Consider the following 288,358-nt stretch of genomic DNA (forward strand, 5'->3'; position numbering starts at 1 on the left):
TATGGGCCAGAAAACAAGTGATGGTAGGATCCAAGTCATATAAAGTAGGTCCTCTGACAACAATGAAATTAGAAATCAGTAAGAGAAAATATCTGGAAAATCCCCAAATGTTTTAAAAACGAAATAACACAATTCTAAACAATCCATGGGTAAAAGAAGAAACCTAAAGGGAAATTTAAAAGTGTTTTGAACTGAATGAAAATGGTACTACAACTTGCCAAAATGTGTGGCATTCCATTAAAATAGTATTTGGAGGAAAATTTATAGCACTAAGTGCCTATATTAGAAAAGAAGAAAGATCTCAAATCAATGACCTCAGCCTTTGAGTTCTCAGAACAAGCAAGGATAAATTGGAACTTCCTCAGCTTGATACAGGGTATCTGTGAAAACCTGTGCTAACCTTATACTTAATGGTGAAAGACTGAATGCTTTCACCCTAATATCAGGAACAAGGCAAACACGTTTTCTCTCTCACTTCCATTCAATATTGCCGTTGGAGGGGCTTCCCTGGTGGCGCAGTGGTTGAGAGTCCGCCTGCCGATGCAGGGGACACGGGTTCGTGCCCCGGTCCGGGAAGATCCCACATGCCGCGGAGCGGCTGGGCCCGTGAGCCATGGCCGCTGAGCCTGCGCGTCCGGAGCCTGTGCTCCGCGACGGGAGAGGCCACAATAGTGAGAGGCCCGTGTACTGCAAAAAAAAAAAAAAAAAAAAAAAAAAAAAAAATTGCCGTTGGAGGTTCTAACCAGTGCAACCTGGCAAGAAAAAGTAAAAGGTGCTGAGATTGAAAAGGAGCTACTAAAACTGTATTTGCCGATGACATTATATCATTGTATTGTAGGTAGAAAATCTAAAGAAGTTAAAAAAACCCACACAAAACAGTATTAAAACTAATAAGCGAGTTCCATAAGTTTATGTATTAAAATCAATTGTATTTCTATGTACTAACAATGAACAGCCTGCAAATGAAACTAAGAAAATAATTCCATTCACAACAACACCACCAAAAAGAATACAGTACTGAGGAATAAATTTAACAAATGACATTCAAGACTTGTACACTGAAAAGACAAAACACTGCTGGAAGAAATTAAAGAGCTAAATAAATGGGTAGACATTCCACGACCATGGATCGTAACACTCAGTGTTATTAAAATGGCAATTCTTCCCTAAGTGATAGTTCAGTGTAATCGCTATAAAATTTCAACTGTTTTCTTTTTCAGAAATGGACAATGTAATTTTAAAATTTATATTAAAATGCAAAAACCCCTACTAGCCAAAGGAAAACCTTTTTGAGACAGAACAAAATGGGAGAAGTTCTTGATTTTAAAACTTACCATCTTGATTGCAAGATTCGATTTCTAGTAAGTTTTTTTTAAATAAATCTTTTTCATAAGGATAGAAACATAGATCAATAGAACAGAACTGAGAGTCCAGAAATAAACTTGTACATTTGTGGTCAGTTGATTTTAGACACAGTGGCCAAGGAAATTCAGTGGCTGGAGTGGGTCGGGGTGGGGGGAGCGGGTAATCTTTTCAACAATGGTTCTGAGACAGTTGGATGTCCATATGTAAGAACATGAATTCTTCTAGAACAACATCACATCATATGCAAAAGTTAACTCTAAAAATCTGATGAATTTGACTTCTTCAAAATTAAATGTGTTTGTGCTTCATTTTACTTTCATTAAGAAAGTAAAAGAAACAGATGTAAACTATTATATATAGGATGGATAAACAACAAGGTCCTACTGTATAAAAAAAAAAAAAAGTAAAAAGGAGCCTCAGACTTGGAAAAACATTTGCAAATCATATATCTGATAAAGAACTTATATCCAGAATATATAAAGCCCTCTTACAACCAATTACAAGAAGATAAATAACCCAATTAAAAATAGGCGAGAGATTTTAGTAGATGTTACCAAAGAATATATATGAGTAGCCAAAAAGCAAATGAAAAGATGCTCAAGATCATTAGTTGTCAGAGAAATGCAATTTAAAACTACAAGATAATCCTTCACACCCTCCAGGATGACTTTACCAAACAAAACAAACAAAACAAAACAGATAATAACAAGAGTTTGTGAGAGTCTGGTAAAACATGGAACCCTCAACACTGTTGGTGGGAATGTAAAATGATGCAGCCTTGAATAATAGTTTGGCAGATCCTCAAAAAGTTAAACATAAAGTGAAATTAAAATATATGTCCACAGAAAGACTTGTATACGAGTGCTCGTAGCAGTATCATTCACAGTTATCCCAAAGTGGAAACCTTCAAATGTCCATCAACTGGTGAAGGCAGAAACAAAACATGAATACCATTTGGCAATAAACTGTTACAAAGTACCAAAACATGCTACAAAATAAAAGAACCTTGAAAATACTATCCTAAATGAAAGAAGCCAGAAAAAAAAATCACATATTATATGACTCTATTTACCTGAGATGTCCCTAAAAGGCAAATCTATAAACACAGAAGAAGACTAGTGGTTGCCTGGGGTTGGGGGTTGGAAAGGGGAGTTATAGCAAATGTACATGAGGGATATTTTAGGGATGATGGAAACATTCTAAAATTGAATTGTGGTGTTGGTTGTACAACTCTATAAAGTACTTAAACTCTGGATTTTACCCTTACAATGAATAAATTTTATGGTATGCAAATTATACCTCAATAAACCTGTTAAAAAGAAAAGAGGGCTTCTCGCAGAAGCTGATGAATTGCCTCTAAAACTTATAAGACATGTAAAAGTCCTAGAATAGCTAAATTGTTTTTTTGAAAGAGAACAACAAAGTTGGAAAACTTACACCAGCTGATTTCAAGACTTCTTTAAAGCTACAGAAATCAAGAGGGTGTGGTATTGGCTTGCGACAGACACATGATCAATGGAACTGAATACAGCCCAGAAATAGATTCACACATGTAAAAACAACTGATTTCCTCAGAGATGCCAAGGTAATTCAACAAATGGTGCCAGAACAATCCACAAACGTGGTAGGCCAAATAATATTCCCCCACCCCCAAGATGCCCATGTTCTAATCCCCGGAACCTGAGTATATGTTACTTTACATGGCAAAAGAGATAGTGCATATGTGATTAAATTAAAGACCTTAATAGTATTGATATTATTGTTTATTTCACTGTTATGATAAATAACCTGACTGAATGAAAGATTTGGGGAGGTGGGAAGATTATCCAAGATTATCCAGGTGGGCCCGATGTAATTATGAGGGTCCGTAAACATAGAAGAGAGAGGCAGAAAAAGAGTCAGAGGATGATGTGATTACAGAAAAAAGATACAGAGCAATGCAACATCACTGGATTTGAAGATGAAGAGAATAGGCCATGAACCAAGCAATGTGGGTGGCTCCTAGAAGCCAGAAAGGCAAGAAAATAGATTGTCCTTCATCTCCTCCAGAAAAGAGCGCAGGTCTGCGGACGTCTTGACCTTAGCCCAGTGAGACCTGTGTTGGACTTCTAAACTAGAGAACTGTGATAGAGTAAGTCTGTGTTGTTTTGAGTTACTAAATATATAGTAATTTGTTATTGTAGCTACTTTGATCCATACCTCATATCGTATATAAAAACTACCTCAATGTAAAACTAATACCGTGAAACTTCCAAAAGAAAACATATGAGAAAACACTTATGACCTTGCCTTAGGAAATGACTTCTAGGTATAACACCAGAAGCAGGATCCATACAAGAAAAGACTTTAAAATTGGACTTCATCTAAATTAAAAACTTCTGCTCTTCAAAAACAATGTTGAGAACGTGAAAACCAAGCCACAGCATAAGAGAAATAAAGGACTCTGACAGCTCAATAATAAAGTAAATAACCTGACCGAATGAAAGAGTTGAACAGAACCTTCATAAAAAATACACAAATGGTCCATTAGCAGATGAAAAGATGCTTTACATCAATGTTTGCCAAGGAAGGGCGAATTAAAACCACTAGGAGATACAACTTCACACCTACTAGAATGGCTAAAATTTAAAAATCTGATAATGCCAAGTGGTGGACAGGCTGTGGAGCAACTTAGAAATCTCAAACCCTGCTGCTGGGGATGTAAAATGATACAACCACTGTGTAGTTCTTCTGAAGTTAAAGCACACACTTACTATTCGATTCAGCAATTTCACCTGGAGGTCTTTACCTGTGAGAAACGAAAACATGTTTCACACTGGAAGTGTAAATTTGTACATGAAAATGGTAAACTTTATGTGGAAATTCTAGCAGATTTATACACAATTGCCCCAACTGGAAACAACTCAAACACACATCAGCAAGAGAATGATTAACAAACTTCGATCCAGCCACACAATGAAAGACTGCTGAATAATAAAAAGGAAGGAACTACTGTAATATGAAGTAAACCTGGATGAATCTGAAAAACAATTTGCTGAGCCCAAGCTAATTTACGCAAAAGGGTTCATACTTTATGACTGCCTATGGAAAATGAAATGCTAGAACAGGCCCCCCAAAAAGTCTAAAATGACAGAAGGCAGAGCAGTGGTGTCCTCAGCCAGTGATGCGGCATGAGGGAACATTTTGGGGTGTGTGGAAATCTTCTATATCTTAACTGTGGTGGTACACATTTTCCAAAACGTATTGAATAGTTTACTTCAAAGGACTGTATCTTATTCTATGTAAATTATATTTAAGAAAGTTGATGAAATATGACTTTGAAATTTCAAATAATAAAAGGAAGGCCATACATTATTGATTCTATCTGAATAGATAAAACAGACTGAGGACTGACTCAAGATACTTGAAAAATAAAGGCATACACAGTCCCAGGGTGACCTCAGCTCCAATATTCTACAACTTCATGAAAGAGGTTGAAAGCTCAGAAATTCCTAGCAGTAAATATAGAATAATTGATTTGGGAGTTAGAAGGGAAATTGGTGGTCATCTTATACAACTCTGCATTCTATTTAGGAATCCCTATGATAGAATCTTCTATAGTTCATCACAGAACCGCTGCTTGCAGATACCACCCTACAAAGTTAATCCATTGTTGGTCTATTCTAATTGTTTAAAAATTCTTGAACTGGGAATCTCTCTCCTGGTGACTTTTATCCTTGGGTCTTAGTTATCCAATTTTGGGGTTTTACTGTTATGAGCAAACGTCATTTAGGGGGATGTGCCTCTCCTGAAACTCACTTTCAGGGCAAGAGAGATATCCATCTCCATGGCGGTCAGAGTGCTGCCCCTAATAAAAGACTCCACTAGTGCTTACCATGCTCCTGCTAACAGCCAGGGGCTCAAGGATTGTCCCTCAACTAGCTTGGCCTCAACTCTTTACCTTTCTTGCAATTCTGCACTTTGACCAAAAGGCTCTGTCATATATTTATGGTGCCCAAGCTAATTTACTAATGGGAGAGGAAATCTTGGTGTAATCCCTCGATTAGAAAGAAGGGATGCAAACATCTGATGGGAGCTGGACATAGTGATTTCTGAGATCCTGTGGTTCTAGGAAAGTTACAATCCACTGTTCATATTAGTCAATTCAGAGTGTCACACATGGCCATACATATCAGGCTTCTGTGACAAGCAATGTTAGCTGGCTACCCAACAGATTTCCTTTCTTTCTGCTTTCACATGCAGCTGTGTATGCATGTAGTAGGGGCAGTGGCAACCCTTTTGTGACCATGAAGTTTCCACAAAGCCAAGAAAAATGCAGGAGGCTGAACAAGAGCCTGACATCGTTGAGCTGCTGAATTAAGCAACTCTGAAATCTCCCACATCTAGACACTTTCAACAATGAAATAAATCCCATTGTTGAAGTACCTTGAGGTTGGGTGTTCTATTTTGTTCTTTTTCCCTAGACAGATGCATTCAAACTAAACACAAATTCTGAAGCCATCCTAACATGCAGATCCTAGACTGAGACCAGAGATACATCTTTTAGCTCTCTTTGTATTTGGGTGGTAGGTAGCCAGCTTCTAAGATGGGCCCCATTGATCTTTGCCTCTTGGTGTTTACACCCTTGGCTAGCCTCCTCCGACAATGAATCAGGACAGGTCACTCTGACCCAACAGACTATGGTAGATGTGAAGGTGTATGATGTCTGATGCTGGGTCATGAAAAGACTGTAGCTCCCATCTGGGTCTCTTGGTTTGCTTTGTCCCTGTCGTGTTCTGAGGACTCTCAAGCAGCCCTGGGGAGAGGACCACGTGGAGGAGAGCTGAGGCCTCCAGTCAACAGCCACGTCAACTGATCAGGCATGTGAGTAGAGCAGGTCCTCCAGCTGAGGCCAAGCCTTCAGATGGCTACAGCTCTGAAGCTGATCTCTGACTTCACCTTGTGGGAAACCATGAGCCAGAGCACCTGGCCAGGCCACTCTTGACTTCCTGACCCACAGAAACTATGGGAGATGATCACCATTTAAGTCACTGAGTTTTGGGCTAATTTGTGGCACAGAAATAGATAATGGATACAGGGAGAAAATCTTTTTATGTTAGGACCCAAATACTTCTCCTCAGTACTTGGTCACAAATGCTTTCCTTGCAAGTACACAAAACCCCTCTTGATTTCCTAAATTTCCCCCAGAAATGATTCACACGGTGATTTTTCGTCCTTTTGCACCCAGCCCATAAGTCCAGATGCACCATATGGTCCCTGTTCTAAAAACAACTATTGCCTAGTCTTCACCTCTTCCTTTTCTTCTCCTTCCTAGATTTTTCAAAACCAGGTCCTCATAGTATTAAATCATTCGGGGCAGGAGTCAGCAAACTACATCTTGATGGCCAAATCCGACCCTCTGCCTGTTTCTGAAATGAAGTTTAGTTGGAACACAGCCGTGCTCACTTGTCTACTTATTGTCTATGTCTCCTTTTGCACTACAGAGTTGAGTAGTTGTGACAGAAACCATGTGGCTCACAAACCTAAAATATGTACTGTTTGGCCCTTAACAGAAAAAGCTTGCATCCCCAGCATTAGGGTTTCCAGTATTTTATACGTGTTGCAAAACTCCAGGGGAGAACCAGTCACAACCACCTTTGTGTGGCAGTGTTCACCTTCCCAATCTAGGGACTCTGCTCCTCTCCGGGTCTCACCTCCTGTTCTGTAGACATCAGCACATCACAGCCCAACTAATTCAGCTCTTCTGCTCTGTTGATACTGGAGTTCTCAATCCACATGTGAGGTTTCAAGGTAAGGGAATGGTTCTTTTATTTTTTCCATTCCCTCCCTCCCTCCCAGCCTCTCACCTTCCCTCTTTCTTTCCTTCTTCCTTCCTTCCTTCCTTCTTTCTCTCCACTAAGGATGCGTGAAGTGGCAAAAATATTTTAATTCATTTCTTATGAATTGAGAAACAATGCAAGGAGAGGGGAAAATTTTACTCTGGAAACACACATACACACACACTCATACTCACACTCACACAGAAAACCAGGCCAAGTAAGTTTGGCATGGAGATGTCATACCCTGACCCATAATCACAGAGCACTTCTCAGCTCTGGCCCTTCAAAGAGGAAGAGGAACAAGGGTAATTCCAGCTATTACAGGCTCCTGGGCACCAAATGAAATGCTCTTCTGTAAATTGTATATAATCAGGGAGGAAGACTTTTATTTGTCCATGGTTATGAATGGGACTTTTCCTTCCTCTTGTCTAGAAGGAAAGGAACGGGTTTAGATCAATCTGGGGGAGTTTCACTTGGCTGAGGTGACCAGACCTCTCTCTGGATACTACCAGGGCCTCTGTCCTATATTCAGTACCTATGTAAACAGAGAATCTCCTGTCTCTTTTCTTATACCAACATTTCCCTTCTCTTTACCACACAATTTCTGTCCTTAGGACGAAGCACATTAACTGCACGGTGGTGGAAATTTTCAGATGCTTAAAAGTGATGGATACAGAATACAAGCACCTGCTCATCCTATAACATTTTTTAAAATTTTATTACTTTATTTTATTTATTTATTTATATTATTATTTTATTTATTTATTTTTGGCTGCGTTGGGTCTTTGTTGTGGTGCGCGGGCTTCTCATTGCGGTGGCTTCTCTTGTTGCGGAGCACGGGCTCTAGAGCACGCGGGCGCAGGCTTCAGTAGTTGTGGCATGCAGGCTCAGTAGTTGTGGCGCACGGGCTTAGTTGCTCCGCGGCATGTGGGATCTTCCCGGACCAGGGCTTGAACCTGTGCCCCCTGCAGTGGCAGGCGGATTCTTAACCACTGAGCTACCAGGAAAGTCCCTCATCCTGTAACATTTTTGTAACTTTATCCACATAGTCTCTGCCCTCTGGGAGCTCACAGTTTTGTAAGGGAGACCAATTATTTATAGGAAAATGCTGAATTACAGAGGACTGGACCCTTGAGAGGCACAATTGAGAAGGCCCATCAGATACTGTATGCGTGTTTTCTGTGCAGGGCAGGCTGAACAATCTCCTCCAGGTTAAGATTTTAGAGATGAACCTTCCAGGGGTGATTGATGATGTCCTGCAGGGTGGTAACAGTGGCAGTTGGAGATTGGATTGCCCCTACGATCCCCACTTCTACAACAGGACTTCCCTTCAACCCATTTTTCTCTCAGCCCCACATGGGGCGGGATACCAAGAAAGTGGAGTGAGGGGTGGATTTACTCCCATTGGGGACATAGTCTTCTGGAATGGAGACAAGAATTGCATCCACAAAGCAATTAGAAAACCAGAGAGAAGAAAATCCATTTCTGAACTGTGTGGAACAGAGAACAGGGAGTTCCCAAGTGGAGGAGCATGGTTTGGAAACCAGAGAAGCCGGGGCTGAGCATCGTAGGAGTGGGGTGGGTGGAGAGGAGGGGGGCAGGGCTAGGCAGAGGGAGAGCAGCCCCTCCACCCACAGACTAAGTCATCCAGTCCCTCCCGACCTGGTCCTCACCGCCACCCTCCCTTTCGTTTTCCCTTTATGATTTTTTTCCTTTTAGTAACTGATGCTATTGTTTATATTTTATTCTGAGTTTATCATCTATAATAGTTGATCTCTCTCATTTATATAATTTAATCAGTTACTTTTTGCCACCACTTTTCTACCTCTATAACGTTTTCATTGTGATCTATTTATTTTTCAATTTTTTTTTTTTTTTTTTTTTTGCGGTACGCGGGCCTCTCACTGTTGTGGCCTCTCCTGTTGTTGAGCACAGGCTCCAGACACGCCAGCTCAGCGGCCATGGCTCACGGGCCCAGCTGCTCCACGGCATGTGGGATCTTCCCGGACTGGGGCACGAACCCGTGTCCCCTGCATTGGCAGGCGGACTCTCAACCACTGCACCACCAGGGAAGCCCTATTTTTCAATATTTTTTTATCTGTCTATATCAATCTATCTATCTACTATCCATCTATCTATCTACTCTCATCTATCTATCTGTCTATCTGTTGTCTATCAAACCATCTATTTCTCAAGCCTCATTTATCTTCATCCGCCTGTTTTTATTTCCTCTCCTTTCTCCTTCATGTCTAAATGGTTATCTACCTTAATTAAGTCTTTCATCCTTAAAATTCGCCCAATTTTTCTTCTTTATTCCCTCTACTCTTTTTCCCACCCTTATTTCCATGCAATAGTATTCTTCCTTTACAGGGAAACTCCTCTCTCCCCGTAACTATTTGTTTTCCTCTCATTAGTTAGTAATAACAAGCAATCAGTCTTTCTATGTACCAGGCAGGGTTATAACTGTTCTACATATGTTCATTCATTTAATCCTCATGACACCACCGTGAGGTAATTGACTCTCATTATCCCCATTTTGAGGAAAAACCCAGGAACAGAGAGGTTTAGTAACATGCCCAGGCTCTACAGCTAATAAGTAGCAGTGCCAAGACTCAGTCCTCCAGCATCCGTGCTGTTAACCACTATGCTATGCTAGCTCTCAAGAAGTTCCACAGTACCTCAACTTGTCTAATTGTGACACTGAGCCCCATCCTGCCATGCTGGTTAATGGAGGCCCCTTCATCATTTCGGGTCCTCACTCCTCAGGGCAGGACAAAATCCCAGGAGTTTTATGCAGAACAGAATGCTTAGGAGAGAGGCCCTTCTGGTCTTTGGTCCACTTAGTCGAGCTCATACGTTCCCTTGGGTACAGGAGTCCCTTTGGAGGCTCGGAGCCCTGGAGCCCTAGGGCTTGGGGTCAAGCTTCCAAGATGCAGCACCATCACCCGCTCTGAGTTCCCTACTAGTGTCAGAACAAGAAATCACTGGTTCTTCAAAGTTTGGGGGAATCTTCCACTCTGTTCTCTCTGCCTTCTCAGTTTCAGCTCTCATTACTCTCAAAGGGTCTCCTTGCTCTCCCTCATCCCAACAGCATCCCAACATTGAGTTCAGAATTTCTAAACAGGAGGGTTGTCCACAGGCAAGTTGCTTTTGGCCTTGTTCCCCCAAACTGCGTCCATGAGGGAACACAATGTCTCCACCATCCAGGAATGAGGGAGGGAGATACAAAGGAAAGAAGACATAGTCTTTTATCTCAATAAATTATCCTGCCACAAATCCTGCTGTCCTGGATGGAGTGAGAAGACTGTAGGCAGGAGGTGGCACTATGTCATATCCTGTCCAGGTCCCCATGCCTCTGAGCCTCTTAGTTTGTTTCTGTGCCCTGTTTCTCCTCACGTAACCATCCCTGCTTTTGTAGCTGGGGTGATCTGCTTGAAACACAACTTTATCCCATGCATTTTCTGTTCAGAAGGATACTATCTGTTCTGGAATTAGATCATGGTGAGGGTTGCATGACTTTGTGACAACAGTAAAAACTTATGCTTTAAAAATGTGAGTTTTATGGCATGTGAATTAGAGCTCAGTTTTTTAAAAGAAGGCTGTTATCGTCTTCACCCTCGGAGTTAAATGCCCAGTCTTCAAGGTCTTCCACAATATGATCCTTCATTATTTCTCCAGACTTATTTCCCTCTACTCACCTCTCTTCTCCACTCTTCAGCGCAGTTCTCCCGACCTCTGGTCCTGTCACTTCCTCGACCTAAAATTCTCTTGCCCTTCCGTTCATAAATCTCTATCTCATAGTTTCTTCAAGACCAGTTCGAGTTCTTCCTCCTTGATGGAACTTTCTCTGACCTTAGGCTTCATGGATCTCTTCTATTCTAACCCCTTTCCATGAGGTATTCCTACTTTGGCATAAACTTTAGTAGACTGTTCCTTGAGTGAAGGGACTCTTCCTTTTTATCTTTGTGACTCAGCATCCCACAGTGCCTGGCATTGAGTAGCCACCTTTAAAAGTGAATGAGTGGGGCTTCCCTGGTGGCGCAGTGGTTGAGAGTCCGCCTGCCGATGCAGGGGACAGGGGTTCGTGCCCTGGTCCGGGAAGATCCCACATGCCGCAGAGTGGCTGGGCCCGTGAGCCATGGCCGCTGAGCCTGCACGTCCGGATCCTGTGCTCTGCAACGGGAGAGGCCACAATAGTGAGAGGCCCGCGTACCGCAAAAAAAAAAAAAAAAAAAGTGAATGAATAAATGCATTTCCCTAATCTCTAAATGGTTCACATGTGCCTGTCTTGTTCTTTCAACTAGACTGTAAGGTCCTGCAGGAAGGGTCCAGGTCTTCACTTGATATTTAGCACTGGATCAGAACAGGATACCTGGTTGACCCTTCAGCTACAGTAAGTCCCCTACCTACGAACCTTCAAGCTGTGAACTTTCAAAGGTGTGAATGTGCATTTGCATGTCCAATCACGTTAAGTTAGTTCACGTGTCTGGCGTACACTGTCATGTGCATGCATCCTCTACAAGTGGTTGTGCTTTTGTGCTTTTACTGTACAGTACTGTATATAGTACAGTATCTTTATAGATAGAATTGAACCCAGCAAGGAACCAGAACCTGCGCCATCAGCGTCAGGCGTGAGTGAAACTGCAGCTTCCTCCGTCTCCTGGTGCTGGCGATCCTTCAGCTCTACCATCTCCCACCTCCTCTCCCTCCTCCAGTCAGTAACTCTTCCTGCCTGTTCACTCGATGCCAGCCCCTGTACGCCAGCTCTTGTGCTGCACTACTATACTTTTCAAGGTACTGTACCGCAAGATTAAAAATGTTTTCTATATTTGTTGTGTTTGTTTGTTTTTTATGTATTATTTGTGTGAAAAGCATTATAAACCTATTATAGTATAGTATTATATAGCTGATTGTGTTAGTTGGGTACCTAGGCTAATTTTGTTGGACTTATGAACACACTGAACTTATGAACATGCTCTCAGAACGTAGGGGACTTACTCTAGTTACCTGATGGCTTAGTAGAGAAAGTTGCCCTTTCCCATTTCATTGGTGATGGGCTGGAAAGGGAGGATGCTGAACAGGCAGGGAGAGTCCCCAGGATGCCTGGTTGAATGGTCGTTGCTCCACCCTTAACCACAAATTGTTCATTGACCACCACTTTGGCATCTACAACAGTCTTTGGAAAGAGATGTAGTAATTTCCCCCACGGGGCTTATTTTTAAAATCAGTGGCTGAGAATGCCTGCCAGAAGTGGGGTCAGACAGCTCTGAGCTGCCGGTGGATGGGATGGGTGCTGTCTGAGAGGAGATAGAGGGGTTGGCCCTTAATTTTGGACCTCTGCTTCCCTGGAAGAGGAAGCCAGGCCAAAGGGAAGGGATGGCTTACACAAAACAGACCACAGCTTCCATGACGATGCAACCATCTAGCCAGGCAGTGTTTTCCCAGTTCTGAAGTTTGAAGACTGGGGCTGGGCCAGCCAGAGAGCTACTGGCCTTCCATTCACTCAATGGAAAAAATTAAAGTTTTATTCGTTCGTACATGTGCCAAGTACTCTTCCAGGCACTAGGGATTAAAGTGTGGGCTTGATATAGTTTCTGCCCTCCAGAGGCTTACAGACACGTGGGAGAAGACAGACAAGTATCTGTGTAAATATGCTAGCAGGTAAATACATTAGTGCGGTAAGTGCAACAATGGAGGTAGAGGGTAGGGAGTCCAGGGAGTCTTCGAAGAAGTGGCATCCAGCTTGAGACCTGGTGATGAATAAGGGTAGCCAGACAAAGGAGACAGGCATTCCAGACAGTAGACTGTGCAGTGCTCAAAAGAGGAAAGAAAATGCCACGTCCACAGGTAGTTCAGTTGTCTAAAGCAGGGGTCTCCACGTAGTGGCTCAAGAGCCAAGTTCAGCCGGCCACTTGTTTCTGTAATTAGAGCTTTATTTTCACATAGCTCCACCCATGTATTTACATATTGCCTATGGCTGCTTTTGTGCTACAGCTAGAGTTGAGTCATTGCAACAGAGGACGTATGGTCCAGAAAGCCTAAAACATTTACTATGCTGGTCGAGAGACTGTGGTCCAGGGGAGAGATTGGAGAGTGCCAGGAAATGAGGCTGGAGAGGTGACTGGGAGGCAGACAATGAAAGGCCTTGTAACCAGGCTAAAGGGTTCACTATTTTAAAAGTTAGGAGGGAGGGACGGATGTCTTTTCAGCAGGAACACAACATGATGGTATTTGAATTTTAGATAATTGGGGTGGGATGAAGAGAGGAGAAGAAGCAAAACTGGGTTAGGGAGGACAGTTGCGGGGATGGTATACAGGTAAGAAATAATGCCCAGGACTATAAAGGCACCAATGGGTTGGAGAGAAATGGAAACATTTGAGAGAAATATGCAAGATTTGGTGAGTGATTAGATATGAGGGTGTGTGAGAGGATGGGCTATGAGGCAAAGCTTCTATTTGGAATTTTTCTAAGATGAGGAAGAAGCAATCATGACCCAATAGCCCTTCGGTAAAATGTGACTTCTTTGCATTCGTTACTTGAATGCATCAAATTCCTTGTCTCAGGATTTGTTTGTTTTTACAGTCTGCTTAGGCTCAGTATTCCCACTTTCATGGGATTTAGAAAACTTATCCCCATATAGGTCCCTTCACATTGTAGTTGTTTTGTGCATACCATCTACATACATTGAAAAGCTCATCACACAATGTTACAATTTTTGCTGTCAACTGTCAAGTATATTTTAAAGAACTCAAAAGGAGAATAGTCTATCATATGTACGCGACATTTACCATTTCTGTGGCTCTTCCTCCATTCCTGATGCCCCAAGTTTCCTCCTGAACTTCTAATGTCTGAAGAACTTCCTTTAGCAATACTTTTAAAGCAGGTCTTCTGGCAACAAATTCTCTTAGTCTTTCTTCATCAGAGAATGTCTTTATTTCAGTTTCATGCCTGAAGATGTTTTCACTGGGTAGAATTCTGGGTTGATGGTCTTCTTCCACTTCCTCCTGCTTCCATGGTTTCTAATGAGAAATCTACTGCCGCTCCTATTGGTGTTGCCCTGTAGGTAACGCATTGTTATTTTCTGGCTGCAGATTTCATTGAATTTATCCTGTTTGGGATTTACTGAACTTCTTGAATCTGTAAGTTTATATCATTCATTAATTGGGAAGTTTTCAGCCGATATTTCTTTGAATATTGTTTCAGCACCACATTCTTTCGCCTCTTGGGACTCTAATGACATGAGTGTCGGACATTTTTCTATTTTCTCACAGTTCCCTGAGGCTCAGCTCATTTTTTCACCAACCTTTTTTTCGCTCTGTTGTTCAGTATGAAGATGTTCTATCAATCTGTCTTCAAGTTCACTAATTCCTCTCTCTGTCATCTCCATTCTGCTTCCGATCCTATTCAGGATTCCTTTATTTTGAAGACTGAATTTTTTAGCTCTAATGTTTCCATGTGGTTCTTCTTTATATCTATTTCTTGGCTAAGAATTCTTTATATTCATCAAGAGAGTCTGTACTTATTTCATAAGGCATGTTTTACTAATAGCTTTGTGGTGTAATCCCAACGTCTGTGCCATCTTAGGTTGTCTTTTGGGAGTTGAGATTTTTCTTGTTCTTTGTACGGCAAGTGTTTTTAGATTGTATTCAGGGCATTTAAAATATTATGTTATCAGATTCTAGGTTTTGTTCAAATCCTATGGAGAATGTTGATATTTTTCTCCTAGCAGGAAATCAACCCAGTTTGTTTCAGGCCACAAGTTCAGACAAACATGTTGTGGGTTATGGTTTGAATGACAGTTCCATTTTCAAAGTCTTTGCAGTGCTATTAGAAGTTTTCTTGCATGGTGCTTCTCAGTGGACAGCCTGGAATCTGGGTGGTGGTCTATCACGTCGTTCAATTCTCAAAGTTTTTAGTATGAGGTTTAGGATCAGGTCCATGCTGGCACATCTCTGGAGCTCATAAACTATTTTATGGTGTAGGTTTCAACTTCTCCCTCACTATGATTTCCCTGGTACATTCCCTGTACCAGAAATCTGGGAATTTAGTTTCCCTACTCAGTGTACTTACTGCAACTGCTGTTTTTAAAATTTTTGTTTATTTGTTTCATTTTATTTCCTCAACCTGGGAAAGCATCTTCCTGTACTCTGTCTGGCTAACTAATATTAACTTTTCAGGTCTTAGCTTAAATGTCATTTTATCCTAAAAGCCTTCCCTTATTGTCATATAATTTATGTTCCCCTTATCTTCCCATACGCTTACATATGTATTTGTTTATTGATCTAATATATCTCTCCTACTGGACAGGAGATGAGATGATGTGTCTTGTTCACCTTTATGTAATATTTCCATATTTAAAACAGTTTATGACATACTCAACACATACTTATTTAATTTCCTTCCATCTTCCCACCCACCCATCCAGGTCCTGCCTCACCCCCCAAAAGATATTAAGATCCTCATATTCAAAAATGGCTTTGGCTCTCAAGAATCAAATTAAATCTTATCTTTTCATAACTTTATAATTTGTAAAGCATTCTCACATTTCCTTTTTTTTTTCTTGCCTGATTTTATGAAGTTGAGAGGGGGGAAAATGTACTTTAGAGACAAGTAAACAAACAGTCAAAGACATGAAATATTTGTCCAAGGCCATATCTGGTTAGTAATGGAAATGATGAGTAGGGTTGGCAGTAGGGTGAGGCAAGTGAGATGGCTACGGAGCAAATTTAAGGAGCATTTACTCTCAGGGCTGTGAATGCTTACACACCCCTGAGAGTGAATGCTTTCTTATATATTTCACTCTTGGCATTTTGTTTACCTCTTCTTAGCCTTGGCCCTGCTGGTGGATCAGTTCAGGTCTTTTTGACTCCAAAGTCTCCTTCAATATTTTGACAGTGAGCTCTAATCAAATGTAACTAGCCACGCATTCAGGTCTGACTTTCAACAGCACTTTGAAGAATTTTGGTGTCACAGACACCTGGCTTTGAGTCTAAACTCCTCTCTAGTAACTGTATTACCTTGGGCAAATTACTTTTCCTTAGATATAAAACAGATACAATATCTATCTCATAGGCTTGCTTAAAGATTAAAATGATATAATGTAGGTAAGGCAATCTGCTGGTTGTCCTTAATATTTGTTTTCTTCTTCTATAGACATAGGAATACCAGTTTTTATTTGGGACATGGCACCCAAAGAAGGGACTCAATTTCCCAACTCTTTTGCATGTAGGTGTGAACACGTAACTATGTTCTAGCCAATGCGATGTGAGTGGCAGTGATGTGCACAACTTTTGGATTGTATCCCATTACCACTTTCCCCTTCTTGCTGAGTGGAATGCAGACATAGTGGCAGGATCTCTTGGGCCATGAAATAAGCGCAGCACCTTACTGATAGTTGAACAGAAGATGGAGCCCTGGAACCCTGATACCTTTCCAGAGCAGAGCTGGCATTCTAACTTGGACTTGAATATAAAAGTAAAGTAAAATTGTATCTTTCCTTCACCAACATAACCTTGATACTTGGTCACAGAAGTTGAATTTACATCTTAAACTTATGCAGTAGGTAAAGGAGCGTAGGGCTTAGAAGAGAGTAAGTGTTTAATACTGGTAAGATATTGGTAAGTATAATCTGCATGTTTCTGTTAAGCCTCATTCATTAACATGGACATAGCTTGATTTGAATGTGGGGAAGAAGTCCATATCATGAGTAGGTTTGGAGTTCAAGTTTACACTATCCATGTGTTTTGGGAACAACCAGTTTTTAATAAACTAACATAAAATTTGGTCCTAGGCTAAGAATACCCTTGGGTAGCCTAAAAGAAAAATACATTAAACCTTTCTGGAGGGACAAATTCTCAAACCAGTTTATACAGACTTACTACAAAGATCCAATGAAGGTAACTTCATAATAAAAAATTACAAAGCAAACAAGGACACAGTCAACAGTGTAGAAGAACATGCAGACTCCATAAACAGAAGAGATTCCTAAGAACTTGAGATAATTGAATGGTCTTTAATTCATACATTAAGGGAAAAAGAAAGAGCTTAAATAAACAACTGAACCTTACATCTCAAGGAACTAGAAAAAGAACAACATAAGCCCAAAGTTAGCAGAAGTAAGAAAATAACAAAGATCAGAGTAGAAATAAATTAAATAGACACTAAAAAGAGAATACAAAAGATCAGTGAAACTAAGAGCTGTTTTTTAAAAAAGATAAGCCAAATGGATAAACCTTTAGCCAGACTTACCAAGAATAAAAGAGAGAGGACTCAAAATTAGAAGTGAAAGAGGAGACATTACAACTAATACTACACATGTACAAAAAATCATAAAAAACTACTATGAACAATTATATACCAAAAAAATCAGACAACCTAGAAGAAATGGTAAATTCCTGGAAACATTCACTCTACTGAGACTGAATCATAAAGAAACAGAAAACTCAGACAGATCAATTAATAGTAAGGAGATTGAAGCCATAACCAAAAATCTCCCAACAAAGAAAAGCCTAGGATAGGAAGGCCCCACTGGTGAATTCTACCAAACATTTAAAGAATTAACACCAATGCTTCTCAAAGTCTTCCGAAAAAATAGAAGAAAAGGGAACACTTCCAAACTCATCTTATGAGGCCAACATTACCCTGATAACAAATCAGAAAAGGAAATTACAGACCAATATCCTTGACGAACATAGATGCAAAAATCCTCAACAAATTATTAGCAAACTGGAATACATAAAAACGATCATACACCATGATCAAGTGGGATTTATTGAAGGGATGAAAAGATGGTTCAACATCCAAAAATCAATCAACATGACAGACTGCATTAACAAAATGAAAGATAAAAATCATTTGATCGTCTCAATAGATGCAAAAAAGGCATACATGTCAAGCCCACAGCTAACATTATATTCAATGGTGAAAAGCTGAAAGCTCTTCCTCTAAGACCACGAACAAGACAAGGATGCTTGCTCTTGCCACCTTTATTTAACATAGCACTGGAAGTCCTGGCCAGAGCAATTAGGCAGGAAAAAAAATAAGGTGTCCAAATAAGAAAAAAAAAGTAAAATTGACATAGTATTATATGTTAAAAAACTGTAAGGAGGCCACCAAAAAAGTTAGAACCAATAGACAAATTTGGTAAAGGTGCAGGATACAAAATCAATATAAAAATCATTTGTATTTCTACACACTAACAACAAACGATCAGGAAGAGAAATTAAGCAAAGAATCCCATTTACAATTACATCAAAAAGAATAAAATATCTAGGAATAAATTTAACCAAGAAGGTGAAGGATCTCTACACTGAAAACTCTAAGACACTGATGCAAGAAACTGAAGAAGATACAAATAAATAAACAGATATTCTGTGCTCAAGGATTGGAAGAATTAATATTATTAAAATTCCATACTACCCAAAGCAGTCTACAGATTCAATGTAGTCTTCTGTCAAGATTCCAACAGCATTTTTCTCAGAAATAGAAAAAATAATTTTAAAATTTGTATTGAACCACAAAAGTCTCTGAATAGCAAAAGCAATCTTGAGAAAGAATAAGACTGGAGGCATCACAGTTCTTGATCAAACTACATTACAAAGCCATAGTACTCAGAAGAGTATAGTATTGGCATAAAATAGTGAAACAGAATAGAGAGCCCAGAAATAGATCCACACACAAATGGTCAATTAATTTATGACAAAGGAGCCAAGGATATATAATGGAGAAAGGACAGGCTCTTCAATAAATGGTGTTGGGAAAACTGGACAGTCACAAGCAAAAGAATAAAACTGAACCTTCATCTTAAACCACTCACAAAATTCAACTCAAAATGTATTAAAGACTTGAATGTTAAGGCCTGAAACCATAAAACTCCTAGAAGAAAACGTATAGCATAAGCTCTTTGACATTGGCCTTGGCAATGATTTTTTGGATTTGACACTAAAAGGCAACAAAAGCAAAAATAAACAAGTGGGACTATTCCAAACTAAAGAGCTTCTGCATAGCAAAGGAAACCATCAACAAAATGAAAACGCAACCTATGTATGGAATGGGAGAAAATATTTGCAAATCATGTATCTGATAAGGGGTTAATATCCAAAATATATAAGGAACTCATACAACTCAATAACAAAAACAAAGAAACAACTCAATTAAAAAATCGGCAGAGGAATTGAATAGGCATTTTCCCAAAGAGACATACAATAACCAATAGGTACATGAAAAGATGCTCAATATCACTAATAATCAGGGAAATGCAAATCAAAAGTGCAATGAGATATCACTTCACACCTGTTAGAATGGCTACTATCAAAAAGACAAGAGACAACAAGTGTTGACAAAGATGTGTAGAAAAGGGAACCCTTGTGCACGGTTGATGAGGATGTAAACAGGTGCAGTCACTGTGGAAAACAGTCTGGAGGTTCCTCAAAAATTATTCAAACAGTTCATGACCAGGGAAATCAAAATGGCCAACAAACATGCTATGCTACACAACATCACCAGTGACAACAGAAATGCAAAACCAAATGGCACTATTTCCTACTGGAATGGCAAAAATTAAAATTTCTGAAAGTTCTTACCTGGTTTCTACAAGGATATGGAGGAAAAAAGGAGTGTTCATATGCTGTCAGTGGGAGGGTTATTTGGGACAAACACGTTGGAGTTAAATTTGGAACTAACAAATTCGAAGTTGTTAATACTCTAGAATCCACCAATTCCACTCACAGAGACACACCCTGGAGAAGCTAACGTGCATGCACAATGCAAAGCGTCTCACTGTCCATCAAAAGGAGAGTAAACAAATAAACAAACTGGGCCGTAAGCATATAATTCAGAGTACTCAAAAGTAGTATATAGCAGCTAAAATGAATGAAGTGGCTCTATCTGTATCAGTATGGTTAAATCTCAAAAGCGTGATATGGGGTTTAACAAAAGCAAGTTGTTGAGTGACATGCAGAAGATAATGCTTTCAGTATGACACCTTCGGCACATCTCAATACGACACGTTTTATGGCTACACTATATAGACATGGATGTACACTATACAGATATGCACTGAAACTATAAATAAACCCAGGAGAATGAAGAACATCAGAGTTAAGACAGCAATCACTACTGAGGAAAGACTGATACATTGGTAGCAGAAATATTCCCACATTTTCTCCCCACCCTGTGTCCATGCTTTTTGCTATGGGACTTTAGTAGCACTTCTCATCAAAACAGGGAGCCTATTACCTCGCTCCTAGACTATGCGATGGCTTTGGGACTTGCTTTAACCAACGGAATGTGGTATACAAGTGATGTGTGTCAGTTCTGAGTCTAGGCCTCAGAGGCATCGCACGAGCCCTCCGTCTTTTCCGAACTACTGACGCACGTGAGCAAGTTGGGGCCAGCCTCCTGCAGGAGGAGACCCAGTGAAGGACAGTCCAGGTGTCCCAGCTGAGGTCAGCCTATTCCAGCCTACAGCCAGCTGACCTCCAACCACCTGAGAGAGACAAGCCAAGGTCATCAGAGCCACCCACCTGACCTACTGAAGCGGGTCTGAAGACGGAGCCCAGGTAAGACCAGAGCCGCCGAGATGACCAAGGAGTCATGAGGAGTAACAGGGCTTATTGTTGCAGCCACTAAGTTTCCAGGTGGTTTGTTACTGAGAAACAGCTGACCTAGGAGGAGCACAGAATGCAGGAGGGGCAAAAGGGACAAGGGTTCAACTGTGTCTTTGATGTTTTATGTCTTAAGAGAGACCCGAGGCAAACACGGCAAAATGTTAAGATTGCACATAGGTAGTAGAGAAATGAGGATTTGTTATCTAATTCTCCTAGCTTCTCTGTATGTGTGAAGTATTTCACAATAAAAGAAAATTTACACAGAAGAGTAAATGTCCAATGTGCTACACCAGACAAGGTGGCCTAGAGGGTTTTAGAAAAGAACAAAGAAATGAACTTGCTCTCTTGCCCCCTCCCTACTTCACCGTCACCACACGCAGAGCCGAAGGAGTGGACCAGGGATTTCTGAGTTCACATTCTCTTCTCTCATCCCTGGGATGTCTTCCCTAACCGTCCTGGAACTGAATCCTTTGCCAGTATTTAGTCCTCTGGCCTCAGTGAGTCATCTGCACAACAGCACACAGCTGATCAGCTCACAGACAGGAGATCCTCAGGGACGAACCAGGGAAGAAAGCATCACAGGGGCAAATTCCATGCTCCTGCTCCGGGGGCAGCGGACTTCAAACCTCCGAACTACTTCATACTATCGTTACATCCAAAATCCAGATTCACCCGATAAAAATGTGAGAGTCCTTCCTGCTCCATCAAATACAGGGTCAGTCACCTACCCTGTGACTTCCTCCTGACACTCTCACCTGCCCCCCCGCCCTTTGAATTTGTTGCCACTCCTGGCACAGGTGGCGTTGTGTGTCTGCCAGGAGATCTGCGCTTGCCCATCAAGAGGGACGAAAGCTCCAGGGGATACGCACTCCATGCCAGAGAGAGAAAGGGCCAGGCCGTCTGCTCCCAAGGGGCTCAACACCCCTCTCGGCCCAACGCATTGCTCGTGTTTCTGTTTGGACGTCCACAGCCAACTATGTGCATCGCGCTCTGCACTGACTGTGTACCTTCCTGTGTGCGGACTGGTCCTGCGAGTTACCCTGAGTTCTCGTCCCAACTCAATTGGGCTGCACGCTGCCTCAGGACACAGTGAGGTAAGTGACTTTGTGTCCCTACAATCCAGTGAAAGGAAAGAAGGAAAAGAGGAGAAAGGTCAGACAGGAAGGAAGAAAGGAAGGAAGGATAATAGCAGCACATATTTATAGAATGGTTATATGCCAGGTCGTGTGCGCTTTCTTCTTTAATCCTCCCAACTACTAAGTGAGGTAGATACTATTATTAACGTTTCCTAGCTTACAGTTGAGGAAACACGCTTCCGAGGGTAGCTAATACGCCTGGAGACAAGCCATGGCAAGTAAATCAGGGAGGCAGTCTTTGAGGCAGATTTGTTTAACTGGGTTCCCATCTCTGATGTCAGACTGTCATGCTGAGAGTTTTGAGCACAGAGGAGCAGATAACAAGGAACCAGGACTTCACCATAAAGAAAGAAAAGGAAAGAAGGATAGAAAGCAGAAGAGAACACAGAGGGAGGGAGAGACCCACTAACACAGGTGTCACACCGAAACTGCACGGTTTCTGCTTCATCCCTTGACATCTCCAGAAAGGATCTGCGTGCTTCTTGGGTACTGTGTTCTGGGTTTCATTCTCTATGTGCCAAAGGCATCCGCAGAGAGCTCGTCATGCTCTCCTGCCTGCGAGAGAAGACAGGCAGACAGTCGACTCTGGCGCTGTGGACCCTGAGTTAGCAAATCCTGCAAGCCTCTCATCACATTTTCATTGCCAGTCAATACATAACCTTTCTTATGTGCGTTCCTTTCTAAAGACTCCTTATTTAATACAGATTGTTGACTCATCAACGCTGAACTCACGACCAGCCGCGCCACAACTGATGCCTAAGTGGACAGAGCTCACGTAACACCTGTATTTCTCCATAAGGCACAGCACACCTTCCTTGCACTTACAAACCCCAGATAGCCTTTCAGCACTACACTTGGGGGGCATTTTAAACAGCAAAATCACCAAGAAAAAGCACAAGAATGTAAACAATGTGGCAGGAAATAGACCTTGGAAAGGACACTTGTTTATGTTGGTGGAGCTGAGACCGAAGGCGGAGGGTCACCCTTCTTCTCTCAACTGGGAGTGTGTGTGTGCCCGGCGACTCGGTTCTCCGCTGCTCTGTGCCTGTGCACAAATGATGCCCAAGACGGTGCCAAGGGCCCCCCTTTCACCCTGAGGGTTGGGTACAATACCCACGCAACTTGGGGGTGATGAGACTATCGCTTTTGTAAATGCCTGATTATTTCGGAGCTACAAGCACACTTCAGCAAGCAGGAGAATTTGCAAACGTAGGGGCCACGGTGAGTGAGGATTCACTGCGCGCAGCATGAAGTTGAGCCAGTTCCCAGACTCGGACACGGGAGGAACTCTGCTTCTTCTGGGGAGACAGGAAAAGCAGCAGTAGTAGTAACTGTAGCTGTGCATATGGAACAGGACCTCACGTGTTAGTCCTGCAGGGAACCTCAGGAGGCTACCCGTCCATTCCCGGGCTTTAGTTGGGCTTTTGTTCTGGTCATGAGAGACTGTCAGCATCACAGGCCACAGAAAAGTCTAAATCTTCTTACTTTAATCAAATAGCTCCTCAAGTCCATCGCCTTTGTACTGCCTTCTAGAGGCTGCATCTTGCTCAGCTCTGTGCCTTCGTGTACAGAAGAAACTCGGCAAACACTTGCTGTGTATTGAACGGGACTCAGGTCAATCTGCCGCTACGTGGTCCTTACCCCACCCTCCCTTTGTAACATATTCTCATGTAAACATTTCCTTCTAAAGCTGTGTTTCCCACCTTGAGGTTTCTGGAATTAGTGGTCCTTAGAGTTGTCTTAAATATGTCACTGAGCTATTGAAAAAAAATATTTCCAAAAATACATTTCACTAGAACAAGACTTCACAGGTTAACATAAAATGACAAGGTTTTGTTTTTGATTTTGTGAACCTGCCTGGAACTATAGAGTGATAATTTTTTTGTGTAATTCATCAGTATTTTATTTATTTTTGGCTGTGTTGGGTCTTCGTTGCTGTGCGCGGGCTTTCTCTAGTTGCGGCGAGCGGGGGCTACTCTTCGTTGCGGTGCGCGGGCTTCTCATTACAGTGGCTCCTCTTTTTGCAGCACGGGCTCTAGGAGCACGGGCTTCAGTAGTTGCAGCACGCAGGCTTAGTAGTTGTGGCGCACGGGCTCTAGAGCACAGGCTCAGTAGTTACAGTGCACGGGCTTAGTTGCTCCGTGGCACGTGGTATCTTCCTGGACCAGGGCTCAAATCTGTGTCCTCTGCATTGGCAGGTGGATTCTTAACCACTGCGCCACCAGGGAAGTCCCTGTACAGTGATAATCCTATGCCATGATACTATCTATTGCTTGCTAATACCATCTACCTCTCAGCTCCACAGACATGTCTTTGATGAATGAAAAACAGATAACTGCTCAAATTGTTTGCTAAGGGAAAGTTTTCAGAACATTTCAGGGAAATATGGGGGAGATAATGGAAATGTTCTTTGATGGTTCAAGGATAGAAAACCATCCATCTAAATGGTTCTGAACACATGGAACTTTTTGTAAATAGGTGTTATAAAATATTGTTTATTATTTCTAAATAATGATAAGGATGTTTACACTGCCCTGACTTCTTTTAGGCAAAGCAGTCCAACTCCACCTAAATGGGAAAACTAAGCAGCAGAAGCGAACTCCCTCACCTGGAAGCTGGAGAACAGGCCTGAGGAGCCACTCCTTCAGCTTTGTTCAACACGGCTCTGCTGATTCTCCCGAGGGCCTCGTGAACAGGAAGCTCTCCGTGAATTCACCTTTCCTTTGTGGAACATTCCTTCTTCTTGTGAGAATCAGCCAGGATCCAACTGCAGTGGCACAGACAGCATGTACTGTGCCAGTAAGACGTCTGCCAGTGCCCAGGCAACCTAAGCTGTGTTTCTCTTGAAATTCCTTTTCATGCATTTCTTCCATTCCCGTTGCAATGTCATTCCGAGGAACAGCTGGTGCCACCCTTCCCCATCGAGGCAAGGTTACAGCCTCGCTGGGTTTTGTGCTTTGAGAACAGAAATGGGGGCAGGGGAGGAAAGGGCAGTAGGGACTGGAGACCTCAGGCTCAGTGCCTGCCTCATTTCCAAAGTGTGTTTTTAAAGCCTTGAGGACCGTGTTGTCTGTCGTAGGCATGCTTAACTGTTTGTACAAATAGAGAACCCGACGCTCAGTGAGACAGTCTTCCCCAATGTCTGCACGAAGGCCCGGGCCCTGCCCGGTATCCGCAGAAGGCTCTTGCGATCAGCTTCTTCACCATCCGGGCTGTGTATCCCGCCTCCTTTATCTACTCCTGCTCGCATCTGGACCCGACACCGAGGATGCCCCTTCTCTTCTCAGCCGGCCAAGCCATCTTCTTCACATTATACTTGGAGTGTCTGAGACCACTCCCGTCCAAGAAGGCTTCTAGAACACTCAGGGAAATAGTCTTAATCTCATCCTTCTCAGTCCAAATACAAAACTACAGACTTCATCTAAAATCCTTACCATCTAGTATTTTAAAGTATGTAAATTATGTATTTGTTATCAGCTTAGTGTTTGGTGTGTCTTCATATAACACCATAGCTTGATTTTTTCCAGTCTTACCGCTTCTGTATATTTCATAATACAGCACCATGTGAAAAACAGATACCTAATACATTTATTTTGATTTCATAGGCCAAATGGTACCTTTAAATTGCCCTGCTGTGAAAGCCACCACTTAATACCTAATAAAACCTAATAAAACAGACTTGAGGTGACAAAGGAAGAGCTGGGTAGCAGCTCTCACCCACCTTTTGTGAATGAAGCCTTATCCCTGCACCTGACTGCACCCTTCAAGCTGTTGGCTTTACACCTAGTTACAGGAATTCTGTGAAAACATCCTCCTCTTTTTGAATGCCTTTTATTCATTTACTAAAATTTTTTTTTAAATTTGATTTTACTGAAGTATCGTTGATTTACAATGTTGTGTTAGTTTCTGGTATACAGCAAAGTGATTCAGATACATACTTTTTCAGATCCTTTTCCATTATAGTTTATTACAAGATATTGACTATAGTCCCCTGTACTATAGGTAACCGGACCTTGTTATCTATTTTATATTATATATAGTAGTTTGTATCTGCTAATCCCAAACTCCTAATTTATTGAATAGGCATAAACTGAACATCTTTTGATCATACTACACCCACTTCAACTCGAACTGTCATAGTACAAACCCTGACAGTCTCTGACCCTGGTCCTGCACAGCCCAGTTTTCTGTCTGTCTACATGGCTTTGCATTAGAAGCAGTTGCAATGGTAGCATTCATGCTCAGAAGACAATTTCTTGCTCCAGGGACAGAGCACCTACCTTGTTCTTGGTGGGATCACCAGGCTCTTTGGAAAAGGATGTGGAAAGTGTTAGTGAGTAATGGACCCAGTCTGGAGTGGTGTTCTCCTTAGGGTTGTTACTGGACAGTTGTTTCCTTGAGTAGAAAATCAAGACACATTCTATGAGAAAGTTTTCTCTGTGCCAAAGGAGTTTCCATAAGTTATTACATTTGGGCATACTAATAGAGTGCTTTTTGTTTCTTGGAATCAAGACAGACCATCTTATAATGATGTCAGACGTCCTCCAGTTCAGTCTGCTGGCCAGTTACAATCTGCATACAATTTGGATTGGATGAAACTATTGCTTTTGTAGATGTCTTTATTCGTTGTAGTCACTACTTGTAGCAAATATGTTCTAGATGGGATAGGGAGCATCTGAGAATGTAGTTCTACAAGGAAAGACAGTGGAAAAGGTGGCAAAACAGCAGAGACAGAAACGGGGACACAGTTATTGGCCAAGTAACGCAGGAAGCCAAAGGATTAAGGAAGCTGAGAGCACAGTAAGCAGAAATAAAGATGCTCCCCACTGTCTGATCATCACCATGTTGACTCAGTGTCACTAAAACACTGCCAGTTGCTGCTTTAGACCAACTTCCACCAGGCCCGCATGTAGGCACACTACTTTCCCAGTCCACAAAACGTTATTAATGGACAAGGGCGAGGTCACAAAGGGAAGGTGAGACAGGGGTAAAGAATCCAAAGTCCTATTTTGACTCTTATAAAATCTTAGAAAGAGTACCTTAAAAGCAAGTTTTTGAAAGGGAGGGATTTAAAAGTCACATTTGTCTCATACACTTCTATAAAAGGATTATCACAGGAAATCCATACTTGCAATGTATATTTCACTGCTTTGTAATTTTTAAAATTTAATTGGAAAATAAGGTAGAGGGAAGGTTTTATTTGTATGTTAATTAAGCCTTGTACCTGGAATGATTCAAATCTTCTGGAAAAGTCAAATATCTCCATGAAATTGTAGTGAATAGTCTCCTACACCTAGTATCTGTGTGGGACACATAGGAAGTTTTAATTCACGAATATTCACAGATAGGACATAATGGTAGGAAAAAAGGACACTTGTTTTTCATAAAGAGACTTTAAGAATAACTGTATAGAGGAAAGGAACCAAGATGGCGGAGCAGAAGGACGTGCTCTCACTCCCTCTTGCGAGAACACCAGAATCACAACGAACTGCTGAACAATCATCGACAGGAAGACACTGGAACTCACCAAAAAAGATACCCCACATCCAAAGACAAAGGAGAAGCCACAATGAGATGGTAGGAAGGGCGCAATCACAGTAAAATCAAATCCCATAACTGCTGGGTGGGTGACTCACAGACTGGAGAACACTTATGCCACAGAAGTCCACCCACTGGAGTGAAGGTTCTGAGCCCCACGTCAGGCTTCCCAACCTGGGGGTCCACCAACGGGAAGAGGAATTCCTAGAGAATCAGACTTTGAAGCATAGTGGGAATTGACTGCAGGACTTTGACAGGACTGGGGGAAACAGAGACTCCACTCTTGGAGGGCACACACAAAGTAGTGTGCGCATCGGGACCCAGGGGAAGGAGCAGTGACCCCAGGGGAGACTGAACCAGACCTACCTGCCAGTGTTGGAGGGTCTCCTGCAGAGGCAGGGGGTGGCTGTGTCTCACCTTGAGGACAAGGACACTGGCAGCAGAAGTTCTGGGAAGTACTCCTTGGCATGAGCCCTCCCAGAGTTGGCCATTAGCCCCAACAAAGAGCCCGGGTAGGCTCCAGTGTTGGGTTGCCTCAGGCCAAACAACCAACAGGGAGGGAACCCAGTCCCACCCATCAACAGTCAAGTGGATTAAAGTTTTACTGAGCTCTGCCCACCAGAGCAACAGCCAGCTCTACCCACCACCAGTCCCTCCCATCAAGCCTCTTAGATAGCCTCATCCACCAGAAGGCAGAGAGAAGAAGCAAGAAGAACTACAATCCTGCAGCCTGTGGAACAAAAACCACATTCACAGAAAGAGAGACAAGATGAAAAGGCAGAGGGCTATATACCAGATGAAGGAACAAGATAAAACCCCAGAAAAACAACTAAATGAAGTGGAGATAGGCAACCTTCCAGAGAAAGAATTCAGAATAATGATAGTAAAGATGATCCAGGACCTGGGAAAAACAATGGAGGCAAAGATCGAGAAGGTGCAAGAAATGTTTAGCAAAGACCTAGAAGAATTAAAGAACAAACAAACAGAGATGAACAATACAATAACTGAAATGAAAACTACACTAGAAGGAATCAATAGCAGATTAACTGAGACAGAAGAACAGCTAAGTGACCTGGAAGACAGAATGGTGGAATTCACTGCTGCGGAAAAGAATAAAGAAAAAAGAATGAAAACAAATGAACACAGCCTAAGAGACCTCTGGGACAACATTAAATGCAACAACATTCACATTATAGGGGTCCAAGAAGGAGAAGAGAGAGAGAAAGGACCTGAGAAAATATTTGAAGAGATTATAGTCAAAAACTTCCCTAACATGGGAAAGGAAATAGCCACCCAAGTCCAGGAAGCACAGAGAGTCCCATACAGGATAAACCCAAGGAGAAACACGCCAAGACACATAGTAATCAAACTGGCAAAAATTAAAGAAAAATTATTGAAAGCAGCAAGGGAAAAAAGACAAATAACATACAAGGGAACTCCCACAAGGTTAACAGCTGATTTCTCAGCAGAAACTCTACTAGCCTGAAGGGAGTGGCATGATACACTTAAAGAGATGAAAGGGAAGAACCTACAACCAAGATTACTCTACCTGGCAAGGATCTCATTCAGATTTGATGGAGAAATCAAAAGCTTTACAGATAAGCAAAAGCTAAGAGAATTCAGCACCACCAAACCAGCTCTACAACAAATGCAAAAGGAACTTCTCTAGACAAGAAACACAAGAGAAGAAAAGGATCTACAAAAACAAACCCAAAACAATTAAGAAAATGGCCATAGGAACATACATATGGATAATTACCTTAAACATGAACGGATTAAATGCTCCAACCAAAGGACACAGGCTTGCTGAATGGATACAAAAACAATACCCATCTATATGCTGTCTACAAGAGACCCACTTCAGACCTAGGGACACATACAGACTGAAAGTGAGGGGATGGAAAAAGATATTCCATGCAAATGGAAATCAAAAGGAAGCTGAAGTAGCTACACTCATATCAGATAATATAGACTTTAAAACAAAGAATGTTACAAGAGACAAGGAAGGACACTACATCATGATCAAGGGATCAATCCAAGAAGAAGATATAACAATTATAAATATATATGCACCCAATATAGGAGCACCTCAATACATAACGCAACTGCTAACAGCTATAAAAGAGGAAATTGACAGTAACACAATAATAGTGGGGGACCTTAACACCTCACTTACACCAATGGACAGATCATCCAAAATGAAAATAAATAAGGAAACAGAAGCTTTAAATGACACAACAGACCAGATAGATTTAATTGATATTTATAAGACATGTCATCCAAAAACAGCAGATTACACTTTCTTCTCAAGTGCGCACGGAACATTCTCCAGGATAGATCACACCTTAGGTCACAAATCAAGCCTCAGTAAATTTAAGAAAATTGAAATCATATCACGCATTTTATCTGACCACAATGTTATGAGATTAGAAATGAATTACAGGGAAAAGAACATAAAAAACACAAACACATGGCGGCTAAACAATATGTTACTAAATAACCAAGCGATCACTGAAGAAATCAAAGAGGAAATCAAAAAATACCTAGAGACAAATGACAATGAAAACACGACGATCCAAAACCTATGGGATGCAGCAAAAGCAGTTCTAAGAGGGAAGTTTATAGCTATACAAGCCTACTTCAAGAAACAAGAAAAATCTCAAATAAACAATCTAACCTTACACCTAAAGGAACTAGAGAAAGAAGAACAAACAAAACCCAAAGTTAGGAGAAGGAAAGAAATCATAAAGATCAGAGCAGAAATAAATGAAAGAGAAACAAAGAAAACAATAGCAAAGATCAATAAAACTAAAACCTGGTTCTTTGAGAAGATAAACAAAATTGATAAACCATTAGCCAGACTCATCAAGAAAAAGAGGGAGGGAACTCACGTCAACAAAATTAGAAATGAAAAAGGAGAAGTTACAACAGAAACTGCAGAAATACAAAGCATCCTAAGAGACTAATACAAGCAACTCTATGCCAATCAAATGGAAAACCTGGAAGAAATGGACAAGTTCTTAGAAAGGTATAACCTTCCAAGACTGAACCAGGAAGAAATAGAAAATATGAACAGACCAATCACAAGTAACGAAATTGAAACTGTAATTAAAAATCTTCCAACAAACAAAAGTCCAGGACCAGATGGCTTCACAGGTGAATTCTATCAAACATTTAGAGAAGAGCTAACACCCATCCTTCTCAAACTCTTCAAAAAAATTGCAAAGGAACACTCCCAAACTCATTCTATGAGGCCACCATTACCCTGATACCAAAACCAGACAAAGATACTACAAAAAGGAAAATGACAGACCAATATCACTGATGAATATAGGCGCAAAAATCCTCAACAAAATACTAGCAAACAGAATGCAACAACACATTAAAAGGATCATACACCATGATCAAGTGGGATTTATCCCAGGGATGCAAGGATTCTTCAATATACACAAATCAATGTGATACACCATATTAACAAATTGAAGAATAAAAACCATACGATCATCACAATAGATGCAGAAAAAGCTTTTGACAAAATTCAACACCCATTTATGATAAAAACTCTCCAGAAAGTGGGCATAGAGGGAACCTTCCTCACATAATAAAGGCCATACATGATAAACCCACAGCAAACATCATTCTCAACGGTGAAAAACTGAAAGCATTTCCTCTAAGATCAGGAACAAGACAAGTATGCCCACTCTCACCACTATTATTCAACATAGTTTTGGAAGTCCTAGCCACGGCAATCAGAGGAAAAAAAGAAATAAAAGGAATGCAAATTGGAAAAGAAGTAAAACTGTCACTGTTTGCAGATGACATACTATACATAGAGAATCCTAAAAATGCCACCAGAAAACTACTAGAGCTAATCAATGAATTTGGTAAAGTTGCAGGATACAAAATTATTGCACAGAAATCTCTTGCATTCCTATACACTAATGATGAAAAATCTGAAAGAGAAATTATGGAAACACTCCCATTTACCATGGCAACAAAAAGAATAAAATACCTAGGAATAAACCTACCTAGGGAAACAAAAGACCTGTATGCAGAAAACTATAAGACACTGATGAAAGAAATTAAGGATGATACAAATAGATGGAGAGATCTACCATGTTCTTGGATTGGAAGAATCAACATTGTGAAAATGACTATACTACCCAAAGCAATCTACAGATTCAGTGCAATCCCTATCAAACTACCAATGGCATTTTGCACAGAAGTACAATAAAAAATTTCACAATTTGCATGGAAACACAAAAGACCCTGAATAGCCAAAGTAATCTTGAGAAAGAAAAACGGAGCTGGCGGAATCAGGCTCCCTGACTTCAGTCTATACTACGAAGCTACACTAATCAAGACAGTATGGTACTGTCACAAAAACAGAAATATAGATCAATGCAACAGGATAGAAAGCCCAGAGATAAACCCACGCACCTATGGTCAACTAATCTATGACAAAGGAGGCAAAGATATACAATGGAGAAAAGACAGTCTCTTCAATAAGTGGTGCTGGGAAAACTGGACAGCTACATGTAAAAGAATGAAATTAGAACACTCCGTAACACCATACACAAAAATAAACTCAAAATGGATTAGAGACCTAAATGTAAGACCATACAGTATAAAACTCTTAGAGGAAAACATAGGAAGAACACTCTTTGACATAAATCACAGCAATATCTTTTTTGATCCACTTCCTAGAGTAATGGAAATAAAAACAAAAATAAACAAATGGGACCTAATGAAACTTCAAAGCTTTTGCACAGCAAAGGAAACCATAAACAAGACAAAAAGATAACCCTCAGAATGGGAGAAAATATTCGCAAACAAATCAATGGACAAAGGATTAATCTCCAAAATATATAAACAGCGCATGCAGCTCAATATTAAGGAAACAAACAACCCAATCCAAAAATGGGCAGAAGACCTAAATAGACAGTTCTCTGAAGAAGACTTACAGATGGACAAGAATCACATGAACAGCTGCTCAACATCACTCATTATTAGAGAAATGTAAATCAAAACTATAATGAGGTATCATCTCACACTAGTTAGAATGGGCATCATCAGAAATTCTACAAACAACAAATGCTGGAGAGGGTGTGGAGAAAAGGGAACCCTCTTGCACTGTTGGTGGGAATGTAAATTGATACAGCCACTATGGAGAACAGAATGGAGGTTCCTTAAAAAACTAAAAATAGAATTACCATATGATCCAGCAATCCCATTACTGGCATTACTGGGTGTATACCCAGAGAAAACCATAATTCAAAAAGACACATGCACCCCAATGTTCATTGCAGCATTATTTACAATAGCCAGGTCATGGAAGCAACCTAAATGCCCATCGACAGACATATGAATAAAGAAGTTGTGGTACATATATACAATGGAATATTATGCAGCCATAAAAAAGAACGAAATTGAGTCATTTGTTGAGACGTGGATGGATCTAGAGACTGTCATACAGAGTGAAGTCAGAAAGAGAAAAACAAATATTGTATATTAACGCATGTAAGTGGAACCTAGAAAAATGGTACAGATGAACCTGTTTGCAAGCAGAAGTTGAGACACAGATGTAGAGAACAAACATATGGACACCAAGTGGGGAAAACCACGGTGGGGTGGGGATGGTGGTGTGCTGAATTGGGCGATTGGGATTGACATGTATACACTGATGTGTATAAAACTGATGACTAATAAGAATCTGCAGTGTAAAAAACCAAACAAACAAAAAAAACAACTAATACTAAACTTTCTTTGGGTTATTTGTATGGAAATATGTTAATATAAATGTTTCAGACATTACATGAAATTTCTAAAAATCTTATATGTTCTGGTATAATGTTATAAGTCATAATTCTAGTTATTACTTTAAAATGTATATCTCAAATAACTAAATTTCCTTGTCAATTGCATTATAATGAACTTTCATCAAATCTTTAACCGTGGTCATTTTTAAGTCTTTTGTCATTTACAGACAGTTTTGGGTGTACTCCGACACTTTTCCCAAAAATGTTCCTATAAAAGGGTTTCATCTTCAGGGAATTCATGGAAAAGACTCTGACAAGTACAGGTTTCTGGTAACTGACTATACTGTTGAACTGAATGAATAAGCATTTTCAGAACTCTAATGGAAAACTGATGAATTCATAAAAGTGCTAACAAAAGATAAAGATGAAAAAAAATCAATTACATGGGACTAGTGAACTGATGGGGATGATTATAATTTTTGTGACCTTCTGTTTGAAGAAAGAAAAAAAAATCCCACAAGGACTCAGAGGCAAAAAATATACAAATCAATTTTCTCTGCAAAGTAAAGGAGCTGTTACAGTGGAGGATTACTGGACTGAATGTCAATATTATGAAATAGTATGAGTGTGTTTCGTGTTTGATAATTGCAGTCATTGTTGCTTTTGTTGTGGTCATTCATTTAAAATGCTTGGTGTCAGTTTATCTCTTGTAAAAATAAAATACAGTGTGTGTGTGTGTGTGTGTGTGTGTGTGTGAGAGAAAAAAAAGAATAAATGTATAAGTAAGGGGCTGAGCACTAGTCTGTACGGCATGTGGATTTTGGAACGTTTAACAGATGTTTATCATGATTTGATTCGTGGCTTGGGTGGCAAGTCCTCTTTCTGGGCATCTTTTGCTTGACAGAATCCCAGCACATCTCAAGTTCCTGGATAGTTTACGCATCCTCTTCTGCCAGATATCAATCTAGGGGGTTTAGTGCTTGGATGTCAGGGTGAGTGTTGATGATACTCGGAAGATCTGGGGAAGCATGTTACTAAGTTGGTAAAACATTTCTTCAGAAATGCTCTGTTAAGAGGTAAGAAAAAAAAAAGTTTGCACTTGTTAAATCATCACTGATTTAAAAAAAATGTTTAAGTATTTTAAAACATGGAAGTAATGGCAGTAGTTCTAGACATGGAGTGTAATATGTGAACACTATCTTTCAGAGCTGATTTAACTGCACAGCTGTGGGCAGGGCTGTTTCTCTGGATCCAGCCTCTGAGAACCTACGCTATTTCTGTCAAGTAATAAGTCTGATTACCAGAAAAACCCCTAGATAACAGTAGTGCACTCAGTGATAAGTTTTGCTAAATTTTACATAGAACACGGAATCATCCTCTGCTCATGTCCTTTATGAATCGATATAACATAAATGTGGGGCGGGGAAGGAAAGATGAGTTAAGTTCAGCTTTGGGGGTTAATCAAAGATCCCCTGAGTGGCAGATACTAACATCTTTGACAGTAAACTAAGTGCCTTGATGGCATGCAAACACTTCTCCCCTTAAAACACAGAAAGCTGCTAGCATTTTCTTATGCTCTTTTGAGTTTACGGCAGTGTGCCTAGCTATGTCTGCGAGGAATATCACAACAGAGACTGAACTGGGGTGAGAGCTATCCAGATAACACACCTGTGGCACCAGAAACTGCACTGTCCTAGAAATTCCTCCGTCCCACGAAGCCATTTCCATCATGAAACCTAAAATAGAACAACAGACTTTGCTGAATTATGAGTTCTGGTCTTCAAACCTACCAGTCCTTTATTGAAAATAAACTGAATTTTCATCGAGGAGCTGCACGTCTTGACTTTTTAGGTAGCTACTTGCCTGTAGGAAAGGTTAAGCCTGAAGGCCAGATAAACTTCTGCAATCCTTATTTCTCCAGGCCAGAGAGGTTGCACATAGTTCCGTCAAAATACTTGTAATGTCATTTCTTAAGTCCTATTTTGCCTCCACACAATGAAGCCAAAACAGGTTATCAAAGATTAATGAAACACGTGGTTCTATTTTCTTTTCAAGAAAATAAAAGGTAACAGAGAGTAAGCTCCACCAATGTCCAAATATTCTCACATTTCAAGAGGTCTGGAGGGAGCTCCCTGGTGGCCTAGTGGTTAGGATTACAGGCTTTCACTCCTGTGACCGGGTTCAATCCCTGTTCAGGGAACTGAGATCCTGCAGGCCGTGTGACACGGCCCAAAAAAAGAGGGCTGGAGATTTTATTTTTTGATTGGAAAAAGGTAGATAAAAAAGCCGCTATGAAATATGTGCTTGTTAAACCATTTAACTGAGGCACCAGATGACAGGGGTAACTGCTACAATTCTTTCTCCTGGTTTGCTCTACTTTCAATATTTTCAAGGAAGAAATATAGGTCGTTGTTGTTAAATATAAGGTTGTGTTTACCTTTGACACACTTAAACACAAGTTCTGCTCTCCTTAAGCACCACGGTATAGTCATTTCCTAAAAACAGAAACAAAACAAATCATGTTTCTAACTGAACTTTGTAAAAAAGAAAAAAATATATATATATGGTCAGATCTTAATTTATCTATAATGTTGACCACCCACTTACAGGCAACCATTAGCTGATTTCAGCTAGATTTCCTCTGGTTTTTAGGCATGTAACCTGTTCCAGCTGTTAGACTATACTTGTGGAATGCAAACTAACTGAATTAGCCTAGTCAGTATAATTTTAAAAATGAACATTCCCTTAAAACTTTCTACATAATTAACTCTAAAGACAAATATATGTGACATAGGAACTCCACCTACTTCTCTCAATCTGTTAGCATGAATAATTCCATTAAATTGTACAATATTTGAATAAGCAATGCATCAAAATGTTTTCCTTGGGGCTTCCCTGGTGGCGCAGTGGTTAAGAATCCGCCTGCCAATGCAGGGGACACGGATTCTATCCCTGGTCTGGGAAGATCCAACATGCCACAGAGCAACTAAGCCCATGCGCCGCAACTACTGAGACTGTGCTCTTGAGCTCATGAGCCACAACTACTGAGCCCGCGAGTCACAACTACTGAAGCCTGCGCGCCTAGAGCCCGTGCTCCGCAACGAGAAGCCACCTCAGTGAGAAGCCCTCGCACCGCAACGAAGAGCAGCCTCTGCTCGCTGCAACTAGAGAAAGCCCGCACGCAGCAATGAAGACCCAATGCAGCCAAAAATAAATAAATAAATTTAAATTAAAAAAAAATGTTTTCTGTGTGTAACATGTTATTACAAAGTACCAGAAACAAACAAGCGCCCTATCCCAGCCACCTAACCGACCAATGAGCTCTTTTTTGGACGCTCCTTCCTAACCCTTGACCGAGTGAGCACACGCGTGCCGCGAACCAACCAACCCACACATTTATACTTTTCTGTGGTCGTGATCAGCGATTGTGCCATTTTAAATTCTATTTCTTTTCACTATTACCGAATTACTCTCCCATGCTGCAAGTCTTTGTAACTGTAACAATAAAATACGTTTATTAATTCATTACGGTGATCCTTCAGGATCTTTTTTACACTCTTGGAAATCACTGAGGACTGCACTGAGCTTTTGTCTATGTGGATTATGTCTCCTGATATTTACTGCATTAGAAATTAAAACTGAGAAAATTTTAATTTCATTTAAAAACGATAAACCCACCATACGTTAATGTAACGTATTTTTTAAAAATGTAAAGTTACTATCTTTTCCAAAACAAAAAAAATCTGAGTGAGAAGAAGGGCAATGCCTTACATATCTACAAATCTCATTAATGCCTGGCCTCACGGAAGACATCTGGACTCTCACATCTGCCTCTGCATCAATCTGCTGTGTGATCATACAGCCTCGGGAAGAACTCAGTGACGCTCATGCAAGAATGAGAATGCAAAAGGCAGAGTGTCTTAGTATTATCGTGAAGATATTTTTAGTCTTGCTGACCCCCAGAGGGGGCTAGCATCCTGGGGTATCTTCAGAACACAATTTAAAAACTGCTGTTTTATTGAGTTAATGCATCATAATTTATTTAAAATGGCCTCTTATAACTCAATTTCCCCTTTTTGTTAATAACACTGCAGTGGACACATTTATGTATATGACGCATGTGTGTATCTACATCTATAGATGTCTTGTTTTTTGAATAATTTCCTGGGATACTTACTCCTATAGATTAGTGAAATAAAATTCAAGTTTTTCCCTAAAAGGTAATATCAATTTACATTAGCCATTAGCAATGTATGCACCATCCAATTTCATCATATTGTCCACCAGCATTTGGACACTTAAATATTATTTAAAAGATTATTTAACGTACTTACTAATTTAATAGATCCAAAACGGTATCACCCTGATGGCTTTTAAAAAATAGGATTTATTCTTTGAAACAGTTTTAGGTTGACAGAAAAATTATGAAAATGGTACGGAGAATTGCCATACACTCCCACACTCAGGTTCCCCTGTTAACATCTTATATTAGTAGAGCACTAGAAGTGAGGCTGTCCACGTACCTATCAAGAGTAAAGGGAACATACGACACAAATGAACTTATCTACAAAACAAAAACAGACTAACAGACATAGAGAACAGACTTGTGGTTGCCAAGGGGGAGGGGGGAGGGGGAAGGAAGGACTGGGAGTTTGGGATTAGCAGATGCAAACTATTACATATAGGATGGATAAACAACAAGGTCCTACTGTTTAGCACAGGGAACCATATTCAATATCCTGTGATAAGCCATAATGGGAAAGAGTATGAAAAAAATGTAAATATATGTATAACAGTCACTTTGCTATATAACAGAAATTAAACACAACACTGTAAATCAACTATACTTCAATAAAATTTTTTAAAAAGGAATAAAGAAACCAGACTACATCAAACAATGGCAGAAAAATCCTTTAGCAGTTCTAATCTACTTTGGGTTTTCAGCAATATGTACATCTAAAGCAATAGCAGACGACAACACTGAATTTTTTCTACATTGTCAAATCACAATTGTGAAGTTATAGGAATTTGGGTGATGACACTTCGGTGAAATAACCGACACACACACAGACACAGAAACAGAAAGTCCTATTTTTAACAATTGTCAGGAGAAAATTATTAAGGAGAACCTAAAAGTTCATTTTGGAAATGTTTCCCCACCAAATAAGGGCTTTAGCCCGTATCATTTAAGGAGCCAGATGAATCAGAGGCTGTTAGAAAGCAGCAGCTAGAATCTGATCTTCCAAGTACCCCATGTACTTTTATTGAACTTAATCATAACTGTCAAATTGCCATGATGTCACTAAAGGATTTCTATTTGCAGTCAGTTAAAAATAAAACCCCAAATACATTTTTATTCTTTCTACTGGGTGCACTATTCTCTTTGTAAATGCAGTACTATAAACAAATTACTTAAAAACCAGAAAAAAACCTGAACTACTATTGACACCTTATTATTAACTCAAATCCATAGTGCACGCAGATTTCCCCGGCTTCTACCCAATGGCGTTTTCTGTTCGAGGACCACGTCCAGGACACTTCACTCTATTGAGTCATTGCGTCGCCCGAGGCTCCTCTTGCCCTGAGTTTCTCAGACTTCCCCTGTTTTTGATGAGCCTGAGTTTTGAGGAGGGCTGGTCAGGTATTTTGTAGGACGCCCCCTATTAGAATTTGATGTTTGCATCATGATTAGACAGGAGCTATGGATTTGGGCAGGAAGACTACAGAGGTGAAGTATCATTTTCATCACACCATATCAAGGGTAGATAATCAATGCGATTTATGACTAGCGATGTGAGCCTGGAACACCTGGCTGGGGTGGTGTTTTTAAGGTCCCCGGCCCTGACCTTCCCCTCTGGCCTCTGTGGGAAGAAGTCACTGTGGGCAGCCCACACTTAAGAGTGGAGACTTTGTGCCCCCCTCCTTGAGGATGGAGGATCTACGTAAGTTACTTGGAATTTTTCTGCATGGGAGGTTTGTTTCTTCTCCCCTATTCATTTGTTTATTCGAGCATTTGTTTATATCAGTATGGACTCATGGATATTTACTTTGTATTTTGGGTTATAATTACCTAACCTTCTCTCAGTCTTGCTCTAATTGGCTTCTCCGGCATTATTCACACTTCATGAAACGTGCCAGCCCCTCTCCTGGGCTGAGTGTCACTGAGCTATCCCAGGCCTTCACCCATCTCTGACGGTCTCTGTGATTTCAGGTCTAGTTATTGCTATCGCTTCCCATGTAGTTTCCTGGACCCCAGAATTTCCCCTTCGAACTGATTTGGTTGATTTATCTGAAATACCTTTCTGATCACATTACACTCCTGTTTAGTAAGTTGCAATTGCTTCCTGCTGCCGCATGAATAACATCTAAGACTTTCTTTAGTATTTAAGGCTAATTACCTTAGGACCCAAACTATCTCAGCTTCTATGACTTTTAAATTTAAAAAGTGAGGTTTCACTGCAGCCTGCCTGTCCGCCTTTGCCTGAACATGATCTGCAATGCCTGTCACCCACTCCTCCCATTTTCCTCAAGCCATTTCTTCTGCCTAGAATGCCCTCCCCATTCTTCCCATCTGTTGAAACCTGCTCTTCCCTCCCTAACCGTCCTCTCCTTCATGAAGTACTTCCCAGTTCCCAAGCTACAAATGGTGTCTCTGAACTCCCCGAGGACTTTGTTTTTGTTTTATCTCCATGATCATATTTTACTGTGTTTTTTTTTTGGGGGGGGGCGGTGGTAGAGGAACAGGTAGGGAGATGGGATCTATGTCTTCTTTATTAAGATGTGTGCTCTCTAAGGGCAGGAACCACTTTTTATTTACCTTTATTACCTTTATGATGATGCCTCCTGCAACACTGAGCATACAGAAGCTCAGGCATACAGGTTGAGTGAGTGAACCATTTATTATCCATGGAAATTTAAAAAGAAAGTGACTTTCTCTGTAGCTAGAATTAGGCTTTGAGAGGAAACTACTTTGTTTTCTTTTTCTTTTTGGCTGTGCCTCGCGGCATGCGGGATCTTACTTCTCCGACCAGGGATCGAACCTGGGCCCTCAGCAGGAAAGTGCAGAGTCCTAACCACTGAACTGCAGGGAATTCCCAGGAAACTACTTTTTTGTGTCCAAGATACTTTTAAGATTGATAAATAAAAGGGGTCTAGTTGCCAAAAGGGCTAAAACGTAAAGAATCCTCTTTTCCAAGACTCTGGACGCTTATAAAAATGACTAGCAGAATTGCCTGATGTTTAAATTAAGTTTATAATACGTCTTAGCTTCAAAGTTCAGGAAGAATATTTCCTTGTAACTGACAAGGCTGTTATAAGAGAGCCACGGTGCCTTACGGGAGTATACATATGCATGGAGTGACAAGTTTTTGTCTTTTGTCTTATTTCTGCCTAGTTTAAAAAAATGTACAGAGAGAGCAAGGTGACTAAGAAATACCTACCTGCGGCTAAGAGGAAATGCTGATAGCTCTGAAAACTACGATAATAATGTCTTACATTTACATAGAACTTTACAATATACATAATTTGTATCTCTCAAAAAACAACTTTTATAAACTAAAAAGGACACTGAGAAAGGTAGAGTGAACCACTCAAGGTCATGTGACAGTCTGAGACCTGCATTTTTTCATTTTCTTAACAGTATCTTTTGATGAGAAAGGTTTTAAATTTTAATGAAGTACAATTTATTAAGCTTTTCTTTTATGGTTTACGTTTTTTTGGTGTCTTAACAAATCTCTGCTTAATCTGATACCAGGATTTTCTTTTGTGTTTTCCTCTAGAGGTTTTATACTATTAGCTTTTTTGGCTGAGGTCTATGACCCATTTTAAGTTAATTTTTATGTATGATTGTGAGGTAAAGCTCAAAGTTTGTTTTGTTGTTGTTGTTGTTGTTTTCCTGTATAAATACCCAATTTTTCCAACACCACTGGTTGGAAACATTACACTTTCTCACACTGAACTGCCTTGGCATCTCTGCTGTAAACCAAATGACCACATATGCACGGATTTATTTCTGGATTCTTTATTCTGTTCCTTTGATCCACAGTCTATTCTTTTGCCAGTGTCACACTGCACTGGTTATTGTAGCTTGCTAAGCTTGTTAGCCTTGAAATCAATTGCTGTAAGTTCCCCAACTTTGTTCTTTTTCAAAATTGTTTTGACTGTTTTAGGTCCTGTGTATTTCATATAAATGTTAGAATTAGCTTTATCTCCAAAATCACCTTATAAGGATTTTGACTGGGATTTAAATCTATAGATCAGTTTGAAGAGAACAGATAGCAGTACTGAGTCTTCCAACCAATGAACACGTATATCTATTTATTTAGGTCTTTTAAATTTCTTTCAGTAACTAAAAACTCGATTTTGTAGTTGCTAGGTCGTTTTTCACAGCATCTTTTTACTTGAAGACATTTTAAGCTTGTCTTCAAGCTCTTTAAACACAGTAATCAACTATTTTATGGTCCGTGTCTCATAATTCCAGTGCCTCAAAAGTCTTTGCGCATCTGTTTTTAGGTTTCGTTGTTTCTGCTGGTTTTCATTAGTGGTGTTTTATTTACTTACCCTTCACTTGCATTAAACATTTTATTGAAGGATCATATGTGGGAATAAATGCTAAAGTATAACTGAGTATTTGCATCACTTTAAAATGCTACTCTAAAACATAACATTTTTTCGAAATACCACGGAAATAATCAGAATCAAGGAATTATTACTATCCATACTATTATAATAAAGCACTTGTTTTTACATATAAAAAAGCATTATCTGACAGTAGCTTGTCTTATCTGTAATTTATTGTCATCTACAATTAGCCTTTGAAACATCTCAGGCTAAGGCCAGGGCTAAGCACTACTTACATGAGGACAGCCATTGTGCAGTGTGAGCACAGAGCCTCCGAAGGGCCAGCCTTCAGCATCAACACACAGAATACCTATGATCCCACTGCATTAAAGTCAGGATCGTGATGGAAATGATGAAAGACTGAAGCACAAGTTAGAACAGGGATAGTTCTAGTGGTCTGACCAAAAGTAGATGGAAAAAATCAAGTCCCTTCACTGCCCCACTTCTCCAAAGATCATCCCCTTTTATCCCTCAATAGCTTGCTTTCTTGCTTTGGGTATGTGTGGTTAATAGCGTGGTCTAGAGCAAATATCTATGAGCCAAATTAATACGAACTCTTCAGAATGATGTGAATTAACGCAGAGTTTTATCAGTGCTATATAGAGAACACACCAAAATACCAGCTCCGGGCAGGATCCCAGGATATCTTCGAAGTGACAGACAATTTAATTTTCACATGATATGAACACTCATATTCTGTTTACCTCCGCTTAGCACTACTTAGCAGCAGGTGGATCAGAAAGGAAACTAGAAAGCTGCAGGCACCTGCACAAATACACACCCAGGTGGTTTTTAAAACCCCCATTTGCCCACACAGAGGCTCCATCCCAAGCACCCCTGTCATTTGTTCTCTGATCGAAAGCAGTGCCTAAAAAGAATGGCTTTGAGGACTCTAAACCGCAAGCTTTAGAAGTCAACAAGGTCACAAGAAGACATGATTTACTGGGTGTCATCGTGGGATGTGGCCTGTAGTCCTGTAAGGAGCTCTCTTCTGGAAGCAACCCTTAGTATATATCATACAGTAGGCGGCGTCTACAACACAGTGGGTCAGGGAAGCACAGAACGCTTTTGATCATGAGTTCTAACTAACAGCCAAGTGACTAAATCTTAGCGTCACATCTGTGAGAGTACATGGGAAAGAAATCCATTGAAGAAGCTGAACGGATCATGTGAAACACTTCAGACTTTGGAAATGAGGCAGGAAACTGGGCCCGGTGGCTATACTTTAGATGATAAGTGGGCACGGCACACACAGAGTAAATTCTAAACCTGTGAAATCGAAGTGAGGATGCCAGTTCTAATTATGATCGCAGACAATATCTTGTGTCTAAAGTTAGTGGCCGCACTTTGACTACCCAGCCTGAACCTTCCAATTAGAGTAAGGCTGAACTGCAGAGGTGATTAACTGGTATGTACTTTTAGGTCTTCACGGTGTGTCTTAGACGGTAGAGATAAGAATTATTTCCTGGGTCTATGCACCCCTGAGGGAAATTGCAAAACTATCCTTTATCTCAAGCTTGTGCCTCGGAGGTTCCTGAAACACTCATGTTAATCGGTTTCATAAGCATCATCTGAAGGTGAGCAACAGCAGTCTGGCTTTCTCTTTTTTTACATTCAACAATCGCTTTGGGAAACTATTTGACTGGATCTACCAAAGCTGAACGGGTGCCTGGCCTACCGTCTACCAATTCCACCCCTAAGTATGTATCCAACAGAAACGCCAAAACATATGTTCTAGAATGTTCACAGCAACATTCGTCGCAACAATCAATACCTGGAAACCAACCGAATGTCCACAAATAGTAGAATGACTAAACAACTGTGGTCCAGTCATGCAATGGAACGCTACGTAACGATGAGAACGAGCGATCTACAACCTCAAACAGTACTGTGGATAAATTTCACACACACAATACTGAGTGAAAGAAGCCAGATACGGGAGTATGTACAACAGGATTCCACCCACATAAGTTACAAAAACACACCTAACTAACCTATGCTTTTCAAAGTGAAAACAGTGGCTACCCTTGTGGAGGGAGGGAATGTGGGTTAAGCGATGGGAAGGGAGCACAGGGCGACGCTGGGGTGCTGGCTGGTGACGTTCTGTTTCATCATCTGGGCGTTGGTGATGTTGGTGTTCAGGTGGCGAAAATGTGAGCTGTATATTTATGTGTGCTTTTCTTTATGTGTATTATATGCTAATAAAAGGTTAAGAACAACATCTGCATCAACCACAACAATTATAACAACTAAAACCCTTTAGTCCCAACTGATTCAACAAGTTAACAGCACAAACAAAAGGAAAGGTCAGGAACTCAGGATTTGTGACCTGCAGGTTCACTCCCCGTCTATCAGGTTAGACTGAACTCCAGGATGACAGTGTCTTCAGATCACAAAGATCTACAGAGATAAAACTGGTAAGAGCAGGATGTCTTCCTTCTTGCCGATAGATTATTTTTTCTTTTCCTGTTTTTTTTAAACTGCAATTCATTTCTACAGCTGTTTTTATCGACGCTGGGACATGGACTGTTTCCGACACTGTCATCATTACCTTGCACACACTGCAATATGGTAACTGAGAGTCTGGCAAGTCTGCTACAGGAAGAAAACAAGAGCCGAAACGCTTTGGGATCCTTGCACGAAAGCTAAGACAAATACTGCCTCTATATCCTGTGCAGTGTTGTCTGAGTTTGTAGGATAAACTTCTTGACCTGAATGGATGTTTAAATACGACCAATGGGAGGATCGTGGCTCAATATACTTTCGTGAATTAAAATGGACACTCTGGAAACAGACTTAATGTTCTGCAGCTGGCTGTCCCAATTTAAAACATGTAACCTTTGTGACACTGTGGGAGAGGGCACGCTATAGTATCAGATGTCTGGAAGTAAATCCGAACTTAGTGACTTTTGGAAACACTGTTTTTGAGGTTGTTTCCCACCTACATATGACCATTTTTATAAACTGGTTAACCAGGAGTCCAGCTGCAGGAACGTTCGGATGTTTCCGTGTGGCTGGAATTCATCACAAACTTTCTTTGTCACTCCCCAAAGACTCTTTTATAGATGGACTAGTTAGTGAAGCTAACAATGGCTAAAAATTCCTGATGGGACTAAAACTTTATAAAGCTACAGTGGGAAAAATAAAACAAAACAAAACATGTTGGTCAGTCTCTCCTAAGGCCGCATTAGGTGTGACTGAGGGTTGGTCAGTCTCTCCTAAGGCCGCATTAGGTGTGACTGAGGCGGAGAAATTAATGCAGCTTGCATCTGATGGAGCCAGAATTCTTTTAATCAAAACGATAGTGTGTCTGGTAAAAATATAAAAGAATTGTAAGTGGGAAACCATTTGAAATCATCCTGTCTTATATGGAATTGATTTGTGTGTGTGTGTGTGTTTATATAGAGTATTGCATTTAAAATGAGGTGTCCTATAACGTGATGAGTCTAACTGGGGACTGAGTCACTCTAAAAAGTACAGTATGAGATCTTTTACCTTGCACTTTACGAAACAGTATTTATACACATCTATTATTTTGGTAGACAACTTTTAATAATCGATGATCGCACTTCCTTCCTTTCACAAGCTGTGCTTGCCAGTTAGCCATCTTGCTTTTTAAAAAAGTGCCACTCAGAACAAGCAGGCACCATGTTGCTGGCATGGGTCCTTCACCACGTTGGCCACTGGCTCTCCCAGAAGGACTTGCCTGCACCCGTTTGTTTAGAGGCTGCTTTGCTCCTCCAGACTATCTGAAGTTGAATTTTTAGTCTCTGTATTATTTCTACAACTTATCCCTCTAACTGGTTTTTATGTAGGTAAGGGACGAAAGCAGGAGAGAAAGCAAACAGCCATGGAAAGAGATTTTTAAATTAAAAATGTAAAATAAAGTTCAGTACATCATAAAATGAATGAATGATTACACCACATTTTGGTCGTAGAAGCCAGTACTTGTATTATCCTAAGAGCATCCTTGAGACAATGTCAAAATGAGGCTGGCTTCTTCCCGTCATCTAGCTTCTCTTTCTATTGCCTATTAATGCCTACTAATTTTAATGTTAGCCGAAGCCAAATACAAATGTGGAGGTAAATCTAAAGCTACTTAAGACAAAAACAGACGAGAAGGGGGAGGATTAGGGGCACATGCCTTATCCAAAGCTAAAAAGAAGTCTGGCTTTCTAGTTTACCTACTATAGGATAATGCTAGAATTCTTTTGAACATATTTGGTTAAGGATTATTCACTGTTTTATGTTATATGTCACTCAATTCTATTGATGACATATAGGAGATGCAGATAGGAGATGCAAAGCCTCATTAGTTAAACAGAGCTTTGAAAATGTAAAGTGGATTATTATTATTATACAATATTTTCAGAAAACGTTGGTATTTTCCTATCTGCTTACCTCTGACATATCATGCACCAGCAGGAGAGGAATACTTATTGTTGTGATGTCATGGGTGCAGCAAACCTTGAGTATGTTTCGGAGACCCATAATGGCAGGGTCCCGCGCAGTGATGTTTCCCGATTTCACGTTGTCGTCCACACAGAGATGGAAAGCAACATGTATTTCTGAGAGATTAGAATGCCGAGTAATGTAAAATTCTCCTGTGAACAGCAGATACAATCATGACTTTCAAATGCATAAGGCACACTCATCAGTGGGCTTCGTAAACAACTGTAGTGGGCAGCCAATGTGCTGAACCAGCAGAGGTGTTATCAGAACCTGTGTTGGACTCAGGAAGCAAATATAATTAGTGCTCCTTCATTCTTGGAAAGAAGGGTGATGAAAAAAGAGGCCAAATTTACCTTAGGTTCCTAAATTGGTATGAAGAGACCACCAAGCTTATATACTCATAAGTAGGTCAAATGAGTACTCATCATCGCTATTTTGATGTAAATGCTCAAAACGTCATACTTAACTCAAACTTAACATGTAAAAACAGGCTACTTGATGACCTGTCTTTCCTGCACACTGAACCTGCTTCTCTCCATCTCGGTTTATGGGTCCAGTCCCCCTCCCGTTAGCTGCACAGGACAGAAACCAGGAGTTGCCCTTAATTACTTTCTTTCTCTCACTGCCTCTTCCCCAATCCAATTCACCACCAGCTATTTTGTGTATCTGCAACACATACCTCAAATATCTCAAATCTGAGCATTCCATTTTTATTGCTATCACCCTAGTTCATGCTACCATCATTTCACTTAGGTTTCTGTAATAGCCTCTTAATTAACCTCTGCTCCTAGTCTTGCCCACCTACAAACCACATCCACATTTGCAGTTAAAACGATTTAAGTATAAATCAGATTATATCACTCTCCCATTTAACGTGGCTCACATGACACTCAGGAAAAAATCCAAACTCCGTCCTCTTATCTCACCCTCTGCTCCTGCCTCAGCCACACAGACTCTCCTTAAGATCTTCAGACACACAGGGCTTGTTCCCGATCCAGGGCTGCTCCCCGAGAGAGGCTTTCCCCCAAGATTCTTGTTGACTGACTGCTTTTCGCCAAGCACACCTCAGAGTGAAGGTCACCTCTTCCCAGAGGTCTTCCTTGACTGACCCATCTGACTGATATAGGACTCCCTCACCCCTCACTTATTCTCTTTCACATTGTTCTATGTTCTTCTCAGCACTGAAATTCTTCTGTTATTTGTTTATGAGGTTATTTTAAAGGGACCACTGTTTACATGCCGTGACTGTAGGGATTTTTTTCTCTCTTGTTTAATGTTCTATCTCTGGCACGTGGAACAACAGGGCCTGGTACATAGAAGGTACTCAGTAAACATCTGTTCACTGAATGGGAAACAAACGTTTTGGACTGAATGCCGGTGCAGTGTTTATCAAACCTTAACATCCAGGCTTTCTACAATCACTCTATTTTCTATGTAGCCACGCTAGCCATTGGCTTTTATATTCTGCAGTTTCTGTCAATACAAATAAATAAAATATATAAAAAATATGTTTTTATAAACACACCTGACTCACTGGAAAATCTGTTACGTCCTTCTAGGAAAACTCTGCTCTTCTAAGAGCTATTCTTCTATCGCTAACCCACGTCCTCACAAATTCTGCTCATCCTGGCTTCAAAGTCCTTACCTTAGGATTTTACTTATATTTATTTATAAACAGATAGTATTTTTTAAGTATTGAATACACGTTGGCACAATGTTTAACCATTTCCAATTACTAGTGAACATAAGCTGTGCCCATGGATGCCACTGAAAGGCCCCAGGCAAAGGTCTCTTTTTTTTTCTTTAATTTACACAATAAAAGAACTAGATAAGCAGTAGAAGAGAAAGGCCAGGGACTTCCCTGGTAGCGCAGTGGTTAAGAATCCACCTGCCAATGCAGGGGACACGGGTTCGAGCCCTGGTCCGGGAAGATCCCACATGCCGCAGAGCAACTAAGCCCGTGTGCCACAACTACTGAGCCTGCGCTCTAGAGCCTGCGAGCCACGACTACTGAGCCCTGATGCCACAACTACTGAAGCTCGCGCGCCTAGAGCCCATGCTCTGCAACAAGAGAAGCCACGGCAATGAGAAGCCCGCGCACTGCAACGAAGGATAGCCCCCGCTCGCCACAACTAGAGAAAGCCCGCACGCAGCAACGAAGACCCAATGCAGCCAAAAATAAATAAATAAATGAATAAATAAATAAAAAGAGAAAGGCCAGTGACAGATCAAAACAAATCAGACAAAGGAAAAGTAAAAAAAAAAATTGTCCGGTGAGGAGTAGTATAGCAATTTCCCTGGCAGGCAATAAAAGACGCAGACTGCTTATCAGAGACCCAGTATATCCAATGAAGCGTGTCACCTCTTGAACTCCTCCTGATGGTTCACACGGTGGTACTCATAGCATTAAACATGGGCTACGGTCCAGGACTGAGGCCGAGGACTTAGTGGACAAGTCAGGTGCTCCTAACCCCCAAACTGGCACTGCTTCGTTTGACCTCAGATAACCTGTCCTGGGCCTCATTTTACCCGTTAGTAGGATGGGGGTCTCGGAGCTGGTAGTAGTAATCAAAATAACATAATATGGTAGAAAAGGGACCAGACTGGGTGTTAAAAAGATCTGGTCTCTAGCATTTATTGGTGGAATGATCTTGGTCAAATCAATTCAACTTACAGATCCTCTGTACTTCGTGAATTAAATGGGGAAAATAATGCCTGACTGCTCTCCTTACAAAATCGTTTTGAGAATTAGATGATATAAACTACAAATACTTAGATAATGATAAAGCAAACCCACTGGTTAAAAGATACATAAATCAAACTTTTTCTTTGCAACTTCAAACTCTAAAGGCACTTTGTGATTTGGATCTTTCTCACCTCCTGTACACTTCCTGGCCATGCAGCGTCCTTTACCCAAATGGAAATTCAGATGCTATCAGCATAGCTAACTGAATTGTCACTACTTCTTTGCTGATGAGGACTTCTGACATAGTCTTCTGATTTGCTGGTAATAATGAGATACTAACCTATAGGCTTTTTCCAAAAAGGAGCAAGAAGGAACAGAAATACAGCAGTAAAGAGTTAAGTTTAAAAAAAATCAGACGTTGGTACCTCCGGAAGAGGTAAGATTGGCACATTTTAAGAAAGCCACAAAATATAGATGATTTAAATTATGGATCTATGAAGAGAAATACAATAAATCCTGTCTCAATGAAGGTATTTTTAGATGGAGCAGAGGACAGTTTCCTGTTCCACAAAGTGGAGGAAACAGCATGTGGTGATGCAATCTGCCACTAACATTATCCGCGAAGGTGGGCTATCTGAGGTGGGAGCATATTCGGAAGCTGATGGCCACAAGCGAACTGGCCGGGAGACAAAACGAGCACCAGGAATAAATGGAATGTGACGACCTATGTGCAGAAAATCCGGGGAAGGACATGTGAGGAGACAAACTTGGTTGTGTATGAACCTGCAACATTTACCGTTTGGTTTAAAAGACTTTACACTTATAACGTCTACAAATAGGCCTTCCCTGTTATGCCCTGTCATACAAACACTACTAAGGATCATCAGAGTGCATTCAACCTGGAAGAGGATCAAGAGAGTGAATTTCCAGCTGATAAACAATATATCCCAGAATAATAAAGCAGGAGAATTTACCGGGCAATGGCAATAAGAAAGATGCTAAATCAGATGACCCATGTTCTTTCCACATGTTCAACTGTTCACACCCCTACTTACTATTGTTTATTTCATAGTAAAAATTATTTTTTGGTTCATTTAAGAAACTAAGAAACAACGTATAAAAGAGGACATTTGAAATAGCAAAAAATGATTAGACTTATGCAACGGCTTGAGGAATTTTTCTCAATTTTTCTCAATTTTTCCTGGATCCAGGAAAAGTCAGTGCTACTATAAGAATAAAGATTTAATTGCAGAACATTGTGACAGTGTGTTTATAGATGATAGATACAATGTTCTAAAGTGATACACTGACCAACAAAAATTTTATAAGGTACACCATAAGCACTTATGTTTCAAATCTATGATTTCAATGTATGTGATTCTAAGAAAATTGCAGTTTAAAGTAAAATAATACTTACCAGGTAGAATGTTTAAATAGTTTCTATCTGCATTCTTAGTCTTATCATCACTTCCTCCATTTCGGTTTCCAGAATCTATTCATAAGGTAGTTATGCAACGGGAAAGAACACAATAACATATGAAAACACATTACTACTACTATTCCCCAAACAACCACAACAACAGCAAAAATTTACTAAGGATCTCTAGGTGCCAGGTAGTCAGATACATGCTTTACATGGATGGTCTCATTTAATTCTTACAAAACCCCTCTAACCACAACCCTATGAGGGACTAGTGTTCTCGTCACGTTATACACGAGAAGAGAGGATTAGATAGGTTAATTCACTTAACGGGGAAGGCACAGGTAAGTGGTGGAACCAGGTCTCGATCCCACATACTCAGATTCCAAAGCCTGTGGTCTTGACCACTTTAGACTTGCCAATCCCCTATTTTTCATCTGGGAGGTTCAGGGCACTAAGCTAACTACACATAAAATGACTTCATTAGACAGTTGTGGGGTGGCCAGCTTTATTTTTAGAATCTGAGTCACTGCTGTTGACATAACTTGTTCAGGACGATCAGCTAATGGTTAGCAGCACCAGGAATCACCTGCTATTCAGCCCATTCCTGAAATTTGTTACTTCTTATCTAACACTGTATACAATTTCTTTCAAACAGACAGGTGAGATTCTGTTTCAAATGGAATTTTTTTTTCAGATATTCAATAGTTCTTCTTCCTTTTTAGAAGGCATGATATTACTTTGAGGGATAAATGTTGGTAAAATAAGATTTATCACATTTGATCATTCATTATTATGGTTGAACACAAATTATTTTATACATGTACATATATTTTTAATAGAAGATACATCTGAATTTTATAAGAATTCCATGAGAACTGAAAACTGCAGGATGAATATTAGCATTCAAAGTAGCTATCTTTAAGAGGCTGTATATTTATTCAAATTAAATATAAAACTATATTGAAATGGCCTTCAACATCAGAAAATCACTTGAGAACAGTCAGAACTTCAAATGAGTAAACTGCAAATACCAAGGGAGCCTTACGGTTTCAAACGAGTTCTGAATAAAAGTAACCTAATATTTTTACCCACTGACTACTTCGAGTAACTGATTTACAACATCATACCTTGTAAATGCATATATTTTATAAACAGACAGAGGGGGAGAGAGGCATAGAGAGAAGGCTCTGTGTTGCCAGAATCCACATGTAATGCAACAGTCTGATTCTCATACAGACCCATGTAATCGATAGGCTTTGAATCAATGTCTGCTCACAGCGCAGAAAACAAAAACAATAAATGAAGACTCTCATTTTGTTCATGTGGAATATGAACAGACAGAATCCCTACTAAGTAAACAAGAAAGAACAGTTTCTAGTCCATCTCCCTTTCCGTGTTTCAATGGTAATACCTTATAATACTAAGAAGATGGCTAAGTTTTTTAATGTATATAAAACATGTACAAAAAAGGAAATTGCTTTTGGCTATCATGAACCACAGAAATATAAAGATGCTGATATAATAGGCACAGTGAGAAAAACAACAGAATGTCTTAGAATAGACAGTACTTGCGTATCAGGATGTAAACGTGTAGAACAAACACGTGGGCATGCTCAGAAAAGGAAAAGATGGAGAAAGTATTTTCGCAAAACTCTTCTATAACAACACGCGGGTTCCTCCAAGAAAGTAGTCTTTTATAAACCTACTTGTTTCACTGACTCACTTAAACCACAAAATAGTTGCTTGAACAAGAACAAAATACTACCATGATGTACACACGTTGCCTTAACCGTATGTGGTTTAAAAACTTCCTCTCATAAACTTTGCGTCCTCCGCCTTCTCCCACACCTGTCATGATCTCAATCTTCATGCTTTTAGTTACTACTAAGAATAATAGTTGAATGTGTCTGATCACATCCTTGCTAGTTTGAATGAGATGGAGGAAGGAGATGGCAGAAGAGTAAGAGGACAGACTGTAATTTTCTGAAAGGCCCTTCGCTGGGATACACTTCCACACTGATTTCCTAAGACTCAGCCTGGCTCTGTTGTATGTGACAGACGTCGCCACTACAAAGCCATGTTACCCGGAGTGGAAATACAAACTGGTGGGGCCGCTATGGAGAGCAGTTGCTGACACTATCAAAATTACAAACGTATGTGCCCTTTAGCTCAGGAATTTCTCTTTACAAATCTATTCCATAGATACGCTCAGTCACGCATGACAATATACGTGTAAGGTTATTCATGCACTATCACTTATAAGAGCAAAACTTGGGAACAGATAAAATGTCTATCAATAGGGAACTGATCACTAATGGGATATCCTGCAGTGGAACACTATCCAGCAGTGAAAAGCTCTAAGGATGCTCTTTCTGTCCAGATATGAAATGATGTCCAAGATAAACTATTCAGTGAAAAAAAGCAGAGGACAGAGAAGTGTGCAGGGAAAGTTGCCATTTGTGTGAAAAGGCAAAATACATACGTACACCTGTTCACACACACACACATAAACACGTCCAGAAAGTACATGTGACACAGCACTGGCTGCCTCTGGAGCAGGAAACTGGATGGCTGGTGGACAGAGATACAAAGACTTTTCACTGTATGCTCTTCTGTACAGTTTGAATTGTGAATCTTCAGATTGTTTTACCTATTTTAGAAATGATTAAAATATAAATAAAACGCTTTTTTTTTTACATCTACTGAATGAACATGAAAACTACCGTGACTGCTAATCACAGCTCTCTAGTTGAGCCTAGAGAGCTGCATTCTAGAATTCTAGCATCAAGAGAATGGGAGGAATTCCTCATGGGATAGGGAACAAAGACACCAAGCAAAGATACAGCAGTCTCTCTCTCTGTTTACTAAAAAATACAAAACATGTGAACCCAAAGTATATAAGGGTTTCTTTGAAACACTGCAGTTGCAAAACAAACAAACAAGCCAGACATCCAAAGTACCAGAGGTAGATTTAAAGGTCTGACCAGCAACCGTTTAAAACCCTGCCGTATTTCATTTCCTGCGCAAGACATCAAGTTTCCATAAGAAATAATAAAACACTGAGTATGCACTCAAGCCAGATGGGAGCATGTATTATAATTTTATGCCTGTGACATAACATGAAATGTCAGAAAAATAAGAAAAACACACCCTATGTGTATATATATATATATATATTTTTTTTTAAACATTTATTTATTTATTTATTTTTGGCCGTGTTGGGTCTTCGTTTCTGTGCGAGGGCTTTCTCTAGTTGCGGTGAGCGGGGGCCATTCTTCACCGCAGTGCGCGGACCTCTCACTGTTGTGCCCTCTCCCGTTGCGGAGCACAGGCTCCGGACGCGCAGGCTCAGCAGCCATGGCTCACGGGCCCAGCCGCTCCCCGGCATGTGGGATCCTCCCAGACCAGGGCTCGAACCCATGTCCCCTGCATCGGCAGGCGGACTCCCAACCACTGCGCCACCAGGGAGGCCCCCCTATATTTTCAAACGAGCGCACCCTTATGTTCAGCTCCCAACTACACAGACTTATGGCGCCAATTTAATGTTTAAAAAGACTGCTCTTTAAACTTTCATTTTTCAATTAAAGATAGCAGAACTACTCCATAATTTGAGTCAGAGTGTTTTCTTTTATGTCTTCCCTAAGGTCTCCTTATGCATAAATAAATAGAAATCTTCCAAAGAAAAATGCCATGAACTTCTTCCATAGCTTTAAAATCATCTTCCAGTAAATTTCCTAGAAGGATGTTCAGATTGTGGATAAATATAGAAAAAGCAGGACATAATTCTAAACGTAGTAATTTTTTAAAAGAACAACCAAAACCAGTTCTTGTAACTGACTTCGTGCTACCTAAGTGGATCAAAGATGGAACATGTAAAAAGTGTATATTTGGGGCTATTTACTCTATGATTTCAATGTCCTTTATAGTACTAATTATATCCATTTTAGAGATACAGAACTTGGATCAAAAGATCACCAACTTTCCACTGAGTGCCTACTTCAAGTATAACTAGTGAATTGAATTTTAAAAACAGTTTTTCTAAGGATCTTGAACAAAATCACACAAACAAGGAAATTAAGAACAGAATTCAAGCTTCTAAAGACCCTGAATTTTGTTCTTAATTTCTTTCTTGCATCTTCCCACCGATACAACTTTCTCTGCTTCAGATGGCCCATATGCTAGAAGAGTGCTTAGCGACAGAACATCCTGAAAGTGAAATTTAAAAAAGTCTGAGTTTCACTGACCGTGAGATTCTTTCAGCTTGCTCCTGCGCTGGGTTCTGGCGTAAAGTACCACCTGCTGGACAACCTCCAGCTGCTCCTCAATTCGGGGAAAATGGAAGTCAGTGCATTCTTGGCAAACTGTGGCGAAATCTAAGGGACCCAACACAGTTACGAACTTCTAAAGGTGAAGTATCAAGTATTTAGTATTTACTTACAGACAATGAGGTCTAGCAGCAAGAGAATACAGCATTCACGAGGACGACTTCTCATACTTGTCCTTTCAATAATTATGTCTTACTAAGTTAGGGGACAACAATTTGGTTTTGATCAGAAACTTAATCTCTCAATTGCCCAGAAGAGTAAACAATTAATAGGCAAGGAAATTTTAATATAAGTCCAAACCTTCTTTAAATAATATATACTTTGATCATAATCCAGTCCCCAAAAGTGCTAAGAAATATAAGGTTCTTTTATTTATCATAGAAAATAAACTCTATTCAAGCTTCTTTTAAAAACAGTTATACATCTGAATATACTTTATATATTAAAATTTTTTAAATAATCATAAAAAATTGTACTAAGAGGGAAAGTAGAATTTTACCTAGCATATTTAAGAAATAGGTTATTTTAAAAAAGAAAGAAAAAAAGGACAAATGGATGAACTAAAATTCACTGAGTCAGGATCTGCTCCTTTTTGAAAAATACATTTATATCTTGATTATTCTTTTTGTTATACCTTGAAACAAGGATCCTGTAAGAGTATTATCTACAATGTGATAGAATTTTAAGAAAAATGAAATACCCTGAAGCACCCTAGGCCTGCTGAAGTATGAAACAAACCTCAAATGGCAGTGCCTGGGTATGTGTGCTGTTTGGTCTACATGAATACTGGGGTGGCTCAAGCCTTTTTTTAAGTTTTTCACTAATTCCTTTCTTTTTAGAATGGCATTAAATGGAGAACTTTAATGGCATAAATATGCATAATGCTAACTTACCTCTTTTAATACCACTATATGAATTGATGCGGTTATCCACTAGCAACACCAGGCCACAGAGGGACGTGGAGTAAAGCGACAGCGCCGTCTGGAGTCGGTGCAGCTTCACGCCGCTTCGGTGGCTCCTCTTGTGCTTACAGAAATCCAGCATATCTGCTCTCAGCAACCTCAGGTTATGCATGGTCTTCAGCTGGGCTCCTGGGGGTAGGCAACAAGCCCAGAAAGATACTTAGACAGCTGCAGAAAGCCAGCAGGGCAGGAGGCAAATCTCTGTGGCAAGAATCCAGATACATCTGTGCTATGAATAATTAAAATGGGCCTTTTGCAATTTTCTATTTGAATAACTATTAACATTGCATCTTTCTATTTGCAGAGAAATAATACATGAGCTAAAATAGAAAACTTACAGCCAATAAACTATAGGCTTTCTTGGAGCAGAACACAATTTTTAATAAAAAGAACCTGGGTATATTCTACTCACATGCTAGGGAGTTTTCTCTTACAGCCTTTAAAAATAGTTTCACAGGTTACAATGAATTGTGACTGCAAAAAATTAATACACTCACCTAAGTGAATGGTAAAACTTTCTTCTAACTTTCTCTGTTCCTCATAAATCCTTCCATTTGCTTCAGCGGATTCTCTGAGCTGACTTGGTTGAACTTTAATTTCCTCACTGAAATTGAAAAAATTATTGATACGCTTTTTTTTCTTTTTTGTATGTTTGTCAAAAACCTTTCCTAAAGGAAAGAAAGCTTTACAGTTAAATGAGATGAAACAGCAGAAAGTAGCACTTAATTTATTCCTAAATTTATCCTTTATCCATGGGGACGAGTAAGATCATTAACACAGGTTGTAAAATTCCTACTTATTCTTTCATTTCTTTGGTTATTTCTTTCAGTAAGTTATGCATATTGTTTTAGTCATTACAATATCGATTATATGTCATCATTTAATATTTCTTAGTAGCCTAAGAGAATGATTAAATGAAGTGACTAACATTAACATGTTTAAAATGACATTTTAATATATCCTATATCAGCCTGAGGGCTGGCGAAACTAGAAAATAAGTGAAGTGATAGAAAGGAAAATTAAAAATTAAAATGTCAAATAAATGTCAAATAATAAAAAAAGATGTAGTTCGTTTTGATGTATTCATATCCTCTCTTTTTTTGTTGTTTTACCATTTCCTGTTTTTTTCACCACCAACAGTCTCCCATTAAAGGACTTCTCTCTTTGCTCTACTCTGCTCTTGCACTTCCAGAAAAGGTTTCCATGGAGGCACCAGAACTGTACAACTGTTCAATTCAAATTTCATGGTGAGCTGAAGATGGTATAAGTCTGGAACAGTCATCCACTCCCCTGACTACATTTTTGGGGTAAATCCAAACAGTCTCATTAGCATCACTGATTGACTTCATTAGTAAATATGGCAAATTTAAACCCCAAAGTAAATTCATATAAATTTATATTAATAAAATATCCTCATCTTAGGACACAGAAAGCCACAAGACAATGATGTTCCCATGCTAATAGCAAGAAAAGCCCAGATAACCTATAAGATCATAACTTTTCTGGAGCTCATCAGAGATTTGAGGTAACAAGGCAACCAAGAAACTAAATTCTAAAGTGTGGCACGCTTTAGAAGGAGAGACAGGACACACAGATAGTTTTCAGTTTGGGCAGGGCACAGTAGAAATAGGTTGCTGTAATGTATGTAAGAGGGTAAGAAAAAATCAGCTAAAATTTTAACAAATTCTTGAAGGTCAAGTATGGGCTAGCATGTCCATTTAGAACAGCTATGAGCTCCAGGCACCGGGGGACTTTGCATATGCTCTTGCAAACTCTTTCCTGTTGGCCTCCACCAGGCGCTTCCAAGAAAACCTTGGGGGCAGGGCAAGAGAAGAGACAGCCCACTCGGTGGCACAGGCAGATGTGCTAAGAGTGCCCCAAGCCCAAAGCCCAGATCTGCTGGACTTAGGCTAAGACTGAAGCTGGACAAAGACCACAGAGACCCGTCTCCCACCGCCGACCAGGAGCCTGGCATCAAGTAACAACAACGTTAGTCTACTGCTGGCGGGTGGGCAGAGCAACAGCTCACATGGGGACCTCCTGCTGTGGCACAGGCCTGCAAAGGCTACTGAAAGCTGAGGGTGGAGCAGGATGACAGAGGAGAACAGTCTAGAAGCCAAAGCCCCACTCTCAACACAAAGTGGCAGCAGTGCACTGCTGTAGAAAATGAAGCCTATGGTGGACTGAAGAGCAGAAACCAAACACAGCCCGACTGCTGACTAAATTTCCATAACCTTCACGTTAACGGCCTGCTCATTTCTGGGCGTAAGTACTATTGACCTCAGTCTCTTCTTTTCTAATACACACAACAGCCAGCATTCAGTTTAAAAAAGAGAGAGAGAAACAGAGAGGGGGGAAGACCCAAAAAAGCAAGCAAAAATAAATAAATAAATAAATAAATAACCCACTGTCAAGAGAGAAAGCAATCAACAGAAACAGACTTAGAGATGACCCAGATACTGGGGCTAAAAGAAAGGGACGTTCAAATAACTATGACTAATATGCTAAAAGATTTCGTGTAAAACAACACACAAGGACAGATAAGGAATTTCAGCAAAGAGAGAAGTACCAGAAATAAAACATGTTATCAGATCGATGATCACAGACGTCAATTCCTTTGACAGGCTCATCAGCAGACCACCAATCATTTTATGATGTCACCATTACCCTGATGTCAAAACCACATGAAGATATTATAAGAAAAACAAAGTTACAGACCAACATATATATAGTGGATGTATTTATTTACTATTTTATAGTGGATATATTTAAATTTACATATAATATATATGAAATAATACATAATGAGTTACATGTATAAGTCTGAACTATAAAATTTCTAGAAGAACACATAGGAGAAAATCTTTGTGATCTTGAATTAGGCAATGATAACTGAGATAAGAAACAAACCATTTAAAAATTGATAAATTGCACTTAATTAAAATGAAAAACTTTGCTCTTCAAAAGAAACCATTAAGAAAATGAAACAACAAGCCACAGGGTGAGAGAAAATATTTGTAAAACACATATCTGATGATAGACCTGTATCCAGAATATATAGAGAACTTTCACAACTCAATAATAATAATGGAAAAAAAAAAGAAGAGGTATGGATAGAAGATCAGCACGTGAAAAAATGTTCAATGTTAGTAGCTGTCCGGGAAATGCAAAGTAAAACCACAATGAGATGCCACTACAAAACCTACTAGAATTGCTAGATATCAACACCAGGTGCTGACGAGGGTGAGGAGCCCCTGGGACCCTCCCACACTGGTGCTGGGAGTGCAAGATGGTACAGCCACTTTGGAGAACCAGCTTCTTATAAAATTAAGCACACCATGGATTTTACTTCCCATGTTTTCCAGCAAGCCCACTCCTAGGTATTTACATAAGAAAATTATAAACATATGTCTATAGAAAGACCAGTATGTGTTTATAGCCGCTTTATTTATAATTGCCGAAATACTTTGAATGGCCACCACTGAGTGAATGGATAAACAAAGAATAACAGAGCAATAAAAAGGGAAGAACCACTCATAAATGCAACAACATGAATGAGTCTCAAAAGCGTTATGTCAAGTGAAGGAAGCAAGACACAAACTGCTACATACAGTTTGATTCCATTTATATGACATTCTGTAAAAATCAAAATTACAGGGACAGAAATCAGAGCAGGTTGCCACAAGCTGGGCAAGGAGAAGGGGGGTTAATACAAAGGTATAAAAAGGAAATGCTATGTCCTGATTGCAGTGATGGTTTCATGACTCATTAAGTTTGTCAAAACTCATCAAAATGTAAACCTAAAACAAGTGACTTTTACTTTATGTAATTTATCCTTCCATAGACCTGACTTTAAACAAAAGGGCAAAAATGGACATATATACACTACCAAATGTAAAACAGATAGCCAGTGGGAAGCAGCTGCAGAGCACAGGGAGATCAGCTCAGTGCTTTGTGATCACCTAGAGGGGTGGGGTAGGGAGGGTGGGAGGGAGACGCAAGAGGGAGGAGATACAGGGAGATATGTATACGTATAGCTGATTCACTTTGTTATAGAGCAGCAACTAACACATCATTGTAAAGCAATTATACTCCAATAAAGATGTTAAAAAATAAATAAACAAATAAATAAACTTTTTAAATGGATCAATCTCATACAGGAGTTCTATACGTAGTTATGTTGAAAACAGGTTTCTGCTCCCCAAGGAAATCCCTATCAAAAAGGAAAGCAAGCTAACCCAGTCACAGTGAAGATACTCTTTCCCAGGAATAGTTGGTTTTTAAAGCAGCAGCAGCTAGAAGCCAGTATTTACACAAAGGAATTGATCCTATAGAATGAACTTCTGAAACTAGAGTAGCAAAGCAGGAGATAATTTTGTAGCAAGGGGCTTTCTTAGAGTCCATAGGTTGATGACTTCCTACTTTTCTGACCACAGTATAGAGTACATATTTCACATTGTGGCTCAACGCACACATGAGTAACGTGCTGGTATTTTTTTCCCTAGTCTATTCTACTCAGTTCTGTTCCATTCAATTCCATTCCATTTTATTGTCATTTTAAAAAGTCCAATTGGAAAGTAAAGGATCCAGCATGGTCCCTGGCAGACTGCAACCAGCAATTTGAGAAACACCATTGGACCTCATAGTACACAGGTGTTCCCAGCCTGTCTGTCGCCTCACCTGTCCCTTTGTATTGTGTTCAGCACTATTTTCATTTGAAATGAGGGGTATATATATGTTAGTGTCCAGGAGGTTATCCCATTTCTAATTATAAAACATTGTTTAAATATTTCTAAGGTGTTGGCTTGGGGAAAACAACAACACAAATGACAGATTATAATAAGAGATGATACAGACTGTGTCAGGTAAATAGTTTAATGATAATCCATCCATCTGCCTGGTTTACACCCATCCCATCAATATTTATTTATATGCCTGTGTCAAGAGCTAGACACTTGATAAAGACCTGGGTATACAACAGCAGAAGAACAGACATGGTTTTTGTCTTCAACGCAAGACAGGTGGGGGAGAATGACATTAGACAAATAAAGGGCAATATCTAAATGTTTATAGCATACACTAGCAGATGCTGGAAATAGGATTATTATACTGTACTAAATATATTCCCAATCGGATATACTTTAGGATTTGAAAGAAGAAATTCTCAAAGGTGAGTACACAGCCAGGAAAGAACAGGCACTGGCAAGCTCTAGGGCAACACATGAAACACAATGTATTTAGGCCATAAGGCACCACACAAATTGTGACTTATGGAAAGTCCTCTAGACTGTTTTGGTACCTTGTACATGCTTCTGTTACTGCACACATCATTCTGTACAGTACTGTTTTATTCACAGGTCAGTGTCTCTAGAATATAAGCTCCACATGGGCAGTTATCTTTTTTTTGCTCTTCTGCTTAAAGAGTGCTTGGCATTTAAGGTGCAGTCGACCAGTGTATTGCACTGAAAGGAAACCAACTTAAGGAAACAAGAGACAGTGATGGCGGTATTTAGGTATACACACCTACAAGATTTACGGCTAAGTTCTAGCAGGGAAATCACTACTGTAAAACAGCCAGTTACCCGCCCCACCCCGCAAATCACCCACATAAAGTCTATAAAATGAAAGGTGTTACAGGAAGTATAAATTATCTTGAATTTTCACCGGCAACTTAAAAATACCTACAACTAAAAAGGTCCAGTTTTACAATAAATACAAACTACTACTGACAATGACCTTCATCTAATAAAAACAACACCCGATTAATACCTGAGAGAGCTGTTTTGGGGGTTTTTTAGGTCTTGATGAAGTTTCATCACCCATTCCTGATACTCTTGCTTTTGAATGGCAGTCGACTGTTTTAATTCATTGGACCATTTATTTTCCAAGTCCTAAAAAGAGACAGTACACTGACTAACTACTTCTTTTACAAAAATAAATAAGTGGAAAATGCAATCCAAAAGTCATTACACTTCACTCACCTGCTGGGATTCAAAATGCTGAGCAGCCAGTGAATTTACATCTTGATCTGTCAGTGATTTTCCCAGTTCCTGCATCACTTTTTCCATTTCAATGCCTTGTCTGAACCATAAATAAAGCAGATAAGATATATATCTTATAAGATATATATAAGATATATATATAAGATATATATCTTATAATATATAAGATATATTCATCAAATTTTTAATACAACCACTGCGGATTTATCGAACAACCTCTACAAAGTCAAAAGAAAATTTTTGTTTTCTAGGACTATGTCCAGTTAGGGCAACTATACTACCTGGAAGGCACTTTGAAGCCTTGCCAATGGAGATGTGGAAATAATAATGATAATGTCATATAATATCAACAACGTCATTTGTGCAGCTAAATTGGAATCTAAATTTAGTGCACAAATGAAAGCATTCAAATTCTAGGTGATCTTTCAACTTCCATGGCTAATATTTAAGAGGCTGCAGATTTACACAAAGAAGATACTCTGCAATTCCAGCTTAAATACATTTTCTTTTTATTTGAACATGAGTTAAAGTGACTTCAACCTTCAAAAGGTACTTTATATTATAAACAGAAGCTGCCAATTAGGTTCTAAGAATCAAGATGGTATTAAGTCACAGGGTTCCCTTTTTAGAGGAATATGAAATACATTCTGAAGATACATTTTAGTCTTCTTCATTTATCCAAATAAACATGCAGAAATTAAGAATGGTTTTCTCTACGGGAAAAACTAATCAGTGGTGTTAGAAGTTCAGATAATGGTTATTTACGGGGGAAATGGGTGGTGACTGCCGGATGGGCAGGAGGGAGCCTTCTGTAGGGCTGGAAATCATTTCTTGATCTGGGAGATGAGCACATGGGTGTACTTACTTTCTGAAAATGTACGGAGCTGTATACCTATTGTTTATTACCTTTTCTGTATGTGTATTATATTTTAGTAAGTTCATTAAAATTATCTTCTAATAAAAATGTATTTAAAAAATTTGTTCTGAAACATATTTCAAACAAACTTGTAAACAACGAAACACAGACATGAACTAAAAGGATTTTACTATCATTCTAGTCAATTTAAGTAAATTGCTCTTAAAAGAGAACTTATACTTATGTATAACAACTGATTAAGATACTTACATGTATATGATAAATGAAACTCATTCATATGTTATACTTCTATACATTTCTATGTGTACCTTCTAGTATTAAATATTCAATATCACTTAATTCCTACTTAACTTAAGTGGGCAGGTGACCCCATTAATTTTTTAATAACTACTAGAGGTCAGGTGAAGGATGTGCTTGCAAGTAAGATTGTTATTTAAAACAGAAATAACTACTAAGCATTAATAAATATAAACTTTGATACAAATATATTAATATTTTATATTACACATGTTCCCTCTAGTGGATAAAGAGTATCATTGCCACTTTTAAGTTTCAAAGAAATATCTTGAATCTGATTTGCTAAAAGAAGCAAATTTCCAGTGAGGAAAAAGAAGACCAATAAATAATAATTCAACAAATAAAATTTCACGAACATTTATTTCACCCTAAATGTTTTAGAAGTACAAGTAGTTAATGATACAATATATATTTTCTATGATTAAGATCAAAGAAAATTTTATTATTTTTCAGATGAAATACTAACTATCTATTGGCTCAGTATGTCTGGTGGGGTGATTCTGACAACCTGTATATTATCTTGAACAAACTTAGGACAGAAGATCATTATAACTACTGATGCTATACTGAGAAAAGTTATTTTAAAGATGTAAAATGGAATTAAAAATGAAAGGAGAACTGAGAAAAGGTGTCACTTCTGCTCATGAATTAGATAAATGAATTAAGCACCAAAACTGTGGGTGAACTTCCATCAATGAACTCCAACTCACCATTAGTTATACTGTTCACCTTTGCAAAAAATATTACCTATCTGAAAGGGAACATAGCTTATTTTTATTTTTTAAGCTACCAGTTTGGATTTGTGAAAAATAAACTATAAAACTGTTCTTAAAATAAATGTATTCAAATAACGTTTATACGTTTAGGTGGGAAAAAGCAAAGCCCCGTCAAGAAGTCTGGCCAAAGGACATTTCAAAAAATAATGTAAACCAAGACAAACCCCTGATGAAAAACCGCTCCACGACAGAAAATGCACATGAAGTACCAGTAAATGCAGATAATTAGTAAGTTAATTCAGATTCCCCAAAACTGAAGAGTTTTGTGGAATGAGAATCTTCTTCCAATTTAGAAAAAAAACAATTGTAGAATATTGATGGCCAGAGATGAAATCTTCTGGGAGGTGGAGTGAGCAGGCAGCAAAGTCGACCACAGTTTAGAGCAGCTCACCAGCTGAATGAAAGCAGGAGTGATGGCTACTGACATGAACTACAGAGAGCCAGGCTGGGCATTTTCTAATACATCTAGACGGGCAGAATGAGTGCAGTCCCAGAAAACCTGAGATCCAAGGACAGATTCAGAATGAGATGAAGATTATATTATTTGAAGCCCTGGTAGGAAAAATCAAACAAATGTGGTTCAACAGAAGGTAATTCATTATTGTTAGGTAATTATACTCTTACATATTTAAAAAAATCTAATCTGTATTTCATTCTTAAAGTATGTTCACAATATTATTGTCTACATAATAAAGAACTAGAAGAAAATCACATTTTTGCCTCAGTAAAATGGGGATGATAACAGTAGGATTGTGCTAAGAGATCAAGTGAGACAGGGCATCGGTTATGGACTGCATGTTTGTGTCTCCCCAGAATTCACCCTAACCCTCAATGTGATGGTATCCAGAGGTGGGGCCTTTGGGAGGTAAGTAGGTTTAGGTGAGCTCAAGAGGTTGGAGATGTCCTGATGGAATTAGTGCCTAGAAGAAGAGGTGCTACAGCTGTCTGTCTACGAGCAACACACCAGGAGCCCGCACTGAGGAAACGCCACGTGAGCGACATTAAGAAGGCACGGTCTGCAAGCCAGGCAGCGGGTCCTCAGCAGACACAGAGTCTGCTGGCACCTTGATCTTGGACTACCCAGCCTCCAGACGGTAAGAAATCAATTTCTGTTGTTTAAGCCACCCAGTCTGTGGTACTATTTTTTTCAACAGCAGCCTGAACTAAGACAGCATCCAAAGCACTTTGCACAGTGCCTGGATACAAAGCAGACCTTCAAAAGAGGTAAGCTATTCCTCTTATTAGAACTAAGAATAGATAAGACCACCGTACTTGTTTAGGTAAATCACTGGAGAAGTTCTATAAACCTATGAGGACCTCATCTTCCCAGATGAAATGACAGATTTAAACGCATAAGAAAATTAATTTCTAAAGTTAAAGATTCTTTTTATTCTATTCTTCCATTTTATAACAAAATGAGAACAAGCTGTCCTGCAGCCCATCAATATTTGATGACGTAACATTTAATTATGATAATGCAAGAACTCTGAAATACCTCTCTCTTAATTTTTTCAGCTCCACATCTCTTTCGCCAATCAGTTCTGAGATACTAACAAAGTAATTGTGTTCCAAATTTAGGAGAGTTTCAGAGGCAGGAGAATGGATTAGGTCATGGTACACGTCTGCGAAATCTTCATCCCAGCTGGGCTCCTCGGGCCTTGCATGCTCTAATGTGGTCTACGAGATGAGACACGAACAGTCTTAAATCCTGATGTAGTATTTTTATTGAACACACTACTAGAGAAGTGCATATATTATGATTCCATTTCTGTACATCAAAGGACAGAAAGACCCTCCATCCATATATGTGTATATAGGTTACATAGGATTATCTGAATATACAAAAAAGATACAGAAAGATGTCAACTAAGTTGTTCATGTGGGTTACCTGGAGGCAGGGGCAAGGGGAAGGCGTTAATGTGGAGGAAGAAATAGGAAGTGCCCACAATAAAAAAAAAAAAAAAAATGGTGAGTAAGCTGAGACCCCATTTCTGTGAAACCCAAGCACGCTCAAAGGGGCTGTTTTGGCAGAGTGGGACTTCTGAAGACCTTTACTTTGTATTCTAAGGTGCTGCATAACAGAATAACTTGCATATATTAATTATATAATCAGAAGAGGCTTTCCATTATTAAAAATATATTGCTACGAAAGGTTTTGTAGGCTATATATTTAGAGAATGAGGTTACCTATGCAATAACACTGACCTTGAAAACCCAATTCATGCACAGGATTTTATATCAAGATGTACATTTGCAATTTTCTTACTCTGAACTTTGCAAGTATTGTTTTCTTTATAAAATGTAAGCATGTTTTAAAGTGTATGAAAACAGTAGCTATCAAAATGATAAAGGGGCTGAGTAAACACCAATAAACAAGAAAAAGAGAAACATGCAGAGAGGCAGAATGGAGACACCCCAAGCACACACACAAATCCATCCAGGGGACAGATGCCTGTCCCCAGACGTGTGCTGTGCCAGCACATCTGACACACCCAGTGCTCTCCAGGGGAGGAAACTGGCATGCTGGGAAGTCCCCTGTCAAAGGTCATACAATTTAAAGGCAAAAGTGGAAATATTTTTTCTATTATTGATCTTTGCAGACAGACATCTATAAAAAAGAATAATCTAAATTCTTCCCTTTTCAAAGGGAAAATGTCAAAAACTAGAATCTATGACAGGACTAAGTAATAATTTACCTTAAATAAAACAAATGGATAAATGACAGAAACAGGTATTTTGAACTGGGTCAACAGGGTAAACTTTTCCCTTGTTTCCTTTCACTTATACTTCGATTGGCTGCCAGATCAGGAGAGAAGAGTTTCAGAAGACCAGCTGAATCTAGAAGGCGGATTTCATCTACCCCATGCCTCTGAAATCCTGAACCCGCATTCTCATAACTGCTCTACATCTCTAGACCCCGGCACCGCTCGAGAAATTATAACCAGCCCATGTGACTTAAGCCTTGTTCCAAATTCACATCAGGCTCGGGCTGAAGTTTTGCAGGAAGGAGCCAGGGCCAAATCACGGGGATCTGCTTGGCCTGCGTAACACCAGACCTTTGGGAACCCCATGAACCAGGCCTGCTCACTACATGATTTTCAGCATCAGTTTAAAACCCAGCCTAGAGTGAGCCTTGTGAATAGGCAGAAGCTACCTACACGAGAAGCGCTGAACGGAGCTCTTATCTGACCTAACTCGCGCCATATCCCCTCAGGAGAGGTGACGCTAAAAAGGGGACTGGGACAGCCGAGAGGAATGGGCACTGAGTAAGGGCCTGTGGAGAAACTACCCCACGACCAGGCCCATCTGGACTTCTCTGTCTCCTCCATCACTATACTTTAAAAACAAACAAACAGAATCACAGGAAAAGAGATCAGATTTGCAGTTAACTGAAGCTGGGGATAGGGGAAGGGGAAATTGGATGACTGCAATCAAAAGATGCAAACTTCCAGTTATAATAAGTATAGGCACGTAATGTACAGTGTAATAAATATAATTAACACTGCCTTATGGTATATATGAAAGTTGTTGAGAGCAAATCCTAAGCGTTCTCCACACAAAAAAGTATTTCATTTTCTATTTCTTTAATTTTGTATCTATATGAGAGGATGGATGTTCACTAAACTTGTGATAATCACTTCGTGACGTGTGTAAATCAAAGCACTATGCTGTATGCCTTAAGCTTACACGATGTCGCACGTCAACTACATCTCAATAAAGCTGTAAGGAAAGAAATCTTCATCAAAGTTCAGAATATCCTCAAAATTTACAATGGGATCTATTTTTTTACCTCCGCATAAGCTTTGGCCCAGGTACTTGCCAGCTGATGTAAGTCTACTTCACCTGACTTCACAGCTTCCAGAGCTGCTTCAGCATCTCTGTCATAATCTTTGAGGGATTCTTCTTCGATAAACTGGCTCAGAGCTTCTTTTAAGTCTGTAACAGGGACAACAAATACCATTGTCAGTACACATAAATAGGGAACATTTTACCTGGCTAAGCATTCCAATGTCAAACTTTATTTTATCAAGCCTAACAGAATGTCTAACTAAAACAGTGTCTTAACAGAATGAGACAATGAGAATACCCTTAACCCTTAAGAGAATGTCTAACTAAAATAAAATCAGCTTAGGGGATCATTTAACTAATCTCACAATTATTCTTCTTTACAATCACAGGTTATTGAATGGTCAAAATTCTTAACTCTGATATACAACCCTGATACTAATTTAAAATGTTGGGACTTCCCTGGCCGTCCAGTGGGTTAAGACTTCGCCTTCCAATGCAGGGGGTGTGGGTTCAATCCCTGTTCGGGGAGCTTAGATCCCACATGCCTCACGGGCAAAAAACCAAAACATAAAACAGAAGCAATATTGTAACAAATTCAGTAAGACTTTAAAAATGGTCCACATCAAAAAAAAAATCTTAAAAAAAATTAAAAATGTTAATTTCTTAAGCCTGATTCTTTATCTGAAAGTGAGTAGGGAAAAGCACATAAAGACCTCCTATAGATTTAGAGCGGCTAAAGGTTTCTGTATTTAAATGAGTTTCCTATTTAACTTTCAAGGGTATATATTGTTACAGTCTTTGAATCTGAGAGAGAAATTGAGTGATCAGCATATTAAAACTGATTTATTTCAGATGATCTACAATTCCAACTTTAGAGACACTATTCAGAGACTGCTTTGAGGATGTAAGAAGACCATGGCTTTCATCTTGGACACTTGCTCCCTCACTCTCTTAGGTTGCTGGCCCTGGTGGAGGCCAGCTGCAGGTCCTGAGGTGACCCTATGAAGAGGCCCACATGACAAGGCTTGACAACAACCTCACAAGGGATCTTGGAAACAATCCTCTGTCAGTAGAGCCTTCAGATGAGACTGTAGCCCTGACTGATGGTATGGCTGCAACCCCATGAGAAACCCTGAGTCAGAGGCACCCAGCTAGGTTGCACCTGCATCCCTGAACGACAGTAACAGTAAGGACAAGATAATACATATTTGTTGCTTTATGCCGCTTTTTTTTTTAAAAAAAGACTGATTGAAGAGCACTGGCATAGAAACCAGGATACCTGGGTTCTGGTCTTGGCTCTGTCATTATATAACTTCGGACCAGAGGTTCTCAGTTGTTAAGATGCATCAGAGTTCCCTGAAGAGCTTACTGGAATAGACTGCCGCATGCGCTCCCAGAGTTCCTGATTCTAAGGGAACTGGGTGGAGCCCGCCCAATAATCCACATTTCTAACGAGTTCCCAAGTGATACTGTAGCTGCTGATCAGGGAACACTTCTTGAGAATCATTGCGTTGGGCAAATAATTTAACCTTTCTAGGTACCAGTTTCCTTATTTGTACAAAGAGATTGTGCTGGAAAGTTTCTACGTTCCCTTGTAACTTCGACCTTCTATGATCCAACATATTCTCAATTAAAACATTTTCCCTCATCTGTAGACAGAACACAGACCTTTTAACATGGTTTAATACACACTTCATTAATGACTTTATGGAATTAATTTAGGTGAGCAAAGATTATTGAAAGCCAGGTACCCCTTCTCTCCCACGACATCTCAGGAATTGAGGACCGAATCATTAAAGGGCAACACATTCAGCACATAGCTAGTGATAGCGGACACACCTTATGAACCCATCCAACTACATTAGGAGGTTAAGAGTTCTAATCCAGACTCGGTGATTTTTCATATTTTAATCTAATTTTTATACTAAAATGCCTAATAAACAATGACAAGGGATACAAAAAAAAACACTCCAGAAAACAAAGGTCTGGGGAACCTTTTTATTCTTGAAAGCTTCACATTTTGTAGTTGTTTCCAATGCTTCTTAGGTTTATGCTTTCTAATATAAAACTTCTAATGACAGAGACTATAGGAAAATAACGAAGTGATATTTTAAAAGATATCAACCCTCACCTTTTTCTATAAAGCATGGTAAATTGTGCAGCAGCATCAGACGGCCATGTAAATGACTGGCATTCTCTTGAACAGGAAATTTGAGAGGCACCGTCAGTTTTAAGCACTGACTTCCCACTTTGAATTCATACACAAATTCCCTCCCTCTGTTGCAGAATCTTTCTCTGTTTTTCTTCATCTTCTTTGGCAGGATTTCTATAGCACTGACAACAACAAAAAAACTCAGCGGGTTATAAGTCCATTTAAAAAAAACATGATGTTTCATTATTGCTGTTCCACTTCTAAGATGTTCCCCCACTCAGAGGTTTTATTTGTGTGACTCTGAGTTGATTATTCTATTTCCCTACGTTTATCCCTGCATTTTCATCTTCATGATGAAAACAAAATGCTTCTTCTTTTAAGGAAAAGGTTCTTCTAAACTTCATTTAAGAAAAAAATTATGCCCACAAAATACTTAGCATTCCTAGGCAGAGTTCTCAGGAATAGGTAAGGATCATGGAGAGAAGAACAGAGAGGATTCTTAGGAACAGATGCATGGTGGGTGGATACAGTTCATGAAACAGCTGGTGAATACAAAGTCAAAGAAACAGATCAGGGACCAATTCATCTTGAAGAGCTTAGAGGTGGTGGGTATGCGATCTGATTGGGGGTGGAGAGAAGGGAGATGGTGCTGGAAAGATTTCCATGAAGGAAAAAGATACACAGAAAGTGGAAAGTACAGGACAGCCCACAAGGCAAAGTGGACACTATTCATAAAGAAGAAAATCTAGTCAAAAAGAATACATCAACTGAAGATTTACTTATTAGCCTCCTAACTGGACTCCTGTCCCCAGACATTTCCCCATCAAATCAGTTCTCACACTATTCTCTACACTGAAGTCACAGCAATCGTTTTCAAGTGCATATCTGACCACGTTGCTCATCTGCTTAAATCCTTCTATGACATTCCTTGTAGGACTCAGGATACAATACAAACTCGTTAACGGAGCTTACCACGCCCCTGCTTATACCTCCAAACTCTTATTTCAGCACCTGCACCCCGTCCTCTCCAACACACAAATCCAAAAACTTTATTTTCCAGCCATACTAAACTTCTTTCAATACCAAACCTCTCTTTCCACTCCCAACCTTTCTGAATGTTTTTCCTTTGCCTAGCACACGCTTACTGCCCTTCTTTCCTTGGCCACATCTCAGCTGAGCTAGGCCCCAGGAAACCTTTTAACTTGTAGGACTGTCATTAGGCTTAATCATATAATAAATACGAAGCATCCGACAAACTTAAGATGACCAATAAATGGAAGCTGGTAAAAATAATAAACAATAACAGGAAGCTCTGTAAGAACATATCAATTTAAAAAAATCAAAGGCTGCTAAATGAGCACACATGATGCAGGCAAAGACAGTAAAAAAACATTTTGCAGGGAACTGAAAATTACGGAAATAGGGGCTCATGGTCTCATCTTGTTTCGAGTCATAATTTTCGGCAAACAAAAACCATTAGCTCTGGTTTCAGTTGGTTCAACCTTTAGCCTTATTGTGTTTCAACAAATTGATACTTTAGCTCTCTCTCCCCGATCTGTTATGAACAGCAGGGCTGAAATCAAGCAAGGTTTCCGTACAATTATGGGATGCGAGGAGGAGAGCTGAACCGAACTCATGCAGCCAGTCGAGTGGAGGTTCTGAGGCTTAAATGAGTCAGGGAAGCGAGGGCAGACAAAGGGCCGAGAAGCCACGGCCGAGTGAGGGGAACAGCTCCCGGTTAGAGGGTTTCGGTCTGAGGGGGCTTCCTCGATCGGGTCGCGGGCTCACCTCCCCTTGTTCCGAGTCTCCTGCTGTCCGCACACCCGGCGCTGTCAACCAGCCGCGGTGCAGGAACCGTCAGCTGACTGCCGCCTTGTTTTTACAGCCGGAAGATCAGCTCCGGCAGATTCGTCCTCATCTGTTCCTCTTTCCCGGCACCCCGTGTAAAATTCCTCGGTCTAAGTGTCCCCTTGTTCCATAATACCTGAGTTGAATCATTTAAAAAGTGTAAGAAGGTGTATTTCTACTGTTATTGTCCATTTCAGAGACGGCGCAGAAGTGACGAAAGTGCGGCGACGAAGCACCGGCTCGGCTCTGGCAGACCGGATGCGGAAGGGCGGTGCTTGGAGGGGGCGTGAACTAACGCGCGCTTCTCAGAGCGCATGCGCGCCCGCGGGGATGGCCGGAGAGGATTGGAGGACTGGCGGCGGGGCGGAGAGCTTCGAATCTGGTTTTGCGCGGGAATTGGAACGGCCCCCGCCGCTGCCGACAGGAGGCTGCGAGCTGCAGGTTTCCAGCCTTGGAGGGGACCATGGTGCGGCCTGCGAGGTGAGTAGTTCATGGCATCCGGCGCGGATGGGGAGGAAGGGCAGGAAGACGCTGTAGGCCGCGTCACCTGCATGGAATGGAGGGAAGGGCCCGAGGACCAGGGTAGCGATGGTGGGACCGACAGCTAAACGCTCTAGACTCCAGGGAGAGCTGCCGCTCCTCGGAAAGGTCCTAGCATCCAAGCTGTTTCCTTCTCTTGGCTCCTTTGACAGTTACTGCCGTTTCTTTTACCCACCCCGTTCAAATAAGGCCTGGTTACAGCGTTTTGCATTTCACCAAGCTTCTGCTTACGTGTTATTTCATTTGTTCGTCCCTATACTTCTTTGAGATAGAAAGTTTGGGTCTCCCTGTCTTATCAATTTAAACTTCTGGGCACGAAAGCCAGTTTAGCTGAGTCACACAGCTAGTAAGTTACAGGATAACATGCAAACCTAAGCCAGCTGGCGCCAGATCCTCTGTGTTTTCCATTAAATGTACTGTTTGAAACTATTGCTCCAGTTAACCTCAGTTGAGCACCGTGGAGGCCTAGGGTCAGCCGCTCATTTAGTAGAGTTTTGAATATATTTACTTTTGTGCTGGAGGTATATATTTACTAGATATATATATTTACTAGGTGCTGGAGGTTGCAGTCTAGTCAAGGGATGAAGTTAGGAGACGGAAAATAAACATGGCGATGTGAGAGAGAGTGCGGAGGAGGAAAGCCCTACTTTAATTTTAATTTTAAAAAAAAATTCTATTGAAGTATAATTATTTATAATGTTGTGTATCTGGTGTACAGCAAAGTGATTTAGTTTTATATATACATATATGTACTTTTTCATATTCTTTTCCATTCTGGTTTATTACAGGATGTTCAGTATAGCTCCCTGTGCTATACAGTAGGTCCTTGTTGTTATCTATTTTATTTACAGTAGTTTGTACCTGCTGATCCCAAACTCTTAACTTATCCCTCCCCATCCCCTTTCCCCTTTGGTAACCATGTTTGTTTTCTATGTCTCTGAGTCTGTTTCTGTTTTGTAAATAAGTTCATTTGTATCATAGTTTAGATTCCACATATAAGTGATATCATATGGTTTTTGTCTTTCTTTTTCTGACTTACTTCACTTAGTATCATAATCTCTAGGTCCAGCCATGTTGCTGCAAATGTCATTATTTCATTCTTGTTGATGGCTGAGTAATATTCCATTGTATATGTATACCACACTTCTTCATACACACATCTGTCAGTGGACATTTAGGTTGCTTCCATGCCTTGGCTATTGTAAATAGTGTTGCTATGAACATTGGGGTGCATGTATCTTTTCGGATTAGAGTTTTCTCCAGGTATATGCCCAGGAGTGGGATTGCTGGATCATATGGTAATTCTATTTTTAGTTTTTTGAGGAACCTCCATACTGTTCTCCATAGTGGCTGTATCAATTTACATTCCCACCAACAGTGCAGGAGGGTTCCCTTTTCTCCACACCCTTTCCAGCATTTGTTGTTTGTAGATTTTCTGATGACGCTCATTCTAACTGGTGTGAGGTGATACCTCATTGTAGTTTTGCTTTGTGTTTCTCTAATAATTAGTGATGTTGAGCAGCTTTTCATATGCCTCTTGGCCATCTGTATGTCTTCTTTGGAGAAATGTCTATTTAGGTCTTCTGCCCATTTCTGGATTGGGTTGTTTGCTTTTTAATATTGAACTGCATGAGCTGTTTATATATCTTGGAGATCAATCCTTTGTCCGTTGATTCGTTTGCAAATATTTTCAAATTTTTTTTTTTACTATTTTTTTTTTTTTTTTTGCGGTACACGGGCCTCTCACTGCTGTGGCCTCTCCCGTTGCGGAGCACAGGCTCCGGACGCGCAGGCTCAGTGGCCATGGCTCACGGGCCCAGCCGCTCTGCAGCATGTGGGATCTTCCCGGACCGGGGCACGAACCCGTGTCCCCTGTATCGACAGGCGGACTCTCAACCCCTGCGCCACCAGGGAAGCCCCATTTTCTCCCATTTTGAGGGTTTTCTTTTCATCTTGTTTATGGTTTCCTTTGCTGTGCAAAATCTTTGAAGTTTCATTAGGTCCCATTTGTTTATTTTTGTTTTTATTTCCATTACTCAAGGAGGTGGATCAAAAAAGATCTTGCTGTGATTTATGTCAAAGAGTGTTCTTCCTATGTTTTCCTCTAAGAGTTTTATACTGTATGGTCTTACATTTAGGTCTCTAATCCATTTTGAGTTTATTTTTGTGTATGGTGTTAGGGAGTGTTCCAATTTCATTCTTTTACATGTAGCTGTCCAGTTTTCCCAGCACCACTTATTGAAGAGACTGTCTTTTCTCCATTGTATATCCATTGCCATAGATTAGTTGACCATAGGTGTGTGGGTTTATCTCTGGGCTTTCTATCTTGTTCCATTGATCTGTGTTTCTGTTTTTGTGCCAGTTCCATATTGTCTTGATTACTGTAGCTTTGTAGTATAGTCTGAAGTCAGGGAGTCTGATTCCTCCAGCTCCGTTTTTTTCCCTCAAGACTGCTTTGGCTATTCAGGGTCTTTTGTGTCTCCATACAAATTTTAAGATATTTTGTTCTAGTTCTGTAAAAAATGCCATTGGTAATTTGATAGGGATTGCATTGAATCTGTAGATTGCTTTGGGTAGTATAGTCATTTTCACAATATTGATTCTTCCAATCCAAGAACATGGTATGTCTATCCATCTGCTGGTATCATCTTTAATTTCTTTCATCAGTGTCTTATAGTTTTCTGCATACAGGTCTTTTGTCTCCCTAGGTAGGTTTATTCCTAGGTATTTTATTCTTTTTGTTGCAGTGGTAAATGGGAGTGTTTCCTTAATTTCTCTTTCAGAATTTTCGTCATTAGTGTATAGGAATGCAAGAGATTTCTGTGCATTAATTTTGTATCCTGCAACTTTACCAAATTCATTGATTAGCTCTAGTAGTTTTCTGGTGGCATCTTTAGGATTCTCTATGTATAGTCTCATGTCATCTGCAAACAGTGACAGTTTTACTTCTTTTCCAATTTGTATCCCTTTTATTTCTTTTTCTCTGATTGCCGTGGCTAGGACTTCCAAAACTATGTTGAATAATAGTGGTGAGAGTGGACATCCTTGTCTTGTTCCTGAGCTTAGTGGAAATGGTTTCAGTTTTTCACCTTTGAGAACGATGTTGGCTGTGTGTTTGTCCTATATGGCCTTTATTATGTTGAGGTAAGTTCCCTCTATGCCTACTTTCTGGAGAGTTTTTATCATAAATTGGTGTTGAATTTTGTCAAAAGCTTTTTCTGCGTCTATTGGGATGATCATATGGTTTTTCTCCTTCAGTTTGTTAATATGGTGTATCACATTGATTGATTTGCCTATATTGAAGAATCCTTGCCTTCCTTGGATAAACCCCACTTGATCATGGTGTATGATCCTTTTAATGTGTTGGATTCTGTTTGCTAGTATTTTGTTGAGGATTTTTGCATCTATATTCATCAGTGATATTGGTCTGTCATTTTCTTTTTTTGTAGTATCTTTGTCTGGTTTTGGTATCAGCATGATGGTGGCCTCATAGAATGAGTTTGGGAGTGTTCCTTCCTCTGGAATTTTTTTGAAGAGTTTGAGAAGGATGGGTGTTAGCGCCTCTCTAAATGTTTGATAGAATTCACCTGTGAAGCCATCTGGTCCTGGACTTTTGTTTGTTGGAAGATTTTTAATCACAGTTTCAATTTCATTACTTGTGATTGGTCTGTTCATATTTTCTGTTTCTTCCTGGTTCAGTCTTGGAAGGTTATACCTTTCTAAGAACTTGTCCATTTCTTCCAGGTTTTCCATTTGATTGGCATAGAGTTGCTTGTAGTAGTCTCTTAGGATGCTTTGTATGTCTGTGCTGTCTGTTGTAACTTCTCCTTTTTCATTTCTAATTTTACTGATTTGAGTCCTCTCCCTCTTTTTCTTGATGAGTCTGGCTAATGGTTTATCAATTTTGTTTATCTTCTCAAAGAACCAGGTTTTAGTTTTATTGATCTTTGCTATTGTTTTCTTTGTTTCTCTTTCATTTATTTCTGCTCTGATCTTTATGATTTCTTTCCTTCACCTAACTTTGGGTTTTCTTTGTTCTTCTTTCTCTAGTTCCTTTAGGTGTGAGGTTAGATTGTTTATTTGAGATTTTTCTTGTTTCTTGAAGTAGGCTTGTATTGTTATAAACTCTCTTAGAACTGCTTTTGCTGCATCCCATAGGTTTTGGATCGTTGTGCTTTCATTGTAATCTGTCTCTAGGTATTTTCTGATTTCCTCTTTGATTTCTTCAGTGATCTCTTGGTTATTTAATAACGTATTATTTAGCCTCCATGTGTTTGTGTTTTTTACGTTTTTTCCCTGTAACTGATTTCTAATCTCATAATGTTGTGGTTGGAAAAGATTCTTGATACGATTTCAATTTTCTTAAATTTACTGAGGCTTGATTTGTGACCCAAGATGTGATTTATCCTGGAGAGTGTTCCGTGCACATTTGAGAAGAAAGTGTAATCTGCTGTTTTTGCATGGAATGTCCTATAAATAACAATTAAATCTATCTGGTCTATTGTGTCATTTAAAGCTTCTGTTTCCTTATTTATTTTCATTTTGGATGATCTGTCCATTGGTGTAAGTGAGGTGTTAAGGTCCCCCACTATTATTGTGTTACTGTCGATTTCCTCTTTTATAGCTGTTAGCAGTTGCGTTATGTATTGAGGTGCTCCTAAGTTGGGTGCATATATATTTATAATTGTTATATCTTCTTGGATTGATCCCTTGATCATGATGTAGTGTCCTTCCTTGTCTCTTGTAACATTCTTTATTTTAAAGTCTATTTTATCTGATATGAGTTTTGCTACTCCAGCTTGTTGTAGAGCTGGTTTGATGGTGCTGAATTCTCTTAGCTTTTGCTTGTCTGGAAAGCTTTTGATTTCTCCATCGAATCTGAATGAGATCCTTGCCGGGTAGAGTAATCTTGGTTGTAGGTTCTTCCCTTTCATCACTTTAGGTTTATCATGCCATTCCCTTCAGGCTAGTAGAGTTTCTGCTGAGGAATCAGCTGTTAACCTTGTGGGAGTTCCCTTGTATGTTATTTGTCTTTTTTCCCTTGCTGCTTTCAATAATTTTTCTTTGTCTTTAATTTTTGCCAATTTGATAACTATGTGTCTCAGCATGTTTCTTCTTGGGTTTATCCTGTATGGACTCTGTGCTTCCTGGACTTTGGTGGCTATTTCCTTTCCCGTGTTAGGGAAGTTTTCGACTATAATCTCTTCAAATATTTTCTCAGGTCCTTTCTCTCTCTCTTCTCCTTCTGGGACCCCTATAATGCGAATGTTGTTGCATTTAATGTTGTCCCAGAGATCTCTTAGGCTGGCGTCAGTTCTTTTCATCCTTTTTTCTTTATTCTATTACATGGCAATGAATTCCACCATTCTGTCTTCCAGGTCACTTATCTGTTCTTCTGTCTCAGTTATTCTGCTATTGATTCCTTCTAGTTTAGTTTTCATTTCAGTTATTGTATTGTTCATCTCTGTTTGTTTGTTCTTTAATTCTTCTAGGTCTTTGTTAAACGTTTCTTGCATCTTCTTGATCTTTGCCTCCATTGTTTTTCTGAGGTCCTGGATCATCTTCACTATCATTATTCTGAATTCTTTTCTGGAAGGTTGCCTATCTCCACTTCATTTAGTTGTTTTTCTGGGGTTTTATCTTGTTCCTTCATCTGGTACATAGCCCTCTGCCTTTTCATCTTGTCTGTCTTTCTGTGAATGTGGTTTTTGTTCCACAGGCTGCGGAATTGTAGTTCTTGCTTCTTCTCTCTGCCCTCTTGTGGATGAGGCTATCTAAGAGGCTTGTGCAAGTTTTCTGATGGGAGGGACTGGTGGTGGGTATAGCTGGGTGTTGCTCTGGTGGGCAGAGCTCTGTAAAACTTTAATCCACTTGTCTGCTGATGGGTGGGGCTGGGTTCCCTCCCTGTTGGTTGTTTGGCCTGAGGCAACCCAGCACTGGAGCCTACCCAGGCTCTTTGTTGGGGCTAATGGCAGACTCTGGGAGGGCTCATGCCAAGGAGTACTCCCCAGAACTTCTGCTGTCAGTGTCCTTGTCCTCAAGGTGAGACACAGCCCCCATCCCCGCCTCTGCAGGAGACCCTCCAACACTAGCATGTAGGTCTGGTTCAGTCTCCCCTGGGGTCACTGCTCCTTCCCCTGGGTCCCGAAGCACACGCTACTTTGTGTGTGCCCTCCAAGAGTGGAGTCTCTGTTTCCCCCAGTCCTGTCAGAGTCCTGCAGTCAAATCCCACTAACCTTCAAAGTCTGATTCTCTGGGAATTCCTCCTCCCATTGGCGGACCCCCAGGTTGGGAAGCCTGACGTGGGGCTCAGAACCTTCACTCCAGTGGGTGGACATCTTGGCATAAGTGTTTTCCAGTTTGTGAGTCACCCACCCAGCAGTTATGGGATTTGATTTTACTGTGATTGCGCCCTTCCTACCATCTCATTGTGGCTTCTCCTTTGTCTTTGGATGTGGGGTATCTTTTTTGGTGAGTTCCAGTGTCTTCCTGTCGATGATTGTTCAGCAGTTCGTTGTGATTCTGGTGTTCTCGCAAGAGGGAATGAGAGCACGTCCTTCTGCTCCGCCATCTTGGTTCAGGGCCTTAATTTATATATTCTTAAGGGAATCCAAACATATTTTTATTTACTCAAGACTATTAATGACCTTAAAGAATGGAGGTGAGAAATTGACATTTGTGTAAATGAAAATTTCTGCTTTGTTCACAGGCACAAGAAGCCAGTGAATTACTCCCAGTTTGAGGACTCTGACAGTGATGGTAAGTAGAGCTTCTTATGTCTTCTTTAAAGATTTGGAAATTTATTTCCTCACAATTTATAGGATGTGTGTGTGTGTGTGTGTGTGTGTGTGTGTGTATGGCTACAATATGGTTAGTACCAATTGCATATGAGGTAGGCCTGGAAAAATAATATTCTAAGCACTTAGGATACTTATGTTGATAATTACACTGACCAGAATTATTGGCATAAATCATAACCAAATAGGGCAGGTAAAATGGCTTTTTGTATCTAAACTCTGTGAGGTCCGTGTTTCTCACTGTGGGATTTGTACCCTTTTATCCCTTACTCTAAGAAGAACACACTTTCTGAGATACAAATGTGTTACAGAGTATAATGTGAAATCCCCATTAATTGTACAATAAAACAAGACATTGAAAAAAGATCAGGCATAAACTTTACCCTATTGTGTTTTTTATATATATGTGTGTGTGTGTGTGTGTGTGTGTGTGTGTGTGTGTGTGTGTGTGTGTATCCATATATATTTGCTTGTCTCTGCTATTAAGAGAACTTTGATCAAAACGTTTGAGAAACATTGTTAGATTACATTATACTTAAAGGTAAGTTTTGTGTTTCTTTCTTAGACCATTGGAGTTTTCTGCAGGTCAGATATTTAGTAATTCCTCAGTTTGAAGGAATCTGTTTTTCACCTTGAGCCCAGTCTTACGTGTGTCTAACACTTGGGAGAAAAGAGCATAGGGTATAACTTCTAGCTTTTTAATTATTGTCATCAGTCTGTCACTAAATTGTTATAAATTGCTGGTTGTATTCTGGAGACTGTGGCGTGGGGGTGGGGGGCGAGTCACAAATTATTATATTCCTACCTGGGGAAGCACAAAAGAGATGACAGGTATTAATAAATGCGAAAGTGCGTGATTCAGACTACACGCACATGAAGGTATGCATACATGTGTCATGTATGAGTTAGAACGCTAGAGCAGCAGTCTTAGCTTGAGTGTCAATAGAAGAGCTACCTCACTTCTGAGGATTGGTAGGACAGAAGACTCTGGGAGAACAGAATGGGCTGGAAAAGAGCATCCCTTTGCCAAAAATCATTTTCTTCCACTTGTCAATATAATAAAATTATAAAGGGAATTTTAATAATTTTTCTAATGGTTTTACAGATTTTTAATTAATTGTTCTTTTCTTTGCCACTTGCACATATTAGCTTAGTTGCCTTTGCAGCTTTTTGGGGGATTAGTTTTTGATAGATTGATATTTTAAAAAATCAAGGCCACTAGAACAAAGTTGAGAAGCTTGAGGGAGAATAAAGACAAACAGTATACCAACAGTATTTTTTAAACTGTGGAAAGCAAGCAGTTTGCTTGTCTTTGCTTTTTTTTCTTTTTTTAATTAATTTATTTTTGGCTGTGCTGGGTCTTTGTTGCTGCGCACAGGCTTTCTCTAGTTGCGACGAGCTAGGGCTACTCTTCGTTGCCGTGCGCAGGCTTCTCATTGTGGTGGCTTCTCTTGTTGCGGAGCACGGGCTCTAGGCGTGCGGGCTTCAGTAGTTGTGGCATGCGGGCTTCAGTAGTTGTGGCTCGCGGGCACTAGAGCGCAGGCTCAGTAGTCGTGGTGCACAGGCTTAGTTGCTCCGTGGCACGTGGGATCTTCCTGGACCAGGGCACGAACCCGCGTCCCCTGCATTGACAGTTGGATTCTCAACCACTGTGCCACCAGGGAAGCCCCAATTTGCTTATCTTTAAAACTTGAACACACGTGGTAATGAATCTCAGCTACCAAGAAAGTAATTTTATTTATTTCTTCCTAAGGAAAAGCAATTTCATATATTCTTTTATTTTTAATTCACACATGAATAGATGATTTTGTTCCTGCAACCGCACCGTTAAATAAAAAATCCAGAAGTACACAAAAGGAGTTAAAACTAGAAAAACCAGAACCTAAACTGAAGAATCTCCAGGAAAAAGACATCCCACTACAAGAGAAAACCCCTAAAAAAAGGTGAGAGGTAAGACATACAGTACATATGACATTAGGTGTGTTAATTTAAAAGAGAGGTAAATTCCAATTCTTGGTCTAAATTAGAATTTGAGCAGCACCATGGGTCTTATTTTATTTAGTGCATGCAGGAGAACAGGGATGTACCACTAATCCCCTTCTGACTTTCCGAACTTCTTCAAGCTCACAAATGTATGAGGAAATACCATTTGAGTATGAGGACCATCATAATTACCAGTTTAGAAGGTGTGACTTGCGTTTGCAGGACCTGCTCCCTGTCTCTGAATCCTCAGGTTTTACAAGACTACTTCGTTAAAAATTACATTTGTAAGGACAGGTTTATAAAATCGAAAACCACGTATCTATACTGTATGGGATGATGGATGCTCCCTAAGCTTCTTGTGGACGTCATTTCATGACGCACGTAAGTCAGATCACTGTGCATCACTGTATTGTACACCTTAAACTTCTACAGTGCTGGATGTCAATTATATCTCAGTAAAACTGGAAGAAAAAAATTAAACTATGTATTTTTCTAGAGAGAAAAAATATTTTCTCTTTATCTTACTGAGTTTTGTCCACCAGTGAGCAGGACCTGTGGTTTCTAGACCCACCCTGGAGTTCCATTAGTCAGTACCAAGAGAGAGGGTAAAATGAGGGAGGGAAGCCCCAGGAGGCCCCAGACTTGCACTATGGGGAGGAGATGGGCAGAGGAGGGATACTGACAAATGGAACGTGGGACGTGGGATGCTTTACTCCTACAATAAACGTGAGGAAAGTTAATTAACGTAGAGAGACTTAGCCCATGTCCTTCTCCTTACTTTTTTCTTTTTTGTTTTTGAGCTTCTTGTACTACCTTTAAAATATAGTTAACAAAACAGCCAATGGATGGGAGAAAATATTTGCAAATCATAGAACCCATTAGGGACTTGTATCTGGAATATATAGGAAACTCGTACAGTCCAACAATAAAAAGAATAATGAACCAAGTTAGAAATGGGCAAAGGACTTGAATAGACACTTCTTTAAAGAATATATGCAAATGGCCGATAGCACATGAAAAGATGCTCAACATCCCTGCCATCAGGGAAATACAAATCAAAACCACAATAAGATAACATGTCACGCCCAGAGGGATGGCTGTAAGCAGAAGGACAGACAACAGCAAGTGTCGAGGAGGATGTGGAGAAATGGAAACCTCACACATTGCTGCTGTGGATACAAAATGGTACAGCCACATTGGACAACAGAGTAGCAGCTCCTTGAAATAAACAGCTATTATATGACCCAGCCTCGGTATGTACCCAAGAGAAATAAAAATCTATGCCCACACAAAAACCTGTGCATGAATATTTATAGGAGCATTATTCGTAATAGCCAAAAAATGGAAGTAATCCAAATGTTTATCAACTAATGACTGGGTAAGTGAAATGTGATATATCCACACAGTGGAATATTATTCAGCAGTAAACAGAAATGAAGTACAGGGAGGGCGAAGGGGAAGCTGGGACGAAGTGAGAGAGTGGCATGGACATATATACGCTACCAAATGTAAAATAGATAGCTAGTGGGAAGCAGCCGCATAGCACAGGGACATCAGCTCGGTGCTTTGTGACCCCCTAGAGGGGTGGGATAGGGAGGGTGGGAGGGAGACGCAAGAGGGAGGAGATATGGGGATATATGTATACGTACAGCTGATTCACTTTGTTATAAAGCAGAAACTAACACACCATTGTAAAGCAATTATACTCCAACAAAGATGTTAAAAAAAAGAAATGAAGTACTGATATATGCTACAACATGGATGAACCTTGAAAACATTGTAGGGAGCCAAAGAAGCTGGCACAAAAGGCCACATATTATATGGTTCCAGTAATACGAAATGTCCGGAATAGACAAGTCCATAGAAACAGAAAGTAGATTAGTGGTTGCCAGATGCTGGGGAGGGGGATACGGGGATTGACTGCTAGTGAATATGAGGTTTCTTTTTGGGTTGATGAAAGTGTTCTGAAATTACGTAGTGGTGATGGTTTCACAGCTCTCTGAATATACTAAAAACTGCTGAATTGTATGCTTCAAAAGGGTGGATTTTATACTGTGCGACTTATGTCTCAATAAAATTGCTATTTTAAAAAATAAATCCTTCAAGGTGCATTCAGTATTACCTCCTTTACGTAACCTTTTCTTACCTTCACACCTTTTCACACCTTTCTTTGCTTTCTCTTCCTCTCAAGCACTATAGCACTCTTGACCGCCTTGAACAGGAGACGTGATAATCTTTTTATATCGGGTAATTATTATGGGACTTGTTTTCCTACCTCCTCATTAACTGCAGACTTTTTGAGGGCATTTTTAATATCCTGTCTAGTGCAATGCCTCACAGAGTAAGTACTTGCTGAAATGTTTGTCAAAGTCCAGATTGGGCGGAACAGATGTTAAAAAAAAAAAGTAATTTCAGTTTAATAAAAGAGCTATAACAGCTGTCTAAAGAGGTGTGGGTGAGGTCAAGGAACATTTCTAAGTGGAAGTGATGTTTGAGCCACGTCCGTTCTCAGTTGGGCAGGTGCTTCCCACCGGGACGGAGCTGGTGGTGAGGAAGAGACATCCCAATGAAATAGGCATTGTCACGTGATGCTCCTATTTCAAATCTGTTCTGCTGGGTCCAACATGACACTTAACTTGTTAAGGAGCAATTATGATCATGATTATTGTTGAAGAACATCTTTCTGAGGTTGGAAAGAAACTCTTAGTCACTGAGGAAAATCTCAGATTTTAGCTGAGATTGATAGTTTACAAACTCATTATTATTTGTGTGTCTATTTTAGAATGCCTTTAGATGATAAGCTCTACCAGAGAGACCTAGAAGTCGCACTGGCTTTATCAGTGAAGGAACTTCCAGCCGTCACCATTGATGTGGAGGAGTCTCAAGATAAAAGTAACCTTATTTTCGATAATTGTCTTGAAAACCTTCTTATTGCTTTTGCCATCATTTCGTTGGATGAGCCTTTACGGAGGGAAGAATGTAGTTTTAAAACTTTGGACTAAAAAAGGAGCAATTTGCAGAGGGTGCCGTTGGATTCAGTTGTTTATTCAGTTGCGTAAATCTCACCCACACATAGATGCCTCTCTGCCTAACACTCAGATCCAACTGGAGGACGTGGACCGTGACCCTGCATGTCCAAAGCTCGTCTTTATGTGCAGTGAGAAGTTAATTTCATGATCAAATAAATTGACCTCAACATCCAAGCAATCCACCTGCTTTCTCTCCAAATCCAGATTAGTTAAACATAATCTAATGGTGGTCATTTTTATTACTTACAGAGGGTAAAGGTACTAATTTGGTTAGCAAGCTCAGTAGACTTGACAGATTTATGACTGCTGGCTTTATCTGTGGGTTTTTCTCCGTGGATTTTTCTGGCAATTGGTCAGCAGAAGGCAACATTGATATTCTGGAGAAGCAGAAATCATTATTCCCGGAGATGACATTAAAATTGCTCAGTTGCTTTTTGGATTAAACTGCTTTGGCCTAACTTCTTTTATCTTGGAGGATAGTTTTAGCCCATTTGCTTATTTAGGGGTATAGATGTTTAAGTCAGTAGTGCCTCCTGTTTGAAAATAAGTGAGATAGTGTTGATTAGGGGGCCCGTTTAGTAATCAGGAGTCAAAGAAACTGAAAAAGAGAATTGTCATGTATCTAAAACTGAGAAAGTGAAAATCTCTTTCCTGTAAGAGATCGTGGCATTGTATAGCAAGGTTTCCTTGGAAGTACCACTTCTCCGAGAGTAATAGTACCAATCATCATGACTTAAAGTTCTCTTAAAATACTCCAGATCATTTTAAAGTTGTGATAATGATTGAAGAGTCTTTACATTAGTAAAAGCACAGATCTGCCTACACAAAAATGATAGTTAATATTTGTCCACTGTTTCCTTTGTGCTGGGCACCACAATAAGCAATTTCCACATTCAGTCAACATTTAATTCCCCACAATAGCCTCATTTAATCCGCACACTGTTTTTTTTTGGTTTTTGGGTTTTTCTGGCTGCGTTGGGTCTTCGTGGCTGTGCCTGGGCTTTCTCTAGTTGTGGCGAGTGGGGGCTGCTCTTCCTTGCGGTGCACGGGCTTCTCACTGCGGTGGCTTCTCTCGTTGCGGAGCACGGGCTCTAGGCACACGGGCTTCAGCAGTTGTGGCACACGGGCTCAGTAGTTGTGGCTCGTGGACTCTAGAGCACAGGCTCAGTGGTCGTGGCCGACGGACTTCGTTGCTCCACGGCATGTGGGATCTTCCCAGACGAGGGCTGGAACCCATGTCCCCTGCATTGGCAGGCGGATTCTCAACCACTGCGCCACCAGGGAAGCCCCCCAGACTGTTTTTATCTCCACATTATAGATGAGGAAATTAGGTTTTGTAGAGGATAAGCAACTTTCCCCTGGTATATTGCCTATTTAAGAGCCTGAATTTGAACTTAAGTCTGATTAAAGTTTGTGTGATTTCAGAACCAAAACTTCTAACCATATGTTAGCCTCGCCAAGTAAAGTCACTGTGCTAGTCCGAGCCTGGATCAGCGGTCCCCAGCCTTTTTGGTGCCAGGGACCGGTTTTGTGGAAAGCAGTTTTTCCACGGGGGGGAGGGGGGAGAATGGTTCAGGCCGTAATGCGATTGATGGGCAAGGATAGGGAGCGGCTGTAAATACAGATGCAGCTTCGCTCACTCGCCGCTCCCCTCCTGCTGTGTGGCCCAGTTCCTAACAGGCTGCGGACCGGCACCAGTCCACGGCCCAGGGATCACTTATCTGTATCTGTATCTAAATGGTATTAGATTTTAGCGCTTATCTTCCTGTTTCTAGACATTGGTTGATTAGGGTGCTTTCTTCTTCCTTATATTTAGACATTGACAAACATGGCAGTAGTGAAACAGAAGCAATGAGTAAGTCTCCTCATATCTCCAATTGCAGTGTAGCCAGTGATTATTTAGGTAAGTTTTTGATATTAATAATATTTTTTCCATTGACGTTTTCTAACTCTTATTTAAATTCCTGAAACTGTAACTAGAACCAAGGTCTTCACATTTGTGAAGGTTCTCTTCACCCCTCTCCTTTGTTTCTTTCTGTTTTAGTTTTCCTCTCTTTTAACTGCAGACTCAGTTTCTTCCCTGGTGGAGGGTCACGACTACCCATGGCTTCTAGTTGACATCAGTTGAACACTGAAGAAAGGGGCTCTATCTTCCCAGCTCCAGTTTGAAAATTCTTGGGGAAAGACTCTTTCAGTGTGGGCCTTGGACTTTTGCTTAACTCAGACTGTTGCCAGGAGACTGATGTATTGTGATTGACCCAGACTGGGCTGTGTGGTCTGTTACTAGAAGCACAGGAAGGACAAAGCTGGGCAAATAACAAGAGCAGGTGTAATAGACGTCTACTCCACAGTTCTTTAAATGTTACCTGGCACAAAAAGTTTCGTTGATTTTTTTTTTTATCCTGAAGATCTGGATAAGATCACTGAGGAGGATGATTCCCAGGGTCCTCAGCGGAGAAGAAAAGTGGCATCCCAAGCCGTGGTCCAGCAGAGGAAGATTCTTTTGGAAAACAGCGACGGCGACGGCGCCGATGACTCCGAACCAGACTTTGCAACTGGTAGGTCATGTCCTAACTCAAAATTAACCCTATGGAGAGTCAGTAGAAAGCTCTTGGAGACCATGAACGCATGCAAAGCACTGCTAAACGTCTGGTGTGTGCAGACTTGAGTAATGCCCAGGACAGTTCAATTCAGCTATGGCATTTGGGGGAAAAGCTTTATCTAGAGGTGACCTTTAAGCCGTGCCTTGAACAATGAGTAGCGTTTAGGGGTGAAATAGCACTTCTGACTGATAGAAGGGCATAAACAAGAGAACAGGCAAGTGCACATACAAGAGCTCAGTGGCGCTGGAGGTTCCTCAAAAAACTAAAACTAGGACCACCTCAGGATCCAGCAGTTCCACTCCTGAGTATTTATCCAAAGAAAACAAAAGCACTAATTAGAAAAGATATCTGCACCCGCATGGGCACTGCAGCATTATTCACAATAGCCAAGATGAGACAGGAACCTAAGTGCCCGTCAGTAGATGAAGGGATAAAGAGGATGTGGTATATGCGTGTGTCCACACACACACACAGTGACTATTACTCAGCCATAGAAAACATGCCATTTGCAGCAACATGGGTGGACCTAGAGGGCATTGTGCTAAGTGAAATAAGTCAGAGAAAGACAAAAACTATATGATTTCACTTATATGTGGAATCTAAAAAACAAAACAAATGATCAGACAACAAAAGAGAAACAGAGAACAAACAGGTGGTTGCCTGAGGGGAGGAGGGTGAGGGGAGGAAAGAAATAGTTGAGGGAGATTAAGAGGGACAGACATCCAGTTGCAAATTAAATGAGTCATGGAACGTACAGTGTGGGGAATATACTCAACAATTCTGTAATATCTTTGTGTAGTGACAGATGGTAACGAGCTTATCGTGGTGATCATTTTGAAATGTATAGAAATAGCGAATCACTGTGTTGTGTACCAGGAGCTAGCACAGTGTTTTAGGTCAGCTATACTTCACAAACAAACAAATTCATGGAAAAAGAGATCAGGTTTGTGGTTACCAGAGGCAGGTGTTGGGGGAGGGGGAATGAGATGGAGGCAGTCAGTAAGTACACACGTGCAGCTATAAGATAAATAAGCACTAGGGATATAACGTACAACAGGATGAAGATGATGAGCACAGCTGTGTGTTACATATGAAAGTTAAGAGAGTAAATCCTAAGAGTTCTCATCACAAGAAAAACAATTTTTTCGATTTCTTTAATCTTGTGTCTGTGAGATGATGGAGGTTCACCAAACTTCTTGTGATAGTCACTTCACGATGTGCATAAGTCAAATCGTTATGTTATACACCTTAAACTTACACAGTGCTGCATGTCAGTTATATCTCAGTAAAGCTGGAAGAAACGAGAAAAAGACATAGAAACACACACACACAGAGTTCAGTGAGGTTTGCAGGGAAGGGAGAATGTGGTGGAGGTTGGAGAGGCCGCCTGGCGCCAGATCGTGAAGGGTCTCCAGCCTGCTTTACCTTAAATGGAAGGACAGACATGTTCCCCGATACACTCAGTGTACTTCAGGGAGCAATACTACCAGTTTATTTCCATCTGCCCTGAGCCAGGAATGACTCACTCTGCCATCCCCTCAGAGCTGGTTGTTTATCATACTTGAATGTGCTGCTGGATTCATTTCAGACAACCTGAGTTATCTGGGACAGGGTCCCTTCTTTAAGTGACATTTCAGAGTTTTCCTCCTGCACTGGCTCACCCTAGATGAGAAGAGAAAGGAACTTCTGTGACCTTCAGTGGGGAAAGAAAAGTGAAAGTGGAGAGAATCAAGGCTTTTCTTAAGGACATCTAAAGATACCCCAAATCTATAACCTGAGTGTCTGGGCCTTCCAGATTTCCCAGTATGAGATGCTAATGACTTGGGATTCTGGGAGCTCCATTTCCCCACCTCCAGTTTATTTAAATAGCATGATAGCCCGCTCCTACAGTTACCCTCTCAAGCCAAGAAAAGAACACATGAGATACCGTAACTGTTGGGGTTATAGGAAACTGTATCCTCCTAGATTCTATAGTCTGAAATTTTGGAGAAACTTCTCCACTGCTTGCCCTCCCTGAACCTAGATCCTCTTGGGAATCCAGAAATAATTATTTGATTTTGCAAGGTACTATATATAGCGGCCTTCATGTGATCTGCTGGCCTTATATGGTGAATTCTGTATAACACGGTAACTATTATGTGAATACATGGGTTGATTATCTGTTTTTAAAATTTTATTTGTGTGGGAAGAATGATAGAATAAGGACATCACAATTTGAAGATTGTAGTGACATTGTTGATTTAGACAAAGATCATCAATAGAAGGCTGACGAGGATCATTACAATGGAGAATTCAGGCCGGCGTCAGCTGAACCAACCAGGAGTGGGGCAGCCATACATTCTGTGCTTTCTGATATGACTGACATAATATGGAGGACAGAGCATCACCTATGATGTGTATTCTTGCCCCCAAAAGTAATAATAATAATAATGTGAGCTTGATTCTCATTGAACCTTGAGAAAATTCCAGCTCACAGGAAACGCAGGAGTAAGTGAAATGACACCATGAGGAAGAAAACAGACCAATCCAGAATGTAGGACATTCCATAGGACAACTGACCTGGTTGCTTCAACATGTCAAAGGCATGGGGGAAAAAGGGATGGGATAGTGCCCTATATTAAAAGTGATTAATATGGGCTGGATAGAAGATGATTCCAAGAAACTATTGTTGATATCGTTAGATATGATAATGACGTGTTTTTTATAAGTCCGTGTTTTTTAGAGATGCATTCTGAAGTATGTAGAAATGTAATAATGCAGTACCTTGGGTTTATTTTTATATGCTCTGAGAAGGAAAGGGAAGAGAAGGTAGATAGATGAAACAAATGTTGCAAAATATTGATGATTATCTACTGTAGAGTATGTTTGAAATTTTTCATATATATTTTTTTTTACATAAAATATATTATTCCATATAGATAGTTAGGTAGATATTATATATGGTGGATATGACAGTGGTTATCTCTGAGTGAGGAGATTTGGGCGTGGGCTTTCTTCTTCCTTAATACTTTTTTGGTATGGTCGGCATTTTCTACAGTAAGCATGTACTGCATTTCTAATAATGTATAAAAAAGTGTACAAAGGTTTTTTATGAATATAGGGCTAATCCTTATTTACACTTAATTTTCAGAGTTTAGTATTTATAGGACATGATTTTCTGATCCTCTCTTCCCCCGAAAAATAGAAGAATCATTGCTTAACTCTCGAGTATTCTCTATGCTTTTTTCCAGAAGCTGTAGCTACTTAACACATTCCATCACTGGCTTGTATCATCCCATGCAGAATAGAAAGGAGTGTGTGGGAAATCAGAGGTGTGTCCCAGGTGAAATCATACACAGGATTGTCAGTTAAGATGGGTATGGTACGGTCAGTCTCTTCTCAATTCCCAGTGGGTTTCTGTTCTGGCATGTTGAAGTTGGTGTGATTAAGGAAAGGCATACGGTTATTATTACCATCAAGCGTATCGTTTTGGAAGAGCAGCTAATGTTATACCCAACCATTCTTCTCAAAAGTTGCTGAGTTAAACTGGTGAAATCAGAAGTAAGGATTACTGATGGGAAATTAATGATAATAGCAATAGCAAGCAATGCTCTTCTGTTCTCTATATGCCAGATGTTATTCTTTACCTATATTAACTCACTTAATCTGCACAACAACCCTGTGATGCAGGTTTTAGGGTTCTCCCTATTTTATACATAGGAAACTGTGAAGTTAGGGACCTGTCTCAGGTCACACGACATGTCAGTGGAGGGGCCAGGATCCAGACCCAGGCACCATGCATTGTTTTGCCCCTGGAAACAGCATAGCACAAAGGGGCACAAGAATCTGGTGCAGAAGATGAAGTCGAGGCACTAGAAGCCTCACCATTTTTTTTTTTTTTTTTTTTGCCACGCCGAGCACCATACGGGATCTTAGATCTTAGTTCCCCGGCCAGGGATTGAACCCCCTGCAGTGGAAGCGTGGAGTCCTAACCACTGGACCGCCAGGGAAGTCCTAGAAGCCTCACTTTTTAGAACTTTTTAGAGATGAGGTATGTAATCTTCTGTTTCAGGTGAGGATTCTGAGGACGGTTCTGATTTTAGTGAGAGTGAAGATGATGAAAGTTTCACTGTGAGAAAAAGTAAAGTTAAAGAAATTAAAAAGAAAGAAGTGAAAGGGAAATCTCCAGTTGAAAAGAAAGAGAAGAGATCCAAACGGCATGATGTGGGTAAGAGCAGCCCCCATACGCCACTTCATGTGTGCTCGCTTACTCACCGTGCTTCTCTCACCTCTGCCTTTAGTCTCCTTAACCTTTCGCCAGCGTTCGTTTCTTGTTAAGATGCGTGGAAGAGAGCAGGCTGGGGTGGGGAAGGCAGAAGGGCAGATAGGGGCACTGACCCCCCCCAACCCTTCCACCACGGACTGTTTGTCCCCCTTCATGCTGGGCCTCCCTTGAGTGGCTCCTGTCACCTGCATTTCACAGCGACGGAACTGAGGCTCCGAGAGGTTAGACCGTTTGTTGGAATTCTTGTAGCTCGTAAGCGAGGGGCTAGGATTTGCACCAGGCTTGTCCATTCAGAGCGTAAATCTGTCCATTAGACCACATTTTCTCCACACGATTAAGCGGGGAAGTTGGTGTGATTCTCATTTTCTGCTGTTGCACATGACTCGGTCTTTGAGTTGAGAACACTTTTGTCATGTGTTTAGGGCCCTGTGGTTTCTTCAGAATGAATTCAGTTAGGAGAAACCAGTCTTACAATAAAGCTTTTGGAATTTGTGAAGACTTGAATGTGGAATATTTGTTTCTTGTGTAAAAGAAGTTAGGATAGTTTTGAGTTCATAATATACATTAGATTATTGTAAAATACAACTTCCATTAACCTGCTTTGTTTTACTTATTGATAGATATTTTTATGTCTTGGTTGTTTAATATATGTACTGTTTGAAACTAAACTTCCATTATTCAGACCCGATTCGTTAAGGGTGGGCGTTGCTCTCACCTTAAATAGCGTGGTGCTGAGTACTTACCTAAGAAATGAGAACTAAGTACTGATTGAGTCGTATTCCTCCCACCACTGTATTCTCAATTAGCCAGGTTTTAATTGGTGTTTTTTTGCAATTGGCAAATTCATCTGGTTTCCAGAAATTAGATTTTAAATGTAGGGGTTTTTAGAGATAAAGCTGTGTATTAGTTTCCAATTGCTGCTGTAAAAATTTATCACAAATTTAGTGGCTTAAATCAACACAAATTTATTACTTTACTGTTCTTCAGGTCATAGGTTCAAAATTTTCCTCACTCAGCTAAAATCAAGCTGCTGGCAGAGCTGTGTTCCTCTGTGGAAGTTCAAGGGGAGAAGAACCCCCTTTCCTGCCTTTTCTAGCTTCTAGAGGCCGCCTGCTCTCTGACGGGTGGTCCACTTCTCCCTTCAGAGCCATCACATAACTCTCTCATTCTCCTACTTCTCACTTGCACTTATAAGCACCCTTGTGAGTACACTGGGGCCATCGGATAATTCAGGATAATCTCCCCATCTCCAGATCCTTAATTTAGTCACACCTGCTAAGTCCCTTTGCTGTGTAAGGTAACATGTGCACACATTCTGGGAATTAGGAGACAGGTCTCTTTAAGGGACCGCCTACCACAAACTGATATGAAAAAGTCATTGACAACAGGAAAAAAACCTAACATGAATATATTTCATATTTTCTTCAGGTGTTTGTTTATGCTTGCTCACCAAAACATTCTAAAAACTAACGATAAAATTTCAGCTTCCAGGTTGGAGTTTGCCACTTAAAGTCTTCCATATACCCTGGAGCAAGTTGCTTCCCGAGAAAATTTCCTATGTAATATTAGAAGTAAAGTTTAACAGCTAAATAAGGAGATTAAGAATTTGGAAAGATGGATTATATTTCTAGTCCCACTAATAATGTACTGATAACCTCTAAGCGTCTCTGACCTGGCAGGTGTTGTAATTTTTCCCTGAATAGAGAAAATTGCAAGAGCTATGGTGTCCAATATGGTAGCCACTAGCCAAAGTAGCTCTATCATATTTAAATTAATTAAAATTAGATAAAATTTAAAAGTCAGTTCCTTGGTTTTGCTAACCACATTTCAAGTGCTTACTAACTGTATGTGGCTTGTGGCTACCGTATTGGACAGCACGAAATAAAGAACGTTCCCATCACGGCACAAAAGTCTGTGGGATGGGGCTGACCTAGAGAATGTAGATGTTAACGTTAAGAAGAGTGTATAGTGAAAATGTTCATATGCACATGCACGTAGATGCCACTTAGGTATCTCGAAGCAAACATTATCTGAAAGTGAATTTGTATTCTGCTTCTCCTCCCTCCATCAAAAACAAACCAACAAAAAACCCAAACCCACTCCCATTCTGTGTTCATTCTCTGGGTAAATGGCGGCATCAGATGGTGTGTTCCTGACAGGAACTTGCCAATCATGATGATTCCCTCATCTCCAGCACGCCTCCCCCTTCTGATTACTAAAAGCCGTCCACTCTGCTGTTTTCCCTCCTTTCTCCCCCTTAGTCCAGGCCCGGATCCCCTCTCGCCTGGGTTACCGTAGAGCCGTCTAGGCGGTCTGCTTTTACACCGCCCTCGGCAAGATGCTTCTGGATGTAGGTTCCCTGCCCCGTGACCACCTCTAGAGTCTGTCATCTCTCTCGCCACGTTGCACTGTACGCGTCTCTGTACGTTTCTGCCCTTTCTACTAGAGTCTAATGATTGGACCGTAAATTCCTAGAGCCTAATAAAATGTCTCACTGACATATTCCGATGAGACACTATTGTGTGATGATTACAAGTGTGGACTCTGGACTCAGACACTTACTAGCTCTCATACTACAGGCAGATTGTTTAACCTCTCTGTTTCCTTAACTGACAGTATGGATAGTCAGTTCTGTATCGGAGTTGCTCTACGGGTTAGAGGTAATGTATATGATATGCTTACCATACTTCCTAGCATGTAATGCTCATAAAAGATGGCTATTCTTAGACTCTCAATAAATGTTGATGAATGAGTTTTTCAAATTTATGATTCCGCTTCTTTAATTCTTATAAGCTTATGTAACTTGACAATTTTCACACATACATGCTAGACTTTATCTTCCTCTGTGACCCCTTTTTTATGTATATTTTTCAAATAAGTGACTTCAGTAGATTCTGCTCCTGCTGCTGTCAAGTCAGAATCTTGGCCCTCACCGAAAAAGGTTTCTCCTTCTTCAGAGGCTACTAGGAAGCCGTTACAAATACGAAGTCCTCCAGCTGAAAGCAAGAGACCTAAGTGGGTCCCACCAGGTACGGTATATTTATTTACTGCTCAAGGGCAGGGGCTTGGAAAATTACCACGAGTAGATTTGTTTTTTCTTAGTTGTAAATGTTACATATGAGCACTTGCTCATATTATTTTTTTTAATTTATTTTTATTTTATTTAAAAAATTTTTTTTGGCTATGTTGGGTCTTTGTTGCTGCGCACGGGCTTTCTCTAGTTGCGGCGAGCGGGGGCTACTCTTCGTTGCGGTGCGCAGGCTTCTCATTGTGGTGGCTTCTCTTGTTGCAGAGTGTGGGCTCTAGGCACGTGGGCTTCAGTAGTTGCAGCATGTGGGCTCAGTAGCTGTGGCTCGCAGGTTCTAGAGCGCAGGCTCAGTAGTTGTGGCACACGGGCTTAGCCGCTCTGCGGCATGTGGAATCTTCCCAGACCAGGGCTCGAACCCGTGTCTCCTGCATTGGCAGGCGGATTCTAAACCACTGTGCCACCAGGAAAGTCCCAGAAGATTAGTTATTGAAATAATGAAGCTCTGTCAGTTCAAGGATAATCCTTAGTGTATTTCTTATGAGAATAATTAGTGATTCCACAACAAAAGAATTTTAAAAGTATTGATATAATGACTGTAGAAATTTGAAGGTAGCATAAGCAAAAAGATAAAAAAGAAATAATGGATTGATGGGTAAAGAGTCACGTCATAAAACACGAAGTGCTTATTAATTCATTGTGGGGAAGGGCCGGGCAGGTGACAGAGGTGAGGGAATTGGGCCTGGGGAGGAAGCATGAGTGAGTGGGCGTTGCTGCCCTCGAGAGCGCGAGCCCTCTGCAAGGAAGCCGCCGTTCCTTTGCTCCACCTGGCTGTTAACATGCAGGATTATGGACCTCGGATTTCCACGTCTGAGTTTTCCAAGAGAAGCCAGAAGTACAGATTTTAGTGTGAAATCTCCTAGTTCTTAAAAGTAGACTTTTTAAAACACCATGTGGACCACACAGTGTATCTGAGAGCAGAATTTGACCCTCAGGTTGCCAGCTAGCCTCCTGTCTTATATGAATGTGAGAAGACCAGCAAGATTCCAATGGGAAAATGAGCCAAGGACATAACATACCACTGACCCCAAGAAGTACAACTAGAAACCAATATGAAAAGAATTGCAGCCTCGCTGGTAATCACGGAAATGTAAATTAAAATAATAAAATACTGTTTTATACCTCTCAAACTAGAAAATAATAAAGCTGTATCAATCAGTGCACTCTGGGTTGTGGGGTAGCAGGTATAATTATTTACTATAAATTTATAATCCCTTTACAAGACAGCTTGACAGGAGCCATAAAAATAAATCGACCTTTTGACTTAGGAACTAATCTTGGGAATTCATCCTTAAAAAGAATTCAAAAGAAGGAAGAGTAGTAAGTGGTCAGTACTAAGTGATTTCTTTATAGCCATTTATAGAAAAGTGGTGAAAAACTAGAAACAACCCAGAAGTTTGTTGTAGGAATTTGCCCAATATGTGGCACGTATGTGCAACTAAGCATGATAAATCAGATGGCTGGAAACATGGGAATGCTCATAAAACCTTTGTATGGAAAAAGTACACACACACTTGTACTTTTTACGGCTAAAATCATGACCAGCTACGAACATACATGTGGATAAATTCTGAAATTTAATACTTGTTGGAAATGATTGCTGTATTAGAGTGGTAGCATAAATGAAAGTAGTATAAATAAAGAAACATGGTATTGGTCATATTTAAACTTATGTGATATTTGAAAAAATAGATTCTGGAAGGAGTACTTGTAAAAGTTGCAGAATTTTGTAAAAATGCGTTAGATTTTGCTACTGCTTTAGAAATTATAATTCCATTCATTTTTTTATGTCTTTACAATCAGTGTTCTTTGCTCCCAACTTTCCTATTTAGCTTTCACATTTAAAGTTTCGGTGTCATTACCTTGGCCTCTGAGGATGTTTGAAAATACGCAATGCTACATATTTTCTGCTCTTTAGTACTTCCCATTCTCTTGATCTAATATGTAACTTGATAGAACCTGCATAGCAGAATAACGCTTAACTCCTTTTTTTGGCCTCTTCTGTTTTATAAACTGACCTTTGTTACGAGATTTCTGACGTTCTCAGCACCAGGTGATCTGTCTTTTTGCAGCGGTGTCTGGAAGCAGCAGCCGTAGCCCACTGGCCAGAGTGTCTGTGAAGTCTCCAACTCAGAGTCTCCGCCTTGGCTTGTCCCGATTAGCACGAGTTAAACCTTTGCATCCAAATGCTGCTAGTAGCTGAGTGTAGTGGCAAGAAAATGTTTGATCGAGAAGATCTCACTTTTATAAGCATGTATATATTTGTGTTTATATTTGAGGAGGGTATTGTAACATAAATGAATCCTTTAAAGTTGTATAAATGATCTCTACCTGTTTTGTGATTGTTCTCTGAAAAGCTATCTGAGACTTCAGTAAGAGGTTTGTTTATAAGAATTATCTTGGAATGTCATCCCCTTCTGAAGAGCATATTCTCTTTCCCTTATATGTATATAATAAGTCACTGTCATTACGTGGCTGTCAGTTTGACATGGAGGATGTCCCCGTTACATGTTGTTCTTTCCTAGTAACATGCCCGATGCTTCTTTCTGGCTTTGTCTAGTTTATGGCACCTGAAATTTAACTGTGCACAGTTTATCTGGCAAAAGGAAAATTCCCATTTCTCCCAGGAGACATTTCTGAATTATAAGTTACTTAACCTGCATTGTCAGTTTTGTTGCAATGATGTTTCATATTTTAGCCAAATGTTTTTATATTGAGAATTCAGAATAATTTTCCATATTAAAACAGTTGATCGGCTTCCCTGGTGGCGCAGTGGTTGAGAGTCCGCCTGCCGATGCAGGGGACACGGGTTCGTGCCCCAGTCTGGGAGGATCCCACATGCCGCGGAGCGGCTGGACCCGTGAGCCATGGCCACTGAGCCTGCGCGTCCGGAGCCTGTGCTCCGCAGCGGGAGAGGCCCCAGCAGCGAGAGGCCCACGTACCGCAAAAGAAAAAAAAAAACAAAAAAACCCAAAACAGTTGCTATACTATAGCGTATGTCTCCTACTTCGAAGTAGATGGTTAGATAGCAAATAGAATTTTGTGACATTTTATGAAGCCCTCATTGTCAAAACCTTTAATAAAAGTGAAAAAGTTGTGATATGCACTTTTCCTTGATGCTAATGCATCCATCTGTCTCTGTCTACATTTCATGATAAAATGAGTGCTTTGCAAAAAAAGTTAGCCTTTTTGTTGTAAATATAAAGGGAAGAGCTGTTTCTTAAAGTCGTCACTTTTACATTAAGCCCGTGCTCTAGAGGGTGGCTGTCAAGTACTTGTCACCCCTATTGTATTAGATAGTACAGCCCTTTCGGAAGCTTACATCCTAATTCACTGTGAGTAAAAATAGTGATACTTTATGGTGAGAACTTCAACCAAACCAAATTTCAATTTTTAATAAAAATACTTTGAATCATGTTAACCATTAAAAAATACATAATACTTAGCTCAGTTCTTCTTGGTTAATGAAATATCTATGTTAATGTGAAGATAAGTATTTAGAATTGTGATTAAAGTGATGATTTTATGTAGGAATTATGATCCTACTGCTATTATATATATTTTTTCTTATCGAGTATATATTTTCTACTGTCTTACACCCCCTTACCTACCCCGCCCCACCCCTTCTTGGAAACATGTTTCCCAGGGACACGGTATTGAGGTACTCTGTGTGCGGCAGTTTAACAATAAACGTTTATTAAGAGCCTACCCTGTGTTAGTACTAATATCATTAATTAGTCATCTGGACGAGCTTGATGAACCTGTTTTCTCTATGCTATTGATATTAGTACTTTCCACTGAAAATTACCTTAATGTGCGTCAAAACTGGCCTTGCAGAAAGCACTCATGACCTTTCTGTTGCCAAACCCAGGGTGCACTTTCTCACCGTATCTTATAGACCCTATTCATTATACCCCGCTTAGTACATTTTATTTCTGGGCGCGTATGACACCATTCTTTTGTACTTTTCTCCCTGCCTCCCTGCCTCTCTTCATTGTTTGTGGCTTGCTAATCTTTTGTGTCACCTACACCCACAGCTCTCACTACCATACCATATTCTGTGAGATTCCATTCTTTTCCCCCCTGGTCCTTTTTTCTTTCAAAGCTTGGGCAACTTCAAGTTCAGTGGTCACCAGTGTGACGGTGACTGCCAAGTCAGGATCTTTAAGCCCAGACCTTGCTCCTGACACAGACCACTTGATCATTTGACGTAAGTCATCGCTGAATCAATAACGTCTCCCCCTCCCCAGGCGTTTTCCCTCCTATATTTTGTTAGTAAATAGCATCACCGTCAGTCAGCTGAGGTGCCTCAGGCACTTGCACCCTTCACATCCGTTCAGCAAGCTCTAGTCCATTTCCTGCGTTTCTCAAAACTGCTCTCTCCTTCCACTTGCTGCCTTTACTCTGACTACTAACTGGCGTCCTTGCCTTGACTGGTAACCTACTCGGGCCTACCCATCAAGCCACTCTAGCCAGAGGGAGTTTCCTAAAATAAAATCTGAGCCCGAACACCCCTCTGCTTAAAATCCACACACATACCCCTTAGCCTGTTTAGTTCACAAGCTATTTCGAATCAGGCTGGCCCCTGTCCGCTTCTTCAACCTTGTCGCGTGCTGCCCACGTTCACCTTTGACCCCCCGCCACACCACACTGGGTGCTAGTACCCATGGCTCCAGGTCTTCAGATGGTTCTTATTTGCCTTTTTTCCATTGCTAATTTCTACTTGTCCTTGAAGACTGAAAATCAACTTGGCTCCTTAAAAAAATTTTATTTGAATGTCTGTTTCCTCCATGGACCAGACTGTATATTCCTCCAGGTGATGCTGCTGTCATTCAACTATTTAGTTTTCCTGCTTTTACCATGTTAACAAATTGAAGGATAAAAACCATATGATAATCTCAATAGATGCAGAAAAATCTTTCAACAAAATTCAACACCCATTTATGCTAAACTCTCCAGAAAGGCATAGAGGGAACTTACCTCAATATAATAAAGGCCATATATGACAAACCCACAGCCAACATCGTTCTCAATGGTGGAAAACTGAAACCATTTCCACTAAGATCAGGAACAAGACAAGGCTGCCCATTCTCACCACTATTATTCAACATAGTTTTGGAAGTTTTAGCCAGAGCGATCAGAGATGAAAAAGAAATAAATTCAAATCGGAAAAGAAGGAGTAAAACTGTCACTGTTTGCAGATGACATGATACTATACATAGAGAATCCTAAAGATGCTACCAGAAAACTACTAGAGCTAAACAATAAATTTGGTAAAATAGCAGGACGCAAAATTAATGCACAGAAATCTCTTGCAATCCTATACACTAATGATGAAAAATCTGAAAGAGAAATTAAGGAAACACTCCCATTTACCATTGCAACAAAAAGAATAAAATACCTAGGAATAAACCTACCTAAGGAGACAAAAGGCCTGTATGCAGAAAACTATAAGACACTGATGAAAGAAATTAAAGATGATACAAACAGATGGAGAGATCTACCATGTTCTTGGATTGGAAGAATCAACATTGTGAAAATGACTATACTACCCAAAGCAACCTACAGGTTCAATGCAAGCTCTACCAAACTATCAATGGCATTTTTCACAGAACTAGAACAAAAAATTTCACAATTTGTGTGGAAACACAACGGACCCCGAATAGCCAAAGCAGCCTTGAGAAAGAAAAATGGAGCTGGAAGATTCAGGCTCCTGGACTTCAGACCATACTACAAAGCTACAGTAATCAAGACAGTATGGTACTGGCACAAAAACAGAATTATAGATCAATGGAACAGGATAAAAAGCCCAGAGATAAACCCACGCACACATGGTCACCTTATTTTTGATAAAGGAGGCAAGAATATACAATGGAGAAAAGACAGCCTCTTCAATAAGTGGTGCTGGGAAAACTGGACAGCTACATGTAAAAGAAGGAAATTAGAACACTCCCTAACACCATACACAAAAATAAACTCAAAATGAATTAAAGACCTAAATATAAAGGCCAAACACTATAAAACTCTTAGAGGAAAACATAGGCAGAACACTCTTGACATAAACTACAGCAAGATCCTTTTTGACCCGCCTCCTAGAGAAATGGAAACAAAAATAAACAAATGAGACCTAATGAAACTTAGAAGTTTTTGCACAGCAAAGGAAACCATAAACAAGACAAAAATACAACCCTCAGAATGGGAGAAAATATTTGCAAACGAAGCAACTGACAAATGATTAATCTCCAAAATATACAAGCAGCTCATGCAGCTCAGTATCAAAAACACAAACAACCCAATCCAAAAATGGGCAGAAGACCTAAATAGACATTTCTCTTTCCTTTTGTTTGTTCACTTGTTTTTTAGATTCCACATGTAAGTGAAATCATACTGTATTTGTCTTCCTCTGTCATGTAAATTCATTTAAAAAATCTTTCCTGTATATTCGTACTTTGATTGCAAAGTGCCTCATGTCCATTTTGGAAACAGACAGGGTACAAAGTCATTTTTTTTAAATCACTAAAAATTATTACATCCTTACTGTACCCAAGTCAAACAACAGAGAAGTGACTACAAAATCCCTTGCCCTGCCCCCATCTAGGTAACCAGTTAACAGCATTTGCAAATACCTGTAATGTCCCATTTCCCCAGCCTCAGTTTCCTCCTCTGTAAAATCTAGACTGCCTGCAATACTAAATATCCTCTGTACATCCTCGTCTGCTGAGATCTTGTTGAACTTTTCTTTCTACACTTTATGTAACACAATGCACATAGTGTATGGAATATACATTTTTACATTATGCATTTTGCACGCTTCTTTTTCAACTTTCATACACGTCTTCCCTTGCCAAATCGCAATACTTCAGAGAGCGTCTACCCCAGATTAATCAGACAATTGGAAAACTTAGCTTTATATTCGTCTTATGTTTTCTTTTTTGAAAGCTTTCCTGACAAATTTACTTCTCTAGAACAATGCCTACTTTAGAGTTCTCTATCAGTAACGTGAGGCTAAGGACCCCTCATGATAATCAGGTTGCTCTGAGGATGTGATGAGATTAGATGTGGGATGGGACTCATAAGTGCTGACCATTTGTACTTCCTTCTCCCTGCAAAGCCCAGAGAGTGAAAAGAAGTCGGGGGTAGGGGGGGTTCTTAATTAATTATCGTCCACCCCCACCTGGGCAGGTATGTGGAGCCGCGTGCTCTGGAGAGGAGATTTCCACGTGAGGTTTCTCTTTCTTTCCCCTGCAGTCTACACCTACATCCAAAGCCGGTTCTACCGATCCCCAGAGGTGATCCTGGGCCATCCCTACAACATGGCCATTGATATGTGGAGCCTGGGCTGCATCATGGCCGAGCTGTACACGGGCTAGCCCCCTGTTCCCTGGGGAGAACGAGGTGGAGCAGCTAGCCTGCATCATGGAGGTGAGGCGGACCCGGCTGCCTTCCAACCGATGCCCTCGGGAGGGGTAACTTCCGCTCTCAGACTCCAGGCTGCGTCGGACTCGCTCTAGGGCAATGGCCTGCATCTGTTTACGGGACAGGGTTGGATGTTTTGAAATTATGTACACTTTTGAGTCGACATCTAACCTTTTTATCATAAATGTAAGTAACTGCAAAGGATGTAACTTCCAGCATATTGTGAATAGTGACATTTAAAATAAAACTGTTATACCGATCTTTCAAATATATTCCAAAGAATCTAAAAACCAGGCTGACATGACACCCATTGAAATCTGTGCACTGTTCAGTTGTTACTTACCATCTTAACTTTCTGGGAAGAATATCATGCCATGAAAAGGCTTTACCAAGACTCTCACATGGTTATTCATTATACCTGCTCTTCTTTTGCCTAAAGGCATCTTGTTACGCCAAATTAGATGACATGGGAGAAAATAATCCTAAAAATTGGAAATTTCACATTTTAGGATTTCCCCAGGGAACAAAGATATTTTGACTCTGAACAAAGATGTATCTAATTCCTCTCTCTCTCAACCTATCTATCCATTCATCCCAAATCCCCATTTTCTAGATTGTCTTAAAGTTAAAGGTTGGTTGGGGAGACACATACATCCTTGGGAATTAATGTAGAGATTCATCTTATGGTTGAAACTGATAATAAAGTATTCCACTAATTTAGTTAACAGTAGCTATAAATGATAGCTATGGTGGGACGAACACTGCCCTGGAGATCAGTAAACCCGGAGGCTAGTCCTCTTTGGCAAGTCACTTCCCTGGTCTGATGTCTGTAAGATGAGGGGACCAGAGTCCATGGCTTCTAAGGTTGATGATGGACGATTCAGTGAAGCATCCCGGAGCCAATCCTCCAATTTTCTCCTCCAATGGAGGGCATGGGATCTGGGTGGAGGTTCCTGCTGCCCCTGAACTGCAGCTTCCTCCTGACCTCAGTCAGCGCGGCTCAGGAACAGGAGGGCAGGGTCGTGAAGGGACAACCTGGGAACCTGGCTGCAAGGACAGGGGCCCAGAGCTGAGGGGGACACCTGTCGTTTCTCTCTTCTGTGTGCACCCCTATAGGTGGCAGTGGGGAAAGGTGACCAAGCAGGTGTTACCCTTGTCTTTTCAGAAGATACTTTGTCATATCGTGGTCTGATGCCCATCTGGTGATTTCCATCTCCTTTTCCTTTCCTCCCTTCCCATGCTCTGAGCTGGGATGTGTCACTCCTTAATTCAGGGGTGGTCCGCAGCTGCACGGGTTTACTTGCTTAGACAGTGTGATCTGCCTGCTATCACGAGTGGCCTGTCTAGTAGGTGCTGATGTCTGTTTAGAATAATGTGGGTGGTGTCAGTGCTCGGGGTACTGAAACTGCCCTGGATCAGGAGTCGAGTCTCAGGCTCTGGACCTGCTCTGCCACTGGCTTGAGGTTATCGCTTCATATCCTGGGTCCTTATCTGTAGAAGACAACGTTTAGCTGAAGTCCCACCCAGTTCTAACAGTCTTGGAATGTGTGACTCCAGAGGAGTGAATCCACTGCTTTGTCCTTGTTGAAGGTGCTGGGCTTGCCACCGACCCACTTCATCCAGACGGCCTCCGGGAGACAGACGTTCTTTGGTGAGTCCCAGGTCTGACTCTCTTTTTCCTGTTGTAGCTGATGAGGTTTCCCAGCCCCGGAAGACACCTTCCATGCCCTACACCCCATATGATGCTCTTCCTCTGGCCACACCCCAAAAGGCAGGCTGCGCTTAGAGGTTTCTTTCAGAAAAGTAAAAAGATGCAGAGCCATGGTACCAGGGGCATGATGGAGATGGGTGGGGCAGTCACTGGGAGCGAGGTCTCGGCAGTGAAAATGCACAGGTGCCGAGAATGACCAGGTTCCTGCTCAGAAGGCCTACCAGCAGATCTTGAAACCCCAAAAGATTAGAACTCTACCCTCTCCTAACAGTTCTCCCCACCTCCCCTGGCAGCTTGCCTGCCCGCTCGCACTATGCACCGTGAAGGAAATCAAAGAGCAGAAGCGTCTTTGCAAGAACAGTGGAAAATTCCATTGCTACAGTTTATCATTAATGGAGGCTTATTCTTTCCTGCTGAAATTCTCCTAATCCCCCAGTCCCTCACTATTCCAGATTCATTGCAACTTTGGTATAAAATGGGTAAGCAAGGGCTGTCAGCTATGGCTTGTCAGTTTTGTATAGGACATCTGCCTAATTGCTGGAATGAAGCTTCATCCACAGTCTCCATGCTGCACCCCCCCATCCCAGTTCCCAGACCCTGGATTTTATGATCCTCTGTCTTTCGAGCCAAGCTGTGCTGTACAGGACGGACCGGGGGATCAATGAAGTCCAACTCGGGCCGGGCTTGTGAGCCACTGTGAACCAGAAGATGAAGCCAGTCCCAGATCTAAAATCCCTTTGCTAAGGGATTCCTGTGTACAAAAAGCCGTAGTGGCCCTAATGTCAGCCAAGTGGAGTGAAGCCAGATGTGAGGAACGAGGGCTCCACAGACGGGCTCCCTGCCATCCGGAACGACATTGTCGTCAGCTTAGTTCACAGGCTCACACTGTCGTTCCCAGCCCTCCTGCCTCTTATTTTCACCCAACGGTGGCCTCAAAACGGGTAGACAAATCACATAATTTCTCTCCACATCTTGTCCCATCAAGAGGAAAGTCAAAAAACACCACCCTGGGGGACCCTCCTGGACAAAAGTGTTTCAGTCATGTTGATGGGCAGTCGGTATATATTGGTTCAGCCACCTGGGGGTTAAAATGTAGTCTGTTTCTGTACCAGTTGGTTAAAAAGCCACAGCCCTGAGCCCACGATCCAGAAACTAAAATTTTAAGGTCTGGCAAGAAAAGGTCCTCCAGGATCCCCCTCCAATGCCAAGACTGTCGTCCACTCGGATTGGTCAGTCCCATACCAGAGCAGAGCATCTGGCCGACTCGCTGGTATAACTTATGCATGGGGCAATGGAACTGGTCTCTTGACCCCAGATGTCCTTTTCCCATCCACCACTTTTAATTCAGCCTTTTGGATTTCAAAGGACTTGGGGAAAGACAAGTAGGAGCATTGGTGTTCCCTCCTGCTAGACAAAGGCAATGTGGGAAGGGTCACATCTCAAGCCTATAACCCTGAACTCAAGAGATTGTACTTGGGGGAATCAAAAGGAAGGGAATATAGGCATTTTGGTAAGAGGGTACCAAAGACAGACACATGTCCATTTCATAGAGTACCCGATTTTTACCATCAGCACTAAGCTTCCGAATGTGATTTTGGTAGCAAAAGCACACATCTTCCCTTCCTGCGTAAGAAAGGACGTTATTGGGAGCTGCATCCTCATCCGTGTTTCCCAAATTTTATTTCATTATAAGAATCATTTGGGTTCTTGGGAAAAATGCTGATTCCTAGGATCCTCCTATGGTATAGTGTGTTTGAGGTGGGACTCAGAAGTCTGTATGTTTTTTACAGCAGCTTATGATGAGGCGAGTTTGGAAACACTATATCCACTTAAGTTCTTGGCTCTCCCTTCCCCAGGTTTGGGCTGCCAACAGGTCCTCAGGCCCCAGCCACTCCTAGTTAATACCCTTAATTAAGAGGAAAGTTGTTTCTTCAAAGGTAGCAAGATATGTAGGTGCTCCAGACAGCAAGAGGAGGTGGGGAGAATAAGGAGATATTGGGGAAGGTCAGAGAGGTAGGAAAAACTTGTGCAAGAAAAGCAATTGCATAAAGATGACTGTAGGAGCTATGTTATTTGTAAGCCCGTGAATCTAATTCTTCTTTGACCAAAGACAATCTAGGATAAGGTGGGAGCCCTGGTGCCACAGTCAAAAAGGAGTTCACAGGACCTATGCCCTATGCAGTACCCCCAGCCCATTTTTTTCTATATAAACACACAGATACCCATGTGTGTATATACGCACATACACACATTCATGGGCTCTTATAGGAATTCAGTAAGAGCAGGTGTTCTGTTGGACGCCCTGCAAATTGTATTGATTGCAAAAGTAATTAGAAGCATCTCATTATGTACCTTCCAGGATGTCCATTGTATGAACCCCGAGTTTTTGTGAGAATTTCATGGAATGTGTCAATTTTGCATGTGTGTTTATACATATCCGCCCTTTTACATGTATATTTACAAGGTGTGAGCATACATGGTCACCTTTCTGAACATGCTCACCACGACCTAGATGTCCAAACGAATGGTCTTGCCTTCAAGGCATTGCACTGTGTTCTCAGGCCACCTTTGGACCTGTCTTCAGGGGTTTCTTTTCAGCAATGACAGAAGATACATTTGGTGAGGGCTTTAATCAGTGGAAATGGCTGAAGAAAATCATTCCAAGCAGTGTCTTAAGCCACCACCAAGTTTGATCATTCCAGCTATGGACAAAATTTTGACACGACTAAAAATAAGAAATGAGGTTAACTTGCTTGTGTGGCTTGTACATGAGCTCTGAAAGTCAATCCTTCTCCTAAAATGACTTTCCTGTTATTCCCCATGGGTGTCCTAAATTCTCACGTTTTGGGGTGAGGAAGGATCAAGGGCATAGAAAAGCCAAGAATGGACAACATGCTTTTTGTTCACAGTGGACCGTTTCTGTCACTTCAGATTTACTTTACTATTATTATTATCATCGTCACTATTATTTTACGTTGGTTAATGTTAAACCATTAAAATCATTTGATTGATTCCAGGAGGAGGAGCTGGTGGCTCAGAGCATGCCGAGTAGTAGGAAGTTATTTGTAAAAGTAAATTGTATTCATTGGATAATGTACATGTGGTTATTTTAAACTAAGACTGCGGGTGTGTTTGTGTGTCAGGGGGCGGGAGAGCTGCAGAGACCACTCCCAGAAGCAGCAAGGTTGAGTGAACAGCTGTGATGTGACCAATGCATATTCACACCTGGAACTAAACACATAATGTTGTATCTCTAAAGATTCCAAAGTTTTTCCTGAAAATATAACCAACAAAAGGGGAAAAAAAAGATACCCGGATTCCAAGGATCTCACCATGGTGCTGAAAACCTACGACACCGGTTTCCTGGACTTTCTGAGAAAGTGTTTGGTGTGAGTTTTGTCAGGGTGTCTTTGCTTCTGGGTTTCCTCTTAAACACTGTACTTTCCCACACGTTTACTGGTGAAAGTCTGGGGCTGGGAGGCAGTCATGGGACATAATAAACACGGACCATAGATCTTTAGGGTCTACGAGATGCTTTCTTATCTCTTGCCTCATCAGACTGCTGTCTCCACTGTCCATCCTGTGTGGTCAGTGGGTCAGACGACCTGATGTTTTGAGACGTGGAGCCTGAGGCTCGAGAGATTAAGTGACTTGCCCTGGATTACACAGCGTGTGGGTCGAGCTTGCTTCCTTCTTGCCCTGACTGCCTGGAAGCAAGGTTGTAGGCAAGTCCTGAGTGTTTTCTGCTTCATGGACTGAAGCCCAGGTCTTCAGAGAGTCTGTTGTATCAATAACTATTTGCATACATGCCCAGTACAAGCTGGTTTCAGACCCCTTCCCACCCATTCCCCTAGGATTTAGAGTCTAAATCCTCTCATATTAGGGAACTAGGGAAAGGGTGATCTATAAACCATTTATTATGTACAGCTTTTTAGAATCTATAGGCATATTTTGAATCTTAGAAAGTAGGCTCTGTACTTCACCTGTCATAGTATTGATAAAAAAAAAAAACCCCAATAGTCCATAAAGCACCTTAGAACTATACCTAGTTTAGAAGGTATTTAGAAAATACTAGCTGTTGTCACCAATTTTAAAGAGGTTATGCAAGTCTGTCCCCACTGAGTGGCAAATAAATTAGCCACGTGATATTAGACAAGTCATTGTCTCTCTGGGCTTCAGTTTCCTTTTCTGTAGAGTGGGGTATTCCTAAGGTCTCTTCCAGCTGTATTAGTCCTATAATTGTTTAGTAGTTTTAGAAGACCATATCTTTATGTTCTCTCATTCCTTCAGTGGGATGAAGTAGTTTTAGCAAAATACTACTCTTCTGGCATTTGTGCATCTGGAGTTTAGGTACTAGCTCAGAAAATAAACCACCAGGGCCTGCCGAAAGTTTTCCCATCTGCGGGGTCATGCTACCCATCTGAAAAATGGAGACAGAGAAGGATCCTGTACCCCATCATGACCCCCACTCCACCCCAGCCTCTTGCTGAGGCGATAGAATGAATGGCCATTAACTCGTAACAGAAACTCAGTACTGAGACAGAGGTGGGTAATCCAGAAACTCAGAGCCAGGAATGAAATTATTCTCCTTTTTAGTGCAGAGGGCTGGTTGCTCACACCTTGTAGGAGGCAGTCATGCTGTCAGGGCCTGTTGTTTTATTACTTCGTATTTGGCTAATTAGCAAGTCTTTGAGAGACTAAAAGTTTTGGGTCAGATTTAATAGGGATAAAGGTAAAGTTCTGTGTCTAGATTTTATAGGCTAACTCTAGGAGTTCGGGAGAGGCGAGGTGTAGCTTAACAGCAGTTCATTGGACAAAGAACTGGGAACTTGAGTTGTTTAGACCTCGATGAGTCTGAAATATTAATGCCATCTCCTCGCAGTTAGTAGCTATTCCCAGCATGATGGACACCAGTTAGACAGCAGCTGAGATTTCCTATCTAGGAAGGAACTGATCATGTCATATGATCAATAATTAGTAGTCATGTAAATGTTTTCAGATAGTTGAAGGGTTGTGACATAAAAGATGGATTAGTTGTCTCATTCTGTATGATGCTAATGGGTAGAATTTAAGACCGGGTCAAAGTTACTAAGCTAAAAGTTCCTGAGAAGTGAATCTTGGCTCAATCAAAATGAACAACTTTTAAAGAATTGGAGTTTTTTAAAACTGGAATAGCTAGTTCTGTGAGTTAGTGCCATGTTACTAAAATTACTCAAGAAAGGCAAGATGATTCCATGGTGGGTCAAGTGTATTTTGTCAAGTGTATCTTGTTACTGCATTAGCAGTTTGGATTATCTCCAAGTCCCCTCATGATCTTAATATTCTAGTGTTCTATAATGTTCTTTGTGATATACTTGGAGGTCCAAATTCCATAGTTTGGGAATCACAATTAAGCATCTCTTCATTTTGATGTTCTTAGTTTACTAAACCCTAAATCCCACTGGTTTCGATTTTCTCTAATATTTCTTGTAACGGAATTTGGGCTGTGAGATATTCCTCGGCTTGTCATACACATTTTCTACAAAGATCATTTCCAACAGTTGCCTCCAGGTACTTTAAAATTATATGTCATGAGCTCTGTTCTATGGTATCTTTGAGTTTTAACATAGCTTAAATGGGTTCTTTAAAAATGAACCATTTTTATATCTTATTTAGGTTCTTTGAAAATATTTCATTATTAAAAAGGGAAATAAAACCCTAACCAATGCTGGGCTTTGTTGGTGTGTAGCTGGGAGCCTTCTCTTCGCGTGACCCCTGACCAGGCCCTCAGGCATGCTTGGATTCATGAGCTGCGGAACCTCAAAGCACAGCCCAGGCTTCAGACCTTGAGGAAAGCCAGTCTCTGTTTCCCTTCTGAGGCCAGGAAGGGCAAGGTTCAAGGGCAACATCACTTGGGCAAACAAGGAACAGTCCCTCAAATAGCCAGTCCTATTTCCATAATCCAGGGGGTCAGCCGTCTCTGGAGGATTGCCTGCCAATTTCTCTGAGCTCAACCTTGGTTAATTATTCTGGCTTCATCACTACTGGCCTGACACTTCGTAATTTGGGGATTTTCCTCTTTCAGGAAACTTGGTTGTGGCTGGGTTCTCCTCTTTTTTTGCCCTCTCATCATTAGGAATTTCTGTGTTTCTCCTATCTCCAATTCCTATTCCCCTCCTTTCCTTTTCTTTCCATGCGTCCTCCTCTGCAAGCCCTATAATTACCTTTTGAATTTTGATCAGATTATGGAATTACGCAAGGATCTTTTATATGCAATATAGCCTCATGGTTATGTACTCGGTCACTGGAGTCAGGCTGCCTGGGATAAAGTCTGGCCCTACCACTTACCAGCTGTGGGCCCTTGGGCAATTTACTTAACCCCTTTGTGCTGCAGTTTCTCCATTTATGAGAATGAGAATAATGCCTATTCTCTCTGGTTGCAGGAAGGATCAAAGGAACCAGTAAGTGTAAAGGGCTTAGAATAATGCCTGGCACACAGAATGTGCTTTACAAATGACTTGTTTTTGTATCATTACAACCAGATGTCCCCCAAATGACTTACAGCCTAATGGACGGTTAGAATGTAATTCATATTTGAACACTTACTTGTTCCTGCTCTCTCCTCTTTGGCAGAGATGATCCTTCAAATAGAGGCTAAAGACAAAATCAACGAAGGCGCCACTAAACAGGGTCAGAACTCAGGTAGTCAGCAGGGCTCTGTCCAGCACACAGCTGAAGTCCAGCTGCCTCATCTAGCAGAAGCTTCCGGAAAGCCTGAGGCAGTTGTTGGGCCAGCGGAGTCCAAGGCCTCCACAGGACAACAAAACAAAAACTGCTTCCCCGAGAACACAAACATTTTACCACCTATTGTGTGACCTGAGAGGGTGTGTCCTGTTCCTTTCCACCAGTGATTTGTATTAGAGACAGCACTTCTATTGTACAGTACTTAAGACTGTTGTTTTTTAATGCATAAGGGTTTAAAAAAAAAACCCTCTATTCACATGGCCTATTGGCATGATTCCTGTGATGAGGGATTGGAAAGGATGTCCTTGCACCCATGCTCCTTCTTTATGCCCTCAATCAAATACAACAATGGGTGCGTGTGTGGGGAGATGGGGTGGGGAGAGGGTTAAGTACTCAGTGTTACAGCATCACTGAGAGGACGCTAAATAATAAAAAAACACTTTTTTCCTCTTGCCCAAGACAGTCAGGATTCTGGTTTGAAAATGACAGAAGCTGAGTTCCAACTAGTTTAAAGGACATTTATCGGTTTATGTGACTGGGGAATCAGGAGGGCTAAGTGTAGACACAGCAAGATCTAGGAGTTCAGACAAGATCATGGAGCTCAGACTCCCTCTCCCGCGTTAGTCTTGCTTCTTTTTATGGTTAACTTCACTCTGAAGACAAGCTCTGCCCAGAAGTTAAGGTGACCACTCTCGGCCAGTCAGAAGATGCAGTCTTCCTGCTGGTGGGAAAGTCTCAGAGGTGATTGGTCGGACTTGAACTCATCACTGTGTCTGAGATATTGGGGTCCTCTGATTGGCCAGCCTGGGTCACAAGCCCACAGTGTGGTGTGGTGTGGTGGCAGTGCCATGACTGATGCTTCTCCAGGACCACGTGGAGTAGGACACAACAGCTCTCCCAAAGGACGGAAGACGAGCAAACTACAGGATGTATCCACTCACCCACCACCTGCCCTTCTAGTCTTTACCTACACGGACTCAGTCTGTATATGGTTGTAATTATAGTACAGATAAATGTGTACAAGGCACTCAAGACCATAACATCATAAACATCGTACATGGCTTCGCAGTTTTCATTTTAATCAGTGTGTAACTGTCCATGAAGGGAGACACCAGGTAATTGAAGCTATGGGTTTGGATGAGATCACCTAGGGAAGATGGTAGAGAGTAGCAGAGGGTCAAGAGAAAGTCCTGGGAAAGACAAACATGTAAGCGGTTGACAAAGTCGAGTAGAGCCCCTGAGAGACATAGAAAAATAGGGAAACTAGAAACCAGAGGAGGAGGAAGTTTCTAAAAGGAAGGATGGAGAATAAAAAATAGCTGGAGAATGTAAACTTCAGAAAATGCTTCTAAAGCGGGGTGACATGGACATTAAGTCAGAGCAGTGTCAGGAGAGGTGACTCGTCCCAGGTCCTACAGCCAGAAAGGTTCAGAACTGGCAACAGAACTCAGGTGTTCTGGACCTTTTTTGACACCGACTGTCTGCAACCACGGATAGAGCTGAGGTGGACAGTTGTGCTGCGGAGACAGGACAAGGAGCCAAGTCCTGGCAGCCTAATTAGGAGGATTTAGATCGGATACCGAAAAATACTTACAAGGTTATAAAGGGCTGAAATGACGCTTGATGAATTGTGGCTTATTTTTAGGAACCACTTGAGAGCAGGGGAGCCGCAAGGCACTGACGGGGGGATCCAGAGACAACAGGCCAAACGGCGTCTGCTGGGGTCTCTCAGGCCGGCAGCAGTTTTCTTCTGCTATCAGCCATCGGGTTCTTTCTCCTTGCTGAGGTTGCTTCACCTTACCGTCCCATTGGATGCCAAGGAAACAAAATACCCGAAGCCATTTTTTTTTTTTTTTTTTTATGTCCTTGCTCACATGGACAGGAAAATGCGAAATCCAGGGACTAGCACAAGATGGCGTGTCTTGGATGTGAGTGGTATGAAGGTGACGCTGGGGCTCTGTGATGATACGGAGGCGGGGGCTGCGGAGGTGAGAAGGCAGGGAGGGGACGAGGGCCGGGCCCAGCGCGGGAAGAGGGGAGGGCAGCGGCCCCATCACAGGTTCACCATCAGCCAGTCCAGCAGCTGCAGCCGCGTGACGTTGCCCGCCGCCTCGTGCAGCTGTCGCTCCTTCTCATAGCGCAGCACCGACTGCAGGACCTCACCTACGCTGCGCCCTTTTTCCATGGCGGCTGCCGAGAGCTGAAGTAGCTGAGGGAGGGAAGGAAAGCAGTGGTGAGCGGCCGAGCATCCCACCGAGGGCGGGGAAGGGCTGCCGAGGCGAGGGCAAAAGAGCCCCTGCGGCGGGGGGCCTCGAGGGGGACGCTGAGGAGATGTCCGTAACCGGGCCGCTCGCTGGCCTGTCTGACAGAAGAAAGGTGGTTACATCGCCCTTAATTTAAGTAACATCCCCCTGTCCGTGATACGGAAAATGTGATTTCCCACTAAGACTAAAAACCTCCTGCTCCCAGTGGGTGTTTGGTCAATGGTCTTCTTGCCTTCTCAGGATTCTAAAGTTCTTAAGTTCACTGTAGCATCATAAAACGGGCTCCATCATTGTCCCAAGACTGACAAGGGCAGGAGAGAAAGAGACAAAGGACAAATGTGGGTGCTGCTTTCCCTGCCCCATAGACCAGACAACACTGGGATGTTAGAGCAGGAAGGTGACTCAAAGATCCATTCAACCCCCACGAAAACGCTGCCCGGAGAGGTGAAGACTGTCAGTAATACAATGCTAGAAATTAGCGGAGGTAATACTCATACCCAGGTCTCTTCCCAAGCTTAAAATGAGAAACCATGAGCCAAAGCAAGTATTCTAATGTGAGCACAGTCCATTGCTATCCCACCCGGAATCCTCGCAGCAACAAAGGAATCAAAGTTTATATTTTGTGCATTCCGCACCTGACTGTGTGAGAAAGTCAAAGGGCAAATGAACAGGCCAAAAATCAGGAACTGTTCCGGGGAAATTCCGTGCAGACTGAAGTATTGCGTTGGCCAAAAAGTTCGTTCGGGGTTTCCCATCACATCTTTGGCTACACCCAAATGAACTTTTTGGCCAGCCCAATAATGAGGATACTCCTGAAACGAATGGAAAGGCGGAGTCTCCGCAAAGAGGAGATACAGAGAAGACCCAAATGGAAATTTGGGAACTAAACAATAATACAAAATCCCAAATGAAAACTAAATGGACGGAGATGAGAGAGGAAACCCAGTCAACCTGAAGAAGTGCGTCACGCTGAACAGGGTAAGAGACTGATTCAGCCTCTTTCAAAACGACTGAGAAAATAAACAATTCCGAAAGGTTTACCTCTATGCCATTAGAATCCCAGAAGGAGAGGAGAAAGAGGGGAGTACAGAACACATACTTAGTGAAAGCTTCCCCTATTTGCCAACAGACATAACTGACACATTCAAGAAGCGTAGTGAAGCTGAAACAACATGAACCCAAAGAAATTCACTTCAAGACCCGCTGCAGTCAAATTGCTGAAAACTGAAGAAAAAGAAAAAAAAAAATCGAAAAGCCGTCAGAGAAAAATGGCACATTTTGTGAAAGGGAACAATTCGAACGACAGCAGGTTTCTCGTCAGAAACCATAGAGGACAGAGGAGGTGAAACAGCACTTTTTAAGCACTAAAAGAAAAGAACTATCAAACCAGAATTCTATGTCCAGCAAACATATACTTCAGGAATGAAGGTCAAATAAAGAAAAATTCGTATTAAATTAAGAGAATTCATTGCCAGAAAATGCACTCTTGTTGTTCGGGCAAAAGGAAAATGGTATCAGAAGGAAACTGGGAACATAAGGAGTGAACAAAGAACAAAAGAGACAGTCAAAATCTCAGGATAAACGGTAAACGATTCGCCTCCATTCTTTAAAATGTGCTTTACGGTTGAAAGCAAAAATAACATTGCCTAAGGATTTTTGCAACTAAATACATAAAATAACTGCAACCTAAGGCAGAAGAGTAAAGGGACCTATATGGTAGGAAGATTTCTACATTCCAATTGAAGTGGTAACTATGGACTCTAGTTAGACTCTGAAAAGTTAGGTATGTTATCGTGATCCCCAGAGAAACCACTAAAAAACTACACAAAGAGATGCAGACGAAAACACGATAGATTAAAATGGACAACTAAAAACTGTTTAAATAATCCAAAAGAAGGCAACAAAAGGAAAAACAGGAAAAGCAGAGAGACTAAACATAACTAACATTAAAATAATAGGCCTAAGCCCAAGCATATCAATAATTAGGCTAACTGTAAATGGTCTAAACACACCAACTGCTGTCAGAATAGTTTAAAAACATGACCCTACTTACATTGCCTATGGAAAATGGTAACGTGAACCACCTTACGGTAAGTATACTTTCTTAAGGAACTGTCAAACTCTTTTCCAAAGTGGCTGTGCCATTTTGTGATATAGGTAAGCTAAAAGTAAAATTATGGCAAAAGACGTACCATGAAAACACCAATCAAAAGAGAGCTTGAACCTCAACATTTGTGGTGATTCTGTTGGTATAAAGGGGGAAGAATTCAAAAGGGCCAGATGTCCATTTGTCTTTTCGACAAAGGTGCTGAAGACAACTGCATACCCACACGCAGAAGTGTGAATCTAGAATCTAGACACCTACCTCATATTATACATGAAAATGAGCTCAAAATGGGTCACAGACCTAAATATTAGAGCTGAAATTATTATTTAGAAGAAAAGAAACAAGAGAATCTTCATGACCCTGGTTATTAGGTCAGGGTTTCGCAATCTGGCTCTACTGACCTTATGACCAGGTAATTCTTTGCTGAGGGGCTGTTCTGTGCACTGTAGGATGTTTATAGCATCCCTGGCCTCTCCCCACTAGACTGCCCCTTCCCAGTTGTGACAAGAAAATACGTCTCCAGGCACTGCCAAATGTCCCTTGGGGGCAAAACTGCCTCCAGTTGAGAACCACTGAGTTAAGCAAAGATTTATCAGATATGACCTCAAAAGCACAAGCAATGAAAGCAAAAAGTGATAAATTAGATGTCATCATTAAAAACTTTTGCTTTTTGAAGCACTCATTAAGTAAAAAGACAAGATACATACTGAGAGAAAATATTTGCAAATCATACATATCTGATAAAGGACTTGTATCCAGAATACATAAAGAATTCTTGTAACTTTATATTCTTGTAACCCAGTCAAAATATAGGCAAAAGATTTACACAGACAACTCATCAAAGAATATATATGAATGGCTAATGAACACATAAAAAAGATGTTCAACATCTTTAGTCATTTTAATGTATGTATGTCAAATTAAATCCACACTCAGAAACCACTGTAACAGCTATAATTTAAAAAAAAAAGAATAATGAGAAACTGAAATCAACAAAAATTGCTGGTAGGAACGTAAAATGGTACAGCCACTTTGGGAAACAGTTTGACAGCTTCTTAAGAAAGTACACTTACCGTAAGATGCAGCAGTTACACTCCTTGTCACCCAAGAGAAATGAAAACGTTATGTCCACACAGAGATGTGCATGTGAATGTGCGCAGAAGCGTTATGCATAATAGCCAACTAGTGGGAACAACCCAAATGTCTGTTAACTGGTGAGTGGACAGAGAAAACATATAAAATATTCAGCAATAAAAGAAATGAACTACTGACATATACTGCAGTATGGATACACCTCAAAAACGTTATGCTAGGTGTACAGAGGCAGATGTCAAAGGCTGCACAGTTTATGACTCCATTATGTAAAATGTCGGAGAGGCAAATCTGTAATGCTAGAAAGCAGGCTGATGGTTGCCTGCAGCTGGGGGTGAAGCTGAGAAATAGCGCCTAGAAAATTTCTGAGACAGAGAAATAAGGAGTCTCTAGTCCTTATCAGATATTAAACCATATTATAGAATTACAGTAATTAAATCAATATGCTATGAAAATAGTATTAAACTAGTAAGAATAGACAAATGATTCAATGGAATAGAAGGCTTTGAAAAAAAACAAAGATAGCTATCTGAGCTAGTGGGAAGCAGCTGCATCGCACGGGGAGATCAGTTTGGTGCTTTGTGACCACCTAGAGGGATGGGATAGGGAGAGTGGGAGGGAGACGCAAGAGGGAGGGGATATGGGGATATACGTATATGTATAGCTAATTCACTTTGTTATACAGCAGAAACTAACACACCATTGTAAAGCAATTATACTCCAATAAAGATGTTAAAAAAAAAAAAGACAGCTATCTGGAAAAAAAAATAAGAGATTGCATCCCTACATCACACCTTATGTGAAAACAAATTCAACATGGATCAAAGTTTTAAACATTTTTTTAAAAAATCATAAAGATACTAGAAGAAAAACATGGGGAAGTCTTGTTAATATTTTGTGGTAGAGAATGTTTTCCAAAATATGACACAAAATCTAGGAAAAATAAAAGATAAACTGTCATATTTGACTACATAAACATTTTCAAAATTCTGTATGGCAAAAACAACAAAAAACACCAATCAAAAGTCAAATGATAAAAATATCACAAAGGCTAATTTCCTTGTATATAAAAAAACTCTCAGAGATAAAGAAAAAAAGACCAACAACCCAACAGAAAAATGGGCAGAGGGCATGAACAAGTAATTCATCCATGAAAAAGGACTGAAAAATGGCTCTTAAACATATGAAATGGTATTCACCCTCGTTCCTAATAAGATATGTGAAAAGTAAGGTGACACCTGGCAAAGGTCAAAAGTCTGGAATGGACTGTTGGTTAAACTGTGGCAAGTAGACACTGTCATATTGTTGGTGCAAGCTCTACAAAAGGCATTGGGGAATACATATCCAATCTACAAGCACATGCTCAGATACATTGGAATCTGTGCATACAGCATTGCTTATAGCAGCAAAATACTGGTAACTGAAATGTCCATCCATAGAAGAGTGGTGACATACAGCACCTGCATACAGTAAATATGCAGCCATTAGAAAAGAATGTGGCAACTCTATATGTTGCAGAAGAGAATATATACACATAGATAAAAGACTACCATTTGTGACTTAAAGAAAGATAAGTATATAAAAGTATTAACTTGTACATGCATAGGCATTTCTGGAAGGATAAACAAGAAATTGATCAGAATGGTTTTCTCCAGGGAGGGCAATGGGATGGGAGATAAAGATGAGAAAAAGCCCTTAATTTTAAGTGTGCATCTTTTTTTGTGCCTTTGGATTTTGAACTATGCACACATACTTCTTCAAAAATGGATGCAAATTTGTTTAAAGGAATTGGGCTCATGGGCATCCCAGTGTTACCAGGTTCAATCACCTGCATCGCGTGAAAATGTTTGCATATGTTAATTAAATCTCTTTCCAAAAACAAATTGTGACTCATTTTTAGGTAGTTTCTTTGATGTAGACTTCGTCCAGCTGTTCTTAAACATATACTGACGCTCAGAGCAAATCCACTCAGTTGAAGTTGGACACGCTGCTGCCCAACCCTTCCACTCTTCAAGGAAAGAGATGACAGTCTTTACTTTGGGCAAAGATGTGCGTGTGTGTAGAACAAGGAGGCCTGCAAGTCCACTGTCCCCATTTTAGAGAATTCTATCACAGACATTCTGATTCAAAATAACCTAAAATCAGAATGTGTTATGTATGATGGGGATGACTTAAAAGATGGTGTCAGAACAAAGCCCGCTTCACACTGTGCACATGAAAGCTAGGCTTTTTAGATTTTTTGCATCCGTCTACAGCTTTTGTGAATACAGGCCCATCCGCTAATTACTACGTGCCAAAACACTTGTCTGTTGTACAGACTGGAAAAACTGTAAAGAGACAGAACTTGCCGAGGACTCTTAGGGATAAACCTAAGATTGGATCTCCACGTTCTGTCCTTTAGCCCAAGTGGAACATATGCACACAAATCACCTGGGGATTTTGCTAAAGCGAAGACTCTGATTCAGTAGGTCAGGAGTGGAGCCTGAGATTCTGCACTTGTACTGAGCTCCCAGGCGATGCCAATGCTGTCGGTCCACAGACCGCACGAGTAGCAAGTCTACAGATGACACAGTTTCTCGCTTAGCCTGAGTGTGGCCTATTCTGTATGCTACACAGTTCTGTGTCTTCCCGGTCATCAGATAAACCAAGTAACCCAGTTACGAGGGTTACTAATACCCCATATTAAACAGAGAAAGCCTCTTTCTCCACATCCTCTGGTTTCTAAGAAGATGAATGCTTTTTATAAATAATCCCGGCCTCTCGTGCCACCTTCTACTACTTAAAATGCCATTGTTCTACTTTTCTCAATTGAGGGAAAATAATAAAAAATCCTGAGTGTGTGTGTGTGTGCGTGCGTGCTGTGGAGATGGCCTCTCTTAATTCTCCCACACTAGCATGAAACGGCAACTACATAAACAAAAGCTTTCTGGACCCCAAATTTCCCTTCAGTGAGCAGTTCCAAGGCCTAACCTGGGAGAAGAAAGGAGTTAGAAGGCACACTTACCTTTACCAGTAAGAACAGTAATAAGCTGATTTTCCATCTGCCTTATTCTTTGGTCTTACTTCTCAACTGACTCAGAACCCACGGTGAGGGGAAGAGGGATGTTATTTATTGAATCCCTTCAAATCCCCAACACTTCCTAGACCACCAGCTAAGAGAGGAATGACAGGCTTGAAAAGGCCATCAGTCCACCCTTCACCCCCCCCCCCCCGCCTCCCCGGCCCAGCAACACATCCCCAGGATGGGATGCTTCCCAGCAGCTCCTTCTCGTTCTTTGGGCAAAGCTGTCATGCAGAATTCAACCTGAGCCCAGACCTTAATCTGATTCTTTCACCAAGTCTCTTGGAGGTTCCTTATTTGTGCACTCCCATCAATATACGCAGAAAAAAAAAGAGGAAAAAAAATGATTTCTCTCCCTTTTACCCTTTGATACGCCTCCTAGTGGGCAAAATTGAATTTTAATTTACCCATTATCTCTACCATGAGGCATGAGCTTCAAATTTTTACTGTCCCCATTCTACCCTTCTCGTGGCTCTCTTTCCATTCAGAAAGAAAAAAAGAACTTAAAACCCTAATTAACCCCTAAAAAATCTTCCCAAATTCCCGATTCTACTTCCTTACCTTCTCCTGGATTCCTTCATCATAACCAGCAAAGTACAACACGGGGACATTGAGCTCAGAGGCGGCCACCCATTGAAGAACGGCTTGGAGTTGCTTGTTCTGAACCGTATCGGCTAGGTTGTGACTGCTGACAATCACTTTGGGTGCTGCAGACCCTTCGGGGAGCGGTGCTGATATGCCTCTCAATTCGTTGTAGATAGCTTCATAAGCATTCTTCAGGAGGATCTCTGCTGCCCCTGTGCCCTTGGTTGACAAACACTCATGTAGACTATCTGGGGAGGATGAAGTTGGCCTGTTGGTGTCCCCAGACTTATTACTTTCTACTTCTGCCAATGGAGAGTCACAGGACTTGGCAATAATGAGACACAACTTCATCACTGAGTCCATCAGATGTTCTACCATTTGCTTGTTCATGTGGTCATCTAGCTGGTTAGCAACCTTCTTGGTCAGCCCAGCAAAAGTACCTCCAGCCTCATCGCCTTCATTTAGTTTGATGGGAGAAGGACTTACAGGTCTTTCACACTGGGGACTGTCTTCTTCCTTAGTTGGCTTGGGTTCAGAGCTACGGTCGCTCTTGAAAATGGTCTCACCGAGTAAGTTCCGGATGAAGTTGAAGAAAACGCTCATTAGATCCTTCTTTTCTGCTGCTTCTTGGTCAACCCCCATATGAGGAGACCTAAGGCCGGACTCATCAGAAACTGCAGGGGACTTGTTGTTGGCCTGCAAGTTGGTGCCGCCAGCAGCTTTAAGGAGACTCTGTGCATCCATGCTTCCCCCCTGGGCCAGGTGGTACTGAATCAGAAGTAAGGCGGATACGATCAGGTCCCTGGCCCAGGACTCAGAGTCATGCATAAAATTCTCCAGTTTCTCTGGGTGATGCATAGAGGGACTGAGGTTGCTAGGATCGAGAGGAACTCCCGAGGGAGAGTCTGGCGCAGGTTTATGCTGTTTGTTGGAAGCTGCAAGCGGTGCACACTGGAGGTCTGGAGATTTTCCTTCTTTCTGCTGGTTTTTATGCCACAGGGACAGGCCCTCTTGGATGATGTGCTCGCCCAGAGTTTCAACACAAGTCTTCTCCTTCTCGGGTTTGGGTGCAGGAGAGCCTATTTTTTCCCTCAATTTACCTTCAGATTTCATGGATGCAAAGCTGACGTTTCGGTTTTTAGGGTCACTCGTTCCTTTCACGGACATGAGGGAATAACTCTCAGACTTGTCCTTGGTTTCCCTGACAGTCTCAGGAGGTTTCTTGGCAAATATCACTGAGTAGAGTTTACTCAGCATGGCATCCATGATATCTGTGGCCTTCTGGCTTCCATGAACGAAGAGACTTCTTTTCACGGCCGAGACAAAGTCCGTATCAGTCATGAGGGCCCCTGTGACGTCGTGGAGGTTCTTCATGAAGGAGTCGATGAGATCTGAGACCACCTCTTCCGCGTGCTTGATCAGGACCTTCTTTAGCAGGATGGTGGCAATGGTCGTGTCCTTCACTTGGATCTTCAGTGTCTTCATGATGGAGACCATCATATCAGACACCACACTGTTAGCATAGGTGATGATCCCTTGACTGACAGAAGCTGTGAAGTCATTGGGCTTTTCCTGCTCTCTCAACATCTCTCCCTCTGCGGGTAAGGACCTTCTGCCCTCTGTGGCATCACTTGCGTTACAAGATTCAAACACTTCCTTATAGAAGAAAGACTTCTTAGAAGAAGGCTTGTCGTCTGGACCCCTGCTTTCCTTGGTGCTGTCCTTGATCTTCAAAGCACTTTTGTATTTTAAATTCACGGGACTCTGTGATGTTCCTGAGGCTCTGTCAGAGGAGCCAGGAGGCTTATCCGAGGTGGAGTTTCTGGAACAGGCAGAGACAGTCTCGTTCACCAGCTCTGATGCCACCTTGCTCAGGCTTTTTTTGGGTGCGGGCTTATCCCCCACGTACACTGACTGATGGATGCATTTGCTCTCAGAGCCGTCAATCCTCTCATTGATCTCCTTGCGGGCCATGGCTATGACGAGATTTGTGAGGCGATTGGCGTAGAAGGAAACTTCGTCTACTGAGCTCCTGTTACCAGCGTGGGCACTGGGGCCCTGACAAGGGTTCTCTCTGTGACTCATCTCAAAATGCAATCTCCCTGGACTGCCCTTGCTGGTGGTGTTATAATAGTCCACACAGAAACTTTTGTGTGGGTCTCCTGAGTGGACCATTTCCCCACCTAATGATGCTTCTCCAGGCTTGAATCTAACATCTTGGAACTCTGCTGTGCTTTTCTCCAGGTCTCTGCGGAGCCAGCTGAGCACCCTGATGGGATCATGTGAGTCTTCCTGAAAAACAGACAAGGATTCATCCAACTACAACAACGCAAAGATATGGGATATTCAGGACAACCTCAAAGAGCAGTTACAAAAATGGTCGCCTCTCTCAAGTCTTAACTGCTCCGTCAGCCCCATAGATGTAACTGACATTTATTGAGTGCTTACTAGGTATCAGGCACTGCTGCAAGTATTTTAGGCCTGTTATCTCATTTAATATTATTCTGGCAGTAAACTTAAATGCTAGCTCTCTTATTACCCACATTTTACAGAAGAGGAAATTGAAGAACTGAGAGATTTAAGTCAGTTTCTTACCTCAGGTTATACAGCTATAATCATTGACGGAGGAGGAATTCCAACCCAGGCAGTGACTCCAGGGCCCATGCTCTTGGCCACTGCACTATACTGACTCCAAAAACAACTGTCCTTAAGATATGACTGTCAGGGCTCCCCCAGTGGCTCAGTGGTTAAGGATCCACCTGCCAAAGCAGGGGACATGGATTTGATCCCTGGTCCAGGAAGATCCCACATGCCGAGAAGCAACAAAGCCCGTGCGCCACAACTCCAGAGCCTGCGCTCTCGAGCCCGTGAGCCACAACGACTGAGCCCGTGTGCCACAACTACTGAGGCCCACGCACTTAGAGCCCATGCTCCGCAACAAGATAGCCACTGCAGGCTTCCCTGGTGGTGCAGTGGTTAAGAATCCGCCTGCCAACGCAGGGGACATGGGTTCGAGCCCTGGTCTGGGAAGATCCCACATGCCGTGGAGCAACTAAGCCCGTGTGCCACAGCTACTGAGCCTGAGCTCTAGAGCCCAAGAGCCACAACTACTGAGCCCGCGTGCCACAACTACTGAAGCCCGTGCACCTAGAGCCCGTGCTCCGCAACAAGAGAAGCCACTGCAATGAGAAGCCCGGGCACCGCAATGAAAAGTGGCCCCACTTGCTGCAACTAGAGAAATCCCGCACACAGCAATGAAGATGCAACGCATCCAAAAATAAATAAATAAATAAATAAATTTTTAAAATACTTTAAAAAAAGAGAGAGCAGCCACCGCAATGAGAAGCCCGTGCACCGCAACCAAGAGTGGCCCCACTTGCTGCAACTAGAGAAAGCCCGTGCGCAGCAACGAAGACCCAATGCAGCCCAAAAAATAAATTAAATAAATAAATTTATATATAAAAAAAGATCTGACTGTCAGCAGCTACAGAGGTAGCATTTGAGCTGAATCAGAGATTTCATGTATTGCTACTAATTGTTATTTTTTTATGGTTGATCTGTTTTGTTTAGGTCTCTTTATTCCAGCATAGTTTTCAAAAAATTAGAAAATTCAAGGACAGTTGTGCCCAATTCATCGCTTTACTGGGCTACACAAGCACAATCTGATATGTTCAATGGCTTCCAGTGGACTCTTTGACGTGACTTAAGTTAAAAATCTGATTTGTAATTGAGGACTTAGTATCTGTGGACAATTTATTAGTTTTGAGTGAATGCAGATTCTTCGGTGGACATTAGCTGTGATAAGCACATGGACATATTTATATGTTCACCTACTGTAATCTACAATCTTCACTTGAACATAGGCTAAAGTAAGAATGTATGTAAAAGTATCCTACTTACCATCAAATGTAAGGGATCGTTGTAATAACGAGTTATATCTATCTGGGGAGGACCACAGGTACTGCCCATCTTTAAAGCATAATTTGCTATTTTAACTACCAAGTATCATAGAATTGCTGGCTACTATTTGTTCAATACTTAGGTCTACTACCAGGCACTGTGCTTAGTGCTCTATGCATGTTATTTTATTTAATTCTCATACATACCCTGTAAGGTGGGTATCCCTCTACCAGTTTCACAGGTGGAAAAGAGGCTTAGAGAAGTTAAATACTGACTAACATCTCACAGCTACTACACGATGGGGGCTAGGATTCAAATCTAGTTTGGACTCTAAAATTGGCACTCTCCACCCCTACAGTATTCTGTTATGTTTGGATGACTTGGGAAGAAGAGAAAAGCAGCTGGACCTCTACAGGCTGGTTTAAGTTGCTTGTGGGCTACCGAGCTTGGTTCAGAGTCCTCCTAAATGGTTCTGCTAATTTGAATAATAGCTACTATAAGGAAATTTGTGCTCTAGTAGAAAACTATGCATAATCTATAGCATACCTTTCCACATTTTCTGATTCTGATTCTCTCAGAGCTATTTGATAACTCTGTAAACTGTAGATAACTGATAGCAATGCAATATAATTCTTGTCTACACACATGTTAATTCTGACCAGGGAAGAATTACTTACTGTCTCTCCCACTGTGGAAAAGGTCAGTTTTGCTTCCGTTTGCACATTCACTTCAATATTCCTGATCTATATATGTCTCTTTCCTTTGATTCTCCTTTGAACTGCACCAGCTCCTCATTAATGAGTTAAATAAAATCTTTCACGATTTATTTTTATATTCATAGGAAAGTCATTATTTCACCTTTCTCTGAAAATGATCTTTTAACAGTTTTGGAAGTCTCTGCCAGATGTCCAGCAGCTTTGCCTAACAGAGGTAAACGTCATCATGAGGATGGTGTACCAGGTGCGTCTTTCCTTAGGCCCCCAGAGGTGAATCCAAAGGGCAACAGAACTTTGCAGACGTTCTGTTTTTTAGTTTTAATTTTCCTCTCTACGAATTTTGGTTTTGGTTTTCATTGTGGTTCTTCCATGGCCAATAATCACCAGTGGCAGCAATGCTTGAGAATGTGGTTTTATTGTATCACCATTTGGTGATTTCTTTCATGGATTAATGGTTTATAGAGATCTATTCTCTGTTGGTGACAGACAACAGAAAATCTATTTTGCTAGTATTTTTTGCCTACCTTAAGCTCAAATCAGTTTGGAATTTTGTGCCTAGTTGGAAGGAGAAGGGTTCTTTAACCTCCGGACAGGTGAGTTTGGGGTTTCTATGTTTACCTTTGACACATGACTAAAAGTTTTTTTTTTCCATTGACATATAGTTGACATATAACATTACATGAGTTTCAGGTGTACAACACCTGTAATCATTCGATATCTGTATACGTATTGTGAGATGATCATCTCACAACAAGTCAAACGTCCACCATCACCACACATAGTTCAAAAATTTTTTTCTTGTGCTGAGCTCTTTTAAGATCTACTCTTTTAGCAACTTTCAAATATACAAAATACATACTACAGTATTATTAAGTATAGTCACCATGCTGTACATTATACCCCCAGGATTTATTTATTTTATAACTGGAAATTTGTACCTTTTGACCTCCTTCACCCATTTTGCCCACCCACCTCTGGCAATCACCAATCTGTTCTCTGCACCTATGAGTTTATGTGTCCTTTTTTTTTTTTTAGAGCCCACATATAAGTGAGATCATATGGTATTTGTCTTTCTCTGTCTTACTTATTTCACATAGCAGCTATTGTCACAAATGGCAAGGTTTCCTTCTTCTCATATTCCACTGTATATATGAACCACATTTTCTTTATTCATTGCCCGTCAATGGACACTTGGGTTGTTGTCCATGTCTTGGCTGTTGTTAATAATGCTGCAATGAACACAGAGGTGCAGATATCTCTTCGAGATGGTGACTTTGTTTCCTTTAGATATATACCAGGAAGTGGAATTGCTGGATATGGTAGTTACTATTATTTTTAAATAATTTCCTCATATGATTGTAAGATTAAATGAGATAATGTGCGCAAAATAATCTGTACCCTTGAAATGGAATGTAACAGACAGGTAGTACTCCTTAAACATGTCAAGTGAAGATTAGACTTCAGAAGGGTAAGAGAAGAGGAGGAGAAGTCAAGACGCTTGATCGTAGGGTAATGTGGTGAAACACGGTTAACCAACTGTGGCGTACTAGGGAATATAACTTGACTTCCTACGTGTATGGGAAGTAGTGCTCTAGGTGAAAACAGAAGTGCTGGAAGAGAGCATGGCTAGGGGTGTGTCCTGCAATTCATTCCCATCAGCCTGGGTGGGAGGTATGAAGAGACTACTGAGTTTCCATATGAATCTTTTAAAAAATTATTTTTCTTAACCAAAGGTCAGTTACAAGGGTGAACTTCTAAAAGGACAAAATTTAGTTTTAAGAAGAAGCTGTAGGAAAGAGAGCTGCCTGTATGCATGTCTGAGAAAGGGACAGAGAAAAGGTGGTGGAGTCAGAGCAAAGACTTCCAAGAAATGGAAAACTCAGTGGGTTCCAGTGTGCAAACTATTCACCAGGGGGACCAACCTGATAGCCCACTTTGCGGAGGTGATTTAGGGGAGATGAATGATGTGTATCATAAACTATAATAAAACAATTCAATATGTATATAGTGTCTGTGTGTAACGTCATTTAGAGAGGGCATTTGATGAGCAGCCTTCTTTGCAGTGACTCAGGGACTCAGGCTCTGCTTTTGCATGGTTTCACCCTCCCTTAGGGACTCAGAATCTTTCCTTTGAGCCAGTGTATGGGAAACACCAGAGACTGTGGAGGATTGAATGAGAAACTTTTGTTGTCCAGGCCTGGAAGTGACAAACATCACTTCTACCCATATTCCATTTGTCTTTGCCTTTTTTTTTTTTTTTTTTTTTTTTGTGGTACGCGGGCCTCTCACTGTTGTGGCCTCTCCCGTTGCAGAGCACAGGCTCCGGACGCGCAGGCTCAGCGGCCACAGCTCACGGGCCCAGCCGCTCCACGGCATGTGGGATCTTCCCGGACCGGGGCACGAACCCGTGTCCCCTGCATCGGCAGGCGGACTCTCAACCACTGTGCCACCAGGGAAGCCCTGTCTTTGCCTTTTGAAATTGTGATTATGATGTACCCCAGTGTGGGTCTTTTGATTTCATCCTATTGGGAGGTCACTGAACTTCTGGATGTTTATATTCACATCTTTCATTAGATTTGGGAAGTTTCCAGCCATTATTTCTCCAAATATTCTCTCTGTCCCTTTTTTTCTGTCTTCTCCTACTGGGACTCCCATGCTGCATGTTTGTTCTCTTGATGGTGTCCCACAGAGCCCTTTGGCTCTGTTTCTTTTCTTCAATCCTTTTTTTCTTTCTGTTCCTTAGACTTGATCATTTCCATTGTCCTATCTTCAATTTTGCTCATTCTTTCTTCTGCCTGCTTAAATCTGCCTTTGAATCCCTCTAGTGATATTTTCATTTCAGTTATTGTACTTTTCAGCTCCAGAATTTCTTTTAGTTTATCTTTAGGTTTTCTATCTCTTTATGGATATTTCCACTTTGTTCATACACCATTTTCTTGATTTTCTCCACATTTTTCCCTTGGTTCTTTGAGCATCTTTAGGACAGTCGTTTTAAAGTCTTTGTCTAGTAGATCTGCCACTGGGTCTTCTTCAGAGACAGATTCTGTTGATTTCTTTCTTTCCTTTGAATGGGCCATACTTTCCTGTTTCTCTGTATGGCTTGTGAATTTTTTTTGGTTAAAAACCGGACATTTGGGCTTCCCTGGTGGCACAGTGGTTGAGCGTCCGCCTGCCGAAGCAGGGAACACGGGTTCGTGCCCCGGTCCGGGAGGATCCCATGTGCTGCGGAGCGGCTGGGCCCGTGAGCCATGGCCACTGAGCCTGCGCGTCCGGAGCCTGTGCTCTGCAACAGGAGGGGCCGTGACGGTGAGAGGCCTGTGTACCGCAAAAAAAAAAAAACACTGGACATTTGAATCTACTGGATGAAAGTTTAGAATTGAGGCTCTAAGCTGTTTATCAGTGTTTGAATCATTACGTGTCTGCCATTCAGAAAAGCATTAAGTGTAAGTAATAATGTCTTCCTACCTCCACATGGTATTAACAAGTTAATATTATAACGTTTCTTGAGCAAAAGAATCTCTATTCTGACTGGAAAAAGTATTCTTATAGAGCCTAACTCAGAAATATTTTAGGAGTCTAAGTTCACGTAGTTGGGTAAATTTTTGGTAAATAAGATTAGTTTAATAACTTTGGTTTAATAAAAACAGCTACATCTTTTCTGATTTACCAGAGTTAGGTATAACATTAAGTATGCATTTTTATTTTATGTTGATGTGCTCTTCATAAACTTATACAGGTTATGCAGATCCAATCAGCTAGTATTACTTGTACTTAATGTTTAAGATCATGAAAAATATAAATGTGTTTAATCAAATTGAATATTTATCCTGACCAACTTTGTTTCAACAGTTATTATGTTTTATAGTATGTCAGCTTGATGATAAAGTTCCAACATCTTTATGTAACTTAAAACACTGGACTGGTATTAAATTGAGCTAATTAATGGATATTCACTGGATACTTAGATCATTTCTAAGTAAGATAGAACAGTGAAACACTAATAGCTAAGCATAATTTATATGCTTTTGCTTTCTATTTTTATTACTATAGAGAGGTTAAATCTTTGGGTCTGTTAATGAATGTGTTTGTTTTTGCCACTTAGATTGTATAAGGGATGTGTATGTCTGTAGAGAGTCGTCCTGTCTGGTCCATAAGCTCTGTTAGTCTGCACTTCAGCTGCTATGTGACAGTTCACCATTGTAAACCTCCTCTCTCCCAGGTTTCTTTGTGAAATAGATTGGAAAGTATTTAGGTTAAAAATTATGATTAATATAAGTGGCTGAGACTCTATTTAGGAACAATAGTTTCACAGGAATCCAACAGAATGCATGCCTATTTTTCTAGGGACTGCAGGTGAAACCTGGTGGAGAGAGTTTCTTAGTTTTGACTCCCTGCTCTCAGGACAGCAAACAATGGAGGCCTTTAAAAGCCAATTTGGAACTTCCCTGGTGGTCCAGTGGTTAAGAATCCACCTTCCAATGCAGGGGACATGGGTTCGATCCCTGGTTGGGGAACTAAGATCCCACATGCCACGGGGCAACTAAGCTCTCGCACCACAACTGCTGAGCCCACGTGCCGTAAACTACAGAGCCCATGGCTCTGGAGCCGCATGCTGCAACTAGAGAGAAGCCTGTGCACCACAGTGAAGATCCTGCGTGCTGCAACTAAGACCCGGCGCAGGCAAAACTAAAATAAAATAAAAGATCCTGTTAAAGGCCAATCTGTGACTCCTTATAAAAAGTTCCAGTAAAGCAAACTTAAGGCTTATCTGGTTGCTACAAGTATATAAATAATCAGACCAAATCTGACGAGACTAGCCTTATTTTGTGATCAAAATTTATCTTATTTTGAGATTTTTTCAATAAAAATGGAGGTAAGTGTAGGAAAAACATTTGTGCTTCAATAGAAAACTATGCACTATCTATAGTCCATAGTCTGGAGACTGAGCATTGCATATAGCCGTCCACATAACCTGATTCTGATTCTGTGTGAGCTACCTTACAACTCTGTAAGCTGCAGATAATTGACAGCAATGCAAAATAATTCAACGTGTCTACAAACACGTAACTTCTGTCCAGTGGAGGTTTAGCTGTGGAAGAGGCCAGTTTTGCCTTGATTTGCACATTCGTTTCAACATTCCTGATCTGTAAGTATACCTTTTAAAAAAATTCTCCTTTGCACTGGCTGTAATACGTCTCACCAATTTCCTCATTAATTAGTTGAAAAAATCTTTAACATGCATTCATTTTTGTATCTAATTAAGAGTCTCGATTTTGCCTTTTGAAAATTATTCCTTAATGTTACCTACTTTTACAGATGGGCACACTATTTGCAAATAGGCATGTTTCCAAAATTAGGCTGTAACATGTACAGTCTTATTATAATGCAGACGTAGATTTTACTTTTCAATCCTTTTCACAGAACATTAAGGAAAAACAACCCTCTAGCACAGCAGTGAGCTTCGTGATGGAGTCTGAAGAGCTGTGTTAGCTTGGTGGGTTTTAGCTTTTCAATTGTCTCTATTTACGTTTTTTAAACTAAAATGTGTGCACCCTATGTGCATGACTCCACTCAATCCAGAAGAATTTTGCAGAAGTAGCTGATGAAGTCAGAGTGACTGGCGGAAAGACTAACCCTGTTTCTTTTTCTGTTGATGGAGTTGACAATCAAACACCCATCTCCTCCAAACCTTTTGCCCTCTTGCATCCTTTAACTTTCTTATAGACTAGCATCTTGAACAGTTGGGGAAGGTGGATGCCCCATTATTTCTGAGTCTTTCTTAATTAAGAACAGGGAAAATTTTCATGGCCCTGAAGGAGAATATGAAAAGGGTTAAGGGGTTTAATTTTCTCTCCTCAGCCGTCTTCTGCTTCAGTAGCTTAGTGTTAAGTCAACACATACACCTCCCGTCCTATTCTTCACCTCTAACTCAATTAAACATACTTTATAAAATGTTCCCTATCTCCCACTTCTAAATGATCTGTTCTGTAAACACCCAGAGCAATTGCTGTCCAGAAAATCCATTTGGCAAACTACCACGAACTTCTTATAATTGGTGTCTACTAGTTATTTAGGGCACATGCGTATTTTTTATTTTCCCAAATGAATGATACGGTCTACGAGGACAGAAACTTTAATTCTTTACTACATCCGCTAGAGTGCTTCTCACTTATTGAAAAATTGAGAAATGTTTGTTAATTTAATATTGAAACTCATTTTTTTGTTGTTTTTCTAAAGAAAAGGGCAGGAGTAGATAAAAGCTCTAGTGGAAGCAGTTTTGGTTAGCACTCATTCTACATTAATTGGATATCTAGTGTCTGTATGTCCGGATGTCTTAATGTAGATTTGTTAATGTTTTCTTTCTTAGGCTACGTAAGGCAGACCAAATAGACTGTGGACAAACAGAATATGGATCATGTAACATTACATGCAAGTAGATGTTTGATAAATGCTAGTACTAAGGATGAGGATTACAATGGGGATTCCATTAGATTGTGAGATCCTTAAAGGGAGAGAATTCTAATTTATTTTTCTATCTATCTCTGACCCTAAGACTCAGCACAGTGTCTGTGCCAGTTATTCATTGTTGTCTCTCAACTCCAGGTCCACCCTTTTGTGTCTTGCTTTGTGACTCTGGAACTGGACTCTAAACACTTCTCCTTTGGCAGCTGGCTTTGTTGACCTAGGGCACTGGAGGGGCACTGTGTGGTCATCACAGGTGGGAGGCGTTTCCCTTCTGTCCCCCCTGTACCCTCTGGCAAGTGTCTTCAGCACCACTGGGATGCAGGTGGCTGTCCTGTTGCAGCTCACTCTCTCCAAGGAGATCTGAAGCAGCCTTGGTTGAGGGCGAGGGAGCTTTCGTGAGCCTTAGTTTCTTCCTTGTTTACTCTTTCAGCCTAGGGGTAGTAGCTGCCTTCTGCGTTTGCTGCTTCTGGAACTCTTTGAGTCTTCTTTCACAGCTTTTAGTAGTTAACTTAGTTAAATACTTTTCACTGAACAGGTTTTTAATATTCAGTTACTGGTGCGGTTTCCATCTTCTGACAGGACTCTGACTTACGGTGCCTGATACTAAGTTGAATGATGTAGGCAGAATGACAATATCACTTGTTCTAAAGGAGTTCATCTTTCCCCCAATAACTTCATCTTCAAGAATAAGAGGTGGTGGTGGAGAGAATAAAGCTACTCTTAATGGCACAGATTCCTAACTCAGTACTTATAAGGCGGCTCACACTTACCATTTTCCAGTCCTGGGGTAGGTCATCTCCGGGGGAATAGACATCAACTTTGCAAACTCCAGTTTGGCTTTGTAACCAGTCAACCCTATCCGACATCTGCAAGAAGAAAAAAAAATGAGAATGGGTCATCAAAAGGGCTAGTTTTACGGAAGGAGAAATAAGGTAAAAGGCTGAGATGTGGAAAACAGGTCTCCACAGAGACCTGTCCCAAGAGCTACTCCACACCCACTTAACTCTGGACCTTTTCATCCTCAGCTCCCAACTGCAGGAAGATTTCTTAAGCATATGTATCTCTAGTGCAGAGGCCAGAGGCTGGTGTATTCTAGAGGTGCTTGATATAGATTTGCTCATGAATGAACCTAAGCAGACGTGTCTTGCTCTCTGTGTCCTGGCTTGACAGACCTTCCAGATCTTGGATTTTCAGTACAGGCTCAAAGCTCAATGTGATCAGAGTAGAATTAATTTACTTGTCCCTCTCTGTTCTTGCCTCCACCAACTTTTTACAGTAACGTAGGCTTCACTGTAATTAATTCCTAGAGCACTAACTTACTTATATTAGCAGCAAGTCTAGTATCTCTTCCTTAAGATTAAAGGCTTCCTTAATCCCTCTTCCAATTAGCCAGGGGTCCTGGAGGAATTCTCATTCTCCAAGGTTCCACCAAGTATCTGAATGCCAGGAGAAGGGAGACGTCATATGCACCATCCAAAGGGCCCTGGAGGCAGTGATGTCCTTTCGCTGACGTTGATTTTTTCATAAGCTTCCTGACTCTTTGCTCTGTTCCCTAACCTCTGTAATGGCACCGCCATCTACCTGGTCTTCCAGAAAGCTGAAATTTATTTTACATGTATTCTTCCCTCCCAAGCCTCCTCTAGCTACTATTTCTCTCTTCTCTCATTTGTAGTCATTTTTCTTGGAAGAATTGCTTATACTCGCTGCTCTCACTGCCTCATCTCACAAGTGAGCATCATGGTCCCTAATCCACTTACTCCTTGGCCTTTGGCCTTAGTCTCATCCACTTTCTGCAGCACCACATCTTTGCTAGTTCTTGGAAACAGGACTAGTTGTCATATTTGCCCACTGATCATCTACAAGTATGGGCAGCTTCTCTCTGCCCTCTTTTTCCATGACAGAATGCCATTACCAGGCTTCCACACTGAAGTTTCCCTTCTTGTGTTATAAATGTTGCTTAGATCTATACTTCTTAATAAGCAACATGGGATAAGATGGCCAATTTTTCCTCCCCAATGCCTCACAAACATCTTTGTGAAACAGGCATATATATTTATATTTTAATTCCAACAAATATACTGGTTTAAAATTCTGTTATAATAAAGTCCAAAAGCTTACCCTAATTTTTTTAACAATGAAATTGTGTTGTAAAAATAATTGCTTGAAATAAATGGAGCATTATTAGCGGTTGAATATCTGGTTAATTGGAAATATTTGCTTTAAAGGACTTTAGATCGTGGTGGGCTATACATCTCCCCCACAGATAAAACCAACACAACTCAAACACAGATTACACACGATTTAAACTTAATTGTAAGTGGATTTATTATTTTTGTTATACGTAACATTATGGGTAATTACTAAAAAGAAAATATAAGATCTTTCAAGAGCCACCTGTTCTTTGCTCCCAAAAGAATGCGTTCCTGTTTTCACATCCCACTAACTTAGATTACTGAGCTGGGGAAACTGCTTTCTTTTCTCTTCCTAACACTGCAATACAGTAGATTCCTTGAATAAGCAATGGGTTTTCCACCCTGATTAGACCTTAGAATCGCCCTGTTTAAAAATACTGAAACTTAGGATCAACTGTTTAAAAATACTGTATCTGAGAGACCAATCCCCATAGAATCTTATTTCAGTGGTTTTAGGCTGTGGCAATGTAGGCACTGAATTTCTTAAAAGCTCTCTGGGTGATTCTAATGTACATCTAGAATTGAGAACCCCTGGGCCTGGGCTTATATGGAGAGATCCTCTCCGCAGTAGACTTGCAAGCTCCGGAAAGATAATTATTCTTTTCTTTAAAAATTTTCTCTGAGATTTCCTAACCTTCTTGGTACCTTATTTTAATTTTTTTTTAAACCCTAACAAGGAAGCTTTTAATGTCAATGAAGTTAAACCCTGTATTGTTTCTCAGCAGCTCACTATTTTGTGTATATATTCGAACCCTTGAACCATTACCATGCATAAGGAAGGGAGGGCACTGTTCTTTGGCCAAAGAATCAGAAGACTTGGAAACAGGCTGTCCTGGACTGTTGACAGTGCAGGTCTTTTAATCTCCAGTTTACATTTCATCTTAATGAGTTACTTCTAATAGAAAATGACAAAATCAATAGGATCTACTGACCTTAGATTATATAGCACAATTAAAAAGCAAGGATGGAAATGAAGTACAGAAAGGAAGGAAGTTGTGTGATCACTTACTCTTACTGAGGACAGGTTCTGAGCTATGAGGAAAGCTCTGGACTAATTTCTTGTTGTCTTCACTATTCCTAAGTTTATCCACCCCTCCTGCCATGAAATATAAGGAACCTGCAATGGAAAGACACAAATAAAAATGGCTGATTTTACATATGAACTTTATTGCTCTTATTACCAAATAATGATTTTGACCTATTATTTTTCACATGGGGTACATAAGTGATGAGCACAAAATGACATTCACATTCAAATTCCAGGTCTCATTCTTGGTGCAGTCTGATGGTTCCTACGTGACAACAGAGGTTTCATCATCTGGCCAATAATTTCTGAAATGACTACTGTTATTCTCCACCTTCAAATCGTTGGTAGACAGACTAATTTAACAACGAGGACGCTGAAAGTTTTTAGCCTAATCTCAAACCTGGCTTAAATAGGAAGTCAGAAGATAAGTAGCTAGAATGGAGAAGAAGTGCCCTGAGTTCATGAATCTCAAAACACTTTTGGACTTCCCTGGCAGTTCAGTGGTTAAGACTCCGCGCTTCCAGCATTTCCACTGCAGGGGGCGCAGGTTAGAGCCCTGGTTGGGAAACTAAGGATCCCGCATGCTGCATGGCAGCGGCCAAAAAGATAAAACAAAAAATCAAAACACTTTGTAGGCACTCCTTTGAGGACTCGGGAGAAATATACATCCTCATGTTACAAAGGGAATTCATAATTAACTTCAAAACCAGCTTCCAGATCAATTATTTTCCTTCTAATTGCCTGCTGAAAAAATGACTATACGAATACAGCCTATTTCTAATTCTAGATGGCTCAATTTTTCTTTCTTAAGGTGGAGAATCTGAGAAAAAAAGAAATGACTTGCTCAAGTGTGCTAGGCTGGTTAAGACCTGCATGAAGCTTGACTCTTTTGGGGGATATGTTCACCCCAGGGACTTATCGAAGGTGTAAATATTTATCCAATGATTTACTAATAGACCTCCTATCCCAATAAAACAAATAAATCGATATGCCAAAAGCACTCTTGTACTTCTTTCACACCTGCTAGTTATATAGAGTCAGCAAACACTTCCACTCACATATGTCCTGAGGTTTTTATTCTATTTTCTATAGCTTCTGTATGTTGGTCTGCATCCATGAAGTTTGTTTTAGACTTTAAATTCCCTAAATTGTCCTGGATAATAGTGTATATAAAGAGGTACTTAAATACCTTTGGATGATAGTGATATTCAGACTCCTGAATCTGTATACCTGTCTCATAACGAAATGGAAAAGAGAGGAGGGTCTAGAGACTAATGGAGCCAAGGAGTGGATTCATCCATTTCTTAACCTCAAAGTTAGTGAATAATATCCTGGAGTTAGGGTGGAAAATAAAAGACGCAAAGGATGCTTTGTGTTATCTATTAAGTTTGATGAGGAAAGAAGGCTAACTATATACAATGTGAAGATAAATGGACCTTAGGAACCATTTATTGTAACATACTCATTTTAAAGATTAGGAAATTGAGGCCCATAAAGGGAATATTAAAACCAATGGATAAGGCTTTCCTGGTGGCGCAGTGGTTAAGAATCCGCCTGCCAATGCAGGGTACACGGGTTCGATCCCTGGTCTGGGAAGATCCCACATGCGGCGGAGCAACTAAGCCCGTGCGCCACAACTACTGAGCCTGTGCTCTAGAGCCCGCAAGCCGCAACTACTGAGCCCGCGTGCCACAACTACTGAAGAGCCTGTGCTCTGCAACAAGAGAAGCCACCCCAATGAGAAGCCCGTGCACTGCAACAAAGAGCAGCCCCCGCTCGCTGCAACTAGAGAAAGCCCGTGCGCAGCAACGAGGACCCAACACAGCCAAAAATACATAAATAAATAAGTTTTAAAAAAACCACAATGGATATATTCATTGAAATATTTACAGCTCTGCAGGTTAACATTCCGGAAGCTAAGAATTTTTTCTATGGCCAATAGAGGGACCCTGTGGACAATGGAAGGACTGACCTAAAATGTTCCTTAAAAATGTCAATGTGATTATTACCTCAGAGATAACTGAGGAGTGCCTGTCATGAATCAGGAGTGCACAACAATACAGGGGCTTGGTTATGGTGCTGTATCCCAGACCACAGCTCCCTCTCGAGACATGTTTCCTGTATTCATCATAAGGATGAGCTCTTGTTTACTCAAGGTTCCTAAGCTCACAGAAAAACTCAAATTTACAGGCAGCATAAATGAAGCTTTTGCAGGGTTGATACATATCTGATCAAGTTTTGAAATTTATTCGACTAGTTTTGTTTTTTTTTTCCCAGCCCACCCCTCGACTAGTTTTTATTACTAGTTTAAAAAAGGAAGAATATATTCTATTACATCCATTCTCTTTTTCTCTCTCACTCCCTTTCTCTAAGTGCCTGGCGTATAGTAGACACTCAATAAATTTGGTTGTTGATGAAATCAGTTTCATGCGATTTTGTTTAAATAAGGATTAGAAAAGTGTGTGTGTGTGTGTGTGTATCTTTTTCTCAGTGGTACCACTCACTGTTCAGCTTTCCTGTGGTTCTCCTATAGTTTCACTTTCCCTTAGTAATAACCTCTTCCTCCATTGCCCTGTTAGTACAGACATTTTCTCCACAGAGCTACATATATCCTGCCTTCCCCCAGTTCTCTGTTGTCTAGCCACCGAGTCAGAACTAACAGTGAGAGGATGGAAGTGGATGAGAATTGGGGCTCTAAGCTATACCAGTCTGACTTTGCTATTAGAGCACTGGGAACAACAACAAAAACAAAAACAACAACTCTTGGAACAGCCACACATGAATAGGAAAAGTCAGCACACAGTCAAGCTTCCAGTCACATCACGAAATTGGAAAGCAGACAGTAAGACACCCTCATGTACCCTGAAGTATGGCCAAGGAGATCTGATCAATCTGCAACAAAATTAAAACTTCAACAGCAAAGATGGTACATTCAGCTATCATGGTACTGAGGGAGAGGCTCATTTATTTCCAGAAGATTCTGATGTGAAACTAAAATTGACCGGGCAAAGAGGGAGGCGAGGTTGAACATTAAAAGTTAGCCCAGCACTTATCACTGAATTCTCCCTTTTAACCACAGAGGATCAGAAAATGGGCTGTTTTCTCAGTCCAGTGGGATTCCCTACCTCTGTAGAGCTGGAATAGTGAACCACAGAAGACTCCAGAATATACTTTTAAAGTCAATGAAGATGCTGGGATGTTCGTGCTCAGCTCAAGATCTTGTTTCCTCCCCTCAGCCTTCCGTGTACCTCCCCCTTGTTGGGAATGGAGAGTGACATCAGAATCACAACTGGTGATATCACTGTCTCCATGGCAACAGTGCTGAGGCTGCCAGAAACTGAGTGATCAAAGGCCAAGGGGAGGGGTGAAGATACATTCCAAGGCTCGGATGCTTAGTTCGGAAGGACTGGCCTTGCTTTCTCCAGATTAATTTTCTCATTTAAGTGTCTAATTTTGGTAGGGGATATGGGAGGGGGAAGTTATGCCAATGGATTCCATTTAAAAGAACAAAGAAAGTATTACACATGAACAAATCCAGATGGGTGCAGAGAATAAGAAATTAAGGAATTGAGGGTCTACTAAATTTTTTTATGCAAAGCCCATGGAATCACTTCATTTTGTGGGGTCCAGCCTGGACTCTTCTTGACTATAAGCATCTTAACTTTTATATAAAAAAAAAAATTCTGAGATATTTTGCCTAAACTGACCATCTCTGGGTGATAATAAATCTTAGATGGTCAGATGCAGTAGCACTAATCCATCCTCTGCAATTCTCGACCTGAGGAACCATACTGAGATTGATCAGACCAAGAGCGTTTGGTTGGCCATTTCTAGGCTTGAGGAGACTTTAATAGCAGTACACTCTCTTTGGAATGTTACCTTAGGTACTCTTAATGACTCTCTGAACACCGCTACAGGATAAAGATTACAATTGTTAATGAATTCAAAAACGACTTACTGGTTTACAAGCTTCCTTCAACAAGGTTATTTATCTACTGATAATCTTTTATATTGTTTCAGTTTCTTCATCTTTAAAATAAAGAAATTGAGTTTGCTGATCTCTTAAGATCCCCTCCAGCTCTAACATTCTGTGATTTTGACACTTGAGTGCGATGTGAACAGAACACACGTACACTCATACAGCACTTTGCAGCGGACAAAGCGCCTTCACGTCCATGTCACTTGATCCTTCCGGTAGCATTCTGAGGAAACAGGACAAGTGTTCTCTTCCCTGTTAGACAGATGTAGAAGCTTACCCAGCTCACAACAGATACCTGGTAGACTAGAACTGGGCTCTAACATTCTGAGTTTTTGAGTTTTAAGTCGATGCTGTTTCAGCAATATCATGCCACCTTGAAAGTAGTATTGAGAACGTGAAGCACTCTTTGACGTGGAGATGAAACGTAACTGGCAATATTACACAGGTGTTAGGATGCGGCCAATGATAATGGGATCTATCAATTCATCAGAATCAGGAAGGTATGTTTTTATTCATATCGACTCCAGAATCAAATATTAGCAAAATGTAAGTGCTGAGTGAACACAGGATGAGACCAAGAAATATGACAGTGTAGCATTAGTAAACTTCTCTGATAAAATTTCTTCAAGAGTTTCTTTCCTCTTCCAATTCACTGTGGAAGATGACGTTTCAGTAAGCGGAGGGGGTGGGGTAGAGTGGGACCAACCAACCTTACAAGCCTAATAACAGGCCACTTCTGATCACTACATGTCTTTTGTCTATCCCAGCAACGCACATTCCTTTCTTCCTGAAAACACAAAGCACTGAAGAAATGACCGAGCCTAGAAAGATTCCCCCAAACGATTCTGTTTTCTGATACGCCCTAGGTAGATGTCTCACGACAGGTTGCTGATCGCTGTCCCTACTCAGGGAGCTTGAAAGGTTGCCCCGAAGAAAGTATTCAAAAATGCAAATCTTTCTGGAATTTCCATAAGCTCTGGATACTATTATACTTTCTGGAACAATGTAGACTCCCAACGGATCCACAGTTTAAAAAAAAAAATTGCAAACCTTTGCCCTAGAGAGAGCCATCTTAAGTTTCCTCCTAGAAAAACGTGCAGATGGCATACACGCCCACTAACTTTGACACGACACTTCAGGAAGTTCGCAGACTTCCTGAAGCCCACTCCTTTTTCTTTGGCCACTCTATGCGGCCTGCAGGACCTTAGTTCCCAGAACAGTGTTCGAACGGGCACCGCCTGTGGGTGGCTGTGTTGGGTCCTTCCGTGGAAGCACGGAATCTTAACCAATGGACCACCAGGGAAGTCCCCTGAAGCCCACTCCTGGGTGGCAGTCCAAGTTAAGAATCCCTGGATTCATGTCAGGTGGTGAGATAAAGGCTATGATAAATCAGAGTAATTAAAGGACAGGTGGAATGATAGAAGACGTCAGACAAGTCGTCTCCGAAGTCACCAACCCGCAAAGACTTGAGCTGGTGACACGCCAGGAAAAAGGAACAGCAAGAGCCAAGGCTCCGGACGGAACCTGCTCCGGTTCCACGACGGCATCCTTTCTCATCCTCACTTTTTCTCTCTTAGTCCCCGCCCCCTCCAGTCCCCTGGGCCCGAGTTTTCTCCTTGAAGAGCGTCCCGAGCGCAGGGGCCACGCCTCCTCCTTCCCCACCTCACCGGGGCCGCCCCATTTGACACTTTCAGGGCACGATGAACTGAGAGTCGGGAGAGCTGCGGTGCTGCCATTTTGCCCTTGAGTCAGTCCCCGGTCCACTGTGAACTTCAGGTTCCTCGACAATACGAGGTTATCTTTACGGTGCACTCCAGACCGGGGATTCCGACACCAAGACTCCTTTCTTTCTACTTCCCCTCCTCCCCGTCTCCCTCGCGTCCCCCCAGCCCCTCCAGCTCTCTCCCCAACACTCTTCCCGCCCACTCTTCACCCTAGCCTCGGACCCGCCCCTTCCGTTCCCGGTTAGCGCCTGCGCAGACAGTCGGGAAAGATACCTTTTGACCCAGCTTAGTGGCCGTAGGCGGCCGAGCGCCGGCGGCGGGGCATTGTGGGAGAAGATGGCAGCCGCCGTTCACCCCCGAGTTGTCGGGGCCCTGCCAATGTCACGTAAGTGTCACCGGGAACGGCGGCCCCGGATCGGGAGTCCAAGATGCGGATCTAAAGTTTCGGGAGTGGCTCCGTGGTGCAGCGGTCACGCTGAGTCCCTGGGCACCCTGGTTTTTCCAGGTCCGGAGCTGCCTCTGTCCAGTTCCTCTTTTTTCTCCCCTTCCCCGGCTCACGTATTAAATTGTGCACCTGGGAAGGGGTCTTCGCTGGGAGAACGTGAGCAACGCGAAGGGGAGAGGAAAAAGGGGGACATGTGAAAGACCGAGAAAGTACTGATAGGGTTGTAAGCGTTTGGGATTATAAGAAATATTGGGGGGAAGGCGGGGGAGGAATCTGAAAATGATGGGGGGAAAAAAGGGTAGTGGAGAAAAGGTTCTTCATGAATTGACTTTATGACGTTGCGCAAACTCTTAATCGGCCTCAACTTCAGATTCTGCGCATCACAGTGGAAATGATCATACTACAACGTCAGGGAGTTTCCGAGAAGATTCAGTGAAGTAGTATTTGTAAAAGCACTTTCTAAATCAAAACCATTCCTACAAATGTGGAGGCGTTGAGGCCTCGGGGAGCGAGGGATGCTCAGGACAGAGAAGAATCAGGACATTGGTGGAAAAAAAGGAAGAAGAATAAAAGAATATCTTAGGATTTGTCTAAGTGTAGTTTATTTTCCCTTCTACTCTGATCGGATCTGCTGTGGTCCTCAAGTTGAAAACACGCATTTGCTCTTACACTCACTAAGAGAGGCTAGAAAAGCAAGGAAATTGGGAATATAGTTACACTTCATCATCATTATTTCACCCTCCTCTCCTTCACAAACATGCCCTGCATCAACCTCCAGAAACTGCATTTTTCCATAGTGTATTTTAGTTATTACAGAATATCATTTGCTCTCAAAATTAGGTGCATGTCAGAATCATTCTTAGAGCTTTATAAAAAAATAGAAATGGAGGGCTTCCCTGGTGGCGCAGTGGTTGAGAGTCCGCCTGCCGATCCAGGGGACGCGGGTTCGTGCCCCGGTCCGGGAAGATCCCACATGCCGCGGAGTGGCTGGGCCCGTGAGCCATGGCCGCTGAACCTGCGCGTCCGGAGCCTGTGCTCCGCAGCGGGAGAGGCCACAGTAGTGAGAGACCCGAGCGCTACCAAAAAAAAAAAAAAAAAAAAGAAATGTAGACTCATTGAAGAGCTATTCAATCAGAATTTTTGAGACTGGCTCCTTGTACCTTAAATTTTAAAAAGCTCCACAGGTACTTCTAATGTTCAGCCAGAGGTGAGAGTCAGGAGTATTTGGAGGATTCTTTTTTTTCCATCTTGGGTAGAGCTCCTCCACGCCTCTGGGCAGGTGGTTGGTGCACATCACTTATAATGGATGGTTTCGTAGCGCTCACTTCTTTGCAAAGACATTTGCTGGTTCTTGTTAAACTGTTACATTGGTGCCACATAGTGTAGGTTGTGAATGGTAATAACGACAATTTACTGAGTTCCTGCTGTCGGCTAACCACAGTTCTAGACATTTTCATAAAATTTTTTCCTTTAACATTTTTTTTTTTAACTTGACACGGTAGCTTGTGCTCTTTACCACTCTGCTTTACACTCTCTGGTAAAGTAAGCTTTTGAGTAAACTCGGGAGAGGCAAGTCTAGTGTGTAACATAATCAAAACACTTACAGAACTGTATAAAACATATATAGTGAAATGTGGCGAGACTATTAAGTACCACAGGAAATCAGAAAAGGGAAAAAGTAGATCATCTGAAGTAGGGAGGGAAGATTGAAAGGGCAGTGGAGAATTGCAGCGCTTCCATTGATTTAAAAAAAATTTTTTTTTAGGGTTGTTATGATCTGGAAAGTCAGAGGGGTTGGACATTTTCCTGGCACTAGCAAGGACAAGGGGGTGAGAATGGAGGCAGTGAGATGACTACCTGAAGATCTGGAATAGTAGGAAAGGAGGTTGAATACGTTAGATGGGGTCAAATAATGGAGGCCTTTGAAAGCCAAGCAGAGTTTAGACCAGTGGTTTTCCAAGTGGATTTTGCAAGAGGAACCAATGGTGTATAAAAATACAGCATTAGAACTTAAAGAAAAAAAGTTTTCTGTAGTAGTAACAATAGCTAACGCATGGTTCAAACTATGCAGCAGACACTGTTCTAAGGGCTTTCGTGTGTGTTGCAAAATGTGTATAACATTTTGGTGCTACACAGAACGTGCATGTAATTCACAAATAAATACTTAAAAACCCTTACGCGGTGTGGAAGCAAATATGTTTGGAGGCTATTGGTTTAGATACTAACAGTAGGAAACCAAAGTAGGTTTAATGAATAAAGGATATTATTTTCCTAATGGTGTCCCTAATAAATGGAAGAAAATGGAGAGGCTGGAGCCAAAGAGGGTAATAACATATTTATTGAGAACCTACAGTGTGCAAGGCACCGTGGCGTACTTACCCATTTATTATTATTATTATTTTTAATTAATTAATTTATTTATGGCTGTGTTGGGTCTTTGTTGCTGTGCACAGGCTTTCTCTAGTGGCGGTGAGCGGAGGCTACTCTTCGTTGTGGTGTGCGGGCTTCTCATGGTGGTGGCTTCTCTTGTTGTGGAGCATGGGCTCTAGGCGCGCAGGCTTCAGTAGTTGTGGCACGTGGGCTCAGTAGTTGTGGCTCGCGGGCTGTAGAGCTCAGGCTCAGTAGTTGTGGTGCGCGGGCTTAGTTCCTCCGCGGCATGTGGGATCTTCCTGGACCAGGGCTCGAACCCATGTCCCCTGCATTGGCAGGCGGATTCTTAAACACTTAGCCACCAGGGAAGCCCTTACCCATTTATTATTAATTTTCGTATCAGCCCTCTAAAATGTAACTTTCATGAGGCCAGGGACTTTGTCTTTTTTACTATGTTAGTCACAGTTTCTAGAATAACGCTTGGCTGGTAATTGTTGAAAAAACAAATAACCATGTGAGGTTAGTGTAATATTACTTTCTGAGGAATTTCAAAGTTATAGTAAAACACTCCTGGAATTCTTAGTGTGTGCTTTACACACATTGACTCCAATCCTCATAACAGTCCTTGCAGATGTTCATACCTAGACTCCAGTAATTCTTCTCATTTTATTTGCTCTGTCCTTTATCCTGTGCCCTAACTTCCTTACTCATCATTCTAATCATTCCCTTTCATACATTCTCAACTCCCCAGCCCTTATCCCTTTGACATAAAAAAATCAATACTGATTAAAGCAAGCTTTCCACATATGCTTTCCACGTATTTCCTGCCTGCCCCTGAGCGGCTGAGGGCTAAGCTAAGGAAAACTCCAAACGAATTGAGTGTCCTTATTTTAAATCCATGAATGCAAATCTCAAGTGGATTTTCAGCACATTTTTTCTAGGAAATTTGCTTTCCCTTTCTCCATATGACTAGTTAACACTGCCAGTCTCCTAAAACTTTTAACACGTGCTTCTGTCTTATTCTTAGCGTTACAGAGAATGGAAAGGAATCAGATGGGAACAATCTTTTTCCCACCATGAAAATCTAATAGCTGAGCTGGGATAATTCTCTGCTTTCCCCCCTCTTACAGTGTATGAGCTTCTCCTGGTCTGATGGAAGGCCAGTTCCCTCATTTGGCCTTTGATCCCATCCTCCCTTCCCTCTTCCTCCCCTCTCCTGAGTCATTAACATTTCCCCTCTACTGGGTCGTTCCCATCAACATCTAAATATGTTATAATATTTCAAATTAAAAGAACCCTTCCTTGTCTTTCTGTTCCTCTAGTCCCATTTTTCTTTGTCCCTTTACATCGTATCCCCAGAGAAGAATTTTCGATACTCCTCTTAGGACCTCCCTGCCGCACTCTCCTAATCCAATCAAATTGCTCTTGTTCAGGCCATTTACAGCCAACATTTTCTAGATCCTAGGGTCCTCTGCCCTCCTCTTACTTCACTTTTCAGCAGCATTTGATAGAGTTGACTATTCTCTCCATCAATCACTTTCTTCTTTTGGCTTCTGGACACCATTTTCTTTTGTTTCTTTCCTCTCACCTCACTGGGCCACTTTTCAGTTTCCTTTGCAGGCTCTTTGGGTTAGTCATGTAACCCCTCTGAGCCTTGGTTTCCTCATCTGTAAAGTGGCAATAAAGATAGTGTGAAACAAAATAATATCTATTAAGCGCTAAGAACGATGCCAGGTGCCTTTGTAAGTTTAGCTGTTATTTATACATTATTATTTTGTTACTATTATGTGTCTGATCTGCATTGTTTGTTTCTAGTCTCTATGGTTGCAGTAACTATTCGGTAAGCTAGGCTTTTTCTCCAATTCCATACTTTTAGATGGGAAAATCAGTGGTTTCTGGGCATAGTGCCACTGGAAAGTCAGCTCTAGAAAGCAGAACAGACTTATTGATACTTTCTTAGTTACTTACTTATCTACTTTTGATGATTTTCATTAGTTTTTTATTAAGTCTGAAGTGTACTCTTATTTTTATTTTTTTAAAACTAATTAATTAATTAATTTATTTTTGGCTGTGTTGGGTCTTTGTTGCTGTATGTGGGCTTTTCTCTGGTTGCAGTGAGCAGGGGCTACTCTTTGTTGCCATGCGCTGGCTTCTCATTGCGGTGGCTTCTCTTGTTGCGGAGCATGGGCTCTAGGCCTGCGGGCTTCGGTAGTTGTGGCGCACAGGCTCAGTAGTTGTGGCTCGCAGAGTTAGTTGCTCCACGGCACGTGGGATCTTCCCAGACCAGGGCTCGAACCTGTGTCCCCTGCATTGGCAGGCAGATTCTTAACCTCTGCACCCCCAGGGAAGCCCCTGAACTGTACTCTTTTAAAAAAATAATCTCTAGGCTTCCCTGGTAGCGCAGTGGTTGAGAGTCCGCCTGCCGATGCAGGGGACATGGGTTCGTGCCCCAGTCTGGGAAGATCCCACATGCCGTGGAGTGGCTGGGCCCGTGAGCCATGGCCGCTGAGTCTGCATGTCCAGATCCTGTGCTCCGCAATGGGAGAGGCCACGATAGTGAGAGGCCCGCGTACCTCAAAAAATAATAATAATAATAATAATAATCATCTCTTACCTCTACCTCCAACCCATATCATCAACTCTGTTTTTCATTCATCATCAGTTTTACAGTCTGTTCCAGGTACGTCTTTTGCTGTTCCCTGTGCTGGGCTTATTCATTCCCACCCCTACGTTGTTAGATGTGTTATGTGTTTCACGTGCAAATCTATCTTTCCTGTTATTACTCTTTCAGATCTTTCTCAAAACACTTTATTCAGGAGTCCTTCCTCATGATTCTCTAACTTACGGCACGTTTACTTTGCATTCTCTCTGCTCCTTTCATGTAGAGATTTATACTCTCTTAATTTGTAACTGTTTATTATTACCTTTCTCAACGTGATTTATCTTTTTAGGTAAACTATATCCTATAGGGCAGGGAGTTTGCTTTCTAACTTTTATACATTTCCTTATGTCCTATGGATTGTTTGTTGCAATAATTTGGTTTATTATTGCTGTTGTTACTTAAATTATAAAAGTTAAATTTAAACTGTAACCTAAGTAAATGAAAATACTGATAGCAAAATAATGTCGTGTTTCTAGGAAAAGAAGCTGTTTGAGTTCATGGTCAATTTTATGTATATTCTGGGGTTCTCTTTAAGGTTCTTCTGTTACTACAATAGCCACATCTGTGTTTCGTGGCCCACCCCAGCGCCAACTTCATCCTGCACTCACACCTCATGGGAAAGGTGGGCGTTCCTCAGTCAGTGGGATTGTGGCCACTGTGTTTGGAGCAACGGGATTCCTGGGCCGCTATGTTGTCAACCACCTTGGTAAAGTTCCTTGCGTTCAACGTACTCCAAAGCCATTTATTACAGTTGCCTAATGAGAACTGTTTCTTTTCATTGTAACGGTGTTTTGAATTACTCCTATCTTGGATTTATGTGATTTTGGTCTGCTGTATGTTATGAACAGGCCCAGACTTCCTATATTGGACGTTAATACAGGAAAGGGGGCTCTGAAAAGTTATGACATCTCTAGCATGGCAAAATATGTTTCTTACTAAAAATAGAATCAATTCACCTATCATACTAGAATTTAAATGTGACAAAATCACTGTTGTATAATGTAACCATATTATGTTAACATTGACCCTTGTTCCAATCCATTCTTTTTTAGGTCGCATGGGGTCACAGGTGATCGTCCCCTACCGGTGTGAGCCATATGATACCATGCACCTTCGCCCAATGGGTGACCTGGGCCAGATTATCTTTCTGGTAAGAGCCCCTGTTACTGATTATTGGAGTTGATAAATGTAAATTACTAAGGTCATTTTTAGCATAGAGAGGCAGTATAATATAGCAGCAACTTCATCCCGGAGTGGACCAAGGGCATCCTCCATTCACAGGCCATTCTTGTAAACCCTAGTCCAGCAGTTAGCAAACATTTTCTCTAAAGGGCCAGATAGGAAATATTTTAGGCTTTGCAGGTCATAGGCTCTTTGTCGTGTTTACTCAGCCCTGCCCTTGTAGCCTAAAAGCAGCTACAGATAATATATAAACAAATGGCTGTGTTCCAATAAAACTTTGTTTACAAAGCTAGATTGCAGGCTAGAGTTGCCTGTGGGCCATAGTCTGCCAACCTCTGCTCTAAACCTGTGCTGGCCAGTAGCCATCAGCCATGTGTGGCTCTTGAGTCCCTGAAATGTGGCTGGTGTGGATTGAGGTGCGCTGTAAGTGTGAATTACACATCAGATTTCAAAGACTTGGTTCGAAGAAGATAATATTCAATATATTGTTAATAATTTTTTACATTTATTACATATTGAAATAGTATTTTGGATAAATTGGGTCAAATAAAATATTATTAAAATGAATTTCACCTGTTTCTTTTTATTCTTTTAAAAGTGGCTAAGAGGAAATTTAAAATTACATATGTGCCGCGTGTTATGTTTCTCTTGGGCAGTGCTTCGATAGAGAAAATCACAAGTAGGGTGTTTTATAACTTGGTTGGCTTGGATAGACTTGACTTCCAGCACTTCTTCCTGAGCATTCACTGTCGTTATTCTTCAACCTGCAGGTTCTTCCTTTAGGCCAATAGTTAGTTGCCAGCAGGGTAGGGGAAATTGTGTGGGGAGAACCTTCAAGGGAGTGATGAGAAATGTGTGGGCCCTTTTGGCTGTCCCAGTGACCGGAGACCATACTGGTTTATTAGGCAGGGGCCAGGGATGCAGAGCACCCTACAGTGCGCAGGTCCTTTCCACAGAGAATGACGCTGTCCCAGTGCCTGCAGTTTCCTGTGGAGAAATAATCTATTTTATTCACACAGATTATTTGTGACCTCATTAAATTTTGACTTATTTTTAATGGCATTTTCATTTATTCTTTACTGAAGGTTCACAAGCTAAATATAATATTTATATTGGAAATTTCTTATTTCTGAAGTGTTTTTCTTTTCCACAATCTTTTTTCTCAAGTATCTGCTTGGTGTTACAGTCAGAGGAGCCTAGCCTTTTCCTAGTTCTCTGTGACTGAAGATCATCAGTCATCTTGTCAATCCTCAAAACTGACGTATTTCACAAGTGATGGATGAAAACTTTTACCAGCTTGCAAATGTGGAGTCATTGGAATTAAGCTGAATGACATGTATTCCATGCTTTCCATGGGTGTTTATTGTGTCTGCTCCCTTCCTGGCGTTGAGCTAAGCTCTGAGTGTGTCTTGTTGAACAAGACCACAGGGAACTCAGTCTTAACAGGGCGTACAGACACAAAGTGCATAACTTTGAATACGGTCATGTTTATGAAAGGGGAAGCCCAGGAAAGTTGTAACAGGGGGCTCGCCTCACTATATCGTTGTTGTTTATTTTTGAGAAGGAGGGACCACATGGGGTGTGGGGTGCCGATCTCCCTACTTTAGTCTCTGTTGGAAACTGCCGTCTGAACAGCCGTTTGGTTCACCAGCCTGATCGTGCCCCTGGGCCTTTATTCCTGGGAACTTGGTTTCCTTTTGACTGCTCCTCTCCGGGCATCACTCTTGGGCCATTCACGCAGTTATGCCGCAAGCTCTTCCCCTCTGAGTCTTCTTGGGTTCACCCTTTCCCGCCTGTGTCGTCTTCTCTGAAAAGGCCGTGTTAAGCTCATTATGTGTAGAGCGCTTTTTTCGTTGAGTGTGTTGCTCGCTGTGCTGCAGATTTTCTGTATATTTCACTTACTCGTCATAGCAACCCCGTGGGGTAGGTCGTATTTTCAAGTTTTGCATGGCGTCTGGAGAGAGCATTTGTACACTGATAGTACATGGCACGGTGGAATTTGCGTTCTGTCTCTTGTACTGCATCCTCCACAGTCAGTTGTCACCAGTGCTGCCTGGCGAGGGCTTCATCTTTTTGCTCTTGAATCTGATTCCCGTAGCCCTCTCTCTCTTTTCTAAATTGCACAGGCATTCTATTGCTCGCTGTCTCTTCTTCTCCCCCAGCCCCCCGCTTCTCTTCCGTTCTCCCCTCTTTTCTCACTCTCCCTCCCACCCCCCTCACTCACAGATACAACTAAGAAATCCATACTACTTATTATCTTCCTTCAAAATGCTTTCAAATTTTGTTTTCATTTTAACATAGAAGATGCTCTGCCTTTGTCCGGGGGTCTTTAGTCCTTTGTCACTGTTTTGGACAAGACACGTTGATCTGACCTAAGTCCTAAACGCCTGCTCACAAGTGCAGGTCTCCACCGAAGTCTGCCATCAGCTCACCCTGAACTGATAGGCAGGTCACTTCTCTCTGAGTGCTGTTTTCATGTCTTTAAAGCAAAAATGACCAGATCTGGGATTATAAAGAGTAAAGAGTTAAAAAGAAATAAGAAAATAGTCACGAGTATTCCCAATTTAACGTTAACCTTTGAGAGACACCCCTCCTATCTTCCGTCTAACTGGTTGGTGCTAACAAGGGAAAGTCAGTTTGCCTCCCAAATGATCCTCGGTTCTTTGGCTGTATTTCATTCAGGAAGGGAGACTGGATTGCTAGATTCCTTTACAGGCTTCTGCGGGGCCGTTGGGAGGACAAAAATTGCTCTGCCCCGTGAAAATGAATAGTGTCTTTTCTAGTTCTGTCACCTGCTATTACCTGAATAAAATGTGCTTTGACCTCTTTGTTTCCAGAAGAGCCAGAGAATCAGCAGCGTTTCTGTTGTAGTCAGTGGAGCCGGTGTGAAAGGGCACCGTCTCCTGACGACAACAGAGGGCCGGTTGTGAGTCTTGCTGATGGGGGGAGCTACAGACGTGTTTTGTGCCAGGGCGCACCCCTGATGTTTTCATGTGACTGGCTCCTGCTGTTATAGGAATGGAATGGGAGAGACAAGGACTCGATCCGAAGAGCTGTGGAGCACAGCAACGTGGTCATCAATCTCGTTGGGCGAGAATGGGAAACCAAGTAAGTCTTTGACCCTCGTTTCTCCTTTGCAAAGCTGGCTTAAGGTTCAGTAGACATTTGTTGGGCACGTAACATGCCAGGGATTGTAGTTGTGACATTTTTCATTAGTTCATCAATGAGTATTGACTGAACAACCTTTCCACAGCCAGTGACCACCCTCCCCACCTAACCCCAATCCTCCCCCCGCCGGGGGTTCAGTTGGTGGTAAGTCTGGTGTAAGAAGCAATAAAAAGCCACTGCGGATTGTGCCAGTGATTATGCCAGTCATCACCAGCTGGGGTGGAGTCAGGAAGGAGGGTTTTCCTGTCCCACTGACCGGCAAGCTGAACACTGGGTTTTCTCGCGTGAACAGCGTTCTCAATCTATTCTCCACGTTTTTAATCAAAGATGGCATGAGTACCAGTTTGAACAGTTCTTTTTAGCCCTTGTGTGGGTTGTTTATCAACAAATAATGCTTGAATCCTGTGCTTCCGCAGCACTCTGTTCACGCCTCTTTCTTCACATTTATGAGAGTTTGACTGAGACTGATTTAGAGACGTCTGCCTCATCACATATTTTTAAGTTCTTTGATGACTTGGAGGGTCTTATCCAACTTTATAGCCCCCGTGATGACCAGCAGTGCTTTGTACAGGGCAGACACTTCGTTCGTGTTGTTGGATCTAGTTGGTGACTGATGCATTTTTTTTCTTTTTTTAACATGGAACGCTCCATGAATTTGCGTGTCATCCTCGCCCAGGGGCCATGCTAATCTTCTCTGTATCGTTCCAATTTTAGTATATGTGCTGCGGAAGCAAGCACTGATGTATTTTTTTAGTTTCCTTGTTTTCCCCTGAGGAGAGCAAAGGCCTGGGGGTGAGCAGTGATTTCCCCTCCAGCACCCAGCACTTCTCCCCTCCCCGCCCAGTCAGTGCAGCCAGATGTTTTTAAAGGGCCTCAGCCTTGGGATTCCTTGAGGACAGAGAATAGTATGCATGCTGATTTATGACTTATAGTAAGCCTTACATTATGTGTGGTAATGGCAGTGAGGAGGCCTGTAAAATTTTTTTTAAATATTAGTTTTGACTTTGGGTGAAATCGCTGCTACTTAAAAGTGTAACTACTGATATTATGAATTCCAGCAATAGTATGAAAACCGGCTTATCACAGTATGCTTTGGAGTCCTGAGTCAGGTGTTCTTAACCGATCCCTATTTTTTCCTGCTAGAAACTTTGGTTTTGAGGATGTTTTTGTAAAGATTCCCCAAGCAATCGCTCAAGTGTCCAAGGAAGCTGGAGTTGAAAAATTTATTCACGTTTCACATCTGAATGCCGATATTAAAAGCGCTTCTAAATATCTGAGAAATAAGGTAAGTAACAAGTTGATTCGGGAAGTGGTTCACAGAGCTTCTTAGCCCGTTGGAAATGTGAGTTTAAGCGAGAAAGGTTTCTCACTGGTGTGCCCAGAATCAAGGGGGGTTTCTGATTCTCCATATCCAGGGTGTGATTGCCGTGTGGCCGAGTTGTAGCTGGGTGCCTGCTGTTTGCAGGGGACTGTGCTAAGCGGCCTCAAAGATGGGCCGATCGCACTGTTACCCGCCCTCCAGGGTGTAAAGTTTCTTGGCGCATCACAGAATTACAGAGTAAACACAAAAGGTAGAGTATGCTTCCTGCATAAGAGTCATGCCTGTGTCAGCCACCAAAGCTAAAGGACCATCCTTCTTTCTCTGACCCCTTGCATAGCCATGATCTTATGCCATGCTTGGAGGGGTAATGTGAAGGCTGGGGGTGACAGGGTAAGTATTTGCCAGGGAAAATGGCTGTTCACATTGTAGTCAGGCTTCTTGGACTCCCAGAAACCCCACTGCGGTCCAGATCGTGCCTAGGGATTGAGCAGCCTGGTTTGGAGTCGGTCTGTAACCTGCAGTGTTTTATCATCAGGGACTCAGTAGGGATTGTGGTGCCCGGGAATGCCTTCAGCAGTTGGTTCCTGCCGTAAGGAGCCGCTTTGGGTCAGATTGATAAGGACCGCAGAGTCCCTTGACACCGGCTCCAGCTTTTGGTTCCACTGCATTCTTTAATTGACCAGATTATTTGTTAAGCACCTACTGTGTGCTCCATGTTGTAGTAGGCGCTGGGGATACAGGGTAAATAAAACACACATGGTCTTAGCCCACATCTAGTTTCTAGTCCATTGAGGGAAACAATTCCAGATGCACTAGGTGTTGCAAAGTAGCTTGGGGAATCTTTACAAAAACATCCTCAAAACCAAAGTTCCTGGAAGGAAAAATAGGAATTGGTGCAGAACACCTGACTCGGGATTTCAAAGCGTTCTGTGATAAGCTGGTTTTCTCACTATTGCTGGAATTCATATATCAATAGTTACACTTTTAAGTAGCAACGATTTAACCTGAAGTCAAAATTAATACTTTTTAAAAATTTTACAGGCCTGCTCACCGTCATTACCGTACTTAACGTAAGGCTTACTATAAGTCATAAATCAGCGTACACACTATTCTCTGTATGAGAGCGAGGGAGAGGGAGTGAGAGAGTGAAGCCCGTGCCTGCCCCTGCCCTAGCATTCAGAGACTCACCCGCGTTCGCAGTTGTCTGGAGGGGGCGGAGCTGGGGTAGTCAGTGGTGAGGGTGAGGGAGGGGTCGGCGGTGCCCAGCCCGCAGGCTTAAACCCCTGCGTGGATGGCGCTCCTGTTGAACAAAACGAGGAACCCTTGAGAAGGACCGGGTGCTGGGGGCGGGGTTCTCAGCCTTAGTGGCCCATTAGAATCATGGAGGGGACTGAAAAATCCTGATGCCCAGGGCACCCAGACCAACGGAAATAGCGGCTCTGGGGGTAGAACTCGGACATCAGTGTTTACACGTCCCCCTGTGTAGTCCCGGCGTGTAGCACAAGGTGAGAGGTGTTATTTGTGGAGAATGGAAGAGGATGATCCAGTTTTGGACTCAGGTTGCAGCTCAAGTGCATGTCAGTCAGCCAGGTCCCAGTGGAGAATGGGGTTTAAGATCCTGGAGCTCCGAAGAAAGAGCGTGGCTGGGGATATGAACGTGGGAGTCCCCACTGTTTGTTGTTAATTGAAGCAACAGGAGGGGACCAGGTGGCCTCATAGGAATGAATCGAGAGCAGAGAGCTCTGGACAGCACCCAGAGGAGCACTGACGGGGGGTGTGGGGGACGAGGAGAAGGGTGCTCCTGCAAAAAGCAAACAAGAGGACTGAGCAGGGCGGACGGAGGGGCAGGAGGGACGCCAGGAGAGTCTGAGGTTACAGAAGCAGGGGGAAGATGAAGAGGTGAGTCAGAGCTGCAGCGTCAGCCGGGGTCTACACCGCAGGTCCTCGGTGGGCTTATCAAGAGCAGTTTGAGCAGGTGTCGGGGCAGCAGTGAGTGAAGAGCAGGCAGGGGCGGAAGCAGCAGGGACAGTAAGACAGCACTGTTCTCAGGTGGTTTACTAAGAGGAAGGAGGGGGCAGGAGGCTGGAGGGGCATGTGGAGTTGGAATTTCTTTTTTCTTTTAAGGTAGACGATCTTGACGTTGAAATGCTGGTGGGAAGGTGCAGGTAAGGGGAGCCTGACTGCAGATGTGTAGGCTGGAGTAATGGGCAGGTTTCTGAGAAAGTGACAGGAGGTGAGTTCCTCCACTCTGGTCAGGAAGGAGGAGAGAATGTTGCTTCGTGCCCCTGGCTTTGTAGATTCAGCACTGGGAACACCAGGTGGTTTTTCTCTGCTGCTGTACTTTCTCCTTGAATTAGAAGATGAAGTCATTTACTGGAAGGAAGAGGGGAAAGTAAGGGAGAAATTTGAATAGAACAGAAAAGCTTTGAAATTTGTCAACTGGAAATGTAAACTAATTAGAAGGAAACCCTATTTCTGGGAAATGTTACGAGCCCGGTTAAAACTGGGGACAGGAATTTATGTGTTACCAATTGATGATTTGTACTTGTTTATTTTCCTGTAGCTCTGAAGGCAGCAGGAGTGCATGGCTTAAAGAAGGAGGCTAGCGGGTTCTTCCAGGACTGGGATTTTGCCTGGTGGGTGGAGTAGAGGACAAGGGGACAGGTAGTCTACAGTATCGCTAAGAGAGTGATGGACAAGCTGGGCCATGGAATCTAATGTGGGGCAAGGGACGTTCGGAGGGACTGGTGTGGAGGAGGGCAGACCCAGTGGAATGGGGTCCCCGAGAAGCTGAAGGAACACATCTCAGGAGCAGAGGAGCAGAGAACAGGCTGGCGGCCCAGGAGCTGGTCCTCTGAAAGCGGCACGTCTTCATGTAGGGCTCAGAGGAGGGGCACTTGGGTTGTTCTGGTCTGAGGCCTCCAAGTGGAGAGCGGCTGAAGTGGGGTGAAGACGAGGTCCCTGGAGTTGAGAAGCTCAAGAAACGGAGGTCCAAGTCCACCGGGGCTCTGATGTCACCCCCAGCGGGTGCGGGTAGGCAGGATGGCTGAACCAGGTGCTGGTATCTGCACCTTGTCTAGGAAGTGAGTCTACTCTGATTTTTCTTCTTTCTTCTTCCACATAAACTTCCTTAGAATAAATATGGGAAGAAACCCGGCAAGAGCTATAAGAGGTGGAGCGTTTTTATGTGTTAGTATTTTTAAAAAAATTTCCGTGTAGACTTGTCTCCTCCTTACCATGAGGAATGTATTCCAAATCCCCCAGTGGATGCCTGACACCGAAGATGGTACCAAACCCCATATATACTTTGCTTTTTCCTATATGCACATACCTGTGATAAAGCTTCGTGTATGAATTAGGTACAGTAAGAGACTAACAACAATAACTACTAATAAAGTAAACAGCTATAACAATAGACTATAATAAAAATTTCATGAATGTTTATGAATGTTTCATGGATGGCCCCCCATTCTCTCACTCAATATCTGCTGATTGTACTCCCCCTTCTTCTTGTGACGATGTGAGATTCACGTGCCAGCAGGCCTGAGCAGGATGACATGAGATTTCATCACGCCGCTCAGAACAGCACACAATTTAAAACTTACGAATTATTTCTGGAATTTTCTGTTTAATATTTTTGGACCGCAGTTGACCGTGGGTAACTGAAATTGTGGAAAGCGAAACTGAATATAAGGGCGGGGGCTGAATATAAGGACTGTAGCTGAGTGTTATGAATAATATGATTCCCTTAACCTGGAGGAAACACGACCTTGAAATATGCGTAGCGTCCCCGTAGTGGAAGGAGTGGGAGCTTCGTTAACTCACCGCAGAACTCTGCTGTGTTTGGTTGTTAAGGCTGCTGGAGAGAAAGAAGTGAGAGACGCATTTCCAGAAGCTACCATCATAAAGCCATCGGACATCTTTGGAAGAGAGGATAGATTCCTCAATTATTTTGCAAGTAGGTCTTCTTCCTTAACAGTAGGAGGGGGAATGCTGGTTAACCAGGTTGAAGTTAATCACAAGCAAACCATGTTCTCTGGCTGGAAGATGGAGGTTGAATTTTTTTCTCCTCGAGTTGCCCTTTTCTCCCCAAAGATTCTCTTTTTCCAGTCAGCATGGTCCCTCTCTTGATCTTCGTCACTCTGTATCAAAAGAAGCAGCTTAGATGCCTGGAAGGAGCCTGGACTTGGGAGTTCGAGACCTGACTATGAATTGGGTCCTGGGACTGACCAGCCCTGGGACTCTGGCAGGTCTTTGAACACCGCAGCTTCTTCATCTGTTAAGATGAACATGATGATGTCCCCCTGAGGACCAGTGTGCTGGTTAATGGAGTAGCTAGCTTATGTTACAGCACCTGGCATGGGGTCAGTGCCTCATTTGTACTTGGCCTACGAAGCCCCGCTTTTCTTAGTGCTGCCTCACTTTCAGTCTGTTTTCCAAGTCACTTAGGTGTTGGTTTTGAAAGACAAAGAGGTAGCATCCTATTTTGTCAGACACATGTGATAGGTCATAAGAGTGGGGTCCTGACCCACAGGATTAGTGGCCTTAGGAAAAGAGGAAGAGAGAGATCATCCTCTCCCTCCCTGTGTGCGCTGAGGAAAAGCCATGTGAGAACGTAGCCGGCTGCCTGTAAGCCAGGAGGAGAGCTCTCACCAGAAACCAGATCAGCCGATACCTTGATCTTGGATTTTCCTGCGTCCAGAGCTATGAGAAAATAAATTTCTCTTGTTGAAATAAGCCACTCAGTCTGTGGTATTTTATTGTGGCAGCCCGAGCAGACCACACAGTCTTAACCATTTCTAAGTGTACAGTTCAGTACCGTTATGTGTATTCACGTTGTACTGCAAACAATCTCCAGAACTCTTCTCATCATGCAAAACTGAAGCTCTGTATCCATCAAAAAACTTCCCATTCCCCCCTCCCCCCAGCCCCTGGCAACACCATTCTACTTTCTGTCGATGAATTTGACTACTCTAGGTACTTCATATAAGTGGAATCAGACAGTGTTTGTCTTTTTTGTGACTAGCTTATTTCACTTAGTATAATGTCTTCAAGGTCCATCCATGTTGTAGCATGTGACAGGATTTCCTTCCTTTTAAGCTGAATAATAATCCATTGTATGTATAGACCACATTTTGTTTATCCATTCATCTGTCAGTGGACACTTGGGTTGCTTCCACCTTTGCATTATTTTATCTGATTAATGCTGATGGACACGGGTGTACAAATATCTCTTTGAGACTCTACTTTCAGTTCTTTGGGATGTATATCCAGAAGTGAAAATGCTGGAGCATATCGTTCTATTTTTAATTTTTGGAACTACCATGTGTTTTTCCTTAATGTCTGTACCATTTTACATTTCCACCAACAATGCACAAGGTTCCAATTTTTCCATATCCCCGTCAACGACTTGTTATTTTCTGTTTTTTGATAGTAGCCATCCTAATGGGTATGAGGTAATATCTGATGGTTTTGCCCTAATGATTAGCGATGTTGAGCATCTTTTCACGTGCTTGTTGTCCATTTGTATATCTTATTTGGAGAAATGTCTATTCATGTCCTTTGCTCATATTTTAATTGGGTGGTTCTTTGTTATTGTTGAATTGTAGGAGTTCTTTATACATTTTGGATAGTAACCCCCTTCCTATCAGACATATGATTTGCAAACATTTTCTCTCATTCTATAGGTTGCATTTTTACACTGTTAATTGTGTCCTTTGTTTCACAGAAGTTTTTAATTCTGATGTAGTTCAGTTTATCTATTTTTACTTTTGTTGCCTATGCTTTTGGTGTCCTAGCCAAGAAGTCATTGCTAAATCCATTGTCATGAAGCTTTTCCCCTGTGTTTTCTTCTAAGGGTTTTGTACTTTTAGCTCTTAGATCCATTTTGAGTTAATTTTTGTGTATGGTGTGAGGTAATGTTCACTTTCATTCTTTAGCCTGTGGATATTCAGTTTTCCCAACATCATTTGTTGAAAAGACTATCATTTCTCCTTTGAATGGTGCTGGCACCTTGTCAAAAATTTTTTGGCCAGATGTGCAATGATTATATCTCTCTATTCCATTCCATTGGTCTATGTCTGTCGTTATGCCACTGTTTTGATCACTACACACTGTTCTGATTACTGTAGCTTTGCAGTAAGTTTTGAAATCAGGAAGTGTGAAACCTCCAACTCTTTTTCTTTTCTTTTTCAAGATTGTTTTGGCCATTTGGGATGTCTTAATATTCCATATGAATTTTAGAATGGAGTTTCCTGTCTTTCTGCCAAAAACGCCATTGGGATTTGGATAGGGATTGCATTAAAGCTGTAGGCTGCTTTGGGTAGTACTGACATCTTGACAATATTAAGTTTTCCAATCCATGAACATGGGATGTCTTTCCATTTGTGTCTTTTTAAATTTCTTTCAGCAATGTTTTGTAGTTTTCAGTGTGCAAGTCTTTAACCAACTTGGTTTAGTCTCTCCCTAAGTATTTTGTTCTTTTGGATGCTCTTATAAATAATTTCTACTTTTAAAAGTTTTTTTTAAGGGACTTCCCTGGTGGTCCAGTGGTGGGGACTCCACGCTTCCACTGCAGGGGGCACAGGTTCAATCCCTTGTCCGGGAACTAAGATCCCAGAATCCACATGGCGTGGCCAAAAAAAAAAAGAAAGTTTTTTTAAGAAAATCTTTTTTTACCTTTACATTTAAGCCACTTGGGATTTTGTTTTGGCTTATGGCAAGATGTGAGCCATTTCTTTTTTGTTTTTTTCCTTCAGAGAGTAGAATGATTATCTCAGCGTCATCTATTAAATACTTCCATTCTCTACGTATCTGTGGTACTGCGTTCATCATACACTAAATTCCTATTTTCACCTGCATCTTTCTCTGGGTTAGTTTTATTGTTGATCTGTTGATTAGAATAGGGTGCAGGTAGAGTGCAGTCTTGGGAGTGGCCATGCGCTTAGCACTGCAGAGTGGAAGACAGGTAGACAAGCCACCTGACTACTTTCCCTTGTTCTTTGTGTCCCTAAGTATTTGGCCCTTTTACTTTCTATGTTTGTTGTGTGAAAAACAAATGGCTGCCCCTTGTAGGACCATTAACTGCCTCAGAGTCAGCTACATTTATTTCCTTACTTTTACTACGCAAAATGGTTATTCCAGCTTGGGGCACCTGGAGATGTGTGGGTCTTCAGGCAGCCTAGGCCTTCTAAGAATGTTGTCTTTCTTCCGCCAGGTATTCGATGGTTTGGTGGTGTCCCTCTTATTTCCTTGGGCAAGAAGACAGTGAAACAACCAGTATATGTAAGTACCCTGGATAAAGGAGCTTTCTCTGACTTCAGGAGTCAGGTGATCAGTTTTCCAGTTTTATCCTAATCCTGTAATTCCATCATTTTCATCTTTGTCAGCTTGCTTTGACTGGTTGCCTCTCAGTTTACCTAAGAGGTACATGTATTCTCTGTCTTCACTTGTTCATTCATTTAAGAAAACTGTATTGAGCCCTTAATGTGCTAGGCACACTGCACGTCACTGGGAATATTGAGATGCTAATGACACAGACACACGTTGCTGTCCTCAAGATGGTCAGAGGCAGGTCAGCAAAACAATTGTCATGCAGCGTGATAAGTGCTGTGACAGGAGAGGGTTTTACGTAAATATGTCAGAGGACACCTACTCCAGACTTGAGGGTCAGGGAAGGCCTCCAAGGAAAGGACATCTTACGTGAGACCCTAAAGATGATTCACATGCAGAGGGAGCGGTGTGTACAGGGGCCCAGAGGTGAGAGAGCATGTCGGAGTCCACGTTGTGTTGAACCAGGGTCTCTCAGCTGGGGCACTGTGGACTTCCTGGGCCGGTAACGCTTTGCCGTGGCGGCTGCTGTGGAATGTGTGGCCGCATTCCTGGCCTCCAGCCACCAGGTGGCAGTAGCACCCCCCAAGCTGTGACAACTGAAACTGCCTCCAGGCATTTGCCAATGTCCCTTGGGGGCCAAAATCACCCCTAGTGAAAACCACGGGGTCTGAAATCATGTAAGATTATTATTATTTTTAAAAGTCAAAATGGTAGAATATTGGCAGTTCCGTGTGGTTTGGACTAATGCTTTGCGATAGCACAGTGACAGGGAGGGGAGGAGGAGGAGGGGGTGAGGTTGGAGCCGGTGGGAGAGGCCTGGATGCCCGCCAAGCTAACGCGCTCCGACTGGAGAAGGTATTCAGATGACCCTCCCATGTGGAGGTTATTTGAGCTCTTGAGATGTGGGTTCTTTTAGGAGAGTTCTGAAAACAGACAATGACGTCATCTTAATCTTATCATTCTGTTGTTGTGATCCATGTGGCCTGCTGTCCTTCCTTCCTCCCTCCCCTCCTCTCTTTCTTCCTTTCTCTCCCCCATCTCTCTCTGTTTCTCTCTCTTTCAACAGTTACTTAAACATGTGTTATAATTTCTTGTAGATTGTGGATGTCACCAAAGGAATTATTAATGCAATTAAGGATCCAGATGCCAGAGGGAAAACTTTTGCCTTTGTTGGGTAGGTGGCTGGAGTTTGACTTTAAAATAGCGTAGCCTGTTAAAATGAAAGAACCGTGATTTACAACAACAATGATTTCTAAACCTGTTGCTCACAGGTCTGTTGGTTACATTTTTCAGTGTCTTTCTTGGATGATATTTATTCCAGAAACCTTACTGTCTTGGCCCTGAGGCCAGTATATCTCAAAGAACCATCCAAAGGCCATCATTATCAGAAGCTCCTGAATGCTTATATTAAGTCCGAATTGAGGGAACCTAGGAGTCCGCTTGAGTAAATGATTCTTCTGTCACCAAAGTCTGAGAACCCCTGCCCTAGACTGTTATGTAGCCATAGTCCAGTGACTCCCAAGGATGGTTTTGTGCTACTCCAGTGATGTTTTTAATCTATCAAAGGATAATCAAACGAAACACTTTTAGGGAATAAGTACAGTTGCAAAATCAAATGAATTTTGCTAGATCATCACGATGCCCCAAAAGGTTGGAAATGGCTGGCTTAGGGTACAGTTTCTAGGGCTTTGCAAGACTGATCATTTGTTATATGCTCTCTTTGTTGACATTCGCTCTCGGGAAAAATGGGGCACAGTTAAGCTATGTGACTTACCTGAAATTATTCAATCATCTCACAGCTAGGTTTAGGACCTTTTTACTGAATTAATTAAAACTAAAACACTAAGACCCGGGCTTCCCTGGTGGCGCAGTGGTTAAGAATCCGCCTGCCAGTGCAGGGGACACAGGTTCGAGCCCTGGTCCAGGAAGATCCCACATGCCGTGGAGCAGTAAAGCCCGTGCGCCACAACTACTGAGCCTGCACTCTAGAGCCCCTGAGCCACAGCTACTGAAGCCCACGCGCCTAGAGCCCGTGCTCCGCCACAAGAGAAGCCACCACAATGAGAAGCCCGCACACAGCAATGAAGAGTAGCCCCCACTCACTGCAACTAGAGAAAAGCCCACACACAGCAACGAAGTCCGAACGCAGCCAAAAATAAATAAATTAAAATAAAATAAATTAAGAAAACAAAACAAAACACTAAGACTCAATCTGCCCAGTGGAAAAGTACCAAATTCACCTAATAATTGGCCCAGAATCCTACTTGCTTCTTGAGAAAAGACATTCTTCTCTCCAAGCCAGGAGACATGGTATATTTTCCCAGCATTATGGATTCATATATTGTCACATTTCACTATCACTATAGATTTAGTTTAGTAAAGTTTTTTTTCAGTGCAAAAAACTCTGTATTGTGTTTCCATGTCAACCAGCTGCTGGAAGATGTATGTCTCCCTGAGTTCCCAATTTAGTACATTAGTGTGTAATCAGTTATATACTCTAGGAAAATTATTTACAAAAAAAATGTTCAGCACGGTTTCCATAAAACACTAGGCTCAAAAGATACCAGGTTCTAGTCAAGAGATATTTAGACCAGGATTCCAAGGAATAGAGGAGCAGAAATGGTTTTATAGACTTTGCTTACTGCTCAGTGGAGATGCTCTGGGATGAGTTAGCCATTGTCCTCTTTACCTTTGCCCAGCCAGTCCAGCCTCTGTGCCAGGCGGCAGTAGGTCATACTTACCTGACACAGTGATGGGAAAAGTAAGATACACAGGGCAGTGTAGGCATTTTTCCTCGCAACATTGTAAATGTGTGTGCACACTTCTCTTCAGCCCCAGGGAAAACTTGGTTTATTTCCCTGAGGCTAAGGCAGAGGCATGACTTTCATTTTGCCCGTAGTTTTCTTGTAGTTATTAGTTACATGATGTTGGTCCATTTTATCAACCGTCCATTAAATATCTATTGATACACACATACATACACAAAACTGAGAACCAGTAAACAAGTTCAGCAAGGTTACAAGGCACAATATCAATATATAAAGATCAATTTCCATATACTAGCAAATGAACAGTCTGAAAATAAAATAAAGAAAATAATTTTATTCACAGTAGCATCAAAAAAATAAAATACTTAGGTATAAATTTAACAAAAGAAATACAAGACTTATATACTGAAAATCACCTAACATTGAGGAGGAAAATGAAGGAAGACCTAAGTAAATGGAAAGACATTTCATGTTCATGGGTTGGAAGAGTCAATATTGTTAAAATGGCAATTTTCCCCCAATTGATCTGTATATTCAACTCGATCTTATCAAAATTGGACCATGCTTTTTTGCAGAAATTGACAAATTGATTCGAAATTTATACGGAAATGCAAAAGACCCACAGTAGCCAAAACCATTTTGACAAAGAAAAATAAAGTTGGAGCACTTAAGCTTTCCAATTTCAAAACTTACTTGAAAGCAATAATTATAGAGACAATGTGGTACTGGCATAAGAATAGACAAAGAAGTCAATTAAACAGAATTGAGAGTCTAGAAATCAGCCTTTATGTTTATGGACGATAGATTTTTGCCAGAGGTGCCATGATATTGCAATGGGGAAATGATAATCTTTTCAACAATGGTACTATCCACATGCAAAAGGATGAACATAGATTCTGATTTCACAGCATACATCAAAAAATTAACATAGATCCAAGACCCAACTGTAAGGGTTAAACTGTAAAACTTTTGGAAGAAACGTTTAAAAATCTTCTAGACCTGGGGTTAGGCAAAGATTTTGTAGATATGACATCAAAAGCATACTCCATCAAAGAAAAAAATGGATAAATTACACTTCGCTGAAATTAAAACCTTTCGTACTTCATGAGACATCATTAAGAAAAAGATGAAAAGACAAGATCATCAGCTAAAAGGCAGGATGGGGTGGGTGAGAGAGGTGTATGGACAATTTGAGGATGGAGAAGAAGGTAGGAAGCACTCCCTGAGAGGAGAGGAAAAGAGCACTCCTGGGAGCGCACAGTAGGACTGCAAAGCAGAGCTGAGCCTTCCCCTTGAAATTCATGATCAGAAATGTAAGGGGAAGCCAGTTAGCCCAGGGCTGTTTTCTCTGCAACTGTGTCTTGCTGGGGGTTCAGGCACAAAGAAGGCAGATACTTGGATTAACCCGAGAAGGGGTTTTGCTGTGCTAGGATAGTGGAGAGGTGCTGGGGACAAGGTTTTGCTGAGGATATTTGCAGAGGAATGACTACAGTATGGAACCATGAAATCTAAGCTGGGAAGGACACGGCCTTCAGTGTACCTTTCTCTGAGCAGGGGCACATAGACCAGTCTTTGAGTCACAGTTAATGGAACACAAAGGGCTTTAGAAGAGCTGAAGAGCAAGTGTATGACATAGTTAGTTTGCCCAAGATACCAGTATTGCTTGTCATCATGAAGATTGCAGTTGTTCTTTGGCATAGCATGTATTATATGCAGTGATTTCTGGAACTTGAAGGAAGCTATCTGAGGGCTTTGTCTGGTAGTTCCTCTAGCTGACATTTTCTTCTTCTTTTTTGTTTTTTTTTGTTTTGGGGTGGGTTTTTTTTGGTGAAAATGTCAGAATGATGAGGTTCTCACAGAATTGCCTTAATTCAGCTCTCAGCTGTCACAGGCTTTCTAAGGCAAAGAGATTAGGAAATGGGTGAAGAGATATTAAAGTGTATTATAAGCAATAATGGTTACTAAAGCTAGGTTATACTGGTACAGAACTATTCAGATTGGTGGAATAGAACAGGAAGTCCAGAAACAGTCTCAAATATATGTAAGAATAGAGTGTGATAAGGGTAATATTTCAAAATTTGGGGAAAGGGTAGATTTTTCAGTAAATGTTGATAACATCTTTATCCTATATCAATACAAAAATACATGGCAGGATGACTTATTTTCTGGGTAAAAAAACAAAGCATTAGAATAAATATGTGGAAATTTATTTATGTCACTAGTGACTATAGAGGGATTTTCTAAACATAAAACCAAACAGTGAAGTAAAAGAAGTCAGTAGTTTTGATTAAACGAACTGTTTAAACTTCTGTATGCCACAAGACAATTAAACATTAAAAGGCAGTAATATAAACAATAAAAGACATTTCCAACTATATCATTAAAATATAAAAATTTTTACAAACCATTCTTATAGAAAGAGACTCCAGGAGGAAAGAGAGAAAAGCAATAAATGTAAATGGCCAAAAATATATGAAGAAAAAAATTAATCTCTAATATTAAAGTAATGCTAATTAAAATGTTGAGGTACATTTTTCTACCTGGCAGATGGACAAAATTTTGTTTGCTCATTTTTTTATGACTAAACTCATTTTTGGTGAGGGGACTACTAGCATTTTCTATTAAGTTGATGTAACCTCTTTGGAAGAGGTTTGATAAAAGCCTTAAAATGTCAAAATATACTTTGAGCTAGTTCTGTTTCTGGAATATATTACAGATACATAATTATGGATATATAGAAATATTTGCAACAAGAATGTTCATTAAAACATTATTTTAAAAAAGAAAAATATTTTTAGTAGCTTAAATATCCAAAACCTGAGAATTGGTGATAAAATAATTATGATTACCTGCAGTACAATACGGGCAACCATTAAGCATGCACTAGAATGTTTAGTGACACAGAAAGGTGATTGGGATTTAACGTTAAATGAAAAAGACATTACAGAATATGATGACCTGTGTGATCTTATATTTATAAAAGCAAAAAATGTATAAGGGGATGAGGGACTTCCCTGGTGGCTCAGTGGTTAGGAATCCGCCTGCCAATGCAGGGGACATGGGTTCGATCACTGGTCCAGGAAGATCCCACATGCCGCGGAGCAACTAAGCCCGTGTGCCACAGCTACTGAAGCCTACACCTAGAGCCCATGCTCTGCAACAAGAGAAGCCACTGCAATGAGAAGCCCGCGCACTGCAATGAAGAGTAGCCCCCGCTCGCTGCAACTAGAGAAAGACCACACGCAGCAACGAAGACCTAATGCAGCCAAAAAATAAATAAAAATAAATAAATAAATGAAATTTTAAAATAAATTAAATTAAATTTAAATATAAGCGGATGAGAAGTTAAGTTTATTATTATATATTAAGTTTATTAACTTCATCTTTGGTGGGTGGTTTTTCTTTGTGCTAATCTGTATTTACTATAGTGCGTATGTGTTTCCTTTTTCATAAGAAAGATGTTATTTTGTAAAACTAAGAGCGAAAGTTTGTGAGGAGCAAATAATCTGAAGAAGTGTGAATTTTCTGTTTGTAGGCCCAGTCGGTACGTCCTCTTTGACCTGGTGCAGTACATCTTTGCCGTGGCTCACAGACCCTTCCTGGCATACCCTTTGCCACATTTTGTCTATCGGTAAGTAAAGCGCTACTTTTTGTGCCTTCTAGAAAAGAGCTAACTAGAGACTTCGTTTGTAATGCTCCCACCCAGGGGTTAGAGGGAGTACGTCCATTGCGGTGAAATCTGGGAATCTCTAACCAGGAGGTGCTTCTGTTATCTTGACAGTCATCTAGGAAAGAGCCAGAGGAGTCTAAGAAAGGGAATGTTGATTTGTGGGTGAGAAAAACACTGTGTTGGAAGGTTGAATCTGCAGGTCTTCAGATTCTCCTGTTAGAAGCCACTGGGTTTAATTGGCAGCGTCTTGCTTGGCAGGTCATGTGAAGGAGCAATCAAGTTTCCCTCTGTTTCATCCACTCACCCAGGAGGGGAAAGGGCCCCTCCTTCATTAAGGCAGTCTGATCCCGGGGTTGGGGAAAGGAGACAGGTCAATTCAGCCGCTTCCTGCAGTTGCCTTATTTGCTCTTCCTGCTTCTTGCTTCACTTCTCCCCTCTGTAGGTTTAGCATCTTGGAATGATCACACACTGAGGTCCTGGTCAGGGAGACTTTCACATCCAGTTTGCCAGAGATTGACTGATGAAGCAGCACGGCAGCTCACTTCTTCATTCGTTTGGTCATTCAGTGATTCAACAAACATTTCTTGTTGCCAGCTGTGTCTTAGGCAATGTACCAGGCACTCAGGATGTTACAGTAAACCCTCAAAAAAGCTTCTGGCCTAACAGAAGTATCAGAGAGATGACAGTTAGAAGGCAGTGTGATGGTAATGTTTATTGGGAGCGTTCCGTCTTTCAGGCTGCCTTCTTCATCTCATTCAACACTCGCGCGACTCCGAGGCGAGCGGGGCAGAGTGGGGACTGAGTGGAAGAGCAGGGCTGAGGAGTATCTCCGTTTAAAGGACCAGCGGAGCAAGAGCAGTTTGTCAGGGGGGCCGGAAGAGAGTAACCAGAGGCTCAAGTGGGGAAGGGAGAGACTTTGGCCTCCTGGGCACCAAAGGAAAGGGCACGCTTTAAGGAGGGAATGCCGTTTAAGGAGAGGAGCTTTGCTATTTTGTTCACATCTGTGTCTTCAGCACCTAGAACGGTGTTAGGCACACAGTAGGCCTTTTGTTAATGTTTATGGAATGAAATGCTGTAGAAAAGTCAGGTAAGATAAAGACAAAAGGGCATGCACTGGGGCTAGCGGTGAGGTCATTTGTGGTGGGGGCCTCGGGGCAGTGGAGGGGTATCAGCCAGTTTGCAGGGAGCTGCTTTCGTGGTTGTGCCTACGCCTGAGGCTTCTCCTGGAGCTGCGTATGCCCATGGCGTGGCCCCTGAGGACCCGAAAATACAGACTGGAGGTGATCTGTTAGCGTAGGACCAGAGCAGAGGATTGTAGGCGGTGTGTTTTGTTTCGTTTTTGTAAGCCAGCGAAGTGGCCTTTTTTTTGCCATTGGAACAGGTTCTGAGGCTTGCTATGTTCCTGGAGAATTTCTGACCTATCTTCAGCTTCCTTTTTCATTTTTTTATACCTCCCTTTGGGATGATGTTTTTCAGGTTTTTAAAAAGCTGCGGAACCCTGGGTTTGATGACTTTTGACCTAAAGGCCCATTAGGACAATCAGATAAGAGCAGAGCCGGCCTGGCCGTAGGGATGGTTGCTGCTCAAAGCACATGCTCCCAGCTCTGCCTCCAGTCCTCAGTGGGGGCCCCGAGGAATTCCTAGGGGCCTCCCTGTCCTGAAGACACGTGAGACGGAACTCAGGTGGCAGATAAGGAGACCCCGGGTTTCAGTAGGGTGAAGAGATGGTGCTGAGGAAGCAGGAGGCCCCTCTTGTCCGGGTTCTCTCTTGGCTTCCTCATTTGAACTGTAGATCTTAGGCATCTCCTTACTTTTGGATTTTTGGTTCTCTCGGGTCCCCTACTTTTAAGCTCACGCTTTGTATCTTGCATACCACCTGGCTCGCCCTGTGTCCTTGACGGAAGCCTGTTTGAACGTCTGGGGCTTAACTTTGATTGAATGTGACAGGTGTCACTGAACGTTGGATCTTTTGCGTTTGTCTTGTTGCTGAGGCAGCTGTACCGTAAGCTTTCCCGATTCACTGTCCCTCTGGTGGGTGCCTAGGAGAGCCACAGGGAGGTGATGCGGCTGTTGGCGTGGAAGGCGAGGCGACCTCCCAGGCACTGGGGCCAGGAGGTTCGGATGTTTGTTCGTTTCTTTAAAAACCTGCGGTGACTTCCTGGCTCCCCGGCAGCCTCCCGTGCTTGCTTGGCTTGAGCATCGAGCAGAGACACTCACCACATGTGCCATGTTCATTCCTCTTTCCAGATGGCTAGGTCGACTCTTCGAAATTAGTCCGTTTGAGCCCTGGACCACGAGGGACAAAGTGGAGCGGGTGAGTATGAGGTGATGGACACTGGCCCGGGCGGATGCCGGGCAGAGAGCCGCGGAGATGGGGGAGTGAGTGTCGAGCTAGCTCCCGGGCTCGCCTTGTCTCAGCGCCACGTGCTCGTCTGCCGTCCTCGTGCACAAAATGCACCCAGGCCCAGGCTCTCCGGGGTCCTATCTTTGACATTTTCAATTTTCCTTTCTCCGCTGGATCATCTCCATCCACGTACAGACAGACAAGCCCTAACGCTAGCTCTGTGTGTTTTTAAAGGCCGAAGTCCCTCCCTGGGCCCATCGTGTCTGGCCGCTGCCCTGTTTGTCTGTGTCCGTGTGCATCAGACGCCTCAGAAGAGCTGTCTCTACCCGTGGTTGACAGCTTCTTACCTCCTTCTCGCTTTAACCCACTCCTGGCTTTTATTTCCTTGTCTCCCCGAACCTGGCTCTGTTCCCGGTCACCTGTGACCTCTGTGCCGCCAACTCCAGCGGTCAGCACTCTGACCTGCCCTCACCCAATCTGTGAGCCACGTTGGTCAGAGGCGCTGCTCCTGTCCTCTTGAAACCCCGGTTTCCACTTGCGCTCTCCACATTCTCTTGCTTCTCGTGCTCACTCGGTCTCCCTGGTTCACCCTCCGTCCCTGGTCTCTGACGGTGGGGACCAAGGGCTCTGTCCTCAGCCCTTTCCTGTCCTTGCTCTTTCTCTGAGTGACCCTCATCTCGCCCCGGGCTCCGGCTGCTGTCTGTGAGCTCCTGGCAGCGGCTTCAACTCCAGCCCTGGATGACCTCCCCGCCCACCCAGTGGCAGGCCTCACATCTGTTTAGCTGTGTAATAGTTATCCAAAACACGGCTCGTCCGAGAGTACAATGGCAAACCCGCTTCTCTCCTAGCCCCTCTCAGCTCAGTTAATGATATCACTGTTCCCTGTGTTGCTCAAGCCAGAAATCTGGAAATCCTCCGTGATTTCTTCCTTTCCTTACCCATCTAAACAGTACTGCCGCATCCTTCCTGCTGTGGTGGAAATGTTCTGTCATCTCTAGTGTTCAGAAGGTAGCCACTAGCAACAGTGACTGTGGGACGCCTGAAATATGGCTAGTGTGACTGCAGAAATAAGATGTGAGTTTTATTAAATTTGTGTTGGACGGCACAGGTCTGGCCCATCAGCAGGTATTGATGGGAAACCAACTGTATGCTCGGTCTCACCTCCCTCTTCCTACCTTTTTATTCAGCTTTTTATTATGAAAATGTTTATAATAGCATGGAAAATTCTCCACTTCCAGAAGGGTAGAGGAAATAGTCATCTCCACTCTACCCACTCTGATCCAGGAGGGTAGCTCATCCCTTCCGTAGCCTCTGGACCAGCTCCCGCTGCCTCTCGTCCCCTGCAATGCGCTGATCCCTTCCCATCTCGCTGTCTCCAAGCCGGTCTCCCTCACTGATCGTTTGCCCACTGTGTGTAGAAGTGTTTGTGTCGAAGTGTTTCTAGGGAGGTCACAAAATAAAATACACATGCTCTGCCGTCTCTCCCTTTGAAAATCTCTTGGCCTTTTACCGACAAGCAACAGCCAGGGTGTCCTCTGAATGTTAACTTAAAAGCTAGAATGTTAGCAAGATGGAAACACAGTCCTTGGGGAACAGATGTGAGCGGGCAGCTGTTATCCCAAGGTGTCCTTTCTGCGTTCAGGAAAGATCGGGCGGGAGAACTGTGGCCAGGACGCTTCCGCGTGTCTGACGGATGCATGTCTTACGTGTGTCGCCGAGGAAGTGTCGGGGCAGCAGGCTGCTGGGTTTGGGATTTGATCCGGGGAGGCAGCTCGACGGCTCTTTGGCGGAAGGATGGCAGACGTGCTCGGGTGGGAGGAGGGGGGTGCACACGGCTCTGGGTGTGGAGCGAACCTCTTCGTGTGCTTGTGGATGAGCCGGGGTCTCTGGAATCTCAGGACTCACCCTCCTTCCCTCCAAACAAGGTGGGTTTGGATTTTTAGATCTATAGTCAGCATTAGTCAGCCAGGTTAGTCATTAGTCAGTAGTCATTAGTCAGCCAGAGCTGGAGACAAAGGTTCTTGGATTGTCGCGGAACAATCTTGATTCAGCAAAACCGAGGCGGAAAGCTGTGCTCGGAGAACAGGCCCAGGGGATGCTCGGGACGGGCTGGTTTTGCCTCAGCCCCTGTTTCTTTACTGAGCCTCACAGATGTGACGACCTGTCTGCTCCAGCCCAGACTGACTGCTGTTTAACCCTCACCGGAGCCTGTGTTTTGTCCTCGCGGATAGACCTTGAGCTGACACTTGCCTTTCCCTCCACAAGCCCTTTTCTGTGGTCTGCTTTCAGTGGTTCTGGGCATCAACCCCTGCCCCGTATCCTTTGAACCCTGTGAAGTCTCAGCAGCGGGACTCAGGCCGGTTTGCGGGTTGGAGTGTTTGCGAGGCCAGCACTCCGTGTCCCTGGCCGCTTTTCAGTGCTCTCTGCGCGTCTTGTTTACTCACAGGTTCACATCACAGACATGACCCTGCCTCACCTGCCCGGCTTGGAAGACCTGGGTATTCAGGCCACGCCCCTGGAGCTCAAGGCCATCGAGGTGCTGCGACGTCACCGCACGTACCGCTGGCTGTCTTCTGAGATTGAAGATGTGAAGCCGGCCAAGACAGCCACTGTTTAGTGGCCCCTGAGCTGCCCTTGTTTTTTGGTGTCATTCGGGTCACTAGCGACCAGGCCACCTTTGGCAGAGAATCCTGTACATAGTGCCTAAGAGCCCCTATTAAAACATCTGAGATCAAATTCTTTGCCAACATTTTCTTTCTTGATTTACAAAGGGAGAGATTCAGCCATCTAGAATTTGAGCATTATTTTCTTTAAATTTATATATTTAATGCTGACACATATATATCTTATTCTCTGAAATCCTGGAAGATTTGAATGTCCTTCTGTCAGGCCACTTGTTGTGAATGTTCCGGAAGATGAGAACCGCTTTTTAAGGTCGGAATATTGTGAAGCCCCCGTGTGATATATGATGCCTTTTAATAAACGCTAATTGAGAAAAGACACAATGTCCCATAACTAATCTGAACTTACCCATACTTTGGGTATTTTTAAACGTTTATCTTAATGATCTCTACACACATTTAAAATATAGGACATACATGGAAAACCGTTGTCTGTAGCCATGGACCCTCCGACTACCTGCAATAATTCCATAGTCCTCTGCCCAGCTCTGAACTTGCCGAGGCCTCTGCCCGCCTGCGGTTAGGACAGCCTCTAGACGGTTTCAGACACGTGGGTGCACAGGGATCCCCTGCCGCGTAAAGGAGCGCCAGCGCGTTGGAATTAGGACTGTTTGCATAAGTTGTCAGCCTCACAGCCGAGATCCAGGTGCACAGTTGGTTCAGTGGCGGCAAGTCCCTCAGGACAGTGTGATGACAGACTCCCAGGGTTTGTGGTGAAACTAATGCACCACCTTCCTCGGCGGCCCAGGGTTGGTCATGCAGCCGACCGCGGTGCAGCGCCTCAGTCTGTGGGGTGGGAAGGTCAGTGAAAGCCCTGTTCATTTACAGTAATGTCCGCCTCAGCCTTGCGGAGTGAGGAACGTGAGTGCTTACGTGCGTTCTCTCCCTGACCCCTCTGCATGCTCCAGAATCTTTTGTCCCCGGATGGACAAAAGTGTGATTTCTGGACCAGAAGCGTCAGCACCCCCTGGGAGCTTGTCGGGAAGGCAGGCCCATCCTGATCTGTTGAATCAGGATCTGCATTTTTAAAACGTCCCCGGGAGATTTTTGTGCACAGTGGTGTGAAAAGCACTGATGTGCAGAAACGCTGCATCTCAGGAGTGTGACTCCCGTTACTAATTCAAGCGGTGGAGCCCCACCCCAGACCTGCTGAGTCAGGACCTCTAGAGACAGTGATGCACGTCAATTAAATCTCAGTGAAACTGGAGGAAAAAAATAAAACAATATTACATGATGAATCTGAAAAAAAAAAAAGAATCTGATGAAAGGGCCTGAGAGTTTTATTTTCCTTAAACATGCCGGTTTATCCTCATGCACACTAATATGTGAGAATCAGTCTTTTAGGGAAAGGAGTCCAACCCTGCTTCCCTTTTTTTCTTCAGTTAAGAGATATCTTGTTGGTTTGGAGGATACTTCTGCCAGCCACAAGCCAGCCAGCAGGCACACAGATGGGTGGATTTGATTTGAAAACATGATAATTGTGTGATGTACAGTATCTGTGTGTTCTAGCAATGCTATTTCTCATCGGTTTGTATCCTAACTCATGATGTTGCATACTTGCTTTCTCTAAAACCATAATTTACCCAAGATGGTTCTTTCCTGTCACACCTGATGCCCCCTTTTTATATTTTGTAATACATCCTTTATTAATTATTCTTTTATGAAAGTTGTATTATTATAACCTATCTAACATGTAATCAAAACATAATGCCTTATCTCATATAAACAAGGCATTAAAGGAGAATAATACACCCATAATAAAATAACATGTACTCCAGTGATGATGTGAGCACAGTTGCACTGAAGGGCATAGTGAAGTGGTCAACTGCTTGCCTTCATGTGGGCAGTCACCATAGGCACACAGGTACACTGGCCTGATGTGGCCAGAAGAGTAGGTCACCCATGCATGATACACTAGCAGCTAATATTTATTGGTCACTAAATGCCAGGACTGTGATGTGTGCTTTACCCGCACCATCTCACGAAATCCTTACCACAACCTGTGATGACCCAAAAGGGTTAAATCAAGGTCAAGTTCACACAGCCACGGAGTGTTGGGGTGAAGGCTGAATCCAGGCTCCCTGACGTCAGGGCTGCAGAGAGGGTCCGTCTGTCTTGGCCACTTAACTGCCGAGAGCTTCGTTGCTCTTCCTGATGTCAGCTTCTGCATTAGTGAGCAGCTTCTTGTAAAGTTCAGAACAAAAGAAAATCTAATTTGCCCTAGATTTATATAGTAAATCACATTCTTAGAAAACTCAACATGTATTAACCCCGTACCAGAAATCCCTTGTATCTGTCAAACAGTTAAATTTGCAGTTCAGGTGAGTATAAATGGGTTTTTAAGTCACGTGAGATGTTTCAAGTCTTGATTTGTGTGTTCTGACTTACTGTGCTATGTCCACCCCCACTAAATGCCCACAGTCCCCTTCCATCATTGTGATAAAGGTTGCACCCACAGATTTCCGGGGTGCCCTCCAGGGGTTGTGTCACACCTGCTGAGAACGACCACTGGGACCCCTGCCGGGGACATCTTTGAAAGTGTGTTGCCATTGTGTCTTGGGAGCTGGGTTTAGGCAAGGTGACCGTGGTTTGGTTTTGTTTAAAATTTTTAAAAATTATTTGTTTACTTTAAATTTTATTGGGCTATAGGTGACTTACAATGTTGTGTTAGTCTCAGGTGTGCAGCGAAGTGAATCAGTTATACATACACATAGATCCACTCTTTGTTTAGATTCTTTTCCCATATAGGCCATTACAGAGTATTGAGTAGAGTTCCCTGTGCTGTACGGTAGGAAGGTGACCATGTTTTAATGGTAAACCATGGTCAACGCCTGAAACACCATTTGAGCAGAGTGTGGTATTCCCCTGACTTGCTACCAGCTGTGCAACACACGCCTCTGTTGGCTTTTCCGTCGGGCCCAGGGCACCCCGTCGTCCAGCCAGCCGTCCCACTTTACGTCTGATTCTCTCCCCAACGGCACACTCTTCAATAGAGGACACGCTTGAGGTTCAAAATGCAAAAGGCCACCGTCGTATCTGTCCATCTCTGAGCGCTAACTTAGCCGGTAAATTAAAGCGTGGACTTGCTGTTCGTCATTTGCCACAAATTAGCACAATAACCAAGCTTTCGGTTCACGTCAGCCAACCCTAAATGAGGTGGCTTTCTTCTCCATCCCTTCCCTTACCTCTTTCCTTCCAGAAGCTCCACGTTCTCTGTCTTTTAAAGGAAACTCAGCTTTTTCGGTTCCTCAGCTCGGTCCCAGGAAGCTCCACCGAGATCCGCTGTCGCTGTCCTGGTCGCTTGTTCACACGGGACAATCACACCCATGTCTCCAGCACACGCATGCGATTTCCTCAGCTCAAACGATTGTCAAAAGTCCCACCGTTAAAGAATTTCATCCACTCAACTAGTAACAGAGAAGTTAAGGGAAGATGCAGCCCTGAAGTCAGGGAGCCCGGATTCAGCCCTGGCTCCAACACTCCCTGGCTTTGTGAATTGACCTTGATTTAACTTTTTCAGGTCGTCACAGGTTGTGGTGAGGATCCCGTGAAATCCTGTGAGTAAAGCACACATCACAGTCCTGGTGTTACTAAGTCTAAGCTCTCTCTGCTCGCCACACAACAGGCCAATGAATTGGAGACAAGGTGTGGAGGCAAGGAATACGACTTTATTCGGAAAGCCAGCAGACCCAGAAGATGGCAGACTAGTGTCTCCCAAAAACCATCCTATCGGGGTTTGGATGCCAGTTTCTTTTATAGCACAGAGAGGGGAAGGAGATGAGGAAGTAAAGTAAAAAGGTTATAAGTTTTGCAGATATCCCCTGGAATGGCCCCCCTCTTGGAGGGAATGTGTTAATTTCTTCTTTCTTGCAGCCATCCACAGGTAGACAGGTCCGGATGTTTCCCTAAACAAAGGCACTTTGGTTTAACATTCAGGCAGAAGAGCAGGGTTCCCCGAGGCAGGCCGTTATGTAGAGACAGTATCCTTTTAGTGAACAGAAGCAGCGGAGAGCAAAGGTTCAAGTAAAAGGAACAGATCCAACGTGTAGCCTGATTTGACTTCACACTGGCATTTAGTGAGCAATAAACATTCACTGCTGGTGTACTTACCATGGGTGGCCTACTCTTCTGGCCTTTCTTGTGCCAGCTGATGGGGATATAAGGAAGAAGTTGCTTTCTACTCAATGAATTCATTGTTTAGTGGCAGGAAACAGACATATAAACAGTAATCATTGTTAGATTTTTCAGTTTCCCAAAGGGCAGTTTATCAGTTTAGAAATTTTCAAATTATGTCATTTATTGAAGCAATAAATAAAACTAACCTTTAAACTTTTACAATTTCAGCCCACAATTCTAACTGTTTATAAAGCTAGTGAATTTAGCAATTAGTTTTAAGCGTTTCTTATAATTTAGTTACTTGAATTTTCTTAGTTATTTTAAACTCATTTTTAAATTTAATACATTTTTGGCTACGTTTTGCAACTGACCAATATACAGAGCCTTCCCACATATTTAAAAAATTGTAGTGAAGCTAATAATTATATAGATATTAACCTTCAAGTCTGGCAATCATGATACTATTTACAAACTTAGCAAAATTCTCATCCCTTTCAACTTAAAAATCTAAGTCTGAATTAATAAAGTACACATTTGAAATTGGAATCTTAAGATAAATTTGTCAGACTCCAAAATGCTCAATTCTTTAAAATTACAAATACTTTCAATAGCAAATATGTGCAGTTATCCTCAAATTTAGCATAAACATGAATTGAGATTTGAATTCGTTCTGTGTATTTAATTTTAAGTCGTCTGGAGGTTGAAGACCTTTTCTGACTTAGGAAACAATTGTACCATCCCAAGCTTTTAGGAGTTCCCTCCTTAGTGCACGGAGATCGCGTGGGACCAGGGATGTGTCCTGGGCGCAAGATCTGGGATACACATGTCCAGGGTGATTCTTTCCACGGCGAGGAGGGATGAGTTGAGTGTCCATCTATAGGGGCTCTTCCTACAGGGACTTCAATTCCTGCTCTCCTAGGGGTGCATTTGTGGCCCATGTTCTCTGGATTCAAGGTGCATATGACCTGATCATCAAAGCTGATTTCAACCGCCCCTCTTATCATGACATTGTCATTTATACTTTACTTACATGTATTTATCCTGTGATCCTACTCTAAGTTCCTAGTCCAGATTCTAAGTTCCTGTCTTCCTGGGCCCTCCTGTGTATCTCCCTTGGCTTTGCTTGACTCTGATCTCCGGTGGCCTTGGCCTGCAGCAGCTTGTAGCAGGATTTCGGTTCCCAGCCAGAGATTGAAGTCAGTCTGCGGCAGCGAGAACACTGAATCCTATTCATGAGACCAGGGGCCAGTGACAAGGCCCTGCCTGTACAGCTTTGCAGAAAACGAATTTCCACCAAGAAACAGAAAGTAGCGAAACAAGTAAAGTGTTTATTAGGAGGAAAAAAGAGTATGTGTGGATAGACACACGGGTGGGCTCAGAGAGAGAGTCGTGCCCGCGTGGTAGTTTGAATCGCTCATATGGGGCATTTCTTCCAGGTGTCCTTTGGCCAATCATCTTGCTTTGCCTGGTTCTGAGTCCGTATTTGCTTTATCTCAGGGTCTCCCATGTATGCGAGCATATCTCTTAGCCAAGATGGATTCTAGCGAAGAGGCCTATGGGTCGGGTGACATCACTCCCTTTTCGACCTCCAGGAAGGCTTTCTGCACATGTATAGTCGGGAAGGTCTCCTTGACCTCGAGAACGAGAACTATGTGGTCTCTATCTAGGCGGGGCTTAGCTTCTCCTCTTCATCTTGGAGTATCTGTCCACAGGGGACAGACTACAGCTGTTCAGCCTGGGGCCCACCTATCTCCTGCCTCAGCTCTAAGGTCACATTGACCTTTATCCTAAGGACAAATAGAAGTTCTAGAGTGGAAGTGTGTATGGCATACCTGTGAAGGGCTCTGAGAGCTTGAAGAAGAAAACCACCAGAAATGGATTTCTAAAGCTGTCTTGAGGGATCACCAGGGGACAGGTGTGAGCTGGTGTGTGAGTGTTTGGGTGAGGAGGGAGCTGTCACTGAGCGTGAAGAGAACAGCGTGAGCGATGCACTGGGGGCTCGAGAGATGCACTGGGGTGTGAGAGTCAGGTGGTTACAGTGTGTTGGGGGAGGGGAAGGAGAGAGGAGTTTAGCCCTTACCTTGGGGGTGATGCCCAGTGGTTTAGCAGGTAAGCTCTATGCAAAACTCCACCTCTTAGCTGGGAGACAAATCCCTAACCTCTCTTTCTCAGCCTCAATTTCCTTGTCTGTAAAATGGATGTGATGATAATAATACCTACAAACACCTACATCGGAGGACTGTGGTGAGGAATTAAATGAGATGATGCTGAGTGCTGAGCCTGGCACACAGTGAATACTAGGTAAATGTTAGCTGTTATCATTTAAGTAGCAATGCCATGACTGAGTCCATACATTCATTTCCTGACTTAATAAGTAGTAGCTGCCTTTCTTAAGGCAGGGAGGGATCCCTGTTTTCAAAGTGATGGCAACAGCAGCTTAATGAAGGTAACTTATCCCATTAGTAAGTAGCTGAGCTGGTTCTGACTTAAGGACACTCAGGAGAAAGACATGCTCATGATCTCAGAGAGACAGCAGTGAGTGGTGGCTTGAAGCAAGATCTTAGCTCCCTGCTGAGGAATCGAACCTGGATAGCCTGGATGAAAACCAGGAATCCTAGCCACTAGACCAGCAAGGGCTAGAGGCTAGAAGCAAAGGTTCCCTGACTCTTACCCCTGCTTGAAAGCAAGCTTGTTTCAAGGAGGCAAAAACTGTAAAAACAAGTACAAAGTTTATTATTAGAGACACAGCACAACATGTGGGAGAGCTCACGGAGAAACAGTTTCTTTAGTTAAGACAGAGCATAGCAGAGATACACACCAGAGAGGAAGGCTGTGGGCATCCTCCCTAATGAGGAGAAACGCAGTAAAGAGACGGTTACGTCCTTTATACAGGGCAGTTCTTCTGGCCTTTGTTTACCTTTGGCCAATAATCTCATTTCTTTTCCACGCCTGCCCTGCCCTATGGCACTCCTCAACATGCCTGCGCAACTTTTTTCGAGATGGATGCCAGCCCGGAGGCCTATGGGGAGGTGGGGGGAGGCTTGTCACCACCTATTCTGGGGTGGAGCCCCCGCCTTTTTGACCCCTAAGGAGCCTTTCTGCGCATGTGCAGTGTCTCCCTTGCCCCAAGGATGGGAAATACGAGACCTCTTGATCTTTTGCTCAAGCAAGGTTTTAGCCCCTCTCTGTCCCTGCCATGACTGCTATCTTAAAGTGTCCACAGGAGACAAAGTCCAGCTATTTACCCCATTCCTGTTGTTATTTCCACCTCGAAGTACAAACAGGAGGCTGGTTGTAACTATCTAGCCTAGAGCCCACCTGCCTCCTTCTTCAGGAAATGTAAACAGGAGGCCTGTGGTAAATGCCTAGGCTGGAGCCCATCTGTCTCATGCCTCAGACACAGTGATGTAATTCTGGAAGGCTGTGGGGAGCATGGGAGGTAGAAGGAATGGAAAGCAGAGTTGAAGACAGGCCTAGGCACCTACTGGGCGCTCTATAAATATTTGCTGAGTGAATGAATTGATGAATGAATGGGGTGGGGAGATTCTTTCCTTATTCTTAGGTGAAAACTCCATCTGACCCCAGATTGTTCTGGTCTTGTTCAGGTAATAATCATTTCAATTTTGTAATAAAAGCCCAAGATATAATAGGCTCTATTTGGTCATCAGGATGCCCGGTGTTGTGCAATCATTCAAATTCTAGCTTGGTACCCTAACTCTCTTCTCTGCCCCCCAGCTGGGGTCCAGGAAGATAGTGTGGTTGGTACTTTTTTCAGCCTTCACTTATTTTCATCCCCAGTTTGCCAACAGAGGCTGTCCTCTCTCTGGGACTGGGCCAAGGGGGGCCGGGGGGCCGGGGATTGGGGAAAAGGGTACAGTCTTATGGGGTGAAGATCTTTGCTGACTTTAGATGTCTGAAGCAGCAGGTGTTTGGAGCTGAGTGTTGTGAGGTGTTTTCACAAAAATGATGGTTTGGGTGGTAATTGAAGCTGTAGAAATACATGTTGCAGAGGATACAGTATCATATTAATAAAACATCACCCATTAACACCTTAGCACAAATGAGGGTAGCTACACCTCACTGATAAGCATGTGAATAAAGAAGAATAATTTATGGAGATGATGTGTGTTGGGAGTGTTGGGTGGAAGCTGCCCTAAGAAATTTGAATTACGGGACTTCCCTGGTGGTCCAGTGGTTAAGACTCTGCGCTGCCAATGCAGGGGGCGCGGGTTCGATCCCTGGTTGGGGAGCTAAGATCCCGCATGCTGTGCGGCGCAGACAAAAAAAGAAGATATTTGAATTAAAGAGCTGTAAGGTAATTTAGAGATTATCTATGCCAATCTGTACATTTTATAATTGAAGGAACTGAGTAAAAACGAGAGAAATGACAGCTCTGTAGGATCCGGGTGGACAAACGCTTCTGAGTCCAGGCAGTCCGTAAATAGGACAATGGGAAACAGAAGCATAGGGGAAAATTTGTGCTTCTGTGGAAAACTGCATTGCCTGGAGTCTAGACTGGATGAGGTCCAGGTTAGCTGATTTTGATTCTAGGGAGATGCTTTACAACTCCGTAAGCTGTAGATAACCAATAACAATGCTGTTGACTAAGAAAATATACTCAACAACCTAAAAGTTGGGAGTTATGTTTTATTTGGTGGGAATTTTTCGGGCTTCAAGCCCAGGAGGCAGCATCTCAAGTAACCCTGAGAAAACTGCTCCAAGAAGGCAGGGGGGAGCGAGGATATACGGGAGTTTTGCAACAAAGGGCAAGTCGTAGGAACAAAAGGTTACTGTTAATAAAGGAAAACTAGATATTTCAAGTTAAGGAATTTAGCGCTTTTCTATGTATGGGAAGATGCAAGAGTCTGGGCTCACTGAGATCATTCCTTTGATATGCATCTCAGCCATCTGGGGCCAGTATCCTGTGTTTTCACATCCTGAGTTTCCTCGGGGCTCACCGTGGGGAGTGGCTGCAGTCTGAGGGCTGCTAGATGGCAGGTATGCTCTGTTTCCTTCCTGAGTTCCCTCAGGGCTCACCAGCTCACTGTTGGAGGGCTGCAATCACTGATGATTATGACGTCGTTGTTTACTGATATGACAGGCAATATTCTGTTTACCAATGCAAAGTAATTCTTGTCTATATACATGTAAGTTCTGCCATGGAGTTTCAGCTGACCTGTCTCCCCCAGTTTTGCCTCCAATGGCATGTTTACTTCAAGATTCCTGAGCTTTGGATTCTCCTTTGTACTGGTTGTAACACCTCACCATTCTCCTCAGGAATGAATTAAACACAATCTTTAATGTGTTCATTTTTATATCTGCCGGAGAGTCATGACTGTTACCCTTGCTTCACAATTATCCTTTACTAAAAGGACAAAAGGACTGTGGGGAATATGGGCAGCTCCCAGCTCCTCGCCAGCTCCCTCCAGAAGAGTATTTCCGGATGCGGAAGTCGGTCAATGATACCAGATCTTCAGCTTTTCAAGGAAAGCTGAAAATTTTTCAGCCTTTTTTTTGTAAATGTGTGAAAGCTCTTTATTTTTATTTTATTTTATTTTATTTTTTTTTTGTGGTACGTGGGCTTCTCACTGTGTTGGCTTCTCCCGCTACGGAGCACAGGCTCCGGACGCGCAGGCTCAGCGGCCATGGCTCACAGGCCCAGCTGCTCCGCGGCAGGTGGGATCTTCCCGGACCGGGGCACGAACCCGCGTCCCCTGCATCGGCAGGCGGACTCTCAACCACTGCGCCACCAGGGAAGCCCTGAGTTAACTTTTGGGTGTATCAACTGGAGGTGCCTGGGGAACGTCCAAGTGGAAATATCCAAAAAGCAGAAAGATATTTGACTAATAAGCCTATGAAAAAGGGCAGTATAATTAGTAACCAAAGAAATACAAGTGTAAATGGCAATAAGCTATTTCCTGCCTATCATGTTAGTAAATAATAATAATAATTATTATTATACAGACTCTGCACAGATCAGTGATATGGTAATCCTCCGTACTGCTGGGAGGGTGAGAGGCGGTGGTATATAAAATGAAATGAAGAGCACTTTGGGAATATGTACGAAAATAACACTGCAAGGGATTTACCTTAGGGAAGTAATCTTGAATGTAGGCAAAGAATTAAATTTTGCTTCAAAGACGTTTATTGTTGCATTGTTCATAGTTGTAGAAAATTGGAAGTAACTACCAACCAGCAAGGCTTGGATGAATGACTGATAAAATTCCATCCTGCTATTCGGAATAAGGTTTTTGAAGAGTACTAAATGGAAAAATACTCAACTATATCACTAAATAAAAAAAAAAAGCAAGTTAAAACTTCACATGATCCCATTTTTATTGTTAAAAATGTTTTTAAAAGGGACTGGAAGGAAGTAATCAAAATGTCATCTCTGCTTCTCCCCAGGCGTTGGGATTACAGGCGTTTTAAGTATTTGTTTGATTTTGTTTCTCTTTATTTTATAAGCTTTCTGTAATATTTGACTTATATAAGAATAAAACTAATAAATACAATAATAGCAACAAAATTAAATTGTAAAAAGCTGTCACAGCTATTTTAAAGAGCATTGCCAGAACATGACGGTATTTAAACACTGATGCCAGCATGGACCAGGTAAACTGAAAACAGAAGGACAAGCCTGGAGTAATAGGACAGGGTTCATCATTCGGTTGAAACTGTAAACAATTTTTTGCTGGTATGTATATACATTCGTGTACTTTCTATGACAAAGCTCTAATCAAAAGTTGGTCCTCAGATAAGCATCAAGTATTTATGCCCAAGAGTAAGTAAAAATTCTTTGCATAAGGAAAGAAACACGTATGGTTGGAGATAAGCAGAAGCTTCTGGAAGTATGATTTTCTTCACAAGTATTCTAGGAAGACCGTCTTCAAACATTAGAATATTGAAAGAAACACGTATCGTTGGAGATAAGCAGAAGCTTCTGGAAGTATGGTTTTCTTCACAAGTATTCTAGGAAGACCGTCTTCAAACATTAGAATATTATTGGTTTCAATATTTTGCGGGGAGAACCGCCTAATGCTTTCTTCAATAGATATCTCCCTTCTGTGACAGCTTATATATGAAACAGATAAAAGCAAGATACTCCATGGGGGCAGGAAGCGGTGAGGGGGATAGAGGGTCTGGGGCTCTGCTAGCCTGTTGTCCACCTTCTAGCCTTACAATCAGCTGCGAATGCATCTGTATGGGGTCCCTAGTCTTCTCAGAGGTAGTTGGAAAAACCCATCAGAGCAATAGGGTAAAAAAGCTATGCTCCCTGGAAAGGTAGAACTAGCCCAAAGAACTAGGAGGGAAGTGTGCTGATTGCAAACTGCCCAGACTAGGGAAGAGTGGACCAGGAAGGCTTTATCTCCAGCTGTGGGCAGTGAGAGAAGGGACACAGGAGAGGAGAATTCAGTTCTTTCCCAGGACCCACTTCAGCCCTGAAGCACAGAGCTTTTCCAAGAGCTACTCTACCAGTTTGAAAGCCCTGCTGTCACTTGCAGAATGAATCAGCTAGATTTAGAATCGAGCTGAGATACCAATCATAGGCACACATGCACACGATTAAAATTATGTGTCTATTTTCTCCTACTTAGGCACATAAGGGGTGAGACAATTTATAGGTTGTAGCTCCAGAGGGGTGCAGGGGACCCTATTCCTAAAGAGCTAGATATATGGCAAAATCCCTAATTAAGATTTTGCAAACATGTCCCTCCCTCCCCTTGCCCGTTCCCCCCACCAATAATAATCCCATTGTGGCAACATTAAAAATGGCTAAGAGAAATCACAGCAGTAGTTACAGCTGTCCCAGAAGCATCCCATAGCCCAGGCTGCCTCCCACCCATAGTGGAAATAGTGTTACCGAACCTGGCTTTGGGTCTCCTCGATCAACGTGCAGCAAAGCCAATCTACTGACACTAGGTTGTGGTGAAGGAAAGTACAGCGTTTATTGCAGGGCCGAGCAAGGAAAAGAGGCAACGCATGCTCAAAAGACCCAAACTCCCTGATGGTTTTCAGCAAAGGGTTTTTAAAGGCAACATTTTGGGTGAGGGTTGCAGCTTGTGGTCTCTCTTCTGATTGGTTGTTTTTGGTGGTGTTTTGAGAATCTTAATCATTAAACTTCTGGTTCCAACTAGTCTGGGGTCTATGTGCTTGTGGTCAGCATGTGGTCACCGTCTTCCACCTGGGTGGTGGTCTCAGTTTTTGCAGAACAACTCAAAGATCTGTGTCAGATGGTTACGTACATCCCTTGAGGGGAACTAGGACTCTGTTTTATCACTGAACTATTGCTTAAGCTCTCATTACTTTTCTTGCTTAACTGCTTTTCCTTTGTTCCTGCATTGCCTCACTTCCTTAATCAGTAACTGCTTGAATCTGCTCTTGGGAACTCAAGGAAGGCCTAGGAGACCAAAGCCTTTTTATACAAACAAGAAATGGGACATGGAGTGACTTTGGCACCGGGGAGGGCCCTGCAGGGTCCTGCTTGGTTCCAATAACAAAGTCCATTCCTCCCATCACACAGAAGCACACGCACACACACACCACCACCAGTGGCATCACCACCACACATGTGGAATCTGCCCATCACCTGTGGATGCTTCTCTCACCACTTCTTTTCTGCCTTGAAGATGTGCACCATCCCGACTTTGGACGAAATGCGATACCCGTCTGGCTACCGCTAGACGGAAGTCTGTAGCTAAGACCGTCCAAAGAAGGAAGAAAAGAAAGAGGGCACCAGGGCATCCTCCCAAACATTTATTTAACAGCTTCTCTGGCTCTCTCATGTTTCTCCAGAGACTTCAGAAAAAGAGAAATTTCCTGGAGTTTCTAATTGCCTTTATTTTTATTACGAGGAGGCATATGCTTTAATGGCATCATTAAAATCTTTTCTTTTGTTAATTATACAATATCGTGAATATTCATATAAAAATCTTTTTATGGACAGAAGGTTTCATTTTTCTTGGGTGGTACCTAGAAGTGGAATAGCTAGATCTTATAATTAACTTCAGGAGCGAGTGTTCTATAAATGCCAATTGGGTCATGTTGATTGTGTTATTCAGATCTGCCATATCATGATTACTGGGATAGGAAGAAAGACGCATAGAGGGGCCCTATGACCTCCACTCCCTGGTGTTACTCCCATGATTCAATTACGTTACGTGACAAAGAGGCTTTTATAGATGCAATTGTAGAAGAGACCAAAATATGGTGCCCCAGAATACGCCTCCTTGTCCTAAGGATTATTTTGAACTGATTATTTTGAGAAACAGAAGACACAGGAGAAGCTCTGAAACTAAAGTAGAAGTTACCCTTTTACAGGAGGAGTTTACATTTACAAAGGAAATCTCCGTTTGTAAGAGTTTCTCCTTCTCTGTACCTGGAAGAGAAGGATGACTATAAATCACAAGAGACTCTTATCAATGGATGAGGTACCAGCTTAAGTCTGCATAACTAGTCTTACTTTTATTTACCTTACTTTTCCTGATCACTCCCATAACTGGCCTCCACCACATCCTTCTTTCTCTGTTTTTAGCTGAAGATCATGATATTTAAGCCTGAATTCTAAGCCCATTCCTTGAGGATTTCTCATTTCTCTGGTTATCTCTCCCAAGAGCTATACATGTAATAAACTTTAGTTTGTTTTTCTCTTCTTAATCTGTATTTTATTATAGTAACCCCAGAACTTAGAAGGCTAGGGGAAAGGTATTTTTCTTCCCCTACACGTTTAAAATGACTTATCAGTTGACCTCAAGATTAGGGAGGCTGGGCTTCCCTGGTGGCACAGTGGTTGAGAGTCTGCCTGCCGATGTAGGGGACACAGGTTCATGCCCTGGTCCGGGAGGATCCCACATGCCGCAGAGCGGCTGGGCCCATGAGCCATGGCCGCTGAGCCTGCACGTCCGGAGCCTGTGCTCTGCAACGGGAGAGGCCGTGGCAGTGAGAGGCCCGGGTACCACACAAAAAAAAAAAATTAGGGAGGCTATCCCAGTGGATGTGCTCCATTTACATGAACTCTTTAGAATCAGACAGTTTTCCCTGGCTAGTAGCGGAAGTAGAGGAAGTCAGAGAGATTTCAAGTGTGAGGAAGAGGTGCTGGCTTTGAAGATGGAGGGGCCCAGGTGGCAAGGGAAGCAGGTAGCTTCTAGTTGCTGAGAGTGGCCTTGATTAACAGCCAGCAAAGAAACAGGGACCTCAGTCCTACAGCTTCAAGTAACTGAATTATGCCAACAATCTGAACGACCCTAGAAGTGACTTTTCCCAGAGGCTACAGAGCCCAGAGTGGCTGACACCTTGATTTTGGCCTTGTGAGACACTTGGGAGAGAACCCATTTAAGACCACCCTGGCTTGTGACCTACAAAACTATGTTGTTTTAAGCCACCTCTTTGTGAAAATTTTTTATGCAGCAAGAGAAAACTAACGCATGTACTAACTTTTTGGTCCAATAGTTTTATCACTTATTCTCTCCAGGATTGTAGATTTGCCTATTTATCTTTAGTTATGACAGTTTTTGCTTCATGTATTTTGAAGCTCTAAGGTTCACATACATGTAAGATAGTTATGCCTTCCTGACTGATTGACCCTTTTGTTGTTATAAAATTTCTACTTAATCTCTGATAATACTCCTTGTTTGGAAGTCTTCCTTGTCTGGTATTAACATAACCACACCAGGTCTCTTCTCTCCAAGAAGATATAACAATGCTTAATGTGTATGCAACTGACAACAGAGTGTCAAACCACATGAGGCAAAAACTGATAGAACTGCAAGGACAAATAGATTAATGCACTATTACACTTGCAGACTTTGGTGCCCCTCTGCATATACTGAACAGATCTACCAGCCAGACAATCAGTCAATACATAGTTGAACTCAAAAACACCATCAATCAACTGGATATAATTGACATCTATAGGATACTTCATCTAACAACAGCAGAATACACATTCTTTTTAAGCTTGTGTAGGACATTCACCAGGTAGACCACATTCTGGGACATTAAACTCACCTTCACAAATTTAAAAGACTAGAAATCTTACAATGCGTACTCTTAGATCACAGTGGAATTAAAATAAAAAGATAGCTGGAAAATCCCTAAATACATGGAGATTAAACAACATAGTTCCAAATAACACAAGGGTCAAAGAAGAAATCTCAAGAGAAATTTTAAAATGCTTTGAACTAAATTGAATTGAAAATAGAATTCATCAAAATTTATGAGATACAGTGAAAGCAGTGCTAAGAGGGAAATGTATAGCATTAAATGCACGTAATAGAAAAGAAGAGGAAGAGTCACGTGGTGAACGAGTTGGGGAAATGGTGGCTGTAGGAGTGAGCAGGCTTGGGGTGGAGGGGGTAGCACAGAGGAAGCATTTATGACCTTCTACTGTGAGGTGAAACAAATAAAGAAGAGAGATTCCGTTCTAAAGTCCAAAACTGAGATTGAAAGATTGACCTGTCCTGGTTCCTCCTACTTCAACTTGAACCCTGATGTTCTTCAGATAGATCCTGAAGTGACAGATGAAGAAATAAGAAAGTAGTTTCAGCAGTTATTCATATTGGAGCATCCTGAGAAAAAAGAGGTGATGCTGATGGAGCACAAAACCCTTTTGAAGCTGTGGACAATGTTTACAAGTTGCTACTGGACAAGGAACAAAAGACGAGGGCCCTGGATGTAATTCAGGCAGGGAAATAATACCTGGAACACACTGTGAAAGATTAAAAAGGGCAATTAAAGAAGGAAGGAAAACCTACAAATGTGGAGGAGGATGATCTCAAGCTGTTCAAAGAAACAGTATACAAACAGACCATAAAACACATTGCTGAGCTGGAAATTAAAAGGAAAGAGAGAGAATTGAAAGAGATGCATGAAAGGAAATGAATAAGGGAAGAAGAGATTGCAGCTCAAGAAAATGGTTTTTAAAAATCATTTTTTTCTCTTTTTTCTTCACATTGGATAATTTCTATTGATATGTCTGGAAATTTATGACCTTTTTGTCTGAAGTTGCCAATTTGCTATTAAGTCTACCCAGTAAATCTTTAATTTCAGATACTATAAATTTCAATTCTAGGTTTCCCATTTGGTTCTTTTTTAGAGTTTCTAGTTTTTCCTTGAGATTTCACCATCTCTACATTCATTATGTCCATCTCTTTCTTTAAATTCTTGGACATTTTTATAATAGCCATTTTAAAGTCCTTGTGTTTGAATGACTACATCTGAGTCATCTTCTGGTGGGTTTCTATTGACTTGTGTTTTAATGGGTCACATTTTTCTGCTTCTTCACATGTCCAGTAATTCATGATAATATCCTTGACATTGTGAATGAATCCTTGTAAAGCATCTGGTTTATATTGTTTTCCTTTAAAGAATGTTGAATTTTGTTCCGACTGTTAATATACTGGAAGTTTATTTTGATGTTGTTGAGACTTGCTTTTGGGCTTTGTTAGAGTGGGTTTAGAGTGGCCCTTACCCTAGGGCATGGCTCTTACACGTAAGCAGTGGTCTTTCTATTGTCTTAGCAGGATACCCAGGGTGTTCACTAAGATGTCTCCATTGTGACTCAGCCAGAATTCCTGTATCTGCTAAGACTGTGTGACCTCTAGCATCTTTGTTATGTCTTAACCCTGTAGCAGTTGTGCTAGGCTAGACCTTGTGGAGTTTCTTCCTGGGCTCATTAAGTCTATCCCATGTCTGGGAATCTGGAGGGAATCCTCGGAAATCACCCTCTTTCTAGGTAGCTCCTTTAATTTTGGTACCCGGCACTGAAATTTACAGATGCTTTAGCAGCTCCCAAATTTAGCTCTCTGACTCCTCAGCTCAGGAGACTATCACTCTCTGCCTGGGGCTGACCATCCTATGCCATAGTTGCAAAATTGTCCCCAGATCAAGAGATGGGGTAAATGTAGGACTCAACTCATGCTTCCCTCTCTCAGGGATCACAGTTATTTGCTGCCTATTGCCTGAAAACAGGTGTCTCATATACTTTGTTCAGTTTTAGAGTCTTGGCAGGAGGGAAACTGATTCCAATTACTCCATCATAGCTGGAAGCAGACGTTGATTCCAGAAAGCCAAAAAAAAAAAAAAAATTATGGTGCTTTTCCATCTATTTTCAGCTGATTCTTCAGTAAATTTGACGTAAGGTAGAGATACCCCTTTTGGAACTCATCAAATTAACCTTCATTTGCCTGAAATTCCAGAATATCTTTTTTAAGTGCTTCTTCCAATTTTTTTTTCTAATGGATAGTTTCACCTTGAATTATTTAAAGTCTCACTGGAATGCCTAAATGAAACAGAAACTGAGCTGTTGCTGGCAGGTGGCAGCTGGTAAGTAACGTAGTGCTTCAAATCATCATCCATGAGATAACATTTGAAGAACTGAATTTAAAGGCTTATGAAAGTGAATCGCATAGACAAGTGCGGGCTGCCTAAAAATTGCGTCTACTCTAGTTCTGATGGTAATGACCAAGACTTCCCTACCAGGTCACTGATGCAACTCACAATCAGGTGTGGTTAAAAAAAAACAACCCAAAACTCATGTTTTGGTCGTGATTCCAGTTCCCCTCTTCTTTTGCTGTTTTGTTCTGCAATCTATATTGGTCTATTTTCCAGGCTAATTTTTTTCCCTTGGGCCAATTCTGCTCTTTTATAGATACTCAGGGCTGGTGAATAATTGCAAAGAATTCTGTTGCTCTGCCATTTCTCCAAGTTAAATGTTTATCGATTTTATCGACTACACCATTGTCTCTTCCTAATTAGGTACAAATGTATTAGGTTTTATGATGCTAATTCTGCAGCAAGATTCTCTTTCCTCTGTTGCTATGGTGAAAAAGATTTGTCTAAGCCTCTTGACTATTGGTGGGAAAGACCACCTTTAAAGTGGGTTTGTTACTCAGCAATTTTGCTTACCTTGTGGTTTTTTGGGGGGTCTTACTATGTGATATTCTCACTCCTGGCTGAGCAGCTGAAGTGAAAAACTATTGTCATGGAACCCTTGTTTCTGCATCACATATAGACTTTAGCATAATGATAAATATATAGGCAACCAGTCCAGGAGGTCAGGAAGGACGTTAGGAAATAGATATCTGTGCAAAAGAAAAACTCTGCAGATTATCCGTACTAACCCCCAAAACTATAGCATAAAAAAAATGTGATTAAAACACTGAAACAAATACAACCTGATCCAGAGTAGATATCACTTAACCTTCTGATTCTCAGTTTCCTTATCTGTGAAATGGGGTCATAATTCTTGCATCAAAGGATGGTTATGATGGTGCCTAACACTGGCTGGCCCATAGAAGGTGCTTACAAAATATTTATTTCCTTTTTCCCTCCAACACATGGTCACAATCCACAAATCAGCTTTTTCTTAGCCACTGTTATCAACCCTATTCCTTGCCAGATGAATGAATCCTCTGAAATTACACAGATATTTGTAACCGATTAAGAAAGGGTACAGTTTAATCTCTTGAGAACATATTAGACGTTAAGAATGGCCACTGAGCTTGAAAGAATTTAAAGTTCATCTCTCAGACTCCTCTGCTTTAAATATTGATGATCCCCAGGCTTTAGCCGAAGGCTTCTATCTGCACGTAACTTGAGTGATTTTATCCAGCTCTTATGAAGTCAACCACCATGTACACGGTGATGACCCCCAAATTCACATGTCTCCAATCCAGATGGTTCAGACTCAATGTGGCCAAACTTAAATGTACCTATTTCTTCTTCTCCTCTCATGTGAATGGTGTTATCGTTCAAGCAATAATTATAACAACAGGAACAGCTATAACCACCAAGGCGGTAGCAATAGCAGCTCACATTTGCTGAGAACTGCTTCCATTCTGAGCATTTTATATACATTATTGCATTTGACCCTCATAATAATACTATTGTAAGATAATAGAAATATATATTGGTCTCTGTTCCCAGTTCCTGGCACAGAGCTCGTGAAACCATTGCAAATTCCTAAGTGATAAGAACACTAGGGACATCTTTTGTTCCATGGAGGTGACTCTGGGTGAGCTCCTGTATGGGGGCTGGTCACCAGAAAGACCAAGTCATGCTTAGAAGCTTGGAATTTTCAGCCTCACCTTCCATCTTCCAGAAAGGGGAGAGGGTTGAACAATCGAATTAATATTTCATCATGCTGGTATGAGGAAGCCTCCATAAAAATCTCAGTAGTATGGGATTCAGGGAGCTTCCAGGCTGGTGAGCACATCCACACTGGGAGGGTGATGTACCCCAGCTCTGTGGGGACAGAAACTCCTGCGGTCAGGACCCTCCCAGATCTCCTCTATTTATGCCTTCGTCTGACTGTTGAACTGTATCCTTTATTCTGTTCTTTGCGGTTGGCATCTGAAGTGCGGAGCAGTCTTGTCGGACTGGGCCCTTGCCATGTGGAATCTGATTATCACCAGGTAGATACTGTCAGAATTGAATGGAATTGTAGGACACCCAGCTCGTATCACAGAGAATTGCTTGGTGTGGGAAAAACTCCCACGCCTTTGGTGACCAGAAGAATCAAAAATGAAGTGTTCTGTGTGATAATAATGTAACACAGGAGACACACAGTAGGGAGCCCCAGAAACCCACACGTACACTTCTGGTCACTGAAGTTTTCATTGTGAATCGTGCTGTAAGTAGAGAGAAAGAGACACCCAAGAAGTTTCCTTCTTTACCAGTGCCAAGACAATTTAATGGCGGAAAGAATGGTGTTGGGACAATTGGGCATCTACATGCAAAAAGGTGAAGTGGGTGCTCAAATCACATCAGACGTAAATATTAACTCAAAATGGTCATAGATGTAAGAGATAAAATGATAAAACTCTGAGAAGAAAACATGAGTAAATCTTGAAGATCAGGTGTTGTTAGGCAATGATGTTGAGATATGACACCAAAAGTCTAAGTGATAAAAGAGATGATTGAAAATTTTCAAAACTGAAAATTTTTTCTTGCTGCAGATAATATCCAGAAAGTGAAAAGACAGATCTCTGAGTGGGATAAAACGTTTGCAAACCATATATCCGATAAGGTACTTGAATCTAGAGTATATAAGTAACTCTTACAAATTAATAATAAAAAGACAAATAACCAAATTAAAAATGAATAAAGTCCTTAGATATTGCTCCAGAGAAGATATACCAATAGCCAACAAGCACAGGGAAAGATGGTCACATCATTAGTTATTAGGGAAATGGAAATTAAAACCATGGTGAGATAATACTTCACACCTACTGGGAAGGCTATCATCACAATAAGGTAATGACAAATATTGTCCAGGATGTGGAGAAATTGAAACCAACATTTATTACTGGTGGTAATGTGAAGTGGTGTGGCCACGTTGGAAAACAGTACAGCAGTTCATCAAATTGTTAAATATAGGGTTACCACATGACTTAGCAATTTCACTCTTAGGTGTGTATGTTAGTAAAATGAATATGCCAACACAAAAGCTTGTTCAAGAATTTTCACAGTGGCATTAATAACAGACCAAAAGGAGAAACATCCTAAATGTCCAACAGTGGATGAATGGATAAACATGTGGCATACCCATGTGATGGAATATTATTTGACAATAGAAAGAAATCAAGTACTGATATATGCTACATTGATGAACTTTGAGAACATTAAGCTAGGTGAACACAAAAGACCACATATCGTATGTTTCCATTTAAATGAAAAGTCCAGAATAGGCAATTCTATAGAGATAGAAAGTAGATTAACAATGGCCTATGGCTGAGGGGGGATGGGGTTGGGGAGAAATAGAGTGACTGCTAATAGGTATGGACTTTCTTTTTAGTGTGATGAAAATGTTCTAGAATTAGATAGTGATGATGGTTGCTCAACTCTGTGAATATTAAAAACAATGAATTGTACATTTTTTTAATTTTATTTTTTCCCTCTGGAGAGTTTAAAAAAAATTTTTTACTGGGGTATAGTTGATTTACAATGCTGTGTTAGTTTCAGGTGTCCAGCACAGTGAATCAGTTATACATATGCATAGATCCACTCTTTTTTAGGTTATTTTCCCATATAGGTCTTTATAGAGTATTGAGTAGAGTTCCCTGTGCTATACAGCAGGTCCTCATTAGTTATCTATTTTATATATAGTAGTGTGTGTGTGTCAGTCCCAATCTTCTGATTTATCCCTCCCCCATACACTTTTAAATGGGTGAATTTTATTGTATGTGAAATATATCTTGATGAGGATGTTAAAAAAAAGAAGAGTAGGTCAGTGCCTAGCATACGGTAAAGGATTTAATAAATATAAACTCTGACACTTAAAAAATGTGTTAAGCACACATCTCTGGACAGTTGGCCACCTCGCTTTAGTGGTGAAGGAGAGCATTGTGTCAAAAATGACGGAAGGTCTGAGAACATGGAGAAAGGGTGGTGGCAGTGGTAGATATAGGGGGCGGGGAGTAGACATTGGGAGTACAATTAGCCTCTAGCACAAAAAACGTAAGTGCAGAAATCATTATTTTGTGCACGGTACTTAGCAAAGTCCTGAGGATGACCCAAGTTCCTCGTGGCTGGGTTTTCCTACCCACCAGAGCATCCCGTGAATTTGCCTGGAACCTCAATTCTCCAACTTAGGACCCAAAGCCCTTCTTACCATTTCTGAGTTCATCACGCTTTTCTCTGCTCTCCTTTCTGCATCTCATTTCATCTTCCGCAAGAAATCCTATTTCTTTCAATATTTTGTGATTCAGAAAAACAGATTTCGCTGGAAATAGAGGGAGTGTCAGGGAAGGGTCATTCTTTTCCTTTTCTTGATAAAACGGTTTACCCATATCCAGTTTCCTTTGTTTGTGTGTGTGGCCATTTGCCTTTTCAAACCTCCAAGCACTTGTTAAGACATATATTTCTCCTAACAGTAGCAGACCTTGGAGAACATCAGAGCTGCACGGGGTGTTTTATTCTGACATCTAGAGGCCACGCAGTGGTGGTGCGCATGAATGCATATAATTAGAGATGGAGTGTCAGTCTGATGCCCTCAGCACTGGTCCAGCACCCTGTGTATTCCTGGCACCAGAGCTTGACACTGTCTGAGATCAGAATCAGGCTCTGTCATTTCTTAGCTGGTAAACGTGGGCACATTACTTTAGTGGGGGTAATCATAATACTTACATGGTGAGGGTTAAATTCCTGAAACATCAGGATAGTTTGTGATACAAAGTAAGCCATTGTAACTATAAGCAGAAGCTTCATGTCTCTGTGTGTTTGAGAGCGAGAGAGAGACAGACAGACAGACAGACAGAGAGAATGAGGAGGGGGCAATTGGTAAGTGGGAATAAATTGAGAGAGAAAAATCTGAAACCTATTGTTTCAGGATAAGAGTTAAAATTGCTTCATCAATGACAATTCTGACTTTTATCTTTTCACTTGGATTTAAGGTTTCTTGTGCCCACTGTTCATTTTTCTCCCTTAAATGCCTGTGGATTGGAAAACTCTTTTAGGAAAATGGAAGGAAAGTTGTATTGGGATTTTTAAATGTTTAGCTACAGAAAATAAAGTCTGAAAACAAGCTAGATAGAACCTCTACATGATGCTGGGAACCAATGAGGTGAAATGGAGGAGAAGGATGAAGAAAAGATGTGCTTCGAGTTTATCATCTTAGAAGATGGTACCATTTAGTCCCCCTGGCAGCCCTTTTGTGGCTAAGCCCCTTGAGGCTCAGGGAGGGGGCGGGCTTCCCCCCCCTCGCTGCCGGGGGTGCAGGGATGGATTGGATACAGACATTTGGGTTTCAAAGCCTGGCTGTTTCTCACTTTGCTATTCTGGATCGTAGAGATGGTGAGGGAGGGGAAGCTGTGGGTTCAGAATTAGAGGAAGGGGTGAAAAAAATTTGAAAGTCAGATAAGGGGACTGCCCATCCCCCTCCCCAACCCTGGGTGTTAACTGAACCAGCAGGACCTGAGTTGCTCTGGGGGTCCCACAGACATGAGTGTGGTAGCTTGCTAACCACTGCTGGATGGGCTAAGAGCTCCCAGAAAATGCAACTCACTTGGACAGCCGTGAACAGAACACACAGGAGCCATTGTGTCGATCTAATATCACTAGACAGTTCAATCACCTACTGGCATAAAGAATACATTTTAAGCCACATATTAGAATGTGTGGGCTGCCAGGCGTCTATCAGGATGACAAACATTTATAATTAGATCATACGTCATGGTATCTCTTGGTCAAGAATTACCTGGATTAGTTACCAATTGCTGTGCAATAAAATCATCACAAACTTAGTGGCTCAGAGCAACATCCAGCTATCATCTCACAGCTCCTGTGGGTTGGGAGCCCCTGCCTGGCTCAGCCGGGTCTGCTGTAAGGCTGCAGTCAGGGTGTTGGCCAGGGCTGTGTTCTCATCTGGGGTCGGCCGGGGATACGTCTGCTCCCAGCTCGCGTGTTTGCTAACAGCGCTCAGTTCCGTCAAGCCTTCCAGACTGAGGAAGCACTCAGCTCTTTCTGGCTCTCAGTCGGGAGCCGCCCTCAGTGTCTTACCATGTGACCTCTCCCTTTGGTGGCTTGATTCTTCAAAGCCAGCAGGACGGTGCATCTCCCAGCAAGATGGACACTACCTGCTTATGTAACGTAATGACACACATGTAGTCGTGCACATGCTGTCCTCTTTGTCATAGCCTGTTGGTTAGAAGGAGGTTTCAAGCCCACCCTCAGGGGAGGGGATTAGGAAGACTTGTGAATGGCAGGAGTCAGGCCTCATGGGGGCCCCTGAGAGTCTGTCCACCACGTTGCCTTACAACCAGCACCAGGGCAGAGAGCAGTCATGGGAAGCTAAGTCCAGCGAGACTGGCCCAGGCCATGGCGTACCTCAGGACTTCTGCATTTTCCCCGGGGATAAAGGAGCAGGGGTCCTCCTCTGGTCCCTTCAGGAGGACTTCCTGAAGGAGGTAGGATTTCTGGCGCTGTCTGAGCGACAGGAGAGAAGCAGTTTGGTAGACGTCTGAGGAAGATTGTTTTATATGAATAGTTTGGGGGTGCGTTGAGATGGGAGTAGGAGGACTGAATGTACACTCTTTAAAAAGCGGTTCCAGGGCTTCCCAGGTGGCGCAGTGGTTGAGAGTCCGCCTGCCGATGCAGGGGACACGGGTTCGTGCCCCGGTCCGGGAAGATCCCACATGCCGCGGAGCAGCTGGGCCCGTGAGCCATGGCCGCTGAGCCTGCGCGTCCGGAGCCTGTGCTCCACAACGGGAGAGGCCACAACAGTGAGAGGCCCGCATACCGCAAAAAAGAAATTAAAAAAAAAGTGGTTCCAGAGTGTGGTCTCTGAGTCAACAGGCTGTGCACTTTCCAGCCATGGGTCCCGCCTGCCCAGGCGATTTTGCTTTTTTCTTCTCTTGCAGGTGTGGCAATGCAGTGGGAGAATCAAGGTCTTGCCTTGTTCCCGGGTTGCCCACCTGGAGAGACACCACAAGCCCTACTCCTTGGACCTGAGTATTCTCTTGAAGCATAATGCCCTGAGAGTAGCTGAAAGCTGGATGGATGAGTACAAAGACATGGTCTACATGGCCTGGAACATACCTCTCCAGGTTCGTCCCGGACTTGAATAGAAGCAGAGATGGATGAAGAAGGAAGAGGTGGTGATCACGGCGGGAGATGGGAAGGGATCAAGCAGAAGTACCATCCCAGCCCTAAAGAATTTAAGTCAAGTCCCGATAGGGTGAGGATAGTGACGTTAGCATTTGTGTCCCAGGACTAAGTTCCAGGTACTCATGACGCATCACAACGTACCTCTGGCCTAAGGCTTATTTTTATTATTTTAAGTTTTCAGATGAAGAAACTGAAGCACAGAGTGGAAAAGAAGTTGCTTAAGGTAATAAGGTCGAAAGAGCAGAGATAGGATTCAAACCAAGGAAACTTCTAGATTCCATGTCCTTCATCCATCATCTATACTGGGGGATTCCTTGTGGGGCAGGGTTGGGCATGGGTCCACTGTCTAAAGACGACATAAACATGGCGGTTGGGGTGTGGGATGGTGGAAGCAGGCACCGGAATCCTGTTGGATGCACGTGAACGAGGATGACTTTCTTGGCTAAGGCCACATCATTTGCCCTAGTCCTCGAGGCCGGCATGACATGCCGTCTCTGTTCCCGAGCTGTGGCTCTGGGCTGAAGCATTCTTCCACTTCGATTGGCCACAGATACCACTTCTAGAGAATCTCCAAATCTTGGCCTTTTCTGGACATGATGAGGAATATTTTGTGTCTGGTTGATGTGAATATTATCTCCAACAGGAGCAGTCGGCATCAGCTTGCTAACGATGAGACGTAAACCCCGCTACGCAGGCGTTGCAAGTGCCTTTGCAACTAGCAGATATTCCTAGGGGTCAAGCTTCTTCCACTTTCCCTGGAAAACTATACATGATTAAGGATATCTTACAGGGAATTAGGGAAACACTCAGTTCCCTCATGCATTATCCATACCCTTTGGTGGAGTCAAGGGTGTTGCAAGGTACAAACATGTTCCGTGTTTTATTTGCAGAGCTCTGGAATCGATTTTGGAGACGTTTCTCCCAGAATGGCATTCCAGAAGAAACTGAAATGCAAAACTTTTGACTGGTATCTGAAAAATGTTTATCCAGTCCTGAAGCCAGTCCACAGCACTGCGGGCTACGGAAGAGTAGGTTTCATGAAATTGCATTTCAGATTTTAAATGTTTGGATGTAAAAGACCACGAGACCTGAATCATCTCATGACTGCCTGGACAAGGGTTTCCAAAACCCGTCCTCCCCGATTCCCTACCTGCCCCCAACTCCTTCCTCAACTTCTTACGCTTGAGCCCTCTAGTTTCCCTTCCTCTCTTGCTCCCCGGTCCCCGTCTATTCCTCCTCTCTGCCTCTGGTTCCTTACTTTGCAAACCAGAGCCCTTGCTCTGACCCTCACAGTTTCTCAGCCAGTCAGGGCGTGTGGCCTCACCCACCTGACTGCAAGTGTAGGAGCCGCTCCTTTATATATGGTCTGATGCTCTGAGGGGGTGTGTGTTCCCAGGAAGTGGGCATCACAGCAGAGCCTCACTTCAGCTCAGAAAGTAGCTGCTGGGATCCCAAATTCCCACTCCCTTTGGCATCCTTAGAGAACCGGGCAAAATGCAGGGCCTGGGGAGGCTTGGGGACCCTCCTTCTCTGCCTCCTTCCAACAGTGTTGCCTTGTGTTTTGCTCCTTCAGATGAAAAACCCATTGGATGAAAGTGTCTGCTTGGACCAGGGAGCTATTCCAGGCAGCAGCCGATCATGTATTACCTCCATCGGTACAGTTCCCAGGTATCTTCCCTGCCCCGGCAGGGTGAGTCTGCTGTGGCTCACCCCCTGGTAGCCTTTGCCAGATTTGGACTTGGCGTTAGACGATGGAGAAGAAGGTGCTGGGCATCCCTGGTAATGGGTAAGGAGGAAGCCTGAACCCATGCTTGTCACTAAGCACTTCCGAGTTCATGTGAGCAGTCATTGCGTTTCAGGTACAGGGAGGATAGGAAGAAAGGCTGTGCTCTGGCACGTTCATTCTCCATGGTCATATCTTCATCGAAGAAAACCTCCAGTCTCTTCCTTTTCCCCTCCTCCCACCGCCCCTTCTATCCACCCACTGCCCCTTGTATGCCCTGGAAGGTGGACAGGTGATGCTACGTGTGGTTCCTTCCATAGAGAAGGAAACAGAGAGGCTGAATGGAAGTGCCTCCATGGGGTAAGGGAGGTCTGGTACCACGTGGAGGGGGCACCCAGGGGACTTTTTCCGCCTATCACGTGACTTTGCATGTGGCCCTCACAGGAACTTTTTGAGGTCTGCAGGACAGATTGAATTTCCATTTGAGAAAAGAAAAAAATGGAGATACAGAAACAACCTATTTGTCCGAGCTCACTGAGCAAGGCGGTGAGAGACTGAGAATTTGAAAGGTTTCCTGACAACAAGCCCTTAGCTGGGACTTATAATGACAGCTTCTGAAGTTCAGTTGTGTTGTTTTTGTTTTCAAAGATAAGCTCCCTCATCTATGCAGGAATTGATTCTATTGGAGCCTTTGTATGGAAGGAAGAAGGCTAGTGTCCCTCCCTCATGCCTGGTCTTTCTAGAATCAGCTGGGGATGAGGGGTGGTCAGAGAAGGGTGCAGAGGTCACTCTTTGTTTCCCACGAAAGTTCAGTGGTCCCCCCGTGGTGACTGGGTGTCTAGGGAACCAAGAGCAGTCTTTATGCCCTCTGTAATGTCAAGGGCATCACCACTGAGTCTCCATGGCAAATCCCCTTGTCCTCTTGCAGAATGTCTACTACCACCTAACTGGGGAAGTCTATGTGGGACCACTGATTGCTGAGACAGACATTGATGACTGCTGCCTGACACACCCTGGCAAAGGGGAGAAACCTACTTTACAGCCATGTTCCAAGGCAGTCAAAAATAGACTGCACATACACTGGGATTTTAAACCGGTGAGTCAAGTGTTGTTTTTTTTTAAAGATGGATATATTAAAATATAGTCTGAGAGGTTCAGATTTGATCTAGTAGTGTTTTAGAAAGATTAATTTTGTAGCAGTGTATAGGGAAAAGACTAGAAAATTTTCTAGTCTGGGCATGAAATCCTGAGTCTGTTGACTAAGGCGGGGTGGCCAAGGGGAAAAGATTTTGGAATGTGTTGTAACTTAACAGTTAAGAGTTTGCCTTCAAATCCTAGTTCAGTCACTTTTAGCTATTTTCTTATCCTCTCTGAGACTCAGTTTCTTCATCTCTAAAGTGGAGATGATAGTTTCTCCTTTACGAGCCTGTGGAGATGATTAAATGGGATAATATATGTAAAGTATTTAGCATGGTGCCCGGCACATAGAAAACGTTCAATACTATTAGCTGTCGTGATTAGCCTTATTATTAATGATAATCAGAGAGTCTGGAACACTAGAATGAAATTCGACAGGCACTGATGTAAAAGCCCTGATTTACCATCATCATCAATTGACTAAGAACAGGGTGGAGGGAATCCAGCAGAAGTCACGTGACAGTGGCATGAGGGACATGGCTGACCACGTCTACATGTGAATTAACTGTGCGTTGGAGCTGCATTCCTAAGCCACTTTGGCAGGAATGGGATGTCCTGAGGGAGAGGGGCGGGTAATGCTTTGTTTGTGAATGTATCTCGGAGCATCTTGGTGCTGTGTTTGCTTAGGTTCACATTGTAAGAGACATGGACAGTCTAACAGTAATTGCTCACTTAAAGCTAATAACCCCTTGAGGAATGCTATGGACTGTCTCCAGGAAAAGATATATAGGCACTATGTGAACAATTGTGCTAATGTTTTGCTGAAGTTTTTTTTTGTCTACGTTCATTAGAGATAACGGTCTGCAGTTTTTTTGTTTTTGTTTTGCTACTGTCTTCGTTTTTAGTATCAGGTTGATACTGGTCTCATAAAGTGCGTTGAGAAGTGTTCCTTCTTTCTGTTGATAAAATTAGTCATGTTGACAAATATTACAGAAGAGACCAATTTCTGGAAGAGATCGTCTTTCATTGGTGTTAGTCCCTCTTTAAATTTTTACCAGAATTCTTTAGGGAAACCATATGGACCTGGATTTTTTTTTCAGAACCTTTTAAATTATGAGTTGAATTAAAAAAAAATGATATAGGGCTATTCAGATTATTTCGTCTTGATTGAGTTTGGTGGTTTATGGTTTCTGAGGAACTGTTCCACTTCTTCAAATTTATGAGTATAAAGTTATTTGTAGCATTTGATTCATTTACTTATTTTTATTTAGATATAATGGACATATAACATTATATTAATTTCAGGTGCACAGCATAATAACATGATTTATATGTATATTGCGAAATAAGCACCGCAGTAAGTCTCGTTAATGTTCATCATCACACACAGTTACAATGTTTTTTCTTGTGATGAGAACTTTAAAGGGGTTTTTCAATTTAATAAATTCCCTTAAACATTACAGACTGTATTTATAAATTTAGTACATTAAATTTTCTTTTTTAAGAACTTCAATTATCTTGACTTTAAACTGAATGATTTCTTAAGTTCTGTTAAATGTTTCAAAAGTGTTTGCGATCCAGTAAATTTCAACATACAATCACAGATTTATTTAATTACACATTTTAAAATTGGTATCAAAAGGTTAATCTGTAAGACAGTTTTTCTTAAACATTGTAAGTACTTAAAAATAGTAAATGTACACAGAGTCTTTAGCAATTATTATGTGTTTGATTCCTTTCACATCTCAACTTTATCCTAAACCTCCAGATAGTACTTACGCTAAAGAAACAATGATGACATCCCAAACATTTTGAAGGTTGTCTTTCCAAAAGAATTTTGGAAGATCACTTACTTTCTTAGCGGGTTGAAGTTGCTGATAGAATAGACATCTTGGCTGGTGTGAGATCTGGAGCTGCGGGACATGCAGGGGAATTCAGCCCACCACTCTGATGTCCAGGCTGGGTCCCTTTGTATGATCACTATGTCAAGAATTCCAAAAGTTAAAGAGGGAGACATTTGTGTCGCTCACGGTGCATTTCCTGATTTCAAGTCAGGTTTAAGTCCCTTCATTCCATCTAATCTCTTCATACTCATCTTATCTCTTAGGACCACAGCTCTTTCAGATGTGAAAATGATGTTTGTTGGAATCTTGGGTCCCTTTTGTGCTCTGTTTTCTTTGTAGACACAAATCGCACATTCATTCTACTAAAAAGTTACCAAAGATGTTTCCCAGAACTGAGAGGGAGGGAAGGCTCGATAATTCCTTTGTTGTCTTCCAATTCCATGATTAATGTTTTGAGTCAACCAAAACAGGTTCTGACCTCTGAAAACCACAGGCGAGATGGTGCCAGTGACTGAGAAGGGACTTGTTTGGAGACAGGCCAGTTTGAGGTATCTGCACTTTCACATGAGGAACACGGAGGGGAGAGGAGAGACAAAGCTGATATAATGGAGAATTTGAGTGACAGTCATTGTTCAGAAGTTTTCTGGATAGCGTGACAGCAGAGGATCTCTGGGAGAGGTCGTGAGAAGGAGGAAGCCACTCGTAGTTGGGTTTGAGAAGTGGCCAGGAAGAGATCCCTGAGGGACGGCCCTCACGCGTGCTGGAGGGCACAGCTCCAGAAAGGTCTGACACTAGCCAGAACCCCCAAATTGATCAGGCCCCCTTTTAAGGTGCTAATTCTCTCTCTCTCTTTTTTCAAATACATTTATTTATTTATTTATTTAGGCTGTGTTGGGTCTTCGTTTCTGCGCGAGGGCTTTCTCTAGTTGCGGCGAGCGGGGGCCACTCTTCGTCGTGGTGCGCGGGCCTCTCACTGTCGTGGCCTCTCTTGTTGCGGAGCACAGGCTCCAGACGCGCAGGCTCAGTAGCTGTGACTCACGGGCCCAGTTGCTCCGCGGCATGCGGGATCTTCCCAGACCAGGGCTCGAACCCGTGTCCCCTGCATTGGCAGGCAGATTCTCAACAACTGCACCACCAGGGAAGCCCGCTAATTCTAAGACAATATTTTAATTTAAGGAATAATATAGAATGTAGATCAAGAGTAATATAGAAAATATGTTAATAATTATTGCAAAATATTAGGAAAGATTAAATGTCCAAAAGTAGGGGAGATTTTTGTTCATCCCTTGAACTGAATATTATATAGTCATTCAAATGATATTCTCAAAAAGTGTGTTTTCTAAAAAGTGAATGACACTGGAAAACGCACATGATATTATGTTAAGTTTCAAAAACAGGGCAGAGCAGCCAGATAGACAATGTTGTCTTAAGCTAAAAAAACGAGCACATGTTCTTTTTGTACAAGTGAAAAAGAATCAAAAAATCGTTTAAAAAGTGGCAGGCCATGCCCCTGAAATAAAAACCAAACCCAGGGCTTCCCTGGTGGCGCAGTGGTTGGGAGTCTGCCTGCCGGTGTGGGGGACACGGGTTCGTGCCCCGGTCCGGGAGGATCCCACATGCCGCGGAGCGGCTGGACCCTTGAGCCATGGCCGCTGAGCCTGCGCGTCTGGAGCCTGTGCTCCGCAACGGGAGGGGCCACAGCAGTGAGAGGCCCGCATACCGCAAAAAAAAAAAAAAAAAAAAAAAAAAAAAAAACCAAACCCAAAATGTATAAGACCCAGATGAACACACGTAAGAGAATCCAGAGGGGGAAAGTCTGAAGACATGTAAGGAATATTGCCAAAGTACATGTCACATGGAAGTGGAGAGAAAATAGAAAAAAAAAAGACCATTGATTTTATCTGCAAGGTCACAATAAATTGTAATTGCCAATATTTACTGATCACATATTATGTACCAGACATTGGATTCAGCATTACCTAATTTAGTCCTTACTCAAATCTTATGAGAAGTATCACCATTAGCTCTACTTTACCTATGAAGTAACTAAAACACAGAGAAGTCGAATAATATTCCAAGGTCACATAGCATGTAAATATCCAGGGTTCAAACACAGAATCTTATCCACTGTTTTTGCCTCACTGCTTGGGAAGTTTGATTCTGAAAGGGAGAAAAACACTGAATCCTGGTTGAAAAAGATGATAGAGTTAAGGAACATTTTTTCACCTCGAATATTTGGACATTTGGATGTATTTAAAGTCATAGAAAAGGGATCTGCCAAGAGGGAGAAATAAGAGAAGGATGTTAGACAGGAAGGGTGTTTGTTTCTCTGGCATCGAGGATGGCTGGGCTCCAAGCACAGGGGGCCGATAGTAGAGACAGAGGCAGGGCAGCTCCTTTGAGACCACCCCTGAGCAGTACCCCGAGATTGCTCATGGCATTGGGGAGGGGCTAGATTGGCTGGGAGCAAGGTCTTCTTGACAAAGGGAAAAATAAAGGCATTTAGTGAAAGTGAGGGACAAGGGCTGGGGCAGAAGGAAACAGCATGCTAAGGAGGCTTGGAAGAGCAACCCTACGGAGTAAGCCAAGTTCTGAGGCCAGACTGCTCGAAGCACTTTTTAGGGGCCAGGCCTGCTCAGTTGGTGGACCCTCTCCAGGAGCGATCTGTGGTCTGGGAATGGGGCCCAGAGAAAGGAGCGGTGGGAGTGACGCGGGCAGTTCAAGAATAGGAGAGCATAATTCCAAAATGTTCATTGCAGCTCTATTTACAATAGCCAGGACGTGGAAGCAACCTAAGTGTCCATCGACAGATGAATGGATAAAGAAGATGTGGCACGTATATACAGTGGAATATTACTCAGTCATAAAAAGAAACAAAACTCAGTTATTTGTACTGAGGTGGATGGACCTAGAGTCTGTCATACAGAGTGAAGTAAGTCAGAAAGAGAAAAACAAATACCGTATGCTAACACATATATATGGAATCTAAAAAAAAAAGAAAGGTTCTGAAGAACCTAGGGGCAGGACAGGAATAAAGATGCAGATGTAGAGAATGGAGTTGAGGACACGGGGAAGGGGAAGGGTAAGCTGGGACGAAGTGAGAGAGTGGCATGGACATATATACACTACCAAATGTAAAATAGATAGCTAGTGGGAAGAAGCCGCATAGCACAGGGAGATCAGCTCGGTGCTTTGTGACCACCTAGAGGGGTGGGATAGGGAGGGTGGGAGGGAGACGCAAGAGGGAGCGGATATGGGGATAAATGTATACATATAGCTGATTCACTTTGTTATAAAGCAGAAGCTAACACACCATTGTAAAGCAATTATACTCCAATAAAGATGTTAAAAAAAGTACAAAAGAATAGGAGAGCCCTGAATGACCGATGCTGGATGGATGCAGCCAGGGAGGTGGGAGGTGGTGGACAGAGGGCGTCCAGGGTGGCCAGGGACGGGGGCAGGTGAGATTGGGGGAGCAGGGTTGGTGGGGGCCGTTGGCGATTGGAAGAGATGAGAGGAAGGGAGGTGGGGTCAGAGAGGGAGCAGAGATCTGGACGTAGAGCTGCAGCCCTGCTTGGTGTTAGGCAAGCACGAGGTGGGGACAGGTCATCGAGGTGGAGCAGTGAGATCCGGGCTTCTCACCAGACGTCCACGTGGATGCTGTGAGCTCTGAGGGTAAAGGGGACCACTTCACCCAGATACTAAGGTAGACTCCTGCAAAGGGGTGGAGAGGGGCACGGGGAGGGAAGAGTTAGGAGAATGGAACAGGACAGATGGCATGACCGTCAGTGTCAAGGTGAGCAGATAAGGAGCAAAGAGGCCAGGGGCGTTGCAGGTGGCACAAGGGAGCACAGAGAAGGATGCCCTCCCTCCCCCGTTCCCCGTTAGGATGGGGAGAGATGGAGATGAACTAATATATATTGCACATCTTCCATGTTAGGTACAGAGCTCAATAAATATTAACCCCAACGTTAACCCCGATATCAACTCTAGACCCATGTTAGAGATGGGGAAATTGAGACTTAGGATAGGTAATTTGCCCACATCTCTCTCTTCACAGTGGAGCAGAGATCCAACCCAGACTCTTTGGCTTTAACGCCCTTAATGTTTCCAGCAGTAAACCTTGGTGAAGCTCCCACAACAGGGGTGGCAGGAACTGCCTCCCTCCCCAGAGAAAACAGGTGGAGAAAATAGGCTGAGAGTCCTGAACAGAGCTTATACTCCAGTCCCACCACTGGAGTCCCTTGCTGAGGAGGCGTTGGGGTGGGGGAGAGTTCTGATGGATTTCACGGGCTCAGGGATGAAGACGTAGAAAGGAGGTCGAGTGGAGAAGGGCCACGGCTCTTCAAGCTGCACTCTGTCTTGCCAGCCATGCTGACCTGATGCTTCCAGCTCAGGAGATACGGATGAGAACATAGGAACACAGCACAGCATTTTTACTCCCGGGTCTGGGGTTAGTTTGCGGTGGGACTAGGAGAGAAAGCACTGGGTGATCTAACTCAGCACTCGGCTTCGTTTCTCCACTGGATGACTCGCAGAGGATTGAGGGAGCCCTTGGGCTTTTCTCTGAGCACAGCAGGGAGATGATGCTCTACCAGGGCACTTCAATACCTTCAGTTCTTCTCCTTCCATCCAGGGAAGAGCCGTCCTAAACAGACCCACCAAACGATGTCTGGAGACAAAGAGGTACACTTCAGGCGGCTACATGTTTGCTCTGCAGACCTGCACCACACACGTGTGGACGCTCCAGTACACGGTTGGAAACTGGGGGTCAAACCAACGCCCAGTGATCCTCAGAGAGCCTGGGTTCTTGCCACAGGAATGGGCTCTGCCCCCAGTGCTGCTCGAAGTGGAGGAGAGGGAGAGAAAGGTGTGTGTGTGTGTGTGTGTGTTCACTGTGACTTCAGCCAGGACTGTCCTGAAAGGTGCAGCAAATTGACCCGTAATCTTAAAAAAAATCCCTCCATCCATCCCCTCACAGCAGCTTTCTTCGGATTATCCCATCTCTCCCATAACAGAGACTCCAGGGGCTGAGGATAGGAGAGAACACACCTAACGGACCACTCCCACTCTGCCTAGTACATGAGAATGGTGGAAAAATCCAAGTCCTTCCAAGTCTTTCTTTAAGGAGCTTATAACATTTAATAGACTTGATTAACTGTTTCCTTCTACCATCCCTGAAAATTATGGAGAAAATGAGGCTTGAAACAGAGAGGCATCACTTGTTGGGAAACAAAGAAGGGATTGTAGGTAAATACTAAAGACCAGGGGTCCTTACTGCTGCCCACTGGATAAATCCTTTCCTGTAAGTGCTGAGTTAGGAGGATCTGTCTAGGGGTGCCAGCTTTGGCAAGGTCTTAGGGGCTGGTGGGAGCGAGCATCACGGTGGGAGAGGAAGTAGGATGACCCTGTGTGCGCTGTGTTGTTGGGTTCACCTTTCAAGTATGTCCTTTCTCCAGAGGGTCACCTTTTCCTCTTAGTTTCACGTCAGGGTTACTTGGGTATGATTCTGGGAATTACCAGCCTTCCTTTAAGCATTAGGCAGACAAGACACTGATAATTTAGTGCAGAATTAAATCAGCTAAGAGTTTTTCAAATAAGAAATATACAAGTCATAAATATACAGCTTGATAAAATTTTCGCAGTGACCACGCTCATATCAAGGACTAAAGCGTTACTACAATTTAAGATTTTATGGTGCAAAAATTAAGGAAGAGGATAAATGTTAAGCAAATGTACAACTTCTAGCTTCTGCCCAACATTCATAGCCATGTTTTAATAAAAGCATGTGCCCAACAGAAAACCGGGCAAAAGACACAATATTCTTAAGCAAAAGAAAAAATGTTTAACCTCGCTCATAGAGTAATGCAAATTTAAACTGTACTGAGATCAGTCCTCAGTTAACTTGGTGAAAATTAAAAAATATGACGGCACATCCTGGTTGGCAGGGCTGTGGGAAACAGGCAATCTCATACTTTGATGGTAGGGATGCAAACTGGTACAGTCCTTTCGGGAGGGATATCTGGCAATAGCTAAAAATACTATATGTGCATTTTCTATTTGTGCCAGTAATTCCACCTCTAGGTATTTACAGCTCCATAAACAAGAAAATACTTACGTACAAAATAATTCTTTGCAGTATTGATTGTAATTGTAAAATGTTGGAAACAGACCGTAGGCTCAAACATCAGAGAGTGGTCCACCCAATGGGGTGCAGCTATAAAAAAGAACGAGGACCATTTTTTGAATGCATATGGAGTGATTTCCAGTGTGAAAGAAGAAAAACAGTCTAGAGTATGGGTTTTTAGGTAAGAAATGAGGGGGAAAGATACATGTATCTGTTCATTTCTGGTTAATCTCCATGATAAACCAGAAACTAATGAGATTGGTTACAAATGGGTGGTGGTGGCTGGGAATAGGGTAGAAAGGATTGGCTATGGGAACAGGATAGAAGGGGTGTGGCAGGGGAGTGACACTTTTCAAACTACAATTATAATTGTAGCCTTTTAGAACCACGTTATATGTCATATGCTCAAAACACACATACGGTAAAATCAATAAGGTTAGAGGAAACCCCAAATGGAGTCCAAATAAAAACAAGTGAACTTAACTATATTTTGATATTTTAACTGAATGCACATACCCTCCGAGAACACTTAGCATCTAGCATCCAGATCTTGGTTTCTTTTTTCCAGTAAAAGGAGTTAGGGCTCCCTGGAGAAATAGCTGATTGTAGGGCTTGGGGACTGGGACATTTTCCCGTATTGGGAAATAAAGAACTTCTCAAAGAATGATGGGAACAAGTCATAGACTGCAGCAGCCAGGTTCCAGGGGCTCCCACTGGCCAAATCTAAGACAACTTGAGCATTAAACTAAACAGTGATTTTATTATATAGACTGTAAGCCATAGAATAAGATAAGAATCCCTGAGTCCATACCAATGAGTGATTGGATAAATGGATGGATAGATAGATGGACGAATAAATGAATGAAAGGGGGAAAAAGCAAAGCCCTTTCTGATAGTAGAAAGCCAACTAATAAATGTAGGAGAAATTATGGAATTAGAAATTTATTTGGCAACCCCCATACTTAAAATTGTTTCAGGCAAGAATTATCAATGGATGTTAACACTAGTGGGTGATGAGAAACAGGATACATACAGAGTATCAAAGTAACTCCCCAAAAGATATTCGTTAACTACAAAGGGAAAATAATAATTTCGTGGTGGAGAAACCGGGCAGACACCATCTTAACAAGATGGTCAGTATTAACATCATCAGTTACAGCAAAAATGGACATCATGTGCCTCCTGATATGACGCTCCCAGAAGAGTACATCATTTCTGTGGTATTCCTGCCCACAATATAGAACCTGAATCTATAATCTTGAGGAAATATCAGTGAAACCCAAACTGAGGGACATTCTTCAAGATAAATGGTCTTTATGCTTCATAAACGTCAGTCATAAAAAAAGACAGACTGAGGAACTGCCCCAGAGTAAAGGAGATTAAAGAGACAGGACAGGTGTCCCGACTTACCTCTCGTGTTTGCACCGCCGCTTCTCTTGAATTCTGGCACTTTTTTCAAGAGAGATGCGCCTGAGGCTGTGGTCATGTATCCTGGGCTTGGTGGTCCCTTTGCTCCAGGCCCCAACCTAAACATACCAGCCTCGAACATCCCAGCCTCGAACATCCCAATGCTCTTCAGAACAAGCACCTTCCTCATTTGTGCCAAACCTAAGAGCTAAAGGGCTGAGGGCTGGGTCATAACAAATTGAGATTCTAGAAGTTCTAAATTTAATCTCTTATAGAGTCCTTTTATTTTCCTCGTAATCCATTTTTACAATAGGAAATGTGCTTTTAGCTAATTTCCTAATTTTAAGGAAACTTGCAAAGTCCTTTTAGAGAGAATTAAGTGAAATAGAGTTAGGCCAGTAATGTCCTGGTGAAAGTTATCACTAGGATTGGTGAATAAATCAACTTCTCATGACTTTAAGTTGTTATAATTTTAAAAACAGAGTTTTTTTTTCCTGCAAACGTTTTGATAAGTGTAGTTTCAAGGAACAAACCTGTCTCAAGATTTCAAGTCTACTGTCCATGGAACTATAAAAATCAAATCTCTCAATATTACCAGAAAGGTGTTTGGCCTTCTTAAAAAAAGCCCTAGGCAGAAACTCAACTTTATGACAACAAGATAAGAAATAGGTGTAGTTTTCACTTTAATTGATGTAAGAGGTTGTGTCCATATTCCCAATACTTTCCTGCTTTCTCTGACAAGTCATTACCGTAAGGGCAGGACTTGTCTTTTCCAAGTACCTTGTCAATGTTCTTCATTCTTTAAAGGTTCTTCATTAACTCCTAAATGAGGCTGGTGTTTTCTGTCTCCAGTATAGTTTCTAGCCAAGGCTAAATTGCAGAAGACGGGCTTATGTTTTCCAGTTTTCACAGGTGCTTTGTCCTGAGGCTGGCTGTAACCCCCAAGTCCCAGCTTCTGCCCCCAACCCCCATCAAGCTCTCTACTTCCTCTCCAGGGGCCCTGCCGGTGGGCCTTCCCCACCAGGCTTGCAGCTCATCTTGACTAGTGTTTCCATGTGAGAATTCTTTCCCAGCATTGCTTGGGAAATTTCTGTGTTTTTCCAAATTTCAAGAAAAAACCCAGTTGAAAAGTTAGGAAAACAAGAAAAACCTCTATAATTCTCCTGCAAGAATTAAAGCTTTATACGTGACATAGAGATGTTACTGATTTGAAGGAATCCATTGAAGTGCAATGGAATGTGAGTGCAGGAACCACTGATACACAGAGTCCAAGGCTAAGGGTGATAGTTTCTGAGACCAGGACAGGAACACTCAGGAGAAAAGCAGTGATGATCTAACCAGTTTGCCATCCATAAGCTATAGCCATGTTGTAAGTGTCTGTGACCTGCCTGTCTCTAATGGTGAGTAATTGTTGCAAATAAAATAATAATGAATGAATTTTACTAATTTCTGATACATTTTTATGCACTGTGTACTTTATACAAATCTTGGAATGGTGTTCCAAGAAATAATAAATTTGGGGAGCGAAATATGTCTTGAGCAATTTCAATGTATGATTCTGACTAGCGCTGTTAACCTCTCACTAGGAGATCTGAATGTTACATTATTTAAATAATACACAGTAATGTTTGCTAGTGTTTGAATATTTGCTAAGACTATAGTTTTCATACATATGACTAAGCTTAATATTTCTTCTTTATTATACAGCTTTTTAGATATCCATGAGTAAAGAGTATAATTAATTTTAGAAACACTTAAAGAATAACTTATGATTTGGGGAATTCCTGAAAATTCTCGAGAGTTCTAATTTTTGTTCCTGAAACCCAAAGATAGTATCTGTTGGTCAACTACTGGGAATACTACCTTAACCTTGCTGGAACCTACAGGGTGGTCTCCCCCAATGTATCGCCCTGGGTTTTCCATTAAGCAATCAAACAAGTTTCTTTCAGGATTTCCTTATAAAACCTTTGTCCTTTTTTTCTTTTTTGCCAAAATTTTTAAAGCCACTTCATTGAGGTATGAATGACATGTACACAATTAATGCGGACAATTTAACGAGTTTGGCGTAAGTATAACCCGGGAAACCATCACTACCTTCAAGGCTACAGACATCCATTACCTCCCAAGGTTTTCTTTTGCCATGATTATTATTATTATTATTACTAGCACACTCACCATAAGATTTTTCCTCTTAGGAAAATTTTAAGTATAAGATACAGAATTGTAGGCTATAGGCACTAGACTGTATAGTAGATCCCCAGAACTTATTCATCTTGCATAATTAAAGCTTTATACCCTTTGACCATTATTTCCCTATTTCCTCCTTCTCCGACCCTGGTAACTGCTGTTCTATTCTCTGCCTCTATGCATCTGACTATTTTTAGATTCCATATGTAAATGAGATCATATGTCCTTCTGTGTCTGGCTTATCTCACTTAGCATAATGTCCTCCGGGTCTATCCATGTTGTCACACATTTGCCAAGCGTTTAAAATTGCCTTTGACAAACGAGTTTCCCAGTGGTCTTTTCTTCTCAAGTCTGTGTGTACCTGGGCTGTGGTTGGCCGGGAGAGCTATGGCTGCGTGGACAGCAGCTTAGACACAGTGTGTGGAGGGCTCCTGCTGGGGCACAGTGGTTCTCACGATTATAAGTATCTTCAACAATTTGTTGCCAGTGACTTTTTAATCAAGAGCTTCTCTCAAGGGCAGGAGAGTTCTGCTGAAGGTGGAGTAAAGTGTACTTCCCCACATTCCTCTGATCTGTGGGGGAAAGGTCAAACTCTAGGACCATGGGTTACGACGACGGTGGCAAGAAGAGGAATCTGTAAGTAGCACAAAGATCCAGCATCATAATCTGGGGAACCCCTTTCTTCCAAAAGTCCCACCCCAAACCCCATCATGGAACCCCTTCACCACCTGCTGGGGTCTTTCTGCACAGATTTGCAGAGGGTGCAGCAGAGGTGCCACAGATTCTGTGAAGAGGCTCTAGGACAGATGCTCTGCTTCCTAAGCCATGGGTCCTGCCACTCTCATGAGGGCTTCCCTTCCCCAGTTGGAGCCAGACACTGGGTCCTGGGAGGGCTACTGCTCTGGGGACTGGCTACCTGCCGAGCCTTGCTTTGCTGCACTGGGCTAGGACACTGCACTTCCGGAGTTGCCCATCAAGGCTTAGGGAACAGGGAAGATAGACTGAAGGGGCAGAAAGGAATTGACTCGGGGGCAAAAGGGGTGGCCACTGCACAGCCAATTTGGGTGATGGAGGACCCTGCGGGACGGATGTGGCTGTGTGGGTACCAGCAGGGTTAACAGGGCAGCAGATCTTGCAGGGTGATGGAAGTGGCGGGGTGGGCAGGGGGCTAGTCTTGCCTGCAGTAGCTGCTGCAGGAGGCCCCGTGGTGCTGGGTAGCCCTCAGGGAGCTCTGGAAAAGGCAGGTAGTGAAATGTTGGCAGCTGAGCCTGGGGATTGGCCAAGCAGGAATGTGTGAAAGAGCCAGGAGAAGGGGCCTCTAAGTGTGGCTGCCTCTGCCCTTAGTCCCTTCCCTGCAGGAGGACTCTGGCTTTCTCAATGTGCCTGAGGTTTTCCAGTCTCCATCCTCAGATGTTAGGACCTTTGCATCTGGGATGAACTCAGCTCCAGGGGAGCAGGCACTGGCTCTATTGATCAATGGCAACCCTGCTCGTGTGCATTTTCTGTTCAGTCTAGAGGGAACAATAGGGGGTCTTTACTCATGAACACTTTGCCCAGCAGACCTTTTTTTTTTTTGCTGTACGCGGGCCTCACTGTTGGGGCCTCTCCCGTTGCGGAGCACAGGCTCCGGACGCGCAGGCTCAGCGGCCATGGCTCACGGGCCCAGCCGGTCCGCGGCACGTGGGATCCTCCCAGACCGGGGCACGAACCCGCGTCCCCTGCATCGGCAGGCGGACTCTCAACCACTGCACCACCAGGGAAGCCCCCCAACAGACCTTTAATCACAGACAGGCTGTTTTCCACGGAGGACTCTTCTTTGGATCCTACCCCAGCCCTTAGGGGGCTGAGAAGAACTCTCCAAAGGGAATAATGTCCCCACGTATGAGACTCACCTTTCTCCCTTGAACACTCTGGGATCAGGGAAGATTTCTTAAGGCTGTAATAAGAGACACCCCTAAAAAGTGAAGGCATCTCTTTTACCTCCCCCCTACCAGTGTGAACTCCCTGTAGCCAAGTTTTCTTAGAGAGAGAGGGAGGTTTCAGCTGTCCTGGGCTATATCCAGAGCCATGGCAGAAGCAGGTCCACTGATACTGATCAGAACCACTCTCCAAGTGAGAATCGATGGCCAACACAGCAGCTCCCTGGCCATCTCGAGGGTTTCTAAACATCCTGCTTATGTACAGAGAGGTTTGAAAAAATAAAAGCAGTCCAGGACCGGTTCCACTTGGAACAGCCAAGGCCCCTGGGGGAGCGGTGGTGCTGGCTGTGGCTGGGTCGGGCCTCTTTGGGCAAATAGACCCACTGGCCGGTCACTAACGGAGTGCAATGTGGTAGCATAAACAGGCAACTGTTCTGAAATCCAGCTTGCCCTGGCCCCAGGCTGGAGTGGTCTGGCAAGCCCAGCAGGGGACAGACTTCGTCTCAGACAGGCTTTGAATAAGTGTACCCAGTTGAGCTCTTCGCCAGGACTCTTGTCTGTCTCCACTCCATCCTTAGATCCTTCTGGCTCCAGAGGATATCAAAGGTTCCTGCTTTTCTTGGCCAGAGGCCTCAGAGAGAGAGATTTGTAAGAGTCTTTTCATTACGGGCTCTTGGTTACTAGAATTTGAAAATCTGGCTGTGAACACTTACACTAGGCCAACTGTTGGCACCAGTGTGAAAACAAGGATCAACTTCCACCGTCAAATCCCTTTGAGTCAAATACGGAAAAACTCGACCTGGCAGTGCTTTCCCCTGAAATAGCAGCAAGAAGAGAGACAAATAACCCAAGTTTAATAAGAGAAAACTTTAGGCTGAATCAGGCATTTGCTTGTACTCGTGTTCTAATAAGTAATACCTTCAACTTGAGAAAACTTTAGACTGAGTCAGGCATTCTCTTGTACTCGTGTTCTAATAAGTAATACCTTCAACTTTGTCATCACTTCTGATATTTGTGATTATAAATGACCTCTAGACAGGGGATGCAAGTCAGCTCTGAAGCCACAGCTGGAATAAAAGAAACCAGTGTATTAGAAGTCCTTGCGTGACTGGTTCAAGATGGCGATGCCGGAAGATGCTGGACTCCCCTCCTCCCATGAATACGCTGAGTCTAGGTACACGTGGAACCATTTCCTTTTAAAAATCCTAAAGGCTGGTTGAGTGATAACGTCACATTGGGCAAACAAGAAAACCACATCGAGGCAGGTAGGAGAGGCTGGGACACAATCTCACACAAACCCTACCCCTGGTGTGCATCTCACAGCCGGGAGGGAACTCAGAACCCAGAGTTTCTCCCTGAGGAATGAGGGGTTTTGACCCCACATCAGGCATGCTGACATGTGGGACACATGAACCCCCCAAAACCTCTGGCTTTGAAAACCCACGGGTCTTGGGTCCTGACACCCACAAGACTAACAATCTGTGAGCTGGCTCTTAAGGGACTCCCACACTTAGACTTGCCCATCCCAGGGCCCAGCTCAGAGCAGCCCATCGCCTCCAGACTTAAAGGAAGAACACTCCCCTGCTTATATTAAAGCATTGGCTGGAGGGGCCGGCATCTGATTTAGCATTGCATCTAGGAGTCTGCTGGAATGCTCCCCAAGATGCAGATGGGTGGGTGCGGTCTTCCTCTCTCCCTTTGCTGGGCTCCAAGATGCAGATGGGTGGGTGCGGTCTTCCTCGCTCCCTTTGCTGGGCTCCCCGAACATCAGTGTCTCCAGGATGCATGCTTTTGCACACGTCCATGCCCCAATTTTTGTGGCTGCTGCCTGGGGCACACCTCTTGATCACCTGGCCCTGGAGGCCAAGGGACTGTAATAATCGGTGTCACCAGAAGGGAGCTCACAACCCAGGCCGGCACCCTGATTTTTGTGACTGATGCCAGGGCCCTCCTCCACACGATCTGGCGGCCAGTGGGGCTTCCACTCTTGGGTCCCCCGGGATGGTGACCGACAGAGAAAGAGTTCTTAAACAGCTGCCACCCCCAGAGCACAGCAAGAGGCAATAGGCCCCTTGGAGCTTGGAGGCCTATCAGCTGATTATTATAACTGCAGCCAGAGGAGCGGCCTTCTGATTAAACACACAGCTAAGGGCTGACTGTCAACCTTGAGACCTCGGAGGGTGACGTTGTCTTTGCACTCATCCTCTGCTGTGCTCCAGAGGCCAGTGTCTCCTGCGGGGAGCTTTGCATGCATCCAGCACCCTGGTTTCTGTGCCTGGAATCTCGGATGTTGCAGTAGCCACCCAGGGTCTGCCCCTAGACCGCCTGGCTCTCGTGGTCAGGGGGCTTGCGTTCCTGAGTCCCATGGGACTGTGGTGGTTGAAGAGATGATTCTTGGCAGGCTACCACCCCCAGGGTACTCAGGCTGTGGACTGAGGCACACACCCCAGTCTTTCTGTGAAGAAGGACTATTTGCGTGTCCTTTGGCCTGAAAGGCAGTTTTCAGGTCTGACACACATTTAAAGGCCTATGGAACCGCTCTCAAGGAATGTAGGCTGTGGGTGCCGTCCTGGCTGTCTTCCTCTGCTTTGCTGCAGCTCACAGGTATCACCCAGAAGAGAGTTTATACGCTCATCTTGAGCCCTGATATCTGTGACTGCCGCACAGGGGACACCTCCAGACCACCTGGACCTGCTGGACAGTGAGGCTTATGCTTGTGGTCCCAGAAGACTGTGTGTATTTGCATATGTTTAAAAGCTGATGCCTGAGGGTCTGGTTTCCAGTTAGCCTGGATCTAGGTGGTGACTGAGATCCTCCCCTTTGGGACACTCACAGGTCTTGGCACACCCTCAACTACTGGGAGCTATTAAAAATATAACAGGCTGCTTGGCCAAGCACAGAGGCTTAAAAGACAACCAGGAGTTGAGGCAGGGTTGAAGGAAAATGTTCATCTCTTACATGAAACCACTCCTTCAAGACTGGAAGGGGTGGTTGTTTCACCTACTGTATAGAAACCAACACAGAGGAAGCAAAACGAAGAAACAGAGGAATGTGTTCCAAATGAAAGGACAAGATAAAACCTCAGAGGGAAAAGAAACCTTAATGAAATGGAGATAAGTAATTTATCTGATAAAGAGTTCAAAGTAATGGTCATGAATATTCTCCCTGAACTGGGGAGAAGAATGGATGAACACAGTGAGAACTTCAACAAAGAGACTGAAGATATACAAAAGTACCAAATAGAAGTCACAGAGTTGAAGAACTCAATAACTAAACTGAATAAATACCCTATAGGGGTGCAAAAGCAGACTAGATGAAGCAGAAGAAAGGATCAGTGGACTTGAAGACAAGACAGTGGAACTCACCCAATCAGAGCGGCGAAAAGAAAAAAAGAATGAAAAAAAGAGAAAATAGCTTAAGGGACTTATGGGACAACATCAGATGGAAACCAAAAGAAAGCTGGAGTAGCTATACTTACATCAGACATAATAGACTTTAAAACAAAGACTGTAATAAGAGACAAAGAAAGGGCATTACATAATAACAAAAGGGTCAATCCAACATGAAGATATAATATTTGTAAATATTTATGCACCCAACATAGAGGCACCTAAATATAAAAAACAAATATCAGATCTAAAGGGAGAAATAGACAACAATACAATAATAGTAGGGGATTTTAACACCCAACTTACATCAACTGATAGATCACCAAAACAGAAAATTGATAAGGAAACATCAGCCTTAAAGGACACATCAGACCAGATGGACTTAACAGATATTTACAGAATATTCCATCCAAAAGCAACAGAATACGTATTCTTCTCACGTGACAGAACATTTTCTGAGATAGATCATATATTAGTTCACAAAGCAAGTCTTAATCAACTTAAGAGGATTAAAAATATATCAAACATCTTTTCTGACAACAGTATGAAACTAGAAATTAATCACACAAAGTCAACTGGAAAATTCACAAACGTGTGGAGATTAAACAACATGCTACTGAACAAGCAATTGTTCAAAGGAGAAATCAAAAGAGAAATAAAAAAATACCTTGAGACAAATGAAAATGGAAATATAACATACCAAAATTTATGGGATGCAGCAAAAACAGTTCTAAGAGAGAAGCTCATAGTGATAAATATCTACCTCAAGAAACAAGAAATGTCTCAAACAACCTAACTTTACACCTCAAGGAACTAGAAAAAGAAGAACAAACAAAGCCCAAAATTAGTAGAAGGCAGGAAATAACAAAGATTAGGGCAGAAATAAATGAATCAGAGACTAAAACGATAATAGAAAAGATCAAAGAAACTAAAGAGACTAAAAAGATAATAGAAAAGATCAAAGAAACTAAGAGCTGCTTCTTTGAAAAGATCAAAATTGACAAACCTTCAGCTAGACTGACCAAGAAAAAAAGAGAGAAGACTCAAATAAATAAAATCAGAGATGAAAAAGGAGATTTTTTTTTTTTTTTTTTTTTTTTTGCGGTATGTGGGCCTCTCACTGTTGTGGCCTCTCCCATTGTGGAGCACAGGCTCCGGACGCGCAGGCTCAGCGGCCATGGCTCACGGGCCTAGCTGCTCCGTGGCATGTGGGATCTTCCCGGACCGGGGCACAAACCCGTGTCCCCTGCATCGGCAGGTGGACTCTCAACCACTGCGCCAGCAGGGAAGCCCCGAAAAAGGAGATTTTATAACTGATACCACAGAAATGCAAAGGTTCATAAGAGGCTACTATGAAAAATTATATGCTGACAAATTGGACAACCTAGAAGAAATGGATAAATTCCATATATATATATATATCTAATAAGGTGTGTGTGTGTGTGTGCGTGTGTGTGTGCATACATGTGGTGGAATATTATTCAGTCGTAAAAAAGAATAAAATCCTGCCATTTGTGACAACATGGATGGACTTCGAGGGCATTATGCTATGGGAAGTAAGTCAGACAGAGAAAGGCAAATAGTGTATGATCTCTCATATGTAGAATCCATATATATATGTATATTATATGTATTTATATAATATACATATATAAATACATACAAAACTAGGCTCATAGGTACAAATTGGTGGTTGTCAGAGGCAGGGGGTTGAGGGGGGTGGGAGAAATGGATGAACTGTTTTGGTTTTATTTTAGTTAAATACATTGAATAATAACAAAGAGACTCATAGTCAGAGAGAGAGAGAGCTTAATTAAGTAAGTCTGTGAGTTAGAGGACAGAAAAGCCAAGGTAAATAAGGTCCCTGCAGGGATGGCTCTGGGACAGGGCTCTGCTTACCCTGAGACTGGGTGTTTCTTTTCTCTGTCTGGAAGGGACCTTGTAATGCAGTGCTTTTCTTTGGAGAGCACGTGTCCACATGGAAGGGGAAGCACCTGTTTCCTCTGTTTTGGATGCACGTTCTCCTGTCTCCTGCTAGGGGTCAGAGAAAAAGGACCATTTGAATCCCTTTTGGTTGTGTCTTTTTGAGACTGTAGCTGCCAGTTGTGTGGCCTGGATTCACTAGGGTTATGCAAACTTAATCATGCTTTTTTGGGATTTTATGGTTTTCATCCATTTCCCCCACCCTTCCCACCTTCTGTCCTAACTTCTACTTCTCTGACACTTGGTTGAATCAATATAGTTGGAGCAGAAAGGGAAGCAGGCCCACGTGGATTGGGGCGGGGCTAACAGGGTGGGTGGGGGGGTGGGGGAGGCTCTCAGGTCTGCCTCAGGCTCAGGAGGCCTCCCGAGGAAGGTGGGATTGGAGGAGGCGAGTGAGGAGAGGGGGACTCTTTCTGCTCCAGAGCCTGACATGGTCCCAGGGTTGTGATGGCAAATGAACAGAGACGTGGAACTGGGAGCAAAAATGCCAAAAATGAATTTGCCTGGACGGCATGAAAGGGCAAAGGAGAGATGGGGGCCCACCCTGGGGGAGAGACAGTGTAGACCTGCGAGGAACACAGCAACCCACAGAAACGTCCTTTATCCTGCCTTCTCCCTCAGGAATGCATAGAGAAACAAATGAATAAATAATACTCAAGTTTTATTTTTCATTGTAAAAATTTCCAAAACACATAAAGGCAAAGCCAAACAAATAAACAAATACAAAAGCCTGCATCAGCTTACCACTTTGGAGTAATAATTATAGATTTCTCCTTATTTCCTTCTCATCTTTTTTCTTTGAATCTATGTGTCTGAATATGTTTATACACTTTATAAAATTAGGACCTTATTTTATATACAGTTGTAGCTTGATTTTTTAAATTTAATATTTTACCCAAAAAATCCAACATTTTTCATTATTTCTGGATATAGAGGAGTTATCTGCTGAAAGACAGAAGTTTCTAGTACAGGCTTTAGAAGATGACTCTGGAACGATGGTGTGGGTGAGTCTCTTTTGGGCACGTTTTAGGTGGAACAGAGCACTTCCTCAGCTGACCAGCCCACCGAGAAGGAAGAAGGAAGAAGGCAGAGGGAGGTGTGTTAGAAAAAAGAGTTCTGTTCTCCCAGGTGTGGTGGGAGGGAGCCCACAGGGCTGGGGCTGGTTTGTAATGATGGGGTCAGTGCCTCCCAGCTGAGTACAAAGGGATTCCCCACCTTGGAGGATGCCCCTTAGAGCTGACATTTATTGAGCATCTACTAGGCGTTGGGCACTGGGGGCTGTGCAAATGCCATTTGTCATCCTCCAAACAACTTGAACAGATAAGCATCATTATCCACACTTTACAAAGGCAGAAACTGAGGCTCTCAGAGGTTAATTTACCAGTTCAAGGTCACACAACCAGTAAGTGACTGGATGAGGACTACAGCTTGCATTTCCAAGAGGGCAGCAGGATAGAAAAATATAGGCTTTGTTTTTTTTTTTTTCTTTGCGGTACGCGAGCCTCTCACTGCTGTGGCTTTTCCCATTGCGGAGCACAGGCCCCGGACGCGCAGGCTCAGCGGCCATGGCTCACGGGCCCAGCCGCTCCGCGGCATGTGGGATCTTCCCGGACTGGGGCACGAGTCCGTGTCCCCTGCATCGGCAGGCGGACTCTCAACCACTGCGTCACCAGGGAAGCCCGAAAAATATAGGCTTTGAAACAAACAGAAAACATGAATTTGAATCACTTTTGTTAAAATACAACTTTCCTTTAGACTCAAAAGTGATACGTATTTATCAAAGAACGTTGCTACCAATGTCTTTCTATCTCTGGTCACTTGATTTGGGAAGTCTCTGCTTATCTGATTTTCCCTGTTGGGATCTTACATGAAGTCATTCAACAAACATTTATTTTTCGATTACTATGTTTAGTCACTGATAAGGGGAATAAAATAATGCATATGACTTAGACCCTGCCTTCAAGACGTAGACAGGACAATGGGATGTGGCAGCCACATACACACTATAACACCTGTGATGATTAGTGCCATAGAGATCTGAACCCAGGGCTGAGGAAACATCCATGAGAGGAGGATTACACCTGTTCGGCCAGAGTCTAGGAACTCTTTGGGATGAAGGTGGTGTTTCCCCCTTTGAGCCTTGGTTATTTCACCTGTTAACTGAAGGAACTGGACAAGAGTGATTTGTGGCTTTGGCATTCTGTGATTTTCATTCCCTTATCTTCCACAGGGCTGTCACCAAGGACAGCTATTTCCCATAAGTAGGAAACTACATGTGAGTTACATATGTGTTCCCAGACAGCATGCTGCAGAGCTCCCATTACATGGCTGCCTTCAAAGCCCCTTCTCTTGCAGTGACCCCGTCTGCACATTTGCTTTTGTTGGGCAAGGAGAGATCTGGTCTCAGATCCAGGTCTGGGATATTTCCTTCCCACTTTCGGCTCCTTTCCTCTTTCCATGCTTTCAGGTGTCTTTCAGTGGCAGGTCAATACCCACTCCACTCCTCCCCACACCCACATTCCCCGAACGGGTAAGATTTGTTCCAATTCAGCTCTGCACCCCTCTAGATCTTAGCACAGTTCTTTGTGCATAGCAGATGCTCAAATAACGTGGATGGATGAATAGCTGTTTTCTCTTTTGGAACTTTGCATGCAGTTTAAAAGTGTCTGTGTTTGTTTTCTCTAGTTTGTGCAACAAATTAGCACAAACGTGGCTGAAAACAACATAAATGTATTATCTCACAGTTCTGGAGGCCAGAAGTCTGAAATGGGTCTCCCTGGGCTAAAATCAAGGTGTGAGCAGGGCTGTGTTCCTCTCTGGAAGTCCTAGGGGTACATCCCTTCTTTTCTGTTTGTTTGTTTTGTTTTTGTCTTTTCCATCTTCTAGAGGCTGCCTGCACTCCTGGGCTTGTGGCTTCTTCCACCTTCAAAGTCAGTGGTGGCTGATCAAATCTTTCTCACATTGTGTCACTGCACCACTGACTGTTCTGCCATTTAAAGGACGTTGTGATGACATTGGGCCCCTCTGGACACTCCAGAATCATCTTTCTTGAAGTCAGTTGATCAGCACACTTAACTCCACTTTGCCGTGTAACATATCGTAGTGACAGTTTACAGGGATTAAGATGTGGACACCTTTGCAGGGGCCATTATTATTCTATCTACTGTGGGGCCAAGGAAATTTATTTAAGGATCCTGTTTATTCAGCCATCCACCCCTGCACTCACCTTGCATTTGTGCTCTTACTGTGTTCCATGTGCTCTGCAGGGAGCTGGGAGATCAGGGGTGCCCAATGCACAGCCCGGTAGGAGACAGGAGTGAGCAACTGCACAGCAATCTGACAAGCCCTGTAATGTGGGCGTGCAAAGGGGGGCTGTGGGGTACAGAGCAGGGGCATCACCCCAGGCTGGAGAAAGAGAGGACACCTGGCCTGAGCTTTAAGGGGGCTGCGGCTGGGACTGGGGGACCATGCAGAACGAACCGCGTTTGCAAAGACCTGGAAGGCATGGGAGTTAAGAATAGTCTAATTGCTGGAGCATAAGGTGCTTGCCCACACTCTGCCTGTGCTGTCCTTAAGGAAGGGAGTTGAGGCTGGATAGGTGAGAATGGGCAGATCGTGGTGGACCGTGGGTGCAGTTAAGGTGCTGGACTCTATGTTGTAGCCACAAGTAAGCCACTGAAGGATTTCAAACAGAGGAGCCATGGTGCTGATGTGCCGGCCATATGCATGGTGACATTCCAGGGATTCTTCCTTGCGTGCCTGGGGCTTCCTTCCTGCCAGGGAATACACATGGTCTACCTTTTTCTCAAATGAGCACACTGCAGCCGTATAATACCCTTGTTGCCAACCTCCCTGGGCTAACCCTGGTGCCTGCTGTTGCTAAGGCTGTTTTGAGGTCCTCAAAGGTGACTTTGCAGAATCTCTCCACATATTATGCCCAGGACGTGGCTCTGATTACTTCCCTGCTTTCCGTTTCTTTTTCCCCCAGAGTCATCTTCATTACGATCCTAATTAGGACAGCATCAATGAGCTGTAAGTGCATCTGCACGAGATGATCGCCTCTCTCAGCAGATTTGTTGCTTCTCTGAAAGTAGTGGCAGAGCGATGATGAAGCAGCTGTGGGACAGCAGCAAAAGCACTGGTTTTAGCCAGAAAATCTGCCTGTGAATCCCAGCTGTGCCACTGAATAGCATTAGAACTTGAGGAAGACACAGAAATTCAGTCATAATTCAAATCCACAGTCTGCAGAATGGGGGATGTACTAGCCAGCGTAGGCTAACTGCTGTATCCAACATTTTAGTTAGATTAACAGTATAAAAGTTTATGTCTTATTCATAGAACAGCAATGCAGGTGCTCTGCTTAGCTCTGCTCCACTTTGTGACTCAGGGACTCAAAATCCCTCCAACTTATGGCTCCCTCAACCCCCTCCACCCTGCAGTCCTCGGCATCCTCCTTAGCTGGTCAAAAGATGGGGAAAGGAGAGAGAGTGTTCAGGTTTGCATAGTTCTATGAGCCAGCCCGGGAAGGGACCCACATCCCTTCTGCCCACATTCCACTGGGCTGAATGTGGTCACGTGGTGCTGCATCCACTTAGTTGCAAGGGAAGCTGGGAAATGTAGTCCAGCTGCGTGCCCAGGATGAAAAGGAGATGGTTCACTGCACACCTGGTCAGTCTTTCCCCAACTGTCTGACTCTAAGGATAAAACAGTTTCGAAAGTTAAATTAGAGCAGTGCCTCATACATGTGAGGGCTGAATGTGGGCTTTTGAGCCTTGGAGAGAGTGCCTCAGAAAACAACAAACACTCCAGGAAGGAAAGGTGAATTGTGGCTTGTGACAGCACGCCTCCTTCATGGTCTCTTTAAATCTATCAGGAAACAAGATTCAGTAAGAACCAGTCCATTAGCAGCAGCAAAACACACTTCAAAAGAAAATAGTGCCTTAGCCCCGGCACACTTAGGACAGAGCAGCTTTTCTGCCAGGAGGTGCTGCTTCCTGTCTGATCTGATAGAAGCAGAGTCCCTGGCCTTCCTCATCTTCCTTTGCTGCTTCTTTTCCGATTACTTGCCCCCCTCCCCCACTCCTTAAACTCACTAAACACACTGATTCCCCTCACGGAGGGCTCATAGGAGCTGACTCAGGAGCGATAAGTAGGAGAGGGGTGGGTTAAGTTGGACAAGATAATTTAGAAGAATAAATAAGGCAACCTAGGTCATCAAAAGGAGAATTAAATGCCTTTTGGCCTAGGAGAAAGGTCCAGATTAATTCAGACGCTTGTGTAAGGGAGTATGCAAATCACTTGAACAGAGAAGAGAGAGACTGCTCATGGAAACGTCTTGTGATGAAGCGAGACAGTGTTTCTTCCAAGTGTTAGGGCCCTGATGCCTTTCCAATCCGCTGTCCTGCTCTGCCCCTTCCTCATTATGGGAACTTAATTAGGAATGGAAGACATTCCATCTCCCTGCCTGCATATTTCAGGGCTGGTGATTTTATTAGAGCAAGTATTTATTTTTTTAAGACATAATAAGAAGATTATTTCTTCTCCCTTTCTCTCAGTTCAAGCCCTACCTTGGAAAAAACAACAAGAAGAAACTCTTTAGTGAACATGCTGCTAACAGGGCCAGCCCGGGGGACAGATCCATCTCCATTAAGTGTCCAGATTTTGAGAGCTGCAGTGGGCTCGGTAATGAACTCTGCGATCTGAAAGCTGGGGGCTGGCTGGGAGGGGTCTCTAAGAGTGGCTTGGGAAGCAAGTCCCTCGCTGATAATCCCCAAGAAAAAGTCATCCAAAGAGAGCTGGTGTGCCGTGTGCGTGAGGGCTGAGGGGTAGGCGGCAGAGAGCGATGAACGGGGGTCATTTGAAAGAAAGGACGTGACAAGTGAAGGAGGAATCAAGCTTGTGGCTCAGGACTCGGAGCTTTTATCCAGCCACGAGCTATTCTTGGTCTGCTTGCAGGAGGGAGGGCTGTAGGCTGCTTCTGCTTCGGATTGAGGATGTGAACATGAAGAGGGGGCTGATCTGGGGCTGAGTGGGCAGAGAGGAGGTTAAAGCTTGGCCCAGGAGTCAGAGAAGGAGCCTGGCGGTGAGTATGGAGAACCCAGGACTCAGGATCCCGGTCCTAGAGCCTCTAGGGTCCCTGTTCCAGGAAGGAGAGGGATGCGGACCATTCAGAGTTGATCAGTGAAGACACTGGATGGAGAAGAGCTCTGACTGCCCTTCTGTTTGATTATTTTGCTTTTCCTTATGGTGGATCTCCTTCAGGAAGAGGGTTGCAATGTGTGTTGTTAAAAACCTGGGTTTGAATTCCAACTCCACCGTTTGTCCATTTGGTGAATTGGAGAAGTTTGTTAACCTCTCTGAGCTTCAGAGAATGGTGAGGATTAAAAGGATAATGTATGTAAAACCCCTACAGTGTCCGGCTCACTAGCAATCGTTTGTCAAAGTTAACTGCTGCTGTGAAAAATGCTTAGTTTGATCAAGGAGATGACTGGAAATTTGGGGAAGGCGTCCCAGACAGCATGATAAAGCTGTCCTCGCGCAAACGCAAATGGAAGGCCTTTTTCATGAGGTTTGCCCCCATTTGGAGGCCAAAGACCTGGGTCCTAGTCATGGTGCCACCATTTACGAGCTGCGGGACCTGCAGCGGCTCAAGTAAGAATTTCAGGAGCAGGTCCTCGTGTTAGAAATATGATGCTGACTGCTTGGCTGCTACACGGGTTTCCATTAGGGTTCGTCAGGCAAACTGGAAACACCTTGTGAGAGGTAAGAGTCTAGGCAAACATGGGGAGTCATCTGTGGGTGATCCCCAGAAGCAGAGGCAAGATGACTAGGGAGTGAGAGGAAGAAGTGGGGAGAGGGCAGAGAGTGGGAGGAAAGTGCTAGAAGCTCTGGTAACCTTAAGATTGTTTTCTATGTCTGTGAATCTGTTTCTGTTTTGTAAATAAGTTCATTTGTGCTGGGTTTTTTTTGGTTTTTTTTGAGGTACGCGGGCCTCTCACTGCTGTGGCCTCTCCCGTTGCGGAGCACAGGCTCCGGACGCGCAGGCTCAGCGGCCATGGCTCACGGGCCCAGCCGCTCTGCGGCATGTGGGATCTTCCCGGACCGGGGCACGAATCCGTGTCCCCTGCATCGGCAGGCGGACTCTCAACCACTGCGCCACCAGGGAAGCCCGATTTGTGCTGTTTTTGAGATTCCACATATAAGTGATATCATATGATATTTGTCTTTCTCTCTCTGACTTACTTCACTTAGTATGATCATCTCTAGGTGCACCCATGTTCCTGCAAATGGCATTCTTTCATTCTTTTTAATGGCTGAGTAGTACTCCATTGTGTATATGTACCGCATCTTCTTTCTCCATTCCTCTGTTGATGGACACTTGGGTTGCTAGCGGTCGGCTCTTGTGGGTCAGTATGAGCTCCAGCACATCACTGGCAGGAGACCAACAGAGAGACTTCTAGAGCTCTCAAGCAGTGAGAAAAAGTAATCAGATTGGGGATATATTTTTAAAGCTTCCTCCTATGATGAAAAAGCGTGAGTGACATTCTTGCTATATCTCATTTAATCTTTATACCGCTCAGGGCCAGCTTTAGCCCATAGAGAACTTTTGCACAAATCAAAAAAAGACGCCCCTTGCTCATTATTTGTGGAGCAGCTGCGCCAGGGTGCACGGTGCAGGGTATGGAGTGCAGGCTGTCCCATACGGGGTACAACCTGCCAATTCATGAAGACAGAGGTACTGTCAGGACTCCCTTTTCGTAGATGAGGAATTGGCAGTCGGTATTAGTTAAGTAACTTGCCTGCAGTGGGAGAGATGAGATATAAATCCAATGTACAGCCTCAACCCAAAGTGAATCTTCATGCCTGGCCTGTCAGGTACCCAGATTGCAAGGGCAAGGAGGTGGAAGGAAGAGTAAGAAACCTAGGGCTCTAGATTTTTATGGCAGAATTTTATCCCTGGAGTTGTGCCAACCCAAGGTAAAGTGAAAGGAACTATAGTTATTAAGATTCTACTAGATGAAAAGTATCCCAAACTTCTTCACGTTCATTTGGGACCGAGAGACATTTTAGCTTCATTTTAAAAAATGAGAACCCCGAGGCTCAGAGAGGTTGGGAAATGCACCCAGGGTCACACAGCTGGGGAGTGGCACCTGGCCTGTGCTCCTTCCACAGCACCTCCCTCGAGGTTGTGCTCTACCAGTGGGCAAAGGAGCCCCGCCCTTGTGGTGCGTCTCCCCTTCCTCAGAAGATCAGAGGCATCTGGATGGGGAACAGGCTGCCCACTTCCTAATATGTTAGGAACTTGACATCAGGGCAGTTGTACGGAGATCATTTATTTTTTTCACTTATTCAACAAACATTGAGTGTGTGTTATGTACCAGCCACCCAGTTAGGTATGGGGGCTGCAGTCAGAATGTCAGAGGCCTTCTCTCTGACCTTGTAAATTACTCCACAGTCCTCTTGATTTCTCTCTACAATTCGTGGCTCAAGTCCCAAATGCTCGGCCCCAATCTGCCCGGGGCTCTAAGGGAACCCAGGATGCTCCCGTGGTTTGCCATTTCCCCAGGTGAGAATAGAATCAGGACACATGGAAGGTATCAGAAATTGCAACTTACCGGGACTTCCCTGGTGGTCCAGTGATTACGACTCTGCGCTTCTACTGCGGGAGCCGTGGATTCGATCCCTGGTCAGGGAACTAAGATCCCACATGCCACGCAGTGCCCCCCCCCACCCCAGAAAAAAAGAAGTCGCGACTTCCCTTTCCTGTTTCCGAAACGTCACTTTGCCCCTTCCCTTGACAATTCCTGAGCCGACGACATCGAGACAGCGTGAAGCCCGCCCCCCGCCTGCCCCCCATTCCCCATTCTCCATCTCCTTGTTTTCGACCTGTTTTGTAAGGATGCGGGGCTCTTCCCTAGTGCAGGGCCCCTTCCTGGCTTTGGGAGGATTCGGCTGGACGTGTTTTTCATGGAAATGGAATTCAAATTGGAACCTTATGTCTGGTTTCTCTGTGCCGCAGAGCGTGGCTAGAGTGTGGCCTACATCAGCCAGACCCGGATTCCGAAAGTCTGCTGACTCGGATTAGCTAAGCTGATGCTTTCTCCCTAAATGAGAGACTTCATGCCTGTCCTTTTCCTGTAAGGATTCCCTTCTGGTGACGAGATAGTGAAATACGATGCCCAGGTGTGTGTGTGTGTGTGTGTGTGTGTGTGTGTGTGTGTGTGTGTGAGAGAGAGAGAGAGAGTGTATGTGTGTGTGTGTATGGGTGTGTGTATATGTGTGTGTGTGTGAGTGTATGTGTGTATGGGTGTGTGTATAAGTGTGTATGTATATATGTGTGTGTGTATGTGTGTATGGGTGTGTGTATATGTGTGTTTGTGTGTGTGTATATGTGTGTATGTGGATGTGGGTGTATATGTGTGTGTGAAGAGCAAGTGCAGAGGGTTAACTCTGCATTCAGGAAAGTTCTGGGCTCCCCTGAGCTCTACCATCCCACTCACTTCCCAGGAGGTGGTCTGTCCTCACAGCTCAGCTGGGTTGGAACCTCCACTGTAAAACTTCTTAGCTGAGATACTCTCTGCAGGTCACATGGCTTCTCCGAGGGGTTCGGTTATCTCTTGCTGCAAGACAAGTTACCCGACACCTACTGTCTTCCAATATCACTTTGGTATCATTACAGCTCACAGTTCTGGGGCTCGGGAACTCAGAGAAGTTGCAGCAGGGATGTCCTGTTATCTGTTCCGTGATGTCTGGGGTCTCAGCTGGAATGGTTTGAATGGCTGAATCCCGAAACAGCTAGGGCTGCTTGAGGAGTCTGTCTCTAAGTACATGTGTGTGTGCGCATGTGTCTATACACTCATGTCTGTATGTATATACTTTGCCCCCCCCCCATTAGATAGACTGTCCTGGGGGTCAGGGTCACAGTCAGGCCTGTTTCATTCAACACTCTATACCCAGTACCTAACACAGTACCTGGTACACAGAAGCTGATCAATGATTATTTGTTAAGCGGATGAATGACTACCTCTCAGGTCACCAGTATGCATGGCCGGGGCAGCAAGTGATGAAAACAAGATGAGTCAGCACAGAGACAGCCCTCCCAAGGAGCTGCCGTCTTGTCCTCTCCTCACTCATAGATTCTGCTCAGGTCACCCTGGACTGAGGGGAGAATTCTATCTATTTAGCAGCTAATACAGCTTGAGGAGCCCAGGATGCGCAGGTTCTTATCTATACGGTTGCCTTGGCTAATAGAAAATGTGCGCGTTAGCTAATTTGCGCTTTTCAGTTGGATAGGTTTTGGGATAAATGAGAGACACAGAGTACTTTGAGACTTTGTGATGACAAATCCATTGGAAATGTCCTCTCCTGTAATTTTCACCTCTCCAGATTTGGGCTGTTAGTGTAAGGTCCTTCACCTTATCCTCAGATGAGCATGCCTCCATAGGCAGTGGTGCAGGGATGCGTGCGAAGATGGGGGCAAGTGGCATCTGGGTGATGAGGGTGTGTGTATCCTCTTGCTGCCTCTGTGGCCGTGTCCCTGCAGCTGGCGACACACGTCCTCCTGGGCATCACCTCCAAGAATCAGGTCTTGGGCCGGCGGGAAGGGGTGCCTAGAACCCACTCCTCGCTCTGCCGTGGGAAAGGTCTGGTGGGTGACACCTGGGGTAGCCGTGTGAGACCAGCGTTGGAAAACCGCTCTACTCGGGAGTTGCTCATGCTGTTGCTTTTGGAGAAAATGGGGTTCTTTCTACCTAGATTGGCAGATGCCTGGAGACCCTCTGAAATGGTACCAGCCTAGGGTTAGGGGCACACATCCAGAGTCTGAGCGTTGCAGAACCAGGATTATAATTTACCTTAGACCCCAGAGTCCTCTTGTATAAACCCTCACTGTGCAAGTGAGGAAACCAAGGCCCAGGGAAGTGCAGTCATGTGGGCTGATCACTGGACACCCCAGGCCTGGAAGTCAGGCTCCCCAACTCCAACTTCAGTGCTCAAGGCTCTGGATGTGACATTCCTTTGCACACTGTAAGGCACCACGATCAACTGAGGGCGTTATTCATGTTATTATGAACCCGTGTCCCTTGGTCACTTGGATGGGAAACGTACATGGAGAGAAAACAGCTGTCACCTCTCCCTCTTCCCCCCTGCACCCCGACCACACCCTCCGGGCACTGCCGCCTCCCTTCCTCTGGACTCTGCCCCCCTTGCTGCTGTCCTGGACCCGGGCCTGGGGGGCAGCAACACATGCATTTCAGAAAAGAGGGTGCGGAGAAGGGATCGTGTGATGATTGGTGAACCTCCAGCATCTTCAGAAGGCAGGCACGAAGCGTGGGGACACCAGGAAGAGCAGCACGATTCCCTTTCACCCTCCTCCCCTCCAGCCCCCGAGGCCCCCAACTTCCAGGTGTCCTGAAAGTCCAGCTCTGTGGAGCAGGATGCTGGAATCCTTGCTCCCAACCTGGCGGCCAGCATAGTGGCCCCTGTGGTCGGAGCCCGCCTGCCTCTGGGAATTGTGTCTTGGGGGAAATGAGGTCCTCCTCACCCCAGGCCATTTCCAGGCTTCCTGAGCCACCGAGAGCACTGGTATGAAGGATGAATATTTTATAAAAGGCCATAAAACATAATTTGTTCTTCAGAACGAAGTAGAGGCTGTAGTTAAAAAAAGAGAGACGCTACCATCAGTGGACTGGGAATGTTGCATTATTTAGCCCCAGCTATTTCATTCCATCGGGAAAGCAGAAGAACCAGAACATGAAAATCACACTCTTAGCTCCTCAGGAAGGGAAGCAGCACCTTGGAGGCCCCGCTACATCCAGCTTAGACTCACTGGGCAAGGGACAGTGGCTCTCTGTTTGCAGTGTGCTTGGGGGGAGGGAAGCATAAACGCTTTGGAAAGGACCAGGCACAAGGCTGCCCCAGCCTCACCCTGCTGCTCCTGTCTGTCTATTTGCATCCAAAGGGGAGAGGGGAGCGGGGGATGCTAGTGGGGTCTCCTCCTTCTGTAGACGCCTCCCTAACGTCCCCCATCTTTTCTTCCAAAGCAGCCCCTTCATTCTCCAAGACTGGAACAGGAAGCCAAGCCCAGAAGAGAAAACAGCCTAAAAGTGCACATTAGACTTGCCAGCTCCATTTCCTGCATCCGACAGGCTACCTCACAAGGCCTTTGAGACCTTGCCTGCCCACTTGTTTTGGGGACCTGTCCTACTCGACAGACAACCTTCTCTAATTTCTTCCTTTTTATTTTTTTCTTTTCTTTTTCTTCCCTCCTTTCCTCCCTCCTTCTCTCTCCCTTTCTTTCTTTCTTTCTTTTTCTTTCTTTCTTTCTTTCTTTCTTTCTTTCTTTCTTTCTTTCTTTCTTTCTTTCTTTCTTTCTTTCTTTCTTTCTTTCTTCCTTTCTTCCTTTCTTCCTTTCTTCCTTTCTTTCTTCCTTTCTCTCCTTTCTCTCCTTTCTTCATTTCTTCCTTTTTTAAAAACATCTTTATTGGAGTACAATTGCTTTACAATGTTGTGTTCCTTTCTTTCTTTCTTTAAAAATTTTTGGCCATGCCACGCGACTTGTGGAATCTTAGATCCCCAAGTAGCTTGTGGAATCTTAGTTCCCCCACCAGGGATCGAATCTGTGCCCTCGGCAGTGAAAGGGCCGAGTCCTAACCACTGGACCGCCAGGGAATTTGCAGTTTCTTCCTTTTTAGGTTCCTGCAATTCCTGACCCTGGGGGGAGACGGAAAACCATTTTACTTCTGTTTTGATGCAAAGAATTGAACTTCCTTTGCCTTAAGCTTACATCACAAACTGTATCCTGGGCTTTATTTTTCTTATAACCATAAAGTCCTTTCATTTGTCGTCAGACCTAAGAGAACTTCTTTACTTCACGGAGTCCGCAGTGAGCAGAATCAACAAGAGATACAATTTCTTCAACTGTGTCAAAGTTTCCAGATCCATCTCTTCGTGAACTTGTACTTCACTCCAGTGGTGGAAGAGGCCAGAAAATATTTTCTCTATCTTTTCTGAGTATACCCTCTGCAGCGTGATATGGTGGGGGGAGAAGTAACCAACAATAAAAACAAAAGAGTTGACCAAAATTAAGCTTTTGAAATGAATTTCATGATTTATGTTCAATGTTTTTCTTGTGGCCATAGAAAATAGAACATTAATGACCTCTGTTGTATGTATCTCCAAGCAGGGAAACAAGCAGGTGTATCAGTCAGGAGAGGCTAGGTTAAGCTGTAGTAACAAACATCCCAGACCTCTCAGTGGGTTCTATTGAAGGATTATTTACACATTCTTCACTGGCATTCTTGGCGGCCCTAGGTTGATGAAGCGGCCACTCTCGCAAGTGCTGTGGAGCGTTATGGCAGAGGAAAAGAGTTTGGGAAACTCAGCGCTGCAGGCCAGATGTGAGACGTGTCACAACGCATCAGCTGGAGCTAGTCACGTGACTCTGGCCCGCCGTACGTGGACCAGGAAGGGCACAAACCTACCACGTGCTCAGAAGGTAGAGAGATGGAAATATTCGGTAAATAGCAACAATGCCTACTATCGTCTGCCCTCCTGATCGTAAAATGTTTGAACCTCACAGGCAAAATACACTTACTCACTCTCTAAGGGAGACAACACGAAAGTCCTATCCATTCCAGGTACCAAGCTCAAAGTCTAGGACCTCAGCGGCGGGTAGCAGGTCTTTGTGTTCAGGGGGACATGTTCTGGTCTCCACATCAGTTACAGACGTGGACCTCCTAGTTCAGAAACTCAGAGAACCAAAGACATGTTAACTTTCCCTCTCTCACAACGCGATGGGCAAGGGTTGATTTGGAATAAGATAACCTTAATAAATATTCCCGTTCAGAAGGGGGAGAGAGGGAAGCAGTGCGGCCATCACTGGACTGCTGTGGTTCTGAACTCCACTTAGCAGAATTAGGACCTCATGTGGCTGCTTGGGAGGGATTCCCAGCTCACTGCTCTCTATCCCCTGGCTTCTCCTTCTGGAACACCCTTTTTCTCTGTCATCTTCCTTGGTCCTGTCTGAGATGGGCGTTGCAGGTGATATGTTTCTTGGGGACTGAGCAGGTTTCTCTGTCTGCTTCCTGACCATAAAAATTTAGGGGCCTGGGCTTCCCTGGTGGCGCAGTGGTTGAGAGTCTGCCTGCCAATGCAGGGGACACGGGTTCGTGCCCCGGTCCGGGAAGATCCCACATGCCGCGGAGCGGCTGGGCCCGTGAGCCATGGCCGCTGAGCCTGCGCGTCCGGAGCCTGTGCTCCGCAACGGGAGAGGTCACAGCAGTGAGAGGCCCGCGTGCCGCACACACACACGCACAAAATTTAGGGGCCTAAGAGTTGTTTCAAGTCTTGAACAGTCCTGAATGGTCTAGTCCAGGTCGTGGTTCCTTTGGCGGTATGACCGATGTAAATCATCTTAGACTTTCTTCTATCTGTCCAGGCAGCTCTCTGTGCCCCTAGTCAGTAACCACACCCATGGTTCTTCCTGAGATCAACCTAACAGTGGATAATTTGAGCCTATTAGTTTTCTGTGGGAGGTTACACATCTCTAGTTTCTTCCCCTCCCCACAAGCCACTTTGTTTAATTCAAATAATAATGTTTTTGGAAGCCACAACTTTAATTAGGTTTTTGTAAAACAGCTTATTTCCTTCAGAGGTATTAACAATGGGCATGACTGCTCTACGATAGAGTTGTTCCACGAAGCAAGGCTGAGTCCTAATCAGCCCTTCTGCCACAGAGGTCTTTCAATTTTTGTTTACATCTGATTGGGAATAGCAGCTGTTGCCCCTGCCAGCCCTGAAGAGCCCCACATTTCCGGACTCTCTCTTGTCCAGTTCAGCTCTGCTTGCCAATGGTAGCCACCCTGTGATACTAACAGTCTGTTTTCTAACCTCTTCATAGATGTGTCAGTCTTTAGGTACGTTATCTGCCTTCTAAGTTATCACAGGCAACAATTTTTCAAATATTTTGCCATTCAGGACATAGATAGTCCATAACGGCCTCCAATAAAGTGTCTTTACTGCCCATTATCTGGCCCCTGAACCAATGACACAAATTTTAGCTTTTGGTTACAGCACCTTCTCGATTCTGGGTATCATTGTGGATCAGTTTGGATAGACTAGATTATGCCACGGTAACAAATCCATCCCCAAGTATCAGAGAATTAGAACGACAGAAGATTTTTTTCTTACTCGTGCTACATTCCTGTTGCTTCGTCTGGGGGTCCTATCCCACGTCACCTCACTCTGGAACCCACCTCACTCTGCCAGGGCAGCCAACATCATGGGTGATTATGGCCATTGTGGCTGGGATAAAGAAAGCTCTAGAGGCTTTAATTAAATATTTGGGTCCAGAAATGACACACATCACTTCTGCTTACAACTCATGGGTTAGAACTACTGGACTGGTCCAACCACAATTGAGCTAGAGTGTACAGTTCCCCACCTTCCTGAAAGGGAGAGAGCTGGAGACATTTGGAAAATAGCACTAATGATGCCACAGTAGGGGAATGGGATGAAGAAGCAGCTGCAAACCTGTAATACTAACACGTGCTCTTGGATCCTCCTTGACTGGTAAAATATTCTTTCTTCTTCTTTTTTTTTGGCTGCGTCGGGTCTTAGCTGCGACATGTGGGATCTTCCGTTGCAGCTCGCGGGCTTCTCTCTAGTTGTGGTGTGTGGGCTCCAGGGCAGGTGGGCTCTGTAGTTTGCAGCATGCGGGCTCTCTCCTTGAGGCTCATGAGCTCAGTAGTTGTGGCACACGGGCTTAGTTGCTCCGTGGCACGTGGGATCTTAGCTCCCCAACCGGGGATCAAACCCCGGTCCCCTGCATTGGAAGGTGAATTTTTTACCACTGGACCACCAGAGAAGTCCCAAACGTTCTTTATAGATTTATGTTTTGGCACGGTTAGTCATTTCCTAGGGCTGATGATTTGCAAGACACAGATGTCTAATGCATTCTTTTCCCAATATACAGCTTCACTCAACTGAAATCTGTTAGATTTTCCTCTAGTGGATCCTGGAGCATCATTATCTCCATCACACTTTGTAGCTGAGTTCATCACCATCACAATCATCATCATCATCATCATCAAAAACTGGCTAAGCAGCTAATTATAACTGATGCTTATCTACAAGATACGTGTTTACATTTGTCCTTCCCCTTGTCACTTGAGTCCCAGGGAAAGCCCAGAGGGAGGGAAATGGTCATGAGACACATGGTCTGACTCATCATCCCTTTCCCAAACCATCTGCAGTGGAAACCTAGAGAGGGGAGTGATTCTTCTTAGGGAGGATGTGTGTATCCATACATACTTGTGCACAGGTAGGAACTGAGGAAGCTGACCACTTACCATTCCTTCCTTCCACAGGTGTCTGTGAGAGACAGGGCAGTGAGAAGGACCATTCGCAGAGATTACTCAGAGGAACAAGGCTAAGTCTCCCCAAAGGAAAACTTCAAGGATCTTATTCCTGGGGTGATGATAAGCACACACACGCACACACAGAGCAAAGTAGAAAATGGCATCAAAGAAACCTGTGAAATCGAGGAGAACCATCATTTATATACCTGGGGTAAGTACATGTTAAGGCAAAGATAAAAATGTAAATGGTTGTCAAATTATCTGCCATAATTTATCTGCTCATCTTGGCACATACGTCCATTTTTAGGTGGTTCCTCCCTATTGGTACCATTTTATTCCCACCATGCGCTCCTAATTTGACGTAGATATGTTTTCAGCTGGAAGGTCTGCATGGGTGTGGGAGGATGGGACCCCTGGGGTCTGGTCCCAGTTGTTGGTTTCCAGGGCAATCCTTTCTCTTGGTTTCCTTTCCTTCCCACTGAAAACCCCTTGGTCTTCTTTGCTGGTTCCTCTTCTTCCTGAACTTGAATGGTAACTTGTAGACTGCTGTGAAGGACTTGGTCCTGATTACGTTTCTCTTCATCGTTCATATTCTGTTTCTCTAGGAGACGTTAATGCCAGGGGTTTAAATACTTCTAAATATTTTAAATTCGTAAATCATACATTTCTCTACCATATTCTAGACGTGGATAAACAAGCGCCTCCTTGACGTCTTCGTCCACATGTGTCATTTGCCTCTCCAAGTGAATACGTCTAAAAACGACATGGGTCTTGATTGATCCCAAGCTGTTTAGTCTCTCATCTTCCCCTTCTCAATAAATGGTACCACCAACACACCTGGTTGCTCAAATCCCAAACCTGGCATCCACTGTTTACTTCTCACGTCCTATCCGTCACCAGTTCCTGCTAATTCTATCTCCTAAACATCTCCCCAACCCCACCCCCTCCCTCTGTATCTCTATACACCTTACCTTTTCTCTAGTCCAAGTCACCATCATCTTTTCCCCAAATCACTGCAATTTCCTGGTCCCCCGATTGTTTCTTTTGTGGCTTTGTAATTCATTCCCCCACAGCCTCTATGTAAATCATGTCATGTCTCTTCTCCTCTTGAGAGCCATCATTGGCTTCACAACCAACATCCTAAGATAACACCTGAACACCGCCCCCTGTAAGACCTACCCCTCGCTCCTTCTTCAGCCTCATCTTGTACATCTCTCCCTGCTGCCCATTCTCCTCCCAGCACATGGCTTTTGTTATCACTTGAACATCCATGACCTGTCTAGCTCAGAGCTTTTGAACTTGTCTGCCCGGAATGCTCTTCCCTGCTTCTAGCAAGTCTGGCTTATTCTCATCTTTGACTTCTCAGTTGAAATATTACCTCTTCAGAGGGAAATTTCCCAACCACCCTCTTCAAAGCAGAATCCCCAGGTTCATTTCTGACTCAGCATCCCATTTATTTTCATCAGAGCATTTACTACAATATGTAAATATCTTCTTTATTGTTTACTGTTAACATTTTCTATCTAGAACGTCCCGTACTTATTGCACGAAAATGTAAGCTCATAAGAGCGGGTGGGTTGTCCAGATCACTTCTAAATCCCCAGCACCTGGCACATGGTGGGCAGCCAGGAGCTTCTCAATGAAAGCTTGTTAAATAAATGAATGGTTCCTACCATTAACGAAAATGTGTGGATTCAGATACAATTAGAAAAGCCTACGGTTTCATGAAATTGGGGCTCAGTGAACTCCGGGGAAGCGTTCGCCGGTCACTGGAGGTGGCGTTGCCGTCTGTGGATGGGGTTATGCTTCCTTCACACAGGAACTGGCACTTCCAAAGGTGTGATCTTACTCACCCTTAATATTTGCTTGAGAGGAAAGATCTAGAAAAAAGGGCTTTTCTAAAGCTAAGAACCAAGTCTCTTTCACAAAAGAACTAAAAACAGAACTCTGATTCATGAACTTGCTAATGGGTTTTCCCTCCAGGGGAAACTCCTCGTGCACAGTGAAACCTGTCTTGGGGCAGAGCCTTGTGGGGTGCATGTCAAAGTAACCACGGAGCATCAGCTCTGCCTGTAGCTTGGCAGCCTTAACCCAAGTGGTATTCAAAGGGCTATTCCTTCCACCACGTTAGACTGTGCACCCTCCTGGCAGAATGCAGGTTCCTTCCCACGTTTCTCCAAGATTTGTTTGGAAGAGTTACTGACCTAGTTGATAACCTCGTGGATAAAAATGGCAATGATGAAAACAAACATGCGAATGGATATTTCACTGTAAAAACTGACCACCAAAGACGACAAAAGGGATCATGAGTGAGTCAATTTACCACCCGGAAAAGAATTACAGATAATTGGCCATGGGTAAAAAAGAGTATCTTCTATGTTATATAATACTTATGTTATATGATACAAGTATATCATATAATATATGATATACTTATATCATATAACACAGCGTATGTGTAGGTTCCCTTTCTTTCCTTAAAATATTTCTTTTTTTAAGAAATAGGTTCTTTAAAAACCTATAGGTTTTTTAGGTTCCCTTTCTTTCCTTAAAATATTTCTTTTTTTTTTTTAACGGAGCAACTTAATAGTGCAAAGTTTAAATTGATTAATTACAGAGCCTGTGAATAGGAAAAATATTGACCGAGTGACTGGGTACACTTGCTCTCTCGCCATTCACTGAAACATGCAAGCTGAGAGGAGGGAGTGGAAATGGACAGGATAAGCAAAGAAAAGAAGCGGAAGAACGATTGCCCTGCAGGTCTGGTGAGGGACCAGACTGGAGAGTGAAGCGGTGATGTGGCAGCCTGTCTCCTACCCACTCACCACTTGACCTCTGCCCTAAACATCCAGGACACTTAGTTCCCTCCTCCCCATCTCCCCCCCACCCCCCGCCCCCACCGCGCTGGGAGTGAATCACTGTGGTTTTAAAACACTCCATGCAATACAAAGAACTCTCGCAGGAATCTTGTCGTTTGAGAGTACCTTTATGTATCATTTCCATCGGTATTGTCCATGAGCTCTTACCAATGATCTAAGAGCACAAGAAGCTACACACGAACACCTTCTGATCGTCAGCAACCTGTTTTGTCCACAGCCACCCCAAAAGGGGGAAAATGAAGCACAGAGAAGCAAACGTCAACCCTACCTGGCAGTGGCAGTGTGAAAAGATCAGACCAAAGCTCCCCCAGCAGACCCCAACCTGTGTGATCCAGCGATGGAAGATGATAGGGCCTCTGGTAGAAATGGATGGAAAACCATTCTTACCTTCTCCCTCCTGGAGAGTTAGGGGAAGAGTCTCTACAGCAAACTTGGGTCCCTACCCAAATACTGCCAGGTGGGTCTTCGTTGTAACAGTACTGAGGAGCAGAGGCCATCTTTCCCGTAGGATTGTGAAGAGGGAGAGAGGTGGTGCAGGTGAAGCACCTGGAAGGTGGCCGGTACATGTTAAGTGCTCAGGAAGTGCAGCTGTTAGTTTAATCAACATGCCCTTTCCACTCCCCTCTTCCCCCTTTTCTCATTCACTCCGGATTCCTTCCCAGGGAGGCTGGGAGATTATGAATTCCAGGATGCACTTCCCTGGGCTATGCTACCTCTGAGATGCCACCATCTTCTGGTTCTTTCTTCACTGGGGCTGCTGCCCAAACTCCCAGGACTCCCTTAGAAAACTTCTGTTGGAAAAGGCAACCAGCGACTTCCTACCCTTTTCCCTGCTATCACTTTGCAATCCTGGGAGAATGGCGGCCTCGCCCTCCCGGGTTTGCAAAGGGAGGTATAGGATTCTCTGGGGACTGACATTGGAGTACAATTTAAATTGGAAGCTCTCAAGACATCAAAACATGCTTCCTCAATTTTTTTTTTTTTTTTTTTAAGTAGAGATTGGAGAAGCTGGCAAATAGGTCTTCGTAAATACAGAAGGACAAAATATAATTTGATTTCTTTCATTAAATTTCTGGGTGAGTGGAGGCACAGAACTCTGTGCCATGGGGCGCGGGGGGGGGCGGTGAGGGGTGTTTTCTTATTGATGAGATGCACTGCGCAGGTCAGCTCCCTAAACCGAAAAGAGAAGAGCGACTTGCCGGGGCGGGGGGTGTGGCATTAGGGTACCTGCGCCTGTTTAGAGGGCCGTGGATGTGGACGTGCGGGAGGGAGAGGCGTGCCAGGAGAGCGCGGGAAAGATTACTGGAGAGGTGAGGGTGCGTCCGCTCGCCGCGCCCTGGCTCGCGCGGCCCCTGGCCGGGCAAGGGGTGTGATGCGCGAGTGGGGTGGGAGGGGGCAGCAGGCGGGGCCTGCCACGTCACTTGGAGAGAGTGTGTTGGGAAGGAAGGGCAGAGCGGAGAGCCGAGCCGCTGCAGCTGCCGCGGCTGCAGCGAAGGCACAAGGGCTGGGGAGGTGGGTCCGCGCGCCCCGGCGCCGGGGCGGCCCCAGGGCCCTCTCGCAGGCCAGCGGCGCGGCTCGGAGGGAGGCGGTGGCGGCCGCGGCGGCGGGAACGGCGACCTTGGCCAGTGGAGCCCGCGGTGGCCGTAGGGCGGAGGCCGAGCCCCGCCAGGCGTCTTGGCCGAGCCGGAGGGAGGCGCATCTGGCGCTCGGGTCCCAGCGGCGGCCGGGGGTCTGGAGCTGCTGGAGGAGCGCCGCGGGAGCTGGGACGTGCTGACCGGTCTGGAGGGCGGACCCCCGCGTCCCGGAGCCCAGTCTGGGGAGGGCGGGGGCGCGAAGCCACGCTTCTTTCCTGGCGTCCAGCTGCACACGCGCCAGGCTGCGGTTCCAGGTACCACAAGCTGTATCTAGCATCAGGCGCGGATAACTGGGGGCACGGAGCCGAACCCTCCGCGCCCAGGTCACCTCCCCAGACCTAGCCCGGTGAAGACCAGGGCTTCGGGGCTTAGGGACCCGACGTCGGTCGTACCGCGAGCCCCACCCCGAAAAGAAGGCGCCGCCGAGAGCTGGGAGGCGGCGCCGCGCCCGGGAGGTCGTGTCGTGGGCGCCGTCCTAGTGGCGGGGAGCGCACCGCGGAGGGGACATGCGATCGGAGAAATCCCTTACGTTGGCGGCGCCGGGGGAGGCCCGTGGGCCGGAGGGGGAGCAACAGGATGCCGGAGACTTCCCGGAGGCCGGCGGCGGCGGCGGCGGCTGCTGTAGTAGCGAGCGGCTGGTCATCAACATCTCCGGGCTGCGCTTCGAGACGCAGCTGCGCACCCTGTCGCTGTTCCCCGACACGCTCCTGGGGGACCCCGGCCGCCGTGTCCGCTTCTTCGACCCGCTGAGGAACGAGTACTTCTTCGACCGCAACCGGCCCAGCTTCGACGCCATCCTCTACTACTACCAGTCGGGGGGCCGGCTGCGGAGGCCGGTCAACGTGCCGCTGGACATCTTCCTGGAGGAGATCCGCTTCTACCAGCTCGGGGACGAGGCCCTGGCTGCCTTCCGCGAGGACGAGGGCTGCCTGCCCGAGGGTGGCGTGGACGAGAAGCCACTGCCCTCCCAGCCCTTCCAGCGCCAGGTGTGGCTGCTCTTCGAGTACCCGGAGAGCTCGGGGCCCGCCCGGGGCATCGCCATCGTCTCGGTGCTGGTCATCCTCATCTCCATCGTCATCTTTTGTCTGGAGACGCTGCCGCAGTTCCGCGCAGATGGTCGAGGTGGAAGCAATGGTGGTGGTGTCTCCCCGGTGTCCAGGGGCAGCCAGGAGGAAGAGGAGGATGAAGACGATTCCTATACGTTTCATCCTGGCATCACCGCGGGGGGAATGGTGGCAGGGGGCTCATCCCCGCTAAGTACCCTTGGGGGCTCCTTCTTCACCGACCCCTTTTTTCTGGTGGAGACGCTGTGCATTGTCTGGTTCACCTTCGAGCTGCTGGTGCGCTTCTCCGCCTGCCCCAGCAAGCCAGCCTTCTTCCGCAACATCATGAACATCATCGACTTGGTGGCCATCTTCCCCTACTTCATCACCCTGGGCACCGAGCTGGTGCAGCAGCAGGGACAGCAGTCCGCCAGTGGAGGCGGCGGCCAGAACGGGCAGCAGGCCATGTCCCTGGCCATCCTCAGAGTGATCCGCCTGGTCCGGGTGTTCCGCATCTTCAAGCTGTCCCGCCACTCCAAGGGGCTGCAGATCCTGGGCAAGACCCTGCAGGCGTCCATGCGGGAGCTGGGTCTGCTCATCTTCTTCCTGTTCATCGGAGTCATCCTCTTCTCCAGCGCCGTCTACTTCGCAGAGGCCGACGATGACGATTCGCTCTTTCCCAGCATCCCGGATGCCTTCTGGTGGGCCGTGGTCACCATGACCACAGTAGGTTACGGGGACATGTACCCCATGACGGTGGGGGGCAAGATCGTGGGCTCGCTGTGTGCCATCGCCGGGGTCCTCACCATCGCCCTGCCCGTGCCCGTCATCGTCTCCAACTTCAACTACTTCTACCACCGGGAGACCGAGCAGGAAGAACAAGGCCAGTACACCCACGTCACTTGTGGGCAGCCTGCCCCGGACCTGAAGGCAGCCGACAACGGACTTGGCAAGCCTGAATTCTCGGAGGCCACCCGGGAGCGGAGACCCAGCTACTTTCCCACTCCACATCGGGCATATGCAGAGAAGAGGATGCTCACCGAAGTTTGACGGATGCAGGCCGGGCCTGCACGGAAGGAAGGACACTGGACAAACAATCCCTTAGGGCTCCTTGTCATTCTCCACTACTCGCACCCCAGCTCCAGGTGACCTCCTGACTCCCCCCCCCCCCACACACAGCCAGTGGCTGGCGCCAGGACCACACACCTGGACTCTCAATCTTGTTACTTGACCCCTGCAGCATCCAAGGTTTCTCCATCTAAGTGGCATTTTCCAAACTCTAACGGTGCCACCCATTCGTGCCCATCTTCTGTCACATGGATGAGATTTCCATCTGACCTTCGTCCCTCAAGACTCTGATTTTTCATGTCTGGGACTTGTAATATCTCTAGGAAGAGCGATGTTGACAAGATGGAAACCAGGCACACCTGGGTCCTTTTTCTCCTTAGCATCTGTGGCTTTGGGGCATGCACCAGTCTTAGCTTCTGGCCACGTGGTCACTGGCAGAAACGGGTGGACAGAAACAGTACTCCTCCTTTGTTTTCCTCCAGCGCCCTGTAACACCGGCTGCTCATCCTGAAGAGGACCCCTGGGAGAGCCTTCAGCTGCCCAGCCTGATACTACGCTATACATCTCTAATCTTGGATGGAATTAGAGAAACTACAATTACACTGGGCCATTTGGAGGATGTGAGAGTCAGTCCTGGACCAAAGGGGCCAATGGATTCTTCCAGGTGCGAGCTGGCACGGTAGACACATCAGTCTTTGGTCTGCACCTCGTTCTCCCCACTCTGATCCCTTGACCCTCTCGAGCTTCCAGGAAGGCTCCTTCTCAGAGCCAAATACTCTTCCTGTGCAGAGGAACTGGCAAAGGGGAACCCACAGAGCTGGGAGAAATGGCCGGATATAATCAAGCACCTGGCTTGACCGCTCATCAGAAGAGAGGCGCCACGGAGACAGTACCGTCTAGGGGGGCAGAGGAGTCTTCTGCAGACAGCAGATTTCTCTCCCTCGCTTCCCCCGACCCTCTCTAGTCCTCCACCCTTCTTCCTGGGAGTCTGACTTAGGATTGCTGTTGAAGGCTTTCTAAAGCAGACTCCAGCCTAAACCCACAGACAGGTAGCAGCACACATTGGATGCTAGCGTGGGCTTTTTTTGTTTTTTTTCCTTTCCATTTCGTGGGCAATGAGACAGGTGGTTTAGAGTAAGGAAGAAGCATTATTCCTTTGCTGACAGCCTCACTGTTAGAGGCTTTTGCTGAGTCAAGCAAACATTCTCCTGCTCTGGCCCTGGAGCTGCAGCCCACAGCTCCCACCGGTAAGGTGCCACTTAGACCAAGTCATCTTCTTCCGTTGTGAACCCCTGTTTCTGTCCCCTCATCACATCGTCATTCATTTGTTGCCTTGATCAACTGTGATGCACTGTTCTGAGCTCTCCTGGGTACAGTTCAGAAACCGGAAGGACTGTTAATGAGTTTTTAATTTTATAAACTAGGCTTTACGGCTCCTTGATAAGAATTTTTAAAAAAATCTTTTCTCAAAGAGCAAACTTATGAGGGACGGCCTCTTGAGGGTTTTCTTGAGAGACACTGTCCGGATGTTGCCACACTTTACAGGGTAACTTGGGTGCCACAGTCCCTCTTTGTGCCTCAGTCTCCCCACCCATTCAATGGGAACATTCATGTCTTCCCCCCACCCCCACCTCATGGGGAACGGCCCGTGAACTCATCTGGGAGGCTGGGGATGACGCTATGCAAATGTGTGAACGTCCGTAATGGTTTCTAGTTCATTACCACGTTTCCCCATCCCCCACAGGCAAGGCCTCCCCTGAGAGTTCCTGCCTTGGATCCAGAGCCCATACACAGGCCATTCTGGGCCATTAGCTCTTTAAATCCCTCCCTAGCCTCTCAGACTGGGCCTTGGTCTTTCTTCTTACCTTTTGGCCAGGAGGATGCTCTCTTTGGAGCGATCCAGTGGGATCCTTTTGGGGCCAGACACCATCATCCTGATTGGGAGCTTGGCTTCTCCAAACCTGAAATGCAGGAGGAGATGCTCATGATTCAGACACTTGCTCTGAGCCCATAGAATGCCAGGTTTCCAAATGTCTTCTGGAATATTACTCCTGGCAATTCGGGGGAAAGAGGAGGCCCACGCAGAGGCAAAAGCGATGCTCCCGGCGAGGGTAATGTTGGAACACGTATGCATGTGTCTCTGTATGTGTGTGTGTGTCATCCTCATCACCATTTCCTTTTCAAGTCAGAGCATGCCCGAAAGTAAAGGGTTTATGGAGAGCTGGGCTCTCCAGGGACTCTGGTTGCCGTAGCAACCTTCCAGACTGTTCTCTCTATCTTCTGATTTGGGCAGCCAGGGAGAACAGGAGACTACGTATTCCCAGCTTCTGAAAGGGGGACGCCTCTCACATATGGCTTTAGGGGCTGGTAGGGCTAGGACAGGGATGCGTGACCTTCGGAAAATGAAGGGGAAGCGGGTCCCCAAAGCTTCCTATCTGGACCTTTCTTCCTGGCTTCCCCACCCAGTCACTGAAGCTGCCTCATCCCACCCCTGAGTCTTCAGAAACTTGAATGCCAAGCAACTGCCGGTGAAAGCAATGTCCATATTACTGTTTTTGAAATGGCCTTGGAGGGGACTAGCTTCTCCCGAGGTAGTCAGGCTGGGCCTCGCCAAGGGTCATACTAGTTTTAGTCCATAATAGCACTGCGGGGCACTCACGTCCTCAGAGAGAGGCTCCTCCCAGCGCTGAGAGAGACAGAGAAATGATGCTTCTGCTTCCCAAGGAACAGTCTAGCTCTTGGGAGGAATCTCATGGGTGGTTCATCTTAAGATGTCGAAGAAAAACTGAGAGGCGGTGGCCTGACCTAGTTCCTGTGAAGGATTCTGCCAAGTGACCCCCTCTGGCTCTGAGCCTCTTGACGCGGATTTTGCTCCCTGAGTGCCGCGACAATCTGCGCCCGGTGTGGCTGTGACAGCTGGGGTGGCGATTTCGCAGCTGCCAGCAGAGGGGTTCAGGTCATCGTCACTCCTGACTCGGGCCCACAGGAGCGCCCAGAGGTCTTCCTGGATCTGTGAAGCTCGGCTGAGGCGTGGGAGGCGACTCCTGCCAGATCGGCCCCAGGAGAGAAGGGGACAGCTGGCCGTCTTGGCACCCGAGGTAGGTTCTCCTGCTGGGGAATATCCTTCAGGCCAAATGAGAACAGGGGTGGGAAGGGCCAGAGGGAGGGCGGGAGAGGGTGTGTCTGGGGGAGGGGGAGGCTTTGGTTTCCTTTCCTCAGCGGCCACCTCGCTCTCTGTGTGTTTTTGTCTGCATGTACTTTGCTCTCCTTCTCTGTTTCTGTTCCCACACTGGTACCTCCCTCCTTCATCCCCTTCATATATATATATATATATATATATATATATATATATATATATATATATATATATATATATATAATTTTTGTATTTATTTTGGCCACGCCGGGTCTTCGTTGCGGCACGCGTGTGGGATCTAGTTCCCTGACCAGGAATTGAACCCAGGCCTCCTGCCCTGGAAGCATAGAGTCTTACCCACTGGACCACCAGGGAAGTACCACCTCATCCCCTTCTAATCACCCCCTTTTCTCTGTACTTTCCCCTTCCTTCTTCTATTCAGTGTCACTTCCTCTGCCTTGTGTTTCGTTCTCATGTCTCTGATTTTCCCCCATCTGCTGTTTGAACTTCTTCTTCCTCCTCTGTGTATCTTTCTCTCTGTCTCTCTCTTACATTCTCAGGGGCTGGGAGCACCTTGGGCATTTCCCTTGAGGTTGCTCGTTGGACTCTAGGACGGCTGTGACCTAGGGTGTTTGCTCAGAAGGTTGTTCTCCAGCTGGAGGACCCCCTTTTTCCTGTCATCTGGGTACAGCATCCTTTCCTAGGGTACTCACCTCTGTGGGCAGAGTCCCGAGCTTCTGGAGCAAGGGGAGATTGCTGTGGGTTTAGAAGATGTCTCGGACAAAATTTCTTGAATCTGCAAGGACAAAATAGAGAAGGAGAGAGAGAGAGAAGGAACCTGATAGCAGTACATTTCACAGGGTCCCCCAACCTTAAGGAGCTTACAGAAAGGTTCAAGACAATGGCACAGTGGAAACAGTGAAATAAACACAGAAAAGAGGGCTTAGGAGGAAGGCATAGCGTGGAATTAGACTAGAAAAAGTCTTCATTCAAGGGCGACCTTCTGACTGCCCTTAATTCACTCGAAGGGTCTCAGAGCTGTCCCTCTTGTCCCCTGAAGGCAGAAGAAAAGCAAAGGACATAAATGTCAGTGGTGCAAGGTGCGGGGGACACTCCTTGGCGTGATGGGTTAAGATTCACCAACCGGTCCAGAGGGAAGCTTGTGCATCTCGTTGCTGGAGGTCGTGTAGGCTGAGTCCCACCTGCATCAGGATGTTAGGCGGCTTTTGGAGGGTAAGGGACATTTTCTAAAAGAGGATTGTGGTGACAGTTGTACAGCTCTATAACGCAACCCAAAAAAGTCACTGAATTGTTCAAAAAAAAAAGTGACGTGAGACTAATAACCTCAGAGTTTCACCTCTTGCCTGGGAGATGCTTTGGTTTTATAAATCTAGAGGTTAAGCCTCTCTAAAGATGGACCAGACTGCGTATTCAGGATGGAATGACAGTTTTTTTTCTCTGCCACACGGGGACACTTTAGAACTTTCATACAGTTGCTGCCTGCTCCTCCCTTCCAGTGCCAAGAGCTGTTTGTTTTCTTTTGTTCTGAATTTTGACAATGAAACCTTTGTGGGACTGACATGCCCCTTTCTTTTGGCTCTGAAGACAGGCCAAGCCATTCCTGGTCCTTACAGAGCCTGGTTAGCATGTACTGAACCAAAGGCAGAAACCGCCACCTTACCTCCGTACCTGGAAACTCAGAATTCCTTAAGAAATTACACAGGAGTCAAGGTGTTTTTCTCCTGGCCGGGTCCCTACCCTCCAGCTGCTGATGGGGCCCCGCAGGCTGTGGTGCTTCCAGGAAACAGAAGAAGTAGGGGTGAGAGTCTTCCCTTAGGTCGTCCTCCTCCAAGAACGCTCATTGGATGTCATTCCTTGCTCTCTCTCTCTCTTTTTTTAAAAAAATATTTATTTATTTATTTGACGGAGCCAGGTCTTAGTTGCCGCATGTGGGATCTAGTTCACTGACCGGGGATCGAACCCGGGCCCCCTGCGTTGGGAGCGCTGAGTCTTAGCCACTGGCCCACCCGGGAAGTCCCTGTCGTTCCTCTCTTGCTCCTACTTGCCTTCCGCTCGCCAATCCCTTCCTTCACCACGACCCCCGACCCCTGCCCTGCTTTTCCTCACATGACACCTTCCGGTCCTACTGTTTATCATGCCTTCTCTCCCCTGGCTGAGCCCTTGCTTTTGGCAGTGTTTTGTCCCCCGGCATCTCTCCATAAATGCCAAGATACATTTCCAGAGGACACCGTCCTCCCGGGACAATCTGGCTGGGACCTCCAGGCCGGCTCTGATTGGCTTTGACTGTCCGTTATGGCCCCGGGAAGCAAAGTTTGGTCTAATTCTAGCTTGTCAAGGTCACTTAGGGAAGGAAAAGAAATCCATTCTTTAAACCAAAAGATTTCCTCTCTCCATCCCACTTGACTCCGGGCTTCCCGGGGTGCGCGGCTCTCTTGGACCACAATAAGACTGGAGCCTAGGGCTTTTCGGGAAAGGGAACCTCTGGATGCAGACCACTGGGGATGAGGACAGATGGGCTCTTAGTTCTCGTGTTACCGTGTCTCCCCGATGAACCGCTCTCCTGTTCTGGGCTCGAGGTCCTTGTGGGGTTGGAGAGGGTCATTTCTTTCCCTTCCTTTTGCTCTGAACTCCTAGAGAAAGGCATTCATACCACCCCTTGGTCCCATATATATATATATATATATTTTTTTTTTTGTGGTATGTGGGCCTCTCACTGTTGTGGCCTCTCCCGTTGCGGAGCACAGGCTCCGGACGCGCAGGCTCAGCGGCCATGGCTCACGGGCCCAGCCGCTCCGCGGCATGTGGGATCTTCCCAGACCGGGGCACAAACCCGTGTCCCCTGCATCGGCAGGCGAACTCTCAACCACTGCGCCACCAGGGAAGCCCGGTCCCATATATTTTTAAAAATTTTTATTGGCGTCTAGTTGATTTACAATGTTGTGTTAGTTTCAGGTGTACAGCGAAGTGAATCAGTTATACATATACATAGATCCACTCTTTTTTTAGATTCTTTTCCCATATAGGTCATCACAGAGTACTGAGTAGAGCTCCCTGTGCTGTGCAGCAGGTCCTCATTAGTTATCTTTGGTCCTCATCCCCTTGCTTCCCTAAAGAAGGAGTGGAAACCTCTCAGTGAGCCCTTGGGAAAGGTTATCCAAAACAAGTGACTGCTCGTTCCCAGAACAAGAGAGAAAGAAGAGGCAGACACCATAGTCAGTGCCCTCAAGACTGGTCGCACCTTGGCTGTCACCTAACCTATTGGGGGCCTAGCCCTGATGGGGTTTACGACAATTTCTTTAAAGTGGATTTTATTGAAGTAGAGTTGCTTTACCATGTTGTGTCAATTTCTGCTGCACAGCAAAGTGAGTCAGTTATACATATATATTCTTTTTCATATTCTTTTCCATTATGGTTTATCTGGGACAATTTTTTCTCCTTTTTGAGCACACCTCCGACCTCACCCTTGTTACCGTGGAGGGGCTTTTCCTTTAGTCTGTCCCGCGCCTGGCGGACACTCTTTGCCCGGCCCTAGAAAAATCCCGGAGCCTTAAGCAGCCTCTGTCACAGGTGCAGGGAACGCAGACAGACCCCGGCTCTTTGGCGAGAGTGAAACCAGCATGTCAAAGGAGCTGCAGCCGCGCCTGCGGCTCTGCTATTTTTGACACGCTTGCTCTTGCTTCGAGGACTTGACAACCGCGGTTTCCAGGAGACAGACAAACCCGCTCTTGGCAGCAGAGACATTGTGCTTTGGAAAAAAAAAAAAAAAAGGAAGACAGTCCCGTGGCCAGGAGGGGCCGGGGGCCGGGACCACGCCTTCTTTCTCTTCCCGGGGGCTGGCACTGTCCGGTGACGTTGTGGATCTGAGGCTGTGGTACCGCCTCCACCGGGGAATCCATCCTCTCCCGTGGGAGTGGTCCTAACAGGCATGAGAATGGCGCCATTCATTTAAAAAAGCATCTCGAACACGTTCAGTCCTTTCAGACGTCGTGTCGTGTAACAGAGGTTGGGAGCCTGGACTCTGGAGCCAGATCGTCTGGGTTCAAATCCCACCTCTGCCACTCACCTGCTGGGTGATGTAGACCAAGTTCTGAAACCTTCTGTGCCTCAGTTTCCCTCTCTGTAAAACGGGGGCATAACGGGGCCAGTCTCACAGGGCTGTTTTGAGGGTTAGATGAGGTAGTTTAGGTACAATGTTATGTAATCTGTGACACCATGTGACACTATGTCCACAGTGTGATAGGCAGCCATATGTGAGCACGACCCAGAGGTTGGTATTATGATCAATGCTGTTATCCTTCAACAACCAAATGCAGTGGGAAGGCTAGGCATTGTTTTCCTCTTTGGCAGATCAGACAGTTGAGGCGCAGAGGGCAGGTTCAAGGGCACCCGGCTTCCTTGTGGTCCATCGCCCTCAGGGGAGATGTAATGAACAGAATGCAGTGAGGGTCTGATTGGTACTAAGCAAGAAGAGAGAATGAATTCGTGGTTCCTAAATGTGTACATAGGCTGTTTTTTGTTTGTTTGTTGTTGGTTGGTTGTTTTTTTGGCCGCGCCGTGCGACATGTGGGATCTTAGTTCCCTGACCAGCGATTGAACCCGGGCCCCCTGCATTGGAAACGCGAAGTCTTAACCACTGGACTCCCAGGGAAGTCCCCCATAGGCTTTCATTTACGTGCCAGCTTGTCTTTTTGATGGAAACCCAGCGAGCATCGTATGCTCTTTTCTTTCTGGGGCTCTGAGGGCAGGGAGCTGCGTCCGCATCTCTCTAGAGGGCCTTTCCTCACTCCATCACTCTTCTCCTCCCCTCACGTTTTAGCAACCTCGGCGGGTCACTCTCCTGCAGCCTTCCTCACACACTTCTTCACGTCCTCCTCCTTGGGACAAATGCAGGCTCTCACAGTTAATATTCGGGACAGAACCCAGAAGCTGGACCCGGCTCAGAGTTTTCATCCATTGTTCTAGCGGCTTTCAAACTCCCACTTCCCCCATCCTCGCCCTCAGCATCCCTCTTTCACGTCCCACTGCACCCTTTCCCCTTTGCCGGTGGGGTACCCGCTGACATTCCTGGGCTGTTTTCCAGCTGCCCTTTCTTCCTTTCAGGCAGAGGGCAGGAGACCCCGGAGTCGGAAGACACTGCTCCCCTGACTCCTGTGGGTCTCTGTTTGCTTCCACTGTGACTGAAGGACCACTGCTGCACTGGGGGTCCTGAGTCGGCCAGAATGCCGTATGCACCCTCAGCTCATTCCCACAGCCACCACAGTGTCCCATGTGACACTGCCTTCCCCATCCTGGATTCAGAGCTGCCTTGCTTTTGGGGTCAGAGAACTTGGGTCTGAATCACTGTCTGTTAGCTGCACCTCGTTTAAACCTCTCCAAGCTTCTGCTTTGCCATCTGCAAAATAAGGAAGCAGATTCCACTTGCCCCACTTAGTTGTCGTGAGGTTGCGAGGGAAAGGGTTTAGCAGGCCAGACACTCTCAGCAGAGCCCCGTTCTCCCCTCTGCCAGGCAGCCTAGGGGGCCTCAGCGACACTGACCAGCAACCTGGGGTGACCAGCCACCTGCACCTCAAAGACAGGGGGTCCCAGTTGACTGCAGTTTTGTTCTCTGAAACCAACATTGAAATGAAATATGACATAAAAATAGACTCAGGGTAGCACGCTTAACTAGAAGGCTCTTTTCCTAAAGGATTCACAGCAGAATCTCTTTAAATAAATTACACTTAAGACATCACTTAAATATAGAGAAAGTAATCTGAATATGTCTTGTAAGAATATGGTGGATATACCGGTAATCTTTTTGGTTGGTTTCCAACCAAGTACGATGCAGCGTCTCACTCAACCCCATCCCATGAGCATCAGCATATTGGGTAGAGCAGTATCCAGGGTCATAGATGGACAGATGAGAGAGCTGGGAGTGGTCATAAATGCCCCCCTTCGTGAAGGAGGGGCTGATGTGGACAAGAGGAGTGACTGACCCATGGTCACACAGGCAGTCGGGGCAGAGCTGAGCTCAATGTTTTCTGACTCCAATGCAAGTATCTTTTTCTATGGAAAATGGAAACCTAAGGATTATTTAAACATTAAAAAAAAACAACTTTATTCATTTCCTACCCAACCAAACTCCTCCGCAGAGCTGTCCAGGAGGACATGGAATTCGTGCGTTTTAATTTCATCTCTCTCCCCTGACTTTCCAGGGGGCAGTTTAACCTTCTAGGGCTTCACTTTTTCTGTTAAATTTAGTGCCTGGGCTGCAGGAAACTGTCTTAGGTTAGAAACCAGGAAAGCTGGAGGTTATTTGAGACTTCTGTATTTTATAGAGGAAGGAAGGAATACAGAAGGTTGGCCTCTTACCCAGCAGTGCTGACTTCTGATGCCCTGGGAAACAGAAATCCGCTTCTAGGCTCTTCTCTGCCTTTTGTTGCCCTGGGGGAGAAAGAGAAGTTACTGTTGGGTTACAGATCACTTATAAATCACAGGACTAGGGGCAGGAAGAACTAAGTTTCCAGAGGCCGTGGTAGCTGAGCCATAAATCAGACAGATGCTCGCCGGCTGCTTTAGGGAAGTTTGGCATTTCTGGGAAGAGACAAAAATCTGGTGTGCTGGGGGAAAAAAGCTTGTGGCCCGTGCAGGACTGCTCTCTGCTTCAGAGGATGGGTCATGCTAAATGTCTGTGCAGCATTCCAGACAGCTGTCACAAAGCACCTAACCTGAGACTCTGCACGTTACTCCTGACCAGATGTCTTACGCTGGTAATGTGTGGGCCAAATATGATGAGACACTGAGAAATATTGGACATGACAATTACATTTCCATAAAGGTGGGAAGAATAAAAGAATAAAACAAAATACAAGAAAAGTTGGGAGATTTCACGTGCAGACCTGGATATCTGTTTTCTTCTGGAAAACAATAGGTCTGGTCTCCTTGGTCCTGTCCCTTTGGAAGGGCCGGGTGCTCTTGCCAGGTGCCCACGGAGGCTGGGGCCCCTGTCGCTTGCACTGTGCCCACAGCCTTGGGCTCCTTGTAGGAGGAAGACATCTCCCTATGTGTGCATTTCCACCGCAGGTGGGAATATCAGAGATGGAACGGGTACCCCGTGCAGGGACAGGTGGCACCCGGCCTTCTTCATCTGGTGACCGGTGGACTCTGGCGCGTGTGGCCGCTCTCGGAAGCCCTCCTGTGGGATCGCGTTGGACTGAGTCACAGCGGACTGTTAGGTCGGGGTGGGAGGAGGGTGGCTGTCAGACATAGACAGTGGGGTTGGAGGCGAGGGCTGGCAGCGGGAGAGGAGACAGTCACAGCTCCAGACAGAGACAGTCATGTGGCTGCAGGAGAGCAGGGGGCCTCGCAGCGATCAAGAACACACTAAGGCAATGTATAAATACGACACCGCCTCTGTCCCCTGGGGCTGTCTACCATCACCCTTGTGTAGGCGCTCAGCACCCGATGTTAGAATTATTGCAATAAAATCATTCAATCTGGAAGAAAAAAAAGTTATGTGCTCTGTCCAATTAGGTAAGCAGGGAGATGTGTGAAACAATTAAGGATTTCCGTCTAAAATGAGAAAAAGGCAAACTGCAGTGTTTAGATATTTCCGATTTGAAGATGACTTCCTGATGTCAGATAACTAGGCGTCCCCCATGCCTGCTGGCTGGGACTGGAGAGAATTGAGAGCAGGCATTCCTAAGGGGGGACCACGTGGCTTTCCTGGGTCAACATAGGCCCCGCAGCACGGGCTCTACATCTGTCAGCTGTCTGCGACATCATGACCCCACGGTCAGCCCCAGATCCCTTCCTGCCCCTCTTCTGAGATTCTTCCCAGCGAGTTTCAGCTCCCGGGGGAAAGCTCATGTCTGGGAGATTTACTAGCCGAAAGTTAAATAACTGTAGAGTTGGAATCATGTCCAACATTATCGCTTTGGGAGACAGATAAGAAAGTCTCTCCTCTTCTCATTGCTTTATGTGTATCATTTCATCACAGTATCTCAGGGCTAGAATTCAAGTGGAGAGTCTGAAAAGCATTCTGAGTTACCGTCAGCCCCAAATCCTCAGGATTCCAAGAGAGGGGTAGATTTCACGCTGGTCATCCTTCACCGGGGACAGCTTTCACTGCTGTAAACCCAAGTTTAAAAGGGTGCTGTAACCCTTTTCCTTCCCCTTCCCCCCAAATATTTACCGTTTCCAGGAGTGTGGAAAAAATGAAATCAGGTTAGGCTTAAAGGAAATCCATCATGGCCTTCCATCTTAATGCTTGTCGGCCTCACTTTTTCCAATAGATGCACTTCTAAAAAGTTGCTGTTTTTGCCATGAGTGTGTGTGTGCGCGCATGCACACACGTATAAAAATAATAGACTCGGGGCTTCCCTGGTGGCACAGTGGTTAAGAATCTGCCTGCCAAAGAAGGGGACATGGGTTCAAGCCTTGGTCCGGGAAGATCCCACTTGCCGCGGAGCAACTGAGCCCGTGCACCACAACTACTGAGGCTGCGCTCTAGAGCCTGTGAGCCACAACTAGTGAGCCCGCGTGCCACAACTACTGAAGCCCTTGAGCCTAGAGCCTGTGCTCCGCAACAAGAGAAGCCACCAAAATAAGAAGCCTGCGCATCGCAACAAAGAGTAGCCCCCACTCGCCACAACTAGAGAAATGCCGCGCACAGCAATGAAGACCCAATGCAACCAAAAATAAATAAAATAAATAAAATAATAGAGTCACTTCCTATCAGAGGTGTTTTCAATAGAAGGGGGCCTTTTCACATTAAAAAAATCACAACAGGGCCTTCCCTAGTGTCGCAGTTGTTGAGAGTCCGCCTGCCGATGCAGGGGACACGGGTTCGTGCCCCAGTCCGGGAGGATCCCATGTGCCGCGGAGCAGCTGGGCCCGTGAGCCATGGCCACTGAGCCTGCGCGTCCGGAGCCTGTGCTCCACAACGGGAGAGGCCACAACAGTGAGAGGCCCACGTACCGCAAAAACAAAAAACAAAAAAACAAAATATAGTTAAATTTACAGGAGAATACCTAGTCTATAGAAAAATGCACCTCAGCTAGTTTGTGGCATCCTACCTACCATCCTAATTCCTTCCTGCAGTGGTGGGAAAAGGAATGCTCTGGTATTAGAAAGGGTGGGGATCGCTGACCAGATCTGAGAAAGAAAGAGCCTTTTTGTTTGTTAGCAGAAGAAGGGTATATTTTTCAAAATGTATGTTCAAAAGTGAGAACTCTAAGAGACTCTTCACCATTTTCCTCTCTTTCTTACTGCATTTTGGCTCTCGAGGTGCTGAATCTGCCAGGTGCAGCACTGCGTTTTCCATGCCTATCGCCGTGTCAGGAGAGGCGGGATGGGAGAGATGACACAGTTGGACTGTGGGGAAGGCGGGCATCATTTAATTCTGGGTCTGTCACTAACTTGCTGTGACCCTGAGCAAGTTGTGTGCCTGGTACCGGGCTGGCATTAGCTGTCGGTATTATCCTGTGTCCTGGTGTCTCCATCTGTAGAGTAAGGTGGTTGCATTAGACAATTTTTGAGCTTTTGCTTGGAAATTCTGTGGTTGCTCAAGCCTGTTCATTACATGTACAGCTGGTTCCCTCCATAACTTGGCAAACTTCATTGCTTGGCTTTTACCACCAGAGTGATCTTTTCAAAAGAGAGTTGGAGTTAACTTAAAATTTCAACTTTATATGGAATTATTTAATTTCAGAGGCTATCTACTCCAGTCTCTTATTTTACAAGATCAGAACTTAACACTTAAAAATATACTGAGCAGGGCTTCCCTGGTGGTGCAGTGGTTGAGAGTCCGCCTGCCGATGCAGGGGACACGGGGTCGTGCCCTGGTCCGGGAGGATCCCACATGCCGCGGAGCGGCTGGGCCCGTGAGCCATGGCCGCTGAGCCTGCGCGTCCGGAGCCTGTGCTCCGCAACGGGAGAGGCCACAACTGTGAGAGGCCCGCGTTCCGCAAAAAAAAAAAAAAAAAAAAAAAAAAATATATATATATATATATATATATATATGTATATATATATATATACATATATATATACTAAGCAGGTTATAGCAAAGTTTTGAAAGCAATGTCTTAATTTTTTATGTGATACCAAGTATGATGAATCCCTTCCTTCTGCTTTTCTGTTACTTTTTCTCTCTCCCTCTTCCCTGCTTCCCTCCCTGCTTTCCTATTTTTCTTAGATGAAGTCTATCTTAGTTATTCAGTGATTTCCAGATCTTTTAAATTTCAAAGTATCAAATAAACATTCCTCGGTGTTGGCTGCGTCAGCACCTTGGCGTTATGACTGGAAAAACATTGGGCACAGAGATATGCTTCTATGTTATGGAAAAGCAGTGGATGCAGACCAGCAGGGATGCTGACCTATATCCTCTGGGTCTCTGGCTCCCCAGCTGCAGAGGGAGCCCGTAGAAAAGACAAAGCAAAGAAAAGTTGGTACAATTCTCTGGTATCTTCAAAGTAGAAGCTGGCTTTTTCCACTTCTGGGAAACCAAGGGCAGGCATTGGATTGTATGCTGGGATGGTCCCACTGAACTGTGCAGGGGTTCTAAGTAGTAAGGCCTGTCCAGCTCCGCCTGTCCAGCTCAGCCCCGGGAGCTGGGGCTGCACATCGGGGCCAGGGTCCCCCCGAGCCGGGTCCCAGTCCTGCACGGGCGCACCAGGTCCTGGTGCCTTTTGGTGTTTGTTCACCATCCTCACCCATTTAGTCTCCTTTCCTCCTGCTGGTGCACCTGACAGAGCAGCAGAACCTGGCCGTGGATAGAGAAAGCCCATGTGAGCTCCGAGTATACTGTCTGACCCTGAGCAGATGGCTTGAAACAAACATTTTATTTACTGACTTTAAAAGTAGTATCTGGGGCTTCCCTGGTGGCGCAGTGGTTGAGAGTCCGCCTGCCGATGCAGGGGACACGGGTTCGTGACCCGGTCCGGGAAGATCCCACATGCCACGGAGCGGTTGGACCCGTGAGCTGTGGCCGCTGAGCCTGCGCGTCCGGAGCCTGTGCTCTGCAACGGGAGGGGCCACAACAGTGAGAGGCCCACGTACCGCAAAAAAAAAAAAAAAAAAAAAAAAGTAGTATCTGCTCATTAGGGAAAATTAGTACAATTCAGAAAAATATAAGGAAGGAAATGAAAGTACCCCTAATCCCACAACCAGAGACTTTCAGTGTCGGTATTTTACTGGGTTTTTCTTCCAGACTAGCTCTGTCTCTGCATCTGTATCTCTGTTGAGACCATTTTGTGTTTCATTAAAAAAAAACCCTCCATGTTATGTCTCTAATTTTCTCATGCAATTATTTTTTAAATAAATTTATTTATTTATTTTTGGCTGCATTGGGTCTTCGTTGCTGCACGTGGGCTTTCTCTAGTTGCGGCGAGCGGGGGCTACTCTTTGTTGTGGTGTGTGGGCTTCTCATTGTGGTGGCTTCTCTTGTTGTGGAGCACGGGCTCCAGAGCGCAGGCTCAGTAGTTGTGACGCACGGGCTTAGTTGCTCCGTGGCATGTGGGATCTTCCCAGACCAGGGCTCGAACCCGTGTTCCCTGCATTGGAAGGCAGATTCTTAACCACTGCGCCACCAGGGAAGTCCCTCTCATGCAATTATTATATAACCGTCACATAGGTGCACCATCATTTTGGTAACCTATCCCTTACTGTGGGACATTCAGGCTGTTTTCTAGCTTTTTGTTCTAAATGATGCTACAGTGAACATTCTCCCTATAGATAAGTGTTCGCATTTATGACTGTCTCCTTAGGTTGTGTTCCTACAAGGGTCAAGCGGCATGAATAAATGGAGCAAATTATTTTCTTGGCCTCAGCTTCCTCACCTATCATAGAACAACAACAGAAACAACAATAATTAAGAGCAGCAAACACTTCCCCAGCGTAGTGTGTGCAGCCACGTTTCTATGAGCTTCGCGTATACCGACTCAGTTACTCTCCCAGCAGCGCTGTGAGCATCCCCAGCCCAGGGGAGCCACTGGTCCAGGATCACACGGCTAGAAAGTGGGGGTTGGGATTTCACCCCAGGCAGCCTGGCTCCAGCATCCTTGCTCTCAACCGTGATGCTAATACTGCCTCCGTGAGATGGGGAACAATCCCCAGAGAGCCATTGGTCCTAAGGTCATCTGCATCACGTGATTCTCCACCAGCCACGTTCCCAAGTAGCACGGTTGCCTAGTGTGAGTCCCCCGCTCCTTGAATCCTCCTCACCCCTGCATTTATGTGCATTTGTATGCGTGTGTGTGTGTGCACACGTGCGCACACACGCGCTTGTATGATCTCAGGAATGGAACAGAGCCAGCAGGGAGAGTGTGGAGCAGAAAAGCCTGACATCTATTGACAAAACAATAAAACCCTGCGAATGGGTGTTATTATTATGGATAACTCATCATGGTATCCTCTTTCCTTAAGGTTCCCAGCCTCTATGGCTGGGAAATTTGTCACGTTATAATTGGGTTGTCATCCCAGTGGAGCAGGAATGGGATGGGATGTGCTGTCTAGCACGACCCTGTCCCAGAAACACATGTCATATGCCTCGAGGAGGGCACGTCCCCTCCCAGAGCAGCTCCGCCCACGCTGTCTGGAGCAGTGTGATACCCGCGGGTGTGATTATGCATCCTGCAGGGAAGGAGGGAATCGACAGACTTATCACAGAATGAGGGTCCAGGCTGCCTTATTGCATGTTCAATACAGAGATTGCCTGATGCAGGAGATCTGGGAGAAGCCGAGGATCAGCCTCTCTAATACGTGTGCACTACGTGATAATCTTCAGGAAGCCTGGGGAGGTCTTAGGTGGTGAGTCTCCACCTTTCCAGGGCTTCAGAATCACCTGAGAATCTTTTTAAAAAGTATCACTTCCTGCCCCCTCTGCTGTCTTAACTCCTTCCTGCTCCAGCCCAATTTGAATCATTAATTTTGGATGGGGTCCAAGAGCAACTTTTTTTTTTTTTTTTTTTTTTTTTTTTTTTTTTTGCGGTACGCGGTCCCTTCACCTGTTGTGGCCTCTCGCGTTGCGGAGCACAGGCTCCGGACGCGCAGGCTCAGCGGCCATGGCTCACGGGTCCAACCGCTCCGCGGCATGTTGGATCTTCCCGGACCGGGGCACGAACCCGCGCCCCCTGCATCGGCAGGCGGACTCTCAACCACTGCGCCACCAGGGAAGCCCCCAAGAGCAACATTTTTTAAAAAGCTTCTCAAGAGATTGTAGGGTGCAGCCACAGTTGGGGAGGTTCTGGCGATAATGACTTACACCTTCACATTTAAGTGCCCTTGACACTTTACAAAGCTCTTTCACAACGGAACATCACAACAGTCCACTAAGGTCAGTAGAGCGGGCATTTTTATGACTTCCCGTGGCCCGCAGAGGTTTACTGAGTTGGCCAGGGTTGCACAGCTTCTCCCTCAGTCACAGTGGAGGTTCCCTGCCCAGCCCAGCCCAGTCCTGCCAGGCCCTTTGGGAAAGGGCAGCTTCCCCTCCCAGAGGATCTTCCAGGAGAGAATCTTAGCCTCCACCAGCTGCCTCTCCAGCGTGGAGGCTCTTCCTTTCCATTCTCATCTGAATCCCTTCTACTGCAGCCCCTCTTCCTCCCCAGAAAGCCTCCTCGTGAAATGTGCCAACACATCTTTTCTGCAAGCTCCACCCCACGTAACAGACAACGGCCCCGAGGGACACAGGGGTCTGACCCCCAGCCCCAGCCCTAGCCCTTCACGGCTGATCCTCTGCATTAGCGCCTGGCGGGAGTGGGCAGGGCTACCTCCAGCACAGCAGCCGCCCAGGGCCCCCCTTTGCTTCTCCCTATTTGGCACCTCCCATCCCAGTTCCCTCTTCACCACCAGAGCTTCTCTCCTGCACCCACTCCCTTCCCATCCCGCCCCCAAAACAACCTTCAGGCCCACCTGAGTCCTTCCTGTGAGCCCCTGCAGTGGTGGGTCTCCTCTCTGGACATCTGGGATGGACTGGCGCTTAACAACGTGGACCAGGGACAGGAAGACAGAAGTAGGTACCTGCACACGCCTGCTGCCGTCCTCTGCCCAGCACACCAATTATTGGCTCAAACTCTCCCCCGACTCAAAGCAACGACCTCTGTTTCTCGTTCCTCTTCCTCTCCTTGTTCAAACCTTTTCCCTCGCGCAGGCTGTACCCTGGACCGGCTCCCAGGGACTGCAGGCTCTCTGTGTCAGAATCCTGCCTCCTTGGTCCCTGGGATGCAGGGAGGGGGGCGGGGCGGGCAGGAGGCGGGGTTTGGCTTCTGGGCACTGCAGGCTGCAGTGCTGCCCCGCAGGAGGAGGTGCAGGTGCAGGTCCCCTCCTTCCTTTCACCTGCTCAGCAGCCTTGTGACACGTGACACCACCACCTGGCACACGCCCTCGGAGTGCCCTTCTTTCTCTCTCCCCGGCCTGCCCACCGCAGGTTAATTGCTTTGGAGGGTTGGTGTGGAGGGTCAGTTAACGTCCTCATGACTTTTGATCCCCGAGGACCAACTTTCAGGAAAGGCGTGTCCTCTGCTCTCAAGGCCGGGCCCCCGCTCTGGCCTGCTGCTCTTATACAAAAACTCTGTGTAGCCTTTTCTGCCAGGAGAGAGGAGAGAGGATTTGGAAGGAGGGAAGAGGTGTATGACAGGCTCTCCTTTCCCAAAACAAAGGAAGCAAAGGTATAGTTTCCCAGGGCCTGGAATGGCTTGGTGAACCTTTACCGTCTGGTTGGGTGTCATCAGACAGAATGGCTATTAGTGGGTCCAAGGGCCCGTCACTGTGACCCCCCTGAGCCTCTTTCCAAAAAGCTGTGAGTTGGGACAGAAGGCCCTAGTGTGGTCTGGGCTATAGTCTCTTGGTGGAAGAGATGGAAAACCTCCCAACCATGAGAGCGGGAAGGGGTCTGATCCATCATCCAGCTTCCCTTTCTCATGTTTTTTTTTAACATCTTTATTGGAGTATCATTGCTTTACAATGGTGTGTTAGTTTCTGCTTTATAACAAAGTGAATCAGCTGTACATATACGTATATCCCCATATCCCATCCCTCTTGCGTCTCCCTCCCACCCTCCCTATCCCACCCCTCTAGGTGGTCACAAAGCACCGAGCTGATCTCCCTGTGCTATGCAGCTGCTTCCCACTAGCTATCTATTTTACATCTGGTAGTGTATATATGTCCATGCCACTCTCTCACTTCATCTCAGCTTACCCTTCCCCCTCCCCGTGTCCTCGTCCATTCTCTCCGTCTGTGCCTTTATTCCTGTCCTGCCCCTAGGTTCTTCAGAACCATTTTTTTTTCTTAGATTCCATATATCTGTGTTAGCATACGGTATTTGTTTTTCTCTTTCTGACTTACTTCACTCTGCACGACAGACTCTAGGTCCATCTACCTCACTACAAATAACTCAATTTCGTTCCTTTTTATGGCTGAATAATATTCCATTGTATACATGTGCCACATCTTCTTTACCCATTCATCTGTTGGTGGACACTTAGGTTGCTTCCATGTCCTGGCTATTGTAAATAGTGCTGCAATGAACACTGTGGTACATGACTCTTTTTGAATTATGGTTTTCTCTGGGTATATGCCCAGTAGTGGGATTGCTGGGTCATATGGTAGTTCTATTTTTAGTTTTTTAAGGAACCTCCATACTGTTCTCCATAGTGGCTGTATCAATTTACATTCCCACCAACAGTGCAAGAGGGTTCCCTTTTCTCCACACCCTCTCCAGCATTTATTGTTTGTAGAATTTTTGATGATGGCCATTCTGACTGGTGTCAGGTGATGCCTCACTGTAGTTTTGATTTGCATTTCTCTAATGATTAGTGATGTTGAGCATCCTTTCATGTGTTTGTTGGCTCTCTGTATATCTTCTTTGGAGAAATGTCTATTGAGGTCCAGAGATATTACTTGATCAGCCCAAGGCCACATGGCTTTGGTGGCCACTTTGTAATAGAGCTGGGTCTGAAGTCTAAAGTGCTAAGACACAATGCCTCTACAACGAATCTCCTATGAAAGCGTGCAGTAGCTCCGACTCTGAGGGGTCATGGTCGCCTGGCACCGTGTGAGGGCTTCACGGGCAGAGCACGGATGCAGCCTCAGACCTGGTGGGTTCAAATCCTGCCTCTCCTACTCGCTAGCATTGAGGTCTCAGGCACCTTTCTTTCTCTCTTGGGGCCTGGTGCGCCTCAGCTATAACATGGGGATCATTGCACTTATTTTATAGAACTACCGTGAGGGTTTTCTAATGGAGATAAGATATATTTAGCACATAATCATTGCTCAATGAAAGAAAGAATTGTCCTTGGGCAAAATAAATAATACTTGCCCTCTTCCCCTGGGTTCTAATTCTGAAGCTGGTTTGGTTTGGGGATTATTTAGTGCCTTCATGCTTGCAGTTGGGGGCAGAGAACGGGGGAGGGGTGGCCTTCTTTTTTTCACCTCTCCAGGCCCCGAGGGGGATGGCCCTGCGAAGAGCTGGGTGTCACCCTGCAGCCTGTGGTCATGCCTCTCAGGCCCAGGCAGCCCAGACATAGAGGGAGATGAGCCAGACCTTGGCAACTCAAAAGAATCAGGAATTTAGCCTTCCTGGGAGGCAGGTGCTCCTGGTAAGGAAGAGTAGGGAATTCTGGGGGCTGGAGGGGGTCGGGAGAGGTTTCCCAAAGAAGTCAATGCATCAGCTGGGCCTTGCAGGATGAGTAGGAGTTTTCAGGATTAAAAAGAAAATTCTTAATAGCAGGAACGGCTTGAGCAAAGGCAAGGGGACCCAAGAAAAGGAGGATGTGTTCAAGGCACTGGGAACTTGGGACACATGGGGTGGGGCAAAGGGTGCAGGGGAGGCTGGAGAAAGAGGCTGGACTCAGATGGTGAAGAGCCATGAAGCTGTTAGGAGTTCGATGCATTGGAACTTCTGATGCCTGTGGGAGCAGCAAACGTTGTCAATCAGAGACAGGACCTGCTCAGATGCTGTTCTGGAATGATCCCAAATGCTGGCTGATGTGAGGACAGGAGTGGGAAAGAGGCTAGAGAGTGGGGGCCCTGGCCCAGCACATCGTGGAGAGAGGTGTAGGAGTGGTCCACTGTAGTCGGGAGGGATGTTTCATCGCTGACACTGTGTATCATGGATGGCAGCTGTTTGGGGTCAGTTTTATTATTGTGGACGAGGCGATCCTTCACTGCCTGTGTGGGGACAGACCTCTCTCAAAGCAGTGCCCCTGATGTGCTCCTGAGGGAAGGCGCCTGTGGGAAACGAAGTGGAAGAGGTTTGGGTCACGTACTGAGCATCTGCTGGGAGCTTTGGATGGACGGGCTGAGTGTGGGCTCTGCGGGTTGGAGGTGGATTTGAAAAGAGCCGTCGTATTTGGGACGCTGCTGCACCAGGCTGCAGAAACTGTCTGCCTCTAAGAGTTTCTTGAAAGTGGAAGAGGCCCACGTGCTCTTGGAGGATGTGGAGAGAAGGTGGGGTGGGGGTAGGTGTCACCATCCTGCTGACCTCAGGGGCATGGGTCTCACAAACCCCATCTCTTCTGGCCACGTTGGCTCCCCTTGACCCTCAGGGAGACAGAGATGCCTTCCCTCAGGCTGCTGGGAGCAGGTGGGAAGGAACAGCGTCTCTTTTGTGCCTGGAACTTCCTCCATAAAATAGTCAGGGCTGCCAGGAAGTTATCAAGGGGAGCCGTTTGACAAGTAGAGTTATTCAGAAGGGAAAGCTTTGCCTGCCAGTCTCCATCCCTCCAGGCTTCTACAGGTGTCCATCTCCCACCTTTGCTGTCCTGGGGCACTGTAACATCGCAACATCCACACACCAGAGGCTGCAGGTATTATCGTGGGTGCTCTCGGTGGAGAGCAGAACCTGGGGACAGCAAGAGCGCTTCCCTTGACCTCCGATCGCTTTGCAGCCTAAATGAAATGTGATTCCATGGTCCAGGTGACCCAGTTGCCTCTGAAAAGCGGGCAGATTCATCTGTCTGCCATTGGCCTGCCTGACTTTGAACAGTCTCACCTATGTGTTGTACCTCGGTTTCTTGGGAGGGATGTTGGGTTACTGTGAGAAATAACAAACGAGATGAATTGCATATTGAATGTCATCTCACGGGTAAATGCACACGAACCATTTTATTATATTTTCATATAAGTATAAGAAACAGAAATGATTTATTGGAAATCTGGAGATAGCTCATGTCCATCTTAGACGGCGTAAGACAGTGTGCTTATAAAGTGGAAACTTTGCAGTTATCCAGCCGTCACCGATGGAGTCAGCTTTGATTAATGCTCTGGAGGTTGCATGATGCTGCTGGGCATTTGACACGACTCAAGTGAACCCCAAACTTGCTCTCAGGTCTTGATAGCCTCTGGGAAGTTAGAGGAAAATGGAAGCACCGAGGAGACTTCCTCCACCCACTTTAAATGAGGTTCTATTGTGAGCTTTTCCTGTGCTTGGCTTCAACCAGAGCTATCTGTGGGAAGTTAGACTTTCTGGGGGTTATTTTAGCTCAACTAGTAGTGAACCCAAGCCCAACAAAAGGGTTCTGTCTGTGATGTGAGACCAAAATTCTAAGTCTAGACCAGAAGGTGGTGTGGCGCAGTGGCGGAATGTAGGGCTGGTGTCTTGATATCCTGGTTCTTTCCATCTTGCTATGTGATTTGGGGTAATTATTTAACCTCGTGGAGCCTCAGATTCCTTATTTGTGAAATAGAGAAAATAATGTCTATCTCAAAGGCTGGGTAGGCTTATTCATGAGATAATGTATTTAAAATATCTTGAACACAGGAAGTGATGAATAAAGTATAGTTATTATTTTAATTAGACTATAGAACTTAGGTGTTGGTGGTTCTATAATTAAATGGGGCCAGTTAGCTTTCTTTTGGTTACAAGAGACTAAAACGCTGGCTCAAACCAATTTAATCAAAAAGGGTTTAATAAAAGTTCATTTACAACTGGGCTTCCCTTAGCAGGATACCATAGAACAGGACGAAGCATGGAAGGTTGTAGGGGTCGAATGACTCTTTAGTAGTCGTTTAGCAAATGAATTTTACCAAATTTAGCAAATGAAAGTCCAGGATGCCCAGGTAATTTAATGAATAGCTCTAACTGCTGAAGTTTTGTAATGTATTGAAAAAAGCTGAGTATGAGACATTTAGGCTGTCCTGAGAAGACCAATACGGGAAGCAAGACAAAATCATTAAATGTAGAACATGTCCTAAATCTACAGGTTGCCTAGCAACCCTCCTCTTGTTTAGGGTATTTCCGCCCATGAAATTCTACCCATACCTATAAGTAGCGCTTTTAGCTAGTGCTATTAGACTCAATTAATTTAATTCCTATATCAATTAAATTATCCAGAGCCTGTGCTGGAAAATTCAAGATAAGTCTAAGATCCATAGTATGATATTTGAAAATAATAGAATTCTTTTAAAAAGTTGGTCTCCGAGTCCAGCATGATCCAGGAAGTGACATTTTTTCATTCCTCTTAATGTAATTCTGCTGTCCATGTTGACTGTAGATGATGGTAAGATGGCTAGTAGCTCCAGACATATCCTCCCAGGTTCTAGCCCAACAAACAGAGTCTTTTATTGACCTGGAAAAATCCATGATCTGATTTTCATTGGTCAGAATTCCACCTCATTCTCTTATCTGGGCCGATTATTAGGCCAGGGGAATGGTCTGCTCTGACTGGACATATCTGGGTCACATGCACAGCCTTGGAGCCAGTGCTGGAGTCACTTTCACCCAAAGCCTACGGGCTGAGTGTGGAGTGTGGAGATTGCTTTTCCAGAGGAGAGCTGTTCTCTGAAAGGAAAAGAAGAGACAGCATAGGTGCTGGGTAACCAAAAATGCAGCAGTCTCCCTCCCCAAACAAACAAACAAACAAACAAACAAAACAGCAAGTATCTATTACATCCAGGTTCTTCTTTGCCACCCTTTAGCAAAAGAAAAATGTCATAGCTTAGGTAAATCAACACCAAACTAGGACAAGGAACATGTTCGTGACTTTAGGTGAGGAATTCCTAAATCCACACATGGGCTTGCTGCTGCAGATTTTAAGATTATCCAAGAATGCTTTTGCATAATTCTTTTTTTTTAAGTTACTGGTTCTTCCCCTCCCCCCCTCCAGATTATGAAGATAATGCAGTTGATTCTTGAACGACGTGGGTTTGAACTGAATGGGTCCACTTTTGCACAGAGTTTTTTCAGTAAATGCACACGACAGCACACAGTCCAAGGCTGATTGAACCCGAGGATGTGGAAGACGGTGACTCAGACTTTCGACTGTGTGGAGGGTCAGCACCCTAGATCCCTGAGTTGTTCAAAGTTCAGCTGAAAATGAATAAAGATGTATAGAGCAAAATAAGTCACCAATAATCCCACAATCCAGAGATCATTCCTTTCATCTTGGTATAGTTATTCCAGATGATTTGTGAGTGTGTATTTATGTGTCTTGTACATATAAAATACTTTAAAAAATGAAATCAAACATAAACTTTATTACCTTTTAAAATGCAATAATATATTCTGGAAATCTTTTCATCTTAAAGTGTAGATTTTAGAACAAAATTTTTTAGAACAAAATTTTAGATTTTACACAAAAATACCATTACTATTTAACCACTCTTCTATTAATTGTTTTTCGTGATTGTAAGCAACACATATCCTTACCTGTACATGCTTATCTATTTGCTGATGATTTCTTGTGAATAAATTCCCAGAAGTGGAATTTTTGTGCTAACAATTGTGTATGCCTTAAGGATTCTGACATTTTGTATTACTAAAATGCCCTTCAGAAAATTGTACCCGTACTGGGTAGGTTGCCAGATAAAATACAGGATGCCCAGTTAATTCGAATTTCAGATAACAGTGAAATTTTGTAGTATAAGAAGGTCCCAAATATTGCAGAATCATTTGAAATTCAAATTTACCTGTGGATCCTGGGAACCCCAGTCTCGGGTCTGGCCACCTTAGTGCACCAACAGCCGTTCCCTCCGAAGTCTGGCCATCTCTGGGGATGCTACCATCTAGTGGGTTTGGGTCCCTGCTCTTCTCCTACTCTGACCTCTGACTTTTTTTTTTTTTTCTGGATGTAAGGGAGGAATCTCTACTTCTCATATTGTAGCAGTCTGCTAAGGCTACCATAATGCAGTGTCACAGATTGGGTGGCTTAAACAAGTAATTAAATTATTAAATTTATTTTCTCATAGCTCTGGAGGCTGGATGTCCAAGATCAAGGTGCCAGCAGATTCAGTTTCTGGGGAGGGCTCTCTTCCCATTTTTGAGGACCGCCGCCTTCTCACCTTCTGGCTGTGTCCTCACATCACCCTTTCTTGGCACACACACGAGCTCCAGTGTCTCTTGTATACGGACACCAATCCCACAGGACCGGGCCCTACCCCTCGCACCTCATTTAAGCTTGGTTACTTCCTTAGAGGCCCCGTCTCCAAAGATAGCTGCCCTTGGGGTGGGGAGCTCGGGCTTCAGCATATGAATTTTGGTGCGACGCAAACATTCCATTCATAACATGTATCTTTAAAGGTGCTTTCCTCTTATTGCTTTCCAAGACTCTAAAGGAGTTCAGGCTTTCGAAAAACAACACAGGCAACCTCTGCTTATGAATGAGGTAGTGAAATGCGTCCGTTGAACTCAGAAGCTTCCGGAAGAACTCAATTGAAAGATTTATAACCTTCATAAATTGAATATTTGTTTATCAAAGCCATGGATCCTCTAAATAATCTTTTTGGCACACAAAAGCACCTTGTGGGAACATAAAAAGTGCACACTGACATTTATACACATGTATATATGCATAGGAAAAAGACCAGAGGTATGTTAATAACAATAATAGACACAGCTACCAATTACTAAACATTGTGCTGCACAAAAATATTACCGTAAACCGTCACACTGTAAGACAGCTTCAATTATTATTTCCATTTATCAGACGAGGTCACCACATAAGTAACTGGGCTAAAACCGGTTCTGTGCGACTCCAAAGGCAAAGAGTGTATACGTTTTAGAATCAGAAGGATTATTTCCACCTTGGTCAATGGATAGAAATGAAAAGACAAACAGAAGAGATCTCCAGCTCTCTGTGAGAGTATTTATGTGACCAACCAGCTCTGAATGTTCTAGTTGGGAAGGGTGGCTGTTAACTTGACGGGCATTAAGTGGCATCTTGTGTAGTTTGCCTTTTGTTGCTAATTATAATGTCCACATGCTCTTTTGTTTTAACTTTTTATTTTATATTGGAGTATAGTTGAATAACAAGGTTGTGATCGTTTCAGGTGTGCAGCGAAGTGATTCAGTTTTACATTTTCCCACTTGGGTTGTTACGTAACATTGAGCAGAGTTCCTTGTGCTATGCTATATAGTGGGTCCTTGTTGGTTGTCCATTTTAAATATAGCCGTGTGTACATGTCGATCCCAAGCTCCCAATCTATCCCTTCCTCCGACGCTTCCACCCCTGGTAACCATAAGTTCGCTCTCTAAGTCTGTGAGTCTGTTTCTGTTTTGTAAATAAGTTCATTTGTATCATTTCTTTTTAGATTCTGCATGTAAGCAATATATGATAGTTTTCTTTCTCTGTGTGACTTACTTTACTCAATATGATAATCTCCAGGTCCATCCATGTTGCTGCAAATGCCATTATTTCATTCTTTTTCATGGCTGAGTAATATTCCGTTGTATATATGTACCACATCTTCTTTATCCATTCCTCTGTCGATGGGCATTTAGGCTGCTTCCATGTCTTGGCCGCACGCTGTTAAAGATAATGGTGAACCCTAAGACTTGGGAGAGACCGACAGTCTCCCTGTGGGTGTCTGGAGCCTGACGTAGCCCTCACCTTGCTGCATGCGGCCTCCCCATCTCTCAGGGGTTGCACAGGGTTTGGTGACGTACCCCAGAGGAGCAGCAACTTCGATCCAGCTCAAGGTTTCAGGGGATGCCAAATTCCACATCACTCACAGGAATGCCGGAACGGTTGGGAAACAGCTGTTGAGTCTAGACCAGCCAGTGTAGACACGACACAAGACCAGCCAGTGTAGACACGAGACTGAGATGGTCAGCGGTTCGCACTGGATCCAGCAAGAGGCAGGATCATCCAGATTCTGGTCCTCACTTTCCCCTGCACGTGGGGCATGGCCCAAGCTCTGGGAAGTGCAGCCCATTTGAAGATGTGACTCCCCCGATAGCAATTGCCAAGAGCTGATTTTGGGGGCAAAGGAAAGGGTGTTTTAAAAATATACGCATGAGGATCCTCAAATTGCGTTGTTCAATTGTAATATATCGCAGATGTAAAAAACTTAAGACTCCCTCTGACTATTTTATCTTGTGTCTGAAGGGGAGTTAATTTAAAGGAGACAACCTGGCAGCCTTATTCTTTTTAGAAGGAACGTTAAAGAATGTTTGTTTTATCATACGGTTCTGAATAAGTAGGGAAAAATGGATGAATTCAAACTTGCTTTACTCAGCAAAGGGTTAAATTAATACAGGATTACTAGGTAGTCCTTAATTGCACAGGCAGTATAAACAAGTGGTGCTCAAATTAGGTGTTCAAATTTAGATCCCCCGATGCCCTATCTTATGTTGGATTTGTTATTTTGTGCATTAGCTGACAGATGGTCGTTCTCATGGCGGCCCTGTCAGCCGGCCCATGTCACCATCTTTTCTGTATAGTTATGCATGTGCAATAATTTTGCTACTTCCTTGCATTTTTTTGCCCTTGTTTTATAAAAATGAGGGGAACACAGAGAAATTGACAGCACCAAGCAAAGTTGTTAGCAGAGCTGAGAGGAGATAAAAATCGTTAGGTTTGCCGAAAGTGCTGAATCAGTTGTTCACTGGGATTCAGCCAATTGAATGTGTGTTGAATTATGAAGGAAGGTAACATATTGAAGGATCATGTGTGAAGTGCTGGAAATAGGTATGGATGTTATATCTACAAGGCAAAGTGTAAGGAAGGATTTCATCATACCTAGTGCTCCAGCATAGAAACCCCATACAACACAACCTGTTGCAGATTTTACATACATACACATTTCCGGAAATTATGTGTAAAGATGGGGACCACAGGCTTATAGAGGAGTGAGTGGCAGGGCTTTACAGAAAAGCGTGGACTTCCCTGGTGGTGCAGTGGTTAAGAATCCGCCTACCAATGCAGGGGACACGGGATCAAGCCCTGGTCTGGGAAGATCCCACATGCCGTGGAGCAACTAAGCCCATGTGCCACAACTACTGAGCCTGCGCTCTAGAGCCCGCGAGCCACAACTACTGAAGCCTGCGTGCCTAGAGCCTGTGCTCCACAAGAGAAGCCACCGCAATGAGAAGCCCATGCACTGCAAGGAAGAGTAGCCCCCGCTCGCCGCAACTGGAGAAAGCTCACGTGCAGCAACGAAGACCCAACACGGCCAAAATGTAAAATATAAATAACTAAATAAATTTATTTTTTTAAAAAAGCATGCAGTCTCCAAGTCCTAAGAGTTTTAGGGCAGAGGTGAGGCAGATTAATAAATGTTATTCAAACCCAAGCAATACATATTGCCTGTTGCAGTAGCAAAAGGTAGTGTTTTAACAAATTATTGATAAATATTTACTGAGCTCCTACTGTGTGCTAGGCAATGGCGATAGAATGATAAACGGAACAAATGATTTCCTCCTTTAACAGAACTGATGACGACGATGATGATGATGATGTGGTGTGTGTGTTAGTGCTGATGGTGGGGCTAGAGGCACCTGTTCATCCAGTAAACCCCAGTATAAAACTGCAACTGTGACAAGCGTTACAAAGTACATTCACATACCAGTTCTATAAGAGCCTGAAATGGGAGGTTTTGACTTAATGATATGTGAATTATATAAAGAAGGTTAGATAGGCAAAGGTTCCAGAAATGTCATTCCAGGCAGAGTGAACAGTATGTCCAAAGGCCCTATAGTGAGTACAAGAGACGGGGTTGCCAAGGGAACAAAGGAAAGGGCACGCTTGGAGCAAGGCAGTCTCAGCACAAGACAGTGGGTTGGATGGACTGGATGGATGCAGGTGGACCCGTTACAAAACTTTTGCCAACATCCAGGTGAAAGATGGCACTAGAATGATAGTGATGGAGATAGAAAGAAGTGATTGGATTTGACAGTGATGGAGGAGGTGGGAGCTTCCGGCCTTGGGGATGGATCGGAGGAGGTGGGTTAGAGAGAGAGAGTGGACGAGAGGAAGGAAATAACATCTAGGACTAATAACACAAAAAATAGGAAATCTAGCCCTCACTTCCTTGGCATTGGAATGAAATATGATTAGGGGTGGGGGAGGTGAAAAACAGTATATTTAGGAATCATTTTAATTTTTGTTAAAGTCATACCCACCCATGACTTGAAAAGCCCAATAATACTGTAAGGCTTCTGAGGAAACTCGGCAGGCCTTGCTTCTCTCCTCCCCAGGAACTCAAGTCCTTAGATAAGGCAACCGCTTTCAATTATTTGAACAGTTAGTTTCCGGTATTTTCCTTCGTTTTTCTCTGTAAACGCTTCTGTTCTCACAGAGCTCTCACTCCAGTGGGGAGGGTAAGGAAACACTGAAAGAAAACATCGCTGTCAGCCTCTCATTATATAGAGGCAGTGCTCTACAGGGACGGTTATACGTAATATGGAGAGGAGTAAGCACCCGTGGGAGTGATGTGGGCCGTGCTGGGAAGAAACGCAGTGTTCACTAAGGGAGCGGGGGCAGGGATGACCCAACTGAGAAATGGCGTCTGAGCAACGACCCGAAGGATGGGAAGGAGAGCCCCGTGGGTGTGTGGGGAGGTGGCATTCCAGACCAGGCAACGGCAGGTGCAAAGGCCCTGAGGTGGGAGGACAGAGGGTGTAGCTGAGAACCAGAACAGCAGAGGGGTCCTTGCTGCTGGAGCACAGGGGGCGGGGGAGGGCGATGGGGATGAGGTCAGCTCGGTAGGGTGGGGAGGCACGAGGGGTAGGGCCTCACGGGCTGCTGTAGCAACTTTGACTTCTACTCGGTGTGATGGGACAGCACCTCTTGTCTTGAGAGGAACCTGTATGCCCTCTTTCTGCCACAATTTTTGGTTAAGTCGGTGCTCAGTGTTTCCACATGATCACTAGCAAATATATTCCCTGCACTGTCAGCATCATTTGCTTGGATCCCACACGTAGGTGATGTTACATGATACTTGTCTTTCTCTGTCTGACTTACTTCCCTCAGTAGGATAATCTCTAGGTCCATCCACGTTGCTGCAAATGATATTATTTCATTCTTTTTCATGGCTGAGTAGTATTCCATTGTATCTATGTACCACATCTTCTTTATCCGTTCCTCTGTTGATGGACACTTAGGTTGCTTCCATGTCTTGGCTCTTAGTGTGGCAATGAACATGGGGGCACATGTGTCCTCTCAAGTTAGATAAACTTCCCCCCTTTTGACTGAGAGGCAGAGGGATAGATGTTTGGCTCTGTGGAGGTGGGGAGGAGACCTGGAGGAGCATGTCCAAGGCAACCCTGGCCTGTTCTTGAAGGGCTTTGTGGGAGTTACAGCAACGCGCCTTCACATCCGGTGGCTGAGTTGGGACTTGGCTTTCTCAGCCCAGGGCACGGTAGAGGCACACCTTGAACACAGAACACTGGGCCCCAAATCTCACATACTTTCCAGTAGAAAACACTGACGTCTGATATCACGGGGGACTGACTGTAAGGGCAGCAGGAAATCAGGGAAGAGAGAGCTCAGTCGTGTTGGTGCGGCCAGAGGGGCTCACGGGCGGCGCTGAGGCTCGGCTGGGCTGGGAGGGATGGGGGACGGAGGAAAGTGGGAGGGGGAGGCAGGAGGCTCCAGTGGGTGGCAGAGGGGAGAGCCAGGCTGTAGCAAGGACTCTCACGGAGGAAGCGTACGCCTGATGGATCTGAGGGTCAAAGTTGGCCCTGGGACCCAGCAGGACAGTGCAGGTGTCAGAGAGAAGGGAGCCCAGCTAGTAAATTGTATGAAACGTCACCTTCCTGGGCCTGGAAGCTGAGCGGATTGCTTGGGCTTAATTTTGGGGTCTGAGAGGCCATTAAAGGTGGGGTGTTGATGACCACGGTATACAAAGGCAGCTTCTGCAAGAGCCGTTCACAGCTCAGCAGTTGCTGATGGGTTGCAGGGACCCTTGGAGGGCTTGTGGGGTGGCAGGTAGGGTTTGGGTAAACCAGAGAGGCCAGGAATGGGGCCAGGTGGGGGACCAGCATGCACAGGAGCTAAGAAAAGGGGCTGGCCGTCCGTCCAAGGCCTCTTGGGGCCATTCTCCTCGTGCAGCCCAGCCTCCCACCACTAACTCACCTCCTTTTCTTCTGATTCATCCCTGGCAGGAAGGAAGGGAAGAGGCTGGCACAGAGGTCCAAGCCAGGAGACCTACACCTCCACTTCTGATAGTGGCTGGGAAAAGAGGGTCCGGACCCTCAGCTCCTCCAGAAGATGAGACCCCCTCCGGTGGCCTCCCGCGAGCCTTGACCAGGCTGGAAAAAGCTGGGACCAGACCCACTGGCTAATTTAAAGTTGGGGCCCAGGATATGGGGGTGAAGCTGGGGCGGGGAGGTGAGAGCTGGTGGTGTGGATCGAAGAGACCAGGTGTGGAGAGGTCAGGGGTCGAGCGATGTGGGCAAGTGCATGGCTGTGCTGCAGGCCCGTCTAGGAAAAGGGTGGCCATGGAGGACCGCCAATAAACACACGCAGAGTCCCGGAGGCCGTGCGCTTCGCTGTGTGCCAACATCAACAGCTAAGTTAAGCAGACACGTCATGCTAAGTCGTGACAAAGGCAGCTATCCAAGGTGCCTGGGCACCCAGCCAGCGCCCCAGGTGCCACCCACAGATGGCATCAGAAAGGACGCTTGATCACCCTCTGCCGTGACCCCACCCCGGACAGGGGACGTCTTCCAAGGGAGCAGGATGTGTCACCCACGGTTGAGGAGCGGCCCGCCTCTCCTATAGACGTGCCTGTGGACAGATGTCAAGGCCATATGATGCCACGCGCAGGGCGTCCCAGGACAGCGGAGGCTCCTTTCTAGTGTGTAACCCACCTCCCCAGGGGAAGGAGAGAAGTTTCTACTTCTGGGAAATCCCTCCTCCTCGCCTCCCTCCCTCCCTCCCTCCAGCATCCTTCCAGGGTGCTCTGGAAGGGGACATTCCCACTAGTGGCCACTCATCCAAGTATCCTTTCGTCTTGGTGACAAAACGCAGGCTGATTTTCTTGCCTTGAATTTACTTTCCTAATTAGGTGTTGCTGAGGTTACCGTTTGCTTTAATGCCCGGACCCTCCCAGATCTGTGTGCTGGGCAGGGGGCTTCGTCACCAAACTGCAGAAGCCCCGGCAGCGGGGACCATCTCCTCAGCGAAGTGCCCACCCGATGTCTCTAGCAAAGCACCGGACGTGGACTTGTCACTCACAAAGTGTCCGGTGAATGAGTGAGTGAGGATGTGATTGAATGAATGTTGGCTCTGGTTAATATATGCCGTTAACACGCTCGCGTATAAGTCATCAAGCGCTCACACGTTGTTTCCTGTAAGTGAGGGTGGCCGCAAGCATCGCTGCGTCACACACACACACACTTTTGTCTCCCAGGCTTCTCCTCTTACCGAAGAAGCCTCGCAACTCTGACATCTCCTGTGAAGGTCTGTTTCCCAAACTGTGTCTGTGATCTGTTTGCTTCTTCATTCAACAAGTGTTCGTTGAGTGCCTGCTGTGGGCCAATGGACAAAACCAAGGACTCAGGCTCTTAAGAAGCTTAGCTTCTGCTGGAGGAGATAGGCAATCGATAGAATAAGTAACTAAAATACACTCTATGCTAGGTGAGTACAAACGCCACCGAGGAACATCCAGAAAGGGGCCCGTGAAATACAGCAGCGGGTAGGGGAGTGTGAGGACCAGATTAAAGCAGGGGAGACAGGGGAAGGCTGACCTAGAAGGGAATGTCTGAGTAAAGAGCAGAGGGGGTCAAGGAGTGAGGGCGCCGTTCTAGATGGAGGAACAGGAAGTGCAAAGGCCCTGAGGTGGGAGCCTCACTGGCGTGTTCCAGGAACAGCAAGGGGGCCGGTGCGGCTGGAGGGCAGTGAGCCAGCAGGACGCGAGGTCAGGGTTAACTGGGTGCTGAGGGTGGGCTCTGTCCAGCCAGGGCCTTAGAGGCCCTGAAAGGACTGTGCTTGTATGTGGAGTTGGAAAGGAAGCCATTCCTGCAGGGTTCTGAGCGGAAGAAGGGACATGTCTGGACTTCAATTCTAACAGAATTTCCAGTTGGGAAGCGGGTGGGATAATCCCGGTGAGAGCGGCTGGTGGGTGGACCAGGCTGTCCATGGTGGGGTTGGTGAGAAGTGGACAGAGAGAAAGAGCAAAGGCGAGGATGACTCCCAGCTTGCGGGGGAGAAAGGGGAGACCCAGGGGCCGGACCACCCTCTGTGGCTGTGCTGGAGACCCAGCGACCCGCTCCCGGAAGCTGGCCTGCGGGTGACGTCACCCACCAGACTCTGCCCCCAGGCACAGCTTGGCTTTGCCTCCCAGCCCCACTTCCTTCTCTCCAGGAATCCGGGGGTGGATGGCAGCAGGGGGGGTGGTGGGTGGGTAGTGTCCTCTGCTGCCGTCCCCGCTGTCTGTCTCCCTGACCGCACATCCAGGATGGGCTGCATCTGCATTTCCATGATTTATTCTGAGTCTCGTGCACCTGGGAAGGTTGGGGACCTGGCTGGCCTTGGCCTTGGCAGGCAAGGTATTGTCATCTCCCGGGCAGTCGCACCGGAGTGGGACGCAGGAGACCAGAATCACCTGAGGCCGAGACAATGGGGGAAGAAAAGCCAGGGTGCATGGGGCGCTCCAGTAGGAGAACCCGGAATCGGTCTGGGAGAAGAAGAAACATCAGTGGCAGGCTGAGGACACCTCTATCCTGGCCCCTGGAGGGGCCCACGGAGGCCTTGTCCAGAGTGGATGGATGCACAGCAGGAGGCCCGATGTCACAGGCCACCCTCAGACTGTCCTGCTCTCTGCCATTGGTCTGCCTTTGGGAGGCACCGTTCCAGGAGTGACTCTTGTCTTTGTTTTGAGATGAGGTAGCAGAAAACTGATTCACCAGGCCACTCGTGGGCGCCATGGGCTGATGTCAGAGGACGCTGCTGCCTGAGCTCAGTTGCGCTGGCTCGTGGCCGGGGAGCCCGCTGGGCCGCCCGAGGGGAGGTCTCAGGGCCACCCTTCAGCTCACGCGTGGACAGCCACGTGACAACACGGTGGAACGGCAGAAGCTGTGGGCCGAGAGGCTGGAGACCCGGGGCCCAGTCCCGGCTCTGCCACTAAACTCACCGTCTGATGCACGTCGACACTTGGCATGTCTTTATCCCCTGGTCCTCCACCTTGCCTGAGAAATGAAGAATCGGACCCAGTGATCGCCAATGTCTCTTCCCACTTGGATAGACTTTAATTCCATCACTTGGATAACTGAGGGCAAATTGATTTCCAGGCCCCTGATGGAAAACGAGAGCCCTCTCCTCTTGCCTAGGGAGATCCGTAATGATTCAATTGTTATCAAGCGTCAGACGGTCACTGTGCTCTTTGTGGCAGTGCTTGGTGACTGTCAGGCCCCCTCCAGGTGTAGGTGGTATGAGCAATGCTGAGTTTCCTCCTGGGTGAGCAGTAGACTGTGGGCTCATTTGAGACTCAGAGCATCTCAGGGATGGGAGGTCATGTGGAGGAAAACAAGACCCAGAGAAATGAAGAGGGTTTGTCCACGGTGAGGCAGTGAGTGGCTGGAAGAGGAGTCTTGGGTAGGAGGGTAGTGCTCGGGGCCCTTGGGCTTGTTGCGGATTCTGAGGCCTGCAGCCAGAGATCGCCAGTGCTTTTTCCCAAAACAAAGCAAAACAACTTCCTCCAAAATCTATAAGAATCTGGGCCACGCTCATCGGCTCCATCCCTTCCCGCAGGTACCTGCTCCCTTTATGGTTCCCCAGCCACCTGCCATTGCCGACAGCGCCACTAGAGGGAGCCACCACTGCTCCTGTTTCTCCCGCAGGTGGGTTGGGAAACCCTGGGGCTGCCCTGGGAGCCGGTCACCTCTTGGTTGGAAGGGCTCTTCATCAGCCCTCGGTCACTCCACGGGGTCCCTGCGTGTCCAGCCACATGTGATGTGTGAGTCCGTTCAGGGCTGAGAGTCTGCTGGGGTCTCTACCCAGCAGTCCTGGTGTAGCTGGACGTCCAGTGAATGGAGGATGACCTGCCCCTTGTCCATCCGTGCAGGAGCCCCAGGAGGTGCTACTCAGAGATCCAGGGCAGATGTGGGGGGAGCCGAGGCTTCAAAGGCCCCCAGATCCTTGGCCTGAGAATTCCAGTGGGCAACTTGAGGGGCCCCTGCCAGGGGGTATCCCCAACCTCTTGGAAGATGCAACAGAGCAGCGTGAAGCAGCAGGAAACTGCCCTGGAAACTGCGCTCAGAGGCCTGATATCCAGGGACTTTTGCCCAGGTTGCTGTCAGCGGTGGGAAATTACCCACAGGGGCCAGGGGATGATGTGGCAAAGAGATCAGGTGTCTTTTGGAAAAGTGATTTTCCAGTTCAAATACCACTCGGTCACAGAGATTTTCTGGAATCCCACCAGGCTAAGAGTCAGGCTGAATTATCCTGAACTCCTACCTGCTATTGGGCTTGGGTTCAGGAGGGGACAGATGGATAGTGACCTTGTGCATAACCTTTTATCCTCCAGGGGGAGTCTTCACCTCTGGGCCTCAGTTTCCTCCTCTGTCAAGCAGGGGGTTTATATTTGGATGTTCTCCAAGGCCCCCCCTGCAAGGAAGAGTGGTCTGTCGGGTTTGTCCTCCTGCACTGTGGCTCATCTGTCACCAGCTCTCTGCTGTCCGCAGTTCGAAGCATGTGGAAAGTCGTTGCCCTTCCCCACATAAGCAGCTTTTAAAAATACCCATAAAAATAAAATGAGATTGACCTCTTAGGACCAGTCAACTCATCAAAACAGTTCTGAGTCCTCCGTGCTTAAGTGTCAGCAGTAATGGGTCATTTCACAGCAACAGGCTGGAAAATCTCAAGGGTGGGGCTAAAGTTTACATTTTCTATGTCAACAGTCACTTGCCTGCTGTCTGGCTTCCTTTTTGGCCCTGCTGACTTCTGATGGGCTGGGGCCAGCTCGTCGGGGCTCTGTGATGTCGCATCGCATCTTGGTGACAGGGTCCTCATGACTCTGAATTTCCACGCACAGCTTAGTCTCTCAAAGATGCTTCAGTGACTAAAACTCCATTCCAAACCTGGTTTTGGTGGAAAAGAAAGTCGATGACGATGGGAGGGGTTGGAGGGGTTTCCTGAGAGGCAAGGAGCAGGGATTCCTTCCGATCAATACATTATTCCAGTCAATACATTATTGATTGCAATAATGAAGATGAGTTTTTCAGTCTTGTTTTTGTCTAGTGACTTAATAGTCAAGAAAGGCTGTGGACATTAATGGGAGCAGGGTACTGGGGCCTGCATGGTCCAGGGCAGGACTTCTCATCCTTCATTGTGGAGCCAGATCACCTGAAGACCTTGTTAAAATGCAGATTCCTGGGCCCCAACCCCCGGGGATACTGATTCAGTAGGTCTGAGAAGGAGCCCAGGAACGTGCATTTCTATCAAGCTCCGGGTAATACCGAGGCTGCAGGTCAGGACACCAGGCTGTGGGTGGCACTGTCCTAGGGCACAGTGACGTGCTATCTACACCCAGGGCGGTGAGCCCCGTGCAGATACGAACCAGGGATTGTCGAGCTCACAGGGAACATGGGGAACAGTTCACTGCAGTGGATGCGAACACAGCTAAATCTCCAAGGAACCAGACGCTCCCCCACCCCCCACTGTCATTCACAAGACTGTGGTGGTGACTAAACCCTTGGCTAATTACCACGCTGGTGGGAAGCATCCCAGGTTAGTGCTCTGAGGTTCTGGCCACTTCTGGCCACCAGGTGGGGCAGGATGATTTCTTCCCAGGCCCGAGGGGCTGGAAGAGGAAAAGTACTGAGGAGATGGTAGCAGAGCCTTTCAGAAAACGCTGCAATCTCCGAGTGCACCAACCATCCAGAACTAGGCTTTGGCGGGGAAGGGATGCTGTTGGTTTTTCAAGCTGTTTGCTTTTCTTCCTGTTATCCCAAAGTGCATCCCCGTTCACCCCCTTGTGCAGTAGGTGACCGTGGCTTGAGATGAAAGGGAGATCGCTCTCCCTGTACCGAAGATGGAGCAAGAGGACAAGGGAGAGAAAGGAGCTTGTGTGAGGTGCCAGTGAGCAGCGCTGGGCTGCCTGGACCAGCATGTTTCTTGCCAAGGTGGGTGGGGGAGATGCTGGTCTGCCCCGAGGTCTCTGCCGACCCCAAGGTCACGGTCCTGATCAGGCTGTGCTCTTGGGGTGGGGAAGGTGAAGCAGCTTTTTAGGGAGAAAAAGTCAGGCCATCCTCGGACTAAGATGAAATGACCCAGAGGGTATTAGTTGCCCTGCGCTTGCAAAGCAGCACGGTCCGGGAGCTATCGAGCGCCCCCTTTGTGCACCGTTAGCCAGTCTCATCTGGGCATGTACATCTGAGCATCACGCAGACAGCCACGCCGACACAGTGCCTGCTGGCCAGGCGCTAGTCCCCCAGCGTTCCCAGAGCATCCTCAGAGAGAGCCCCCTGTTACAATTAATTGGGGGGACTGGAAGCCTCGCGTCTAACCCTGTGGCCTGAAATTTTCTGCAGCTCACTGTGATAGCATTTCGGCCTGAGCAGGTGAGCAGACTTCCTCTTTTACAGATATAAACAAAGAGGTGTGTGTGTGTTTAGATTTCAAGCTCCCACCTCACCCCCCCCCGAAATCATCTTTAAGAGTGAGCAGAGGTGCATCCCCACACTGTCCCCTCACTCCTTAGACAGCTCTCTTTACTGTCAGCCACCCAGACGATCTTAAGCGAAAGACCATGGGGGTTCCCCTTTCCCTGCACTGACATCTGGATATAAATTCTGACTTTCCTAGAGACAATTTCCCAGAGGGCTTCTTTGTCCCTTGTTGACTGCAAACGATTTTGCTCCACAAGACGGAGCATCGGCATCACCCCTACTGCAGCTGTTCGGGTGGCAGGAACTCTCAGCCTCGGATCCTAAGGCAACCTATAGCTGCCCCCGAACGTGCATCTTTGGGGACTCTGCAGACCCTGCCCGCAGGTCCCCTCTGCCACCTGCCCAGCTCCACTGGGGCTCCCTGCTGCTGCCTCCAGTTCAGCCTGGCTGCTGGGACCAAGAACGGGTCCAACGGCCAGCAGTCAGGGAGCGGCGAGCGACGTTCTCCGAAGATTGAGTTTCTGATGGCTGTCCTTGAAAGCCCCCAACCCCCTCCCCTCGCTCGGTGCCATCCCCAGTGCTGTAACTGACCCGGAACACCAGAGGCAGGAAAGTCACTGCTCCAGTTGAATTTTGCTGCAGTTTCTTTTTTTTTTTCCTCCCTTAGATGCTGAGAGCTATTTTTAGCCACAGATTCTTTTTTTTTTTTTTTGCAGGGGATCCACAGTCTATTTATAAAGCCCTTACGGAGGCCATATCGTCCAGTGACCCCCAAAGGGATTTTGGAGTTAGGTGGGAGAGGCCAGGGCAGTGGGTGGGTGGGTGACTTCCTGAAGACGACAGGGCTGTCCTAGGGAGGGCTGGCAGAGGCTGGACCCCAGCCGGGGGCGGGGGCCTGTCCACGCAGACCCACCCTGCTCTTCCCTCCAAAATCGCTCAGCTTCAGGGACAGGGCAGCGGGCTCTGGCAGCCCAGCAGCTGCGATGACAGTGCCTTCAAATGTGGCCACTGGTTTAATTTACTGCATTTTCCTCTCCTTTCCCTGAATTTCTACACGCACGTCTCTCCCCATCGCCCCCTTCCATGGTCCCACCTGGCAGAAGTGAGCTGGGCTGTGGAAGGCTTTGGACAATGGGTCGGGCAGGAAGCTGGCCCTGGGTGAGGAAAGGGGCCAGGGGTGCCCCAGGCGGTGGCCGGGGTGGAGAAGCAGCTGGGCAAGGATCTGGTGGCCTCAGGCTCCACTGCAGGGGCAGAAGGTGGAGGAACCGTGGACCCAGGGCAGGGTTGCTTCTAGGAAAGCCCAGGTTCTGTTCAGAGTCACCTGGACAGAGGCGTTAATGGGCAGAGGTGCAGTGGCGTCTGGAAGACCCTGCCCTCCCACGCCCATTCCAGGCACTTAACCTCTCCTGACAAGGCCTGTGGGGCTGGATGGATGGAGCAGGTGGGGAGAGGAGACAGGATGGAAAATTCCAGACAGAGTTGGTGAAAGTGCTCCCCAGCTGGACTGAAGCCTCCTTTCTCTCTGCTTTGCATTTAGGGAAGGACGGAGGACAGCCTCGCGAGAGGTCCTGAGCCTTCCCCGCCCCTCTTTTCTCTCTCCTCCTGGAACTGAGTCCACGGGCTGCTCTGGAAACGACTGGGGTGCTTGACGCCCCCTCGTCCAAGAGGTGAGAAGGAGGAGACAGGGAAGGCGGGGGGGGGGGTCCTTGCTTCCAGCTGGTTAGCAGACGATTGCACGGCCGGTCGGCCAAGAGCGGCTGGGGAGGCTGCTGTGGGTCCACCTGGGGTTGGCAGGAGCCCCGGCTAAGGCAGCCCTCCCTGGGCTCTGCCAGCACTGCGGACCATCCAGGTCAGCCGGGCGTCCCTGCCTCAGGAAGGCAAGGGACTGCGCGCCCCTAAATGGACCCCACACTCCATCGCCTCCCCACTACGACCTGCCCAGAGTCAGGCCAGCGTCGCCTGTTCCGTCAGGCTCCACCTGAGCCCCGGGACCCCCTTTTCCTGGATTCTCCCCTCCATCACTCTGACTTCATTGGTGGGTCTCCCCTGCCCCTCCCTATAAGACTGCCATCCTCTCCCCGCACCCGAGTGCCCCTCCTCGCTGAGCTTCTAGTTCCTCACCATCTGACACGTCATGCATCTTCCCATCTCTTGTTCATTATCTGACTCCTTTAACATAAGTTCCATCAGGACAGGGATTTCCTTTCCTCTGTTCACAACAAATCCCTCAATGCCTAGAGCAGCACTGAATGTATATCTGACGAACGAATTAATAAAAGAAGCAAAACGTGCCATGGAAGAGGCATCCCTGGGGAGGCTGTCTTTTTGGCCCCCACCAGCAGAGCATTCAGGGAGGTGACAAATTAGGGACACCTCCCCTCCCAACACACACAGAGGAGATCAGTTTTGGCCCCAGAATGACAATCTATTCAGAAGCTTAGCAGGAAGGGGCTGAAGAGATCATCAGACCTAAGCCCCACATCTGTGCGGAAGAGGGAGCTGAAGCCCAGAGAGGTGAGGTAACCTGCCCAGCATCACACAGCCCGTGAGTCACAGAGAGCAGAACCTGGGCACTCTGCTCCCAGGCTAGAATTCCAGAGACAGCCACCAGCTGTCTCTGCCTCAAAATGTGGAGAAAGCATTATATTCCTTCCCAGGCCCAGGAGCAACGGCCTTCCCAACCCCGCGGGGTAGGATTAGCCCTCAGACTCGGGGTGGACAGATCAGCAAATCAGCATCCCAGGCTGCGGGCCAGCTGGAGGGCTCTGGGAGTCTGCCCACGAAGATGTCTTCTCTCAGCAGGACCCAGACCACGAGCAGTAAAGAACCCACATCAGCAAAGAAAGAGACACTGCATTTCCAGGAGGCGATTGAGGGCTGCGTCCCCTTCTTCCCAGTGAAGCCAAAGTCCTCACCAAGGGTCTTTGTGCGGGGCGGGGGGACTGATCTACATGATTTCATCACACTTGGGGTGGCCTGTGTGTCTGTCAAGGGGCAGCTGTGGGGACGAGGCAATAAAGGACCCTGGTTCTGGGGACAGCAGTCCATCAGCCAGTGCATCAGTAGCACCAACTTCCAACCGCACTGAACACCCGTTACCCTGGAGAAACAGGGAAAAGGGGAGTGTTCCATGCAGAGGGGCAGCAGCGCTGGTGCACTGCAGTGAGCTGAGTGCAGTCGCGTGTCAGGTGCAACGTGTGGGGCTGGGGACAGTTGCTGGGACTCATCTGCGGGACTGCCAGATGCTGAACAAAAGCTATGAATTCGGACACCACTATCAGGTACCTAGTGATCCCTGTGAACCAGATCCGAGCCATTGACGTGGGCCCCTGAATCCTTGGGACAGCCCTATGGGATGGGTGTTAGTACTTATCCTCACTTAGAGAAGAGAGAACAGAGGCACAGAGGAGTTTAAGTCCCCAGCATCTCACAATTGATAAGCGGGGAGGGGCTGGAGTCCAACCCTGACAATCTGGGTCCTGGACCCTCGTGCCAGTCTTCTTCTCTCTGATGATGATGGAGGTGGTGGAGATGCAGCTAACACTTAGGGAGCACTTGCCATGTGCCGACCCCACCCTTTTGGAGATTTTCCTGGTCCAAAGACATTCCAACTGAGGACAGAAGAACACAGAAGAATGCATGGGCAGAGACTGAGTACAGTCCAAGATGCTGCTTATGGGAATAATAGTGGTGATGATGATGATCTGAGGTTAATAAAAGCAATGACATTGATGATGTTGATGGTGAAGATGCTGCTGCTGCTGATGGCGGTGGTGGTGATGATGATGATGGTGGTGATGGTGACGATGATGATGATGGTGGTGGTGATGATGATGATGATGGTGGCGATGGTGACGAGGATGATGATGATGGTGGTGATGGTGACGACGATGATGATGATGATGGTGATGATGATGATGATGGTGGTGGTGACGATGATGATGATGATGGTGATGATGGTGGTGGTGATGATGGTGGTGGTGATGATGATGATGGTGGCGATGATGATGATGGTGATGATGATGATGATGGTGGTGATGATGATGATGATGGTGATGATGATGATGGTGGTGATGATGATGATGGTGATGATGATGGTGGTGATGATGATGATGGTGATGATGATGGTGGTGATGATGATGGTGATGATGATGATGGTGATGATGATGGTGGTGATGATGATGGTGATGATGATGATAGTGGTGATGATGATGGTGATGATGATGGTGGTGATGGTGACGATGATGATGATGATGATGGTGGTGATGGTGATGATGATGGGGGTGATGACGATGATGGTGATGTCATCTAGTGTTTATTGAACGCTAACTCCGTATCTGTCACTGAGCTAAGCTCTTGATGTGCAAGAGCTCATTTCATCTTCTCAGCAATCCCATGAGACAGGTATTACTATGTTCCCACTTTGAAGATAAGGAAACTAAGGCTCAGAGTGGTTACGTAACTTGCTTGAGATCACATAGCAGGGAAGTGGTGGAACTTAGTCTCTCATGCAGGAAGCCTGTCTCAAGAGCCAGCCTTGAAGCAATACCTCTATCAGATTTTTAGTCCCTGGCCGCCCCTCATTCATTGCAGATCTTGAATCCGGATAATGGGCTCAACTCTCGCCCAAAGTGAAGGTGCTCCTACCCAAGAAAAGGGGCAGAGGGAGCCGTCCACCTGGCATGTCTGAAAAGTGGTCAGAATTGGTGACTGGGGCGTAGAGAGGAGGGGAAGGTTGGGTGGGAGGAGAGGAAACTCGAAAGGTAGATTGGATAAGAGAATGAAGGAGAGTTTACTTGACAGTAACCGGGAGACAATAGAGAGTCATCAAAGGTTTCTGAGCAGAGAAATAGCAAGATCACGTTTGTATTTAGGAAGGCACCTGCAGTGATTCAGGTCTGGAGGGAGCCACCCTCTCCGTATTCCTTCAAACCTTGCCAGCAGGAAGAAAGCCCTCTCTTGCACCCGTGGATGAGGCTGTGCCCGCCCGTGAGGTGGGAGGTGAGGCGACTTGCTCTGTTTTGCAGAAGCAGCAGCTCAGCTCACAGGTTGCATGCTGCTTTGGCTTCTCTTGGTGCTCAGAGGGGATGTTCCTGTGCAGCCAGAGGGCGTGGGTAAATGTTAAACAACCAGCCCTCTAGGGATAAAAAGCCCAGGTTTGGAGCATTTGCGAATTTCATTAGCATAAATACCCCCACTACGGCCGATCTCAAGCAACTGAATTGTTATAAACGGGGTTGCAGAATTCCTGAAAAATTTAACAATTGGTTCTAGCAAGCCAGCGGGAGTGGGGTCCACAGCTCTGCATGCACCCCTGTGTCCTCCCCCGCAGACACTGGTCACCCCGAGCCAGCACTGATAAGAGAGGCAGAGTAAGTTGCCCAGGCTGATCCACTTGGAGACCCAGGGATTGAATGAGGGGTGGAAACTGGCATCTTGTCTTCTGGGCCACATGTTTGGACAGGCTCTGTTTAGGAGGACAAAGTCTGATCTCTGCCTGGATCCCCTTCAGAAGGGATTTTATATTCAGTGGTAGCAAAATTTCTCTCTGGCTTCTAAGGCTTATGGGTCACACCCTCCTGCCAGAACTGGAAAAATAATGTCAGGAGTATTTTTGTTTTTTTTTTTTGGTTTTTTTGTGGTACGCGGGCCTCTCACTGTTGTGGCCTCTCCCGTTGCGGAGCACAGGCTCCGGACGCGCAGGCTCAGCGGCCATGGCTCACGGGCCTAGCCACTCCGCGGCATGTGGGATCTTCCCGGATCGGGGCACGAACCTGCGTCCCCTGCATTGGCAGGCGGACTCTCAACCACTGCGCCACCAGGGAAGCCCCAGGGAGTATTTTTAATTGTGAGTACAAATCCCCTGCAGTGATGGATGAATTTGAATGCCTCAAATCCCGTGCGTATGCTAGAAGATTATATGTCATTGTTCAATTTCCAAAGTACTTCTATTGCCCTGGTATTCATTTGATCATTCATTCATCTGACATAAACTGAGAGCCCAGGCTTGGCGATTATGGGCAACAGAAGAGAAGGACCACCCGTTAGGTACTGACAATAAGTCAGAGGTGGGAGCAGGCGATGGACCACGAATCCTGACACGCAAGGTGAAAGTTAAAAAGTAAGCAGTGGATGGGGTTCAGGGTTATACAAGCCAAAATATGCCACTGCCTTTCATTGATCATTATGAATAAAAGTTACTTGAGAAAGCAAGTGCAAGAAAAACACTTGGACCCTCTTTTGTCCCCCTGAAAGCAGGAAATAAATCTCCCATGTGAAGTTACCCTCCCTGTCCCGGGAGGGTAGAAGGCATCCCAGAGACAGGAAATTCAGGACTGAGAAGGCTGTGTACACAGATCTTGGTATGTCTTCCCTCATTTGCTGCCTCAAGCCCAAACCCCTTTGTTTTGTCAGTTCTTCACAAACTTATTGCTTCTTTGTCTAAAAGAGTGTACAAGCCGCCTGCTTTGGTCATGTCAGGGAGTCTCATATTTCACGGGGCAAGTTTTCCTTCCCTACGCAGTCACTGGAGTTTTGAGAATCAACAGGTGAGACGCTCAGGACCAGCAGGTAGGAGGGGGCGCTCAGGACCAGTGAGCAGAGAATATTGCTCACAACAGACCTGCCCTTGAGACCGCAGACTGACCCAGCCCTTGGGTTCTTACCCATTTCCTGTTGGGACAAGAGGCAATGCCAGGGAGGGGACAGGAAGTAACATTATAGAGAGGTCCTGGGATACATCAGGCATGTATGAGTTTTTCACATATATTTTCTTTATTTCTTTCTTTTATTGAAGTATAATTGATTTACAATGTTGTGTTAGCTTCAGGTGTACAACAAAGTGATTCAGTTACATACATACGTATATATATATATATATATATATATTTATATTTATATTCCTTTTTCAGATTCTTCTCCATTACAGGTTATTGCAAGATATTGAATATAGTTCCCTGTGCTATACCGTAGGACCTTGTTGTTTATTTTACATATAATAGTATCTGTTAATCCCACCCCCCGTAATTTTTCCCTTCCCCCTTTCCCCTTTGGTAACCATAAGTTTGTTTTCTATGTCAGTGAGTCTATTCCTGTTTTGTAAATAAGTTCATTGGTGTCATTCTTTTAGATTCTACATATAAGTGATATCATATGATATTTGTCTTTCTCTGTCTGGCTTACTTCACTTAGTATGATCATCTCTAGGTCCATCCATGTTGCTGCAAATGGCATTATTTCATTCTTTTTAATGGCTGAGTAATATTCCATTGCATATATGTACCACATCTTCTTTGTCTATTCACCTGCTGATGTCTATGTCTTTGCTATCATAAATAGTGCTGCTATGAACATTGGGGTGCATGTATCTTTTCAAATTAGAGTTTCCTCCGGATATATGCCCAGGAGCGGGATTGCAGGATCATATGCTAACTCTACTTTACCATACCCATACCCATGTCCTTCTGTCACATGTATTTTCTGAAGTCCTAGTGGCAAGGAGAGAACCATGTGAGATCAGTGGTATTATTTTATTATTTGTTTGAGGAAAGGGAGGCTCAGAGAGGTTAATGACTTGCCTGTGGTCACACAGCTGGCAAGAAGCAGAACCAAGGAGTATAAGAGGGCAGCAGCTGAACACAGATTCAGAAAAATTGGCAGGCGGGTGGAATTTATAGAAACGGAATCAGTTGGGTGGGTGTCTCCCTGCACTGGGGGGCCCCGTGGCTGCTGATGGCCTGCAAGGCTGGGGACAGGGCTGGCGGAGAAGAGGGAGGGATACTTCTGTTCTCCCAGGCCCCGGGGGCAAGGTGTCCACTGCTCGGTCCACGTGTCCTCCTGGAAGAGGCTCTGGTGTTTACACAAGGGCACATTTCTGGCGAGTGAGGAGGGCCAAACTGTAAACGGAGCTCCCATCCCCAGCTCGCCAGATGCCCGGGAGCGAGGCACACGCTGACGCTGATGGAGAACAGGGACTTCTTGTTTACCAGGCTCGCCATCTGGACGGCCGGTATCGTCCAAGGAAATCGCTGTAACAAGGGCTCTGAGGCCTCTTACGAACTGGCTCCATGGGCCTTTATTTACATTCTGCTCATCCAAATGACTCAGGCCCCCACACGGGAGATTCTCAGGACCTGAGTTCCAGGCATGTGCGAGGCTTGGAGGCTTAATTGGCTCTGAGTTGGTTGGCATTTTGTAGGGTATGAGGTCTGAGACTGGGGAGCTTAAGGCAGCAGGCCACTCCAGACGCTTCCTTTCTCCAGGGCCTTCTGACCTAATAGGGATTTCCTAACACTTCTACCAAACTCTACATAGAGAAGTTCATAGATGTGAAAGGAAAGCACCTCCTACTATTTCTTCATCTCATGAGTAAGATGACCACCAATCTTGGTTTTCCAGGATGGCCATGTCTACACCCAATGTCCAGGCTTACTAATATTGTCTGCTTTTGCTCTCAGAAAGCTCCCAGTTTGGACAAAATTCACGTGCTCATCCTTCTTAGAGGAGACAGAGCACCTGGGCTTTGTCCTGTTGCTGATCAGATGTGTCTCTGTCAACCAGCCCTACGGCTCCACGTGATGCAGGAGTTGGGCCCATGTCATGAGTCCCCTAGTCATTGTCTTTGTTCAGTTTATTAACCCTGTGATTTCCAGGCTCTGTAGGATCCTGATCTCCTTCCTTTAGAAGCCCCAGAGTCATGGGCCTGTGCTTAAGCAGCATTCAATAAGGAGACAGGCAAAAAAGTCAACACACTGATGAGGTTAATAGAGCATGGATTGTACATTCCAGTTTATGGATGTTCAGTTTGGGACCATAAAGACAAGGGACACTTCCAAGTCCACGTGGAACCCAAACTAGTTCTAACTTGGGCATCCTGATTCTGGGTCACTCTTCTTTCCTCTGTGCCAGCTATGAGGTCTCAGGTGCCCCTTACCTAACAGGAGGTCCGGCTAGTCCACACCAAGAAAAATTCTACAGAAGGACCCCAAATCAAACTAACAATGAAGCAAGGATCTATGCCATGGTTAATTGATATATATCAGCTTCCTGAATGTCCTTTCTGAGTGATTCCTTGTCATCAGCAAAAAGGTTTGTTTGTAGGGAGTAATATATCCAGGCCCTCTGAGCCAATTTTGTTCCCGGCTCTGAAAGCAACCACTCAGCAGAAGGCCCACAGAACACTTCTCTGAAGGTGAGGAATGACACCTGTGTTGAATGAAGGAAGCATAAGATGTGAACTGTTCATTAGCTACAGCAAATAGAGTCTGGGGTCGGTGCCATTTGTTGGGAGGAGGGTGACAAGCAGTAGCGTGTGATCTGATAGCGACTCATGTTGACCCCAAACCCACAGGTTAACCAAATGGAACCCTCCAAATCAGGCACCTGTCTTGGTTATGGTTTTCTGTTTAGTATGGTTGAGTCATCCGTAAGCTTGATTTGGAAATGCAGACGTGAGCTTTGAATTCATTAGGCTATGCTTACAGCAGCAGGAACCTTCCTGAGTTCCTAGGAAACAAACAAAAGGGATGAACCGGAGAAGGAAAGGACAATCTAGCTCCTGGGGTGACTTTGGCCACCACACACGAGCTGTACATGGACTCCCCGGGCCGGTAGGAGTCTGCAGAGTTCGTGCTATTTACTCCCCATCTCGAGATGCAAACCAGGGGCTCTCACTTGCTCTCATGACCGTCCAAACTTCCCTTAAAGACTTCTGATTTCCATCTGGATATTTGGATATGTGAGTCATGTAGACACATTAGCATTCCAGAACCGAAGACTGCAAAAGACCTTGGAGGAGGAGAATGAACCAGAAAAAGAACAGCCTGACGTGATGGGAAGAATACAAAAACCTAACGACAGACCAAGGTTGAAAATGAAGGACTGGCAAAATACATACCAAGAAGATGATAGCTCAGAGAAAGCCAGGGTGGCCATACGAATGGAAGCCAAAGAAGACCCAAGAGAAAGAGAGTTTTGGAGATCACGATCATTCTTCAATTACTAGGGAATAATTCATGAGGAATATAAAATAACTCTAGGCTGAATTGCACCTAGAAGTTCCCATTCAAACTATATAATGCAACTATTGCCAGAATTATAAGGAGGGATGGGCAAATACATCTAGAGTGCGAGATTTTAACATCTTTCTGAAAACTAATAGATCGAACAGGTAAAAAAAATAATAGGGTGTGGAAAATTTAAGCAACATGGTTAACAACTTTTGCCAAATGTCCTCATCTAGAATGTTCACCCTTAATTAGAGAATTCACAGTCTTTTCAATCGAACATGAAACAGTGGCCAACTTTACTATTATTTTCATGTTTATTTACATTTATTGACTTTTAACTTACTACTTGCCTTATCTTAAGCAATACCAACCGTGAACTATTAAGTTTGAGGTAGTAGTTATTATATTTCTTTGAAAGACACATTTTATTAAGTACATAAGTAGTGCTCATTTTTAAAAGTCCATATTTGAAAGTATCCCCAGAATCTCCTTGTATGTCACTAGTGATGTATATTAGAAATAACGAATGCTGAAACTAATTGAGTAAGAGTCTAACTCAAGAATTTATGAAAAAGCAATGGGGTAATCTAATGGAAATAGAAAAAAAAAAGGAAATAATAAAGAAAATAGTAAAATTAATGAAATAAGAAAAAATAATGAAAATAACTAAAACAGCTCTTTTCTGAAAAAGTAAAAACATAGACAACCCTTAGGCAATATTGATTAGATAAAAGAGAACATATAAGAACAAAATAAAGGAAATGAAAACTAAGAATTAATTGTATTTACAGTATAGATTTAAAAATTATGAGATAACAATGATTAACTTTATGCCAATGTATTTGAAAACCCAGACAAAATATAACATCAAAACTGAGTGAATAAAAAGAAACTAAGGATAAACCTAAAACTATTAAAGAATTTGCATCAGTAGTTTAAAAACTACCTACGAAACAAATAAATAACAAAACAATATACTCAGGTAGTTTTTACATAGAATTCTACCAAATCTTCAAGGAAGAAACAATCCCTATCTTGTATAAACTGCATCAGAGAATAAAGAGGAAAAACAACAGAACTTTGATACTAAATTCCTTGGCCAGGAAGTCCAAGTGATGTCTTCCGTAAGGGGAGACAATGTCCATAGGACATCAGCCTCCCTGTGCTTTGTGACTGCTTCCCACTAGCTATCTGTTTTACATTTGATAGTATATATGAGTCCATGCCACTCTCTCACTTCGTCCCAGCTTACCCTTCCCCCTCCCCGTGTTCTTGTCTATTCTCGGCATCTGCTTCTTTATTCCTGTCCTGCCCCTAGGTTCTTTAGAACCATTTTTTTTTTTTTTTTAGATTCCATACATATGTGTAGCACATGGTATTTGTTTTTCTCTTTTCTTCTAATGTTTCTTTTTTTAATAAGATAATCATGTTTTAAAATGAAAAAAGCACATCCCAGAACAAACTTTGCAAACTATAGAACAAATTAATTCTTAAGTGAAAAGTATTATTGTGTGGCTACAATGTTTTTCTCATTCTGACTTACTTCACTCTGTATGACAGACTCTAGGTCCACCCACCTCACTACAAATAACTCAATTTCGTTTCCTTTTATGGCTGAGTAATATTCCATTGTATATATGTGCTACATCTTCTTTATCCATTCATCTGTCAATGGACACTTAGGTTGCTTCCACGTCCTGGCTATTGTAAATAGAGCTGCAATGAACATTGTAGTACATGACTCTTTTTGAATTATGGTTTTCCCAGGGAATATGCCCAGGAGTGGGATTGCTGGGTTTTATGGTAGTTCTATTTTTAGTTTTTTAAGGAACCTCCATACTGTTCTCCATAGTGGCTGTATCAATTTACATTCCCAACAACAGTGCAAGAGGGCTCCCTTTTCTCCACACCCTCTCCAGCGTTTATTGTTTGTAGATTTTTTGATGATGGCCATTCTGACTGGTGTGAGGTGATACCTCATTGTAGTTTTGATTTGCATTTCTCTAATAATTAGTGATGTTGAGCATTCTTTCATGTGTTTGTTGGCAATCTGTATATCTTCTTTGGAGAAATGTCTATTTAAAAGACACCGCATAGCCAAAGCAATCTTGAGAAAGAAAAACAGAGCTAGAGGAATCAGGATCCTGGACTTCAGACTATACTACAAAGCTACAGTAATCAAGACTGTATGGTACTGGCACAAAAACAGAAATATAGATCAATGGAACAGGATAGAAAGCCCAGAGATAAACCCATGTACATATGGTCACCTTATTTTTGATAAAGTAGGTAAGATTATACAATGGAGAAGTGACAGCCTCTTCAATAAGTGGTGCTAGGAAAACTGGACAGCTCCATGTGAAAGAATGAAATTAGAACACTTCCTAACACCATACACAAAAATAAACTCAAAATGGATTAAAGGCCTAAGTGTAAAGCTGACACTATAAAACTCTTAGAGGAAAGCATAGGCAGGACACTCTGACATAAATCACAACAAGATCCTTTTTGACCCACCTTCTAGAGAAATGGAAATAAAAACCAAAATAAACAAATGGGATCAAATGAAACTTAAAAGCTTTTGCACAGCAAAGGAAACCATAAACAAGACCAAAAGACAACCCTCAGAATGGGAGAAAATATTTGCAAATGAAGCAACTGGCAAAGGATTAATCTCCAAAATTTACAAGCATCTCAATATCAAAAAAACAAACAACCCAATCCAAAAATGGGCAAAAAACCTAAATAGACATTTCTCCAAAGAAGATATACAGACTGCCAACAAACACATGGAAGAGTGCTCTGCTCATTTTTAAACCTCCACCATTCTCCAGCTTTTGCGCTAAAGCACAGTACCAACTGCGGATGACGAGGGTTTTGGGAGGAGAAACATCTCATCTTTATTCACATAATTGGCAGCGATAGGAGAAGGAAGAGAAGAAGTAAAGGAGGAAAATGCTTGAATAAAGCAGACAGAGTTTCCTTTAGTCCAATAGGAACCAAACTCTCTCTCCAACTTGAAAATGAAGCTTCAATAAATGAGGTTTCAACAGAGCATATTTGAGCCCCACTTGTTGTGATGGAAGATCTGATAAAAAGTATTGCAGGAAACCCCGGAGAAGGAAAGGCTTTCCTCAAAACACATTCTCCGATGATCTGTATGGGAGAGGATGCTGCTCTGCTCTCTTGCAATATACAAGGTGCTTTATCAATGGGCAAAATAATTCTTAATGTGGATCAATGATTTGCAAAATATCTTTTCCCTTGTGTATCATCCCATGCTACTTCACAAGCAATTAGAGATACAATGTTATATTTTTTTCCTCTTCCAAAAGAAAATTTTAAAATGTGTGTATAACAAAGACAAAAAAATCCATGGTTTGTATCTCAAGGCA

At 43.9% G+C, this 288,358-nt stretch overlaps 5 protein-coding genes, 1 long non-coding RNA gene, 1 other non-coding gene and 1 pseudogene across 20 annotated transcripts; 4 read left to right on the top strand and 4 right to left on the bottom strand.

The window, feature by feature from the left end:
- Nucleotides 1-12,695: 12,695 nt before the first annotated feature.
- Nucleotides 12,696-71,676, bottom strand: FERRY3 (FERRY endosomal RAB5 effector complex subunit 3). Of its 4 annotated transcripts, none has more exons than XM_067695457.1 (14): nucleotides 71,374-71,676; nucleotides 69,565-69,767; nucleotides 67,435-67,580; nucleotides 65,140-65,321; nucleotides 61,674-61,773; nucleotides 61,462-61,583; nucleotides 56,190-56,296; nucleotides 55,624-55,821; nucleotides 54,650-54,778; nucleotides 50,400-50,474; nucleotides 46,246-46,448; nucleotides 35,663-35,720; nucleotides 34,894-34,961; nucleotides 12,696-26,323 (listed from the first exon to the last, which is right to left on the bottom strand). In XM_067695457.1, exons 2-14 carry the CDS (start codon nucleotides 69,740-69,742, stop codon nucleotides 26,306-26,308), a joined length of 1,584 nt encoding a protein of 527 aa, XP_067551558.1. In that variant the 5' UTR covers nucleotides 69,743-69,767; nucleotides 71,374-71,676; the 3' UTR covers nucleotides 12,696-26,305. The 4 variants fall into 4 exon arrangements, with proteins under 4 accessions (XP_067551558.1, XP_067551556.1, XP_067551554.1 ...); XM_067695455.1 differs by lacking the exon at nucleotides 12,696-26,323 and adding an exon at nucleotides 32,766-34,291 and having other exon boundaries at nucleotides 46,246-46,412; XM_067695453.1 differs by lacking the exon at nucleotides 12,696-26,323 and adding an exon at nucleotides 32,766-34,291.
- A 79-nt stretch (nucleotides 71,677-71,755) lies between these two features.
- RAD51AP1 (RAD51 associated protein 1) lies at nucleotides 71,756-101,466 on the top strand. 4 transcript variants are annotated; one of them, XR_010932199.1, is made up of 10 exons: nucleotides 71,756-71,913; nucleotides 78,683-78,732; nucleotides 80,572-80,713; nucleotides 83,536-83,645; nucleotides 85,599-85,685; nucleotides 86,191-86,340; nucleotides 90,437-90,592; nucleotides 93,529-93,678; nucleotides 94,670-94,810; nucleotides 95,807-95,947. XR_010932199.1 is itself a non-coding variant. In XM_067695460.1 (9 exons), the coding sequence occupies exons 1-9, from the start codon at nucleotides 71,897-71,899 to the stop codon at nucleotides 101,102-101,104; spliced, it is 984 nt and encodes a 327-aa protein (XP_067551561.1). In that variant the 5' UTR covers nucleotides 71,756-71,896; the 3' UTR covers nucleotides 101,105-101,466. The 4 variants fall into 4 exon arrangements, 3 of the variants coding, with proteins under 3 accessions (XP_067551561.1, XP_067551560.1, XP_067551562.1); XM_067695460.1 differs by lacking the exons at nucleotides 94,670-94,810; nucleotides 95,807-95,947 and adding an exon at nucleotides 100,983-101,466; XM_067695459.1 differs by lacking the exon at nucleotides 94,670-94,810 and having other exon boundaries at nucleotides 95,807-97,442.
- Nucleotides 101,467-110,642: 9,176 nt separating this feature from the next.
- Nucleotides 110,643-136,254, bottom strand: AKAP3 (A-kinase anchoring protein 3). The gene is made up of 5 exons (XM_067695462.1): nucleotides 136,119-136,254; nucleotides 132,976-133,083; nucleotides 130,545-130,640; nucleotides 118,670-120,985; nucleotides 110,643-111,793 (listed from the first exon to the last, which is right to left on the bottom strand). Exons 3-5 carry the CDS (start codon nucleotides 130,638-130,640, stop codon nucleotides 111,638-111,640), a joined length of 2,568 nt encoding a protein of 855 aa, XP_067551563.1. The 5' UTR covers nucleotides 132,976-133,083; nucleotides 136,119-136,254; the 3' UTR covers nucleotides 110,643-111,637.
- Nucleotides 136,255-138,929: 2,675 nt separating this feature from the next.
- Nucleotides 138,930-168,694, top strand: NDUFA9 (NADH:ubiquinone oxidoreductase subunit A9). The gene is made up of 11 exons (XM_067695463.1): nucleotides 138,930-139,081; nucleotides 144,709-144,879; nucleotides 145,226-145,323; nucleotides 148,372-148,463; nucleotides 149,667-149,808; nucleotides 153,700-153,802; nucleotides 157,061-157,128; nucleotides 158,274-158,350; nucleotides 163,480-163,575; nucleotides 165,862-165,928; nucleotides 168,405-168,694. The coding sequence occupies exons 1-11, from the start codon at nucleotides 139,033-139,035 to the stop codon at nucleotides 168,573-168,575; spliced, it is 1,134 nt and encodes a 377-aa protein (XP_067551564.1). The 5' UTR covers nucleotides 138,930-139,032; the 3' UTR covers nucleotides 168,576-168,694.
- Nucleotides 149,155-149,261, bottom strand: LOC137203113 (U6 spliceosomal RNA). Its single transcript, XR_010932942.1, has one exon. It is a non-coding gene; the product is annotated as a U6 spliceosomal RNA (small nuclear RNA).
- Nucleotides 168,695-179,358: 10,664 nt separating the features above from the next.
- Nucleotides 179,359-184,674, top strand: LOC137202706 (dnaJ homolog subfamily C member 8 pseudogene; annotated as a pseudogene).
- A 50,837-nt stretch (nucleotides 184,675-235,511) lies between these two features.
- KCNA6 (potassium voltage-gated channel subfamily A member 6) lies at nucleotides 235,512-278,684 on the top strand. Of its 7 annotated transcripts, none has more exons than XM_067695467.1 (4): nucleotides 235,512-241,152; nucleotides 268,510-269,204; nucleotides 276,494-276,623; nucleotides 277,614-278,684. In XM_067695467.1, the coding sequence occupies exon 1, from the start codon at nucleotides 236,450-236,452 to the stop codon at nucleotides 238,034-238,036; it is 1,587 nt and encodes a 528-aa protein (XP_067551568.1). In that variant the 5' UTR covers nucleotides 235,512-236,449; the 3' UTR covers nucleotides 238,037-241,152; nucleotides 268,510-269,204; nucleotides 276,494-276,623; nucleotides 277,614-278,684. The 7 variants fall into 7 exon arrangements, with proteins under 7 accessions (XP_067551568.1, XP_067551569.1, XP_067551570.1 ...); XM_067695468.1 differs by having other exon boundaries at nucleotides 268,510-268,735; XM_067695469.1 differs by lacking the exon at nucleotides 268,510-269,204.
- On the bottom strand, nucleotides 243,926-255,376 carry LOC137201518 (uncharacterized). 2 transcript variants are annotated; one of them, XR_010932201.1, is made up of 3 exons: nucleotides 255,210-255,376; nucleotides 247,563-247,634; nucleotides 243,926-245,127 (listed from the first exon to the last, which is right to left on the bottom strand). It is a non-coding gene; the product is annotated as an uncharacterized lncRNA (long non-coding RNA). The 2 variants fall into 2 exon arrangements; XR_010932202.1 differs by having other exon boundaries at nucleotides 255,102-255,376.
- Nucleotides 278,685-288,358: the final 9,674 nt, after the last annotated feature.

Source organism: Pseudorca crassidens, chromosome 11 (genome assembly GCF_039906515.1).
Source record: "Pseudorca crassidens isolate mPseCra1 chromosome 11, mPseCra1.hap1, whole genome shotgun sequence".
NCBI lineage: Eukaryota > Metazoa > Chordata > Mammalia > Artiodactyla > Delphinidae > Pseudorca > Pseudorca crassidens.

What these genes read in the sequence shown, in the direction of transcription:
- FERRY3 (XM_067695453.1), bottom strand. Translation starts at nt 69,742, where the DNA reads ATGAAGAAAAACAGAGAAAGATTCTGCAACAGAGGGAGGGAATTTGTG. An exon ending in ACCATGCTTTATAGAAAAAG is followed by an intron (nt 67,581 to 69,564) that starts GTGAGGGTTGAT and finishes TCCCTGTTACAG; the next exon opens with ACTTAAAAGAAGCTCTGAGC. An exon ending in CTATTTAAACATTCTACCTG is followed by an intron (nt 46,449 to 50,399) that starts GTAAGTATTATT and finishes TGCTGTTCACAG; the next exon opens with GAGAATTTTACATTACTCGG.
- RAD51AP1 (XM_067695459.1), top strand. An exon ending in CGAACCAGACTTTGCAACTG is followed by an intron (nt 86,341 to 90,436) that starts GTAGGTCATGTC and finishes CTTCTGTTTCAG; the next exon opens with GTGAGGATTCTGAGGACGGT. An exon ending in ATCCAAACGGCATGATGTGG is followed by an intron (nt 90,593 to 93,528) that starts GTAAGAGCAGCC and finishes TTTTCAAATAAG; the next exon opens with TGACTTCAGTAGATTCTGCT.
- AKAP3 (XM_067695462.1), bottom strand. Translation starts at nt 130,640, where the DNA reads ATGTCGGATAGGGTTGACTGGTTACAAAGCCAAACTGGAGTTTGCAAA. An exon ending in TACCCCAGGACTGGAAAATG is followed by an intron (nt 120,986 to 130,544) that starts GTAAGTGTGAGC and finishes TCTGTTTTTCAG; the next exon opens with GAAGACTCACATGATCCCAT. An exon ending in ATGAAGGAATCCAGGAGAAG is followed by an intron (nt 111,794 to 118,669) that starts GTAAGGAAGTAG and finishes TCCCTCCCTCAG; the next exon opens with CTACTTCAGCTCTCGGCAGC.
- NDUFA9 (XM_067695463.1), top strand. Translation starts at nt 139,033, where the DNA reads ATGGCAGCCGCCGTTCACCCCCGAGTTGTCGGGGCCCTGCCAATGTCA. An exon ending in CTATGTTGTCAACCACCTTG is followed by an intron (nt 144,880 to 145,225) that starts GTAAAGTTCCTT and finishes ATTCTTTTTTAG; the next exon opens with GTCGCATGGGGTCACAGGTG. An exon ending in TTGCCACATTTTGTCTATCG is followed by an intron (nt 163,576 to 165,861) that starts GTAAGTAAAGCG and finishes TCCTCTTTCCAG; the next exon opens with ATGGCTAGGTCGACTCTTCG.
- KCNA6 (XM_067695467.1), top strand. Translation starts at nt 236,450, where the DNA reads ATGCGATCGGAGAAATCCCTTACGTTGGCGGCGCCGGGGGAGGCCCGT.